This window comes from Elgaria multicarinata, chromosome 6 (assembly GCF_023053635.1).
Source record: "Elgaria multicarinata webbii isolate HBS135686 ecotype San Diego chromosome 6, rElgMul1.1.pri, whole genome shotgun sequence".
Taxonomy (NCBI): domain Eukaryota; kingdom Metazoa; phylum Chordata; class Lepidosauria; order Squamata; family Anguidae; genus Elgaria; species Elgaria multicarinata.
In genome coordinates, this window is record NC_086176.1 from 33461002 (window position 1) to 33749359 (window position 288358).

A 288358-nucleotide genomic window follows, 5' to 3' on the forward strand; every position below is an offset into this window, starting at 1 on the left:
AAATCATTAAATAAAGTCATGGTGATTGTATTGAGTTGGTTTTAAACTTTCCGCTCCAATCACACAAGGAACTCCCGTTCATGGAAAGGAACTCTTACATTCATGGAAGACTTTGTCCACCAATGGAAAACTCCCTCTGAGAACAGAACAATAACTTTGGATTGAGCCTTATGGTTTTAAATGAGGGGGGGTTTGAAAACCCACTTGAGGGCATTTGTTGGAGGGTGGCATATTGATCCCCAACGAGGCTCGCCTGGCAACAACATTGTTATCTTTTCGGCACCAGGGGGAATTCCGCACGTCGTTCTGAAATCACTTCTAAGCGACCCCAGTGCGGGTGTGAAAGCGAGCGTGTAACTTGCCTTTTGAAGAGCCGACGAAGAGACGTCCTTCCTGCCGCTGCCGCTGCCGCCACCCAACTCCCTCCTCGTTGGCTGGGACGGAAAGCTCGGGGGAAGAAGGCGGGGTGGAGAGCTTCTTCCGCTCTCAACCCCGCCTTCTTCAGCCGAGCTCTCCTCGCGGGTCGGCGAGGAGGTCTGCGGGTGGCGGCAGCGGGAAGGACGTCTCTTCGTCAGCTCTTCAAAAGGCAAGTTACACGCTTGCTTTCACACCGCACTGGGGTCGCTTAGAAGCGATTTCAGAACGACGTGCGGATTCCCCCAGGTCAAGACTTTTCTCTTCTCCCAGGCATTTAACAGCATTTAGCAGCACATGCTTAGTTTTTTAAATGACCCCAGAATTGTTTTTTTAAAATGGATATTGTCTGGTTTTTGTTTGTATTTTATGCTTTTTATGCTTTTAAATTTTGTATATTTGTTTTTAATGTTTACTGTTTTTAACTGTTGTAAACCGCCCAGAGAGCTTTGGGGTGGTATATAAATTTAATAAATAATAATAATTAATTAGTGTGAAATGTTTCATGTCGACACACATTTAGACATAGAAGGCAAGATCCAGCTAATGTTAAGCATGTCTACTTCCCCTTGATTTCATGCTTAAGTCTCTCATTGAACTTAACGGGACATACAAGTGTTTTAAAATTTGCTGGATAATGCCCACAAGTGACACAATTTGAGAGCCAGTTTATATAATTTGCAAAATCACAAGGCTAGGCCATTTTCTGGGCTATACCACTTTAAGCTGCAGGTATAGGCAGCGCATGCTCCCTGGCATGTGAAGTTCCCTGCACATGAAAATCAAGAATATCAGGGAGAAGGGTTCATCCTCACTTTCTGTATGGCATGCTAGTTTTCTCAAGTCAGAGAAGAAAGGCAGCTTGGGAAAAGCAGAAGATAGGCGTAAGAATTCACACCCAATAGCAGGAGGAAGCTATTGCTGTCAATGGCTTCCTCCTTGTGGGTTAACTATAGGCATCTCATTGGCTACTATGGAAACAGAATTCTAGACTAGATAGGCTTTTGTTCTGACCTAGCAGGCTCTTACATTCTTAAGTTGTGTTCAACACAAAAATTAGAAACAAAACAGGCATTCTCAGTGTCACATAAGGAGCTGGTGTTAGTCAATATTGCAAAAATCAAAACACACACACCCCTCATTATTTCTACTGTAACATTTCTTGTATACATGCCATAATATAGGGTGGCCTACACATCAACAAAAAAACCAAGGACATAAGTTTGCATGTCTACATTCATGGTACAGGTGTAAATTTAGAAATAATAACTATGATTAAAATAGAAATGTAATACATCCCACCATATTGGCTAAGACTGTGACCAGATGACTTATATCACTTGCTCAGTATGCTAACTGTCCAGGTGCTAACTGTTGATAGGCAACATCAAGACTCCTGCTCTGCCCCCTTATGGTTCTTTGACTTTAAATTAGTCTTGGACTGGATACCCCCTTCAAACAGAACAAGGGTAGTCAATGTAGTGCCTGTGGGCACCAGTGTGCCTTTGGACATCCTTTCTTGATGCCTAATCCTCATACTTACAAAATTATAATAACAACAAAATTTCTTACAGTCAGCTGGGTTTGGTTCAAGCAAGGTGAGGGCCTCTAGCTGCTCCCATCATCTTTCCCCATGAATGCTTCGGGTGTGCCAAACATGATCTTCAGGATGGACCCGCTACAGTTAATGTCAACAGCCCTAGTTCCATGCCTCCCCCCTCCAACAACGTCTCCCATGGAGGAGGTGGCTGGGAGGATGGAAAAGCATTCCCGATTCTAATTAGAATACCCAACTCCCCTCTTTCCACTCCAGCTTCCTGCCTACCTCAGAGCCTCTCTCCAAATAAGCGGCCCATCTGTCCACCATTCTCTATGAACACCTAGTAATGTTTTGTGCGGAAAAGAGCCAAATGAAATATCCATTTAGACACAGATAGCAAAATATTCATCCTTCTCCTTCCCTTTATCGTTCCAACTGTGAAGTTGCTCTAAGGCATTTTGTCGAAATTGTTGCTTTTAAGCTGGCTTTTGTGGAGAAGGATTTCATGACTCTTGACCCCTGGAGGGCTGTTCTTTGACCTACCACTTTTCTCCACCATCTGGCATGTTTACTTGAAGCAAACGTGCCGGGTCAGAGGTCGGCACAGACATGTGGAGGGGGCAGCTTTGTCCTAAAAGCAGCGAAGAATGAGTGGGCGCTCTTGAATAGACGGCCACGTATTTCCCTCAGCTGCCAAACACAATAAGGCAAGGTCAGTTCTATGGCTGAGGCTAAAATAAAATAAAATAATATTAACAACGAAAGCAAGCATGTGAACAGGACTGTGGGGCAGACAATGCAGAGGCTTTCAAACTCTTTGGATTTTTAAAGCCCTCTTCAGAAGCAAGCAGGAAAAGGCCTTTTTTTTATAGGTCTGCATTTATATGTCACACAAAAGACTGGCCATAGCCTAGAGGCCTTGAATCACAAAGATTAGAGGTAGGCCGGTTCAAGTAAAAAGAGATATCAAGGTTCCAGCTGTCAGGTCAACATTTGTTTACATTCTCCCCCACACACACACACACAAAAAGCCCCACACAAATTGGTGCTTTTGTCATTTTACGTCTCTTAAAAGGACTTACAGGAATAGCCAGTAAACACAGTGTGTTCCCTGAAATGAGGATACTCTTCCTAAAATATAGGAGTGAGAATTGTAGCTTGGTTAGCCAAAACCCAGATCTTTTTGATGCAGTTTGCCTGGAGATTCAATGCCACCGTTTCTGTTTAAACCTTTTCGGCTCACACATTTTTTAAAAAAATATTCTAAACAATGAACAACCAGGTTTTTTTTCTCAAAACGAATGGCATGGCGAGTAGATGGTGATACTCATGTTCTTATATAGAAATAGTATTTTGAAGAGCAGTTACAAACTGTGTTCTCCTATAACACCCAAAGGTTCATCAGAAACGGCAGACAAGATTCCATGAATGGTAGCTTGCCTGCTATTTCTGATTTTTCTCTACAATGTGCAGATGCAAGAGAGTACAGTGATGGCCCTAGATAATTTTGGAGCCGAAGTGGTCCCTTCCCCCTCCCCACCAACACATTTAAAAGCCTTATTGCAGCAATTCCTGTCTTCATCTCCAACCCCACCCAGCGCGCACTGTTGCTCCTAGCTAGATGTCAGATGTGACGGAGTTAAGGAAACCCCATTGCATCCACCATTTTTTTTTATGTTTTAAAGGGACTGGAGCAGGAGCGCTCAGGTAAGTGGTTTTTTTTTTTAAGGTTTCCCCGCTCCCCCCTGCCCCCAATCTCCCTCCCCCCATGGCCGCGATCTCCCTCCCCCCCAGCCACGATCTCCCCACCCTGGCTCCGCTCTTTCCCCCCCATCTCTCCCGCCGGCTCCGCTCCTTCCCCCCCTGACCATGATCTCTCCCCCTCCTGCCCACATGCGATCTCCAATCCCCCCATCGCCCCTGGGCCACGATTCCCCCCCGATTCCCCCCCGGCCCCCATCTCTTCCCCCCCCCCGTGATTTCCCCCGGCCCAATGGGCATGGCTTCTCCCGGTTACTCGCATGTAAGCAGCGTAGCCAGGAAATTCCGCAGAAGGGGCTAGACCTTCTATGGCCCTGGCCTCAGCCCGGGGCTGCAGAAAAACTGGGCCAAAAGTAGTGCCAGTTACCCCGGATCAGGGAGGTTTGAGCCCTGCCTGAGCCTGGGATCCCCTGTGCATCATCTGGAAGCACAGCGGGGAGCCCGGGCCTCGATCCATGCTAAACCCTCATCTAGCAAGGTCCTTGGACTCTTAGTTTCCTCAGGACGAAATATAGTAGGCCCAGTTACAGCCTCATAGAAATTGAGTGTGAACCCTGCACTATGTCCCAGAATCCTCTGCAACACACATAGAATTTCCATGGCAGACACGCAGTTGTCCTGTGGCAGACTTGTTTACAGACATGGTTTTGCTCATGCCTCCCCCAGTCTCCTCATCATCACAGGATGAAGGGGAAGCTCCAGCAGATCCCGGGAATGGGACTAGCAGCAAGGTGGGACAGAGCCCTTACTTTCAGGGGAAAGGCAAGACCTGGCTGAAGCCCCTTTGATTGTGTCTGACAATGATGAAGGGGATCACGAGGCTCCTCCCACCGCAGCTGTGTGCAGGCTCATGAGAAGGAGGGGTCAGCATTGGCAGCGCGCCAAAGCTCGGAAGCTACAGGGCTAATTGCCAGCACCTGGCCTCAAGTTAAGAGTTAAAAGGTTGAGAGCAGCGAAACAATGTGTAAACTCCAGTGTTTGGCCCATACAGCTCTCCGCGTGGTTCGACTCCCTGGTGAAGCTAGACCTCTTGGACTGCAAACCCAACTTTGCCCATATCTAAAGCCCACTCTGTGACTGCGTTATTTAACTCTGCCAACTAAGGAACTCCAACCGCAGTTTTTCTGGCTTGGCCTCAACATTTGATAAGGACAGCCATAAATCTCTGCTTTTAGCCAGCAAACACTGACAGGTTTCCTCAACATAAAAAATTTGGAAAAGACCGATTTATTGCTGTATAGTGGGGAGATCAAAATAAATTAGAGCCTTGAGTATAGGTCCTGTGTTTTTAAAAGCCTAAGAGAGCAATCCTATGCCCCCTAGACAGTAAGCTCCATCACACTGGGGGTTAACACGCTCCCTACCTTCGCTTCTCTGCCCGTGTTTTCATTCCTCAGTTACTTCTTTTCAAAATGAGCATAAGGCCCATTGAGTCCGCTGTTCTCATGGCGCTACTTCTCCTGCACACAGCAGGAGAGAGAAGCAATTCTGAGTTTAGAAAAACATCGGACTTAATGAGGGGTTTTTTTGTCACACAAGGAAGGCCAGAAGGGGTGGGAGGTGGCGGGAGGCAGACGACGTCATGTGAGGAACCTGAGCAAACTCCGTGAGTGCCCAGTAACAAACGTGCAATAAAATGCTTGTCAGATGGAGCTTAGTGTCTGGGGAACACTGGCTATTTCTGTATCCCAGCCCCCTCACAGCCAGCATGGAAAGAATCATGCTGGCTGTTGCTATGAGCTCATACACGTGAGCTTGTATGGGGTGAAACGGGGGCATTCCTGGGGCAGAGAAGGGAGGAGATTGGAGACATGGGGCTATGAAGTATCCCCGGCCATCGCCAGTCTCCTTCCTCCCCCCCTCCCCGAAACCTCCGCTAGATGGGCAAAATCACCCAAAAGGCAGAGTGGGAAGCATGAGGTGCCTCCCACTCTGCACTGGCTGCTTGTAAGCTTCTAAGTTCAGAGGCTTACAACTACCCAGGGCTCATCCCATAGGACTGTGCCCTAACTTAACTACTTAGCTTCATCTGCCAAACCCAAATGGGTGGCCAGAAGCAGGGGAAGGGTTGCCTACTGTTTCCATGGAGTGGAGAGAAGGACTTGTGGCAGATTCAGTTTCAAGTCATTTTGCTGCTAGACACAAAGGACAAGATGGCAATGCATAAGCGTGCCCGAGTGCACACACACACACACATACACACCCCATACACACCCTGCACATGAGCTGAGCGGACTGGCAGTTGAACCTGACTTAAATGCTGGTGATGGGATCGCATCCTCCACCCCAACTTAGGGCAGCAGTCTAGCTTTGGGAGGACAGGGCATTTATATCACAGTTTTATGCTATGACAGCAGAGGACAGCCAAGGGGGCTCTGGAGAAAGAGCTGGTACCTATCGCCTGAGGCAGCTGCTTCACTCTGCCTAATGGTAGATCTGGTCCTGCCTGTAAAACAGGCTGGATCTACTAAAATCTCCTCTCCAGCATCATTGGTGAGCAGAAGATAAACATGGTGATCTATTGGTGGATTGGCACATTATTGTGGACCATGGGTATTCAAGTAAACAAAAGGAAGGGAATAAACCATGTAGAACACATTAACCCATCCCTGTCCTATGTAACTATTGCAGGGTGACTGTCTCCCTTTGTACCCAGTCATCCCATAAATCAAAGTGATCACCACCACCATCCCCCATTATAGCTGGGATGGCCCCTGTGAGTCCTGCTGTCACACCAGGGCCACTCGCCTGCTGTGGAAAATGCCACAGAAGAGAAGCAAGCAGGGCTCCTTGGAGGACCAGCGACCACCACCCCATTTCTGAGCCCTCTAACAAAGCAAGAGTTCAGGCAAGTGGGTTCTCCGGATAGGCTGCTCGCCCAATCTCTCACTTTGGGAGAGGGCTCAGAGGGGGAGATTGGGTGGGTGGGTGGGCTCTCCAGAGAGGAAGCCTGCCCGCCCACCTGATCTCTTGTTCTGGAATGTTCTTTGATCTGGTGGTTGAGTGGCCTCTCTGGAAATCCACGTCAGCCACACAAAGGCCATAGCTAGACCTGAGGTTTATCCCTGGATCATCCAGGGGTCAAACCTGTTCATCTAGGTGACACACAGGGGATCCAGTGCTCAGGCAGGGGCGAACCCTGGATGATCCCAGGATAAACCTTAGGTCTAGCTGAGGCCAAAGTGACCAATGCAACTCTCCAGAGGGACCGCTCTCCCAACTCTTGCTCTGGGAGTGTCCCCTGGATGAGAGATTGGACGGGCCTCCTCCCTGGAGAGGCACCCAGGCCTGAGGGGTCCCACCTCAATGAGTGACTTTGTGAGGCAACCTCCAGCTGAACAGAAAGCTGAATAGAGAGTAAAGACAGAATTGAGGCTGAGAGTGGAGAGGCCGAGCCCTAAACAGTGACCTTCTCATTTTTCTACTAGTAATCATGAACATAGGAAGGATTTGGTTTGGTAATGTTTTGTGAGCTCGTAACTTTGGTGGATTTATTTGCAAAGCTGGGTTAATCAGACCTTTTCAATCTTTTTTTTTTTTTTTTGGTTGGCAACATAGCAAAACGGTGGCAAAATGATTTCGATTTGAAGGAAGACGAAAGGGAAAGCCGTGCAAAGGCTTATCTCCAGGGGTAAGACAGCTCGGCACTGATCTATTTTGAAAAGTGGTTCAAACCGAGTCCTTAATATTTATGAAGCTCTTTCAGTACAGGCTGCTTTGTTTCTTGAACAATCTGTTTGTGCTCCTGTTTCTTGCCATACCATCCTCGAGTTTCCTTACCACTGGAATTCAGCATGGATAAAAAGGGAAATCCATTTGATGCACAAATCAAACAGGATCAGTGATCCTGTGTGTTTTGCTGGAGCAAAAAGCTCTCTGTGATTTCAGGATCAGAGTCACCATCTGTGCTTTACTTCCAGCAGTCGCAAAAGCTCATCCCTAAACTTCTGAAATATTGGGGAAATGGAGTGAGGAGGGGATCCCTTAAACACACACACACACACACACTCATACACACACACACACACACACACACACAATTAAACCCATCTTCAGAACTTCTTTTTCACAAAGAAAATAGATGAAAGAACTTGCCTGTACAGTGTAACTGAATGTTTCTCCTCATGGAGAATAATCTTTTCTTTTTTAAAAAAAACACAACTCTTTTTATCCACGTTATCCACCACTAGAGAGAACTGATCCCCGTGGGATAACTATCTCAGCCTGGGTTTAAGCAGGACATTGGAAGAAAAGAAAATATCTACCATTGCACTTGCTCCTTGGAACATGGAGTCATTTACCTACAATTACCCTGTCTCCAATTAGCCAAAATCCATCTCTGGCTTTAATTCGGCTAATTTACAGGTTGATGACGGCACTATATGATCTCTCTTATTCCCCTTTGCAGCTATAAAAGGATTTGAGCTTCTATTATCCGGAAGGCACCTTCCCACACAAACGATCCTTTCATCCATATTTAATACAGGAGCTATATAAAACTGTATTGGATGCAGACTACAAATAAGGAGACAGTTTGGGCCTGGAATTCCATAATGCTCTTTCTGGTAAGTAGCCAAATAAATCAAAATCAAAACAACCAAACAAGCCCAGGGAACTGGATGTACCAGCCAATTACTTACATTATGATTCTTCGCGCACACACACAAAATAGGGATGACTGGTGGCAAAACTCTTCCAGCCCCCTTCTGTTAAGATCATTTCTAGTTCTTCGAATATTCTTGTTTTTCTGCCTTGGTTCAAAGTTTCAAAGATGAGGATACTGAAGTGCCAATGCAATTCTTTAGCAATCCTCAATACATAGGGTGGCCGCTTATAAAGTTCTCTTTGATACAAAAAGAACTATTAAAGATTTTATACTTTTCAGTAGCACCGGAGCCTGTCTCTCATCTATCACCTGTCCAGTGGTGCTTTTTCCCTCTACCACACGCCCACTTATACAGTGCCAAAAAAGAGACCAAAACTGGACAGTGGTTTGCACAGCATTTGCATAAGCTAATTTATATGTGTAGATATGCATTTAGAAAGAATCGTTATAATTTAAAGAGAAACACGGTACATCTCACTATAGTGTGACACACTGTCACCAGGTGAGCTGTGTGCCCACTTGTAAAGCCAGCTGTCCAGGTGCTAATAGTAAATGAGTGATAGTTCTGTACCTTTAAACTGGAATTGGATGGCACAGTCCATCAAACAGGATGCTTTCAAGTTGAGGATGATCCTGTAGTAGCCTTACAAATAGAGGACTGTCCTACCTAATAAGGACACCTGGCCACCCTATGAGAACAGTTTACTCCTCATTCACCTGTGTGTTGGGGGAAGCAGGTTCTTGTGGTTCTTGAAACAAAGGGAAAACAGACTCAGCTTGGCTATTCAGCTCTGAGCTCATTTTATGTTCAAACTGCTCAGTATGAAATGAACACTGCATTTCACCCCTGTCCCTTTGCCTCCTGTTGCTGTTCATTCAATTCCTTTTCAATTGTCCAGTGAGAGGGCAGAGATCAATGATAATCCCAGGTTCAACCCCAGGTAGCTGGGGAACATCCCTGCATGACATCTCACAGAAATGGTGTTCCCCACAGCCCACCCAACAGACTTTAGGTGGGCTTGTGAGAACATCATTTTCATGAGAGAGCAGCACGGGGAGGGGGAGTTACCTCTCCCCTCCCCACACACCTGTCCTCCCCCTGAATATGTGTGTGTGTGTGTGTGTGTGTGTGCGCACACGCATTCCACTCTGGTATTTGGAAGGCTGGGGGAGTACAGTTTTCATGGGTAGGCTGCTCCCCTCCCTGTGCACCATCCTCCCCACCACAATTGCACCCCCACAAGCCTGCCACTTTCCTGTTTGACAGGCAGGGGGATCACAATTTAGATGGGGAGGATAGTTTGCAATGACGTCATTCTCCACCCTTTGAAAAGCATGCCCTGTCCAGCCCGCCAAACAGTTGAATGGCAGGCTTGTGGGAATGTGATTTTCAGGAGAATTTATCAAAGGCCATGGCAAAATTCAGCAGAGGCGACAGCTTGGGCATTCGCACAGAATGCAGTGAAGGCTTTAAGAGCCTCATGCAAGCCACAAGCTGTGGGTTGCCTACTTGTGGCTTACAAAGATTCAGCCCCTTTCAGGGTAAGCAGAATGCTCACACATCCTGCATTCTTCATTCACAGAATGTGGCTAGAGCTTCCAGTTCAGTTTTGCTTTTTTTCAGTTTCCTTCTCTCTCCTGCCCACCCCCACCCCCCACCCCAGGGTAGTCCTGATGGTTATCATAACTTAACGTGAGCAAACCGCTCATCTGAAGCAATTTTATTGGCTGTTTGGAATATATACTCCCCCACTGCCCTGGTTAAAATAGAACCAAGAAAATGACATGTATGAAAAATGACAAGGGGAATGCAGCAGTGTGTCAACTCCGAATGGACAACTACTGAGGAGGTCGTTTGTGTAAAAATAAAGACGAGAGAAAGCTTGAGAATTCTTTCTTTACCTGCTGCTGGTCCCATTTCTGCTTCTGGAAGTGTATATCTCCACATTCAGAAATGATTGTAGGAGGGCAGAGTAAAAAAAGAACAGTTGAAAACAGATGGCAAGAGTTACAACTTCCATATTCCCAGTTGTGGCTCTAGTATTTTGAAGAGAGCATCTGTTCTTTTTCCTTGCTGAAAAGTGGCTTTTCCTTTTCCTTTTTTTACTCAGAGGTGTTAAAAATATGTAAGTTACTGTTTTATTCATTTGTACTGTTTACTGACTTTAATGGCTTATATATCCAATGCAATGCGCAATGTTTACCCAAGTGACGAGGTACTCAAAACACAGGCATTCGGTTTTCTGATGCAGAACTTTGGAATGTGGGATTCAATAGGTAACATGTTTTGTGTCTGTGGTATCCTTAAGCTGAGGGACAGAGAAAGGGAAATGGAATGTGGCAACTGTTGGCCTGTTTTTGTAAATATTTTCAGACGTTGTAAATCTCATTAGATGAGGAAATTAGTGGAGTGTACTGTACAGAGCAAAGACCTGTGCCCTCCCCAAGATGTTTCTGGACTACAGTTCCCATCTTCACTGACCATTTCCAATGCTGGCTGCAGCTAATGGGAGTTGCTGTCCAACAACATCCGGAGGGCCACATGTTCCTCGTCCCCTGATATGGGGTATTGTTCTTTGCCCTGGGAGACTCATCTCCTATCCCTCTTCAGCTGTGAAGCCCCCGGGCATCCTCCAATTTCGCTTTAACAGGCCAGCTAAAGACTTGCACAACACTATGTTAGACTATGTTAGACGAATTAGACTATAGAATAATCTATATAATTCATAGATAATCTTCTGTAATAATGCTCCCCCATTGCTCGTGAACAAAAAGCCATGCACCTGTAGTCATTTCAAAACACAAGCATACTTTTATTGAACAAACTACTCGGTCATCTACCCAGAGCTGATCCAAGACATTCTACTTCCTGAGGCAAACATAGTGCTCTCTCTCTCTCTCTCTCTCTCTCTCACACACACACACACACACACACACACACACACACACACACATCCTTACATGTACAGAAGAAAATCTTATGCCAACACTGGTGATGCAACAACATCCTCCACCACACATGAGGGCAGCATGCTACCTTAGAGGGAGAACAAGGGAGACCTCCTGGCACACACAGCTCTATTCTGCAATGCCTTGCTGACCCCTCTCTGACCCCAACACCCCAGAATTGCTTGAAGCGGCTGGCTCATTCTACCTAATGATAGGGCCGGCCCTGATTCTACCCTAGCTTGCAACTTCTTGTTCCTTTCTCCGCTAGCCCTCTGCTTTTGTCTTTTGCAGATGACTGGCTGATATACTGTCATGATGCAACTCTCTTGTAAAGAGAAATAATGTGATGCCTGATCTCAATGGATGATTCATGTAGTTCCTGGGAATACATTTTTGTTTAACAGGTACTAAAAACAACAACAACAACAACAACAACAACAACACCCTTCTCTTTAGTTTTCAGTCTTGTTCCATATCCTTCTCTGACTAATCCTGAGAGAAAAGTAAGTGTTCTCGATGCTGGGAGTTTGTTTTGGGGATGGGTGGGTGGGAGATCTTTCGAACTGGATTACTGGAACCAGAAACCCTAATACAGATTTCACTGTATAGGGCAGTGTGCAGAACCAAAACAGGGTGGGGGTCATATGACCACCCACCCTTTCCTCCTAGGGCCATATGACATCACATTGAAATGGCCATGCCCCTGATGTCAGGAGGCCATGGACACACCCACTGCCAGTAGGAGACTCACTGCCAGTAGGAGATATGGCCATGGCCACCTCTCATCATTTGCTCCCTGGCCAAAGTGTGAGGTGGATGTTCCACGAGGGACTTGGGCCAGGAACCAGGCTTTACTGTTTGGGTAAAGAGGTAGGGAAGATGAAGCTAGGTCCAAGCTGGCTGCATATGTTTCACTTCTGTAGTGAAAAGCAAAGTGGGCATAGCTGGCTCGTTCCTGGCTTCGGCCACCCCACCACCATCCTGCAATGAGGGAAGGAGGTGGGGTAGGTGAAGCCAAGCCAGCCAAGTCCCTTTCACACCTGCAATTGAGAAGAAAAAGGGACATGTCTGGCTCTGCCCTGGCTTCGCTGCGTATGGGCTTTCCAGGTCAGGGAAGTCCCATGCTCAGTGAAGCAACAGTACAGGAGAATCCTTGATGTTGTCTCCAATTGGGGATAACAGGGAGGGGGATTCCTCTTCCTTTATCCTTCACAACCCCTTGAAGGGGTGAAGCCTTTGGGTGGCCTTGCAGGGCAGGGGGAGCGGGGACTATGGAGGGGGGATCCCCTTTCATAGGGTGTGAGAATGTGTACATATGGAGGGGAGTGACAAGAGTCTCAGCAAGTTTGGAAGATCAGTTCAAAATCAATTGTAAAAGAGCAGTGAATTGTGAAAGCATTTGTTGTAGCAGCTTTTTCATTTCTCACAATAACTATAGCAATGTTATCAGCACAGTCATCCCACCCACACATGTCATCTTCCAAAATGAAGATTAAAAAAAAAAACAGCACAGGGGTTTGTGTCTTTGACATACGTATCGAATGCTGGGCTAGTTTAATTTAATATTACCATTGCCAGTTGGGGTCTTTCCAGATGGAGGGTTCATTGTGCAGCCATTCTGTTTTTCACTACTTAACAGATAAGCCTGTGGTAGGAAAAAAGATGGAAGAAGTAGTGGGAAAACACAGGCGGGTACAAATGGAAAATGTCCTCTTCAGCTCCCCCCAGGAAAGTTCCGTGAATGAGGCAGGACAATGGTGCAATTAAAGCACCTTAGGGCACAGTCCTACGCATGTTTAGACAGGGGGGGAAAGGCATACAACTCCCAGCATTCCCCTGACAACATGAGCTGGCGAAAAACAGGCTGGGGAATTGCTTCCCCTTGCCCTTCCTCTTTTTTCATTATTTTTGTTTTGTTTTTTAATCCTTCCTCCCAAAATTGTTCCGTTGTGCTACAAATTGGAATAGGGCAATTTAGCCCGTTTTGAGGGTATGACTCCCCCCCCCCAGTTCCCAAACTGAATGAATTTAGCTCTTTCACTGATGTTGCCTGTGGATATTAAACTAGCCTTGACCCAAGCCTATCTCATTATGGCGATGGGTGAGAAGGTACCCTACTGCTCTTGGCAATAGAAGAAGGGATCAGGCCTTATTATTATTGTTATTATTATTATTATTATTATTATTATTATTATTATTATTAGATTTATTTCTATCCCGCCTTTTGCCCAATGCTGGGCCTCAAGGCGGCCTTACAAAGTTTAAAATATACATGGGGGGGAGGGAAACAAAACCATAAACAATTAAAAAATACACAACAAAATTATAAGACATTAACATAGATGGAGGGCTGGATTATTCTCCAAAGGCCTGCTTGAACAAAAAAGTTTTAGCCTGCTTCCGAAAGCCCATCAAGGAGGGAGCCAGCCTAGCTTCCCCAGGAAGAGAGTTCCAGAGCACCGGAGCAACCACCGAGAAGGCCCTCTCCCATGTTCCCACCAAGCGTGCCTGTGAAGAAGGTGGGACTGAAAGAAGGGCCTCTCCAGAAGATCTCAAAGCACGGGCAGGCTCATAAGGGAGAATACGTTCTTTCAAATAACCTGGACCCGAACCATATAGAGCTTTACCTTACTCTCAACCCCCTCAGTTATTTGGGGGAGAAAGCAAAAACTGAGGTGCCCTCAAATGTGCAGGCAAATAGAGCCTGCAATGTCTGAAGAACCACCTCTTCTCATTCTGTGACAAGCAGCTGAGGTTCGGCATGTAGGTGAGCACCCAGAAGTGCCTTTATGGTGAAAGGGGGATTTACAGGACCTGCCACCTAGGGTTGTGAAACTCGAGGTGGGGAAGGAACAGCTCTGGGGCGCACACATAACCATGGGACTTGAGGGGCTGGAACTCAGGAGGGTACCCCTCAAAACCTAAAGTTGTTGATAGAGAGTTGGGACAGACATTTGGGCTGTCCCAAGGCTCAGGACCATGTCAGGCTTGCCTTATTAGCTAACATAGCCAGACCCACATACTGCAGATCAGTGTGGTTAACTCAATGAAGTTGTGGCTCTAGTTTACCCAGCCCTCCATGTCTCACTTTGGTGTTTTTGCTTAATCACAGGACATATGAATAAGCAAAAATTATTCCGTGAATGAGGCAGGACAGCATTCCTCTGAACTTTGCTCCCACAGCCTGTGAGGACTTGAACTGGTCCACAGTGGTCCACACAACAGTAGCCATGTAACCTAAGATATTCTACAAGCAGCAACTGCTTACATCACTAAACGTACTTGTTTCATGCCCCATACAGACATGTACTATGAGCTGCCAGAAAATGCTACTTGGCAATTACCCAGACTCCTTTTCACCCAGTACTTCAGCACTTTATTGTACTGGGTATTTTATTCTATGGAGCCAAGTCTATTAAAAAAAAAAAGTAACCTTATCAAGGCAATGTTGACAGGTTTTACTAGATGATTTGGCAGTGGGAAATGTATTAACCCTCCCTTCCTGTGATAGAAGCAGATGGCAAGACTACCCAAATGATAGATCATTATATTACTGCAAACATTTCATTAAGTTGCTTGAAATGCCTAATCCAAAGGCAGTGCACACATCCAAAAGGAAATAGCCATCATAGGGTTTCTCCACCTTTTTCTCTTTTCATACTCTATGCTTAGTATCGCATTTGCCATCTCAGTTGGTCTGTCACATGAGGGTAGGCAAGGGTAGGCAACATGGGTCAGATCTACACCAAGCAGGATAAAACACTTTGAAAATGGTTTGAAAACTGTATGTGGAGTGTGTCCTGGGCCCAAACAGTTGTCAAAATAGTTGTAAACCATTTTAAAGCAGTAGTGTAGATCCTGCCATGGTGCCGCACCAATATGCCCCGGCATAACTTTCTGGGTGCCTGCCAAGATACCTCCAACTGCTGCCATCTTCATTTCCCATAATGCATCTGGGCTACCTGATGGGGCCTCAGAGACATTCTTAGGAAATGAAGAAGAGAAAGGGAGAGCATCTTTGGGTTGTGATCCAGAGTGAAAAGGAGGGATGGAATCAGCTGGCTGGCAGAGGAGGGGATGGGGGGAAGTGTTTGCCTTCAGTGAAATCGATTTCTGTTGGCGCTGAAAACTGGATTCAAAGGAGCTGCTTAGTGTCTTGTGGTTCAGACTTCAGCTGTGTTTGTAACACAGTCAATTGGGCAGTTACCTGTCCTTTGTGACTAGCCAAGCCTCCCATGGCAGCCATTTGTACTCACCAGGCCTGGCCCAAGATTGCCACCTCAAGCAAGACACCACCCCCACCCTGCTTCTTCTCCCGCCCCTCCCCTCCCCTTCCCTGGACTCACATGGCAGCAGGGCAGCTCCCAGCTCCTGGCTCCCCCTCCCCACTCTTGTGCCATGGCAGGGACTCCTAGCTCATGGCTCCCTGCTCCCATGGGGCAGCAGCTCTTCCCTTCATCAGCCAGCTGGGGGAGCCACCAGCTGGGGGGAAGGAGGAAGAGCTGCAAGCTGCTGGCCAGATGGCCAAGCAAATAGGCAGCTAGGGAGGGAGGCGGTCATGGATGGGGAGAGTGACTGGCCCAACAGTGGTGGGCCCTTTGGGTGGGGAGGCTGGAACAATTTGCTGCCCTTCCCAGCCCGTGCCACCTGCTGCACCTGCTTCCTGCTGCTCAATTGCAGGGCCTGCCCTGGTGCCCACAACAGTTTCTCATACTGGCATAAGGGATACAAGTGATTAAGAAGGATTTTGTATAAACTGATAGCTTGCATCACCATCACCAAAATCTGAACGTTCATAATATGTGTTTCTACTGTTCAAACTGCTTGCCACAGTAATCCTTACAAGAGCCCTTAGGGAGAGGCGGTATGGTGTAGCCCAAAGCAAGCTGACTTAGAACAGAAAGACTAGAGCGCAGCTTCACTCAGCCATAAAACGGCCTGGGTTTTTGCAAAAATAAGTACCTAGAAAAACAATTTCTAGGTTTGCCAACTCTGATGGATGATCTTAGGGTAATTTCTGTCATCCCAACCTACCTCAAAGAGAGGTTGTGGGGATTAAAATGAGAAACAAAAGTGCTTCTGTGTGCTGCATTGGGGTCCTTGGTAGAATACAGGATAAAACTGCAATAAATAAACATGAGATATACGCTACGGTGGGACATGGGAGAGGGCTTTCTCTGTTGTGGCACCCTGGCTGTGGAATGCCCTCCCCCTGGAGGCCTGACTGGTGCCGTCTCTGGCTTCATATCGGTGCCAGGTTAAGACATGGCTTTTTAACAAAGCCTTTGATGGCTAAATCCACCAGTCTTCACACTGTCTTGTTTTAATTGGCTTTTACTATTTTAAAATTCCATTTTGGTTTTTAACATATTAATGGTTTGATTTGTTTTAGAACTGTATATTTATTGTTCTATTTTATATGTATGCTGTAAGCTGTCCTGAGATCCCTGTGATATAGGGTGGGATATAATTATTTATTTATTTATTTTATTACATTTATATACCGCCCCACAACCGAAGCTCTCTGGGTGGTTTACAACAATTAAAAATGGTAAACATTAAAAGTATACAAAATTAAAAAACCATCAAAAACATAAAAAAAAACCCAGTATAAAAACAACAGTATCCATTTAAAAACAATTCTGGGGTCCATTAAAAACAATGTTTTAATAAATAAATAAATAAATGTTTTACTAAGTAAATAAATACCATTTTCTCCATGTTGTGGATAGTGGGAGTTGAGTTGTGGCAGGGAGAACAGCTGCTGCCCTAAGACCACTATGGCGCATGGCTAAGGTGAGATCTGAATCAGGGACCTCTTGTTAAGTATATGAAAAGAAATACTTGCTTAGTCATTAAAATTGTGTGTGTATGGCTATCTCGGGGTTAAACAGAGAAAGACTATCTGTGGGTAATTACCTTGAGATAGAGGCTGTTCTGGGAACCTTGCCAAGATTCTAAGTTAGCCTCATCACAGCTGTATGTAATGTAGATAAGAATTGTGTAAGATGTGTATATAGTTTCTCACTTGTGTAAAATGGAACTGATCACTGCTTACTGATCACTGCTCTCTGTGTATGCCTCAGTGTGCTGATCTGAACTGATCTGAATTGAACTGCACAGAAGCCTGAAGGAAATAAACCAGCTCTGCTGTGTAAGACCTGCGTGATGTGTGTTTGTTTCTGAGCACAAACAGAGTTCCAGAAAGAGAAAAGTTCTGGCACAATAACCCAAAAAAGGTTATGGGCCCAGTCCAGTCCAGTCCAGTCCAGCCTACGCCAGCCTAATCCAGGCAGAAGAACCAGAACTTGATGGGAACGGTGCAGTATCAGAACCAGGAGTCTGCTAAAACAGAAAACTGTTGATGAAGGAAGACATCAAGCTAAAGCCAGTGCTGCAAAGTGAGGAAAAATCTCAGTCGGCTGACTCTGAGGAGGACTCTGAGCAGGAGGACGGTGAGATACCAATTCCTAAAGCAGAGGGAATGGCAGGAGCTAATATGTCTGGTTTGCATCAATTGTTAGAAAAGCTGAATGACTCTAACTATGCATTATGGTCTTACAAAATGCAAATGTATCTGATTCAGGCTGAACTGTGGTATGTAGTCACAGAGGATCCACCAGATAGAGCAGATCCACAGAATGCTAAATGGTTTAAGGACGATGCAAAAGCAATGGCAGTTATTGCATTAGCTGTGGAAGACTCTCAAATTTCCTTCATTCAGTTTTTGAATACATCAAAAGAGTGCTGGAATGCGCTACAAGCTGTATATCAAAGAGAAACAGCGGGCAGTAAAATAATTCTAACCCGGAAGCTGTATGGAATGAAGCTGAAACTAGGGGAGTCTATGTCAAACCATTTGAAAAGCATGAGAGAACTCTTCAATCAACTCAGGGCACGAGGGATGGAGTTTACAACTATACACCAAGTCTATGTGATTTTGTCAAGTCTTGATTCATCGTACGACGCGGTTGTCACCATGATGGAAAGTCAAGAGGAGAAAAATTTAACCCTCGAGTATGTAGCTGGAAAACTACTGGAAACCTATGAAAGAAGACAAGCTTCAAAACAACAGAGCCTTAAACTTCCTGTGGCTGAATTTCAACAAAGCCATAAATCTTCTGATGTGGTGGCTGCATTAAAGGCAAGGAAATGCTTTAACTGTGGTTCCACAGGACACTTAAGGCGGGATTGCAACAAGAAGAAGAAAAAGCAGTCAACAGCAAAGTGGAGAGAAGAGAACAACATGAATGAAGCTGAATCAACAAAGAAGTGTCTTCTAGCAAGAGTCAAAGAGACAATGAATCCTTGGTTTTTGGACTCTGGGGCTTCAATAAGTATGGCAAAAGACAAACTTTCATTTGTAACCTTGGAAACTTCTACTTCAGAGCAAAAGTGTGTTACCCTTGCAAATGGAACAAAAATCCAGATTTGTGGTGTGGGTAATGTATATTTTGATTGTCTGGGAGTTGAACTACAAAGTGTTTTATATGTACCAGAATTGGAAACAAACCTTCTAAGTGTGTTTCAGTTAACAGAAATGGGGTATGAGGTTTGTTTTACTGAAGAAAATTGTACTATAAAACAGGGAAACAAGGTGTGTGTGCAGGGAATAATGAAAGAATCTTTGTATGTGATTAATACTTATACAGAAAATGAAGTTGTAGCCAGCAAAGTCACAACAAAAACAATAGCCAATTGCAAACCACACCAAGAGTGTATCCATTTAACTCATAAAAGGTTTGGTCATGCTAACTATAAAATAATTTCTAAGATTCCAGAATTGTGTGAAGGGGTGAAAATCAAACCATGTTCTAACTATGTAGAATGTAATGTATGCAGTGAAACCAAGTGTCATAAGTCAAACATTCCAAAACATAGTGAGAGAACAACAAAAAGAATTTTTGAATTAATTCATGCAGATCTTGCAGGTCCTTTTGAGACAAGTCAAGGAGGAAACAGATTTTTCTTGTCTATTGTTGATGATTACAGTAGATTTGGATTTGTGTATGTGTTAAAACAGAAGAGTGAAACTTTTGGAAAGTTTAAAGCCTTTGTTAAGTGGAGTAAAAATAGATTTAAAGAACCTATAGCTAATCTAAGAACGGACCGGGGAGGTGAATTTCTTAGCAACCAATTTAAAAAATTCCTCAGTGATGAGGGTATACAACATGACCTTACTGCTCCATATTCACCATTTCAAAATGGAGTTGCAGAAAGGAAAAACAGAACCTTGCAGAACATGTTAAGAGCTCTATTGAAAGAGTCAGGATTGTCTAATCTGTTCTGGGCAGAAGCTTTGTCCACCTCAAATTATTTGTTAAACAGGCTTTACCACTCTGTACATGAAAAAACCCCATATGAAATGTTTTACAAAAGAAAACCTAGAGTGTCACATATAAGGGTTTTTGGAAGTAAATGTTTTGCTCATATTCAGAAAGAAAACAGACCAGGAAAGCTAGCTCAAAGAGGTTTGGAATGTAAACTGTTGGGATATGATACACAAACAAAAGGCTATCGTTTGTGGTCTCCATATCACAAAAGTGTAATTGTGAGCAGAGATGTAGTTTTTCATGAACAAATGCAGGAAACAAAACAGTATGTAAGTTTGCCTGTAGAACAGAAAGCTGTAGAAACAGAAGAAATTCCTGAACAATCTCAGCAAGAGAGGGAGGGGGAAGAAACTGTAAAGGAGGAAACTATGCCTGTAACTATGCCAAAGCGACCAGAAAGGGAACGCAAAGCTCCAATTCGTTATTCAGATGAATACCAAAGCAAACAGGTTTCTCATAGAGCTTTACTAATAGCCTATGAACCTACTTCATTTGAGGAAATTCAGGAAATGGAACCTACAGAAGCTCAGGGCTGGCATGAAGCAATGTCAGAGGAAATCAGAGCAATGGAAAAAAATGAAACGTGGGAGCTAGTACCTTTACCTGAAGGTCGTAAAGCCATTACCTGTAAATGGGTATTCAAAGTAAAACAAAATGAGAAAGGACAGGTGGAACGTTACAAGAAAACAAAATTGTGTAGCAACCTCTAGTGTAGAAGCAGAATATATCAGCTTATCTCTGGCTTGTAATGAGATTGAGTGGTATAAACAATTATTTGCTGATCTAAGGTTGGAAATTGAGACACCAGTAACCATATTTGAGGATAATCAGGCATGTATTAGTATGGCTACATCTGAAAAGTGTAAACCAAGAACTAAACATGTGGATGTTCGTTATTCTCATGTGAAAGATATAATTCAGAAGGGCTGGATTAAGCTTGAATATTGTCCATCTGAAATGATGTTGGCTGATTTATTCACAAAACCAGTATCAATGGTAAAACACAAAGAGATGTTTTTAAAGCTGGGTCTCAGATTGTAACACAATTTAAACAACATGCGCAAGAGGAGGACTGTTAAGTATATGAAAAGAAATACTTGCTTAGTCATTAAAATTGTGTGTGTATGGCTATCTCGGGGTTAAACAGAGAAAGACTATCTGTGGGTAATTACCTTGAGATAGAGGCTGTTCTGGGAACCTTGCCAAGATTCTAAGTTAGCCTCATCACAGCTGTATGTAATGTAGATAAGAATTGTGTAAGATGTGTATATAGTTTCTCACTTGTGTAAAATGGAACTGATCACTGCTTACTGATCACTGCTCTCTGTGTATGCCTCAGTGTGCTGATCTGAACTGATCTGAATTGAACTGCACAGAAGCCTGAAGGAAATAAACCAGCTCTGCTGTGTAAGACCTGCGTGATGTGTGTTTGTTTCTGAGCACAAACAGAGTTCCAGAAAGAGAAAAGTTCTGGCACAATAACCCAACACCTCTCAGCTCATGGATGGAGCTACTACGCTACAACATTATCCAACAGATGAAATTGCTTTATCTCCCCTTCCCGCTACACCAATACTTCTCAAATTCTGTGCTAGAAAAAAAAAGGAAAGGAACCTCTCGTGCAAGCACTGAGTCATTACTGACTCTTGGAGGGACGCCAGCTTTCGCTGACATTTTCTTTGTAGGCCTTATAGCGGGGTGGTTTGTCGTTGCCTTCCTCAGCTGTTATTACCTTTCCCCCAGTACCAATACTTCTCAAATTCTGTGCTAGAGGTTTGCATTATTTTGGAAAAGAACGAACAACGGAGGCAAATGGTCTCCATTCGGTTCCATTTTTCATTCATTCCAAAATGAATGGATTGAGGGTTTTCACTTGGTGCAAATGTATATTTTTATCCATTCATCACTTATTTGGGGGTGGGGTGGGGGAGTGTCTTACTTGTCTCTCATGACAATGGAGGCCCTCTCAGTGGATGCCTCCTGATGGCCACCACAGATGTTCCAGACACTGCATTGCTCTAGGGCATTCTGAATAGAAAAATGGCAGCCACCAATGGGATCACCATTTTTTTTATGCTGGCTGACATTTTTTCCAGAATGCCCCAGAATGATGCAATGTCCAAGGCATTTTAAAAAAAGTAAAATGGTGGCTGCTAGAAAGTAGCCACTAACATCAGCTCTGCTACTGGTGAGTTGTCTTTCCCTGTGATGTATGAAAGAGAGCTGCCCTCTGCTCCAATAACAGTAATGCAAAAATTGGAGTAAAATAGCAGACCCTGGCAGAGGGAGGAAAGAGTAAAGTCATCTTCAGAGCACTAAGTCAGGATGGAGTTCACATGTTGCTTTATCCAGACGCTTTTGACCACTGCATGACTCCTGAGGAACCAGATATAATTCTTAAAGGTTAAGCACCACAAACAAATTTACCTCATGATGAGAAAAATGTCAGGGAAAAGAATTAATTAAATCTGAAAAGATGTCCACGTGTAGCCATAGACTTACCTTGCAGTTAAATCAAGATCTTACAGTTTCTAAAATGTCAAATTCATTTTTAAAGCCAAAGGAAAAAAAGGCAAAAGAAGAAATGGAAGGGCAGAACATTCTTTGTGCAAGGATGATAATAACAAAAAATGTTAATGCTATATTTGAGCATCTCCCCCTGAAAAGAAACACTGAGTATCAAAAGCAAGGTACTGTGACACAGCGCATATTTGCAAACGTATAAATCCTTAATGAGAAAAATAAAAACTGCTGAATGCCAAAGACATTTAGTCTGATTCATGTGATTCAGAAACATTTTGTAGAACTTGGACACACTCGGCAATAAAGATAAACATGCAATGGGTACTGGTAAGAAGAAAGATGCACAAAAGATCTTAATGTCCCACAATAATTCAGCGAAAAGTATAAGGTTGTAGTTGGAGGTTTCTTCTGGACCGGGCTTTAACTTTAGAGGCCCAGGTATCAGCTGTAGCCAAAGTGCATCTTTGCACAGCTGCGACTGGTGAACCACCTATGCCTAAAGTGGCTACATATTAATTACCCAAAAGAGGACACCATGTTGGATAAAATTTGCATATGCTAATATGTAGGTTTAGATGCAAATTTAGAACAAATTGTTATAATTTAAATAGAAATACAGGACATTTCATCACAGTGCAGAACACGGACCAGGTAACCAGTGCACCTCCCTGTTTAGCCTGCTGTCCAGGTACTAATTGTTAATGGGCAACTGTTTTTATGGTTCTTTATCTTTAAACCAGAATAGGACACAACAGCCCTTCAAATAGAGGACTGTCCTCTGTAAAAGAGAACACACGGCCACCCTAGTTCAGGCTGTATCTAACCTTGGTGACACATGCTTAGCTTCATCGTGTATGGATTAATGCAATTGCACGCTCTACATAGAAGAGCCTGTGAAAAGTATCTGGAAACTACATTTGTGCCAGAATGGAGAAGCCAGGTTGATAGTAGCAGCCATACATTGGGAACATGTGACTCCGTTACTGAAACAACTGCTCGGGGTTCCAATACATTTCTGGGCCCAAGTCAAAGTGCAGTTAAAACCATCATGGTTTGGGACCAGGATATCTGAGAGCCAGTGTGGCTAGAGTGTCGGAGAGTCGGGAGAGCCGGTTTCTATTCCCCATTTGGCTATAGAAGCTCACTGGGTAACTTTCAGCCAGATTCAGACTCTCAAGTCCAGCCTACCTCACAGGGTTGCAAATGAATGCCTCTCAAGTGAGAGCACTGGTAGAAGCTCCAGGACCATGAGATTGTAGACTAGACAGAATTAGGGGTTAGAGGTGGACTTTCCAGGAGGCTTCGGCCATCAGCAACTGCCTGACCATGCTAACTCCTAACCCCAGGCCTCTGAGTAGGTGTTTTTCTTTTAGCTCTGTTACTCAGTTGACTTAATTTCCTAGAAGCTGTCTGGTCAAGTTGATTTTTATGGCTGTTTGTATTTTTAATATTTTTTTAATGATGCTATTTTTAATTGGGTGGGGTTTCTACTGCCTGTCTTTAGGTTTTTTTATTGGTATAGTAGTGTAATTGATTTTATAAAAAGCTACTTTAAGCTCTAGGAAGAAAGGCATGATGAAAATATTGTAAATAGATACATTTTGTGGAACTCACTTCTGAGGGCCAAACTAAATATTCGGCTAGTTTTGTTTACCTTTGTTAGCATGTATGGCCCCAACTCGATTTTGTGTCATGCTGCTCCAGAAGTGGGGGCGGGGTAAATCTTCACCCTCACCCATTTTCCCTGAAGTTTCATGGCCATCTCCATTCTGTGCTGAGTTAACCACCACCACCCCAGTGCTAGTTGAGGGCTTAGTTTGGACTTGAGTAAATGTCCATAGGCTATGGCCACTAGGCCACAATCCTCTTCACACTAATCTGGGAATACTCCCCACTGAATACAGTAGGACTTACTTCCAAGTCAACATGGATCACACTAGGCTTCATGATAAATTGTTGACTTGAATTTGCCACTAAATTTTCCCCACTAGAATTTACAACTTGGTGATACGGTTGTTGTGCTTGAGCAAAATGTCAGTAGATATTCAAAGAAGGATCAATTATTATTAATAATAATAATAATAATATTAATAATAATAATAATAATATAGCACCATCAGTGTACATGGTGCTGTACAGAGCAAAACAATAAATGTTCAGAGTTTGAAAGATGTTGCCTTCCTGGAACTCAACAAATTCAATTCTTGCACTCCTGATGAAGGTCTTCAAAATGCATTGGGCAACTTACCACTTTATTCAAGTTCTCTACATTTTTCCAGTACTATTTGAGGCTTCCTCTTATCTTGTACATCAGTAAGCTGCCACTGCATGTCACCTAAATAAAATGTGGAAGATCAGACAAAATATCTGTATGAACTTCAGGGGAAGTCAAAAGAATTGAACACTATTAGCACATTTTCTCAGGAACGTTCTAAATGTAACATCCTCCACAAGAGGGATTTTGAAAGGAATTCCATAAAGAAACATAGAAAACTGAACTGCAAACCCTCAGTTCCATGAGGAAGACCTGAAGAAGATGAAAACAGTGGCCGGAAGAAGCAAATAAGGCTTAGTGTAAGTGACAGAAAAATGTATAATGGACAATACACACCAAAGCTGCTTTCAGCATTTGCTTGTGCTTTGAATTGGCTCACTTATGTTTTGCCTAAGTTGGCTGTTTTCCATTGGTAGATGTTACTGGTAATAGTCATTAATGTGTGACAAACTTGATTTACATCCTAATAGTGGTATATTTGAATTTTGGAGGAGGCTGTGGCGTTACACCCCACAAGTCAGTTCCCAAATGTATGTCTGAAGTTTGTAAGTCTGTGGTTTTTAGAATGTTGGCCTGAGTGGGTGGAATTAGAATGTCTGGGGAGAGGGAGGAGTGTTATATAAGGGAATGACTGAGGGGATTGAAGAGACTTTTTAGGTTCTCTTAGAGTCTTTAGCGCTTGAGCTCTTGGTGTGTAGCTCTTGGTGTGTAGAGTGCTATTGTTCTGGAGAGTTTGAGGATCAGCGGATAGAGGGGGGTGTCTTTGGCGTGTGGTGTGCACATAGTCAGTTGATGTATATTAAACAATACTGCTAATAAAGAAAGATTAAGAGTGATTGTGTGAGAGAAAGGAAAGCATGTATGTGAATGGGTGAAAGGATTGGATGAGAGGTTTCAAAAAGGTTTTTAAATGATTTATTTTGAAACAAAGCTTGTGAACTTTTTAAAATAAATTTTAATTATTTTGTTTTAACTACCACAAAAATCCCACATGTCTGTTTGGCATCATCTGAAGTTTATACATTTAGCACCCACTCTGACAATAATTCACCTCAGCACATATAACTCAGAGTATTATTTTATTATTGAAATCCTTCTACATTTAAACACCTTTTTCCACATAGTTTGGAGGAAGGTGGTTTTTATCCCTTGCCTCAGGCGTATCAAGCGGTGGTGCTTGGCTTGAGCAGGGAGTAGCCGCGGCCAGGTCTGTTGTTCAGAGCCTATTTCGTGGCAGAGACTTCTTCAAAAGAGGGGTTCCTTTGCAGAAAATATTATTCTACAAGCTTCTATTGCTTTAAAGTATCAAACTCTGAATAAGCTACCTTGAACTTCAATATCCTGTTTGTTTATGGCTCAGGCAAATTCACTTACCATATATGAAAATATATAGAAGTAAACAGTTTGCAGAGAAAAGTTACAACAAAATCATGAAAGCCTACATATTCCTCCAAATACAGTATTTCCAATCCACATGTAAGGCTAAGGACGTATATTTAGGTTACAAACTCTACACCCACACGTATACCAGATTTTGCCCATGTATCTCACGCACAACGTTTATAGAGGGAGGTTATTAAAATTATCTGTAAACTACCTTGAGACCCCTTTAAGCTATAAGATGGGACAGAATGAATAAATAAACAAACAAATATTGCCTTTTAAAAAACAAAACTTGCTAAATCAGGACGTCTCTTAAGCACTTAAATCCAGTCTTTAAATATTTCATAAACTATTTCCCCATGCGTATACAAATCTGACTCATTCTTTCTCTAATTGCCAATATGTCACTGCTAAATATACATGTGCAGTTGATGGACCAGCCCACCATTTGCTGCTTACAGGAGGGAAGACGGTTGGGGCTTGTGGGCGGGGGGGGGGGGGGGGAGGTGCAGAATCAAAAGGAGGGGAAAGAAAAAGTTGAGGGAGGGGGGGAAGCAGCTGTCACAATAGTAGTAGTGCTCAGGCAGAGTAATCAGCCCAGGCGGGCACAAATTCCATTATCTCAGCCTTATCCTCTAATCCTACCATTCTATGGAGAAGTGTCGTTCCAGGGCCCAGCTGCCATGCCCGGTTAGCTACCATCAGCTGTTCACCACAGTGGACTCCCAAGGGGACACCAAGTCCGCGGCTTTCATCTACAGACTACAGATGTTACATCAATTCTGCTCTCTCCCAACCACCTCTCCCCCACCCCTCATTCACACACGAACACAAAATGTGGGCATATACTCTGCAGACCCTCAATCGCTGCATTTATTTTGGGCCACCGGAGAAGGCAAAGGTGTCCATTCAAGTCAGTGGTAGCTCTGTTTTCTTCCTTATTGCTATTTCGATGCAGCTAGCAGAATTATATACTCTCATTTCTGACTTGACCAGGAGGTTGAGAGACTGCAGCTGCCTGATTCCTCTCTCCTTTCTTGGTTTATGTATGTATGTATTTTTAAATCCCTTTAAGCTCTAAAGGCCCAACTATGTAAAGATGCTATTCTCTCCTTAATTGCCACTGTCACTGGTAAATATATACATCTAGCTCCCGAGGTGCTGAGGGTGAAGGAAATGGGTACCGTTGTTCAATCCTTGCTCCTCCAAGATCTGCATACATTACCCTACCACCACCAGCATAGGAGCTGTGATTGAATTTGCTTCCCCTATTACTGAATTAGTGTCAGCCATCCTTCGGGGTGGGGGGCGGGGAGCGGGGGCATTCATACATAGGGCAGAGTAAAGGTCACAAAGAGGCACACTACTGCAATGGTTTATAGTGCAGATCTGAGATTTCATTCAACAATTGAAGGTTGTGAAGCCAGAACTCCTGTAGTCAGAGGAAGTCAGAACTCCTGTAACTTTAGTAGCAGTATAGAAGAGGGTGTTTTCGGTAGGCTCTGATGACTGCATAACAACGCCCAAATTCCCCATCTACATACATTTAAAGATACAGAAGCTAGTGCCGTGCCAAGAATTTCTTCCACATTTTTTTTTAAATCATTCTCATTCAATTTGATAGAAAAGAAATGGCTTTTGAAAATAAATTTGAGCAAGAAGAAATTTTCATGAAAATTCTCATGGATTGGGTTTGGGGGTTATAAGGTGGCTGAGTTGTGTGCATGAATGTCCTGTCTTTCATTGTACAATCATCTCTCGGGCAGCCTGTAGCCTCCTCAGCTTCCCACACTTCAATTAAAGCCCAGGAGAAGATGGTATGAGGTCATTCTTCCCACGGGGCTTTTTCACATCAGCAAGTGCAGGTAGCCTGGGAAGCTGAAGAGCAGTGCGGAGAGAGAGAAGAGCAGTGGAGCGATAGAAAGGAAAACACGCACTAGGGTGACCATATGAAAAGGAGGACAGGGCTCCTGTATCTTTAACAGTTGCATAGAAAAGGGAATTTCAGCAGGTGTCATTTGTATGCATGTCGCACCTGGTGAAATTTCCTCTTCATCGCAACAGTTCAAGCTGCAGGAGCTATACTGCAGCTATACTGTGACCAGATTTAAAAGAGGACAGGGCTCCTACAGCTTGAACTGTTGTGATGAAGAGGGAATTTCACCAGGTTTTTCATATATACAAATGACACCTCCTGAAATTCCCTTTTCTATGCAACTGTTAAAGATACAGGAGCCCTGTCCTCCTTTTCATATGGTCACCCTAACACGCACAGCACCCTGACCGTGATTGGCTAAGCTCAAGAACCCAGCCAAAAGAAATATAAAAGGGTATGAAACATGCACACTAGGGCCTAATCTACACCAAGCAGGATATTGCACTGTGAAAGTGATGTGAAAGCAGTATATAAAAGGCAGGAGCCACACCAAGCAGGATATAGCACTATGAAAGCAGCGTATGGTAGGTGTCAATGGGTCGCAACAGTTGTCAGTGAACTTCAATAAAGCTATAAAGCAGTAGTATAGCTCCTGCCTTTTATATACCACTTTCATACCACTTTCATATTGCAGTATCCTGCTTGGTGTAGATTAGGCCTAGAAGACGTTTATTTATTTTTATTTATTTTAAATATCTCTCTGCAGGGGCAAGGAAGGATTCAAATGCCTAATAATAAGATCTATTCTCTCTTACTCCTTTTGTTGGTTTGTTTTTGCCTTGCATCCGATCATGCAGTAAAGGCTGGTGGCTCCGATTTCAGTGGGGCTATGAATCAATTCTGAGTTTCATTCAGAACCAGCAAGAATTCTAAGGAAGATCTCCAATGTGCTGAACCCTATCCCCAAAATAGGTTCAGCCTATAAGAGTCCTGGCTGGGTCCGAAAAAAACAAAGAATAGATTCTTCGCCCCACCGAAATGAGAGCCACCAGCCTCCACTGCTATTGTGCACATAGAGTTTTGGAGGAAGAAATAATGAAGTCTCATCCACTCCTCAGCCACTCTGTACAGAACATCAAAGGCATTTTTTAACTATTGATGTGACGAAGACCATTCCCCAATTTTGAGAAATTCTTCGCCTCCGATGAAGAGGCAGTCATGCTTACTATCCTCAATAAAGTTTTGAGGTGGCAGAGGGTGTTAGCATTCTTTCTTTAAACTTTTTTGTTTTAATGAAAATGAACTTCCCCTGGTGATTTGCCACTTGGCTTATCTCCCCTTGCTTCCAGGATATATCCAGGTGTGGGCGTCATGATTTAAGGTTGTCACCTGGGCCTCCCAACACCCAGGAGAGGCTGCCTATGGAGTGCCTGAAAGCCAAGCAGTATTTTTCCCCATGAGGTTAAAAAGACATTCTTTTAACCTCAGAAAAAGAAAATCCCCCGGCTTTCAGCTGCTCCTACACAGCCTTCTTGGCAAGGAAAGAAGTAGTGAGGTTTTGGAAGCATTGGGTGTTCTGATTGTCAGCATCCGCGGTCTGCACTTGCAAATATCTCAGCCGGTGTCTGTCTCTATGCTTGCAAAGGCCATTCTCTCCCTGCTTAGGAAGGAAGTGGCAGGAGCCACCTCTCTGTCCAAAACACCTGCAGGGCACAAGGTGGGAGAAGACTGGTGCAGATTATGGCATGAAGGCAGATGCAGTATGAAATGGGAAGCAGAGGCTCTGTAACATGCATCATGAATCACTTTAGTTTAAAGGGAATAGCTTTATTTAGGGTGACCATATGAAAAGGAGGACAGGGCTCCTGTATTTTTCCAGCTGGTTTTTTAAAAAATTCTAGTGCGCGACCCGCACCACACAGAGAGCTGAGAGTAGTTTCAAAATGACCCCCATCCACGACTCTCCAAGCACAAGAATTTTTAGAAAGATAGCTTCAAAAACAACACAGTTATCTGCGATTCTTTTCCGTAATGCAATCCTATGGGCGAAATGTTTCAAGATGGCGATAGAAGCGGAACGCGGTAACCGGAGTGCTCCGCAAATGGGCGCTTCTCTTCGCCTTGCTTCTAGGTGTCCGCGGTCCGCTTCTACACTGCCTCTGGGCAAGGCAGAGCAGGCCAATTCGCTCCTGCTTCTGCGCTTCTAATCAGAGCGGAGCACATGCCTAGTACTGAGGAGAAGGTAGGTAGTGATAGCACCTGGCAAGTAAGAATATGGTAGAGGATGAGGGAGAAGTCTGAACTAAACATTGCGAAGAAGAAGAAGAAGAAGAAGAAGAAGAAGAAGAAGAAGAAGAAGAAGATGTTGTTCATCCAGAGTGTTTTACACAGTGATCCTGTCCACAGTGGTTAAGCATTTTGAGCTAAATGTTTATTTATTTATTTATTTATTTTATTACATTTATATACCGCCCCCCAGCCGAAGCTCTCTGGGCGGTTTACAACAATTAAAATAGTAGACATTAAAAGTATACAATTTTTTTTAAAAAAACATAAAAACAGTATAAAAACAACAACAGTATTCATTTAAAACAACAATTCTGGGGTCCATTAAAACAAACTTAACGTTATTAAATGCTGTTAAAATGCTGTTAAAATGCCTGGGAGAAGAGAAAGGTCTTCTGTTGTGGCTTAGTGTGTCATGTGAACCATGACTTAGAATGTTGTGTGAACCATTACTCCCCATTTTGGCTACATAACCATGATTTAAACATGCTCACTGACCATTTGCTACAAAAGGGTTAGCAGCCTCACCACGGCTTAGCGTGTTGTCTGAACAGCCCGTGTTTGATGGGCAGACAGAAAGGATGGCTATGATCTATTAGCAACTGGTCTTTCTGATCAGGTAAGCTAATTTCCAAAATAAGGCAACATTTTTTAAAGCTACTGAATTTCTGTAAACTATATCCCATTCTTCACAAACCTATAGATATAATGGATATACTAAATAAGAAATCCTATGACATGAATTATTTCAGTGGTCATTCTTCTATGTCACTAAAAGCTTAGCACAGTGTGATAAGTGATTAAAACCATTGTAGGATGTATCGGCTAGGTAGCTTCACAGCAACTGTCACTTTTCTGGTTAATTTCATTGCATTTATTTGTTCTGTGATAAATTTTGGCACGGTGGCAATTTCTCTGCTTTGTGGGGATTTATATTAATTCAGGACAGGCTATTAAAAGAAAGGCTTCTGAGCAAATAAATGATATTCATTTTGACTCCTAGCTTGGTTAGATTTCTCAGAAGGAACAATAAGACTAATGATGTGCTGAATTCTTGTGAGGTTGAGGTTTTGATTGGAAAGTTAACATTTCAGGGATGGTGGTGGAACAATTTCCCCACTATTTTCTGCAAAGAAGCCCAATTTTTCCACCATGTTGTGCCTTTTTGTGCCTTTTTAGAGCCAATGTTTCCTTAGTATGCTGCTACTGCTTTGGGGCTTGTTTTCATTCCCTTGAAATGATTTCTTCAGTTTCTGATCCCAACCAATCAGGGATCACAGAGTCAACAATGTTTGGCTACATGACAATATTTGGCTACAAGACAAGATTGTCTTACTATGATTTTAATTTTTGTGAACCGCCCAGAGAGCTTCGGCTATTGGGCGGTATAGAAATGTAAAAAATAAATAAATAAATAAATAAATATTTCTGAGAGGAAATGGAGCCCTCCTATCATTCCAACTCTGAAAGGATGGGGAGGCAACTGGGCCAACACATCTCTTTTTGGCAATTTCATTCCTTGCCAATGATACATAGTAAGACTTTTGTCACAGCCTTATTGTTGCAGGCCCACTTGCTAAGACCTATACCTTAGTAGGGTCCCCATCATTATCAGTCCTTCGACTCTGCTGCTCCATTTCCTTGCTTTTGCCTTTGCTCTGTGTTTGCTCACTTACTGTCTGAGCAAGTGGGCAGCAATAACAAGAAGTCTAAAAAGCAATCATTTCTTCTCTCTGTTTCCTCTCTAGCCCTCTCCCTGGCAAATGATTAGCTAGCAGCAGTGATGGTGAAGAGGTTGAAAGCCCACAGGTGATGTCTTGTTGAAGGGCTCCACAAAACCTGCCACTGGAACTGCTTAAAAGGAGGAAGCATTTCAGAACATTTGGGCCATTGCAGAAAAGTCCCTGCTCCTGGTGAACAACATTCAAATTTCTGAATAATTCCATTTACTTGTTTCCTAAACTTAGTCAGACAACACATGATGAGTAACACCTGTTAAAACAGGGACAGGGTAGGTTACCGTATAGGGTGACCATATGAAAAGGAGGACAGGGCTCCTGTATCTTTAACAGTTGCATAGAAAAGGGAATTTCAGCAGGTGTCATTTGTATATATGGAGATCCTGGTGAAATTCCATCTTCATCACACCAGTTAAAGCTGGAGGAGCTATAGTAGAGTGACAAGATTTAAAAGAGGGCAGGGCACCTGCAGCTTTAAATGTTGTGATGATGAAGAGTCAACTCCCGGTCATGATCACATGATCCCAAAGTTGGAGGAGGGGATAGGCAAAACGGGTAACTTGGGATTCTGGGAACTTCTCTTTCTTAGTCTGAACGGACTTTTCCCAGTGTTTTTTAAAACAGTAGCCCCACCAAATGCACAAACACAACCTGAAATCATATACTAAGCCAATAATAAGAGATAGAAACACAGCATTGCTACCCACCCTAACTTTGGGGAACAACTGAAAAGATGTGGTGCAAGGGGATGAGCTCCCCTAGGGCATCCCATGTGGACGTGCCCCCACTCTCTCCTGTACTTGGAAGGCCATCAGAGCCTTCCAAAGAGAGTAACCCGGTGGAGCAATGCCTATCATGAGTCGAAGTGAGCGGTCTACTTCTCTTAGTGGTGGAGCAATGCCTATCATGAGTCGAAGTGACAGTTCTACTTCTCTTAGTGGTGGAGCAATGCCTATCATGAGTTGAAGTGACAGTTCCACTTTTCTGTTGTGGTGAAGCAATGGCTCTCATGAGTTGAACGGACAGCCTTGCTTCTTAAAAGACTGGTTGACCACCAGTCAAATTGGCAGCTGCTGCTTCCCCCTCCCCTGGGCACATCCCCCTATTGCTGGTAAAAGACAGATATAGCCTTTTTTTAAAAGTTCGTCTTGTTGTTTATTCAGCAACACTGCTGCTTTTAATTCCACCCCTCCTTTGTTTATTTATTTATTTATTCCATTTTATATGCATTACTGGCTTATCCTTGGCTCACTTCCTTATGCCCCTAGAAATGTCTGCTGCCTGCCTGCCTGCCTTCCCTCTCTCCTCCCCTGCCCGCCTTGCAGGGATGTTGTGTGTGTCTGGCTTTGACTCAGGGGAGAAGTCCTTCCTGCGCTCACTTGGAGTTTTGGAAGTTCCAAATCCATTTTTCAAGTGTGGAAGAAGATTCATATAGGTTGATCTCTACTCCCCAATTCATGACATGTTGGGATTTCCTTTGAAATGGCCCCATTGAGAGGTCTGCAGGTTTAAGCCCCTCCAAAAAACAGGGGATGATGGGACTGCCTTGAGTCTGGGCATGCATCTGTATCCCTGGATAAGCTGTCATGGTGGTGAGTTTGAGGTTTCTAATGTGCAAATTGACGGAGCTATGGAAAGGGGTGTGAATGGGGTGCCCGATTTTCATAAATTCCCCCAAAATCAGGGGATGATGGGACTGCCTTGAGTCTTGGCGTGCATGTGTATCCCTGGATAAGCTGTCATGGTGGTGAGTTTGAGGTTTCTAACGTGCAAATTGACGGAGCTATGGAAAGGGGTGTGAATGGGGTGCCCGATTTTCATAAATTCCCCAAAAATCAGGGGATGATGGGATTGCCTTGAGTCTTGGCGTGCATGTGTATACGTCCATGAGGTGTCATGGTGCCAAACTTGAGGTTTCTAACTTTCACAGAAAAAAAGTTGTATACTTTTTTAGCTTAATGCAAGCCTGTGGGGGGGGAAACGGAGCTCCGATCCGAATCCGGAGCTCCGAGCGGAGCGGAGCGGACATGGGCGGAGCGGGGGTGGAGCAAAGCGGGCCGATCCAAAAATCACGGATCTGGAAGTGAAGCGGAGCGGGGGGTCCGTGCACACCCCTACTCAGTACCTTGGTCAGAGGGATGTCCTTGAGAGCAACACATTGGCAGGAAGGTGGCCTTGGAGACTACCTGCAGTGTGGCAGCACAAGCAGTCTCCAGGGCCACCTCTCCATCAATGCCTCACTCTCTTGAAGGGCATCTCAGAACAAGACATTGGGTGGGTACCACCCTGGAGAGCTGTGCCCAGTACTCTCTTGCTCCTGCCTTTGCTGCAGCAAAGGAGCAGCTGGTGAAGCTCTTCAGAGTGGTCGCCTGCCTATGCCTCACTTTGAGAGGCATCAGTGTCATCAGGACCCATGGTCCTCCTGGGGGCAGGGCATGTGGGATCCCTCACTTGAGACAGGGATTGACCTCATCTAAGGGAGGGCTGGCCCTGAATGGGATGTTTCAACTATTTTGGAAATCTAATTCTGCTGAGAATAGAATATCCAACATTGTGAACTGCCTAGAGAGCTCCGGCTATTGGGCGGTATAGAAATGTAATAAATAAATAAACTTACTTTATATCTCAGAACAGACCATCCGATATATTGCTGATTTGTCTGCCTTCAGCTTTATTTCTCAGAAGGGGAAGGAAAGAAAGCCAGGATCTGCTATCCTGGAGAGAAGTGAAAGTGTCAGGAAACTTGTGGGGAAAGTGACCATGTCATTTCGGAATTTATGCTAGCATGGGATGTGAAAACTGAACATTGTCTGATGTGTAGCCCGGTCTTCGGGAAAGTGGATTTCAAACAGTGCAAAGAAAAGTTGGGTGGGGTCTCATGACTTAAAATTCTGAAGAAAAGAATTCAAGAGTAATGAGAAATGCAGAAGACAATCACAAACAATTCCCATGAGAAGGAAAAAGACTTGTAAAGGCACCTAGAAGAGAAACTTGCAAGCCAAGGTAGGCATGCAATTATCTAGCTACTTCAATTGAGTTCAAGGCTAGATCTACACTACTGCTTTGGAGTGATATTGAACTGCACTGATAACTGCTGGGGCACATTATACATTCCATATACCACTTTCATAGTGTTATTTCCTGCTTTTTATTCCACAATATCCAGAATACTGCAACAAATGTCATTGTGTGTCCTACAAGGTATAAATCGCAAGAGGGATTTAGCATCACCATGATGAATTACACCCTAGGGTGCTGAAGCAGCTTGTGGATGTCATTTCATAGCCCTCTTTAATCTTTGAGAATACTTGGAGAACAGTTATAGTGCAGAAAGACTGGAGATGGGAAAATGTCACTATATTGACAATGAAAGAGCATGTCTAGGAATCTCCAAACCACTCAGCCTGACTTCAATGCTGGGCAAAATTTTAGAACACATTAAGCAGTCAGTTTGTGATCAACAAGATCACAAGGGATCTAGATGATCACAAGGGATCTTTAAGGGAGCAATCCTATGCATGTTTAGACAGAAGAAAAGTCCCACATCTCCCATGGCTAACTGGGGAATGTTGGGAGTTGCAGGACATTTTCTGCCTAAACATGCATAGGATTGTGCTCTAATATGAGCTTAGAGTAAGTTATGTGCATGCCTTTAAAGGGTTAAGCACAGAGGTGGATGCCATGTGTTACTTTCATAAAATTGGATACTGGAGGCTTCTTGTGATCTATTTCAGACCTCTTTTCAATGGGTAAAGCAGCCTTGGAGCCCTGGTACTGAGAATGATGTATTGACAATAGGAATATATAGATTTTGTAAAACCTGTTACGTTTGTGTTTTCCAGATTGTAAGGTGCCTTTAGTTCTGTCATTTGTTCACCGGTGGAAATTGATTTTTTCCAATTCCCCAAATTTGTGTAGATTTTATTTTTTTGATTCCTTTCCTAATGATCCACAACACAGAATTTGTCTTTTTCACAGACTGAGACAAGCCAGGTGGCCTGTTAATCACCTTGTATGTGCCAGTTGTGTGTTGGCTGATTTACATAATTACCCTTGCTGGTTGCTGCTTCTTGAAACAAATCACTGAGAATCCATGGGCTGTCGTTGGGTTGTGGGGTGGTTTGTTAACCACCCCAACCCCAACAAACCACCCTCACTGGACAACACAAGAAACCACAGGGGTGAGGGCTTGAATCAAGCCATGGTGGACCATGATGATCACGCAAACCAGGTCAATGTTTTCACCACGCTACCTGCTGCAAACCAAAGATCTGTTTCCTGCTCAATCACCACCAGTTCAGACCTGATCAGCATATAAATGAAGAAAGAATTTCTTGCCCAAATGTCTATCACTTTACACTTGATTATACTGAACCATATCTGCCATTTAATCCCCACTTGCTAAGCTTGGAGAGATCATTTGGGAGCTTTTCACAATCCCTTTTTGGTTTTAACCACCCTAAAGAATTTGGTGTCATCAGCAATACAATAACGTTCTTTCATGGAATGTGAGTTGTAAAACATGATTAATAAGAAGCATGACAAATTTGGCATGCCCAATTGAAATGGGGATTTAGGCCTGATGGAATCACAACATTCCGGCCAAATGCCAGAGTTTTGCCAAATTGAATTAGACCTGGAGTGGGCAATATCTCTACTTTTTCTGTCTGCCTGGTTTGGATTTGATGAAGCCCTTCTTGACATCCTGCTAAATAGGCATGTGCTCCGCTCCGATTAGAAGCGCAGAAGCAGGAGCGAATTGGCCTGCTCCACCTTGCCCAGAGGCGGAGTAGAAGTGGACCGTGGACCTCTAGAAGCAAGGCAAAGAGAAGCGCCCATTTTAGGAGCGCTCCGGTTTCCGCGATCCGCTTCTATCGCCATCTTGAAACATTTCGCCCATAGGATTGCATTGCGAAAAAGAAAGGGGGATAACTGTGTTGTTTTTGAAGCTATCTTTCTGAAAATTCTTGTGCTTAGAGACTCGTGGATGGGGGTCATTTTGAGACTACTCTCACCTCCCTGCGTGCTGCGGTTCGTGTGCTAGATTTTTTAAAAAAACCGGCGGGAAAATACCTTTTCCGAAGGCCTGAGGGGCAGAGTCAACTCCCGGTCATGATCACGTGATCCCAAAGTTGGAGGAGGGGATAGGCAAAAGGAGTAACTTGGGATTCTGGGAACTTCTCTTTCTTAGTCTGAACGGACTTTTCCCAGTGTTTTTTAAAACAGTAGCCCCACCAAATGCACAAACACAACCTGAAATCATATACTAAGCCAATAATAAGAGATAGAAACTAGGGGTGTGCACGGACCCCCCGCTCCACTTCACTTGCAGATCCGCCATTTTCCGGATCGGGCCGCTCCGCCCCACCCCCGCCCCTCCCACTTCCGCTCCGCTCCGCTCGGAGCTCCGGATCCGGATCCGGAGCTCCGTTTTTTCCCCCCCATAGGCTTGCAATGAAAGCTAAAAAATTATACAACTTTTTTTCTGTTCAAGTTAGAAACCTCATGTTTGGCACCATGACACCTCATGGGGGTATACACACACACGCCAAGTTTCAAAGCAATCCCATCATCCCCTGATTTTTGGGGAATTTTTGAAAATCGGGCACCCCATTCACACCCCTTTCCATAGCTCCGTCAATTTGCACGTTAGAAACCTCAAACACGCCCCCATGAAAGCTTATCCAGGGATACATACGCACGCCGAGACTCAAGGCAGTCCCATCATCCCCTGATTTTTGGGGAATTTATGAAAATCCAACACCCCTTTTCCATAGCTCCGTCAATTTTGCACGTTAAAAAAAAACCTCAAACTCACCACCATGACAGCTTATCCAAGGCAGTCCCATCATCTCCTGTTTTTTGGCGGGGCTTAAACCTGCAAAATTTGGAACTTCCAAAACTCCAAGTGAGCGCAGGAAGGACTTCTCCCCTGAGTCAAAGCCACACACACACAACATCCCTGCGAGGTGGGCAGGGGAGGAGGGAGGGAAGGCAGGCAGGCATGCAGCTGGCATTTCTGGGGGCATAAGGAAGTGAGCCAAGGATAAGCCAGTAATGCATATAAAATGGAATAAATCAATAAATAAACAAAGGAGGGGTGGAATTAAAAGCAGCAGTGTTGCTCAATAAACAGCAAGAAGAATTTTTTTAAAAAGGCTATATCTGTCTTTTACCAGCAATAGGGGGACGTGCCCGGGGGAGGGGGAAGTAGCTGCCAGTTCAACTCAAGACAGCCATTGTTTCACCACGAGAGCTCTAAGAAGCAAACGCTCACTTCAACTCATAACAGGCATCGCTCCACCACTAAGAAATGAACGCTCACTTCGACTCATGATAGGCATTGCTCCACCGTTTTACTCTCTTTGGAAGGCTCTAATGGCCTTCCAGTGCAGGAGAGAGTGGGGGCACGTCCACGATGAGATGCCCTAGGGGAGCTCATCCCCTTGCACCACATCTTTTCAGTTGTTCCCCAAAGTTAGGGTGGGGAGCAGTGCTGTGTTTCTATCTCTTATTCTTGGCTTAGTATATGATTTCAGGTTGTGTTTGTGCATTTGGTGGGGCTACTGTTTTAAAAAACACTGGGAAAAGCCCGTTCAGATGAAGAAAGAGAAGTTTCCCAGAATCCCAAGTTACCTGTTTTGCCTATGCCCTCCTCTAACTTTGGGATCACCATGACCGGGAGCTGACTCTGCCCCTCAGCCCTTTGAAAAAGGTATTTTCCCCGCCGATTTTTTAAAAACTTCTAGCGCGCGACCCGCACGACGCAGAAAGTTGAGAGTAGTCTCAAAATGACCCCCATCCATGACTCTCTGTGCACAAGAATTTTCGGAACGATAGCTTAAAAACCAACCCAGTTATGCCCGAGTCTTTCCCTCAATGCAATCCTATGGGCGAAAAGCCGAAAACGCCGTTTGAGCCGCGCAGTTGACCTGATTTTCAAACAAATATAGCACGCAACCTGCACGACGCAGAGAGGTGAGAGTGGTCTCAAAATGACCCCCATCCACGACTCTCTGAGCACAAGAATTTCCAGAATGATAGCTTCAAAAAGAACGTAGTTATCCGCGATTATTTGCCGCAATGCAATCCTATGGCGAAATGTTTTCAAGATGGCGACCGGAGCGCTCCGCCTGAACTAGGAGTTCCGAAAAATGGTCCCTTCTCTTCACCTTGCTTCTAGGGGTCCGCGGTCCGCTCCTACTCCGCCTCTGGGTAAGGCGGAGCAGGCCAATCCGCTACTGCTTCTACGCTCCTAATCGGAGCGGATCACACCCCTAATAGAAACACAGCACTGCTACCCACCCTAACTTTGGGGAACAACTGAAAAGATGTGGTGCAAGGGGATGAGCTCTCCTAGGGCATCCCATGTGGACGTGCCCCCACTCTCTCCTGTACTTGGAGGGCAATCAGAGACCTCCAAAGAGAGTAACCCGGTGGAGCAATGCCTATCATGAGTTGAAGTGAGAGTTCTACTCCTCAGCTCTCGTGGTGAAGCAATGCCTTTCATGAGTTGAACTGGCAGCTGCTTCCCCCTCCCCTGGGCACGTCCCCCTATTGCTGGTAAAAGACAGATATAGCCTTTTTAAAAAAGTTCTTCTTGTTGTTTATTCAGCAACACTGCTGCTTTTAATTCCACCCCTCCTTTGTTTATTTATTTATTTATTCCATTTTATATGCATTACTGGCTTATCCTTGGCTCACTTCCTTATGCCCCCAGAAATGTCTGCTGCCTGCCTTCCCTCTCCCCTCCCCTTCCCGCCTTGCAGGGATGTTGTGTGTGTCTGGCTTTGACTCAGGAGAGAAGTCCTTCCTGCGCTCACTTGGAGTTTTGGAAGTTCCAAATCCATTTTTCAAGTGTGGAAGAAGATTCATATAGGTTGATCTCTACTCCCCAATTCATGGCATGTTGGGATTTCCTTTGAAATGGCCCCATTGAGATGTCTGCAGGTTTAAGCCCCACCAAAAAACAGGGGATGATGGGACTGCCTTGAGTCTAGGCATGCGTGTGTATCCCTGGATAAGCTATCATGGTAGTGAGTTTGAGGTTTTTAACGTGCAAATTGACAGAGCTATCGAAAGGGGTGTGAATGGGGTGCCCGATTTTCCTAAATTCCCCAAAAATCAGGGGATGATGGGACTGCCTTGAGTCTGGGCGTGTGTGTGTATCCCTGGATAAGCTATCATGGTGGTGAGTTTGAGGTTTTTAACGTGCAAATTGACGGAGCTATGGAAAGGGGTGTGAATGGGGTGTTGGATTTTCATAAATTCCCCAAAATTCAGGGGATGATGGGATTGCCTTGAGTCTTGGCGTGCATGTGTATACCTCCATGAGGTGTCATGGTGCCAAACTTGAGGTTTCTAACTTTCACAGAAAAAAAGTTGTATACTTTTTTAGCTTAATGCAAGCCTATGGGGGGGGGAAACGGAGCTCCGATCCAGATCCGGAGCTCCGCAGCGGAGCGGAGCGGGCATGGGCGGAGCGGGGCGGAGCGAGGCAGCCCGATCTGAAAATCGCGGATCTGGAAGTGAAGCGGAGCGGGGGGTTCGTGCACACCCCTACTGCTAAAAGAGCAAGAACTCAAAGCAACTGCCAAAAGACTGGCTGCATAGCTGTAGTCTGGCTATTCTCTTTTTAATTGGTTGCACTTAATTGTCCTTAAATACTTTGCAAACAGACAGTTAACCTTTGTTACTTAGGCGGGACTATCTACAGTTATATTGCTGGGTTGCTGCTGGCTGTGGAACAATTGGATCAAGGCTGATGTGTACAAATGCATCAGAAAAAGTAAGGAGTTGTTACTAAGCCTTTGACTTCAGTGCTCCGGAAGATGAAATATCCTCAGACAATGTTGAAATCATCCAATCATGATTTTCCATAGTATGAAAAGTTCAAATGCCTTCTTTTTATAGAGGTGGAAGAAGTTAACATCCCCTACTCAGGCCAGCATTTTGATCAGTGATGGCTGCTCTCATGAAAAGTAATTAACATTAAAATGAGCCAGACTGGAAGAAAATGGCCATATGCACGGCATGATACACTATCTTAAGCCAGGTTCTGCTCCCTCCATTGAACAACAAGTGGACAATTTAGATAATTGAATGTAAGGCAATAATTGGACTAAGAAATTAGAATTTCTTCGTAGAAAACTAACTGCACGCAGTTTCTAAATTACGCACTCAGGGAAAGCAGCCTGCCCAGGTTACCACTCCAGCAACCACATTCTGGTCACCCTACTAGAACTGGAGCCATCCAATGAAGCTGAATGGGGTGGGGGGAGGTTCAAGACAGATAAAAGGAAGGACTTCTTCACATAGCACATAGTGAAACTATGGAATTTGCTACACAAGTTGCAATGATGGCCACCAACATGGACAACTTTGAAAGGGAATTAGACAAATTTGTGAGATAAGGCTATCAATGGGTACTAGACATGATGCCTATACATTCCCTTCAGTATCAGGGCAGTATGCTTCTCCACCGCGGAGGTAGGTAAGTGGGGAAGGGGGGGCGAAATGGCATCTGAATATCAATCCAGACCTCCGGCTCTCGCTCCAGATCAGGTTCCAGAGCGGGTTTGGGGGGTGGGGGTCCGGATCAACCCAAATTGGTGCGGAAGGTCTGGATCAGGATCCAAAGTTGTTTGGGGGGCATACATAACCCTATTTATAACAGTTTTGACAACTGTTGGGGCCCAGGACACACTCCATATACAGTTGTCAAAAACTGTTATAAAGAGCTTTAAAGCAGTAGTGTAGATCCGGCCATATCTGCAATACCACACTGGCTCTCTCTCAAATATGCAGATGTGTTTTAAAGAAGCTCAAGATGGAATTTAAACACACACATAGTTCCATAGATTTTGCAGGTTTTTGTTTGTTAGTAATAATGGTGGTGATTATGATGGATTCGGGCATTGCCATTTCTTTAGTCTACAAAAGAATAAATACCAGGAAAGATAGAGCTATTTTGTTTACCTCTGTTCATAATAAATTACAGCAGCTTCTCCAATAGGAGAAGCATTTTATTATTTACAAATTATTAAAATATAATATATATTTTTGTTATTTTTTTAAAAAAAAAGTTCCTTGCCACACATCTGATAACTGAACTTAACTTTTATTATTTATTACTTCAGTCATTATTAACCACTATAAAAAGAAGAAAGCCGTTTCCTTTTTCCCTTTTGGGTAAGTTTGGCCTTTGCCACTGCGATTACTGCAGATTCCAGTATTGGAAAAATACAAAAGCAAGGAACATTTTGACATTTAAGTGTTATTGCACTAGGTAGGCTAATAGGATGGACAGACAGCTTTTCTACATACACAAGCATTTTACCTTTTGAAGTTCCCATTGATTATATTAAATATTTATAAGATACTTTTTTAAAAAGACAACAACAACAACAGTCTCATACGTGGAGCAGAGATCAGATGTAAAGATTCTGGTCTCATTTCCTAGCATCCAGCTTTATTTATTTAAAACAAACAAAGGGCTTTCATTATAATAAGAAAAAAGAAAGAACAAGAGTACTCATTTTCTCCCTCATTAAGATTTTTTTTTTTTTTAAGAGTAAAAATCTCCAGGGTTTTGCTTCTTTCTTTTCAAAGATTAGATGTCACTACCGCCTTTTTCTCCATGCCATGGTGGGTGAAATTGGAAAAAACATATATCACTACCGATAAAACCTGAATCAGTTCAATAGTTCAGATTCTGGATGCAATCCTATGCCTCTTCAGACAGGAAAAAAGTCCTGCAACCCAGCATTTCCCATATAGCCATGCTGTCTGAGGTATGCTGGGAGCTGTAGGACTTTTTTCTGTCTAAACAAGCATAGGATTGTGCCTTACATTTACATATTTTGATCATTAGCCATGACATGAAATAATAATTTATTCATTTATGTATTTTATTTTAAATATTTTTATCCTGCCCTATATCACTAAGATCTCAGGGCAGCGTACAGATAAAACATACAGTATAAAACAATATATATATACAGTTAAAAACAAATTAAACCATGATCCAAGTTAAAACAATATATAATTTAAAAGCAATAGATACAGTTAAAACAGTTAATAATAATAGTTGTTGTTGTTGTTGTTGTTTATATTCTGCCTTTTTTTCTCTTGCAAGGAACCCAAGGCATCTTACATAGTCCTCCTCCTTTCCATTTTATCCTTACAACAACTCCATGAGATAGGTTAGGTGGAGAGTCAAGGACTGGTCCAAAGTCATCCAGTGAGCTTCATGGCTGAGTGGGTACTAGAACCTAAGTCTTCTGAGTCCCAGTCCAACACTCTAACCACTACACCACACTGACTCTCATTGTTATATAATAACAAATAGAAAAACACTAAAGATATTATTTTTGGAGGGGAGGGAATTGACCCCTTCCTCCCCAAACCCCTTTGCCCCTGAAATTACTTTTCCCCCAGCCATTTTTGGCTCAGTATTACTTCCACTTGAGAGAAGAAGTAGTGCCCACCAGCAGAAAAAGAGTGGGTGTGAAACAGTTTCAGGGGAGAAAATGCATGTGTTGGGTAGAAAAGATTCAGCTCCTACTGTTACAAAGTTGGTGGACTGCACCCCACAGACTCAAACAGACTCTGCCTTTGTTTAAATAAAAAGGTTTTATTTTAAACAAAGCCTTTTCCACAGCCCTCTCAGGCAGTGGCCTCTCTCTCCTCAGGCCGGAGGCTGTGGGTGTTGCTGCCCCCAACCACTTGCTGGTTCCTCAGGCTGAATCCAGCAGTTCTTTCATTCCCATCATTATACTCCTTACCCATTCTGTGGTTTAAGTGCCCACACATTTTGTAGGGAATCCAAGACAACCCCGTTCTGAAACACAAGGTTTTAGCTGTCATGTTTAGTTTGGCCCTAAGCTTCTATTTTGCAGGCGACTTGGTTTAAATGTGTCTGGTGTCTGTTTCTATTAAGGAGAAGGGCCATAGCTCAGAGGTAGAACACGTGCTTTGCATGCAGATGTTCCAATGTACCACATGGACAATCCCTGGGCTCTCCAGGTATAGTTAGAAAAGACTCCTATCTGAAACTGTGGACAGCCACTGCTAGTCAGTGTGGATAATATTGACCTAGGCCAGATCTATACCAAGCAGGATATAACACTTTGAAAACAATTTGAAAACTGTTTATGGAGAGTGTCCTGGGCCCCAACAACAATTATTGATATTGTTATAAACCATTTTAAAGCAGTAGTGTATCCTGCCTTTTATGGTCCAATCATTTGTCTTGATATGAGGTAATGTCCTGTGTTCATTGTCAATTGCCCCTCATATCCACTGCAACCTTAAAGCTTTAATTGTTGTGATGCGGAGGGAATTTCACTAGGTGCTGCATGCATACAAATGACACCTGCTGAAATTCCCTTTTCTATACAACTGTTAAAGATATGGGAGCCCTGTCCTCCTTTTCATATGGTCACCCTAAGACTTACTTCTCGCTAACTTGGACTGACAGCCAGCTGTCAACTAGAAATGTATGAGAATTTTGTTTCTGTTCACAAAAGAAAAGAAAAGAAAGTCCAATTTGTAACCTGAATATGAATGTGTATGTATTTTTGTAGAAATGTTTCTGAAGCTGTAAGGTTGTTCAAAAAACGTACTCTTTTTTTAAAAAATAATAATCACATTTTAAAATGCATTTTCACACTTTAAAGGATGCAGGACAAGTGTGTGGTTTATCCATTTTCAAAAGTTGCTCACGCTCAGGCAAGCAAACGAGGTTAATCAAGCTTCGAAGAGAAATTTCGGGGACCTTGATGAGCTCAAATACTTCATGTTCGCCCATCCCTATTATCCACCCCCTCACTCTTGGACCCAACCACCTATAATAACCTGACCTTTGCTGAGGCCAGACAGCAAGCAAATATTCTATTTTTGTTTTGTTCGCTATCCTTCCAGAACTGAAAGAGAACCCTCTTCCACAAGCTACAAAAAAGAATGCAGGTCAGGATATTTTCCATTACCTCCTCACCACAACCCTAGTGTCTTAGATTCATTCAGTTAAAAGGAATGCTACAGTATCTCTCCTTAGTTGGAATCTTAACAGGATAAGGGCTTTAATTGGTATGAGCTTACTTAGGCCAATGAGTTAAGCTCGGGTTTTAGGCCTTGATTAAACATTATCATTGTATAGCATGGTTCTATTTTATTATTGACCAACATAAATAGATCACATTGCACAACTTGCTTTTTTTAACATTTTGATTTTAGCAATTGACATGATCCTAAGTTCTGTGTTTTTCAAAAGGCATGTTATTGAGTCAGTGGAGCCATTTTCCTGGACCAAGGGATCAATTTCATTGCTATTGCTTGTGTAGATGATGAGAAACCTAGTTTCTCATTGACATGAATTCCAGATGATGATGATGATGATGATGATGATAATAATAATAATAATAATAATAATAATAATAATAATTCTTTACCCACCTCTCCCTCTGGACTGAGGCAAGAAACAACATTTAATACAATATAAATTAAATGCATAAAACTGATTAAAAGAGCATATAAAACCAATACAATATTAAAATAACAAGCAGACCAGCTTAAAATTCTTAGGTTTAAAATTCATCTGGGTATGCGTGCTGGAAGAAATTAGTCTTGATAGCTGTCTTAAACTCAGACAGAGTGTTAAGTTGAAGAATCTCTCTCGGCAGGCTGGGGGCAGCAGAAGAAAAGGTCCTCTGGGTAATAGTTGTCAGCCTAGTTTTGGCTGACTGGAATAAATTCTCCCCAGAGGACCTGAGTGTGTGGGGCAGATTGTATGGGAGAAGGCAATCCTGCAGGCAGCCAGGACCCAAACCATGTAGGGCTTTAATGGTAATAACCAACGCTATGTACTTTGCCCAGAAACTAATTGGCAGCCAGTGGAGTGAATTTAATGTTTTAATGTAGACAAGCCTTTTTTGCATTTCCATATTTGTTTATGAAATGTGCAAGAATAAAGTAGCTTTCCCATGATTTGATAGCCCTTTAGAAATCCTGCTTGCTCTTCAGAAAACACAGATCTTCTCTATTGTAGCCCAGTGTAGAGGGGTGTGAAGTTACTGTAACAACATCTTAGCTTGGGTAGACCTGGGGAATTCTACTTTGGGCCGGCTGCATATGTGAGAACAGCAACACACTAGACTTCTTCTAATAACACAACAATTTATCTCTTACAACTCACTGGGGAAACACAAGGCAAAAGACTTATTTGATAACATAACTTATCAAAGACTGTGTCTGTATTTTCATGTTCCTCTGGGCCTAGAATTGTTCAGACCCCTGAAAAGATCATACAAGCTTAACAAATCACAACAGCTTCTTGTTGCAAAACTGAAACTATTCCACCCAATTCTCAGGTGCTTGGCTTCTTCTCAGCTTGCCTTTTTAACAGATCCACATGTTCTTTTTCAGACTGACCAAAATCATTATCCTACTGATTTTGAAACTGCACAAGCAAACCCTTGGGATTCTCAGAAGCTCATCAGGGCTTCTTCATTAAAAAGATCAGTAATAGCAGAAAAGCTTTCCGGAAAGACCTGTGGAGGATGTTGGCCTTCAATATTCAATTGTGGATGTTACCCCTCAATGCACAACTGAAGGCAATGGAAAGTTGGGTCAGCTAGGTTGGCTTCACCAAAGTGATAGAGAGGCAAGATAGCACAAGGAGAGCTGTGCTGGATCAGACCAAAGGCCTATCTAATCAAGCACTCTGTTTTCCCAGAGGCCAAACGGACGTCTGTGGGAAGCCCACAGCAGACCATCAATGCAATAACACTCTCCAGAATATGTTCTCCAGCAACTGCTATTAGAGGCATACTGCCTCTGGTATTAGGGGTAATCTATAGCCATCATAACTATGTACAGTTCTAGTCTCCACACCTCAAAAAGGTAATGGTGGATCTGGGAAAGGTGCAGAAAAGAGTAACCAAAATGATCAAGGGGCTGGAGTAACATCTCTACTTCAAAAGGTTACAATGGATCCTGACCAGTGGCCTGCTTTGGAACTGAGCATGCACCTTAAGATATGCTCCCCTAGAAATAAGAACAAAATAAGCCCCATGCTGGATCAGACCAAGGATACATCTAGTCCAGTATTCTGTTTACATAATGGACAACCAGCTGTCGATAGGAGACCCACAAGCATGACAATAGTGTAACAGCACCTTCCAGATCATGTTCCCCAGCAACTGGGGAACATAGGCATTCTGCCTCTGATACTGGAGGTAGCACTTAGTAGGGGTGTGCACGGACCCCCTGCTCCGCTTCACTTGCAGATCCGCCATTTTCGGAGCGGGCCGCTTCGCCCCACCCCCGCTCCGCCCACTTCCGCTCCGCTCCGCTCGGAGCTCCGGATCCGGATCGGAGCTCCGTTTTTTCCCCCATAGGGTTGCATTGAAAGCTAAAAAATTATACAACATTTTTTCTGTTCAAGTTAGAAACCTCAAACTCGGCACCATGAAAGCTTATCCACGTGTCCACATGCACACCAAGTTTCAAGCAAATCCCATCATCCCCTGATTTTTGGCGAATTTTTGAAAACCGGGCACCCCATTCAGACCCCTTGGGATAGCTCTGTCAATTTGCACGTTAGAAACCTCAAACTCGGCACCAGGACAGCTTATCCATGTGTCCACATGGACGCCCAGACTCAAGGCAGTCCCATCATCCCCTGATTTTTGGCGCGGCTCTAACCTCTAACGCACCACCCATAACCCTAATTCACACCCCTTTCGATAGCTCCGTCAATTTGCACGTTAGAAACCTCAAACTCGGCACCATGATTGCTTATCCATGTGTCCATGTATAAGAATATAATAATATGTTTAAGAATATTACTAAATGTAGGGAAATGGGACAAGAAGTGTGTGTATGCTTTCCCAAAAATGCTCAATCTGTGGCTGTTGCACTACACAAAAGCAGGCTTTAAGAGAGGGAAGGGGGGAAACGAACCAACCAAACAAACACACACTCCAAAATTTAAAAATAAAGTTTATATTAAATCAAAGTAAGGGATAAACACAGAGCAAACAAAGCAAAAAGTCAGAAAGAAGCAAACAAACACACGCGCCAAGCTAAAATCCTAATCTATCTCCAAAGTACACAGCAGCAGCTAGCTAAGTAGACTCTCTCCCAGCGAACGAAAAACCCACAAGATGCTGAGAGCTCAAAGATCTCAGGATGACTCTGCCTTAGTCCCCCCCCCTCGAACACTGGGATTGGAGGATGCTTCATGAGGAGATCAATTCTCATCAGGATTGGGAGTTGAATGTGCCTGTCATCGCTTCAAAAATAAATTAAAAAAACCCAAACCGTTTGTTGACCCGATTTTTTAAAAATTCTAGCACGCGACCCGCACGACGTAGAGAGGTGAGAGTAGTCTCAAAATGACCCCCATCCACGACTCTCTGTGCACAAGAATTTCCAGAATGATAGCTTAAACCCCCCCAGTTATCCCCGATTCTTTCCCGCAATGCAATTCTATGGGCGAAAAGCCGAAAACCGCCGTTTGAGCCGCGCTGTCCCTGTTTGTTGACCCAATTTTTAAAAAAATATAGCACGCGACCCGCACGACGCAGAGAGGTGAGAATAGTCTCAAAATGACCTCCATCCATGACTCTCTGTGCACAAGAATTTCCAGAACGATAGCTTCAAAAACAACCCAGTTATCCGCGATTATTTCCCGCAATGCAATCCTATGGCGAAATGTTTTCAAGATGGTGATCGGAGCGCTCCGCCTGAAAGAGGAGCTCTGAAAAATGGCCGCTTCTCTTCGCCTTGCTTCTAGGGGTCCGCGGTCTGCTTCTACTCCGCCTCTGGGTAAGGCGGAGCAGGCCAATCCGCTACTGCTTCTCCGCTCCTAATCGGAGCGGAGCACATGCCTATCACTTAGCCATCGGGACTAGTAGCCATTGATAGACTTCTCCTCCAGCAATTTGTGTAACCCCCTTTTAAAGCCATCCAAATTGGTGGTCATCACTATGCCTTGTAGTAGTAAATTTCATAGTTTAACTACGCACTGTGTGAAGTACTTCCTGAATCTCCTACCAATCAGCTTCATGGCATGACCCCATATTCTAGTATTATGAGAGAGAGAGAGAGAGAGAGAGAGAGAGAGAGAGAGAGAGATGTCTCCCTATCTACATTCTCCACACCATGCATAATTTTGTACATCTCTACTAGGGATGTGCTCCGCTTCTAATCGGACTGGCGAATTAGAAGCGGAGCTGGAGGCTTCGCCTGCCCTTAAGGCGGAGGTAAAGAGGATTGGGGGGCCGGTGGAGCGTGGCGAAGAGGATCGAGGTGAAGGCGGACCCTTCGCCTTGATCCGGAGCTCCACCAGAAAGGTAAGTGGGGTTTACCGGGCCCTGCCACTGTCACTGTCGCCCATGCGGTGACAGTGGCAGGGCCCGGTAACCCCCCCGCCCTCCTCTCCCTTACCTGCCTCCGTCCGCGGTCCGTCGGCGTCTTCAATTGAGCCCGTAGTTCAACCAGGAAGTCTGGGCTGCTTGCTTCCTGGTTGAACCGCGGGCTCAATTGAAGACGCCGACGGACCGCGGATGGAGGCAGGTAAGGCCCCCCTCCCCCTTGGTCCCTTACCGGGCTCTGCCGCCATCGCCACACGGGTGGCAATGGCGGCAGGGCCCGGTAAACCTCCCGCCCTCCTCTCCTGGCCTTACCTGGCGCCACTCCCCTCCACTGCGGAGCTCCGATTCGGAGCCGGAGCCGGAGCTCCGCGGTGAAGAGGAGCGGAGTATGGGCAGAGCGGCGCGGAGCGGAGCGGGCCGATCCGAAATTTTCGGATCGGCCCTCGGGGCGGAGCGGAGGGTCCGTGCACACCCCTAATCTCTATCATGTCTCCCCTTAGCCTCCTTTTTTCCAAGCTGAACAAATCCAGGTGTTGTAACCTTCCCTAATAGGGGAATGCTCCAGCCCCTTGATCATTTTAGTTGCCCCTTTTCCATCTCATATTGGGTGGGGAGTGACCAGAACTGTACACAGTATTCTAAGTGTGGTCGCACCATAGTTTTATTCTCAATTCCTTTTCAAATTATGCCTAACTTGGAGTTTGCTCCTTTTTGCAGCAGCCACACACTGGATTGACATTCCACCACAACCCCAAGATCTCTTTCTTGGTTGGTCACCACTAGCTCAGATCTCATCACGATACACTCGATTTTGGGAATTTTTTTATTTTTACTTTTCTTTTTTGCCACTATGTGCATCATTTTATGCTTGCTCACTCTGAACCACATTTGCCATTTGTATGATTCTCATGGTAAATGTTTAATGTCTTGTTCTGGGGTTTACCTTTTATCCATCTCTCTCTGTTCTTTACTTTAAAATATTAAATAATTAAGTGATAGATGATTAAAACAAAACTAAAACTTGTGATAAGAACATCCACTTTTTCAGTATTGTAGATATCAATTTTACAGTACATTTCAGATTGGAGCCATCTTTGAAAATGTACAAGTTCCAAAGTGGTGGCTACATAAACAATGGCTTCCATCTTGTTATTTTTCATATTTACAGGAATGTGTACATAATTTGTTTCTGGGAGAAAGGGTTTAGGTCATTGATTCTGCATATGAACATTAAAATACTTCTAAACAATGTTTAATTTATAAATTTGTATTTGCATTTCAAATACATATTCTATTATTTGTGTCTAATTTTCATGTTTTCGTTTTTGGTGTGCTAGTCAATGCCATAATGCCTTGAGATTAAAGGACATAATATCAAAATGCTTTAAACTGGTGAAAGAATCCACTCTGGGAGTGGATTGTGATAATGCATCTTATGACATAATCAAAAAGTTAATGATTTGTGCTGCCCTGCAAATAACATTAATAATGTGTCATGCAAAGCAATGTTACCTTGGCCAACCATCTGAGAATCAAAAATATCAATGTGCTACCTACAGACATTGATTTGTAGAACTCTTTACGAAGTGCAATGGGAGGGGGATCATTTATCCAAAGAAAAGCTAATTAGCACAAAAATATGCATTGCAGTCCACTAACTCTACTAAGATGGAAATAAGAAGAAAACAGACAGAAGAGGAAGTTCTTAAGCAACAATCTGCTTCAAGAAGTCATTGTGAAATTGGTGAAATATAACAAATCATTGTGAAATTGGTGCACATATAAATGCACATATAATAAAAACTGAACAAATCATGGAAAATCTGAACATTGATCAGATTTGCCATGCCGTCTATTGTTTAATCTTACAACTGAAGAACTGCTGAAGTATGCAAATGAACAACAAAATGACAAATTTATTTCCAAACTAATTTTTCTCCCTTAATATTATTATTATTTATTTATTTATATAGCACCAACAATGTACTTGGTGCTGTACAGAATATACACCTGGGATCATCTGATGAAGCTGATTGTTAGAAGATTGAGGACAGACAAAAGTACTTCATATGAAACCATCGAATTTACTACCACAGGATGTGGCGATAGCCACCAACTCTGATGATTTTAAAAGGTGAGTAGACAAGTTCATAGAGGACAAGGATATCCAAGCTACTTGTCATGCTACTCCTAGAATCACAGGCAACATATTTCTGAATAATAGTTGCTGGGAAGTGGGAGAAAGCTATTTGTCTCGTGTCTTGCTGCTTGGCTTACCATAGATCTCTGGTTGGCCATTGCAGAAAACATTATAATCAACTAGATAAGCTTTTGGTTTTCTTATGTTCTTATGGTGATCTGATGACATTTTACAGACTTTTGAATAAATGATATAAAGAAGAATGTGACATTTGAGTGTGAGTTACGAGAAAAAATAACTTTGTTCAAGTACTCCATAAAATACCTGAACAGTAAGTAAGTAAGTAAGTAAGTAACATACCTAAGCAGTAAGTTCTCTTACTGCTTAATATCCATTTGCTCATAGAAGGTAATTATTTCCTCTGTCATGACAGTAAGAAGGAGATAATCCCGTTGTTGTTTCCACTGTGGGCCATAATCTCTATGAGCAGGCGGAAACAGAGACCAAGTTGCCAGATATCCATAGTATATTCAATTCTGATCAATTTAATGTTTATAAAACAAGTTGACCCTTCTTAGTGAAAGGCTCAACTCGAACACATGAACAAAATAGTCAAAGTTGACCAGGAAGCTGCCAGAGAATTCTTCAGCACTGAGACTGTAGATGGTTGGTGGTCCAATGGAGAGCCATAGGTCAATATTAGAGCACATGCTTTGCAGGCAGAAGGTCCCTGGTTCAGTTTCCAGCATCTCTGAGTAGGGCTAGGAAAAAATCCTACCTGAAACACTGGACAACCAGTGCTAGTTAGTGTCGACACCGTACTGAGCTAAGTGGACCATTTATATAAGGCAGTTTCCTATGTCCAAAATATGTTGACTAATTGAGAAATGTGATTATCGATACTACTTCAGTAATACAGAACAACATTCAAGGAGCTCATCTACACCAAGCAGGATATTCCACTATGGAAGTGGCATGAAAGTGTTATATAAAAGGCAGGAGCCACACTACTGCTTTATAGTGGTATTGAAATGCACTGACAACTGTTGGGGCCCTTGACACATACCATATACCACTTTCATAGTGTTATATCTGCTTGCTGTAGATGTGTCATGGGCCCCAACAGTTGTCAGTGCACTTCAGTACCACTATAAAGCAGTAGTGTGGCTCCTGCCTTTTATATACCACTTTCATGCCACTTCCATAGTGGAATGTCCTGCTTGGATGAGCCCATAATCTCCATGAACAATACAAAGCATTCCAAGTTAAAAAGTAAAGTGGCTTCAGAGAGTATGGCAATCCATTCATAGAAATCGAACCAATTAAGTCCTTGTATTTATTGATAACAATGTTATTCAGACTCTAGTTCCTTTGGAGAAGACTGGCACAAAAACATTAAAATAAATAAAAGCAGTACAACTGTGTTGTTAAGGAAGAACTTGTAAACCTAATTGAAACTACAATGTGGGGAGTACATATTTGTGACTGTTCAGAATACAACCAAGAAGAAGAGCAATATAAATACTACTGAAGTACCTGTTCTCAAGACTTTTAATAGCGAGTCTCAGTCATGACATCGATGTTGAACAATCCTTCAAATACATCCCTCTTGAACTCTCCAGCAAGAGGGTCCCTGCTTGGTAACAAGTCAGAAATGGTACTACTTACCAAGTATTCTTCTATAATCAAAATAACTTTTAAGGCTGTAATCCTATACACATTTACCTGGAGTAAGCCCCATTGAACTTGATGGTTCTTACTTCCTGTATGATGTAATATTTGACCTATGTAACCAGAACTAAAGAAAAATAAAATAAAATAAAGAAAGAAAAAAGATGGTACTTACTTTCAAATGGACATTTATAGGATTGTACTGTAAATGGTTTGGTGTGGGGGGGGAGGTGTTTTTAAAAAAGAGTTTAAGTTGCACAGCCTATTTGTTAAACTGATTCTGTGTACAGAAATACAACACATAAGATTAAAATAATATTTATTTATTTATTTATTACATTTTTATACCGCCCAATAGCCGAAGCTTCTGGGCGGTTCACAAAGCTCTCTGGGTGGTTCACAAAGCTCTCTGGGCGTTTCACAATGTAAATATAAAAACCTGACTTCTGTTTACTCAAACATATTTAAATGTTCACAAACAGATTTCATATTTTCAAAAAAAAATAAAATCATCCTGCCCCCAAGATATAGATAGGGTTAAATGTAAACCAACAGCAATGACAATGCTGCGTAGTTACGTGGCTGCCATATTGCATTTTCCAAGATGGCTCTGAATCTGATACTGACTGTAAACTGAAGTCTACAATCCTGCAAAAGTGAACCTTCTTATCACAGTTTGCTGTTTTCTTGTCTGTATTTCAGTTAGCACCCCAACTAAGACAATTTGTGACTAAATTAAGATTGGTGTTTGGAATCTAGAGATAAGATGCGTATTGATAGAGAAGGAAAGATTAAATGAGATCTCAACATTTTTTGCTTGCTAAATACAAAAACGTAATTTCAGTGGCTCAACAGCATTTTGGGGTAACTCAAAATAGTATCCCCCCCCCCCAGAACAAGCACACACAAAATTAAGTGACAGTTTGTGTGGCACACAAGTGAGCGCAATTAAGAAAATTCATATTGTCGCCTACTGAATAGACTTGTCACATTACTATTCAGAGTTTTTGTCTGGTGACAGTGAAATTTCAAAAAAGATCCTGAGTAAAAGAAAGCAAAAAAATCTATTGTACCACAAGATCTAATCTTTGTCTGCATGTAATTGCCTTATTAAAAGATTTGCAAGCGAACTCCTGTGATTCTAAAGGAGACGGAGAAGAAGAGGAAGAAGAAAAAACATGACATTTAAACAAAAAGTAAAAGAAAGGAAAATATACAGCATGAATGTTCCCAAAACTGTACTTATATGACAACAATGTGTAATCCAAACTTAAAGTTAAAACTGCAGCCTTCTAACGCTTTAGCAGTGGTGAAAAATCGAGCTCCATTAACATCAATGTGCTGTTTTCCATTAAAGTCAATAGGAGGGAGATTTGCAGCCTTCAACTATGATGGGCAATATGAATATATTTTTTTCTTAAAAAAAATATTTTTCTATTTTTCTTACCCCTCCCTCCTTCCCTGTTCCTCATGAATTTAGCCAGGAGATCCAGAAGAACTGTTTTCTTTGATTCTGAGTATCCCATTTAAATTGTAACTGATGTTGTGTAGCATCACACCATCTACCATCTCTGTCTTCGTACCTGTTCATTTTAGCTCATAGAGGCAGGGCAGAATTCCCTGTGCTTTCCTTTCCCCAAGCAGCATCCTTATGCTAAGGCATCCTGCCAGGGGAAGAGCTCCACAACTCTGTGGAAATAAAAGGGGAGTGACTGCACAATCGCCTTGCCAATAAGGCCAATTACAAATTGTTAGTGCGGGGGAAACAGTACAAGTGGATGGAATGTTTCTTGAGCGACTAAAAAATGTTTCATCTACTCAGACTATTTGCTCATGCAAACAATTTGTAATGGGTAAGAAAATTTAGCCCTCCAGGTTATTCTCCCACCCCTCTTAGATTTTATTTATAACGGTTTTACTTTTTAAGGAAAACAAACCTGCAGCTAAGGCAAAGAATCATAGAATCATAGAATAGCAGAGTTGGAAGGGGCCTACAAGGCCATCAAGTCCAACCCCCTGCTCAATGCAGGAATCCACCCTAAAGCCTCCCTGACAGATGGTTGTCCAGCTGCCTCTTGAAGGATAGAGGTCCATCACATCAGCTTTAAAATCACTCCACTAGCTGCCAATTAGGGCATGGCTAGATGGGGTGATATCCTGGGGATCATCCCGGGATCATCCCTGTGCATCCACATGATGCACAGGAGATCCCGGGGCAGGGAGGAATGATCCCTCCCTTGCCCCGGGATATGGCCCTTCACTTTTTCGTCCCGGCTCCTTGTGAGTAACCGTGAGGAGCCAGGAAGCAGGCACAGGGCATGGAGCTCTTCAAGCGCTTCGTGCCCATGGGGGGTGGGGGAGCAGGTGCGCACTCCCCGCCTTGTCCCCTTCTCCTTCCCCCTCCAGTTCATTGGTTCTTGTGGTGGATGGACATTGTGATGGTCATTGGGGCAACTTCTCCTCCTCTGGTTTACTTGTCTAGGATTTTAGCGATTTAGCATTTCATCGGCTGGATGCCATTTCTGCCTTTAGAGGTGAGATGATGCTCCCTTCTGCACAGGGTCTTTTGCATGCCCTTTCCCCCTCTCTCCCCCTTCCTGGTTTAGCAGTTCTATAGAGTGGAGGAGAACTACCCCACCCTCTTCTTTTATCAACAAGACTGCCCTTCAATGCACAAGCCCCCAAGAAGGGAAGTTCTGTGACATAGCACAAGTTCAGCAATTTATGGGGATGTAAGGGTAGTTTTATCCCACATGGAGGAAAAATACCACACTTTCCCCACCCCAGAAAAACATGGAAAATGGAGGGGAAGGGGTGAGATGACTGCAGGACAGGGATGACAACATGTGTGGATCACCGGGCAAAACAGTAAACAAGGCAGGATGAAAGTGCGATAAATGCTGGTGCAATGGAGCTCATAATGTAGGCCTCCTTTTATCAGAAGTGTTGAACCTCTTTCAACCTAAGGGTGAAATTCCACTTTGGAGAAGTTCTTGGATGCCTCATTCCAGTGGTGGGCAGACCAAAGGCAAAGGGTGAAGGCAAAAATACTAAAAATGCAAGTATATTTTTGCTTAAAGCTCTCACTGCCAGTAACTAAGTCTTAGGAGACGCATTTCAACCTTTTAAAATGGGAGGGGACTGCACAAAAGCTGGGGAACCACCAATTGGTCAGTGGTTAGAGGAGAGGAGGTGAGGCCAGGAGAAATGAATACAGCCTTCTGGGAAAACCCAGAGGGATGGATTGGGACTCCTAGGGCTCATCCTCACCAAGCTGGATATTCCACTATGAAAGTGGTATGAAAGCGGTATATAAAAGGCAGGAGCCACACTACTGCTTTATAGCGGTATTCAAGTGCAATGACAACTGTTGGGGCCCATTGACACATCCACACCAAGCTGGATATTGCACAATGAAAGTTGTATGATAGCAGTATATGGTATGTGTCAATGGGCCCCAACATTTGTCAGTGCACTTCAATACTGCTACAAAGCAGTCGTGTGGCTCCTGCCTTTTATATACTGATTTCATACCGCTTTCATAGTGAAATATCCTGCTTGGTGTAGATGAGCCCCCCGAGGGCAGGATGTGGCCCTCCGTTCTGCGTTTCTGAACCCCTGCTTTATACGTATGTAAGACTGCAGAGAAATAGGTAAGCCACCAAGTGGTGGAGGCTGGTAGCGAACAACGATTGTAAGAACGTGCAACCAGGCCTGGGAGATCATCTCTCCATGTGTAGTGCTTCACTTATAGCCAATGACAATGGCATGAGAAAGTTGGGGAGGGATAGACCGCAACACCCTTTGCTTTCAATGAACATATCCAATTTGATTCCATCCATACCAGGGTCCGGCCCTAATTATATTTTTAAAGCCTCATTTTATTTGTTTCATCAGATTGGTTAAACACCTTCTCGGGTACAGCCATCCATCCGTAATAACAGAGAATGCTCTAAAAAGGGACAGCTTTAAAAAAACAAATGCCAAGAGCAACAGCCACAGCAACAGATTTATTTATTATTTATTTATTTATTTATTACATTTTTATACCGCCCAATAGCCGAAGCTCTATTGTATGTATGTCGCATCACAACGGCTTAATGAGTTTAGAGAGCAGAAATAGTTCTTTACTTCTGTTAATAGAATAGTTAGCTGTAGGGGCCAGATAGATGAACTGGTGTCTCCATGTGGGAGCCAGATAGATGAGAGGAATAGTTTTCATTAACACAGCAGTGGGATTCTGCCTGTAGTGCAGGGGTGGTTAACTTATGCCCCTCCAGATGTTTTTGGCCTACAACCCCCATCAACCCTAGCCAGGGTGATGGATGATTGGAGGAAGATGGGAGTTGTAGGCTGACACATCTGAAGGGCAGTTCAACCGTGCAATTGTGCCTGTAGCGCTTCCAATCCCGTTATGGGGATTATGGTTTGTAGAGTTGGTACCTCTCCATCATCTCAGCCAGACTGCAAGCCTACTGAGAGTCCAAAGGCAATTGCATAGAACTTGTTTGTTGTATGAACTATCCCTGATTTTCTTAAATGGGTGACTTAAGGGAACAGCTGTGGTGCCACTACTAAGGAAGCCCTGCCCTGAACTGTTAGAGACCTTCCCTCCCAAATGGGTGGTACCAAGGAGCAGAAACTCTACAACGTATTCTAGAATATGATGGCACATAATGGAAAATATGATGGCCTAAATTATAGCTGATAACCACCACCTTGACTTGGGCCGACCAGGAAATAGGCACCCAATGAAAATAAACAAGAATAGATCAAATATGTTCCCTGCAACCGACTCTCACCAAGAAAGCTCCAAAACTTAGAAATGTACAGATTGGGAAAGGGAGGAAAAATAGGGGCCAGATGATTACCTGTGTGTGTGTGCGCGCGCACGCACGCACACACACACACACACACACACACACGTGTGAAGGAAAAGTACTGTTTTTATTTCCTCTTTGTCCTTCATTTGACTGCAGTCCATTTAACAGCTGCAATTTTCATTGATGGGGGTTCATAAAATGGTTCGGGACTAATCATTGATTGTTATAAACATTTCATTCTTTAATCAGTAATTCCTATTGAGCTTCACTGGAGTTAAAACGATTAATCATGGACTCCTGGCATTTAGCCCTCACACACCATTTGAAAGGCTCTCGGATCTGGAATTGAGGCTGCCATGTTTCTTAGAATGCCTCATTTGAGTCTGTCGTCAGATTTTTCTATTTTATTTTTTTGCTTTGTGTACGTAATGATTCAGGAGTTTGGATCTGTGAGCCGCATGCAGGCCTAGGCCTTGGCTGCCACCCACCCCGATATGGCCTGCAGAGCCATTGGGGGTCCATGCTCTTTCCCTCACAGGCAAGCTAATCAGGGTGCAGGGTGGACACTGTTCTCTAACAGCTTTAAAATGCTGAAATGTGGTGCTTTTTCTAAAAATCTACCTTATAGTTTGGCTGAAATGTGGCCCTGATGTTTCTAAAAACAAATCTAAGTTATATAGGCCCCTTTCTAACACAGTGCTGGAAGTGCTTAACCCTATTGGGTGTAGAAAAGCAATGGCTACCAGCAAAGAAATGTTGTTTTCTTTGTGACAATTCGAGAAGTTTATGCAAGATTAGAGAAGTTGTAATGATTACAGAAGTTTATGCAATTATTGTAATGATTAGGGAAGTTTATGCAATATTATTCACTTTGATTTTATAATCTTTTTTAAAAAAATGTTTGTTACCTTGGGAAAGCTTATCTTAAAAGAGGAGGTGTTTCACTTCTTTCAGGCGAAAGACAGAATTCAATTTCAAAGAAGCTCTCAGAGGCCAGGGGTGTGTGGGGTCATAAGCAGAAATGGGAGGATCAAAATACCAGCGTATTTTAGCGTAAAGCTCTTACTGCCAGTAAGCTAAGCCTTAGGAGAGGTGTTTCAATCTTTTAGAATGGGGGGGGGGACTTCACAAAACCATAAAACCACCCAGCAATTAGTAGTTCGGGAAGGGGATGTGGCCATCTGGGGAAACCTGCATGGATAGATTGAGAACTCAAGAGGGGAGGATTTGGTTCTCTACTCCTAGGGTGACCATATGGAAAGGAGGTCAGGGCTCCTGTATCTTTATCAGTTGTATTGAAAAAGGAATTTCAGCAGGTGTCATTTGTATGCATGCAGCGCCTGGTGAAATTCCCTCTTCATCACAACAGTTAAAGCTGCAGGAGCCCTGCCCTTTTTTTATCTAGTCACTCTACAAAAGAGGGCAGGGCTCCTGCACCTTTAACTGTTGTGGAATTTCACTAGGCGCTGCAAGCCTACAAATGACACCTGCTGAAATTCCCTTTTGGATACAACTGTTTAACATACAGGTGCGCTGTCTTCCTTTTCATATGGTCACCCTAGGCACTCCTGACCTAAAAGGTGGCATATAATCTTTTGAACAATTAAATAAGATGGACTTGTCAATGACTACTAGCCATTATCGTTAAATAAAGCCATGTTTAGAGACTATGACTGGGCTTGAACGACACGATAACCAACAGTGGGTTAAATAGTCAGCAGTTGGTTATTTTGTCATCTGTAGGGACTTTCTCACACCACAGTTGGTTATCCAGCCAAAATAACCGATGCAAATAACCAGTGCTGCGCAGAGTTGATTATTTGAACAACCATTGGTTATCATGTTGTGTGTCGGGCACTATTGACTATTTCATCACACACGGTTGGTTATTTTTGGGACTATGAAGTCTTCTGGCCAGAGTGACCAAAGTGGTAGTGGCAGCAGCTCTTGTCCAGCCAGCAGAACTTGCAGTGGCTGATGGGATGCCAGTGGAAGGACTGAGGTGGGGAGAGAGAGCAGGGAATGTGTCAATCACACCGTTGACTAATAGGCTACTCAACATTGGCATTAATCCACACCACAGTTGATTATAATCATGTTGCGTGGGGAGTACCCCCTCTATAATCAACAGTTGTCTATTAACCCACCATTGACTATTGTGTTGTCCAAATGCAGCCTGTATTCCTCCGAGTACCAGATGCTGGGGATAAAAACAACAGGTACTAGCCACTAGCATCATCCCATGCTAGTGAGCTTCCAAGGGCCAGACCACAATTGGAAACAGAGTCCTGGGCTAGATGGAGCTTTGGTTGCACGGGGCAGAGCAGTTCTTATGCGCCTGTGTTTTGCCATGAGGCAGTCTGCACAGCGCGCCATCTCTGATCCAAGCCAGCCATGAGCAAGAGTGCATTCAGAAAGGTTCAAGAGTACAGTGAACAAGGGTACATTCTTGGGAGTGTTGAACCCAGCCCCATAATGCCAGCTGTACCGGCTGAGGAAGGCGGGTCCTCTCAGAAATTTGTCTAGGAATCTTCGTTAGACAAATGCCGGCTTATTGAACATGTGCTGGGTGGAGACAACACATGTTAAGGAATGACAAGACTTCTGCTTAAACAAAAAAGGAGACAGAAGAGAACATAAATTGGGGGGGGGAGGTACAAGTCCACCAGGTTAAAGTGAGGTGTACGGAGCTATACAAAAACTGGAGAAAATAGGAAACTGCATCAGACCATTGGGTTATCTAACTCAGTATCATCTACTACACTGAGAGCCAAACTACACATTATGCTAGTAATAATACAGCATGTTGCTGAGACTTATATAGCTTTTTACTCTCATGTAAGCCCACATGATCCTGATTTGGATTGGGACTATGGTGCTCTGGGAGAAGAGTGTTAAACCTTTCCCTCCCCCAATACAATTTCTCCCAAATTCCACCCCTCCCCATAGGGAGAAGGTGTTTAAAAAACAGCAACCCTACAATGAAAGCTAGAATAAAACCACAAAACAAACTATAGCTAAAATGCTATCACCAGAGAAAGCTGCAAAATACAGGCTACAATAGAGAATGGGCATACAGCATCCCCTCACCTTAATAGACACAATATTCAGGAATCAAGGGGCTATAGTGAAAAAGGCCCTGCTCATCACCATTATTACAATCTGGTTCAAACAGTTAGAGCAGGGCCTGATTTTTCAACTGTAGCTGGCAGATGGGTTGGTATAGCAAGAGGTTCACCCTCATGTTTGAACCCAGATCTAAACCAAACTTTATCAATTGAAACCAGACTGTCTGTCTGTCTGTCTGTCTATCTATCTATCTATCTATCTTTCCTTCTCACAGACAAAAAATACACAATATTTGCAATTCTGGCTAAACTTTTCACACATGATTTGCCAGGAAACCCAGGTGTGCCATTGAATGGGCCACAAGAGATAGGTACCCATGACAAGGAGCTGTTCCCAGTCTTGGCTCTCTGATGAATGTATCCACACAGCCACATGTGGATACATTCATGTACACTATATGCTTTTTATACATTGGATCGCGTGCAGGTCTTGTTTATTCATGCATGTCATCGATGATAACTGGAAGATCAAGTAGTTATTGCGCTTGGGAATGGGCCACCAGACATATATTAGATTACAAAGAGAACATTCATATAGCCTCAGTAAAGTCAGTTCACACATGCAATTGTCATCAAATGTACAGCAATCAAATATGCAGATATCAACTGATGCACTCATGCATGTATGAACCAGCCTATAATGACTGTCAGCTGAATGTGTGAACTGAGTCCACTGAGAAGCATCACATATATCAGTGATACTACAGTTATCAAGGGATAACCATTCATATGTAGCCAGGCCCAAATCTGCATGATTCATGTATTTCCAAATGCATGTTTATCTCATTTACACACTACAATTTTATGGGGACACTTTTTTAAAAAAACACACACACACAAAAAAAAAACACAACGTCTTGGATGTCCACCTAACAAATATGAGAATATCATTTTAAAGCACCACTGTTTGTTGAGTGGAGGACTTGATTTTACACACACACACACACAGAGAGAGAGAAAGAGAGAGAGAAAGAGAGAGAGAGAGAGAGAAGGGCAATAGTCCCTGCCTGCCTGTCTTCAGAAACGGTTTTATTGGAGGAAAATCATCCATCACTGGAAAGCAACAGCAAACCCAATGAACCGAGATGGGCTTTTGGTTACTGAAGACTATTCCACCCGCCCTTCTGCCTTTGGACACAAGTGAGTGCATTACGCTTCTTTCTTTGTGGTGGGGGGGTGCTCACTCTGTGTGTGTGTGTGTCTCTGTTTCTCTGTTTCTCTCTCTCTCTCTCTCTCTGTGTTTATTATTCTTCCAAGCCAGGCACTGGTAGGATGAAGATCAGCTCGGATCTGTCTCCCCAATGCTCTGCCTAATCTTTTTTGGTGTGTGTGTGTGTGTGTGTGTGTGTGGTGTGAGGGGGGCGAGGATAAAAGAGGGGTGGTCTGCTTCTTCCCTTCTGATTGGTCAACCATCCCTCCTTTTGTTTTGGAGATGATTAGAGAATTGACTTCCAAGTGCTGATCTATCCTCCCTACTTCCCCTTAATGGTACACACCCAGCATCAGTCGTTTTGAAAATTCATAAGACTTCTTTTATGTAAAGGTTGTGGCAAACCATTATGAGCTTACAATGGTAAGTGCCTCTTTTTTTTTTAATGACTGTTTGGGTCGGGGTTTGTTTTTTGTTTTCTCCCTTTTGAGATAGAAAGCCACGGTTGGTGTTAGGACAAGGGGGGGGGAGTAAAAGGGCCTTTTGGGGTGGGACTGCTTCGAAGTAACCACCCAACGTCTTTGAAATTATACGTAAGACGATGCTGGGGAAACTTCAGATCTGTCTTGGGATAGGAGGCACAGGGTGCAGGAGAGAGAGAAAGTCTGCGTGCGTTAGTGTTTATATTTTATTTTAATTTTTGAAATATTGGTGGGGGGGAGGAATTATCTATCTCGCATCAGAGGCGCAACCTGAGGATTGTTACTGAATTGTGTCAAAGAATTGTGTCCAATAATCTAGCACCGCCCAAGAACAATGGACCATTTCTCCCGTTCAAAAAGTCCTCCCATCTTCTTCTCGCCTGCTCCTGTGCGTGTGTGTCCGTCTGTTACTCCTCCCTTCTGTCAATTGGCATTAGCTCATCGTTCGAGTGAAATGGACACACACCCACACCCAAAAGGAAAGCATTGGCGTTCTTTTTGTGTGTTTCTCGAAGTACCAGGCGGACAGAGTTTCTCACGCAGTCGGCAAACCAATCCACACCTCCCTGGGAGCAAGTCCCATTGAACCCCATGGGCCTTACTTCTGCGTAGGCACGTTTCAAGATTCAGTTGCACGGAAACGGCGGCTGAAACAGCAGCGAGAGAAAGAAGCGCCTTTAAAACGACCCAGGGGTCTCTAACGTGCAACCCCATATCTTGTCCTCGCTATCTATAGACAGTGAACGTATGAAACGGCGAGTGGTCGAAAAGGAAGTCAGGCTACTATGTCTATAGTTGTGCGTGGGGAGCGGGGCGGGATCTTTCAGCAGATGCAATTTGGCGAAGTACTACATGACAATCTGCCCCAGCCACTTCTCCCCTTTCTCCTGTCCAAAAGTCTCCCCCACCCCCCCTCCGCCATTGGCCTTTGTGCCTTTCACAGCAGCCTGAGGTAGACAGCTTCGAAAGTGTGACAGTTTGTGTCCATGTGCTGTGGGAAAGCGATTAAAAAGCACAAAAGCAGGCCAGGCTATCTATATTTTGGGTCAGTTGGCAAACCTGTCTGCTATACCTTTGTTACAGAAGCAGGAGTCGGCTGTGCCTTTGCTGTGGTCCCCTATTATCAAAGCTTTTCCATGTATGGTTGAGGTGACCTTAGCCGGGATGAGAGAAGTTTCCCCCAAATTGGCATCCTCCAGATGTGCTGGGCTGTAATGCCCATCATCCTCACTTGCCAGCTGGGGATGATAGGGGTTGTAGCCTGACACATCTGGAGAATGCCAGGTTGGAGAAGGCAAGATTAGGGCATCTAAGCAAATGGAGCAATCTCTGCCCACTGAGCCAGCACTACAACTATTTTACAATGTTTCATTGAAATACCCCGTCCCTGTGATAAAGCCAGGGGGAGCTAAGAGGCTATTAATAAATTCATAAGAGGAGGCGATTGCTGAATACCCTTCATAGCTGAATCAGGATTTGAACCTCAGTCTTCCATGTCCAAAGGCATAAATTTTGCCACTGTGATGCCTCCTTTTTGTTGTCTCCTTGAGAGAAGCTCTGTCTGTATATTTGATAACTACATGATAGGTAGGCACTGGCAGTGATTCAACTTTTCACCCCCAGATTAAGCACTGTGTCTTCGAATTTTGGCCTGTCAAGCACGTATTGACAGGCTTTGTATCTTTAATAGCTGCATGTAATGTAGGTGTTCAATAGACACAACCTGTCATCAAGGTGAATACCACACCTGTTGAGCACCTGGAACTATTAAATGCACAGGGCCTCTCTTAGCAAAAAGGTAGCAATACCCCTTCCTTAGCTGCATTCATCAATTTGGCACCTTCTCAAAAGTTTGTCTTAGCAAACGCACCACCTTTACAGTGCACATCCACTCAGAAGTAAGCACTATCGAGTTCAATAGGAGTTATTCTCAGGTGAGTCTGCATAGGAATGCAGCCTTAATAACTTCATTGTAACTGCATCTGTATGATAAACTTTTTAGCCACATAGTTTATCAGCAACTCGTCAGCCAAAAAACAAAAAAGTTACAGAGGATAGCATCAACACTTTTTAAATTATCATTACTTCCCCAATCGAGCACTGCTATGAAATTATAGGCTTGGCTGCTGTCACTTATTCACAACAGTTAGGCAATCATAGGAACACCATAAGCAGAGAGCACTTCAGACAGTTGGGCATGCCACAAACTGCAACCCTTGGAAAGTTGCGTGGAAAAGAGTACTCAAGTGGTAGAAATAGGAGTTTCCAACTCCTATTAAAGCCCTCCATTTCTTCTGCATTCAACAGCAGCTCCAGGTGCAGACAAATGCATTGTTTTAATCATCTGATGATCCCCAAGCTGTGAACACCTTAACCTGCTGATTATTATTTTTTCACACTAGGTTTCTGTGAAAGACAGAAAATCAGACCAGAACAGTCTTTTCCCAGTCAATTAGCCACTTTAGGTATTACTAGAATCTCACCACAAGTCACCAACCTTTTCTAAGTAGCCAAGGAGTTGTTTCTAGCCTTTGCTAAGGCTGTTGATATAGCACCAATAACCATCCTTGATATGTGAGCACAGGGCAACCTTAATGAGGGCTAGTAGCTTGTGCAGACTTATTTGCAAGGCTGCACAAAACCTTACACTGGTATTCCATCCCTGATCACACTCCCTTCCTTTTCCCACCAGCACTGACCTTGGGATGGGGTAAAAACACTGCTAGTAAAGTGCAGAAGTCAACAGTCAGCAACACTTACACAAACTCAACACCTCCCTGCTCCCAATCTTGAATTTCAATCTAGTCTCAGGTAAAAAGTTCAATTGTTCTTCCTAGTGAATGTGCTAAAGTTCACTGTTGCCATTCTATGAAATATGCTTTGTTTTGTAGAAAGCTCTATACTCTATTAAACATTTCTTTTAACTTTTTGAATGAAGGAAATGTTATAGTGATCTTATTAACCTACTCATTTATATGACCATCAGAAAAACAAAAATGCCCTGAACTGTTGTTTCTACAAATGCCAGAAGTCCCTGTAATTTGCTCTTAATAAACATAATTATTTTGAATAGAATGCAAATAATTGCTCTCCACCTCTATTGTTCTAATCATTAGTTCTGTTGTGCCCAGGCAGACAGTTCTTTGGACTCTCAACCGGCCTGAGTCTCATTTGAAATGAATGGGATCTGCATCCAAAAGAAGAACATACAACAAAAATTAGTGATAATAAAAGATATTGTCAAAGTGCCTCAGTGACAAAGGGGTAAAGAATAGATAATTAAATGCAAAGCAAATTGCAAGGTTCAGTCACATAATATCCGCAGTTGCAGGAGATTGTCACACCTAAAGAAAATGCCATTTTGAGCTGCATATTACAAATTTGCCAACAAAAACATATAATGTATTTCTTTTAAACTAGGATTACCAACTGATCAGCAAAAATTGGCCAGGCCTGCTCTTGTGCTTTTAACAGCAAGGAGGGAATCATTATCACCTGCTAATTTCTGCATTTCAAGTTGCCCTTAAAAGCACAACTGAAAAAGCTGACTACCCTAGTTTAAACAAATAGCACATTAAACCCCAAATTAAACCTCTCTAGTAGATGTACTTATGACATTTGGCAAAACAACAGTTCAGGGTTTTATTGTTGTTTTATTAGTTCTACAAATGAAATCCAAAGAGTAGGTAAATAGGATTACAGTGGGGGGGGGGAACCCTCCATTAATTAAACCTTTAGGTCACGTAGTAATAAATAACGAAATGATATATCTACTTTGGAGGCAAGGTTGATACTTCTTTTTCCCATCAAGGCTCCTGTCTCTTTAAAGATGTTGGCAGGTGGAAATCCAACTGGTAGAGCTCATTATGCCTTGGTAGTGTGTGGGGCAGACTGAATAAATCAGGAAGTGATACTTTTCAAGCGTAGATTTCATAACACATCATCAGCTATTGAGAAAGGACTGACTGAAAAGTTGGCAAGCTTAAGGTAGGAAACATTTAGAAAGATGGGAAGTTCAAAACCTTTAAGAGATAATGCCTAAATGAGAAATTGGGTTTAATACTGAATAGGGCAGCCAAATGCAAAAGCTGAGAGAATTTGTGTTGAAGAGGGGATTTCAGCCAGTGTAATTTGTTGTCCTTCTATAGAACCATGATTTCCCTTTCCCCTTGTATTTCCTTGTGTTTTTATCTGTACAATGCTTCACCTACGAGGTGTTAACAGAATTTAAATTAAGGAATTTAGGTAGGGTAACCATATGAAAAGGAGAACAGGGCTCCTGTATCTTTAACAGTTGCACAGAAAGTGGAATTTCAGCAGGTGTCATTTGTATGCATGCAGCACCAGGTGAAATTCAGATGTCCAGATACAAAAGAGGGCAGGGCTCCTGCAGCTTTAACTGTTGTGAAGAGGAAGGAATTTCAACAGTTACTGCATGCATGCAAATGATACCGGTGGAAATTCCCTTTTCTGTACAACTCTTAAAGATACAGGAGCCCTGTCCTCCTTTCCATTTGGTCATCCTAATTTAGGGTGCCATCCTATCCATGTTTAGTCAGAAAAAGTCCTACAACTCCCAGTATTCCTCAGTCAGCCATGCTGGCTGGGGGAATACTGTGAATTGTTGGACATTTTTCTGTCTAAACAAGTGGAGGACTGTACTCTTAATAAATAAATTATGAAAGGTGGCGAAGCCTGTCCGATTTTACATGTGGCCACCTTAAGACGGAAGCTTTGGTTTCATATTGCATTTCACTTTGTAGAACATAAATGAACTTAAAATCAATTGTATATTTGCCCAAAGGGCTGTAATATAGCTATCTTTGCATGACAAAGTCTTGATTCAGATTTAGCTACTTGTGCCATAATTAGCTCTATATTTAAAATTAAAGCGCCTACAGGTGAAAAAGCCAAATATTGTGAGAATAGTAATGTTACTGGTGATCGTTACAGTTAGGATTCCATTTTGTTTATTTCATTGTTATACTGCCCATTAGCCAAGGTTCTCTGGGCAGTGCACAATTAAAACCATAAAATACAATAAGCATACAATAAATTTAAAATGTTAAAAGTTAAAAGGCAATATAAAACCAGCTAAGTTAAAGTCCAGAGCTACCCTGTGTGAAAAAGTTATGTTTTCAGGGGGCGTTTAGAAGATGTTATGTTTTCCGCCTCCCAAACTGCATGAGGGAGGGTTTTCCGGACGGTGGGTGCCGCCACAGAGAAGGCCCACCACTGAGGTTCTTCATGGCAACATTCCGTTCATTTCTGAATAGCCAGCAGGACCTCCTCTGAGGATTGTAGTTGTTGCCTGGGTGTATATAAGGGGAGGTGGTCTGCTAGGTATGCTAGTCCCAAAATGTTTAGGGCTTTGTAGGATAACAACATCACCTTGTATGTGTTTCTGTAGCTAACAGGCAGCCAGTGATACATGTGATTTACTTTCTGAGTTGCCTCCAAAATCTAGAGGTATCAACAAACAGGATTTTGAAAGTGTTCCACCCCACCCCACCCCCGAGCCATTTTGGCACGCAACCACACAAAACAGGCCCAGAACAGGTTGGAAAACAGCTTGTGCTTTCTCTGCTGCATCTAGAACCGATAATGTGAGAACTGTATCCTTCTTGGCATGGATCAGACCTGCTTCATCTACGGGACACCTTTTTAATTCAGTCTTCCCCAGCCTAGTGCCTTCCAGATGTATCGGACTACAACTTCCATCACCCCAGCCAGCATACTGCCTGGGGATGACAGAAGTTGGAGCCCAACGTATCTGGAGGGCACCAGGCTGATAAAGGATCTTTTAACTGAACTGAGGTACAGTCTGCCCAACTCTACTTCCTCTGCATTATTTTGAGAGTTGATCCCTGGAAGTAAAAGGTCTTAATTTTTTTTCTGAGGCAGGGAATTTAGTAATCACCTCCCCCTGCCCCCCTCCCATGGTGTAATCATAATTTTTAAACTGCAGGTGCTTATCATGACAGTTCTCTTAGCCACACCCCCAACGAAAGCCGCAAAGTGCAGACAACTGTGTTGATTCATACCAACACAACAGTTCTAGAAGTTGTATCTCCACCAGGAGCAAGTCTGACATAATGTTAATGGGTCTTCATTGTCCATTCCAGACTAAGCCGCCCCCAAATCCTTTGCTTTACAACAGGGAGCAATATATCCCTGCTGTGAACATTCATTCATTTTCCCCCAGCTACTGTAACCATTGCAGCTCAGAGGGATCAAGGAATTCTCAAAGGGGTGTCAGATGACTTCAGTGACCCTGCTAATAAAATAGTGTTGGCATGGCATCCCTAAAACCCTGTGTCTCCACTACGCCACTGCCCCTCCAACACAGCATATCCCTTGTAGATTCTTGCCAGAGAAGAAGCAAGTGTGAAGAGTACTATAATAATAATATATAGCAAACATCTTCACTCTTTGTTAATATCTACTGGCAAAGTCAGGAAAGGCTTTCTTTTGCTTTTGGGAATAATAATAATAATAATAATAATAATAATAATAATAATAATAATAATAATAATAATAATTTTATTTATTACCCGCCTCTGGATCGAGGCGAGGAACAACATTTGATATAAATACCACAAAAATACATAAAAATGAATTAAAACATATAAAACTAATACAATATTAAAATAACAGTCAAATATCTTAAAATTTGACTGGGTAGGCCTGCCGGAAGAGATCAGTCTTTACCTTCTTGAATTCAAAAAGATGACATTGACACATGAAGGCAGTCTGATTCTGGAGGAGATTTCCTTCTGCAAGAAGGAGTTCCTTTCCTTTGGGCTAAGCTCTTTTGTGCAAGTGCCAGGTTGCTCCTGGCAGTTTTGATGCGGCCCATGAGTTAGTTGTTAGTGAGTAGGAAACAATACTGCTGTCTGAGCCAAGCCAGGTTTACACGACTTGAACAAGGCATCCAGTTATTTCAAAGCTTCAGAAAGGAAGCGAAGCTTACTTTGATGGGGGAGGGGAGGCAAGGAGGGGGGGGATTTTCATGGTGATATGTTACACAGCTACCACCGTGTAGAAAGATATCCCGAGATGGCTCCTAGCTGTGAAAATGACTCCTTCTGCAACAGTGTGGTAAAGGATATTCCTCTATTTCTAATCTGCCAAGAATAAAATAAAGCAGAGAAGGTGCTGCCTTCTCAGTCGAGGGGAAATAAACTCTTCCAGAGGAAGTTGTAAGCAAAAGGTGGCTTTGGAGGGGGGCAAAGGGGTTGAGATTTGTATGATCTATCAAAATCAGGGAAATTAGGGGATATTGTACAATTGTACCTGTGCGGTTGTTGTTGCATGGAAATATGTATTGGTCCTATAAAGCCAGGGGTTGGGGAAACTGTTTGAGCTGTTCCTGTACTCCTAACATCAACATCAATTATTTGCAAGGCATAAAGATTAGCAGGTGCTAATGCTTATGTTTGCACATTACCCCCTTATTAAAGGCAGGGGCTGAGAAGCAAACATCAGTCCTTTCCAGTGGTGGCTGGTGGCTCTGATTGTGGTGGAGTTGTAAATCCATTCTGAGTTTTAGTCGGAACAAGCCAGAACTCTAAAGGAGCCATCCAAGGTGCTGGACCCTATCCCTAAAATGGGTTCACTTCCTTGGATGGCTCCTTTAAAGTTCTGACAGGTTCTGACTAAAACCCAGAATGGATTTACAGCCCTGACAAAATCGGAGCCACCAGTCACTGCTGGTCCCACCACAAACCTAGACATATGCTTGATATCTGAGCTATGAAAGGGATTTCTCCTCATAGGATAAAACCAGAGAATGTCATTTCTTTCTAGAAATCAGTTCTTATTCTGTTTACAAAAATCAGTTCTTGTTCCATTTACACTGTCAAGGGTGGGGAACTTGGTGTCCTCCGGATGTAGTTGGGCTACAGTTCTCATCATCCCTGATCATAGGTCACGCTGGCTGGGGATGATAGGAGTGGAGTACAATGACATCTAGTGGGCCGCAAGTTCTCCAGCCCTGGTTTACAGGCCTAGGATAAAAAAGAGGCCTGTAAACAGAATTTGGATTTTGTTTTCAAACTTGTACAGAGTACAGCAGATCCATTTCACAATAATACAGTAGGTAGACTCTGGATTTATTGACCCTTTGGGGAAAGGGCACCTCTTTAGATGAGAATGTGTATTACTTCACTTACTCCAAAATCTAGCTACTTCAAAATGTGGTAAGCCAGCTATTATTTATTTATTACATTTCTATACCGCCCAATAGCCGGAGCTCTCTGGGCGGTTCACAGAAATTAAAACCATTCATAATATAAAACAACAGTATAAAACCATAATATAAAATACAATAAAAAGCTCAACCAGATAAAAACAGCAGCAATGCAAAATTACAAATTTAAAACACCATGTTAAAATGTATTTATAGACTGTTAAAATGTTGGGAGAATAAAAAGGTCTTCACCTGGCGTCTAAAAGCATATAATGTAGGTGCCAAGCGAACCTCCTTAGGGAGCTCATTCCACAGCTGGGGTGCCACAGCAGAGAAAGCCCTCCTCCTGGTAGCCACCTGCCTCACTTCCTTTGGAAGTGCTGCTTTCAGAGGTGCCCCTACTGATTCTGCTAAGTAGGGTCCTGCACATTTGCCCCAAAGTCCTGACCCGCTCCCGGGGTCAAAACCTTGCGGCCAAACCACATGATGTGGAAGATCTGTAGGTGACCCTGCACACTAGGCATTTAATATAACGTGCTGTTATATTACCAACCTGATTGGGAAAAGCGGTGGTCATATTTTAATTATGTATACTATGTTTTTAATCAGTTTTTATGTGTTTTATATTCACTGTTGATCCCTGCCTCAATCCAAGTGGAGAGGCGGGTAAGAAATAGATGATGTTGTTTTTGTTGATTTTGATGATGATGATGATGATGATGATGTTTGACTGCTCTTTTCCTGTGCACTGTTTTAGGAAGTGGGGAGTTCAAAGTTGTCTTTTTCTCCTTTTATTGCCACTGTTCATTTTTGGCCCTAGTATACGAATCTTTGCACACAGCAGTAGGGGACACACATAGGGATCTTCAGTGCTTGCTGTGGAGGATTTGGGTGGAAAGGCAGACAACAGAATAAGTTTAGAAGGGGGCAAATCTCAAAAAGTTAGAAATTTGGTGTAGATATTAAAGCAAGCTTAGGAGACTATGCGCTCTGTTTCGGATTTTAGTAGGAGAGGCAAACAGCGTCCTGGGAGGGCCGAGATTCCATTCTTGGCTCCCACTTGGATCAGTACAAGATTAAAGTGCTAAATATAGCAGTGCTCAAGTGGGACCTGGCAACTAGGGTTCTCGGAGAAAACTGCAACAGATTCAAATGGGTTTGGATTTCCATGAATCTGACCTGCAGATTCCACAGCAGAATGGCTTTTTCTCAGTCGGGCAGATTCCATGGACTTGTGGAGTGTTTTATTTGACGTTTCCACTTTTAAGAAGATTTGCACAAATTTTCACTGGTGCTAATGCACATGAGTGCAAGTCAGCAAGGTTTGCATAATCAGGACTTTGCGTGAGTGGAATGAAATTCTTGTACGTCCCTAAAAACAGTCGTGTTCCACCAATGAGTGGACTCCTGGCCACCCATAAAACACAGATGGAACAGATTTAATGAGATCTGTGCAACCCTACATGCAACGAAATGTTGCAGTGTGATGTGCTTCTATTCACTGTTCCCATCAATTAACCATGCATTCCTCCATACCATTCCATTCTATTCCCCCTCCCATCGGTTTCCATTCCTCCCACCCACAGTCAGTCAGAATTCCATAGACACTGTGCATGATCAGGCCTCATAGACATGGTTTGTCTTGAGGAATCCACACACACCCCTTAGGAAGGTGTTTTTTTTAATGTAATTCTGAAAACCTCAGGGCTTCCCTGCTGATACCTCCTGCTAGTGAGTGGGTGGTGAAGTTTTGGCTACACAAACATCCTCATTCTCGCCTGAACATCAGAAACACAGCAATGTATTTTAAAAACAAGTTGTCTTGGTTACTTTTTATATTTCCTAACAACTATAGCAGGATTATCAACAAAGGGCGGACATGCTACTCCTTTTTTTTTTAAGCAAAGGAATTTCTTCCTTTGCAATGCATACGTAGTGCACAGGTCCAGGTAACAGTGGACAGCAACGGTCACAGAGAGAACAATCCTGTCATCCCTGGAAGAGCATCCCAGGGACCATAGGATGCTTGGAAATCCCTAAAAGTTCAGAGACAGTGCGGAGGCGGAGAGCCAACCCCAGACCCCTCCCCCTTGCATCTGGCATGAAGTCATAGGAGGAGGAAAGGGGGTGTTCCAGTGGACAGGGAAGGGAGGAAACTCGAGAGGCCAGGATATGAGTTATCCTGAGCCCTCTCCAGCTGTCTTTCTTCCCCCTCTGAAGTGCCCTCTCTAGACAAGCTGAAAAGCCCTTCTTGCAAAAATACAGGATATGGGAGGACAGGGAAGCGAAGATCACCTCCACCATTCCTCCTGCCATGCTAGCATCAGCCTGGCAGGGCATAGGAAACTCAGAAGCCTCTGTGTCCAGAGGTTTGCAAGAGATGAGGGTGCAATGGATAGGACTGTGCCCTTAGTGGCTAGATCCAGTTAGTAGAGAAGTTGATTCCAGTACAGAGTGGAAGGCAAAAGGAACTGGGATGATAAGGCCAGACTCAATTATATCCACCCAAAAAGAAATGGGATGGCATCCCACCAAGCACTGTGTAACTAAAGAATTATTAGATGAGTTTCATATTGCGGGGCTGCGGGGAGCTTTCTTTCCTAAATGGCAGCCCTGCTAGCAAATATTCTAAATGCTGCTGAGATGAACTCAGGGTTAAGAGCATCCACAAAGAAAATACAGTTAGGCTGCAGTCCTATACACACTTACCTTGGAGTAAGTCAGTGGGGCTTACTTCTGAGTAGATATAAGATTGTGTCCTTAGACAAGCAGTCTCTGGTAAAGAGGAGTGGCAGGTTTGGAGAAAATGAGGGGACATTGAAGAATGGTCAGGTGCTTTAAAAACAACAACAACACATTTTCACTGCAAAATAATGACACATGTGGGCCTCAACACTTACTGAGCTGTCATAGCACCTCTATGGCATAACTCTTCCCAAATTGCTTCCCCCACTGCACCATCAAAGGAAATGTGCTAAGACTCACAGTTGTTACATGTGCGCACAACCAGGGGTGACGGGAAATGGTGATGCTTGTACAGAAATTGTACAGAATCCCTTTGCAGGCATTCAAAGGCACAATTCCAGAAAGGATGTCATGGGCTAGTGAAGGTCATTCTCTGCCCTACGGTCGTTCGTTCAGTTAAAATACCCATAAAGAGCCTTTATCTTGATGCTGCCCCCACTGTTGTCTTAGAATTGACCTGCTTCTAGAACTCAGTCTTAAGCATCCAACAGAGGTAGATCTGAATGAATTTTAGGGTGGCCAAAGGCAAAAGAAAATGTTGTTCTCATAATAAGAGAGAAGAAATTTCAGCTAGCGCAGTTTGCTGATTCACTTAGGGTGTCATCCTTCGGATGTTTAGATGTGGGGGGAGTCCTACAACTCTCTGAATTGCTTGGAGTTTTAAGACGTTTTTTCTGTCTAATCATCCATAGGATTGCGCTCTTTGTCACGTAATGTATATCCTGGGAGTTGTAGGACATTTTCTGTCTAAACACCATAGGATTGTGCTCTTAATTGCTTAATGTATATCCTGCCTTTCCACCCCACCAGTAAAAAATATTGCTGAATAACAATAAAATAAAGATTCAAAACAAATTCTTAATTAAAACGTAACATAAAATATAAATTAAAACACACAGTTAAAAGAAAACGACAATAAAAGAAACAGCTTTTCTCTCATGCACAGCTTTCATTCACATGCACACACCCCTATGATATGAGTTAAAGTCTCTCTTCTGCAGAACTCTTAAGACAGAAGGGACTTGTCCTTGCTGTGTGAATTTGATCATGGTGACTACTAGGCTACAGGAAAGGCAAAGCAGAAAGGCAGGGGCTTTGCACTTCTGGAAGAGTAGCTGCTGGTGAGAATTTTAGGCTTGTTTTGGGGGGTAGGCAGAAGAGAGGAATCTATTTTAGACTGCCATTTGTTAGCAAGTCAAGCATTACCTTCTAAAAATATGCTCAGCTCTGACTTCCTAGTGGGTGCATTCTAAGAATGCAACGATGTCTTTAATGTAGTAAGCACAAGCCGGGTCATCCGTGCTAATCATGCTGCTTGGAGCACATGTGCCTTTTATATATTGGAGATGAATATCCAGAGTTTGCTTGATCTGCTTGTTCCACCACCAAATGTCCTCGCACACTTAATTCCCCCTCACCCGTCATTTTTATGTCTTTCTATGCAAGCAGGCAATTAGATTTCACATTAAAGTGAACAAACATTGATGGTGTTTTGCACGCTACAGTGCATTGTCTTCTACAGCATGTGTGAGATATGAAACAGATGGCCAAGGGAGCCCAGCAGAAAGGGAAACCCGCTGTGCCCTGTCTAATGTGACCTTAACGTTAAGGAGACACCACAGCTAAGTGCTTTTTAAATAGGTGTTTTAAAGCACAAAAACAACAGTCTGAGTTTTTTTTGTTTTTCGCTTTATAAGAATGATCAGATCCTTTTCAAAAATATTTTCACTGCAAAGTAATGCCATGTATCAGTGTCAACACATGCTCAGTTTTCTAATGCTCCTTTCAGACCTTTTGAGCCATTGGGGCTTTCCTTCTGAACTTCGAAGGTTTCTCCCCACAATCCAGCATCAAAAGCTTATGCATACTTCTCTCCCACCTGTTCAACCTGTACCTTGGTTAAAATGCAGTTTATAACCAAAGAAGCACAAATCATCTGTTCCATACGAGAGTATGTAGAGAGTCACACGTGTTGGTGTGTGAGTGGAGTCTCCCACTGTGTGTAAAGAGCAGTGGACTGGGGCACTAACTTAGCATTGGCATTATAAGTGGAGAACTCCCAAGTGTATGCACATTCGTCCATCAGCAGAACAAAGCCATTGGCTCAGACACAAGCCCCATTTAATTCAATGGGACTTACTCCCCAGTGTGCAGGTGCTGGGTTGAGGAGAGCTCCTCTACCCCTCTCCTCAGTCTGGGTTGCTTAGCCTGCCCCATGACTCCCCTCCCTGCCCCTCCATGAAGCAGGGTGTAAGGCAGGCAAAGCACTCAGCACATCATTGTGCTGCTGCTGTTTTTGCTCCACTAGCTGCTGGGTTGTTTCCCAGCACAATTCAAACTGCTGGTTATGGCACTCTATCAGCCTGCCTGGGTCTTAAGATCTTTCAAAGAGGCCCTTAATAGTCATGTTTGGTGGTGATGCGTGAGAGGGCCTTCTCGGTGGCCACTCCCAAACTATGGAACTCCCTGAAGAGAGAGGCTAGGTTGTCTCCCTCTCTGCCGTCCTCCTGATGGCAGGCAAAGACATTTTTGTTCAAGAGGACCTGTGGCATGTAAACAGGGCTGTTGGGTCGGGTGCTCTTTTTATTCTGTGATGGTTATGTTTTAATTGTGTTTTTATTTATTTATTTATTTATTTATTTATTACATTTCTATACCGCCCAATAGCCGGAGCTCTCTGGGCGGTTCACAAAAATTAAAACCATTCAAAGTATAAAACAACAGTATAAAACCATAATATAAAATGCAATATAAAAGTTCAACCAGATAAAAACAGCAGCAATGCAAAATTACAAATTTAAAACACCATGTTAAAATGTATTTATAGATTGTTAAAATGTTGGGAGAATAAAAAGGTCTTCACCTGGCGTCTAAAAGCATATAATGTAAGTGCCAATCTACTTGTTTTAATCAAGCATTATTTATCTGTGATAAATTGCCTTGAGTGCTATTTTCTTGGTAGAAGGGTGGGGCACAAATCAAATCAATCGATCAAACCATATGAAAGCAAAGTACTTTAGTCAATATAAGACTTTTAATTCAAGATATATATTTTTAATAAGTAAGATAGTGGAATAAGAAAAATCTGAAACTCTATAAAAGAAAATAGTAATTTCAAAGGAAAGCAAAGGTGTTGACCTAAAGGAAAATTTCAAAACCCATATTAGAGCATTACCTTTATTAAGTCAACCAAAATGCCACAAAGTTATGTGCAGTTTTTGGATTTCTCCAAAATTCTTCATCACATGGTAAAGCAAAAGGTGAGTAGGGAAGCTGGCTGATGTTGAAACCATGCAATCTGCATTTAGTCACAGGTTTAAGATGGGATGTGGAATGAGGTTGCAGGCATTCGTATCAGGCTTTTGTAGACAATGTGTGCTGGTTCAGGTTACATCTGTCTCTAGAAAACTCTTCATCTGAAAAGTCCATTTTATTGTTATTGGTAAATGAGTATTTGATTTCCATCACATATATTTTAGGTTATATGTGTCTAGGCTTTACAATTTCAGATGAAAGATAGGGTCTCCCATAATGAACATCCCTCTATTTAAAAAATACCTCTGTGTACCCAGCATAAAAGGGAGAAAATTAGGATTAAACCATTCTCCCTGATACATAGTTTTCTATGTGACTTTTTAAAAATGAGATATATTTAATCATGTGAACCTCCATTTGCAGTCTGGTACAGTCTTGACATAGGTTACTACCTCAGTGAAAAATAGGTGACGTTTTCACACCATTGGGCAATGACGGCTGCAAAGTATTTAAGAAGAGAGGTTGCAGCAGAGGATTTGGATGAGTATGAGGCACAAGCTACTTCCTCAGATTTAGGACAGTCAGTGGCTTATTCTGGACCCTTCCAGCTAGAGGACACAGCCCTGTGATCATCCTCTGGCTCAGAGGATGAGTGCCCTGCAGTATTTCCTTCTCCCCAGCCTCACAGAACCCTTTGGTGACAAATTCAGGTGAGCATCCTTTAACAAACCAGTCAGTTCTTCCAGGAAGGATGGAGCAGACACACTACAGATCTTGTTGTCATCCTACACAAGACTTCAGTTGGCTTTAGCTCCCTGCTGAGACAACATCTATCTGTTGTCTTAATAGGAGAGAGTTCCAACCAGCAGGACCCACTTGGAGCTATCCAGGGTCCTACTTTCTTCCTATCTTGATCTGCTTTCCTGCCTTGATCTTGCTACCAACTTCCCTGCAAGCCTCCAGGGACCACAAAACTGAACAAATAATCAAAGAACATGATTTACACACAGGGGTGGTGGTGGTTATAGACCTGCTGTTCATTTTTAAAATATTATTTCTGTATTGACTTCAAGATACAGGTATGACATGCCTGTCTGAAGCTGCTAGAAAATCTCTGTGGTGAGGCTGAAGAGATGCAAAGATATAAGAAAGTATTAGGCAATGAGGGAAATGAGGAGACATAGGCTTTTAAAGTTGGAAGATAACTTAGAGGTCATCTAATCCAACCCCATGAATCTTGCAGCTACAGGCAGCATCCATAGCAGATGTCCATCCAGCCTCTACTTAAATACTTCCGGTGAAGGAGAGCTCACCACTTCCTGAATCAATCTGTTTCACTGACAGCTCTTAGTATTGGGAGGCTTCCCTTAAAATCTGCTTCCTTGCAATTTCCATCCATCCTGCCCTCTGGAGCAATGAGGAACTATTATGTTGCCACTTCTATGTGACATCCCTTCAGATATTTTCAAGACCATGTTCACATCTTCCCTTGATAATCTCTTCTCCAGGTAAAATATACTTAGTTCTTTCAATCACTTTGAATAGGACTTGATTTTCGTAACTCTCACCATCGTAGTTGCCTTCCTTGAGATGCACTCTAGCTTATTGAGATGTGGCATCCAGAACAGGGCACCATACCCCTTTGCAGAATTAGGGGGAAGGGACCATCTGTAGGTTTCCAACAGTACATGATCATTGCTAGTCACAAAGATGACCATTGACAGTGATGTTCCACATTAAATTGCCTATCAGTGTAGCAATTGGTGAATGTTTGTGGAGAAAAGACCTGCTGTATTGCAAAAATCCTGGAGAGGTGCTGAGAGTTTCTTTATGCTTTAACATGCTGAACAGTTCACGAGAACTTTACATAACCCAACAGGACTCTTAGTTTTATTTTCCAGACTGGACTCTTAGTTTTATTTATTTATTTGGTTGCTTGGTTGGTATACTGCCTTTTCACCAAAAGGCAAAGTAAATAAAATAGTAAATAAAAACAAGATTAAAACCTTGGTTTTATTCCTTGAGTGCCTTGCTGCGGTCTTATCAGAACTCTGTTTCATTTAAAAATATTAATTTTAACATGGTGTTTTTATTATTTATTTATTTTTATCCAACCTTGGATGTGGAGCGGTTTAACAAATATTGTAAATAAATAAGTAAAGTAAAATAATCTTAGATCATAAAAAGAAATGAGTTAAAAACACAATTTATATTAAAAAAGCAACAATAACAAAAATAAAAACAGCACCTAATGCAACCCACTTCAGAAAAAAAAAACCAGCTAAAATGTCAAAGGCCTGCCTGAATACAAATGTCTTTGCCTCTGGGCAAAGAGGGAGCCAATCTAACCTTGGCAGGGAGTTCCAGAGATTGGGAGCAGCCCCCGAGAAGGTCATCTCTCATGTCCCCATGAAACATGACTCAAATCGTGACAGAACTGAGAGAAGAACCTCCCCCAGAAGATCTTAAGACCCAGGCAGGCTCATATGGAAGAAGAAGGTCTTTCAGGCAGGCTGGTTCCAAGCCGTGTAAGGCTTTAACCAGCACTTTGAATTTTGCCCATAAACAGACTAGTAGCCAGTGAAGCTGTTGTAACAAGGAACTCCCTGTAAACAGCCCTGCTCAACATTCTGACTGTAACCTGGTTCTCTCCGGGTGTTTTGACTATAACTTTCCATCTGTTCCATCCAGGACATGTAAGTGGTCAGGGATAATGAAAGTTGCAGTTGAAACTTCTAGAGGGCACCATGGTGGAGAAAGCTGATCCACACCAGTAGTCATAACCTTTACAGACCCAAGGCCACCATTAGACCCCAAGCACGCATTTGGGGATCCACGTCATAATTATTATTATTATTTTGTTATATTTGCATGGTGAAAGTGCTATCATGACCCGCCTTAGATCAGATGGTGATCCAGTAGTGCAGGGGTGTTGAACTCGTTCACGCACTGGTTATCTCTTGGTTGGACTGCTGCAACCTTCTTCTCTCTGGCCTTCCTTCGTCTCACATCAGTCCGCTTGTCTCTGTCCACCACTCTGCTGCTAAGATCATCTTCTTGGCCCGCCGCTCTGACCATGTCACTCCACTTCTGAAATCTCTTCATTGGCTTCCAATTCACTCCAGAATCCAATATAAACTTCTCCTGTTGACCTTCAAAGCTTTTCACGGTCTAGCTCCTGCCTATCTCTCCTCTCTCATCTCACACTATTACCCCGCTCGTGCCCTCCGCTCCTATGATGCCATGCTTCTCACCTGCCCAAGGACCTCCACTTCCCTTACTCGGCTTCGTCCTTTTTCTTCTGCTGCCCCTTACGCCTGGAATGCTCATCCAGAACACTTGAGAACTACAAACTCAATCACAGCTTTTAAAACTCAGCTAAAAACTTTTCTTTTTCCTATAGCTTTTAAATATTGAGTTTGTTCTGACTCTATACTGTTAGCTTCACCCCACCTGGTGCCTATTTACACTTCCCTGTGCCTGTTTGCATTCTCTTTCCCTCCTCATTGTTTACTACAACTTTATTAGATTGTAAGCCTAGGCGGCAGGGTCTTGCTTTTTACTGTGTTATCTGTACAGCACCATGTACATTGATGGTGCTATATAAATAAATAATAATAATAATAATAATAATAATAATAATAATAATAATAATAATTGAACCACTTCCAGCCTCAGGGCTGAATTCCATTCTAGAGAAGCTGTTGGGGGCTGCATCCCAGTGGTGGGCGGGGCCAAAGGCAAAAGGGGCAGGGCCAAAAATACCAGCATACTTTAGCTTAAAGTTCTTACTGCCAGTAATTAGGCCTTAGCAGAAGCATTTCAGCCTTATAGAATGGGGGGGATGGGGGACTTTGCAAAAGCTGGAAAACCACAAAATTATCAGCTTGGCACCTACATTATATTCTTTTAGATGCCAGGTGAAGACCTTTTTATTCTCCCAGTGTTTTAACAGTCTATAAATTAATTTTAACTTTGCTGTTTAAAATTTGTATTGAAAATTTGTATCTTTGCATTTCTGCTGTTTTTATCTTGGTTGTGCTTTTATACTATATTTTATATTATGGTTTTATACTGTTTTATACTTTGAATTGTCTTAATTTTGTAAACCGCCCAGAGAGCTTTGGCTATTGGGCAGTATAGAGATGCAATAAATAAATAAATAAATAAATAGTTAGGGGAAAGATGATGTGGCTCTTTGGGGAACTCTGGTAGCCTAGATTGCAGATTTGGCCACCAGGCCTGAGGTTCTACTCCTTTGAAGTAGTGTCTCTGAAGCCACCAGTCATGCCTGCCCATTAGCAGTCCTGACTGGGGCTATTAAGAGTTGAAGTCGAACAACATCTGCACGTCAACCAGTCCCCCCCCCCCCCAATCTCTGGACTACACTGGCTGGCAATAGCACTACAAAGTTGCAGACAGGTGTCTTTTTACATTTTGGAAATGTCAGGATTTGAACCTGGGACCCTTTTTGGAATCAAAACATGCACTCGGCCACTGAACTGCAGCCTGTCATTTTGTTATGCTGCTGCTGCCTTAGAATGTCTTTTCCAGCATCAGCTGGATTTCATGTTCTCTGTGTGTGTGTATATGTGTGTGTGTGTTTTGGAAAATCCTTTAAAATGTTGTGTACTTCCTTATTAAAAGGAGAAAGAAGCACCCACAATCCTCTTGAACCCATTTTGTTTGTGAAATTGAATGGCATTCAAATGAGAGTGATCTTCCCAGATATATTTTTTTATAGGCTTGCCCAATCCAGCTGTATATTTTATATGCTAATCTAAATTCTATTTTTGTTCCCCTTGGGGTTTTTAAGTGATTATAATTGTTGCTCTTCAAAAGCCAAACAGATGATGATTGCTGCTTCAGGAATATACCAAAAAGAAACGGGCTTTCATTAAACCTGCTCATCCTCTTCATAATTATCCCTATTTTATCTTGCTGAGATGTCGGGGGGGGGGGGGGAAATGGCAAGTATAGTTCACAGAAGGCAGTTTGGTTATTTAAACACTGCTTTTATTGAGCTAACAGGAGGTGTTAAAGGGGGATTTTGATGCTATTCAGGAGGTGGAACCATAGCCTAGTTACCTTTCCACTGGAGAGTCGGCAACCCTGACTCAGCGTGGAATGTAGGCCAGCCAAGAATATTGCAGGACAGATGCACTTTCAGCACCTCAAGACAGAAAAAAAAGAAAAGAAAAGCAGGTTGAAAGATGGATTGAAAGACTAGGAGGTTGAGAGAGAGAGAAACAGATAGACAGAGACAGACAGACAGACAGACAGATAGATAGATAGATAGATAGATAGATAGATAGATAGATAGATAGAAAGAAAGAAAGAAAGAGGAAACCAGGGAGAGAGGGAGAAAAAGAGAAACAGGAGGCATGTCTACACCAGCCCTATATCCTGGGATCATCCCAGGATCGTTCCTGTGCATCCAAATGGCACACCAGGGATCCCGGGAACAGACAGGGATGATCCCTCCATTTTCCTGGGATAACCCTTAGGTGTTGAAAGGGCCAGAGGGAAAAAGAAAAAAGAAAGAAAAGGAGGGAAAGGATGAGCAGATTGAAAGACAGATAGAAAGATTAAGAGGTTGAAAAGAGAGGGGGGAGAAAGAAAGAGGAAAGAAAGGACAAGCAGGTTGAAAGAAAGAAAAGAGAAGAAAGAAAGTGTTAAAACCATCTTAGTGGATATGTTTGTGATAGCAGACGGACAGCTGTTTCTCAACATGCCTCCCTGCCTGCCTGCTCTGCTGGAAGCTACATTACAGTAAGCAGCTCATTGTGGGAGGTAGAAGAGAAAAGGATTGGAGGAGGCTGGCAAAGCCGAGACTTTTGAGTCAAGGAAAGTTTAGAACAAAGAAGACTTCATCCATCTTGTCAAGTTTTGTTGCAAAATGGGGGTGCAGAATGGGAGGAGGCTGAACTGTAGCCAGTGAAACAGAGGACTTTTCTTGGAGATAACTATTTCAAATTCAGTGTGAAATGCCCAGGCAGAACAACAACAACAACAACAGCGTGTTTCCCCCTCCTTTATGGCTTTTTGGGCAGTATATAAATGTTTAATAATAACAGCAACATCATAAAGCCAGTACTTAATTTTCCAAAGTAGAGAAGCCTGTCTGAAATGGAAACATGACGCCCTGATCTGCTCGCCCTTCCTCACTAATCCCTACTGTGTGGGGCACTGGGGCAGTGTCTGTAGTTGCTCAGTCCTGAGAGAAATGCACTCTGTACCTGCTCTGGGGCACTGTGTTTTCTTCTCACTTCATCTTTTCCGTGGTTCAGCACTGGCACAGAAAACTCTTGCTGGGGCTTTTTTCCCCTCCGGTGAGCCCTGCCATAAGTTAAACTCTGTGTACACTAACCCAATGAAGTTTCTAGAGAGCACTGAGATTAACAGGGGCAGGGTTGCCAACTTCCCCCTCCCTCCCAGTTGCACAATGCTGCTGTGCTGCTTTTATTTATTTGAAATATTTCTTGGCTGCCGTCCACAGCAGAAGCCCTCCCAGGGCGGTTTACAACAATAACATCGAACTCATACAGGTTTTTTGGCTTGTACAGAAAGGAAAGTATTGTGGGATTGCCACTGTAAGTCTCTAGTCTAGCCTTCCCAAATCCATCCCCCTACGACTGGGGGTGATGGGAGTTGGAATCCAAGAGATCTGGGGATCAGATTGATGAAGGTGTTGGCCACAGTATGAACAGAGTGCTGGACTAGATGGACCATTGGTTTGATCCAGCATGGCTCTTCTTATGGTCTTATGCCCTACTACTCCCTTTATTTGTGAAATATAAGTGAAAGCATACAGGCAGCATTCACCCCAATCACTCACTAAGTTGTAACAAAAACATATTTCTTAAACATATTATACTATGTGTATTTATGTTCTGGCTGTTATGCAATCACACCCTGCCCACTTAAATCTCCTTACCCCAAAATTTCTGGCTATGGACCAGCTGATGAACAGCTCATATCTGAGGAAATTAAAAACCATATAGATATAGGATCATCTGAACTGAATCAAACTAATATTGGCAGAGACCTGGGCACCTTCTGAAATGCAATATTTCCCCCAATATATTTCTAATGGTAGGCCAGCCCTACCATTAGGCAGAGGGAAGGAAGCATCTCTGGTGGCAGATGCTGGGAGGAAGCAACAAGATGTCAGAGGAGAGGCCTATATGCCATGTGGCCTGCTCTGCACTTCCCTAGTCAGCATGCTGCCCTCAGGGGCAGTGGATAATGTTGTCTTATCATCAGTGTTAACACAGATTTATCTGCCAGTCCAGCCAGCTTTTGTACATGGAATGGCGGATGGGGGTGCATGAGTCCTTGTCCTTTGCCTCAGGCAGCAAAATGTCTTGGGCCACCCCCTGAGACTGCACTTTTTATAAAAGCACCTTCCACCTGCATTCTGTAATACGCAAACTATGTGTTGTGTTTTAAACTTCCAGCCTACTTCTAAGAACCGACTGTACTCAAAGACAAGTTGCACCACTGGGCACTGCCATTTATCTTCCACCTTTCCGTTTCAAGCTGGCTAATGCTGCATTACCTTTTCATAAGCCCAAGATTGCCTGTCAAGGAGATCTGTTAAAGCCGGGCTGTCAGTGGATTTTTTTTCCCCAGGAGACAAGCTGTATTAGTTGTGTGACAAGACTGGTCTCCCATTTTGTAAAGGAAGGATTTATTCCCAGGCTGTGCTCTCTTTCATGGATTGATCCTTACCATGACAGGCCCACTGAGTTTGGCTGAGGGAGGGAAAGTATGAATGTTAGAAGACAACACAGTTGGCAATTCAAAACAAAGGCACTCTTTAGGTAGGCCAGAAGGGGGCTGTTTCTTAGCGTTTCAAGCCACAGTATGTATGTACGTATGTATTTATTTATTATTGCATTTATATCTTGCCTTTTTTCCTCCAAGGAACCCAAGGCAGCATACATAGTCCTCCTCTCCATTTTATCCTCACAACAACAACGCTGTGAGGTAGGTTGGGCTGAGAGTCTGTGACTGGCCCAAAGTCACCCAGTGGGTTTCCATGGCTGAGTGGAGGCTGGAACCCAGATCTCCCGACTCCCAGTCCAACACTTTAGCCACTACACCACACTGGCTCTTAGGATCATCACTGTCTGTGGCCCACTCATAGTGAGAAGAGTAAATGCTTCTTGCTCCATCCAACTAGCTTATTTCTTAAACTTGAGCAGGTGTATCTGAGATTCACCAGATTGAGAGAGAAAACAAGAGCCTTAAAAGACAGACCCCACTCAGTGATAGATTTGTAAATCTTTACCAAGTATTCTGGGCTTCAAGAATTAAAGGATATGGGTAGTGGTCTCTGAAACTTCCTTCAAGCCAAATAACATACATTTATTGCTCAAACAGTCTAAGGGAATAACAAGCTTTAGCTAAGATGAGGCTGATCACAAACATTCCTAAATACACATGTTATAATCACTAAAAATACAATGAAATTAGAAGCAAGCAAGTTGATAAGAACATAGTAAAATGTAGGTTCCTCTCAACCCAACAGTCAATATCAAAGGTTCATAGTTACATAAATGAAAGGCAGAGTGGATGAAGCCAGGCTAAGCATGTAGAGCGGGTTTCTCATTCTCTCAGGGTCCCTCTTTCAAACTGATGAAACCCTGGCCTTTTGTAACCCTCATGATGTCAATGTCCTCATCTTTAGTTTCAGACCACCATTCTCATTTTTCTCAATGTATCCTGGTCTTCCACTGATACCAGTAACATGCAGATCAAGGTATCCTTGCTAAGTTAAGCTATGTGCTGCTTCTGATGCATTTTGTAGCAGCCTCCCTCCATTTCCAAGAATATATTCTATTATTTATACTTCTCTCACAACACATACATACAGAACCATTCACACCTACAAGAAACAATAAATTCTTATCAGTTCTACCCACTACAACGCATACCCTGCTGCAACAGTTCTGCACCAGGAATGTTGAACCTCAGGCCCATGGGCTAATCCAGTCTGGCCCTCTGCATTTCCCCAAGGGGCACACCTTCCCCCCGCCCCGCCCCGCCCCCCCCAGCCTCAGCCCTTCCCTGTATCAGCAAATCATTGGGCAGCTTCCTGACATTTTTAAAGTTTGCCCCCTGCATTCTCAAAAGTTGAAATGTCTCTCCAAAATCTTAATTTTGGCAGTCGGAGCTGTAAAATGAAATATGCTGGTATTTTGTCCCTTCTCTTTGCCTTTGGTCCTGCCCATCACTGCAACACAGCCCCCACCCCCACCCCCAGCTTCTCCAAAACTGAATTTGGCTCTCAGGGCTTAAAGAGAGTTTGACACACTGGATGACTGTTGCCCCTTTTTCACAAGTGTACATCCCACACTGGGGAAAACACATCTCTATGCATTTATCACAGGCTCTTCAAAGATGGTGTCATCCCCCTATTAATATGAGAAAAGCACAGGATTAATATGAGAAAACCACCTCCACTGGTGGCTGCAGCTTTAGAGCCCAGCCTGACCCTGGAGCATACTCACAAGGGGCCAATGATACATTTCCAGGTGGGGAGGCAGGCACATTTCAGCCAATCACCAGGCTTGATGTCCCAGGCAACGCTCCTCAAGAGTCAGCCACTCCCTACCGATGGAAGTGGTAGAAGGTGGAGGGCGGTGGGAGACATTGGGGCAAATTGCAAAAGGTTATATTTCTTTCTAAAAACGCTTAAAGATATTATCCAGTAAAATGATAGTTAGTTGAATAGTCTGATGTGTTTTAGTCAATTATTTAGTCATTTGCATGTGAGGAAAGAAAACAGTAGTTCTAATGAGGAAAAGAAGCATTTTTCCCTTGGTTTTTAGATGATGTTTGCAGGTCTGTGGTGCAGTTTTGTAATTTCAGACCCTTGACTTAGAGAGCAATTCTTACATCTTAGCACCAAGATGACAACCAGAATAAAATGGAGTTTGCTTGTGCTGCCCTAATGTCCCCATCACCTACTGCTCTTGGGGTGGATATTTGCCCCTCCCTCTAGGCTGTGGGCCCCTGGACCTTAGCCCCCAAATCCAGCCCTAGCTGCATCACTGCAGGCATAATCCAAGGAGAGGATTTCCCCCTTCTATTTCTACGCCTTTTCTAAGAATGCCTCTTTTAAGATGCAGCTTGCACATCCGTATAAGAAATTACAAGTGGCACCTGCATGGAAATGTTGCAACGTGGAGTGCTCTTGTTCAGTGATTGGTCCAGTGTGCTGATCATTTCCTCTTGTTTTTCAGTAGCCCTGTTTTGGCTACACAGCTGTCATAACCCGGCACTGGAGCTTACTACTAGTATTGCTATCTGGACCGCTCAAAATTGCCCTCCCCAAGGGATGGAAGAACCAGCAATTGCTGAACTCACCCAAATTATCCAAAATGAAATTTGAAGCTTATTTTGCCTTGCCCCCACTTCCAAACTATTTTTGTGCTCATTTGAACAGAAAGGTGTTCATTTTAAAGGGGGGATCTGCATTTCTGTGCATATTTTTCAAAAGTGCACGATTGACTAAAGTGTAAAAAGCAATCACAACTTTCATGTTTCTTTTTCTAAAAAAGACTGCTCATGCTCATGTTTGGGATTGTGAACATTACATTTTCAAATGATTGCCAAACACGAACAAAATATCCGTTCATCTCTACTGAAGCTCTGCTTTAAATTTTCTGTAGGGCAACATGTTGTGGGAGTCTGGTTGACATGCTTTTTTTCATGTAAAAAAAAAAAACTCCTTGCACATAGAGAACTAGCAGGTTAGGGGCAGAGGTTTCAGCTTACCCTGCACCCTACAGATATACTAGCTGTCTACATGGAGGATGCTTTCTTTGTGTAGAATATTCAAGACCTTGACTGGCTTACATGTAGGTGTGAGAAGAGAGACTGGCTCTGGTCTTCTTACATAAGAATGCTCTATAAATATAATTGATAACGGGCATGTATCTAAGAAAGGAATTGTGTCATACTGGTAATACAAAAGACTTAACAATGGAAATAACATTTAGAACAGTACCACAAAACCTCTGAGAAAAAATCATGTTTAATATTCTTCAAAGTATGGGTGTTGTTTTGTAGACTTATATGGTATTTGTATTATATTTTGATTGTAGCTCCTGACGAAGGATCTTGGCATCCAAAACGTTGAGCTATTTGAACTTTTAAAATAAAACAACCTTTTAAAGAAATCAGCTTCTTTCTTATTGTTTAAAAGCACCTGTGCGTACCTACTTAGGGTGCTCACTGGAGATACACCAGGTTCACATGTTGGACTACACAATTATTTTAAAGGCAACTCTGTTTCGGGTGCTCTTATGTCAACATCAGTCAACATTTTGGTACTCCAAAATCTTTGGCTGCTTTGAACTAGACCTTAAGTGACTTGACAAGCAGACAAGGAATCACATCTTGCTTGTGTAATCTAGCTCACAGTAGAGTTGCTACGTGATTATCTTCAGTGTTTGCTACAATTGTCATTATTTTAATTGGTTTCATTTCTAAAATAGGATCTATGTCTCATTTTAAAAAAATAAATAAATCCAGACTAGCTATAGGGCCCCTAATCCAGATCAGGACCCTAACACAAGGGCAGGGTTTAAGATCCAGATTGGGCGCCCTGCATTTACTCTAGAGTAAAAATGGAAAGAAGACAAGAATTGCTAGATGCACATTTAAACTGATGCCTGTTGTGCCTCATAGTCTGTGTTTGGTATAAGTCATATTTCTGTGCTTTTGGGCTGAGCTCTGTTGTTGGAAACTGATTCTGGGGCTAAAATTAAGACATAGGGTTTTTGAAGTGACAAATAATTCTTGATAATTAGCCAGGAAAGCCTTACGTTGTGAAGGATGGAGTGCTGAATCTTTCTGCAGAGGGCAGTGCTCCAAGGGGTTACCCATATAGCCATAGATCTCTCTCTCTCTCTCTCTCTCTCTCTCTCTCACACACACACACACACACACACACACACACACACACCAGAGGAAGACTGTGCATAAAAATATAGCATGGGACCAGAAGTTGCTTTCAGCAGCTATGCCAACTAAAGGATTTCCAATCAGCATAGCTTTTCCATTGTTGTTATTATCTGAGAGCAGAGATTTGTTTTCTAGAAAGCAAAACTTTGAAAACCTGTACTGAAGAGTTTTATTAATGCAGCTTGTTAGGAAGTTCTTTATCTATCAGGTGCACAGTTCTCCATCGATAAAGATGGACATCCGATAACAACAAGTATCTTAATCAAAGCAGGATTTCAAGCTTACTAGTGGATCTTTTTCAACTACCTTCTAGTTTATTAACTATGGAATTAATGTGAATGGGGTCCACCTGTCTGCTTTTTCAGTTCAGACCTTCAGAAACCCCACTAGCAATATGATGACTTGGGGCTGCCTTTAAAGAGTGTTCAGAAACTTCAGCTGGTTCAAAGAGCTGCAGCCAGAGTGTTGACCGGGGCTGATTACAGGGAGCATACAACTCCCTTGTTAAAATAACTCTGGCTTCCAGTTCATTTCCGGGCACAATTCAAAGTGCTGGTTATGACCTATAAAGCCCTATATGGCTCAGGTCCAGGTTATCTGAAAGGTTGTATTCTCCCTTACAAGCCTGCCCATGCTTTAAGGTCTTCAAGGGAAGCCCTTCTCTCAGTTCCACCACCATCACAGGCACACCTGGTGGAATGTAAGGAAGGGCTTTCTCGGTGGCTGCTCCGGTGCTCTTGAACCCTCTTCCCAGGGAAGCGAGAACCTGGTTCTTTCCTTGGTGTGTTTTAGGAGGCAGGCAAAGACTTTTTTGTTCCAGAAGGCCTTTGGTGAATAATCGAGACCTCTGTCTGTGCCAAGGACTTTTAAAACTTTCATTTTAAATGTTTAAATGTTTTAATATTGGAATGTATTTAATATATTTTAACTTCATATATTTTTATTTATAGAATTTAAATGTATATGTTTTAAATTTTGTAATGCCACCTTGAGTCCCAGCATTGGACAAAAGTCAGGATATAAATAAATGAGTTTAAAATAAGAAACCACCCATGGTTAAAGTATATTATAGTCTTTTATATATTTATAAAAACTGATATTTGCTTTCAAAGGTCATACATCTGTTACACAAATACCACCATTGCTATAATCTGAGCAAGCCTAGAGTTTTCAGATATGATAATAGATAATAAAATAGTATGGATGTCATATACTGTCATCATAAGTGATGTAGGCTGCAGTCCTGAAGATGTATAATTGGGATTAAGTGCCACAAGGTCCGATATCTGTGCAAGTGTGTGAAAGTCACCCCATTCCATTCTCTCAGATAAGGCAAAACAATTACAATTAAACTTTGTTCCTAACATTACCTTGGATGTGTTTTAAATATTCCCCCCATTTCATAGTACAAATCTATATCTTGTACATGTGATCTTATTATCTAAAGTGGTATTCCAGTCATTAGGAATGTAAAAGCTTTTTATATTAAGGTAGTAACAAGCATTGGACAATAGTTATTATTTCACAGCACTATTAGCAGAACAATTACTACACACTTTTCCACTCCCTTACGTAACTGCAAGAAAACCTAAAATTCGTGTTTCTGAAAGTAACATTCATTTGTAGCTTGTTTAAACTTTTTATATCATAGCTGCATGCTAATCATTACAAGAGCTACCATTTTCTGCCTTCTTGGAGGAACTGTGCCATGTTGGTACAAACAACTAAGATGTGTAGATTTAACTTGCTGTAATGCTTTAGTGTGAATTCTCATAATACTTCATAATGTTACATAATAGTAATAAGCAATAATAGTAATACAATTTACAGTCTATTTTTTTAGCATTTTTGTGTTGTTGTTTTTTAAAATAATACAATTATTTTAAGCTTTTAATACTAATGTGTGTTTACTGTAGCCTTACTGCTATGTTTTGGGATAATTATTCACTGTTTTCTGAAATTAGTACAGAGGAGAGAACATATATTGAATCAGCCCAGTGGCCCATCTAGTTCAGTATGGGCTCCACCAATATACAGATGGATTAACAGCTAAGGGCAGGTATCAAATAATATACAAACCAGCAAATGACACTTACATATGCTATTTGACATTACTATCCCTCAGTAAATAAATAATAGCATTATAAACTCTTATTTTCATAATTGTGGATAGGTTATTGTCTGACCTCCCTTTCTCTCCTCTGTGAGGAACCAACCTGTTTTAGACTATAATGCCCATCAGCCTCACCCAGGATGTAATTATGAGAGTTGTAGTCCAAAACATCTGGAGGGCACCAAGTTGGGGAAGGGAAAGGCAAATATGGTGTATTTTTCCATTGGTAGACTATTAGGAGAACAAAATGGTTACTTTTAACATCCTTCTAGATTACAACCCAAAATGACTGTGATTATTGTTTGCTATGGACACTTCCTTCCCTTACATTGAGTAGCACCATCCAAGCTGGATCTGACAATCTTTATGAACCTCAGGCTATTAGCAATGCTAAATCAGCTACTGAGAAGTCATAGGCCTGCATGCCTGTGCATGAACTCACAGATGACTAAATCAATGGCTCCCAAATATTTACCATGAATCCACCACTGAGGTTTCACCTTTGGATCACAAGCCTTCCAATCCTGGCACCAAGCCAGAAACCACATGCCTTGTACCACGTTGCCCACAGGATCTAGTGTGTCCCATCAACCCCAGAAGTATGCTTAGTTGGAACCAGCAAGAGGGCCTTCTCAATGGCTCAGGATGGAGGCTTCTCTTGCCCCTTAGTTAATGGTTTCTGTTTATGAAAGTTTTCGGGAGTCATGAATGGGTTTTACCTCTTCTGGTAACTTAAGCCTAATCTACACCAAGCAGGATATTGCACCATGAAAGTGGTATGAAAGTGGTATATAAAAAGCAGGAACCACACTACTGCTTTTTAGCGATATTGAAGTGCACTGACAACTGTTGGGGCCCGTTGACACATGCTATATACCACTTTCATGCTGCTTTCATAGTGTTATATCCTGCTTGGTGTAGATGAGGCCCTACTTAATTTGCTGTATTGAATGGTTTTAACAGCTGAAGATGCTCAGTTGTTTTAATTGCTGCTTTCTATGTGCCTGTGTACATGTTTACATTCTTCCATTCTAAGTGATCCTAGTTATTTTCATTTACCATTTTTTGCCTTAACTTAATGTCGCTTCATCTTCACAAGCTCTTTTAGAGAAAAGGCAGGATATAAATAAATCAAATAAAACATCCATAGCTGTTGGTCTAGTGAGACAGTCGCAAGGCTTGTAGACTCATAGCATTTAGAAACTGGAGAGAAGTGAAGTTATTCAAAGAAAATGATAAGAAATCCCTGGTTATCCTGACCACTTGACCATCTCTCCTGCTCCACCATATTTTCTGTTCCAGATTAATAACATATGCTCCATAACACTGCATTTCACTAATCCTTACAAACACACCTGTAAGGTGGGCAGTATTGCGATCCCCACATTGTATATGGAGATGGACTTAGATTGAGAAACTATAACTTGTCAAGGGCTGCCTCATATACTGGGAAGGGCAGGGGTGAGCTCTGGACCAGAGACTTTTCAGCTCGCAGATCATTCTCTTAACTACCATGCTTGTTTTCATGCCTTCTCCAGAGCCTTCCCATCTTAAACTAAACAAACAGAGTCTTATTTCAACATGAGCCATTTCCCTTCTAAAGCAGGGAGGAGCTGAATGCCTGACACCATTAGCCTTGTGAACAGGATTTGTTGCTTACGCAAACATATGGCTCATTTTTCTTACACCAATTCGGTAATTATTCCGAAGCTCATTAGTCAGGCTACCCCTCCCACTTTCAGAGATGACTTTGCTAATTTATGATCCCTAGGGGGACAGTGTGTGTGTGTGTGTGTGTTTGTGTGTGTGTGTGTGTGTGTGTGTGTGTTACACACATAGAGGCCATCTCCTCCCCACCCACACTTAGTGGAACTTTTAATTTATCTAGGCTGTATTAGCACACACACGCTCAGAATGCAATTCCATTTGTCTTTCAAAGGGATGGTGTATGTGGGCACTTCCAGTGCGGTTGCAAACATGAATTTGTTGTAGCTAATTCCAGTGTCATTTAAGGACACGCAACACAGGCTGCCCCCTTCTCCCCCTTTCGGTTTTAAAGCAACATGAACAGTTCCATCCTATACATGACTACTGAGAAACAAGTCCCAGTACTGAGTTCAAGGGGGCTTACTCCCAGGGAAGTGGCTATAGATTTGCAACCTGAATCAAGAAACTCGGGTAATCTCCTTGCCTTGCTTGAGAGGCATTTTAAACACGCTGTTTACTGGAACCCTCCTATAAGCAACGTGCTGCTTCCTGTCTCTTTCCCTACCCCCCCCCCGCCCTGAATTTCAATGTCTTAATTTATGGGGCAGATAAATTGATGACGATGATGATGGTGGTGGTGATTTTTAAAAGCAGAACAGAGCTGGGTCTGTGATTGCTGCTCCCTTAACATTGGGAAGGTCTTATCAAGCCTAAAAGTTTGGCGCATTGCAAGCGCCCAAACCCCGGCACCCCTCCCCGCATTCAAGTGATTATCTGTGGAGGACCTCTCCAGCCATCTCCATCTCTGCAGCGTGCTGATAAGACAGCTGTTTCTTTCGCCGCCGTGTCTCTCTGGGCCTCGGTCTGTCTTTGGGTACAAACTGTGGCTTTGTTACTGTGGCCTGATGCTGTCACTTTCTCTGTTGTGCGGGCGTTTGATCCGAGCACAAAAGGGGGGGAGGGGGGAGGAGACATGGGGGTGGGGGAGACGGCCATGGAACTGATCCTCTGGCTGATAGGCATGGTTAAAAAAAAAAACTTGAACGCGTATTGCACCCAAGTTGAAGGGAGAAATACCCACCGCGCAAAGAGCAAACCAGAAAGCCCCGCTCTTCTCCATGGCTGTGCCCCCCACCCCCCGCACACACACACACACACTTTTTTTTTTAATTCTACCAAATGGGAGAGGGATAACGAGTTCTCGCCGAGAAAGCAAGCAGATGGCTTCTTCCGATCTGAATCCAAATAACGATCATTTATCTTCCCTTTCAAGAAAGTTAGAGAGGGTTGCTGGTGTCCTTGCCTGGAAAGAATAATTTTTTACACACACACACACACACACATCATGCCGCCTCCGTCTCTTCACTCCTTATTTGTATATGCCCCCATCGTTCATTGAGTCGGGAAGGGTGGGTGAAAGCGAGACTCATTCATATTAAGACTGGTGCATCATTTAAAATTATTATTATTATTATTATTATTATTATTATTATTTAGCTAAATCGAGAAAATATTGCAATATGTAGGCTTATAACTCCTCGTTGCTTCCAATATGTACAACCGAATCCTAGGCATTTTATTCTATTTTGTTCTATTTAGTCAGAAGAAAGTCCCACGAAGTCCAATCCCTAGCTAAGGGCTTAGGAGGGGAGCTTTTTAGTTTCAGAAAGACTTGCTTGCAAGTAAGTAAACGTATTTACGATGCCACAGTTAGAGTGTGCATCTTAATACACTCCCTTGGAAATATGCTTTCATGGAAAAGAGCAGAGAAGGACATCCGAAGAAGCAAGTGTTTTAAGTTTAAGGCCCATTAGGTGGCTATTTTGCAGCGAAGAGCAACAAAGGTGGAGTAAGAGAGGGGGGAAGTTTTACCAGTTAAAAGACAATTTGCTCTTTTGCTAAGATTTATTATTATTATTATTATTATTATTATTATTATTATTATTATTATTATTATTATTATTATTATTATTACGTTCGGAAGCATGCCCAGTAAACATGACCTTAAGAGAGCCCTTTCCAAAGGAAACTGCTTTAAAGCCCTCTCTCCGCAGAGTTTCACTCATTGGCACCACTATCTCTTTGAGATAATGTGCTTCTCAAACGGAATACACCCTTAGATGCATCTCCGATATGTTACCTGGCGCCCTCCGGTTTGATCGAGGACAAGCGAATCTCTTTTTAAAGGAGTGCTCTTTACGGCTACTGTAAAACAACAGCATGCTAAAAGTGTGTGTGTGTTTTGTTTTGTTTTGTTTTTGTAAAAAAATACTTTGCTATTAACTCTTAGCTCTTTCTTTCTTTCTTTCTTTCTTTCTTTCTTTCTTTCTTCCACTCCCTGTGCGGTTTTCTCGCGTGCTTAGAAGGAAAGCGATGGTGATGCACTTGATTGGATAAGTGAGAAGCGAAGAGGAGCTGGACATCTCTGTCCATGGTGCTGAAATATCCCTAACTTTGAGGGAGATCTATACAGTGGAAGTTGGCGCTTTGGCGTTTGCAAACATCTTGGGGTGTCATTGTTGTGGTCTCTCTTGGCCATCCAAAGCCCAGAATAGTGTTCTCCTGCTAAATCAAGTATTCCTTCCTGCACAGGAGTATTACAACCAACTTGTTTGGGTTGCTGAAGTTGCCAAGATAATATAATAAAGCCTTAAGTTTTCAGCATTGTTGTTTGGGGGGGGAAGTAGATCTACTTTACTCTGAACCATGTTTCCCATATCCAGAAGGTGTTGTTGTTGTTCTTGAAAAGCAAACACAAAAGGGTGTATTACACTTTCTTTTTTTCATATACTCTTAGCTAGGTATGGAGGGAAAACAGTGAGAGGGACCATTTGGTCATCTCTGCCTATGAGTGTTTGAAAATGCAAATGTGGCTACTTTCAGAAAGTGATTTAAGGAAAAGACCAAACCCCACCCAACTAAAAGAAAGAGATTGGTACCAGTTTATAACAATTGCCTAAAGATGAATGAGTGACGGGAGGGACCCAGTGGTAAGATGGCTGGTCACTATGGCAGCTGCATTCCTGCTTAATTTCACTTGTTATACTTTTACCTGTGTTTCTATCTTTTTTTAAAAAAAAAAAAAATCAAGCTAATTGGAGAAAGGGGGGAATCATTGCATTTGCATTGCTTTCAAAGTTGGATGAAGTCTTCTTCCAGAATCCCTGTGGGGGAAAGTTGATGAAATCCCATTTCTTAAGTTCAAAGAGAGAGAGAGAGAGAGAGAGAGAGAGAGAGAGAGAGAGAGAGAGAGAGAGAGAGAGAAAGAGAGGATGATACATTTTTGAAATTCCCCTTGAACTGTTGCTTTTGAAAACTTAGCGAGAGTGGCGTTGCTGTTGGGTTGTTCTTTTTTTAAAAAAACACCCGATTTAATTGAAGATAGGGCGTCAGTTTACTAAACGTTTTAATCAGCTCTTGCATTTGACAAAGTTGCACCCCTTTGTTGCTTCGACAAGGCTGGCACTCTCGTTAGAATGTCCCCGAAGTAGTCACTTAGGCTGAAAGAAGTAGCAAGAAACTCCTTTTGGTTTTGTCTGTCAATTAGAGAGGGTGCGGTGCTCTGATCCTTCCTTTTCCTAACCCGTCCTCAGACCCCCGATTTGCCAAACAATTATGGAACTTCACCAAAGAGATGATACTGAACGAGGGGCGTGTCAATAATGTATGGCTGGCATGTAAACACGTTCAGGCTCTCCCCGCCCCTCGCCAGATTTTGGCAAGGATAGGAAATATTGAAACAAAGGGGCTGACTAAGTTTATATATCATCATTAGGTAACCTCCACATCCAACATTTCAAGTGGAATAAACAAACATTCTTGGTGTCTTATGGGGCATCAAAGTTGGAAACCTATCCCTCACGAACTTCCTTGGAGTATGTATGATTTTAAAGTAATACATTTAGCTAAAACTTGCTAAGAAAAAGGGTGCCTGTCCCTGTGATAGCACTTTAAAAACAAACAAAAAACTTTGATGCTCTGCCTGTTCAGTTTTTGAATCTCCTATTCCCCAAGAGAATTCGACATCCAGTGAGTGAGTTCTGGAGAGATGATTCTGTACCATTTCAGTCCAACGTCAAGGCTTCATTGTTTAATGAGATGATGCCTGTTATATTTCACCTGCACGTTGCTAGGTGGTGTAAGATCAAGCCCCCCAGAGGGTACCACTCCGTTAACTGTGACATCGAATGGATGCTGAGATTATATGGACCAAACGGCCGGATAATCGAAGGCTCTCACATCGTCCGCTCCGTTCATCACTTATAAACACTCAAGGGCACACTCCCGCGGCACACTAATTTGTGTTGTGCCCCTCTTCCAAGCCCTTACACACGTCTCTTGCTTGCCCTCTCTGCATGCAAATAGCAATAGCACTAGAGAGATGCAGAGGGTGGTGGTAGGGGGTAATTTTTCGAAGGGCACATGTCGCTTCGCTCTTCCAGCTAAAAACGCAGGCTTTCCTCCCCACCTCTTTCTCTCCCACCAAATATAGTCTAGAAAGCAGTTCTCATTTGGGAGAGAAAACAGGTTGACGTACAGAGGAAGGACACGGAAGGGCAAAACGAGGGGAAGCTTCTGCGGTGTGTATATCGCGAAAAAAGAAAGAAAGAAAGGGGGAATCTGGAATGATTAAGCCAGAACAATGGGGAGGAGGCGGTGGCTTTCCCACCACCACTACCATCCATCTAACCCCCCACCCCACCCCCATCAGACGAGTGAGAGGTGCATCTGGGATGCTTTTTTTAAAAAAAATAACTTTTACAGAAGGTAAATTGTAGTAAATTATGGCAGGAGATAGAAGGCAAGACCCTGAAGGTTTGTAGCCTAAGACTAACAAAGTCTTATGACTCTTCCTCATGAGACACGCCTAGCAAAATAAATAAATAAATAACAACAACAAACTGCAAATAAGACAGCTGTCGCTATTGGAGAAGGCTAACTTTTATGGACTTAAGTTCTCTGGGAAGACAAAGCCATCCTGCTCTGGAGATAGTTCACATTTCCCTGTATCCTTTCCAAGTTCTTCTTGACCATCTATCATCATCATCATCATCATCATCATCATCATCATCATCTCCATCTCCTCTTCCTCCAGCTGACTGCCCTAGGTGTCTTGACAGTGGTAGACAGTGGTGGAGAATAGAAGGGTGGGTGTGGGCGTGCGTTCTCTTTGGTGAGAGAACTCACGCGCTGCTGTTGTAACAGGACTCCTGGCGGAGCAGGCAGCATCCACACCCCACCCCACCCCACCCCATATTCAGTCTAAAATATTGAAACATCCCAAGCCAGGCAACGTAGCGTCTGAATAGAGGGGTGGACAAAAATGGGGTGGTAGTGGGCAAGGATTCCAGGGCAAGGCATTTGCCTGGTTCAGGGGAGTTCTACTACCAAAAGAAAGCGGCGCGTGTGTGAGAGACGGAGAAGGACCGACTGCTGTGCAGAAACTTCCGCTGCCACCGCCGCCTCCTCCGCAGCTTTTCCATCTCTGCCGCCGCCGCCGCCGCCGCTTGCCCTGCGCCGAGTGTGGTATCGCTCGGCGCAACGCACCCTGAAACGGGACTCCATTGAGCCTGCCAGAGTGACAGGGCGCGGCAGCCAACCAGAGCCGGGCGCTTCCTCGGGGCGGCGCCAGATGCAGCCGCTCGGGCCAATCGGGAGCGAAAGGAAGCCTGCGAGCAGGTTCAGCTGTCTCTGGATTCGGCGTATACTTCCGCGCGTGGCACCCGGGATAGGTGGGGAAGCCTGGCACGGCTGCAGAGACACATACGCGCGCACACTTGTGCGGAAGCAGAGGAGCGCCGGGTGATACGGTCCCTATAAATCTGCGCTCCAGTCCACCTCCCATTTAAGGCGTCCTCCCCCCTTATGCCTGCTCTCAGTTAAGAGATGCTGCAGCTTACTTCGACTGGGAGCTGCTAGAACGAAGGAGGCAGAGAGAGGGAGGCTGTCTTTTAAGAAACCCTCCTTTCATCCCTTCTTTCCTTTGTTCCTACCTTTTATTTCTCCTCCCCTCCCCCCTTTTTTGTTTAGTTGTGTTGTAAGAGGAGAACAGTCAGTCTTGCCACGCTCCTCTTTTTTTTTTTTTAAGTTCCCCCCTTTCTTTTTTAATCCCCCCTCCCAATTTCTTTTCACGCTGTGGGAGTGGAGAAAAGCAGCTTTGATTTTTTTTTATTTTTTCCTCCATTTTTTATTTTCTTCTATTTACAACTGTCCACAATTTAGGTTTTGGGGTGTTGTCTTGAGACCTACCCATCTGCTTCTTACTCATCTTTTTTGGGAGACCCTACATCGTTACCTCTTTTTTTTTTTTAACTGAAGCGAGAAAGGTAAGTTGTGTGTGTGATGATTTTTTTTCTTTTTAGATTACTATACGATTATTATTTAATGTTTCTGTACCTGTTAGGTTGACTACCCTACCTACTAAGAGGATAAAAGTGCACGCTGTATACAGTTAAGTTTATCTCACAAGCTCCTGTTTGGCTTTCAGCAGTTCGTGTCCACTGCATTGGGCTAATAGGGTTAGGTACCAGATTTACTCCCTCGTATAGAACTAGCTGTAGGACAGATAACGCCGGCAGGTGATGATATGCGATGATTATTGTCTTTTATTTGCACATGGGCAGTTAAATGCGCATTCGCATACGCGAGAAATGTAGCAGCTAGCTGGAGGTGTAAAGTTCATCGCCTTAAACCAACCAACCCCGAAACCTCTGACCGTGAAATGCGTCTCTCTCGCGCGTTGGACCGGCGGAAAGTACCCAACGCTGGGCAGGAGGATGAATGAATGGAATGAGTATCGCTTTGAAGAGCTTAAACCGGCGTTTGCAGATCAGACGGGATAAGCTCCCAACTCTAATTGCATTAGCCAAATAGCATTTGGTGGCTTGGGGAGCGAGGGGAGGGGAGCGGGCGAGACAGAGACGGGAGGCGAGGAAGCAATGGCTTGAGATTGGCCAAATCTGCAGATTCTGGCGTGTTAGCTGTCAAAGCCGATGGCTCGAGGTATGCGGGATTTTATACATACGTGTGTGTATGTGTGTGTGCATAAAATTGGGTGGTGGAGAAAAAGGTGGCAGCGAGGTGGGAGAACCAGTCTATTAAAGAACCTTCCAATGACAATTACAGAGCACTGTAGGGAGGGTGCAGCTTTTATATCCGGGAGACACGGTTTTCTTTGTTCTGAGGAAGCGGAGGGAAGAAGAAGAAGAAAAATGCTTCAGTGTTGATACAGCCGAAAGGCGTTCTGTAGGGAGCCCGGCTCGCGTACCTGGTTAGGCGTAGAGTGAGCCGTTGTCTCTCTCCCCCGACCCGCCCCCATGTCGCTGTCCTTGGTGCTGATGCGGGGCGGCGGCGTTCGCCGCCAGGAAGAAGAAAGCGATCCCCTGAAGCGAGCAACCGTAGAGTCAGCCCCAAAGACGAGACGATCTCTCTCTCTCTCTCCCCCCCCCCCCCATCTACCCCGTCCCCTGCTATTGTGAAACCGACACCATGCTAGAAAAGATGCGAGGCGTTCCTAGCTCACCTCCCTCGTCCGGTTTTGCCTGGTGTCAGCATTTAGGTAGGAAGCATCGGGTCCTTTTGTTTAATAGAGGACCGAGACATACACACACACCCCGCTCGTATTGTGTATATGAAATAAGTTGGTGGCAAAGGAGTGTGGTCATGCGAGGGTGCGTGGCTGGGAGACCCGGGGCATGGAGATCGCGGCGTGGCGTTTGAACAGGATGCCTTTGAGACGAGCCCTCCTTCTCTCGCCTCCTTTCCCTTTTTATCAAAGCAGCTGCGGGCTCGCCCTTGCGCGGCCGTAATTTCATCAAGCGCCGGCCCAGGCTTCACCGTTGTCGCTTAATTTATGCCCAGCACGTTACTGTGTAGATGCCCACCTATTTCGCGTCTCAGAAGCATTTAAGGAAGAGCTCAGTGTGGCCAATGGGTAGCCTGGGCTCCCTCTTTCCATTAGGGTTTCTCCAAGTAGAAAGAGTGGGGTGGGGGGAGAACTGGGATCGGGGCGCTGCGATGTACTCAATAATTGTAGGCTTTGCGCTAGGTGGCTTTAGGGTATGTGTGTCGGGGGAGGGGAGCCTAACACGCACCCCCCCCCAAAGGCCAGGTAGACTTAAGCTGCAATCCTATACCCGCTTACCTGGGAGTAAGCCCCCTTGAACTCAATGGGGCTTACTCCTGAGTAGGCAGGCGTATTCTGTTTATGAGGACGATCCCTTTCCAGGTTAAGCAAGCAGACGAACACACCTCCCCTACGTCCTGGGGTGTATATAATTGTCTAAACCCAAGGCAATATATTTGCTTTGTACGCCCGTTATAATGCGTGTAGGTCTATGGAGGAAAAAAGCAATATTCGGCTCCATACATGATATTTCTAGAGACGTTAGTGGGACTGCTCAGGAACGAGGGGCTGGAGGATTGGAGCTTTCGATCCCCCCCGGGACAAAGGGAGTCTCCGCCATTCTTATTTTAAGCGAAGCAACGTCTAAGGAACCTTATGCTGAAGGGGTGTGGAAGGTGCGTGGTGGGAAAAAAAAGAAAAAGCGCCGTTACTGCCTCGTGAATACTCGGCTTTCGTCTCTTTACGCTTGCTCGTATTTTAAATGCCGCTTTCTCAGGCCATGCTGCAAAGCAACCTTAACCAACAGCAGGGCAGTTTACAATGGGAAGTTAAGCCCTCCTCTCTGTGCAAGGCACGCTTTTAAAAACCCAAACTCAAGCCTGCGTACTTAAGTACGCTCAACGGAGCGTACTTAATATCAGGAGTACAGGGACTACTAGGACATCACACCAACAGTGATTTGTGAGAGGGGTGTAGCCCCCTATAGTTGCAGTATGAACATGGATTGGCTTCCTCCCCCTTTTTTTTTTAAAAAAACCTCTGTGCTAGGAAGAAGGCAGGGGGCAAGTCCCACCTCAAAAACTACAGGGGGGCTACACCCATCTATTTCTATGTTAGAAAGGAAAGAGAGCAGAAATATGGATACCTCAAGGTACCACACCGACCTTGTATGCCCTCACCATCCAATCAAAAGGCCTATTTTAGGAGCAGGAGATCCAAATGTGATCAAGGTGACTCTGAACGTGCGCTCCTGAAGCCACTTAACCCCAGTCCATCAGCCTTTAAGCTGGGAATAGGCCCGCGTTGAGTAGGGCATGGCACTTTAAGCGAGCCTTGATTCCCTCTACCCCAGACCCCGGTCCAGCTCAGCACAGGATAATGGCCCCCACCCCCAATGCAATTGTTAGCAGGCAGGACCCTTCAGCCCAAAGCTGCAGGTGACTGCGATAAGTCTCATAGCAAAGGACTTAGATTGGGGGCAGGTGCAAGCAGTGTCATCTAATTGTCTGGTGAAGGTCACGCTTATGGTCTTTTAGCCAGAAGTCGGTAGCAAATGCTCTTGTGTTTGGTGGGATTTAGAACTGCCTGGCGGGCAGGGCTTAGTAGTGCTAAATGCTTACGGAGAGAGGAGAATGAATACTGTTACCGATGATTGAATCCTTACACTGCTGCCATTCTAAATACACCTGCATGCTTTTCAATCCTGACAGGCTACTTCAGAGGCAAGTTAATAGGGCCCAAGTGGTGTAGATTACCATGTGATCCTGAAGCCACTTAACCAGGTCTGTCTGCCTCGCAACTGGAGGTTAGGCCCGCTGACCTCAAAGGAACCGAGGCCGGCCTTCACCTGATCAAGGCTGCAATCCATACATGGGGAACATGCCTCATTAAACTCAGTGTGGGACTCCTGAATGAACGGGGCTTAGAGTGGCTCCAGGATATAGGACTGCAAGGCTGCAGTTTTGCTCATTCTGGATTGGAGTGGCGCTACTGCTACTCCAAATTAAGAGGGCTAGAGGATTGAGGTCGCATCTCAAATGCCCTTGAAGAACAAAGTGCCTATTTCAAACCTCTTTCCCAACTCCTGTGAAGGGGAAACCAGCAGCTACATGAGCAAAATTACAGCTATCTATAAAGTCAATGGGATTTTGGCCCAGCAAACCCCCTTCATTTAGACAACAGGATCTTCTTTTCAATAAATCTTGGCTTGACGGCTTAAGTGTTCTATGGACAAGAGCCACGAATGATTTCCTTCACGTAGGCCCATAGACTTCCATTAATCTTTAACGACATGTGCTGCTGAGTTAAGAGGCTTCCTGGATTACAGCCAAAAAGCACCCATTCTAAACAGCTTACTCCAAAGTAATTCAGTTGACCTATACAATTATTTTGAAGTAGGTTTCCAGTCTGATCTGCTTACTCATTTTACTTGCTTGGTATGAAGTAAGCCTTGTTGAATTCAATGGGAGTTACTCCCAAGTAAGTGTGACTAGGATGGTGGTCCTATTGCCTCCGTTGATGTAAATACATTGAGGTTTCAGTAAACATCTATGCAGCACAGTTTTGTGGTATTTACTCAGAAGTAAATACCACTGAAGTTCATTGGGACTTACTCCCAGGTGTTTGTGCATAGGAATCTGTCCCTTATATTGGGCTTTAACTCTTCTTTGGTGTAAAGCCATTAGTTTCAGTGATATTTAACTTCCTGATAAAATGTGCTTAGCATTCTGTAGCTGCAATCCTTGGCACCTATAACTGGGAGTAATCCTCAGAGAGCTCCACATTACTTATCTCCAAGTCAACATGTTTAGGATTGCAACCTAATGGCTGGATTCTACCCATTTCCCCCCACCCACTGATTTTAACAGGGCCTGCAGCCAAGTGTGAAACCTTACTTGCAGTTTATTTTCAAGTAAGACTTACTTGCAGATAATTCCTTTTGAAAACTAGAGGAATTATTTCTAATTAAACCTAATATAATTGGGCTGAAGTAACCCCATTAATTTCAATGGGATTTACTTCCTAGAAAGGGTGCATAATATTGGTGCCTACTGTCCTTCCAACTATTTTGAACTACAATGAAGAGTAAGGATACAATTTTGATTCCAAATAAACTCATTACTTCAATGGGTTTAGGTGTGATGAGGTCTTCATGCTATCATATTGCATGAACACTATATTAAAAAACAAAAAACAAAGTTGAAAAAAACACCACCAGTTTAGAGTGCAATCCCATGCATATTCAGACAGGCAAAAGTCCTACAATTCCCAGCATACTGGCTGGGGCATGCTGGGAATTGTTGGACTTTTTTTTCTATCCAAACATGCAAAGGATTGCACCTTATTCTCCCAGAAAATTAAGGTGGATCAGAAAACTGTAATCACTAAAACACCACGATTTGAAAACAGCTATTTCTAAATAACACTAACATGCAAATATTTGGGACGCTCATAGGCCTGTTGTTACAGGGGAGCTAAGACTTCTGGGACTTCAAAATTATTACCATAGAAGGCCAAAAAACAAACCCCACCCACACAGTTTATTTCCGTAACTTGGGGTTGAGGCGGAGCATCGCTTTGGAACCTTGACTCCTCCCCCTCGGCGCAGGCGCATCCCTGGGGTGCACCCTGTTGTCATTCAAACGGCGCACGGGCCTATTCGCCCTTTTTTCCCGCCAGTGCCAGCTTACTGCTCCGTGCAGAACGCTACGCCGAGAGCCTTGCACTAAACGCTGAAAACCTCAGAGGTCAGACTTTCTCTCTCTCTGCAAAATGGGGTGGAGGATAGTGTTAGGTCTTTGGGGTGTGAGCAGGCTCTTTCTTACCTGTTAGCAGGCATTGCAAAGTTAGTATATTGCAAGAAGTGTCTGATCGTTTTTAGAGATTATTTATCCCTAAGGGCAGTGGAGGTTAATGTATCCTGTTATTATTTTCCTGATTTTGAAAAACACGCAGGGTTCTTTCCAGACCGATCGTTATGCGTATTCGCTCAGAAGGAAGCCTTGCTTCTTTCAGTAGGATTTCGAAGGCAAGTGGGTTGTGTCCAGTGTTAGGTTCTACATAGAATAGACCCATTGAAATAAATGAGACTAGATTAACTAAACTAGATTAACATTGGATGCAACCCAAAGTGCCCTTGTGAGATTGCGACTGCCTAGGAGATTCCCTAGGGAAACCTCCCCCCCCCAAAAAAAAATCAATTCATTTACGCTATTGAACATAGTTCGATTTACTTTTGTATAGGCAGGCGTAGGGTTGAGTTGTCGGCTCATATTTGGGGGCGGGGGCTGATTTAGTAGGCATTGCATTGGCCTGACTTGTTCCGGGGTAGCGCAGACTAAAAATCTAATTGAAGTCAGTAGGTTTACACTCAGAATAAATTGCGTGTAATTTACAATCCCGCCATACCCCCACCTTAATTTGATGGTTTATTACAAGGCGAGTTAGGATGGGCCTGTGTGGATGGGCAGGGCATTACTTGGGAGTAAGCCGTGCTGTATTCAGCGGGCCTTGCTTCAAGGAGTTGCACCAAGGATGGCAGTGTGGCTGGGCAAGTTAAGTCCCCTTCTGCCTCTCTAGGCCCACCGTGGCCTGCTTTGGAAGGGGAGGGCGGTAAGTGCATAGTCGCAGGGCAGCCCTGTTCACACAACTGTATCGTGCTTTTTCTCCCGTGTCCCCCAAACTTAACTTGGGGGGCACGGGAGACATGTGCAGGGGAGAGACTTTCGGGGTGTTTGCAAAAGGGAGTACGCCATACAGATAGCCTCGGTCCTTGTGGCGGGGTTCAATGTGTCCCTGCGGGCTGTTTGCGCTTGCTTGCCCGCCCACATTGCACGCGGCGTTGGGTGTGGAGGGAAGCCGCGCAGCCCCGCCCAGCCAGGTGTACGGGATGTGGCCGCGGGTGGGGCCACGTGCCTGTAGTTAATTTCCCCAGCGCAGGTGCAAGGTGGGCACAGCTGCGAAGCGATTGCCACGCGCCGGCTGGTTGGCTAAAGGGAGGCGCGCGCGCGCGCGTTAGGAGCCGTGTTGCCCAACTTCCCTTCCGGCAGGAGCCAAACGTCGGGCGGCCAGAGAGTCAAATCCTTTTGGGGGGCGTAGGACGAAGACCTTGTTCAGGTTGGAAGCTTGTCTTCAGGCAGCCCTGCTGCCTTGAGTAGCCGCGCTCTCTTGTACCTGTTTGTGGTGGGCTGTAAGATAGAGTAAACTGCAGGTCCGTTGTCTTGCCGTGGCCTTTAGCTCTCAGCGGAAGGGGAGCTGGGTTTTCCCCCTTACCAGTGCTTTGGCAAAGACGTATTTGGAAATTGTGCGTGAGCATGTGGAAGTATGCCGCCTGATGGAACTGAGGTGCAGCTGGCGTCAAAGCAGACACTGAGACCTGTGAGTGTACATGCACACCTGCATAGGGGTGTGTGTGTGTGCGGTGGTAAAGTGGAGCCAGGGCTCACAGACATGTAGCATTGGCACTTTTTGATGAGCAGGGATGTTGAAGTCATCTGCTGCTCCCTCAGAGTTCCCTGTTCTCTCTGAGCCTAACTGCAATTCTTGGGGTTGGGTGGGAATGCGTTTTCCCAACAACTGTACATTCTTTGTTGCAATGCAAAGTGTTTGGGGGTGGCATGATCTGGAATGGGGCAATGGAGACCCATTACATTTACAAAATACTTGCTTCTGGTGGAGGTGAAAACTGCTAGAACTGATTTGTTGAGCTGCCTGAATATTTGTACTCTCTTTCAGGGCAGAACCATGAGGGCAGTAATGATGAGCGCCTACACTTCAGAATTTATAGCTACACCACTGTGCATGTATGCATATATCTCGGTGTGCACATCTCTCTCTGTGTTTGTGTTATACCCCCCCTTTTTTCTTTAAAACGTTTTGTTTGCATTGAGGAATAAATAGTAAACCGGAAGTAAACAGTGAAACCAAATATGCTGTTTTCAATACAATATATTCACCAGTGTATTAAACAAGAATGAAAAAGCGTACCAGGAGATAAATTCTAATATCCTATGGCTAGTAGCAACAGAAGGTTTCTGGGCAAGTGCACGAGGACAGGGTAATTAGTTTCATTCCAGTTCTTTGGCTTGAGTTTGGGTGTGTGGGGATACAAACGCATAGATCCCTTACCACAGTCTATGATTTCTTGCTATAGTAAGTCAAAGAGCCATTCCGATAACTAGTCAATATGTTGAAAACAAAGCTATATGATATACTGAATGCAATATCTTAATGATAGTAAGACTGCAATCCTGTATTCACTGTATGGGGGCGTAAAACCCATTCAGTTCACTGAGGCTTCCTTCTGAGTAGGCATGCAGTAGGATTACACTGTGAAAATGCCAGGTGTTGTAAACCATTCCTTTACCTTTACTGTTCAGAATATTTTGGTTAGAATATTGTCCACAGGTTTCTCCTGTCAAAGGAATAGGGTTTCTCCCCCCCCCCTTTTTTTAAATCTGAAGATTCAGAGAAGGAGTTGCAGGAAGCCAAGCACTCCATATTATGATAACCCTGGGGTGTGTCTGTGGGTGTGCCCAGTTGCTTCTGGAGATGCAAGTCTGCTATCCCATTCCTTACACGCCATTTTGCTAAAATCCAACTTGTCCTCTAAACAAAACTGATGCTAGATGCAGCTGATGAGACATGCTGCATTCTTCAGAGGAAAAATATATATTGTAGTTTGGAAGAGGCAAAACTCTGGGGGCATCTGCGTTTTTATAGTTATGGGAGCAGAACACCTACTATTGGTAGGTTAGATTGGACAGATTACTCTCAATAAAACAGAATAATGGTCAGCGTAATTGGATGCTGAATGCTCATGCAACAAATGGAATAATATCACAGATATGACACTTGCTAGAGCCAGCAGCAGATATTGAAGTGGTGTGTGTGTGTGTGTGTGAGAGAGAGAGAGAGAGAGAGAGAAAGCGAGAGAGAAAAGTATGGAAAAAAGTGAATCTTCACAAGTCTGCAGCAGGAAGTGGAAGTGTGTTAAATGTGTTGATACAAAATGTGGCTTGTCTTTTCCAAAACTAAGTCAATGAAGGCACAGCCAAAGTTATATTTAAGTCTTGTTAATCTAAACTGGCACACATGTTTAAATCTCTCTCATTGAAATTAGTGATTACAGGTGCTTTACCTTAGTTAGATTGTGCTGTTGACCAGACTCTTATTGTGCAATACATGTTTGAGGCAACACCCTTTCTTCCTGCTAACTGGTGAGACATGGTGACTATTTTCCTTTTTTAACTTTTGCGTTACATCCACTCTTCTTGTAGTGTATAACTTAAATTTCTAGCATTTTCAATCAGGAGCTTTCCCCCTTATTAGACTTTTCATCTCTTCTGTAAAATCAGAGAGTTATATTGGGCAAGGAAGTATGTTCATGGAAGCTTGGGCTTTATATTTTGTAGATACCTTTCCCGTAAAGTTTTGGCACAAGTTTGGCAAAAAATAAAATAAAAAGAGCTATTATTATTATTATTATTATTATTATTTATTATTATTACATTTATATACCACCCCATAGCCAAAGCTCTCTGGGCGGTTTACAAAAGTTAAAAACCATGACAAAAGTTAAAAACAAAGAACTAACTTTGGCTAATGTATTAGGGTTCCATATCTTTCACTGTGAAATTTCATGGAATTACTTTACCATGGTCACTGATCTTTAATATGTGTTGGGGACAGTACTGTAATAAATGCTCTATTCTATGCTTAAAAGCTGCTTAAGCAGAACTACCATCACCTCTCAAGGATGCTTGTATAAAATTGCAACTCCAAGCTGAGCGTGATGAATATATGTCATCTGCAAACTAGGAGAAATAGAATCTTTATCTTTTAGCATAACTGGGGAAAGAGCTGATTGGCATCTTCTCTTGCCTGTTAACTGGTATAAACAGTAGTGGCTCAAGTTCGCTAATGCATACTGCTGAGACTTTGACTCATTACCTTCAACCACTCCTATAGCCTTGCTTTAGAGATATGAATCACAGAGGAGAGGCTATTGGCTTGCTAGTGAGCTAAAATTGAAATTGCCATGTTGCAAAACAAGCAAGCAAGCAGTTAGAGCGAATTTGAAAAGAAGGAAATGTCCAATACAGAAACAGAGCTGATGGCAATAAGCTCACCAGACCATCCCAGTGACTAATGATAGTTCAGCCTTGCTCTGAACTATTATATAGAATATAACTTTATGCTAGTCTAATTAAAAATAGAAGTATGGCAGCTCGCATTTTCAGCTTAGTGCCATATTCCAAGAATAGCTCTTGTCAGTGGAAGAAGTGGGCCTTTTAACAGCTGCTTGTCTGCACAACCTGTCACGTGTAATGATCAGGCAGCTAAATTCTGTGCTCAAGTTCCACATTTTTGTGCATTTACTGTTTTACTGTGGTCTTTGGATTTGCAGTGAGCTCATTTCTCTAGTGAAGCATAACCTCTGTATTGGGCAAAACGCATGATGATGATGATGATGATGATGATGATGATAATAATAATAATAATAATAATAGTAATAATAGTCCCCAGGTGAATTCTGAGGCTCTCACAAATATGTAGCCTCTCTGAGGCACTTCCACTGTTCTTTTGGTTATTGTTTTAGGATCTAGGCAAGCGTATGTTAGCACTGGCTGTCACGGTAGACTTTTAAACTCCAAACTATCTCAAATAACGGCATCTCCTCTCATCTCTTTCGTTCTGCTTTGTTGTGGCCTCTTCTCAAAACAGTTAGCTGAAGCCATACGGGAAAGAATTATTTTTTGGATGTTATATACCATCCATCATGATGCTAAAATACTGCATGCACATAGGATAATGCTTCGCTGTTTTGTCTGCTAATGATTTTTAAAACCTTTCTTTGCTGATCTCTCCTGGTGGGAGAAAGTGCAGTTGATGTGTTATTTTACTTGCATTTCAAAGATGTATGACTGTCTTTTAGCATTTAATATTGTCATTTGCCTAAAACAGCTAAATTACTGTTCTATAGTTAGAAGAAAAGTTGAAAGGTTTCTATTGAAACTTCATTGTGCCCTGATTCCACATATTCAGCTTGTTTTATTGTATCTTTAATTTGGTGTAAAATATTATGATAAAATTCAAAATTCAGTTTTCATTCAAGGAAATAATAACTAGATTACTTTTCCTTATTGGTTGGGGTGGATTATATCCCAAATTTGTCAAATGAAATTCTTGTATCTCTGTAATTGGACAGCTGAATAATGTAAGAGATCCTTTACATGAAATGTGAGGTTGTAGCCCAAGGGCTTGCTTAAAACAGTCATATATCTGCTCGTAAAAGAAATGTGTATGAGAGAATGCAGGAGTTGGTGTTTATCCTTTTCTGCAGAGAAAAAAAAAATCTGGAAAATGCTGCCAGTACTTGAAGATCAGCCTATGGTACTAGCCCAGCAGGCATTGTTGTCAAATTGCGGGGACTCCTGCATCTAATGGATTACAACAGGAGCTAGGCTTCTATAATATCTGCCAAATTATACAGATAGAAAGCAAGTGAAGGCATACTATTCTGTGTTGCTTGATACAGCTGGTTTTAGCAAGTAACACTGAGGTTTGGGCTGCAATTCTAAGCATGCATACTTGGAGTAAGCCCCATTGAACTCAGCAGGACTTTGTTCTTAGTAAAAAAAAATTGTTAGGTTTGCACTGTCAGCAGTGAGAGAGCTGGTGAGTTGTTTAGCATTACAAATATTTTTGGACTACAAATGTATAACATTATTTGTGAGAAATATATTTGTAAACACCTGCAGAGCCACTTTATTAAAATATGTTACAGTTTAATGTATTTCATCGTAAGAATCTATAGAGTTCCAGGAGAGAGAGAGAGAGAGTATAGCTCCTAGCAGGTGCTGAGGTTGATTTAAAGGTTTTGCATGGATGGTTATTAAAGTTACCTGATCTTTTCTTTTAGCAGATTTGTTGTAATGCTAATGGCCATTCTCAGCCCCAGAGTTCTGTGTTGATGGTGCTAGTTCCCATTGAAGTGAGTGCTTTTGCAGCTTGCAGTCAAAACCTTTATGCTAATCACTGTTTGTGTTACACAGGACTGCTGTGGAAGTAATTATGACTTACAAAATGGTTCCAGTGAAAAATGTTTTAATTTATAACTTTAATTATAACTTAGAATTCAGTTGGCTCTTCCTTAGCCCTGAAGACATACTTAAAATAGATTGATGATTATTACATAGTGCTATGACTGTGTCTACTGTCTTACAAATGAACATAAGTGAAAGACAGGTTCCTGTCCCAAAGAGCTTAAGCTAATGGGAAGGGGGAGGCAGAAGAAAAGAGGAAAGGTCCAAATTGGGTAATGCTGCTTCAGTGCTTTCCAGTTGGTACATGGCTATTGAGATTTGTGGTCCGATTCTGATCATGTTTACTTGGGAGTAAGTTCTGCTGACTTCAGTGGGATTCCCTGGTGAACATGCCAAAATTGTGCACTGTATGTGCTAATTCCCAGTAACAAATTCTTATGATGTATGCATAGCAGAGGATCTGTCATAACACTGGCAAAAATGATGGTGTTGCAACATCGCAAGTGTTGGGACTCTGGCAAGCAGCTAAAACCTTTGACTTCAAACTACCTTCAGAGATCATAGAATCATAGAATAGCAGAGTTGGAAGGGGCCTACAAGACCATCAAGTCCAACCCCCTGCTCAATGCAGGAATCCACCCTAAAGCATCCCTGACAGATGGTTGTCCAGCTGCCTCTTGAAGGCCTCTAGTGTGGGAGAGACCACAACCTCCCTAGGTAACTGATTCCATTGTCGTACTGCTCTAACATTCAGGAATTTTTTCCTGATGTCCAGCTGGAATCTGACTTCCTTTAACTTGAGCCCATTATTCTGTGTCCTGCACTCTGGGATGATCGAGAAGAGATCCTGGCCCTCCTCTGTGTGACAACCTTTTAAGTATTTGAAGAGTGCTATCATGTCTCCCCTCAATCTTCTCTTCTCCAGGCTAAACATGCCCAGTTCTTTCAGTCTCTCTTCATAGGGCTTTGTTTCCAGACCCCTGATCATCCTGGTTGCCCTCCTCTGAACACGCTCCAGCTTGTCTGCGTCCTTGAATTGTGGAGCCCAGAACTGGATGCAATACTCTAGATGAGGCCTAATCAGGGCCAAATAGAGAAGAACCAGTACCTCACGTGATTTGGAAACTATACTTCTATTAATGCAGCCCAAAATAGCATTTGCCTTTCTTGCAGCCATATCGCACTGTTGGCTCATATTCAGCTTGCGATCTACAACAATTCCAAGATCCTTCTCGTTTGTAGTGTGGCTGAGCCAAGTATCCCCTTCTTGTAACTGTGCCTTTAGTTTCTATTTCCTAAATGTAGAACTTGGCATTTATCCCTATTAAATTTCATTCTGTTGTTTTCAGCCCAGCACTCCAGCCTATCAAGATCACTTTGAAGTTTGTTTCTGTCTTCCAGGGTATTAGCTATCCCACCCAATTTTGTGTCATCTGCAAATTTGATCAGCGTTCCCTGCACCTCCTCATCCAAATCATTAATAAAAAATGTTGAAGAGCACTGGGCCCAGGACTGACCCCTGCGGTACCCCACTCATTGCTTCTCCCCAGTTTGAGAAGGTTCCATTGACAAATACTCTTTGAGTCCGATTCTGTAGCCAGCTGTGAATCCACCTAATAGTTGTTCCATCTAGCCCACTTTTAGCTAGTTTGTTAATCAGAATGTCATGTGGTACTTTGTCAAAAGCTTTGCTGAAGTCAAGATATATTACATCCACAGCATTCCCACAGTCCACAAGGGAGGTTACCCGATCAAAAAATGAGGTCAAATTAGTCTGACAGGACTTGTTCTTGACAAATCCATGTTGGCTTCTAGTGATCACCGCATCAATTTCAAGGTGTTTACAGATTGACTTCTTTATAATCTGCTCCAGAATTTTCCCAGGGATGGATGTCAGACTGACGGTCTGTAGTTCCCAGGTTCCTCCTTTTTGCCCTTTTTGAAGATAGGGACAACGTTAGCCCTCCTCCAGTCGTCCGGCACCTCACCCGTCTTCCATGATTTTGCAAAGATAATAGACAAAGGTTCTGAGAGTTCTTCCGCTAGCTCCTTCATTACTCTAGGATGCAGTTCATCAGGCCCTGGAGATTTGAACTCATTCAAGGAAATTAGGTGTTCTTTGACCATTTGTTTATCAATCTCAAACTGTAATCCTGCCCCCTCAACTTCTGCTTCATTTTCTCCAGGGGAGTCATAGACCCGCTTTTGGGAGAAGACCGAGGCAAAGTAGGAATTGATCACTTCAGCCTTTTCTTTGTCATCTGCTATCAATTTGCCATCCTCATTAAGCACCATTTCTTCTGTCTTTTACTACTCACGTACCTGAAGAAAGCCTTTTTATTGCTTTTAGCATCCCTCGCTAATCTCAGCTCATTCTGAGCTTTAGCCTTCCTGACGCCATTTCGGCACTTCTGCGCCACATGTCTGTACTCTTCTTTTGTAGCCTGGCCTTCCTTCCACTTCCTATATGTATCCCTTTTTGTTTTCAGGTCATCTCTAAGCTTTTTGTGGAGCCACATTGGTTTCCTCTGTTGTCTTCTATCTTTTCTCCTTGTTGGAATTGTTTGTAACTGTGCCTTTAAAATTTCCTTTTTTAAATACTCCCACCCATCCTGCACTCCTTTTCTCATTAGGCTCATTTGCCATGGGACCTTACGTATCATAGTTCTGAGTTTATTAAAATCAGCTTTCCTAAAATCCAGAGTACGTGTATGGCTACACTCAACTTTTGTCTCCATCATCAAGAATTCAAGTATGACGTGGTCACTTTCCCCCAGAGTTCCCGTAACTGCCACTTTATCAACTAAGTCATCCCTATTGGTCAATATCAAGTCAAGGATTGCCGATCCTCTAGTTCCTTCCTCCACTTTTTGTAGGAGAAAGTTATCACCCACACATGTCAGGAATTTCTTGGAAGGGCCGCTTTTGGCAGTATTTGTCTCCCAACAGATATCACCAACAGATGGTGGCAACCTCTTCAGATTTTATTTGCCTAAGCACATGAACATAAACAGTTGCTTGGAATATATTGTACAATCATAAATAGAGTCATGCTGGATCAGATCAAAGCCCTAACTAGTCCAGCATTTTGTGCCCATGGGAAGCCCAGAAGCAGGTCAGGAGCACAACACCCTTCTACTTATGCTCACTGGCACCTGGTATTCATAGGCATACTGCCTTTGATAATGGAGGTAATAATATATAACTATCATGACTAGTAGACACTTATGGCCTCATCCTCCATGAATTTGTCTAAGCTCCTTTTAAACCGGTCCAAGTGGGTGTCCATCATTGCATCTTGTGTTAGCGAATTCCAAAGTTAAGCTATGCACTGTTGTGTGAAGAAGTGCTTCTGAAGTGTGTCTGTTCTGAATTTCCCAGCATTCAGCATCATTGGGTGACCTCAGAGAGAGGGAGAAAAACTTCTCTCTACCCATTTTCTTCACATCACACAATTTTATGGACCTCTCTGATGTATCCCCTTACTTGCCTTTTTTTTTCCAGGCTAAAAAGCCCCCATTGTTGTAACTTTCCATCGCAATGAGTTTCTCCAGTCCTTTGGCCGACCCTTTCTGCACCTTTTCCAGCTCTACAATGTCTTTTGTGAAATGTGGTGACCAGAACTCATTGTATTTGAGGTGTGGTCATATCCTAAATTGCATAAAGGCATTGTGGTGTTGGCAGTTTTATTTTCAACTTCAATTCCTTTCCTAATGAATCTTACCGTGGGCATTATTCTAACCTATCTGTAGTTTCCTTGATGCCCCTCTGGACCCCTTTTTAAAAATGGTGTTGGATTGGCCACTTTCCTGTCCTGTGGTACAGAGGATAATCTTAGGGACTTGTTACATACTCTTGTTGAAAGATCACCAATTTCACATTTGAGTTTTTGAAGAACTCTCAGATGGCTACCATCTGGACCTCGCAATTTATTGTTTTCAAATGTGTCAGTAAGGTCTAGTATCTCATCTTTTACCACCAGTTGCTTGGACTCACTTCCTGAAAATGTCAGTTCAGGTACCGTTATCTGCCTTACTTTTATAGTGAAGACAGAGGCAAAGAATTCATTCAGCTTCTCTGCATTCTCGTTTAGCATTTATATTCAGAGAGGATGCTATCCCACTTCACCAGGTTTCTGTTATGCCCACTTTATGTTCTCCTTGAAAGTTAAGCGTTCCAACTCACTCATCAGAGGCTTTTAGCATAGAAACTGCCGTGTGTCTCTCCAAATATGTCTTTTGATAAGTGCCAGCAGTCTGATCCATTCTGGCTCAAGTGAAGTTCCCCCTTTTGTACAGTCCAGGCTTGTCCCAAAATGTTCTTCTATGCCCAACAAATCTAGAGCTCTCCTCCCTATACCTTGCCTCATGCACACATTGAGATTCCTCAGCTTCATCTGTCTAGCTGGCGCTGCATGTGAAATAGGTAGTGTGTCTGAGAAACCTTCTTTGGAGATCCTGTCTTTCAGCCTTCTTTCTACCTAGTAACCTAAATTTGGCTTCCAGGACTACATTTCCCTGTGTCAGTCGTGCCAGCATGCACCTTGACTGTTAACTCCACTCCAGCACTATCTAGCAGGCTATCTAGATGACGAGTGACATCTGTAACCTTCACACCAGGCAGGCAGGTAACCAAGCTGTCTGCATGCCAATCACATAGCTCTTGATTAAATCCCTCACTACTACAAATCCCCCTCGGAAGCATGCTTTCATCACACAAGGATATTGGTTGAACTTCCCCAAGGAATGGTCCCTTTTATGGGATCATTTCCCTCTTCCTCAGAGCAGTGCTGAGGATTTTCCAGAATTTTTTTCAAGGCAAATTAGTTTAATTTACATAGATTCATTTGGTTAGGAAAACTTTCAGTTTGCAGCAGAAAATGTTTTGATGCCCCAGAGAGAGCTAATTCTGCATATTTATTTTACTTTAGTAAACAGCTAAAAAAAAAGTACACCATGTTAATTTTTTGTCCCAATACTTTACATGTGTGTGATCTAAAATATTTGAGGAGAAAAATTGAAGCACAAATCAAACATTACCTTACATTGGAATACTTGTAAAAATGAAAGATAATTGTATATACTTCCCTATATTATTTAAATTTAAGGAGAAAAACCCATTGACTAATTCATTTTAGCAACCCAAAAAAATGTGCATGATATGCTGTTGGTCTCCTTCCCTGAAACCCTCATTCTCTGTGAAAGTAAAGGCGCTGTCATCCTGGGAATGGGATACCACTATCACATTCCTGAAGGCCTTACCTACCATCTTCTCTGCTTCTCTTAACTTCTCCAGGTCAGTTAACTTGGTCTTAAGGCAATGGATTTGTTGCCTGAGAGCCAGGAGCTCATTGAACCAGGTACATGTCCAGGAGATGTTTGTCTAGAGAAATAATACACGTTGCAATGCACTTTGCAATTCACTCAGTGGTTCCCACACCCGTACCTTAATTTAAGATACATTGAGATTTTTAAAAGAAAAACTTTTAGATTAATGTGTTTCAGATCAAAGTATAGTTTGCAGTATTGATAACACCATGCTAGTCCTTGATGACACCACACTAGATATTTCAGTGTACATATGTTTTCAGTTGCTGGGGAACATGGGTGGGAGGGTGCTCTTGCACTCATGTCATGCTTGTGGGTTCCTGGTTGACAGCTGGTTGGCCACCTTGGGAACAGAGTGCTGGCCTAGATGGACTCTTGATCTCATCCAGCATGGCACATCCTATGTTCTTATGAAAGGGGCACATTTCCAGGAAAGGGGCACATTTCCAGGACTTCTAACTCACAGGTTGATTTCTAGTATGCTAAAGTTGTGATTAATGGGAGCAATTCAACATTACATGGCAGATGGTTTGTGACAGTGCACACCTAACAGGGAGCAGCACCCAATCTTGGCTTTCTGAATGTTATTATTATTTAATCAATTTGTGGACCATTTAACCATATCTAAAAGGACATCTCAAAGCAGTTTACAACATACAAATTTAATTTTATATATTTTTTACATATAATTATTTTTAGGTCCCTCTAAAGCGAAACCCTCTTTTGAATTTAAATACAAAGCATTTACACTTAAAGCTTCTAAAAATGTTAAACATCTTAGTTAAATCAAAAGATCCTCAATTAAAATGCTTAAAATCAGATAATTAACAATCAACCAACAGGGCAACCCAATCAGTCAAAGAAGGCCTGGGTGAAAAGGAAGGTGGGCAATCTGTGGCTCTCCAGATGTTTTGGCCCACAACTCCATGATACTTCACCGTTGGTTATACTAACTAGGGCTTCGTGACCAAAGATTTCCCACACCTAAGCTGGCATCTAAAGCATGCCACAGTTGGTGCTTACTGGAAGGAAGGCAATCCGCAAAGTGGGTGCAACCATGGAGAAAGCTTGCTTTTAGGTTGCTGCCAGACGGCAGTCTGCAGGTTGCAGTTCACAAGGCCTCCTCTGATGATCTTAGAGGCGTATGGATTTGTATCAGGGATGGCAGTCAGCCAGGTAACCTGGTCCCAAGTTATTCAGAGTTTTATATGCCAGAAACAAATCCTTGAACATGGCTTGGTAGCTAATAGGCAGCAAGCGCTGTTGCTTCCACACTGGTGTAATGTGTGTACAGCCAGGGCCCCCAGTTAGCATTCTGGATGCTACATTATCCATCAGCTTCTGTACTAAGTGCAAAAGTATTTGGTATCTGTTTCCAAATATGCTCTCTCTTACCTGCATATGACATCTTTTTTGGTGAACACCTGTTCACTTAATTTGCTGCCAACAATCTGCAGAATAGTGGAATATAAGTGTAAAGAAATCCAGTTGAATTAGTACATCTATTGGGAAGAGGAAGGTTTCTATGGTATGAAAATGTGGCTCTGGAAATGGCCAAATGTGCAAAGTGTACTACAGACTTTCCCAATCTGGTACCCTCCAAATGTGTTTGACTATAACTCTCAGCCAGCATGGCCAGCATTTTTCAAGGAAGCGGCCATTGCTGCACTGAAGTTGCCTTGGCTTTTTTTTTTTAAAATGACATCTATTCTAAAATACCTAGATAACCCATCACTCCACAGATTCCTCCTCTCTCCACTTGACATACCATGTGCAGCATTGTAGAGGTGTTAAAAGCATTTTAACACACGAATCTGTAAAAGTTATAATTGGCATTAAGTTTGAACTTGCTAAAGAAGTGTGGCACAATCTTGTACAGTATTATGCTAGGTGTTGCTGTGAAGGGATATCAGAGAACCTAACAGAACATACTTGAATATGCTGATACCTAGTAAAACATCTCTCTTGGTGAAATGCTTGTCCTACAAAGAGCTGTCTTGGTCAAATTTTCATCAGGGCAGTCTGTACTAAAGCTGCCGTCCAAATCTTATGTAAAGCAAATTCCATTAAAGCCAATGGTATTTAATTCTTAGCTAGAGTTCAGCTATTGGAGTCTAAATCAACTTGCTTTTCTATTAGTGTCACACATGTGGTATGCATACTGTTATGTTTTTTTTTTTAAAAAAAGTTATAACTAGCCATTATCTTCACATATATCAGATAATGTCTGCCATTATATCTCAGTTGTTCCAGATATATAGAGTTAATGAGAATCTTTAAGCAGGAGCTTTTTATACTACCCTGATATACATTTAGGATGTCTCCACACATAATGAAACCTATACTGCTGTGATGGATTTACTGCCTTGTGAATGTAACACCATTTTAAGCCCAAACCTTTGTACAAATTTAGACTCTATTTTTTAAAAATGAGATTTGCAGAGCAGGGCAAACATGGCTAGTAGGACAAAATTATACATCCAAGGTTGTGATGTGCAAATTCTTAAGGTGCTAACGACTGTTCTAGTGTTATAAACATCTTGCTGACTTCACCTAACAAAATACGCATAAGACTTTATTTGTAGGCAGCACCTATTTTGTAATATATCTTTGTCAGCATCTAATGGCTGTGTGTGCTTTCCTAGAAGTAAACCCATTTTCTGTCTTCCAAGTTAAGGTTGCATTTGTCTGGGCTGTGTGAGGTTTTCTTAAAGCATGAACATTCCTTTTTTGCCTGTAAAATGTTCATTTTAGTGCAACATTTAATCAGTTGTGCAGGAATTTCTCCAGCAGAGGCACTGTATATCATTGATCACTTAAAAAATGATTGTATTCTCCTCTCGCGTTGGGCTCCCAATAGTCTCTGGGGAATAGGGTCAGGTTCACATCTGTTCTAGCACTACTACAACATTTGGTGCTCCCAGACTTTTTACTGCGCCCAGAAAAGTTATCTTGAATTACTAGTACCTGAATTCTTTCCTACTGAAACCATCCACAGTAGGATGAAATAATATGGCAGTTCTGACTGTTTAACAGTTGCTCCTTCTGTTGAGAGAAGCGTTTCTAGAAGCCAAACAACTTGAACTCTTACCTATGTACAGGCTCTACAGTGTTAAAATGGCTCTTTCTCGAAGTAGTCATGTGTAACATTGCAGCCTAGTCCTGAGTGTATCTTTATTTGGAAGTGAGTGTGCACAGAGTTGCTTCCATAAGGCTGTGTACCTATGCATGTTTGGCTAACACTGTGTTAGGATGTTAACATCTAATCCTATATTTTGAAATCAGTTTTGTCCTTAGCAACACTTCCATTATTCTTATGAATGTCACCAGAAGCATTCTGTGCTTGTCTGCAGTCCTGCAAAAATAATAATAATAAAAATAATCTCTAGAGCACTCACTGTGCTTATATACTGGGCATAGATACAAGAGAAAGTCCTGAAATTGTGTTAGTGCAGCAGCCTCAAGATAAAATCTTAGAATGACTTGCTGATTAGAGTCTACTAAAAGGCTTCTAGTTTTAGTGGGATAAGGCTGTGTTCAGATCTAAAGGAAGAACTGTGATTGCTGAGAAGGAAACATTGAATTTTGCCTGGATGCTTACTGTGCTGAGAACAAACCGGAAGTACATTATCGGTGGAGAGAAATAAGCTGCAAGTCTAACCGGGATTGTAAACTGAGAAGATCTTTAAAGTAATAGTTGTGTCAAAAGTGTTTTGACATGTGAGTAGCTAAACAAGCCAATCCTATCATGTTTTCTTGGAAGCAAGCAAGGAATCTCATAAATAAGGATTCCTGATTTACTTTAGAAATTGAATAGCGTGCCACATAGTGGTGAATGGCAGAACTTCAAGGAGCATATTGCAGAGTTTTGTAGTAGAAGGTTATATTACTTGGCTCCAGTACAACCCATTTTAATGCTCTCCTCTTGAAAAGCCAACCAGACTAATATTTTGATTTTTTTTTGTTCATTTATTAGCAAAACGTCTTATATGCTCCAGTTGCAAGGCTGAGCAGGATATTTGAGACTGACTTGCTTTTTCTGTATGTACCATTCACCTCCAGTCTTGAATCTGCAAACATAACCAATTAAAAGGTAGGAGTCAAGTGCTGTTATTGTTTTCTCTAACTTGAGTGGTTCTCCCCCCCCCCCCAAAGTCTTAAATTCACAGCAGGTTCAAATTAATAGCCTGCATCTGCTCTTCATCTAGAACTAACACTTTAGGCAGAAATAGTGGATTCCATTTCCATTTCCCTGAATTCTAATAGTTAGTCACATCACCTTTCATATCCTCCTAAGCAAGGGAATATAAATATTAATACCAAAACCCTTCCATTAGACAGTCTAAAAGTCCAAGTGTTTTCCTCTTTCTTTTTTAGTTATCAACTAACTTTGTTCATAGAGGGTGGGCAATGTAAACATTTTTATGCCACCCTTATCCTGCCCTCTTTAACGAATGACTGTATTTTAAAGAAGTGTGTTGACAAAGAAGCTTGAATACACATATAGTCAAAAAAATGGAAATGGATCTGAGTGTACTGTAACCAAGTCCAAAGTAAAATCGGAACATTCATGTTAAGATGGCAAATCTCCATATTTTCCTGGCACTGCACGTCACTATTTTTGGATGTTTCCCAAAGCAGAAGGGCGCTGCAATCCTTCAAAGATAGGCTGCTTAAATCTAAAGTGAAAGCAGGATTAAAGCCTTCAGCCCTTTCAAATGACTTGCAAACGAAGGGGAACCATGTATTTAAATGCATAAAAGTCCTCTGCCTGCAATTTATTTGATTTTATATCCCACCTTATATCCCATAGTTTAGAGCTGAAGGTGGAAAACAAAGAATATGCAAGTAAACAGTAAAAGTCATCAATAAAAACTACAAATAGAAGTAAGAATATAAAAGCTGCAAGAACAAGTTTTAAAGCATCAGCCTACTAAAGCCCAGCAACACAAATGAATTATTGCAACAGGCCAAAGGCCTGTTTAAACAGAATGGCTTTTACGTGCTACTGGAAGGCTAGCAGAGAGGAGGCTAAAAGGGCCTCTCTTGGAAGGAAGTTCTATAACTAGGAGACTTGGCTTCTGAGAAGGCTTCTTCTTATGTCCCCGTCAAACACAGTTCAGATGTTGGTGGGACATTAAAACCTGGGCAGGTGTGTATTAAAGTAAGCAGAACTTCAGAAAACCTGGTCCCAATTTTCAAAGGTCGTAACCAGCACTTAGAATTTTGCCCGTCCGGAAACACATTGGCTGCCAGTGAAGATGTAACAGTGGAGTCACATGTTCCCAGCTTCATCCCCATAGTATAAAGGTGGCTTGTTTCAACTTACTATAGTTAAGATTAACTTCAATTTGACCCTGTTCAGATGAAACACTTAAGCCATGGTGAGCTAAACATTATGGCTTAGTGTGTTGTCTGAACCATGACATAGTGGGTTTTGTGAACCATTGCTAACCATGTTGGTTACATAACCATGGGATAAACATAGTCATTTACCATTTACTGCAAAAGGGTTAGTGTGTTGTCTAAACAGGCCCTTTGTCTGGGTTATTAAAATGGAAGCAAACACTTCTGAACTCTTGGCTGTGTTGGTAGAGGACAAGTGGAGCCTGTGAGCCTAAGGCTTTTTGCAACTTGCTCCCATAACAATGAACCATAGTTTGGCTGTGTTCAAATAGAACAATAATGTAAAATCAAATTCTAGAAAAAAACAACCCAGTAGTTGCGGTAAAAACCAACCGTGAGTCTTGTAACATCTTTAAAAATGAACACATTTATCGGGTCACAATATATTTGTTTAAAGTGCCGCATGCTCTTTCTCTTAGTTATAACACATCAGAGTGAACATGTGCTGTTTCCATGTGCCAGTAATCAAACCTAATACTTAATATAGCAAATGAATGCAATTTCCTTTGGCAGTGAATTCCATAAGTTAAACGTGGGTAGCATTGTGTGAAATATTACTTCCTTTTCTCCTTCCCAAACATAACTGCTCTTAACTTTCTTGGGCAAATCTGAACTCTAGATGAGAGGAATTTGTCTGCTCCCTCCATACAATTCATAATTTAACAACAACAACAATTTCTGTACTAAAAAGCCCCAAACACTTCCATCTTTCCGTGTTGAGTAGGTACTCCAAGATTATTTTAGTTGCTGTTTTCTGTTCTTTTTCAGCCCTATGTTATCCTTTTGGACAACCAAAACTGTATTGTATAAATATTCCAAATGTAGCTGCGCTGTAGATTTGGATAAAGGCATTATAAATCTGTTGCTGTTTTATTGTCAATCTCTTGCCTAATAATCTCCAATGTAGAATGTGTGTCTCACTTGTTTTACCCCAAGAACTTGTTACTCAGTGGTCACATCCCATTCAGATCCACTCTTGCCTCAAAACTGAATTTGGATTGGGAATAAGCCAAATTATCCTCTTCCGCCATTGAGAAATAGCTTGGTTTATTTCCCAACTAATCCATAAAGTACCAAATACTATTTCTTCCCACCTCACTTACCCTACTGGCATAGTGGCAGTATTCAGGTGGTAAAAAAGTAGATGGAAGCGGGTGGGCGAAGAGGTAAATTACACCTCCCACAGTTTACCTGCAGCCTGGTGCACTGCATATCAATGTGACAGGTGCTTCAGGGGGTGAGTGGGAGAGAACTTCTTCCCGCTTGCTGTCACTGGCCATCCCTGTAAGTGGGGTCAGGGGGTAAGCTGGCTAGCTGACTGGATGAATAGATGCAGCATAAGAGGAATTTCTTCTTGGATTAAAATAGAGCTATAGGAAAGTCCAGGGTCAATCTTGCTTCTTATTCAGGAGTAGCACTATAAGTCTATGTGACATTATTACTCATCCGTATATATGTTAATTTAGTCCACTTATGCTGAATCTCAATTGTCGTTCCTTTGCCCATTCACAGTTTGTAGGGGAACATTTTGGAGCTCTTCAGTTTGCTTGGTTTTTACCATCCTAATTAATTTGGTGTCATCTGCAAGTATAGTTACTTCACTGTTTACCCTTGACTCTAGATCACTCATGAAACAAATATATAGCATCGGTCCCTAAACAAATACTTGCAGGGCCCCATTTCTTGCTTTCACCCACTTGCAGGGCCCCATTTCTTGCTTTCACCCGCCTTGTAAAAATCTCTTTGACTTGCTGTCTTATCCTTTGCAAATAAATGAATGAAAAATTAGGCTGCATCTTTATACATATGTGGCTAATAAAACTTCTTTTAAAACCATTTTTCTTTATAGACCTTTAAAAGCCTACTTTTTGCATTGTTTTTCAGCATCAGTTTTTATCCTCCTCCTATATTGTTTTTTCAGTCTTAATTAACTCTTCGGTTTTGTTTGGCCAAATTCCGCCACTACTTAAATACAGAACAGCAACAAAAATCCTGCCTAGCTTGTGTCTTGGCACATATGACTTTAGTCATAGAAACAGAGACGGAAAGACCCAGAACTTTTAAGAAGCAAAAGCTGTTAGTTAGGTGGACAGAGACATTTCCACAAGATGGAAAAAATGAAATTAATGCCTGTGGTAGGTAACTTGATTTTTATGTGACTGTAGGTGACTGCTTAGCATGTTTATGATGAGATTTCAATTGTAACTAGGCTATTTAAAATTGTGTGGAATTTAGTATTTTATTTATAGTTGTTTTTAAAAAAAATCAATTTAAATTTTAAACAATCCATATCCTCCCCTGCAGTGACATGTTTACTAGAATTATTCACATTTTTCTCTGTATTAGTCTGGGGCACTGAAGAAGCTAAAACTTTTTGTGATACCTGATATTTGGTCTTGTGCTTTAGTTTGCAGTTGATAAAGCAAGCTGGCAATTCAGTTTGGTTGAATTGCATTCTGTTATATGCAGGTTCTTAAAATTTATGAGCCTACCTGGGTTGTTTTTTCTAATTTCCATTACTGTCCTTCCTTCCTTCAGGAAGCGTGACATGCTCCACCATATGGTTATGTTTTGAAATTTTAAAATCCCACATAAGCTAGCAGATGTAAATATGCACATAAACCAGCATCATACCTTGCTTTCTAGGCCACAGGAAATTAGGTTGCTTTCGTCCAGTTGTTGCTTACTGGGAACCTGCTTTGTATAGTTCGTTGTGTCGTTGCATAAGTCAGTCTTTCCCAATCAGATTCCCTCAGGTTTAGTAACTACAACTCCCAGCATGGGCAGTGACAAGGGTTGCTAGAAGTTATATTTCAGCATCATCTGCAGGGCACCACTTTGGAGAAAGCTGTTATACGTGATGTCAGGAAATGCTGGGAGAATGTAAAAGAAGCAGTGCGATCAATCCATATGTTAAGTTTTTGGTGTGATTACGATCACAAATCTACTAGCCCCAAGATGGTTTTCCATGCTGCACTGGGAATTTAGGAATATTAATATTGCATTGGGAGACGGGATCATGTGATTTCCTCCCATGTTTTCATCATTCCCTTATTTATGCGGTTAAAATGAGTGTGAGAACTACCCACGATCCACCCAGTCATTTGATAACAAGGTTCCTTACTTTATTAGTACGATATGGGAACTAGGCATTGGGTGAGTGGATTGTGGTGAAGCAACTTTGTGGCTTCGTTCTACAGGTCTTCAGCTATAATTTTACAGCCATTATCTCCTCTTACTGGCAAAATAAATACTGGGCTTGTATGAGGTTCTGCACTGTAGCACAGGGTTTCTTAAAGCGTGTAAAATTGAATCAACTGCAATAGCTGTGGTGTTCCACCTGGAGGCACCTGATTTTTCAACGAGATTCAGCAAATCACTTTGTGTACTTCCAGGTGGGAAATACCTTTGCCCTGAGTTCTCCATGAATTGCAAAGAGTTTGGGTTGCGTCATGGCCTGTGCATGAGCTTTGGGGTTGCATGCTTTCTTCCTCCAGGTGGGACGTGAGGCAGAGTTTGGAAGCTTTTCCTTCTGTTTTCACCTAACAATGATTTCTCATTATGCCTGTACCTGGACAATGTAGTTAGTGTTAACTATGGCTTATTGTACCAACACATAATCATTATCCACAGTTTGAACTTGTTTCAATAAGTCATCAGTAAGACAAACCACAGTTTGTCCGTGTTCAGCCATAACAGAAAATTTGTTTGGAAACGTTTCCTTCAGTTTTCAACCATCTGAAGCCAACAGAGAGCAGGTGGGGGTGCACCAGCCCAAGGCTGAACTATGATTTAGTGTTCCATTTAGCCATTCAGTCTAATGGCACAGGCAGCAGTTGACACACTTTCACTCCTGTCGTGTGGCAGCTGCAGACCTGCTTTTGGATTACCCAGAATGTGTGGCATCACGTGAGCGGAGAAGGATAGACCTCCCCAAGTCAAGCTTCTGTCTCTGCTGTTAGGTCCTGTGATATGCTATTGCATATCTTTGTATGAGTGAAGATATAGTAGAAAAATGGAAGCATGCATGCTGATTCTGATTGTGTGCATGTGCACTTTCTGTGTTTGTACTCTGGCCATGTGGAAGTAACGCTTTCCTACACAAAGATAGCATCTGTCTAAGAAAAAAATGTGTACAGTAACTGTCATTTATTTATTTATTTAGAAACAAATGCGCTGGTGCCATATTCTAAGGCCACATTCTTCCTGTTTTCTGTTGGTAAAAGCTAGAATTTGTACTAAGGAAGCTCACTTTGATTACTTACATTATAGATTTGTGAGTGTGTTTGCTTCTAAGTGACACTGTACTGATTTTCTTTTCTTAGATAGATGTGATCTTTGTGTAGGGAAAAGTTACATGTTTGAAACAACCTTGGATCAAATCCTAGCTGCTTAGGCGAATAGTCTGAAATGAACTCTTACTCAAGATGAAGCTAGGTGGCAGCATCAGCAAGCCATGGCTACTTCAGTAGCACCTATTGACCTTGCTGAACTGATTCTCTCCTGATAGAGAAACGTTCACTTCCTTCTAGGGATGACATTTTTGGCATCCGGTCAAAAGATGGTCCTTACTGCTCTTTGGTCCATTAACTGCTATGAGGAGGCAAACTGCCAACATGAGGTCAAACTACACATTATGCTAATTATATAGCATGCAGCTGATGCCTCTCTGGCTTTCTTAAGATTAAATATGTGCGTCCCCAATTTGGATTGGGACCAGTGTGCACACGTTTGGGAAAAATTAAACCTCAGTACCACATCTGCCATTTGCTTCCCAGTCTCTCTATCTCTCTCTCTCTCTCTCTCACACGCACGCACGCACACACGCACGCACACACACACACACACACGCACAAACACACCGGGCATGGGGACTTTTTATTTTTTTTAAAGTATCCAGTGGTATCAATGGAATCTTTCTTTATCCCCTGTGCCTGGGATGGAAGATTTTAGCAAGCAAACAGCTTGGGGAGTGGGGAGTTTATTCTCTCCTTCCAGGTGCATGCTAGTCCCAATCCAAATTGAGGCTAGGCACACTTAGTCTCGAGTAGGAAAGCAAGAGAGAGGCCAGCTATATGCCATTCAATTAACACTTGTATGTTCTGGCCCTGTAGGGTTGTTGAGCATAAGCGGCAATGATGTGGGGCAGAACATTTTATTTATTTATTTATTTATTTATTTATTTATTTATTACATTTTTATACCGCCCAATAGCCGAAGCTCTCTGGGCGGTTCACAAAAACATTTTCCAGTGCTTTATTTTTCTGCAGGATATTTTTCCATTTCATAAGCTCATTAGTGAAAATTAATGTATTCCATTTGCAAATACAACATTGGGCAAGCTTGGAAATTCCAAAGTTGTAAGTAATGTCTTTTTCAGGTGATTATACTCATCAAGTATGTGGGAGTACATATATGTCGTTGAAATACACATGTGTCCCAGTATGAAATAGAACTAATCAATAGTGATTGCAAAACTGAAGGTGCTTCTACAACCATAGTGGAATAGAGTTGAAGTCTTTTGAAATAGATGATTGGTTGTCAGCATAATCAGGCACTGTTCTTTGGGTGCTATAATTACTATAGGAATATTTTCAGAATATTTGTTTTTCCCCCCTTAAATATAAACAATATAAGCAAAGTATATGCTATTGTCTTGAAAAAAAATCCACATAACATAACAGTTAAATCACATTAAGGGTGTAATCTTAAGCATGTTTAGACAGAAAAAACTCCTCCAGTTTACTGCACTTCCATGCTGGGTGGGGAATACTGGGAGTTGTAGGACTTTTTTTCTGCAAGCATGCATGGGATTATGACCTAAGACTGTTAATTGTTTTTCCTCGAATATTTCAGGTTAAATACATGTGCATTGGGTCAATTTTTTTTTACATAATGTACTTCCCCCCCCCCCCCCCCCGCTGTGCTGTTTACTAAATAGATGTAAAATAGACATGCTAAATTAGATCTTTCCAGATGTTTTGGCCTTCCAGATGTTTTCAGCTCTAGCCAACATAGTAAGTGAGGGATGACAGGAGTTTTAGGCCCAAAAAAGCTGGAGGGCCAGAAGTTGCCCACTCCTACCCTAGGACATTAGTCCATTTTCTGATGTACACTGATTTTTTCTCTCTTCAGATTAACCTAATTTACATTGAATTCTTTTTCCTGAATTTTTTTCCCAATTCCACATTTTCCAGAAAACTGACAAATGGCTTGTGCAGCCAGAAGCACAAAGCAATTTACTGCATATTATTATTATTATTATTATTATTATTATTATTATTATTATTATTATTTATTTATTTATTTATTTATATAGCACCATCAGTGTACATGGTGCTGTACAGAGTAAAACAGTAAATAATGTACTAGTGTAAATAATGTACCACCCTAGTGGTAGGGTGGTGGGATGTAATTTTTGGGGGAAACTAATATAGGATAAATAAATCCAGGAGATTCTGGTAAGTGAATTTAAAAGCATGACTATAGGTTGAGTAATCAATTCATAAGTCTTAAGATGGAGTATGGGAGATTTAATGCAGACATAAATAAACTGGGAGGGCAACCTCCAGCCCCTAGGCCTAATCCAGCCAGTGGTGTTGCCCAATCTGGCTTGTGGAGGGTTGTACAACATCCGTGGGCCCCTCACCAAGCCCCCTTCCCTGTAAGGTTGGTGTAAAGTTCTGGTACTTAACATACACACACACACCCCTTTTTTTGGGGCGGGGTACAATTGCAATGGCATTCTTTCCCTGTCCGTAAATAAATTGGGTACAGTTTGTATTTCAGATGGGCTGGTTAAGGATCTTTGCAATGAGAATAAGTGGCTGGGCTTAGCTTCTGCTAAAAAATAATACAGATAAATTAACAGTTTCTATGTGAGTGAGAACATAAGTGCAATGGTACAAATTGACAATAGAAGAGCAGGTCAGTAATAAAAGAAAGGGGCTGGATAATGGCCAGGGAGAAGTGCAGAGTAGGTATTCTTTCCAGGCCATTCACTGAGATTTCCTATACTTTGTGCACATTCAGTGTCTGCTAATGGCTATTAGGAAATAAAATGTTGCAGCGGTGCGGCTTGTGCCACAACCTTGGGAGAAAGTGGTAGCAAATTTTGGTAGGGTGGGCTCAAATTGCTCCATATTTGCACAAAAAGGACCTTTTGTGCCTTGAACAGACAGTTGGATTGGAAAAAAGTGAATTAAGATGAATAGAGGAGGATTCACAACAGATAAAGGAAGCACTACTTCACTTAGTGCATATTTAAATTGTGGAATTCGCTTCCACACAATGTAGTGATTGCCACTAATGTGGATGGGTTAGACAAGTTCACAGAGGATAAAGGTACTGATGACTAGTACTCATAATAGTTATATATTGCCACCAGTACGTTAGGCAGTATACCTCTAAATACCTGTTGATGGTGATCATGAGTGGTAGGCTTCTCTTGTGCTTGTGTCTTGCTTCTGGTAGGTCACTGTAGGAACAAAATGCTGGACTAGATGGGCCTTTGGTCTGATCCAGCACTGCTCCTTTTACATTCTTAAAATAATATTTCTCACTGATTTTCAGCTGCTCTCATTTTCCCATGTTGCTTTCACCTTTATGGAAAACCCATCAGTGTCCTTAGAGCTGTACTAGTCCTACCTAACTTCTCAGCTATGGAGGAGTTGAAAGTAGAACTGGGCTGTAAGCCTTAGGTTTATAAATCGATGCAGTCACTAGCTACTTTTGCATCATCTAAAGAGAGCCTGAATAAAGTCAAGAAGGTAAAGATTATTCTTCAGAAACATGTGTTGCCTTCACAAGTCCTAAATTACTGAGCCACATTTTATTATCTTCATTTATGTGTGGGATTATGTTAGTGAATATGGATCTGAGAAGTGTTGAAGTGATCAGAGCAGACAAGCTACCCTTCCAGCCTTGTGAATTGTTGCACCTGTGGCCAAAGTGGATGTAACATTGGAATATACATGAATTCGTTCACCCACATCTAAAAAGCATTAATAGTGGTTTTAGGTGTCTGAGGGGGAGAGAAAGAGAGATCCAGTGAATGAAAGATTGAGGAGTGCAACACTGGGGTTACGGGGGCGAGGGGGGGGATTGGCAGTTAATCCTTTCCCACACGAATTTTCCCATTAAAAATCCTATGCCCAGAGCTTGCCCTATTGTCCATATTTAGTGTAGTTTGCCCTTAAATATCTAGTCACATGAAATGGGATATTCAGTTTATATACACCAGATGGCACACTAGAGTCTCAACAGTATTGGCTACTAGCTAAATACCTAGAAAACTATTCTGTAGGGTCAGGGTTGCTTGGTTTCAATTAGAGCTTGTAAATTACCCTCTCAAACACTAAGACAGCCTCAACCGATTAACTTAAATCCATTTGTAACTCATGCTTTCTGAGTGAAATTTATTCCCATTGGTTAAATTAAAGACAAGCGTTTGAGAAGTGGTGTAGTGTAGCATCTATGAGTGTGGAGTAAGAACCCTCTGATTCAAATTCTCTCCATCTCATAGGTGGCCATGGACAATCCACAGCTTGCAATATGTGGATAATACTGACTTGTCGTCTTGTAATGATTATTGCAAGTATGTGCATGCATGTGGTGTTTTGCTTTTTTGTGAAATTTATTATGTAAGTGTAAATATTAACTGGATGGCTACTCCTGGATTCCTGCAAGTAGCATACAGAGTAAGCTGTAACCAGGGCCTCAAAAAACAAACACAAAAAAACTTGCCAAGTTGCCAATGGTGACTTATCCTATCCCTTTTGCCCCTCGCCCCGTTCTCTACAAATTGCAGAGAGCACATGGTTTGGGGCTTGTCACCTTTTGCACTAGCTTCGTGGAAGGCAGAGGCAGTAGGGCACTCTCACTGCGTCAGCTATCTGAAAAGACTGCTTAAAATGAAAACAAGAGCCATCCCCTTTGGCATCTACAGAAGATATGGACTGGAGTGTTGGTTGTGACCACAACAATGGCTACCTTAAGCCAAGGCAAGATAATGCCATGTATTTGTGCATTTATGTAGCTTGACACTTGTTTTTGTGTTGAAGTGATTCTGCAAGTGTTAAAACAACTGGAAGGAATGTTTTCAGGCAGGTTTTAATATGTTTGGGAATACTGTTCAGAATTTTGGTGCTCAAGCAAATGTAAGATTATGGCCATCTTGCATCCTTGTCTTGAGAATAAAGTATGACATACTTTACGAAGTTGGGAAAGGAAGAAAATACAGATATTACTTGGGGCATGGGTCTTACTCTGCCCATGATGTAATGTCCACATTAGTGAGGCAGCATAACCTGCTTTGTGAACCACAGCCATCGCATAGTGAGTTTGCTAGCCCAGATCACATTAATTGCTGCCACACTGGGAGAGGTGAGAAATATGCCATGGGATCAGCATCCCTGTAATAACATTAACATCTGGGTTGACTTCTGGGTTGTTGAAGCTTGAGAAGGAGTATCAAGGCTTGAGATAGTCAGCTCTAGCAAATTTAGGGGGGTTAATTTTTCAAATGTGTTAACATGGATTTGATCCAGAATGAACACCAGGCTTCCTTCTGTTTGTGGAAGGGACTGAAATGCAGGCTCCTGCCAATTCCCCTGTATCCCTCAGTGCCAGCCCGTACCCTGTTCTAACTGGTCTCTTAAGCTTCCAGAGCAGGTTTTCAGGGGGCTACACAATGGAAGTGACAGCAGCAAAAATTGATTCCCTACTTTCCCCAAGTGGAAGCATCTTGTGAGCACAAAATCCCACTCAAGGGAATTCTGGATCCAAACTACTGACTTGTACTCACAGTTTGGATTCCATTCACATTGCTAGTATCCAGGTAGTGCTGCTCAGATGAACATTTTGGGAACCAATGTGTGGTGAGTGATTAGAAATTGCTGAGATAATGATTATTTATTTATTTTATTTATTTATTAAATAAATATAATCATAGTTAGAACCCAAATAGTCTGATTTTTCAAGCATGCAGGTTTGAGTTCTGCTTGTCTGCTTTCCTTTTCAGTTGCTCGGCATTCCAGTCTATAGGTGCAATGGCTTTTGAAGACAAAGCAATGGCTGGAACTATAATGTGTTCCTTCTTCACACCAACTCTAGTTATGTTCCCTTAAGCACTTTAGTTGACCTTCCTAGTGACTTATCCATGCAAACAGATTGGTTTCTAAAGTGGGCTTATTAAACTGTTAAGGGCTGTTTCACACAGAAGGCACATGTAGGAATTTTGTGATACCTGAAGCAACTTTAAGATTGTTTCTAGTTTCTTTTTTGCTTTTTTTTTTTTTTTTTTTTTGCAAAAAAAATTTGCAAGAGCCTCGTGTGGTGCAGAGTGGTAAGCAGTAGTTACTGCAGCCGAAACTCTCCTCACGGCCTGAGTTCGATCCCAGAGGAAGCTGGTTCTCAGGCAGCCGACTCAGCCTTCCATCCTTCCGAAGTTGGTAAAATGAGTACCCAGCTAGCTGGGGGAAAGGTAACTGCGACTGGGGGAGGCAATGGCTACAAAGTGTGCCAAGAAAACGTCAGAGAAAGCAGGTGTCCCTCTAGGAGTCAGCAATGACTCAAGTGCTTGCACAAGAGGTTCCTTTCCTTTCCTTTCCTGCAAGATTTGCAGTGGCAGCCCAAAAGTTGAAAAGAAGATTTGTTGATGTTAATATGGTGAACTGTAATGAAGTAATTTAGCTGGATGGTTTTAATATATTAGTAGTTTTTAACTTTTGTATCTTTATGGGCATTTTTCAAAGTATAGCTTTGTTAACATCTTTTTTAACGTTTTAATCCTTTGTTACAGAGTTTGAGAATGTATATTTGTATCTATGTGTTTTTCGTTTATGTATTGGTGGTTGATATGACCACAGTTGAAACAACAAATAAACTTGTATTGTGTCAACTGTATTCTCTGATTCATTAAAACAAAACCATGAAATTATGCCATATTGTCTGGCTCCAGGAAAGAATTAAAATTTAAAAATTCAGTAATGATGCTTGGAAACACAGTGATTAGTACCTGTTAAATTCTTGCAGTAGATCTGCAGGGGTTAGGGGGCCATCTTCTGAATTACAGACTTCACTATGCCGCCTACTTTTAACTAACAATAAATGTAAAGTAACATGGCTAAAATAGTAAACAGAGTATCTATGGTAGCCTGGTTTGTCTACGTTAATTTTAGAGAAGTGATAGAATAATGGTTATCACTCAGATACTTCTGTATTTAATCCTACCAAGAAAAAGAGCTATTGTAAATAGTGCTGTTCGGTTGAGCATTTCACAACCATGCAAGGTAAGTGGATACTTTTTAGGAAGAAAATGCTTACATTGCATTGCAAGGAACTACACTGCATGTTAAAAATAAATAAAACACCTTCTCTCTCTGAAGAGATGACAAATACATAATTGTGTGCTGGAAGGAATGGTGCCTGACAACATTCTGGCAGTGAAAAGTCCTTGGGTTGCTTTGGCTTATTTGCTCTGACTTGATGTGTCCCCTTATCGTGGCTCAGAGCGGAATAATGATGTTACAAGAATTAATTGGTCTCGTAGTGCACTGTGGATGTACATAGACCAGCCATGCATTTGTACAGAGTTCTCGTTAGAGAGACCCGGTGTTTCAAGTCTTGGGCTGTTAAAGATGAAGTTTGAAAGAAGAAGAATGAGCAGATAAGTCGGTTGTGGCATTTTCTCCTGGGGAAATAACAGTGGTTCAGTGAAAAGTGACCCATCTGGTATATAGTAGGATATAGGATAATTTCTTTTAAGTAGTAGACTATTTAGGCTGTGAAAGATCTTTGGGGAAATAATGGCTTTGAATACATGTAACTGCTTGCACAGTGGTGTTCTCTTGCTCTTCTGCTGGCCTTCGACACCTGAGTACTAAAATAAAACAACTAGGATAAATATAGTGTTCTAGTCTTCAAGTTACAACATCCCTCTTCCAATGTAATTAAATATTTCAGTTCAAGGTCAGGCTTCCAGCTGTAGAGATAGAACCTCAAATAGCATGGGGTCTTTTGCCACAGGGTGATTTTATTTGTAATTTGGTGGCTTCCATGCTAGTATCCTGCAGTGGCTATCTATCTATCCATCCTAACCTCATTACTGCATATGAATGATGGAAGTTGTAGTCCAAACACATCTGTAGGGAATCAGGTTGGGTAAGTCTGCTTCAGAGTTTTGTTGCCCATTGATTATGGTATGCTTTCTGTGGGATTGCATTGCAGCTTTGCCCTACTAATCAACAATTATGAAAATAACACATCTAGACCTTATTACTTGCCCTGGAAACCTGCTGGGTTAATGCCAAATACTATTGTTACGTGAGTTCAAATGTACCTTTTGCTATTGCAGCTCTCCTACATATATTCATATTTGAAGCCATCCTTTTTAACTCTGCTTGTTGGTATATGAGTGGAACTTGGATGACTGCAAGGGAAATAGAGAGGAAGATGCAATTGGCAGGTTTAATGTGCTAAAATCATGTGATTGGGGCATGCATCTGTTTTTAAAAAACGTAATGGCACACATGATGTATCTTTGGTGCTATGAAGTTTGTGATGGTGTTGTCAGTGAGACTGTTGTTGAAGAATAGCTTATACTACCTGGAGACAGAAATTCAAGTTCTCGCCATCCTTTTATGGCTTTTCATGCTCTAGCAATATTATGGAACTCTAGTTCAGGAAGGGGTGCTCCATCTCTCTTACAAGGGTCTAGTTGCCTGGACTCCTAAAAACATGAGGCTATCAATTAGCATTGCACACAATTGAAAAGATGACTAGGTCCTAAAATGCTTTGTTACGTTATTTGACACGTAGGAAATTTCTCCAGGTCTGTTTTGCTATTAGGGCACCTGTAAATTCAAGACTATAGAAAACATCTTTATTCTATATAAATTCTGTACTCATTTGTGCTCAAACAAAGCCCCCCCCCCTTTTAAAGACTTTTGGCTGTGTTGGCTTGACTGCTCAGTCCTTTGGAGACTAGCTGTAGTTAGCTGATAGTAGTTGCTTCTTATCTCATCTGTTATTGCCCCTCTGAAAGGTATAGTACATTCTGCAAGTTTATCAAAAGATGTGCAGAACAGCAACATATTTATAGTAGTGTTTCATGTTAGCCACCTTGAAGCTTTCAAAGATGGGATGTGTCCCACTTACTTCCCTGTTGGAACGTGATAGCTATCTCTTATAATGGGTGGGGAACGTTTTTCAGCCACAGGGCCAAATTCAAATTTGGAGAAGTTCTTGGGGGGGGGGCATTCTAGGGGTGGGATTGAAGCAAAGGAGTGGGACCACAATCCAAACAAGAAAAACCCAAAGCCCAGCATATTGTAGCTTAAAGCTCTTTACCGCCCATAGCAAAACCTTAGGGGAGGCATTTCTACCTGTTGGAATGGAGAAATGCACAAAATCTGGGAAAACCACCAAACAGGTGGTAGCTGCTGGAGAAGGGGTGTGGGGAACCTCAGAGAATTGGGTTTGGACCCCAGGAGTGTCTGATTTCCCCACCCCTGTCTTACAGGTACTATATGTAGAACGTACTGTGAAAATGTGAGATTGCCCGCTTCGTAGTCTGTATTCTTCATCTATAAGCAATAGCAATAGCCCAGTGTCTGGTTGCTGACTCACCAGCTTTAGCTGTCTATGCTTGTTTTGTGACAGGCTCTGCTGGTGGAATCCAGATTGGCTGACATGTACTTCCTGCCTTCTGTTAATGCTTACCAGCAAAGGTGCCCGTTGTTATCCAACTGGTTATGTTTGCGCTTGAAAAGATCACGTCTCCCAACACTTTTTGTATTACTATCACGTGTGCTGTAGTGTGAGTGGACGAGGGCATACAGACTTGAGGGTGTTGTCATCTTGGGAAGGAAGCAGACCATTACGCTAAAAAAGAGCAAGTTTGGGGAAAGATTCTATGATCTTTGTGAACAAACATTTTTGACATTTTGTTATATGAAGAACAAGCATAGTAATCAGCTCAATGTTGATCCAGATTTGAGATTCAAAGTAGGAAATATTAAACCGGATGTGGAAGGGATTGTTTGGGACAAAAAGAGGCGTGATTTTCCCCATCACATTTAGATTTAGTAGCTGCTAGACAAGTCATAATTTGTTCAATTGTAAACTAGACGTTAGTAAAATTAAATTCATCTTTACATTCCTAACTAAATCATTGTCAGTTTTGCGTGTTAATATCACAAATATCACAAATTTTATGGTCTGTTTTTTAGTATACCTAAAACCCTTTGCTTATTAGGGGCTACCCCTTATTTTCTCCAAAAAATTGCTTTGCACAGGTAACTACCATAGAGATAACAATTTTTTCAAAAGTAGGGGGTCCATGGCTTGGCATTTGAAAAACAAGGAGTCTGCAGTACTTACCTAATTGGAAACCAACGTTCCACAGGGTAAAGAGTCCCTTCTTTACCTTTTTGATGGACTTCTTTGCTGCTTCCAGACCAGACTGGGGTGGGGTGGAAGCAGATGTCATTGCCTTCTAGTTATAACTCTTGTTGTGTTCCCTCACTGCTACTTCCATCTTTGCCCTAACTGCAGAAAATCTGTGAAAGAAGAAAAGATGCTGCACAATGACCTGCTCGGTAGCTCTAGGAGTCTTCCATCAGGAAGCACCCTTTGTATCATGTGAAGATCTCACAGGCACCTTAAATTATACTAATGATTTTCCTGTCCCTGCCTATCTGCTTCCCCCACCACTCCTTTTGGGTACTCTCCGACTTGTTAAGATTTCTTGATTTGTTTTGAGTAGACCCCAAATGCATTCTCCTCTGTCTCTTCCCCCAATGTGCACAGTGTAGCGAAGGTAGATTTTGTTACTGCCGTGTTCTTTCACATCTGTTTCCCTAATCCTTTAGCTATTTCCTGTAATGATGAATCTGCTTCAGATTCTTCAGCAGAGGCATGATGTGTCATGTCTGTCTCCTTCTGATAAGGAAACTGTCACAGAAGAACAGCCTCAAGGAAGAATACTGCACATAAGGAAAAAAGTGTTTGATCAGAATGGTGCACAGGGGCTCTTTAGCTTCATTGGAGTGAATCTTCCCAGTAAGCCAAGGAAAAGGATCTGCTTTAAGCCTGGCTGAATGTAAAATATTCCCTTACAGGGGGGAAAGATGGGCCAAGAAAAGTAAACAGGAGACTGCACAAAATAGTTGCCCCAGCAATCACTCAGGAATGTATGTGAAGCATTATGTTGTGCTGCCTGGTGTGTGTGTGTGTGTGTGTGTGTGTGTGTGTGTGTGTGTGTGTGTTTCTTTAATGTTATTATCACCCTGTACTAGAACCTAGAAATATCTCTTTGCTTAAGACATGTATGGGAAGATGTCGTAAAGGTAGTACACACTACAGTTGGGAGGTCATCTCCACGAATGCCCTAGTGAGCCAGTCATAATGTTAGATCTGGCATTGCATACTGCTTGTTTGTTGCCATGACTAGGGATGTATGAGTAATTAATTTCTGGTCATTTTACCTTATCCAGTTCGCACCCTCAGAACTAAACCCATACTGAATGCAGCCTGTGGTCAAAATCTATATGTGATTTAGGAAAGAAGAAAAAAGTATACTTTTGAAAAATGTCTATGAGAAGTGTGTACTTTTGGGAAATGCACACACACATGCTTTAATGGAGAAAAATGCCTATATCTAAAGATGAGCACAATTTATGTGTGCATTTATTAAAATACATACGAAAATATGCACAAATTTTGTACAAAAAGCAAACAAAGTTCTTGGTGGAGTTCGGAAAAATCTTGATGTGTTTGAGTTGTGCTGATTCATACGTAACATTTGCAGTAAATGATCATGACCTTAGCTACGTCATAGCTGCCTACCCTGTTTGGCCGATTGGCATTAGGAAAGAAAGCGTCCTGAATCTCATGCTTACTGCAACCTTGGCTAAAACAAATTGAGTATCTCTAACTTGACCCTCCCATTCTTCAAGAAGCTACTGATCAGTTTCCTGTCTGTAAATAATTTAACATAGTAATCTTCTCTAGAATGATTTGGGGCTCCTTCTTCTCCCTTGATTTTTAAATTTTCATCTGAATCCTATTGTGCACTTCACTAAGTCTTCATCTTAATCGAAGATCCCCCCCACCCCTCCTTAAAATCCCTTTGTTATTTCTGAAGTCATGTAGCCACCTCCTTTTTTTTTACTGTATATACTACGTCAGTTATTTACTTAATGTCTATTCCACCTGTCTCCTAAAAAAAAAAGAGTTCAAGTCAGTTAGCAATAAAATCCAGATCAATAAAATCTTTATTAAAACATAGCATATAAACAAATACATAAAAACCCAATTGAAAATATAATAAAGGATTTACAGCTTTGATCCTATGAATGCTTGCTAAGTAAACTTACACTGGCCAGGTTTGCACAATTTGTTAACAAGCCGTGGTGGCTTGTTAACCCTGACCTCCATGTTGGCCAGATTTCACTAATTAGCTTAGTTTGAATGGCTTGCCATGTCACCCAAACCTGGGCGGCATGGCTTGTTGGAGGTGGCATCAACCCTGAAATAACCCATGGGCTGTTGTTGTGTTTATTTGATTGTTGCTGTGCCCCCCTCCCCCCTAAAAAACAAGTCATGCCGCCCAGGTTCGGGCAACATGGCAAGCCACACCAATGAAGGTAATTAGGGAAATCTGACTGGAACATGTGGCATGGGAAATAAGCCACCATGGTTTATTTCCGTCACTGCAAATGTTCGAACTGGCTCATTGTGTTTGATGAGACTTGCTCATCAATCAGAGTGCACAGACTTACAGCATTAATTAATGTCTTTTCTTCACATTCACAGCTTGCTTTGTTTTAGAATATTTTTTTCAGTCATTCTGGGCTCAGCTCCTTTATCTGCTTCTTTACAATCTACTAGCTGAGAAACAGTGCATTCTATGAAGAAAAGGTTCGATGTAAATACAATCTGATGGTGAAATGGTGTAGGATTGTTTTGGATTAGGAAGCATGATTTTTAGCTGGAGCATCATCCTTGTTTAGATGTAATTTCATTGGGTCTCTGCAAGTGCAACTTAAAGCCATGCATATTAATACATTATTGTGGTACCGGGCTGCAGTTATATAGGCTATCCTATAACAGGGGCAAAGAACCTCTAGCCTGTGGCAATTACCAACAGGAGGGTGCACAGATCAGAGATAATACAGGGATTCCCTCTCTGGGACTCTGCAACTGCTTGCAGTTTGCAGTTCCTTGCTTGCAATTGCAACACGGGGGTGTTCGAAGCAGGAACTGCTTACACCCTAATTGGAATGCAAGCAACATGCAGTAGAGGTTGGGGACTCGGCAACTGCTTGCAGGACCAGTTCCTGCAAGCAGCTGCTGAGTTCTTCCCTCACTACTACTACTACTACTAATAAATTTGTTTCTTACCTGCCTCTCTATTTTGATCGAGGTGGGGAACAGCAATAAGTATAAAATACATAAAACTGAATTAAAACATAATATACATTGGGAAAACATCCTAAAAACATCCTAAAATTCCACTGGATAGGCCTGCTGGAAGTGATCAGTCTTTATAGCTTTCTTGAATGCTAATAGATTGTCCAGTTGACGAGTCTCACCCGGCAGGCCATTCCACAGTCTGGGAGCAGCAGAAGAGAAGGTCCTCTGGGTAATACCCGTCAGCCTAACTTTGATACAGAGCTCCATGTCTCTCTGCATGGAAAAGGGACAGGGCTGGATGACATCACAGTAGGGGGAGGGGCATTGGGGTGAGGTCCTGAGATGAAGCCTCTTCCCCTTGGTGTCATCTGGTCTACCGGCTTGGTCCCGGGGAGCAATGTGACCCCAAACCAAAAGAGTCTGCCCCCCTTCTAACCTGCCCACTTCTGTGTGCTCCATGAATTAATAATTGAAGTTAATAATGCATTTGAGAAATATAACTAAGAAAGGGCTTTAAGTGGTTGTCTCTTGGGAGATGACTGGTATGTGTGTTTCTATTTAAAATTGGGAATTTGAATTTAGTGCATGAAGCTTGTCACTCCAAATCAAGACTATTTTGAATACTACTTAAACTGAATTATTTGGTATAGCTGAGCAATTTTCTTCCAGGCCTTAAAAAAGAAAAAGAGAGAAAGGCAGAACATTACTATTACTATTATTATTATTATTATTATTATTATTATTATTCATTACTTCAGGTTCTTCTGGAATTACTTTGAGTTCTTCCTGGTGATGAATTTATGGGCTAAACTACACATTAAGTTAAATGAGTCTTATTTGTTTTTCTCTCTTTTTTTTTTAAAAAAATAAAGCTATGTGTGTAAAAAAACAAACCCCCCCCCAAGATTTCAATCCTTTTCCCTACACCATGAATCTGATAAAACCTCCCACTTCAAAGCTCCTATTTGCTCAGGGAGGAAAATTGCTGTTGGTGCAAATAGCATGTTAGGGTGGGATCTTATCCCCCCTTTCTCTATATGGATCCATTCCTGACCAGGGATCCTCAGCAATAACAATACACATTTAACCTAACTTGTGATTCGTCCCTCCAGTAACGTTTTCTTGGAAGGTAATGTTTTTCACCCAAATCCAGAACCTGTTGTGGGAGAAACTGTTGGGTCAGTTCAAGAATATTAAATAAGAGTTCTCTGAGCTTTCTTATTCATTGAATAACCATAACCAGTTTTCTGTATATCATGCTTTGTAATATACTGCATGTACATACTGTTCCAGCCAGCTGAGTTGCATTTTCAAGTAATCAGCTGGTAATCAGCGTTACAATTTGCATCCATTCCTAATATGTCTACCTCAAGGCAAGCTGGAGAGGGTGAAATCAGATGAGTGACTTGGAAAGACCACAGTACTAGACTAGCAGAGACAAATCTTAAATGACATGGGCTGCTGTGAATTCCCAGGTCTTGATTAGCCTACAGTAAGGCTACCCATGGCCAGACTTCAACAATTCTGTATGCCGTGGTATTCTTCTGAATTGTGAAGCTATAGAGGTGGGCAGAGATGGTTTCTGTAGTTGTGCAGTTATCCTTTGCCACCTTCCCAGTTACAAAGCTTAGGGAGCTTAGCCTACAAAGGGCCAATTTTGCATCCCCAAACCTTTCCAGCTCTGGAGCAGTGATGCCTCCAGTCCCTCCTGCCACTTCTCTTGGGGAAGCAGATGGAGTTTGTATGATGTCTGCTGCTTGAAGGTGCCCAATCTAGCATGCTCCCAGTGGCTTTCCTCTTAGGAAGTGCCATATGGTTGGGGAGGTTCTTGCTTGGAGAGGTATGAGGCAAGGCTGGTGACTACAGTTTTTGACTAGGCTAGTAAGGCCAGCCCAAAATTGTAGAAACCTAGAAATGGCAATGTGTTTGTAAAACAAATGACAAGTAGCCGATGCAAGTGGTGTGAAAGCTCTCACAGCTCTATGGACTGGATTTCTTTTTAAGCAGAGGTGGGCAACTTGTGGCTATAACTCCCATCAGCCATAGCCAGCATAGCCAATGGCGAAGGAAGATGGGAGTTGTAGGCCAAAACATCTTCAGTCATAAGTTGCCCACCACTGATTTAAAGAATTAGAACAATTCACAAAGCTTTTACTGACAGACACTCATGTGCCACAAGAAATAGACTTCTGTGTGCTTAAATGTACTCACCTACAGAGGGAGCTGCATTCTGCAACTTTGCATGATTCATGCTCTGGTCTTCCCACTACTAATTAATCTCTAGTGGGTGTAGGTAACTATGCCACCAGGACAACTAAGGGAAATAATTCCAGAACAAAGAGATCTAAAAATAAAATTAAAAATGACCCTGTTCAGACGATACACTAAGCCAATGTGGGTAAGCATTTTGAGCTAAACCTTATGGCTTAGAGTGTTGTGCGAACCATTCCTAATAGTGGTGGCTACGTAACCATGGTTTAAACATGTTCACTAACAATTTGCTGCAAAAGGGTTAGCAACGTAAACATGGTTTAGCTGGTTGTCTGAACAGGCCCATTATGAACAAATGTCAGGAAAATCAATGCAATACAAAATGTTTCACTTACATTGCTGTAAGTATTTCTTAATTTTGGTCACTATTACATTCTTGTATTTAAAACAATTCTGTATTGTTAAATAAATCTCTGGTTAAATAATAGATATTTAGCTAATTTTGGTTTTATGTTAATTTATGGGATTTTATGTTTTTATATTGTATGTTAAATTTTTCCCAGGTGAGCCATCCTGTGAGGACTATGACCTAATGATCATATAAATAAAAAGTACTATTTACATATAAACATATAATGAAGTATTTAAAAACAGAGTTAAGGTATTTAAAATGTTTTAATTCATTTACAGAATGGATATCCTTATTTCAAGAGAAAATGATAAATCTAGAATATGGTGTATAATAATTCTTATTGCCAGATGAGTTTCAATGTTCTAGTCTTCAGTGGTCTACAAGTAGATCAGCTACTCCAAAGTAGGCTAAAAACAATTTCAGTTTGAATAGATCTAGTCATGTTTGCATTTCATCCCAGATTTTAAGAGTCTGGAGAGTGGAGGGTTTTCCATAATCTTGTAAATCTAAAGAAAAATCAGAACATGACTAGATCTATGAAAACATCTCTGCAAAATTTGTAAGTATTTTAGCTTTTAAAAAATAATTCCATGAGTATAAGTGCAAACAACATATTTTCAATAATTTTATAACTTATTTTTTCCTGACATATCATTTTTTTCCTTTTCTTTCTGCATTGCTTGTGATTGTATCATTTAGTCTTTCCTGATGTGGATACTCTGCAGAACTATATTTCAGAGGAGGCTGCCCATTGGTCTCTACATGAATCACTGTTCTGGTCCTAATAATCAAGAGGAGTACCCACAATAGCGATTCATGAAGCAGAACAGGAGGCATACTCCTTTAAGAATGGTGTGCAGTGTAGGGCAAGTCTCATAGCAAACTGTCATGTACCTACAAGCAATGATGGCACTATTGGGAAAGCTGTAAGAAGTCCATGCCTAGTATTTTATGCAGAAGGTAGCTTAGATATGCGTTTCTCAAATAATTCCATTCTCCATGGTAAACCTCTTTTGAAACTGAGGTGCCTTTAACATACAGCTTGGAGAATGTGCAGATCTAAACAGATGGAAACTGCTCCAAAATGACCCAACTCCGTGTGTAGATGATCATGTAGGTCTTTCCTATGGAATTGGCTTCATCCTACTAGGGTGCAGGTCCTGTTGCAAAGACCTACATGATCAATTCTGCCCATATGATTGAGTCATTGAGAGGCCGTTCCTAGTTAAGCATACCTAAAGAAATGTTGATCCTGTTCAAAGAACTTCTTTACTTGCAAGTTTGGTGCTGTTTATCCTGTTTTTCGTTAAAAACAATACAGTGTAAATAACAAGCAAATACTTGAATTAAACCCCCAAATTGATTTACTGTTACAATTACATAAATTTATCTGTGTGCACCACACTTAAGCATTTTCATTTGCCTGGAATATCTTCTGTTTCATCACTCGAGCTGTGGGAAGTGGAGAAGCCTGTTTGATGCAGTGGAGAATCTTGAACTTGATGTAGGAAGATGTGGGTTCAAATCCTTACCTCTTTATGGAGTTTACTGAGTGATCTTAAGTTAGCCATTGAGTTACTGGCCAGCCTTATAGGTTTGTTCGGGGAGGTAATATCAGATAGATTGTCTAGAAACCATTTTGGTAGCAGGCCAAGAACTGGTTTCATAGTATCTGACAGTGTATGAGACTTACCTCTTATCACTTAAGTTATATATTGCATGCAGTTGATTGTTTTGTTGACAAAATTATGTTATTATTTTCCATGAATATGTAACTGATAATTCAGTTTTGACCAACTCAAAGATAATTGTTGAGTTCTTGAATATTGGTCAGGCCAGAATCATCTCAGCAGGCATACTTGATGAATAAATGCATAGCATGCAGCTACATATATCCCCTCCCATTAAATATTATAAGCGTGCAGGGGAAGGCTGATTCTTACTGGGCAAGCAGTGCATAGAAAGAAGAAACTTAACTTTTCACGTCCACGCTGTTATTGGAGCAACGTTCTTTCTCCTGATATGGCTAGGGACGTTGGCACCAAATGGGAACTTTTTTCTATGGCTCCTTGTGGCACCTGCACACCTGTAATTAACCAACCTCCCCCATCTTTTGCATTATCATTCGGAAATGCAAGGTACTTCTACTTTTAGAGAGCTGAGAAAATGCTCGGTTAAACCTGTGTAGCCATTATATGCATTATATTCAGTTAAATTTGTCCATTTTAAGTATCTGTATCAATTTGCTGCTGATTTTTTTGCTGCTGAATTTCAGTAGGGTGGCAGCCAAGTATGTGATGGAGACAAATGTTGCCCATTGGTCACATGTTCACAATCTTGATATACAAAGGCTATAGTCCTATAAATGTTTAATTGAGAGTGTGCTTTTTGAGACTTGCTTCTTAGTAAAAAAAATGTTTTTTTAAAAAATAATAATTACAGTATCATACAGTGACCCTGTTCAGACATGCTAAGCTTCAGTGGTTCAGCATTTTGAGCTAAACATGGCTTAATGTGTTGTGTGAACCATGACTGTGTGTGTTATTTGAAACTTTCCTAACCATGGTAGCTACATAACCACAGTTTAAATATACTCACTAACACTTGCTCCAAAATGCTTAGTGACCTAACCATGGCTTACTTAGCGTGTTGCCTAAACAGGGTCTGTAAGTGTTATAGTAACTGTATGGAAAATGAGCTATCCTGAACCCATATTTTCTTAGTAAATAATATTCAAAATACTGTATCTTGCTTCTCCTTTTCAGAATTGGCAGGGAAAGCTCAATCATTTGGCACTGCACGAATGAACCATGGTTTGACAGTTTGTTCAAATGGGCAAATCATTATTTGTGTTGGTCTGCAAACCATGGTTGTATCCTGGCAATCATGCATGTGCCTTTCTGAATGATCCACCGCTTCTGATTCTAAACTTTTTAAAGTTAATAGACTTTGGAACATGGGGAATGTGCATGAGCAGAAAGAAGCATCTCTACTTCACATTTGTTCTGGTATTTTTTGTATGTGTTCACATTTGATCTGGTATTTTTTGTATGTGTTATCAGACATTAATTGATTTCTTACACTTGATGTAAATTTGGAGCAAGTGAGAAATTATAGGCACCCTTTGTTGGGAATAAAGCAACTGAAGATGCTCTTTGTCCTGCAACTTTTGAAAACACTTTAAGCAACATCAAGACCTAAGAGTTGCTTGATTGTATGTGTTACTGAACACAGTAGCAATGTTAATCATTATAGACATTGATTGCTACCTTTGAAACTTGGATCAAGGATTGGTTGCGGCAGTAGTGAAATTGACTAGACCAATATTTTTTTAAAACACTTTTTAACAGTTTCGCTAATCAGAAATTACTTCACAATGTTAACAATTTTCCACTGGGAATTTGAGGAAAACAAAACAGATCCCCCCCATTTTTCCTGTTTTCTAGGCTTCCACATCTCTTTGACAGAATTTAAATCTATCAAGTAAGACATGTAACAAACTTCGTGGTATGTTTCAATCCCTGATGTCTGTGGATTGTGAGGCATTACTAGTATCTGGTGGTATAAAATGTAGTTTTACATATGATGGGGTGATCATTTTGAGCCCTGTTAATTAATTTATTTTTTAAAAAAAACTTTTCTGTTAATGTTGAGTTCTCTTTAGTACTTCTGTGTCCAAATAATCTAACCTTTCTTTTGGCCTCAAAATTGATTTATTTCTGTGCTCAACTTTTCAAATATATGTTTAGCAAAGATATATGCAATCATCTGATGCTGTAACCTGCATCACTTCACACAAGATGGATTTCTTTTTATTCAAACAATAATAATGTGTACATAAATATATGAAATAGTGTTATGGAGTGTGTTTGTGATGTTAAGATAAACATAATATATCTGGCATTCTTAACGTAGTAGGTGATTTGATAAGTATTTAGCAACTTCAATTTTCCCCAAACATTTTTTCATTTGATACCTCTGAAGCTTGTGGTGAACAATGCTGAGGTATACTACTCCTGAGAATTGTGGCACTGACGTTAAAGTTCTAGTTTCCCAATTGATGGGTGGCAAGCAAAATGGAGTATGAATGAAAACTAAGTTGCAAGACCATATTATTTCAAATTATATTACGCAGGCTTAGTAAAAAAAAAAAGTATTTTAGGAATAATGTTTGTTGCACCTTTATATAGTGTGTGCCTGGTTGTATTGTCAAATAGATTTTTGAAAATGTATTTGTCTCAAGTATATTGGTTAGTTGCACGCATGTTATGGGTGTCAGGAAAGAAAATTCTGAGTTCTGTAGGCATATAGGAACAGAGGAAACTACTTTATATGGAGTCAGAACATTGGTCCATCTAGCTTAGTATTGTCAACACTGACTGGCAGTGGCTCTCCAGGATTTCTAGCAGGATTCTTTCCTAGTTCTACCTGAGAAAGCAAGGGATTGAACCAGGGACCTTCTGCATGCAAACATGTGCTTTACTACTATAGCTGTACCATGAAGTTCATGCCTTGTCTTCATGAATCCTAGTAATAGGATCCTTGCCCATACTGGTTAGACAGGATCAGCCAGGATTGAATAGCTTTATCTGCTATTGCCTGAAGTGGTCAGTACCTCTTTGAAGATGTGGTGTTTAAAGGAAGCACTTACTAACCCCATGTTCCAGATGCATCCTTGTAGCATGACAAACTGGTCAGTCTTACCGGAGGAAGGTGACTTAGCATGCCTATGTAAGCCATCTATCCCATTTCAAACCTGAGGATGTGGATTTATTTATTTATTTATTTATTACATTTTTATACAGCCCAATAGCCGCAGCTCTCTGGGCGGTTCACAAAAATTAAAACCACAATAAAACAACCAACAGGTTAAAAACACAATTACAAAATACAGTATAAAAAGCACAACCAGGATAAAACCACACAGCAAAATTGATATAAGATTAAGACACAGAGTTAAAATAGTAAGATTTAAATTTAAGTTAAAATTAAGTGTTAAAATGTTGAGAGAATAAAAAGGTCTTCAGCTGGTGACGAAAGCAGTACAGTGTAGGCGCCAGGCGGACCTCTCTTATTGCTTAAGCTAATTGCAGCACATAGTCTTTTTTATGTTTCATTTTCTTAAAAAGCAGTTTTCATGAAGAAAAAGACATAAGGATTTTCCTTTGATAAAGATAAACTGGAAATGGTTTGGACATTCCCAGACCCTCCACCTACCTGTCTTTTTGTACGCTTCTCTCTCTCTCTCTCTCTCTCTCTCTCTCTCTCTCTCTCTCTCTCAGTTTTTACACCTGCCTTTGATGTCTGTCTTGTACCACAGACACTATTGAGTAGAGGACAGTAAGGGTGAACATCACCTTTGCTTAACCTTTCTAAAATCACTGGGAGAGAAAATCCGCCTAAGTTGTTGAGTGTGGTGTTATTAGTATGTGATGATACTCAACTCTGTTCCCATATGCATCAAGGAGCTCTGTCCTGAATCTCTGTCTTTGTAGTTGAAGGTGCAAATACTAAAACTAAGTCTAGGCAAGATAACATTTATTCTGGAAGCTGCCAAACTTGAAATTAGATGGTTCATTGGTAGGATCTATTATGTTTGTAATGCCCATACATGTACCCAGTTTGGATGACTATCTAACAGATTTTAGAATTTACATTATTCAGACTGATTATGAGTATCTACACGGTTTTCATGACTAAAGCATCTAAACTCCACCATTTCTGCACTGGTCATGATGTTGGTTAGTTTACCCCCCTCTACTGTCTGAGGAAAATGTAAATGTCTCATTTGTAATCCTCATGAATAATGTCACATAACCTTTTAGTTACTGTTTTCCAAACCAATCAATGTGAAAGTTTGAATTTGAACATTGAAGAAATGGACACATAGGTTAGTACCCACCCCAAGTTCAACATTTCTTTTTCATTTTTGGCTTTATTTCATTTTTGTATCCAAATATTCAGCTGAGACCATTTTTTTTTAGTATTGAAATAATTTTTCCGTTGTTCAGTAAGTTAGAGTTACCTTTAGATCTGGGTGCTGGTGGGTAGCACAATGAGAGTTACAGAGAAGGGATGTTTTAAAGATGTTTTAATCATGTATGGTATGGTTTTAATCAGTTTTTAATGTGTATTTTATATCATGTTTTTATACTGATTTGTTTTATACTTTGAATGGTTTTAGTTTTTGTGAACCGCCCAGGGAGCTTCGGCTATTGGGCGGTATAAAAATGCAAATAATAATCTGAAGAGGTTTGCTGGGGAGCTTGGTGGCTGCTGGCTGAGGCAGAAATCTGGGCTTTGGCAAGTGGAAGTACCTCTTCCCCAGCTCCTGCTAGCACTGTTTGTGCCACAGCATCTCACACCAGCTCCATGTTGACTGAAGGACAAACTGTACAGCATGTGAAATTAGCCAAACAGAGAGGGAAGCAGAATGTAGTGATGCATAATGTCATGAAATATAGCATGATGCTATACCACAATTCCCAGGATACACTTCGTTGATAAGGATGCTTACAATGTGGTTATACAAAATGAGATATCAGAATAATGGAGAATTTTCATCTGTGATTAGATGGAGGAATTCATAACTTGAGAGAAACATTGATGCTGATGCTCAATAGTTGATCTTGAAGAATCCAGATGCTTTGAGAAGCAAGTTTACATGTTGATGAAGATGATTAATTCCTCTTATGCTCTGGACCTAGCTCTGCTGCATGAAAAGCAGTATTAGTTATGACTTGAAGTACCTGCTTGGTAAATGCTTGCTTTGCCAGATACTCCGTTCTGTAAACCAGAGGTCATGTCCCAGTCTTACCATAGTAACGGTTGTATATTGTTAGCTGGGTGGTCTATGCTAAATGTTTGAAAAAACCGAAATAGATGTTTTGTCTTTTTTAAAAATGAAAAGTCTCCATTAGAGCCTATAGAGGCTCCCCCCTTTTTTTCTTTTTCTTTTTTTTCTTTTTTGAACTCACATCCTCCCTGCAGGAGTGAGGGAATTTCATGAAAGAAAGAAAGAAAAAAACAATGCGCTGGGACTTCAATCCCCTGCTCCTGGAGTGCCACAATCCTAATTCAAATCGGGGCTGATGTGTACTTACTGGAGAGTAAAGAAAACTAGCACAGATAGGCTTCATTACGATTGCTTTAATGAATGTTTAGTTTGGCCATAGAAAGGTGCTGATTACTGCCTTGCAGAGGTGCAGTGGCAGCATCATTCCACCTGTGGTTGTGGCAGTTACAGGAGGTCCTTGTTAGATTCCAGGCCCGATTCATTGTGCTAGTATTGAAACATAAAGCCCTTTGCAGCTTGTGGCCTATATGTTGCAGGCACTTGTAGCCTCAGAAATTCACGTCTAAACACCTGAGAACGAAAATATAAAATATTGAAGCTGCCCATAACCCTGTCTACAAGGGAAATAGATACTGGGGTAAAACAGGGCCTTGTCTGCAAAGCTGTAGAAAATAGAGCTGGCCTTGAGTGTTCCACTGTGAATGTCTTTTGTATTTTTGAAGGGGAAGGGGGTTAAAAGGCAATGTAACTTTGGGCGATGGGAGAAAAATGGCAGCATTGACCGACTCTGTCCTCTTTTTTTCTCTTAAAAAAACCAAAAACCTTTTTAGTAGCAGTGGTAGCGTTTCTCTAAATTGAATGCTGCTGTGGATGAAATCCAATGACCTGGTTTGAACATCACAGCGGCATATCGTGGGTCAGTGAACCCACTGTTGTGACGATACCTACTACTCTGGGCTGTTTATGGATTAAGCAATCTACAATTAGTTGTTAGGTTAACTCTGGGTTGTTTAACCCTTAAACAACCCAGAGTGTCTGGGTTTGGGCTTCACGCTAACAACCTACGAACAGATACCATCTTATGTATTTTTATTTCCAACAATGCACGTGGAACAACATGATGTAGCATGATTCAGGAGAGGCATCAGTGGGAACACATGGACATCAGACTGTTAGGGTAACACTCCTATTAAAAATAGACAATTAAAAAAGAAAGGAAAACCATGTTGCATTTTCCAGGTAAAGTGCTCTGTCTACAAAAATTGCAGAACCTTCCTGCTTTCACAGTCTGCAAATGGCTCTACAAAGGTGAGAGGGTATTTTTAGCTTAGCACTAATAGAAAATACTCCTCTCCAATTCTCAGAAATGATTTCTGTTGATTTTGACGCATGCAATGACTATTGCTGCTGGTGTGTCTGGTATATTATAAGCTGATTTAATTTTTTTTAGAGGAAGTAGAACAACTTTTAAAACAACAACAAAGAACAAGGCAAGCATTTTAAAACTGTTGTATGATAGCTAAATGGATAAAAGACCAACTTAAAGTTTAACAACAGTAGCCTTGGTCTTGGATTCTTCAGCCTCTCAAATGTTTGTGTCCCGTCCCCCCAAATATGTTGAGTGTCATTCATATATATGATGACACCCAACATTTTTTACTGGAATCAGGGTTAAAACATTGAAGTCCTCTATATGGGATGCATGTGTAATACTTAAAACAGGTGAGGAACCTGTGGTCCCACAGATATTGTTGGACATCAACTTCTGTCATTCTTTACAATTGACAGTGATGGGGCTGATCAGAGTCCAACAGCATTTGGCAAGTAAGAGGTTCCTCACCCTTACCTAAAACTTGCTTACCATGTGTTGCTTGTCAAGTCCATGCAGCATCTGAAGTAGAGATGTAAAATTTCTGGAAATTTTGAAGCCATGGGAAAAAAAGGTTTTTTCGGGGGGAAATGAAATTTTTTGGAAAACTTGAAATAATGCAATATTAGCACTTTTTACAGATTGAAAGTCACTTTGTTACTTTAGGAACATAAAATGTAATTATGTCCAAGTTGGTTTGGCATAAAATTATTACATTTGGTATATTAAAAGTAATCTGTTCAAACAATTATTACAAATTTAATTTACTTTTTTTACTTTTTTTTTGGTAACAAATGGAGCTACAAGCTCCTGAACTGTTAGGAGCACCTGAACTGTAAGCAACCTCTTTGGTTCTGCCAGTTTATTAGGAGCAGGCAAAAAACAATTTTAAAAAACAACTAAGAAACCACCAACATTAGTAATGAAGAAAATTATTTATGTCTCCGCTAGTCCTCCAGTGTCAAGACATAAAGCCCCCATTCCCATAAAAAGAACTGAGAAAAATGTGGGGGGACCAAGGTTCAATGAATATGCATGAAATTTAATCAGACTCATTTTCTGACCTATAGCTATCAGTATTAGTTTTAGTCTCTGCTTCCATGGAAGTGCCCCCTAGAGGCAGAAATGCATCTTCCTCTTGCATTTGAGAGTTGTAGTCTCAGTTTGCAACCTAGGACTTGTTTGTCCTTGCTGCACAGACATTGTAATAATCTGATACTGTACAGTTTTTAGAAATCATTTATAGAAGTAAATATCTGAACACCTTGTCTTAAAACATTTTATTCATCATGCTAAAATAAAACTTTCCGTAATCCATTTTTCTTCATTTTTTTCAATTTTTCCAATTTTTTGGAAAAAAACAAAAAAGGCTTTGGAAAACAATGTTTTTTTCCCCTGACTATTTCCAGTTTTTTTCCGGGCCTTCACATCTCTAATCTGAAGGCCTCAGAATGAAGGTTACTCAGCTTTTCATTACTCGTATGGCTGTTTCTTTACAGCTGAATGTTTATTTACAGGAGCTATAGGGGCTTAGCCAATTGTCTGTGTTTCAGGCAATCTCGTGAAGGGTAAAAACTTAATGAAGGTTTTGCTGGCTTCATTGCAGTACTGTTGATCAGTTTATTTAGATATGGCTCGTGGTCGCAACATGGATTGCTATAGATATGCATGTGCAAATGTGTACCTAACAAGTTACAACCAGACTGATTTAAGTGCTAATCTCAGTCCCATTGCCTTTTGGAAATCTTAAACACGATAAACATGATTAATTTTTTTAGAATGTGTGTGTTCATTTAAAATACATGATTGTAGTACTTGCAAATTTATGATACTATGTCCTCCTATCTAAATCTTCAAAAGGCTCACCACCCTTAATCTCATTGGGTGTACAAGTGCTGTATTATTCCTTCCCAATTCCCTTAATTTCTATAGCACAGCCATTTCCTACAGTCTCACCCTCCCTTCCAACTAGATTGTAAGGTTACTGTGTCTTTAGCATTTGGGGGGTTGAAACCCCACGTTTGTTTTTCAGTTATCTGCATAAACACAGCCCAAATGTTGTGATGCCATTATTCTTGTTCACTGCAGTCTTTTTAACTGTAATGTATGCCAAACAGTGTGTGCCTTCTGGTATGGTCTTCAGTTGGAAAATTGAATTAGTCTCTGTCCCAACCTTACAAATAAGGTTGCATGCTATTAGCCCCTTTGCCCATGTATTTAAGTTCAATATCTAGAGAAATGCTTTGGTCACAGACTTTTTAACCTAGTGATGAGGGTGGAGAAATGTCCATTTTTAGCAATGCATCATTCCCCAAAAATGTATAACATAATGGTTATCAGAAAAAAATACACTTTTAGAGTTGGAATATATATTTTGGGTAACTATCTCTAATATACACATGCATAATTTAAATGCAGAGATCTTTGGGTAATTTAACATTAGAATTTAAACTATTTTAAGCACTTTTCTTTTCTCTTAATGTAAACAATGGATCGGACCAATGGGACTTGTTAGTGTGCGAGAGAGAGATGGTGATAAATTAAATTCATCATTAGTCCACACTTTCCCCAGTCTAGAGATGAGTGGGATGGTGGTGATCTCAAAAGTGTGGTTGCTGTGGGTTTCAGTAGGTAAACCTGTTTTTTATCCCTGTTTTTGGAGGATCTCTGAGCATGTCTTTCTTTCTGAGTAGCCACACATATGGGGATACGGTAGATTCAAAAATGCTCTTCAACTATCAGGCACATAAAGCAAACAAAAACAAACCACTGAATACACCTTTATGTTTCAAGTGGTCAGGCAAACCTCTCACCCCTGTTTATTTATTTGGATGAACAGATAAATTATAACAAGTTATAGGTAGGTAGGTGTGTGTGTGTGTGACCCAACCTGACCCAACACCTATTTTCAATTACAAGACCAAAATATTACTGTAAACATATATCTAGCACCTATACCTGCTCCCCCTCCCCAGTTTTTACTCTGGAGTTGGGATAGGGGAGCAGGAGTGGGGGCGCTGATGTGGATTGGGACCCTAGCATGGATGATAGGGCTAGCTTTAAAGATATTGGTTGGGCCCCCTGCACCTACTGTAGAGTTAAAATGAAAAAGGATGTAGCTGTTAGATACAGATTTAAAGTATTGTTTGTTTTGGCCATCAGTTCAAAAATCTGTGAAATAATTAAACAAATGAGCATGTGTGAAGAGCCGCTTAATACTTGCAAAATATTTAGAGTAAACATTCAAGAATTGCTGTCCAGTTTCCATTCTCTGCTGCCACCCTGTTAGTTGTGAGCACACATTTTCATGCTTTAAATTAACATCTAAGTAACCTTTGTCACTGACCAGACTGCAGGGCAAGCAAGAATCTAAACATGTCAACCAAGGCTGAGTTGTTTCCAATAGCAAACATTCTAGAAGGCCTCTAAAATTGCATTCAAGCAGGTAAGAAAATTACGCAGATACTGTTAGCACAGAAAAGTGGAAGGCTGCTTGTTGGGCAATAGTGGGTAGATAATCTGTGTGTGAGCATTGAAAGCTTACTTGGCCATGTAACGAATTTTTAAAGTAAACTTGTAGTGGAAGCTTGTTGGAAATTGGAGGTTCTGCGTCAGCACCTGCTAGTTTGGTACCAATTTATTCTTGCGTCAGGTGAGTAGACAAGTGGCTATTTCAAGCCTGATCTACCCTAGAATATGAATCGTCCCTTTTTGTTCACATCTTTGTTTTTATTCTTGAGCTTAGGTAAGGGTTCGTGTAAATTAATTTTGTAATTCTATGAAGTGTGTCCATTGTGACTGTTCAGTGCCTTCTGCCTTTCTTTAATTGGTCTTTTGATTTGGGGTTGAGCACTTGTTGGTGGGGGTTTGGTTCAAATTCCAAACACTGGCTTAGTTTTGCTACTAAGCTCCCTGAGGCTATATGGAAATATATTCCATTGAAATCAACAGGAACTTATATCTAAGTAAATGGGTTTACGGGGTTCAGGTGCTCGCGTAAGTTGTCTATAGTGCTTTTTAATTCAAACTCATTATATATTGACTCTTCAAATGCTGGTGCAAGCAAAAAAATAACTGAAATGTGGAGGAGCTTCTCCTGGCAAGTTGAAGAGCTAACTCAAGGAGTGTTTGGATCTTCTGTAAAGAGCTCTTATCACCCTGTCCTGCATTTTGAAAATACGGCATAGATACCAGAATCCTCAAGGAAATAGGTTTTGGAACTTGGTCAAAGTGTTTCAAGTAGTTTCACGAACAGAGGACTTAGGCATAACTTGATGCCTCTTGTTGTTCATTTATATATTGACTCAATTCTGCTGGTCATTGTAGTTATGCCATATCTGCTTTTTGCATGGGGATTTGATTAAGTATAGCACTGGGGATGTGACTTTTGTTCTCTGTTTTACATACATCTAGTAGACCATATTAAGCATTTAGCAGGTGTTTCCTTGATATAATCCATATAATAGCACCTATTATCGTTCTTGATATTCCTTATTCATGATTGACATTTTATAGTACATTATCTCCTAATTGTTCATAGCTTGTGTGTAAGAGTAAAGTTGAAGCTCCTAAGATTATTTTCAATAATTGAACAGATTTCCACAATAGCCAGTAGTGGCTTGCTTGCTTAAGTAGCTACAAGTAAATTTGCCAGCCACCTTTACCTACTTCCTTTTGCTTTTTCATACTTTACACCAGGAGTGGACAACACACCCCAATGGGCCCCCGTTACCCCCTATTTCCTCCAGGGGAAAAGCAGGGAGAGGTGCAGTTTGCTGCCGAAATTTTGCAGCAGATTGCTGTGGAGGCTTAGAATGGCCAAGTTTAGCTGGTTTTCAAGCAGCCATGGAGGTATAGGACACTGCTTCCCCCCACTTTTTTTCCCATGACAGTGGTGGCAGTGCAACATGTTCCAGTTTCAATGTGTGTGTGTTGGGGCGGGGGGAATTTAATTTCTTGGACCATCAAAGATGCCCACCCCTGTATTACAAGAAGGCAAATTGGGTTTGCCACTGAGTGCCCACTTGATAAGGAGCAGCCGCCATTTGTGGTTTTATAACAAGTGTATCTGATTCTTCTGGATCATTTCAATAGTCTTGGTCACCTGTACCAGGAAAAGGATGGGGCTTATTCTTCTGGAACTCTCAGCAGCTTTCAGTAACATTGACTATGATATCCTTCTGGGCAAGCTGTCTGGATTGGCAATTGAGGACATCATTTAATTGTGGTTCCTGCTTGGATTGCAGATCCTAGAAAGGTCGAACTAGAGGACTATTGCTCACCAACACAAAAGTTATGCTATAGAGTTTGGTAGAGTTCCATCCCCCAGGTCTTTATAAAAATAAATAAATAGTGAAGTCATGTGGGGCTGAGTGTAGTTGACCTTTATAACATTTCATATCTTGAGGCCAAGCGACCTGAAGGAACTGCTTGTACATTGAGATTGTTAGAAGTAGAGTTAAGCCAAACATTCACTTCTGCCCTTGTAGAATTTCTTAGTCTTTGGGTGGATTACAGGGAGCAAAAGACAACCTGAAGATCAAGAGAATGAACGTTCAAAATGTTGGTGAGAAGACATTCAGGTTAGAGGAGGTACTTAAAATTTCATGAGGTGGCCACATGGTCTCCTTCCTCCCCTTTCTTTCTAAACATTAAACAAAGGCAAGGTGCTATGCTAAGTAGCCGGGTGTCCATCATGCTAAAATCTCTTTAAAAAAAATGGCACTGGGGCAGTCATCTCCCACTACCACAACCGCCCCAGTATTGCTGGGAACCGTGCTCTGTCATCATTTAGCATTGTTCCCAGTGCTCCCTATCCCCAAAATGTTATTTCTCATTGTACCAGAGTTGGCTTGATTTAAATAATGATATAAACCATGAATTAAATCGCTTCTGTGAAGGACTAAATTTTAATGATTCAATCGCAGTTTAAATCACTAGTGAGGAAGATTGTATTTAATCATTTTTTAGTAGAAGTACATTATTGTTTAATACAACCTTAATACATATTCAAAGATGTAGGTTTCATTAGAAGGTAGGTACACACACTAAGCAATTATTCTGAATTGTGTTCAGATTAATTTTCATCAAAAAGGGGATACTAATTTGGTCATTTTAGTACCAAAGCAGAAAAAACGTGTGAAGTCATTCAGGAGATGAACCTGTTCCAGCTGTTGAATTAATTCTGATACTTTTGTCATGATGTGCCAGAATCACTACCACCAAACAAGCTTTTAAATTGTACTGATACAATAGTTTATTCTTCCGGTTAGTTTCCTTCTTCAGCAAACAGCAACTTTTTTAAAAAAGTCTCACATGTATTTTTCAGTTTTTAGATAAACATAAAAGTTCTTTAAAAAAATAAATTTTAGGCAGTTTCAACCACAGAAGGTACACAAACACAATATTCCCAAATGGTGGTCTCTTTTACAGCCTGCTGCTGCCATACTAGGTATTTCCTATCTACAGTGAAGGTTACATGCAGCAGATGTTTCCTCAGGAGTCAGGACTGTCTGTACTGTTAACTATTGGTTTCACTTTCTGTTCCCCTTCCCTATTCCTTGCATTTATATCCAGACTCTTCTTTATTCAGATCTGTTTTATCTTCCCAAGTTCCCTGGTTATTGACATTCTCTAACTTTGCACTTAAGAGAGAGGCAAAGCCTTGAGTGAGTGAGAGTGCATACACTTCTGTACACCACCTGCAGTGCAGAATAGAACTGATCAAGTTAAACTGATCAAGTCCCGACTCTATAAACTGCTGTTAACATCTTTATAGAATATAATTAGAAGTTGTATGATTAGTATTCATGATGATATCTTTGACCTAGATTCATTATTTATTGTTTAAAATTTTTTAAAAATCTTATTTTTAAAATTTTAAAACCCATCGATTTTTTTATCAACCCTGCTGGACGACGAATGAGCAGCAGAAGCTGGGTCTTGAGCATCCCTAATTGAAAGCTATTCCCTTTAGTGTTCCCACTGAATGAGGTGCAGTTGGTGGCAATTGAAAAAGAGTATTCTTGCTGATGGAGTCCATCTGTGGAACGGTCTCAAAGAGGCTCACCTGCTAAAGCAACATAAAACCATTCAGTGGACTTAAAAACAACAACCCACAATTGTAACTTGGGGTTTGAAAAAAATATTTTTCTTGTCATAATATTATATTTGTCGCATTTTAATTCTGTAGCCCTGGTAAGTTTCATTGTCTAACCCTATCCAGCGTATTACAAAAGTAAAGTGAAACCAGTTAAACATAATTAGAAAAAATGATTAATAAACCTAAAACTAACAAACTTAACCTAAAGATAAAGTTCCATAATAATGTTTTCTAATTTTTATATTAATAATGTCAGCTAACCAAACCAAGGATCAAACGAGAATAAAATCAGTGTTTTAAACTGTCAAACTTCTCCTTTGTAGCTTTTTGCATGTGCCTTATGAACTTTGTCCTTATCTAGGCACTAAGGAAGTAGCTTACTAAAAAGTATGTATTTTGACGAACTTACTCAATTTTTTAGCTGCGCCTCACATGAGTGTGGGTGATTATCCTGCCTCATAGTGGATTGGGAGGGATAGTGAATTGTGTGTGCCTTACTCACAGCCTTGGTCGCCCTGTATAATGACCTATGTCAGAAGAAAGACAGGAGAGGGAATGTGACTCTGTTGATTCTCCTTGACCTCTCAGCGGCTTTCGATACCATTGACCATGGTATCCTTCTGGGACGACTCGCTGAGCTGGGAATGGGAGGTACTGCTCTGCAGTGGTTCTGCTCTTATTTGGCGGGTCGGATACAGAAGATGGTGCTTGGGGAACATTACTCGGCCCTGTGGACTCTTAAGTATGGGGTCCCGCAGGGGTCGGTTTTGTCCCCCATGTTGTTTAACATTTACATGAAGCCGCTGGGTGCGGTCATCCGGAGCTTTGGAGTGTGCTGTCATCAGTATGCTGACATTTTCATCTTCAGCAGGAGAGGCTGTGGATGTGTTGAACCGGTGCCTGGCTGCGACAATGGACTGGATGAGGGCTAATAAACTGAGACTCAATCCAGACAAGACTGAGATGCTGTTAATAGGTGACTCCGCTGACAGGATGGGGGGTGTTCTACCGGTTCTGGATGGGATTGCACTCACCCTGAAGGAGCAGGTTCGTAGCTTGGGGGTTCTTTTAGATCCATCATTGTCACTTGAGGCTCAGGTGACCTCAGTGTCACGGAGTGCCTTCTACAAACTCTGGTTGGTGGCCCAGCTACGCCCCTATCTAGATAGGGATAACCTGGCTTCAGTTGTCCATGCTCTGGTAACCTCCAAGTTAGATTACTGCAATGCACTCTACGTAGGGCTGCCTTTGAAGATGGTTCAGAAGCTGCAGCTTGTGCAAAATGCAGCGGCCAGATTGATTTCGGGAACCAGAAGGTTCAACCATATAACACCTGCTCTGGTCCGCTTGCACTGGCTGCCTGTATGTTTCCGAGCCCAATTCAAGGTGCTGGTTTTGACCTATAAAGCCTTACACGGCTTGGGACTACAATACCTGATGGAACACCTCTCCCGACGTGAATATAACTACGTTCAACATCTAAGGTCCTCCTCCGGGTGCCTACTCTGAGAGAGGCTTGGAGTGTGGCAACGAGGGACAGGGCCTTTTCGGTGGTGGCCCCCAGACTATGAAATGATCTCCCTGACAAGGCTCGCCTGGCACCAACGCTGCTATCTTTCCGGCGCCAGGTTAAGACTTTCCTCTTTGCCCAGGCATATGGCGGCACATCTTAATCACCCACATGTTTAGTTTTTTTAAAACTGTTTTTAATGCTTTATGTGTGTATGTTCTGTGTTTTAGAACTTTAAATTTTATATACTCATTTTTATCTTAATTTTAGAATTTCTGTAAACCGCCTAGAGAGCCCCGGCTATGGGAGCGGAATATAATTGAAATAAATAAATAAATAAATTCTCTCCCACTACAGCAGATGTGGAAGAGTGGCCAGCAGGATTCATCAAAGCAGCTGCCCACCTGAACTCTTGGTTTGAAGGCTCTCCAAGAGAGAGATTGGACAGGTGGTGTCTCTGGAGAGAGGCAAGGCTCACATGCCTTGCTGTAAGGAGGGAACCTGGGTCCGAAGATCTCCTGGGCAGGTTCAGTTTGTACGGCCGTTGTGGCTCTTTAGAGAACCTGCTTGCTTGATCTCTTGCTTTGAGGGAGTTCTCAGAGTGAGAGATCTGGGATGTGTGTGAGCAGCGTGTTGAAGAATTAAATAATGAGGTCGGTCCTCGATCTCATCTCATCTACAGTGACAAATGTGTAAATGGCTAAGTTATCTTAGCTTAGTCTACCGTTGAGTCCTGTAGAGATTAAATGAAATCTGGCAAGGGTTCCTACCTCAGACTGAACTTTTTAAGTAAATAGTTCTCTGGATCTGGGGTCTATTTAAGTAGATTATACCAGAGGGATATTTTTTACAGTCTTAAGAGATGCAAAATCATCCTGTAGAAAAACACATAATTAGTGCATAATTTAAGCTCTCTCTTTTTAAAGCTAGAACATGATCACTCTGAAGGAAACAAATCTTTGAATAGCCAAATTTCTGTAGTAAGGACAACATTTTGATACCAAGATTTTTCCGTTGATGGACTAACGCCAAGTTGATCCAAGTAACATAATTTTGCTAAATAATGTTCTGGCATTCTTTTGCGTTTTAGCAAATAATAGAATGTTGACTGCCCAAACCTGAGCGTTAGTGTGTTGGGGTATATCTCAGGGCCCCCCAGATAACTCTGGAATTATATAAATTAATCTTGATTTTACTGAATGGTATGATATAAAACTATAAATAAATGAAATCTGTATGAAAAGTGTTTGCAAACACAGTTTGGTTGACTTCACACTCCACATTTTTCAGTGCAAATTAAGAACACCTTTGGTGAATACCCAAGAGCTGTAATGCATGTGCCATCCCACACTGTTTTCCTTTTTCCTACTTCCTGACAAGCAGACCTTGTTGTTCTGTCTCCCCCTTGACTCTGAGCCAGTTGATGGATAATTACCATAGTTAGTGCTCTTATTATTTAACTGCTTACACAAGTAGTCTGTTTGCCTGAACTGGAGACGAAGGAAATGGGGGAAGACTGCAGTTACCTTACCTCAAAATAGTGATTGGCTGGCTCCTGCTTGTTTTTGATATTGCATGCTGCTGCTTTTCAGTATTTGCTCTTAACCCCTAACCGATTTAGGGATGCGGGAGCACCTTGCAGTGGAAGAGGTTGAGCTTCTGGGAGGACTCAGTTTGGATGCTTGAAAATAAGCTTGTTTAAAGCACCTGCTGCTTCTCCCAAACTGCTGCTGTCCCTTGCAAAAGGCCACTGTAGACACACTCGGGGTTCTGGCAGTGCCTTTCCATGCCAGTGATGTGATTGGGCATACCAGGTCCAAAAACCCAAGTGGGGAAATGCAGATAATCTTTTCTTCTCATATAGCAGCCAAATGCTTTAAACCTATTTTGCAGAAAAACGGTTTTACACAGCAATCAGAAAACTTTTTGAAGTTCTAAATGAGAGTCCAGTATTGCTAATGATGCTCATAAGTTATACTGAAAAAGAATGCTATGCATTTTAGTCTATATCATCTTAAAGGCATAGTTGGCTGTATTGACATACTCTGGTTTAAGGGTTAAGGATAAATAGAAATGATTACTCATAATTCCAGTCTGCAAAAGTAAAGTAAGGCAGATATGAGAAACTAATGCATGAAACTGCATTGAGTTGTAGATTGTTGGTGGTTCTTAGGCTGAGGAGACAATATATGGGATATCTAGAAGTTGTACTTCAAAGAACATTCCTCCTCTATAATTGGGCTGAGAGCCTTCATCCCATGAATCATTTGTGAAATGCTTGCTGTCTAGTTCCTGTAAAGATATATTTTTAAATCCTATTTTATCAAAAGAAGAGTCTGAGACTTAAAAAGAACACTGTAGTAGTATGCTGTGTGTGTTGGATAATATGAAGGATGTCTTTCTACATCAGAACAGTGGAGGACAAAACCTTTTCAAGTCACCTTTTAGAAGTAGGATTTGCACACATCTATCCTGTTTTTAAGACTCTGCCCACTCTCTGCTTTATCCTTGTTGTCATTTTAACTTGAGTTGTACTTGTGTCGTTTTCTGGTGTGATATTGAATCATGCTTGTTAGTCTCTATTTATCACTTATTTCCCCCCTACCCTTTCTGTTTTGTTGTGATTGTGTGATGTTCTCAGGAAACTGTATCTGGATATATGGCTCACATTGCATATTCTTCCATGCCCCTGCATAGATCTTAATAGTTAAATACACACACACCAGTTTGCCTAATCCTTACCCAGAGGGGTGCAGGCAAAGAGCTATTACAATAAAATACAGATGAGCTTCCTTGCACTTCTCTTTCTTAACTCTGAAACATGATAGTCGCAATATCCAGGATAGCTTTGACTTACTGCCAGCGGACCACAAACTTTGTCTGGCCTTGGTAGACAGCCATTATTTGTGGACAGTACAGACCTCACCCCATCTCATATAATTCTCGCTTGTATGTGATAGATCTCAGGATTGAGGGGAGGCATCAGTCTCTTATTTTATGCCAAGCTTTGGAGAACTTGGATGAAATGGGAATCTCTCCTGATGCTGTTTAGTGTCTTCAAAATACATCATGAACTGTGAAAGTAACCACACTCTTCCATTGCTGAGGGTAATTGTGGTGGCAGTGATAATACCTGGCATTTTTCACATGTTCAAAGTGCTTTTCATGCATCCTTGATAATCCCTTTACAACGGCCTTAAAATGTTGGCCACTATTGTTACCCCTGTATTGCAGATGGAAGGAGGGTGGGTGAGATGAGGCTGGAGATGGGAATAGTGGTTTGCTTAAGGCCACCAAGCAATTTTTTGGGGTGGTACTTTCACAATTACAGTTTTATGTTACTAGCTCTTAGAGGAAGTTCTGTTCTGAGATTTTTGGGGGAATGGAAATGTAACCTGTGTTTCTCTTGTAATAGGGAAATGGTAGTCAGCTGCCTGGAGCATGTATTGCACAGTATTGCAGTACTTGCTGCTTCAGGTTGCAGTGATAGTCAAGAGTGCTTTTGCCTCCTTTTGGGGGGTGGGTAGAGAAAGACAGGGAGCCACCTAGTCTTTAAACAGCCTCCCCCCAACCTGGGCATGCTTTGGACTTCAACTCACATCAGCTCCAGCCAATATTGCCACTGGACAAGAATGATGGGAGTTGTAGTCCAAACATCTGGAATGCACCAGTTTAGGTAAGGCTGTCTTAGATCTGTTTAAGACCTTGGCCTACAACCTTGAAGCCCGACTACTATAATACGTTGTTTTGTGGAGCTGCGCTGATTACTGTGGCTTCTTCCGAAATAGCCTTGTATTTTGCTAAGATGAAGAGAGTCATTGTCTGCACTCATTCCCTGTGGTTGGAAGACTACAACTCAGGGCAAACTGTGTGAGCCCACGTAACCAAATGGCTGTTTCTCCCATGTTCTTTCTCTAGGAGTATGAAAACAGAGGTGAAGCCGGATGGTTGTTTGTGGAGAAGCTAAGCTAAACTGCTGTTTAAACTTGCTACTATCCTTTGAGTTTCAAATAATATAGAAAATAGCATTGTCACTAAAGAATTGTAATAATTGTTGGTATATATTCAAATTAGCATCCTTATGTTTGCTAATGTTCAGTCGACTTCATGGGAATATAGGAAGATGACTTAATCTGAGTCAGACTGTTGGCCCATCTGGATCAGTATTGTTTACGCTGACTGGGAACTACTCTTGCAGTTTTCAGACAGAATATTTCCCTTTTTGGAGATCCTGGGGAATTGAATCTAGAAAGTTTTCCTTGCAAAGCATGTGCTCTGAGTTACAGCCCTACATATTGATGTAGTTGACTGTATTCTATGAAGGCTCATGCTCCTAAAATAAGTTCCCTCATGGTTCTTTCTTTCTTCCTTTTTTTTTAAAGGGTTGTCTTGCAGCATCTTAAAGACTAACACTGTTCCAAACTTGATATTCATTTTCATTTAGGCTCCACAAAGGATATGGAGGTATTTAAAATATGTACATCTGGTGGTTTAAAAGTTACATACCGTACAAGAGGGTTTTTTTTCCTAAAAAAAAATAAAATAAAAAAGTGGCTGTCATGGGTGTGAGAACTTTGCATTCAGTTGTTCATTTCTTTATAGTTGGAGTGGTGGACAATTGGATATTGTACTACTGCTCTACTCCAGCTCTTTAAATTTGAATTAGAATAATGAAAGTCTACTTTGGACTTGATTATGTAGAATTTGCAAAGGCAACCACACTGAACTCTTGTCACATCTTTGCTTCAGCCGATGAATGGGATTTTGGGTAAATAACTAAATAGTATTGGGATGGAAGAAACTTTACATGGGATTACCAACCCTGTTTTGAGTATGATATGTATTCCCACCATAGGTCCAATGTTGCATCTGCTGCAAATCAACTACTTATTTGTTTCTTAGATGTTTATCAAGCATTTACAGGGAAGGTAATTTTTAGAGACATACTTTCTTTGGGTATAGAGAAATAACGGATGATTTTCAGAAGCAATAATTATGTTTGAATTCTGCCCCCTACATCTAAATGGTTTTCTTCTTGTTCACTTCAAGACCTAGGCTAGTTGTTTTTCCTTTGAGCTTGAATGCAACATAAAAGTTCCTAAGGTTCCTAATACAAATACTTCAAATAACTAATGCCTTCCTTCATCTATTACATGTCATTTTCACGTCTCCCGTACTTCCAACAAAATTTCAAATGTCTTTCATATACACATTGTTTGGTTTGCTAGTCAGTTGGGGTAGATGGAGAATATTTTTTGAAAAGCAACTTAAACCTGGAGCTCATTTTCTTTAGTTCCAAATCATTATGGCTAGTGTTGCTTCAGTGCATGTTGACACAACTTCTGATTAGATCTCATGCAGTTTTTCATTCCCCTTTCTCTTAGTATTAGGAAGCTTTCTTGGCTTTATTTTTTTAAAGAGGATTACTGTATTTTCTGGTGTATAAGACTACTTTTTAACCCAGAAAAATCTTCTCAAAAGTTGGGGGTTGTCTTATACGCCCAGTATAAGATGACTTTTTAACCCAGGAAAATCTTCTCAAAAGTTGGGGGTCATCTTATACGCCCAGTCGTCTTACACGCCGGAAAATACAGTAGTTTCCTTTGAAGGACAGCATGCCAGAGTGTTGTCTTACTCATAATGTTTTTAGGATGGGAAGCACTATGGAGGACAGAAGCAAGCACCCAGGCAGGAAAAGGTAGTCTGAAATTGGCCTCACTACTTGATTCCCCCCCCCCCAAATTATTTTTCTTTAGCAAATTCTAACCGCTTCTCCCTGGTTCTCCTTCCATGGTGAAATAAGTGAACCAGCTTCAGCCCCTTACTAAATGGCATGTGGATTTTATTTTATGGTTGTTTATCCAAACAGGCTGAGGGGATCTGTACTGGATTGCCTGTTTAGTGTGTCTGATGTGAGCAACTGCGCCCTGTGCAAAAGTCTAGAAAGAGCGCAATCTTTCCGCTTTGCTTACCATAGCAGCAAAGTGCACAGCGACACTGAAGCTGCTGGTATCTTTTATTCCTTTGGAATAATATGGGGATTTGATGATATAGTGAAGTGTGATGGGCTGACTAGTGAATGTGTACCATGACATGACACTAAACGTATTCTGTACCAGTGCTTTTATCAGGTTTGTCAAGGTATTACATGAACAGCTAATAAATGTCAGTCCTGTTCAGTGTGTGTTCCATCTCATGTTGAATTTCCCCTAGCTTATCTCATTCATATTCAACTTGTAACTTGATAATTCTGTCCTTGGAGATTCACTATTTTACAGTAGAGTGTGTGTTTTTGCAGTGGGAGGAGAGAATTCTACAGCTAGATGTATAACCACTTAATTGTGCCTATATGTAGTGCCACTGATTTGCTTGCATTTTCAGCCACTGGTATAGTTGACCATTAGTATACATAACTTTTCAAACGCAGAATTTTAATATATTTGTTTTGAGCTTTGACCAAAGAAACCTGTCTTATAAATGGCATGTGTTTAATGACTTGTAGGGAAACTCTTTTATAAATTGAAAGATAAGCCTCGTGTGGCGCAGAGCAGTAAAGCAGCAGTTTCTGCAGCCGAAACTCTCCCCACGGCCGGAGTTCGATCCCAGCAGAAGCTGGTTTCAGGCAACCGGCTTGGGTCGACTCAGCCTTCCATCCTCCCGAGGTCGGTAAAATGAGTACCCAGTTAGCTGGGGAAAAGGTAATAGCGGCCAGGGAAGGCAACAGCAAACCACCCCGCTATAAGGCCTGCCAAGAAAACGTTAACGAAAGCTGGCGTCCCTCCAAGAGTCAGTAATGACTCAGTGCTTGCACGAGAGGTTCCTTTCCTTTCCAAGCTGTTGATAATGCCTCAAATCTTGCATTAGTCCACTAGGTGAATAAGCACTTTCCCTGCTCTGTTGGCTCATAATTTTTTGGGTTCATTAGAAGAGTCCTGCTGGATCAGGTCTTATCCAACATCGTATTTCCCACAGTCGCCAAACGTTTCAAAGCTTTCAACTGGGACCTGAAGGATTGTATCCAGTATTAGTCCTACTTAGAATAGACCCATTGAAATGGTGAGACTTAGACGAAAGTTAGATACAACCCTAATGCTATAGCCCACTCCTGCTGCTGTTTCGCAATGACTGGTATTCAGAGATATCAGTGCCTCTGGTCCTGAAGGTAGAAATAAAGCCATAATGACTAGTAGCCATTCCTATTTGCAAGGCTGTGTTAAACTATTTGAATGGAGATGCATGTGTGATTGAACACCAAAAACAATTGCCCTGAAAAATAAATTTACTCTGAAAGGAGACATTTCTTCTGAAGCTGGTGTGTGTGTACATGTACGCAAGCATGTTTCTGTATGTAGTTTAATATGACTGATTAGAGTAAATCTATATTTCCACAAACAATTTAGTTGGAAGAACTGTCTAGGCTAGCTTAGTATACTCATGCTTGTGGCACAATACCTATTCCTGGCCTGCTTTGACTTGTCATGCCAACATTATGACTATTTATAAAATCTGGGCAAGCTATAATAAGTTGTAAATGGCACATTAGCTAAATTTGTCACTGCCTAGCTTTGCTAAATTCAAATGCAGATAGGCTTACAGTTTATATGGGGCTTTAAATTTTCTATGTGCCTAGGGACAATGCATTATTGAAAACATTTTCTATGTATTGGCTCTGTTATTCCATCTCAATAGTGCTACTTGACTGACTAATGTTTCCTTATAAACATACACTGAATGAGATTGCTATTGCAACATTAATTTGAACAAAGCAACTGCGATCCTACCAAGGATATTATTTATGTTATTATGAATAGGTTAGTCTAGCAGAGCTAGACAGCACCTGATATGTAATTTAGATGGCTTTGTGAAGGATATCTAATGACACATCTTCTAAAACGCAAATGATTCAACTATATTTCTTTTCTACCCATCACCGCTAAAGATGTGAGGGCTCAGAAAAAATGGGGTAGAATGTCCCCCCACCCTTTTTCTAAGGACCTTTTAAAAAAGTGTGTGTGTGTGGGGAATTATTTAGGATTTTTTTTAGAATTGTGAATGAAATGTTAAGACCTGGCATTGATTCATCCAGAATGATACCTAAAAATTACATGAAGGATGATTTTTATGTAAAACTAGAAATGTAAAATTTCTGGAAATTTTGAAGCCATGGGGGAAAAATGTTTAATCTTCTCTGTAAGATACTATTTCTTCTATTCCTTATTAAAATGATTGAACTAGTCTATCCCTTACTGTTAGACATTTAGGGATACACCAGATCATGCTCATTTTCCCAATGTGTGATTAGAAGCACATATGATAATTTGTGAACATAATTTGCATTCTTGAAAGTTTGGATTCTGTTCTATATACCCACCCCCACCCCAGCCTCTGCCACTGAAAAAATTGCAACGGCACTGCCTCAGGTTTCCCTTCCTAGTAACTAGCAAGCTAACTCCTTTCTTATATCTGGTAGGAGATAGGATTTGTGTTTAGGTGAGCATGTGTATATGCATAAACATGCACGTTTATATGTGTATATGCATAAACATGCACGTGCAGCTTCCTGAGGAGTTAGATATGGCCCTTGGGGCCAAAAATATTTTGTACCTCTGTTCTATAGAGACCTGTATTTCTGAGCTTGTTCTGGTTAGATTCTGTAGCCGTCAATGTATGTAGTAGTAAAACACATGTGAGAGGAACACTGTAGATTATCACATGCCAACAGTGTGGGCTAACCTACCCTTTAAAAAATAAAAGCCCTTACTGCTGCAGTTTGTAATAAACTTCCCAATTAGACGTCACTCTTAGGGAATGCTGTCATGCCTACAAAACCTTTAGCCACAGCTGCCAAAACAAATTTTCTATATCTAAAATAAACTCAGTAGCCTGGTTCCTTTCCCTTTGGTATGGGATTGACACCACCACTGGAGACAACTTTTCAAAATAAACAAAAATTATGATGATTATTAAGGGAATTTATTTATGAAAGAGACTAAAATTATCACTCTTCTAATAATAGGTTGAGATTTCTTAAAGGTTCTTACATTAAATATGCTTGGATACCATGCCCAATAGGTATGAGACTCTTCCACAACTAAATTCTCAATAGCTTTTCTTCAGACCAGATTTCCGTAAACTCTACCCCAACCAATTCCTTAAGAACAGGAACATATACTGTACTCCAATCTTCGTCTGACTCCAATTCGTCCTGCTTCTTCTGGCTTTTAGGATGATTCAGATTTCTGGGAATACTTCCTGAAGTTCCTTCTGGTCAGACATAAAATTAGAAACCGAAAATGTAATGTGTGGTTTGCTCATAAAATTATTGTTTGTATTAATTTTTTAAAATATAGTTTATTCAGACAATAATTACACATTTACTAAAAGAGCTTATTTTAAAATGTCTCTATTGTAATGGTAATCCATGTTACACATAAAATATATTACAATCCATGAGCTACTATTGATTTTTTGATCTAGAAAGTGCAATACAAAAATAAATCTTGCATATTTTTCAATGTTCTCTCAAATGTCTGTTTTTTTCTCTATGTCCCCCCACCCACCCCAAAAAAGAAGTCATTCCCACCCCCACCCCCCATGGCTTCAAAATTTCTGGAAGTTTAACATTTCTAGTCTCCCCCCCACCCCAATGATCTCAACATCTAATTTTGTTTTCTTGTGATACAGTTCTTGAAGTCAAGTGTTGATATATATTCGTTTAAGATAGGTTTAAGGCTAGATGCGAAGGAACTAGCTTGTACCACCTTTTAAATCAGGCTTCTCAAAAGTGTTTTAATTCATGCAAGAAGAACATGTTAAATGAATTTGAAAAGATTAGATTGGAATTGCCTGAAATTCTATTAAGCCATACTGCATGGACGTGCTGGGAATATAAATGCAATTACTGTAAATTTGTACAAACTGATTTGTTGCATTATCTTGCTAATCTAACATACGGTACTTTTTGTGTCCATATTGCAGACGGCAACTCCAAACTAACATGGCAGTCAGACTGTGTGATGTGGCTTCTCTGCTTAGAAGTGGTTCGTGGGCAGCAGAGCCTTGGACCGGGGTCTGTGGGATTTTTCTTAAATTCTGTAGGCTATTTTTAACATGTTAACAGTAGTGCTGAGGCCATACCAAACACTTTAAATTGTATTCAGATTAATTATGTACACCTCCTTCTATGTTTTGGTGTAGGAAATTAGACTGTATCCCTAGTTTGGGGCAGGATTCAGGGCATCCTCTTAACTTGTAAATATACATGTGTCTTCATCTAATACCACCTAACTTTCTTCACAGTAACTTGGGTTATCTGTTTGCTCTAATACAATATATATATTGCTCTAATACAATACAATATATATATTATTTTTTAAAATAGCAGAGCTTATATTAAAGCTGTTTTGGTATGGTCTGAATGCTGAATAACAATACCTTTGGAAGATTTATATCGTGTATTTTTTTGGTTACTGATGAAATTAGAGAATTCCATTCAAATCATAAATTACTTGGCCAGAAAAAAAGTAAAAATCAGGAGTGATTGAACAACATGATGTGCATCAGGTGAACAGCCCTTATCAATGGGCTAGGAACTATTTGTTAAAATATAGGATATTATTGCTTTATTTGGAACAGCAGATGGTCCTGCAGCTGAGACACTGCAATTTCCGAATGTATAAACTACCACAGCTGTTCATTGAGACTGTTGGTTTAGGATTTCATTCTTGCCATCTAAGCATAAAAATAAATATGCAGATATGTGAAGATGGTTAGTTACCCTTAAAAATAAAATAAAAATAAAATACTTAAAACATATCTTTAGAAAGTTTCAGTCTGAATACAGTGCTGTGACCCACCAGTTCTGCCAGATATAGTAGGAACATTTGAATATGGATCTGCTTAAATCGTTCATGGCCAGCTTGTGCATGAACAATTTAGTTTTGTTTTGAAGTTGTAAGAGAAGTTTAATGTGTAAGCATATATTGGATTAATTGAAAGGATCGCTCTTTAAAAGACTTGTATCTCTTAAAATAAATATTGAAGGGGCTTTCTCTTTTTTCTGGAACCCAGTCATCTCCTGGGTAATCATCCGGAGTAATATTTATAATATACCAGTACCGACTTACTCGTATTTTCATCAAGATACTTTGTCAAACTTCCAAAGATTGTACACATGACTTGCCAAAAGGCCAGTTGCTGATTTTGAGGCTGACTTCTTTGAGTTAGAATAGAGAGCATTTTTATTGGCACAGTATGGTGCATTAAACTAATTCTTGATCTGGATTGTGTTGTACTGACAGATTTGATTAAAGTTTAGATTCTCAGGTTCTTACATGGAAGCTATCACAGATAGTGTATAGGCATTGCATTCTTCAGTAACCAACCACTGTCATGTAGTAGCAGAGTGGAAATTGGAATTTCTGCATTTCGAAATGGGCCTTTGTTTAAAATAGCGAAGTCTTTTGCTCAGATGTTTCAAATGAGCATATCCAATTCTCCTGACAGATAATCCTTTAGATTAGTTCAATTTAACTAGATGTGCAGATTTGGATGCACTACTTTGGGGACATTGGGAGGAATAATAAATCTCAAAGTAGGTGCATAGTAATTGGTGATAAAGCTTTTTCTACCTTAGAATCAGTAGCAAAGAAGGGCTCACATGGTCATAGCAGCATTTCTGTACTTAATCCTTATCAATTGCAAAGTTTTGAAACAGAAAATTGTACGTTTCCAGCAATATGAACAATGTGGCCAAACCTCTTCAGTACTGGAAAAGTAACCAAAATAGTACATTGTTTTAATAATGCATTTTCATGTAGTCCATTGTTGATTGTCGCTTTCAATTGCCACCTCTAAATATGACATCAGTTGATCCATTCTGAGGCTTTATCTGAATCCAGCAATTACACCGTTAAATCCTAAGATTTACTGAAATATCTTCGCCTTAGCAAAGAAAAATATTTCTAACTGTTTCTATCAGCAAAATCTCCTGGGATCCCCCACCCACCCAGTCCCTCAACCTTGCCTTGGAAAATCTTTCAGTTGAACCATTTGTAGCTTTAAATGTTCTAAATAGTTTTTTATTGCTAGAGAATTAAAACTGTTTTGTTTTTATTGTAGAACCATAATTGCAGCCCTGACAATTGGGCACTCTTGCATAGTGACAAAGCTTTACATTCTTGGTTAGAATCACTAATAGATTCTGAAATATGAATTCTGACAGTTCCCATTTTCTCTGTTTTTAGCAGGTAATTGCTGCCATGGAAACACAACTGTCTAATGGGCCAACTTGCAATAACACAGCCAATGGTCCTACTACCATAAACAACAACTGCTCATCACCAGTTGATTCTGGGAACACAGAAGACAGCAAAACCAATTTAATAGTCAACTATCTTCCTCAGAATATGACACAAGAAGAGCTCAAAAGTCTGTTTGGGAGCATTGGTGAGATTGAATCCTGCAAACTTGTAAGAGACAAAATAACAGGTACGTGAGCACCAGGGATTTCCATATGCACGTAGGACATGGATGTTACTATTTAAACAGTTTGAATAGCATTATTTGTGAATGACGGAATAAAAGTATGGTGTTCATTTGGAAGATGGATTAGCGTTTATCCAATCTGTAATGTGAGAAATAAAAGGTTTAACAAGGTCTTCAAATAATAGCTTGAGGAGCTGTTTTTGTAAAAGAATATTTAATTGCAAAGACAGCACACCCATTCATCTGTCTTCTCCTAAGAATTGTTGATTTTTACAGAGGAAAATAAAATCTCAGCAGATTCTAAAGCTCTGCCTACTTAGAATCACAGAATAGTAGAGTTGGAAGGGGCCTAAAAGACCATCGAGTCCAACCCCCTGCTCAATGCAGGAATCCACCCTAAAGTTACCTGACAGATGGTTGTCCAGCTGCCTCTTGAATGCCTCTGGTGTTGGAGAGCCTAGGTAACTGGTTCTATTGTCGCACTGCTCTAACAGTCAGGAAGTTTTACCTGATGTCCAGCCAGAATCTGACTTCCTGTAACTTGAGCCCTTTATTCCATGTCCTTCACTCTGGGATGATTGAGAAGAGACCTTGGACCTCCTCTGTGTGACAACCTTTTAAGTATTTAAAGAGTACTATCATATCTCCCCTCAAATCTTCTCTTCTCCAGGCTAAACATGCCCAGTTGTTTCAGTCTCTCTTCAAAGGGCTTTGTTTTCAGACCCCTGGTTGTTGTTGTTGTTGTTGCTGCTGTTGCTGCTGTTGCTGTTATTTATTTATTTATTTATATCCTGTCTCTCCCAAAACTGGGACTCAAGGCGGCTTTACAAAATTAAAACATGTACAATTAAAACAAATAGAGATCTACAACAAATAAAACAGTAATTAAACAAGCTACAATATTAAAACATTTTAAAGCATTTTAAATCTGAATATTTTTTAAAAACCCAGTATATAAACAGTGCATAATCAGAGGTCCAGACTACTCCCCAAAGGCCATCTGGAACAAAAATGTTTTAGGCTGCCTCTGGAAACACACCAGGTAGGAAGCCAGTCTAGCTTCCCTGGGAGGGAAACTGGGGGTGAATGAAAAATATATAATTGTGAGGTTGTCCTCTATCTCTGCTGGTATCATCTTGAGATACACATTACATTTGGTGACCAAAAAGATCAAACAGTATCCTTACACTGCAATCCTATACATGTCTACTTAGAAGTACGTTACACTGAATTCAGTGGCTTTTATTCCCAGAAAAGTTGCCATAGGGTTGCAGCCATAGAAACTTTTAAAATTTGCTGTAGCATCTCTTCCTCATTTGTTGCAAAGTGAAGATCACAAAGCTGACGCTGCAGAGGTGAAGAGAATTTTACTTAAAAAAATAGAAAGGACAATCGAGTATAATAAAATACATTTCTTAAACACTTGCATAATGAAATGGAATTTAGGTATATAGAGTATTGAAACTGTTTTCATATGCACATGGCAGATGGGTGTAAAGGAATATTAAGGACAAGGATTAATTGCTGTTTGATAAGCCACCTGTAAGCTTTTAAGTGTTTTCTGCACATAGGGCTAGAGAATTCATGTGAACTGCACAATGGGAAGGCAGAAATTCACAGATCCCAATCTTAAATATAGTATATTCCATATTTCAAAGCATTGAATCCAGGCTCTGGGTTTCCATTTGTTTGTGGGTCACCCATTGTTCTAAAGCCTCTGAGGATCTTCATTTTTTTTTACTGTTTTTAGAAACCCTGCATTAGGCTAGCAAGAGAGACTATATCCCTCTTGACTCAGTTTCAAAGTTCTGCATTTGCATTAACTTCTTGGTAGCTTTTAAGTATTATATTTCACCTTGTCCTCATTCATCACCCTGTTGCCATATTGACCCTTGGATCTTGGCAACACTCTTGAGCTTTTATTGAATTTATTTATTTATACCCCACTTTTCTACCAAAAAATGGCACACAAGGTGGCTTATAAAACAATGTAAAATAACAAAACAATTTAAATACAATAAAAATATTACCATTACAAAATAAAAACAATCACCTGATCCACAGACCCATTTACAGGCCAAAGGTCTTTTCCTGCTATTGGAATATTGGAAACCAGGTAGAAATCATCCAACACTGTGTGGTTCAGTGAGAGTCTGGTCTTACCGCCACCTCCTTTAGGCAAAACCTTGCTGTAAAGTGGTGTTTACAACTGCCCTTACCCACTCCGCCATCCCGCACAGCTGCTTGCATAAACCAGGAAGGGCAAGGCTCCATCGCACAAGTTATAGGCCTCACTTCTCCAAGGATTCTGTCCTCATCCTCGAGGTGTACAGTTTGAAAAGTGTCCATTGTAATTGACAAGCAGTAGTTAAAGTTACATCCTCCGGACCGGTATCAACTCTGATACCCAAGTTGGCACATATCTGATCGATTTTATCTGCAAAGTGTCACACAAATTGATCACAGCAGACTATCGAGTGGTCCACGTCTTCTTTTTTCAGACCAAAGCATAACAGCCCTCTGAACACCCGAAAAAGCTCAAATGGGCAGCTCTGAGCAAACGCAATGATCGTGTCGAAGTATGATTACTTTGCTACCCTCATTACCATGGAATGGGCTTTCAAATGACCTGTACCCTGTGTTTGATTAGATTCATTCCAGTTTCCACTAATGTCAATGTCCCACTCATTTCATCACCTGCAGTACCCTAAAAAAACAGTGGGCTTGTTAGGATCCACTCCATGAGAGAGAATGCTTGAGCGATTGTGTCCACCACCCATGCCATTTCTCCATTCCAGAGATCAACCAGGGTTTCAACATCATCACCTGCCAAGGTGACAGGAAAATCCCTAAGAGCTATCAGAAAGCCAACCAGATCCGTCAGTCTCTTGCAGAGGCTCTGAGGTCCAGCAAGTCTAAAGTCCACCATGACAATGGAACTATAGAAAGTTCCTCCACCCTATCATACAATCCCACATAGAAAATCAGATCCAAAGTGTGTCATGCTGAATGAGTGGGACCATATACTTGGAGGCCGTGAAGTCCTGAGCCACTCCTGACAAGGCGGCCATAGCATGTTTGTTGTAGTGGAGACTACAGCACCAAACCCATGACCACCTCAGTTAGCTCAGGAAGGGAGACTGTTCTAGCAGGGCTGGGTGGTACACCAACAGAATCTTTATTTTGTCCTGAACACACACCTTCTGGTACACACACTCAAAACTAGAAGACTGTGGCATGGGGCACCCAGGGAGACTGTCGCCAGAGCTACTGAGGCTCTCTGATATGGACAACAGATTGGGAGCAACCAACACCCTCTTGCATTTCCCCCTCCCACTATGACTCAGCTGGCCCCCACCACCACATCTCCTTCTGCCTTCCACCATACCTCTCCACCTCTGTCCCTTATTAAAACACAGCTCTCCTGCCAACAGGCAGTACTTGTAGGTCTAATAATGCTATTTATACATGAGAAGGCAGATATACACACAATCCCTTGCATCTTCCCCTTGGTCCATCAGACTAGATGACCCTTGCCCTCTTTCACCTCCAAAGTGGCTCCCCCAAAAGGGTGACGCCCTTTAATGCTGGCCCCACTGGCCACCTCCAAGCTACCCGCTTTTTATGCACCTGCCACAGAAAGCTGAGGCAAGCTTTTCCAGGGTGGCATAAGGTCTGTTGGAGAGTGTGCAAGTCTAGGGGTGTAGTCCTGCAAAGAAGCAGTTGTTCTCTGGCCCCAGAAATCTCTGTGGAGTAGCTGCAGATAGAAGTTGGGGAAGCAGGATGGTAAAACTCACTTACAGTATGCTTAGGCCAACCAACAACTGAAAGTGTACAGAAATGGTGGAGTTTGCTTAGTCATCATACAAACTGCGCTGGCACGGAACATAGCTATATACTCATAATCTCAATTTGAATAAAGAGAATCTTAAAAGTTCATTAGATAGCCATCCAGGTTGAGTACGCCTGCGGACATTACAAATATTTATTTATTTATTTATTACACTTATATACCGCTCCCATAGCCAGGGCTCTCTGGGCGGTTTACAGAATATAATATATTCTAACAATGAACTGATTTCAAGTTTGGTGGCATCCCTAATTATGTACGGTTTTTATAAACCTGTGTTAATATTCTTTTTATTTAAACTTATTTAAACTTTTTTTTTTGGTTTAAAATCTTCTTGTCTAACACTAATCCACAAGTCTTCTCCGCCTCATTTATTTCCTGGGTTATTTTATACCTGAATGTATTCATACAAAGGAGCCCTTTCAGTATCTTATAATAACAGGCTTTTTTATTACATCTATCTAGACACTGAACAATTCTGTATACTACCTGTTTCAAAATGGTTTAGTTTATAATAGTAGTAAATGAATACCTTGTGTCAGGCCTTACAACTGCAATTAATGTTTAGTGTACTTTTTCAACTTTGCACAGTGCTGCTTGTTTGTTCCCAAAACAATGCTTTGAAGTAGGTCTCAATTTCTCCTGTGTTTTGTTTTGTTAAACTGATAAGGATCTAAGGTTGTAATCCTATCAGTATATCTTTGGGAAGTAGTCCTCTTAAACTCATTAGGACTAACTTTTGTGACTTGCCTCAGACAAATAGTGAGTCTGTGGTAAAGCTACGGCTTAAATTTAAATTGTTCACTTCCAAGACCTGACACTCATTGCACTGGACTGTTTATTTATTTGGTACATTTATATCCCACCTTATTTCCTCATGCAAAAAACCCAAGGTGGCTTTACATGGTGGTTCTCCTCTTCATTTTGTCCTCAGAACATACTTGTGAGGTAGGTTAGGCTGAGAGTCACCCAGTGAGATTCATGGCCAAATGACCTAGACTAGAACCTTGGACTAGAACTTGAATCTCCCAAGTCCCAGTCCAACATGCTAATCACTATACCACAGTGGCTCCCAGATAGTTTTATCAAAATAGGGTAAATTATTTGACAACCATATATTATTTCTTTTCATTTATCTGTTTAACTATTTGCATATCGTTACAGTTAGGAGAAATAGCCATATTTTGATGAACAAGACAAGTCATAATTCTCATATTGTAACTGCAGTCTTCAGTATATACTTGTTGAAATGACCTGTGCTTAGAAGTGCTGGAAAGACGGGCAGTCTGAATCCACTCTTAGTGTTCCCTAAGGGGAACCACTAGTATTTATTTATTTATTTTATTACATTGTTATACCACCCAATAGCCAAAGCTCTCTGAGTCCATTTTTAGTCATCCATTGCGATTATGCCTTCTTTGTGTTCAAATATACACCAGGTTTGGGCAAAATATGGCCTGGCTCTTGCAGTGCTATAGTGCTGACCCCCATGCCTTCTCTGTAATATTGATACTCTATGCCCTGTGTAATGAGTGATGAAACTTGATTCTGATGGTAGTTCTTTTATCGAATCTTTATGGACTGAATAGACACGTTCATTAACATACATTATAAAACTTTACTTGTATGTCATTTGTTAGTTGATGTAATTTGGATGAGCTCCTGTGGCATTGAGATTTCTTGTATTTTGCTGTAATTCAAGCACATAAAGTATGAAATAAACTGCTCACATTATGCTACTTAACCTCTCATACTTTTATGAAGTGAGCTTGGGTAAACTAGGAAAACAGACATTGTGATAAAGAATAGAACCTGGCCCTTAATTCACTTTATCTTGAACCTACTTCTAAGTTGGTAAACGTGTGTCTAGTATCCCTTTTAGAACTTTGGCGTTACATTGACTACTTTCCAGTTGTCAAATACAGAGGCTTATTTTAGAGATAAGTTACATACTTTTGTTAGAAGAACAGGAATTTCAAATTTGAGTACTTCAAGAACTCTTGGATGGGTGCCGTCTTCACCTGTTGATTTGTTACTTTTTAATTTGCTGATAAGGCCTAAAACTCATCCCTTGCCATTACTGTTTGCCTCAGTTCTTCAGACATCCTTCCTGAAAATATCAATTCAGCCATGGATATCTTCCCTACATCTACAGCAGTGAAGACCAGGTGCAAAGAATTAACGTTTCCTGCAGTCATTTTGGCCTCCTATAGCAGGGGTGGCCAGAAGAAATATCTCCAGATGCTTTGGACTTTAAATCCAAGGGGTAGTCCTATGGTTTGGAACCTAGCATTCCACTGTCGCATTCCACCAGCTCTTTGTCAATTCCTAAATGGTACATTGTGCTGTGGAGTAGGAACTATGGCATATGAAGCCCCTTAGGTAAAGCAGAAAGGTAAGTAGAAAGTAGAGCTCCAGGTATTTTAAACTTAAAACTCCCAGCATTCCTGACCATTGCCCACGGTTGCTAGGGCATCTGAGAGTAGAAGACCTAAACAATTGGGGATCTGCCTTCTGTCCACCCCTGTCCTATAGCACACATTTTAACTCTTTTATCTGTCCAGCTGTCTCTCTAGCCAATATTTTTCTGGGTTTTTTATTGTTGGCCTTAATGGGTTTAATATGTTCTTCTTGTTGTTGGCCATGTCGTGGGTGTGCCCACAACAGGCCTTAATGTGTTTATTGTTGTATTTCTGTCGCTTACTGTCTGGTTGCATTTCTTTGTCAGCCTTTGTATTCCACCTACTTCCCCTTGGGAAGTCCTCCATTTTCTGAAGGAAGCTTTGTTGTCTCTTAACTGCTTCCTTTATACTGTGTGTTAACCGTTAACCACACTGGTGTTTTCTGATCTGTGTTACACGTTGTAGCTGAGCTTATATTATTGTGGTTTTGAATAACCCTCAAGTGTTCTGGAGAGATTTGACCTTCTTGTCTCCCCCTCTCAACTTTCTTTATGCCCATCCCCTCATTTTGACAAGTTTCCTCTTTTGAAGTCAGATGTCGCTATGTTGGAATTCCTTGGGAGTTGTTTCTGTATATGTTGAATGTGTTAGCAGTTTTATCAGTGTTCCAGACACTTCTTTTTAGCTCCTTGCACATCTTTTCAACTTGGTCTTGCCTGTTCGTCTCTGGCTGTAGTGAGTTGTGTGTTTTGGGGAATATTTTCTAATGAAATGGGACACCTCTGCTGAGTCCAAGATTTTTAGTTCATTCCAAACTTCATTTAAAACACTCAAACCTCATCTGCAAGAGAATTCATGGCTCAACTCTAAACTTAAAAACTTTCTAAACACAGTACATGATTGATGGCAAATCACATTAATATTAATCAGGGATCAAAATATCCGCCTTCAATCAAGAAAATGTTGACAGCTCTTCAAGGAATAATTGGTTTAATTTTTTTGGTAAAAAACCCCCACAACTTTATTAGTTAGAAGAAAAGTGGAAAAGTTTTTTTAATTGGCTTGGTACTTCTTTTGTTTTTCATAACTAAAATCAGTATATTTAGTGAATGTCTTCCTGTTCTCCAAAATATTTTTAAATGCTGCCAGGAATTAAATTCTGCCAGACATTTTTGTGATTAATTTGTGTTACATTATAATGAGAATATGTAGGCAATATATATGGTGTTTTCCTTACTTTTTGCTTTCCCATAGAATATGAAGCTCCAATTCAACTAGATTTTTGGCAGAAACTCAATTTGTTTATAGCTTCAAATTTATGTTAATACTATAACAGTTTTTTTAAAAAAAAAAATTCTGCTGAACTTCGGGGCATGAGTTGTGCAAGTACATTTTTTTGTTACTCATTCTTTTTCTAATTTATCAATTTTGGTTGGCCCTTGACCTTTAGTTTCGTCACCAGACTACACATGGTGGCATAGATCCATGATTTGAAATGCTGGATTTACAATGCAAAAGAGGCACATGGGTGGGAAATGTTCCCCGTGTCCAGCACTTCTTCCCTATAGACCTATTCCATAGCTGGTGTCATACCTCCTGAGTCTGAGTCTAGCAGTTGCCAGTGCAAGAGGGTTCCGGTCAACACAAACACATATCAGGCAAAAGTCAAGGTCTTATCAGTCCAGGTTGTAGGCAACAAGGCTTCAAGGCAACACAGCAGACAAGGAACAGGCATAAAGAGTCAGAGTTCAGTCTTGAAGTACTTGCATCAGGACTCCAACAAGGAAACAGTCCAGACTCAAGGCAAGGGAAGTTGGATTCAGGAAGTTCTGGTCGATGTGGTTACCAGCCACTTCCTCAGACTTACACTGCTGTTTCTATGCGGAGGCTGTGAGAGCTACATCCAAGCCTCAGCAGTGAGATATTAATAACTGCAGGTCTTCCTTGTGATCAAACCTCCTGTGCGCAAGTAGACCATTGTTCACCATCCACCTCCAGCAATAGTTCCTGGTTCTTCCAACAGGTTCATGATAGCTTGGCTGATTTCTGTTGAAAAATTACTGGGGAAAATGTCCTTGGGCATGGACAGCAGGGGGGGAATGCAGTGGGCAAAAGGAAGTGTGTGCAATCCTTGGATATAAAAATAAATTTACACATGTGCTCTGCATTTATTCCTGCATAGAGTTTATTCCATGTAAAACTGGTCAGTTGTGACACTTTCCAGTAGTATTGTTTGAAAAGATTGAAAAGTTTTTTAAATGAAAGGAAACAAAACACCCAAAACATAATGGTCCTTTGTAGTTGTCGAAAATATTCCTTGATTTATGAAAAAACTACCCAAGTTTTGGAGTAGTGGTCTTATGCTGAGTTACACCGCTGGCCTGTCTGGCTTAAGACTATCTACTAACTGGGAGCAGTTCTCCTTACAAGTTTTAAGCACTTTCTTTAACTGGGGAGGCAGTGTTAAGCAAGGGCTCCTTGTCTAACAAAATACCAGTCCTGGCTTCAGGTTTTGGAGTGCCCTTGGGAAGACAACCTCAGTGGGCTTCTCTCCCTCAGCCTATCTTCACCAGCATTGTCGCTGGTTGCTCCTCCCCTGCTTCATCATTTCTACCACTTCACTTGCCAGGGTAGGAGTCAGTAAGCCTGCAGACAGTGGGTTCTACTGCTCCACCTTTATAGCAAAACTGTGGCCCTCCGAAATACTTCTAGTTCACCACATAGCAGTCGGTGGGGAGCATTAAAGGAAGCTAAGAGTATATTGGTTTATATGCCCCTCTATCAGATAAACCAGGCAATTGCCCCCGTAGTAAGATTACAATCCACCCACTTTCCCCCTTTCTTTGGTAGCTATATGGATAACTTTAAAGGGCAATCCCACAAAATGTAATGATGCCATATATATGCAAGCTGTTCTCTGTTCATTTTATTGTTATGATCAGCCACTGACTGCTTCTGCTTTCCAAAATCATTGATTGGTGTAAACTGCAATACTACCAAGGATTAATTAATTCAGACTGCAGATGTTCATTTTGAAACTTGATCTATCTAAACTATATACATCATGGCCATTATACCTAGCAAATTTTGGGACTCTCCCCCCCCCCATCCCTTGCTTTTTGCATCAACAAGCTTGGTGAAGAATTTTGGAAAACGGAAACGCTTGCATCATTTTGTGGAATTTTGGTTGTTCCTAATAAATCCAGCTGATTTTTATGCATTCTAGCAGAATGTCTGTCATGATAATAGATGAGGGAGGAGTTGTATCTTGTGGTGATATATGTGATCGTGCTCAGGGCTTCCCTGTCAGTCAGATCTGGAGTACTTGGTATCTTAAGCAGAGGTGTCTCTAAAGCATGAATAACACAGATGTAGTCACTACCGGTCATGCTTTGGTGGCTTCTAGACTAGACTACTTTAATGAGCTCTATGTGGGGCTGCCTTTTGAAAATAGTGGAAACTGCAGTTGTGCAGAAGACAGTGTCTCACTCGTTGTCTGATACTTGTTTCAGGCCCAGTTTAAAGTACTGGTTATGAACTCTTAAAGTGCTATATAGCATTTTTCTTGTACCATGTGACCCCATATCCTGGCAATGTCTTAAACGTTCCTGCTCTAGCATCTATATTATGGAGAGGCTAAATTTTTTTCTACAACGTGGAGGGCAAACTTCAGGAGGGGGGGACTCTCAGAGGAGCTGTAATACAAGAAGGGTCAAAATGAGCTTGTTCTAAGCTGCTACAGTAGGATCGAAAAGAGGTCAAAATGGCTGCCCCAGACAGCTTCTTTAAAAAAATCAACAATTGCGAGGGGGAGATAGTGAAGACTGCATGTTGCCGAGCCCTGAACTCAAAGTGTTCTCCCCCCCCCACCCATAACACTCCCTTTTGCTTAAGCATATCTTTTTAAGGATTTGATTTTGGATCATCAATGTTGTTTGCTTTCATTTTTTGTTTGCTGCAGAATAATTGGTGGTTTGTTTGTTTTTAGGATTGATTTATTACTAAATCTGTGTTTCGTTTTTCTTACTGGTTTTTAAATCTTTATGGCATTATAAAATGTTTATGAACAGTGGTATATAAACCTTTTTTAAAATAACAAAGCTACCTCCAGGGTTAGAGAAGTATTCACTTGTATGGGAAAAAATAAAGAGGTGCACTCAGGAACACCATTAGCACCCGGCCGCCTGCCCTTTGTAACTTCAATCATCAAGAATTGAACTTGCTTCTCTTCTCCTATTTGCATAGCTACATCCTATATTCCCTTTCCTGATCCTGGTAGATGTTGAGAACTTGTTTCTAGGTAAGAGTATTGGCAGCACAGCTAACTACACAGAGATAATAATAATATTATGCTGTGCTGCCACCATGTTGAATACTTAAAAGGGAAAGATGGATTATTATTCCTTAGCCTTAGCAAGAGATCAGGTGTCTTTGGCTCACTTAACTGTCTTCTAGCAGTAAGCCATCAGGCTTCCCTGAACTGTCTTGGTCCCAGCAGTTTGCTATAAGAACTGTAACATTAAGAACTGGTGCTTTTTTCCTCCTCCCTTCCCATCCTTTTTTCCTTGTGTGTCATACCTTTTAGATTGTCTGGGGCTTTTTACTGGTCTTTTGTAAGCCGTTCTGGAAGCTTTATTTTTTATTTTTTGGGCTAAAGAGTGGGATAAAATGATTTAAATAAACAACTGTTCCACTAAGTCATAAAACTTGTACTCTGAAAGATGTTTGCACTAATTTCACTCTCTACTCCAGAGGGCAGAGGAAATAAAGCTTTGTTGATGCCACGCTTTTCCGTTTCCATTTGTTTATTGCCAGTTGCAGAGTGTCTGCGGTGGGCTCTGTTTGTGCATTTGGTAGCAATTTCTTCCGGTCAGCAGATGGCTCAGAGGTAGCACTGCTCTTGGCAGATACACTTTAATGGCCTCCTTTAAAAAGAAGCAGCAACACTTCAGGACCTTAAAACAAGAGATTCGCAAACTAGATAGTTGTAATCCCAAATCATTTGACTCTCTGTAAAGACTGTGCTAATACATTTGGTCACTATTTTCTCCTTTCATTTGTACAAGTGATGCAATAGGCACAATATACTGTTTATAGTATGTAAATAATTACTGATTTCAAAGAAACGGCAGTAAGCCTTGATTGGAGTAACCGAGATAAATCCCAGTCTTTCCATTGGGGCTTCCTGTCTAATGCTATAAGCATTAAAATGCTGAACAGTTTGAGTTTTTATTTTTATTTCGCTGCCTTGGAGGCTGTACTAATATTGGATTAACATATTCGCCACTGTCATGTATCAGCCTGTAATGTAACATTACATTTTAGACAGTTTTCTAATTAGAGGATTACTGTAAATTCAAATTTTGAATTGCGATTAATTTTTGTTTATAAAAAAATAAATAAGTGTGTTGAGTTATATTAGAATAGATCTATGTCCACTTGGATAGTGTGCATTATTAGAGCCACATACTTGGTATGTGCACCTACCTCTGTAACTTGGGTTTAAAAAACAAAAACAAACCAACCCATTTTTTTGACTTCAGAAATTGTTAGTACGTAAAATAAAAGTAGCAGGGAATGTCATATGCATTTATATGATATAAATTGTTTCAAAATATTGAGCTCTTTGTCCATGGGCTTTTTCTCTTCTATTCCATAAAAATAATTACTGTCTCTGATATAGAGACTGTGGAGCAGTCTCTATATCTGGATGTGTTGGACAGCAACTCCCATAGAGACTGTGGAGCAGTCTCTGTCCTCTGGATGTGTTGGACTGCAACTCCCATCATTCCCAGACAGCATGGCTACTGGAGGGATCGAATTTACTATCCCACATAGCTGTGTGCTGGTACACGCGGCCATAAGCCCCAAGTGTTCATTACAAAGTTGAGGGGGGCGTGTAATTGGCCCAGCCACCTGGGCAAAGAGCAGGGAATTTGTAGAAATTGCAAAAAGCAGATGGACATACTTCCAAGTCCATGTATGTGACAGTTTTGCCTCTCTCCTAATGTGGAGAGCTAGCTGAAGGCACTACCATGCTTATTTCTGGCCCATCCGGTTGTATTTTCTGAGGTGAGCTATGCACCATGTTCAGTCCCCAGTACCTCCAGGTAGGGCTAGGAAGGAATCCTGCCTGAATCTCTGGAGTGCCACTGCCAGTTGGTATTGACAAGGTTGCATTAGTTGGATCAATGTTCTCACTCACAGATGTTCATAGCATGATTGCCAAGACTCTTCCTTTGAAAAGCAGCCCCTCCCAATGCTTGTGCTATGTGAGTGCTGAACATAAATGTGAGCATTGAACAAGACTCAGATTTGAAAGCTAAGTGTCCAGAATGTTGTAGCATTTTCAGTTGTAATAGCTACTGGGTTTATAAGTGGCTTTGCATTGGAGGGTTATTGGGGTGGCATGGCAGGTCATGGGAGAGAAAGGCCTAATCTACACCAAGCAGGATATTGCACTATGAAAGCGGTATATAAAAGGCAGAAGCCACACCAAGCAGGATATAGCACTAAGAAAGTGGTACATGAGATGTGTCAATGGGCCGCAACAGTTGTTGGTGCACTTTCAAAAACTCTAAAGCAGTAGTGTGGCTCCTGCCTTTTATATAGCACTTTCATAGTGCAATATCCTGCTTGGTGTAGATTAGGCCACTGTTAATGTTCATGCTGTTTAGTATGTAGTCATATGTGTTCATAATCTGAGAACTAAACAAATGGTTAGAGCAGATGTGTAAATAACTAGTTGCTGGTAGTAAGGATTGTCTCCTGGTAACTAGGAATCAATGTTCTTAACAATTGTGCAGTCTTCTCCCTGTTTTAGCCACAAATAACTCTGTATAAATATGTGTGGAGAGGCTGGCATGTATGTGTGTGTTTTGCTTTATATCTGGGGTTGGGGGGTGACTCTGGTAACTTTATTTATTTGCAAGACCGACTTGGAAATAGAGACGTGGCAGAGCTTTGTAAATTCCTTAGCTCAGAATGTGAATCTTGACAACTTGTTATGTTTTTCTCAAATGTGCCACAAGCATGATTTTTTTCTTTGTTTTCTGGCTCAGAGGAGAAACTCCTCCAGCCTATCCAGCCATCTACTTGCCTGTAATCATCTACCTGCCTATCTTGCTTTTGAAGCAGTAGAAGGGAGAGTTCTTTCCTTCCTCCCCATCCCCTGCCCCCTTTTAGAACACTCACCAAGCCAGGCATACTGGAAGATGTGGCTTTCGCAATGCTTCTCTCTGGTGTGGGTCTAGGTGTGGGTCTTTTCATGCAATACTTGTTTTTCTCAAATAGCAACTCTCCAATGGAGTTCCTGTGTGACATAAAAATTAGTGCAAATGCATGCCAGTTAGGCACCATTGTTCCTAGAAAGAAAATGGTATTTCAGAGGACAACCGTTGGCATATACTTCTCAGTGCTTATTGGCTTCATAACATACTTGCACTGCAGTCCCACTAGAGAAATTCTCCTGAGGTAGATACATATGTGGCATGGGCACTTGTCAATGATAGCCCCTAAGGATCTTTGAGATTTGCATAATATCGCTACAACAATGTGCATTGCAGTGGTTTAGAATAGTAATGTTCACCACTGTCTGAGGACATGCAAAGTTTGATTAAAGAACATGAGAACTGCTCAGGATCTGTGGCGTGCAAATAAAGAGCCACTTAAGAAAACGAATGCTGGTGGAATACAACAGTGCCCAGCTAACACACATTGTGATCATGTGAAAGACAAGGCACGGGGACTACCTTGAACTAAGGTTGCCAACCCTGGTACCTGAGATAGGCCCTTAGGGCCAAGCCTGCTCGCTTTCCAGTGTTGGATAGGATGGATCTGAGGACTGAGCCTGCATGGTTTTATGTTCAGTTCAGGGGCAGGGCCCTAGTGCAAAAGGTTTCTATTCACTTAGGATGTGCCATAGTTTAGTCCAAGTCAAGTTTATTGTACTTAGCAACCAGCCACCATACAGCTTCACATATATGTGTTACATTCATTCATAGTTTAAAAAAGGAGAATGATTGTATCCAGTTGGCCCCTTCTGATGGAATGGCTTCCAACAACAGAACAGGAAAGGGGCAATTTTCCCCTACCTCCTGCAGTTCGCCATGCACCCAAAGCAGATACTTGGAGGTTTTTTTGGGTGGGGGGATTAGGGGGAGATCTGTTATACAAGGGGACGTCTGTTTGTGTTCTGTCGAAGTCTACCCAGAAGAAGAGAGAAAACCAGCAGAGGGGGAGGAAAACAATAGTCTTGGCCATTGCTTTTCTGATAAATGGTCCCAAAACACACACCAAGCTTTTTCATAATTGGTTGCTGTTTGTATCCAGCACATCTACTGCCCCTGCAGTATGAGAGGGAGAAGAAAATTGCTCTCCTGCCAGCTCAAAAAGAGTGCATGGAACTAGACTAGATGGAATGGGGCCATAAGGAAAGCAGCTCATCCTTTCTGTAAATTTGCTTCTACTTCCTTCGGGAGAAACAGTTTTTGAAAAACCAGGATTCATTTGCACGAGAAGAATGCTATTTTTGCTTCTCAAAACAATCTGCATAATGAGCTGAAATAGCTGTTTTTATTTGCTCTAGGGATTAACCACGGTTGGGTGAAGTGAGATGGCTAGTAACTATTTCAAAGCATTCCAGGCATCCAGCAAAGTACTTTGAAAGTACTTTGCCAAGATCTTGCAACCTGATTCAAGAATGAAATGAGCAGTGCTCCAGAAGTGTCTGGTGCTGGTATAGACTTTCCACATGATGGCACTGATCTATAATAGGCAGCATACCTGTGTTATAGCAGCCACAAGGAGTCCTACCATGTGAAAGTGGCTTTTCAGTGGCATCTGCACAGCTTACTTAACACATGAAGTAATGTAACGTGGCAATCAGTCTTCTGCTTTTAAATTATCCCTTCATTTTTTCCTCCAAGGCTTTTCCATATTTTTTTTCCTTTAAAGCATTCTATGTTGAATGTAATAGGGATATTTTTTTACTAGACGGAGCCTTTCATTCTCAAATGTTACTGATTTCATGAGATGAGTTGTGTTGAGTACCATAGTTGACATTAATTTGGTCTACTCTGTTTATTCAGGGCATACATGAGGTTCTGCAGGACCTCCCCCACCCTTGCAATGGTGCCTCCCCCCTGGAGCAGATAGGCAGAGTCAATGACTTAAAGCTTCTGACAGGGAAGGGGCCACTCTTCCTTGCAAACAGAGCGGTTGGGTCAATTTGGAGAGCCAAAGAACCCAAGCTTTGTGACATCTGGCTAGGTTGGGCTGCCTGCAAGACAACATGACAGCAATGCAGCTATTTAGGAGGGTGGAAGTAGCTCTTTGCAGGAGATTTGAACCATCCAGAGCTACATTCCAGCTATTTGCCACCAATTAGATCTTTGTCAGTGGAAGCTATCTTTTGATGGAAGAACTTGCTGACATGGTCTCCATGTCCAAACCAATGAAGGATGGTTTTAAGAAGATCACACACTCAGGAGCCCTATTATCAGATTCTTTCTTGGATGCAATTCAATTTGAATCTAGAACAATGGCAGCAAATGCAGTAGCCAGAAGAAACATCTGACTGAGGGATTGAAGTATAAGCCAAGGATTCCAGGCTAGCACATCTGTTTGCCCTTTTGCATGAGCCAAAAATTTTGGTGAACCACTGGAGGCATTCCTTATTAAAACTAGAGATAAGAAACCACTGCCAAGAGCCTAACAGATGAATGCAAGTCAAAACTGAAGCTGTTCCTTCACTTCAAGCAAACACTCAACCTCATATCTCTGAAGAATATAAGAGATCTCCACAATTGTCATCCTACTCTTCATCTTCTCAGTTTTCCAGTGGAGCAAAGAAGAACTTCTTTGTATGACACCAGGATGCCTGCAACTCAGGAGCCAATTGGGAATAATTTATTTATTTATTTATTTATTACATTTCTATACCGCCCAATAGCCGAAGCTCTCTGGGCGGTTCACAAAAATTAAAATCATAGTAAGACAATGGAAAAGGAATGATCTTTTCCTCTTTGCCCATGTCTGTACACAAATAATAGTAGACCAGTGGAACTACAAATTGATGTCTTGAAGATACATCTTGGAATTTGTCTGCCTCCCCTTAGGGACAGTTTTGCAGTTCCACACCCAGTGAAAGAGGCTTTCATCAGGGAGATTCAACACCTTCTTACAATCCAAGCCACGAAACCTGCAAACTTTCATCACATTTTTTTCTGGGATCTGTTCCATTTTTTTCTTCCCAAAAAAACTGTCTCAAGTGGCTCAACAAGGAAAGAAACTCTTCAGGATGAAAACATTAAAGTCTATCATGGTTTCAATCCACAAGAGAACTTCTTGATGTCCATTTTCAAATCATATTTCCACATTCCAATCACTGACAGGACATACCTTTGATTTTGCTACAATTGCCATTTTCAGTACAAGGCCCTGCCATTTGGATTACCATGACACCCAGGGTGTTTAGTTTACAAAGGTCCTGGTAGTGCTGGTGCCACATCAGAAGTCACAAGGAATATTACTGTATCCCCACTTGAGTGACTGACTCTCTTTAAGATTGAGGAGGAGGAGAAAACGTCTAAATTTCTTCCAGACTACATAATCATGCTTCAAGGTCCATGGGTTTGCCTTAAATTAGGAAAAGCTCCTTAATTCCCAGGAAACAACTAAAACACTTGGAGGTGATCCCGGACATGACACATTACTCATGCAAGAATGGCAACTCCCATTATCCATCAGTTGATAACCTTAGTCTTTTCAATGGAGAAAACAGACCTCATACCCCTGGCTTGACTGTTGAGCATGAGTGTGTCCTTCCAAGATCTGGTCTACTCAACATGTTTCAGCTCCAGGCTCCTATTCTTGCCATTCCAGGATCAGAGAGCCTCTCAGTCACACTTGCAGGTGACTATCCCTGATCGTCCCCTGCTAGCACTGGACTTGTGGTTAGAACCCTCTAGACCATCCAAAAGCCAACATAATTATAACAGATTCCAGTTTATTTAGATGGGAGGTACATTAGGGGGAGAGGCTGGTTCAGGGAACTTAGTTTTTCTCAGGCAGGAACTTCTTAGAACATAAACTGCCTAGAGCTTAAGATAATAAAACTAGCATTACACTTATTCTACCAACACATAATCAGCACATACACATTTTCATCATGATGGATGACCTGCCAGCAAAGGCTTTTGGGAAGAAGGTGACAAGATCCTGCAAGGAATGTCCTGGTTGGAGGTCTCACTTTTCATTTGGGGCAGAACATTTGGCAGGGGCCTCTAACCAGGTTGCAGACTGGCACAGAAGGACATTGATCCAGAAGTCAGGCTGTCAACACCAGGTATTCACACAGCTAACTTATTGGTTTGGGTGTCATGTCGTGTGCTGGATCTGTTTGCCACTTCACATAATGGATAAGTCCCACAATTCCAATCTCTAAGAATAATCAGCTGGAGATGAAATAGCCCAGCAGCATCTTGTATGCATTCCTCTCTTTTCTTATTTTCTGAAAGGTTTGGCTGTGGGGTGTGCACATGCACACCTCACTGGCTGTTGAGAAGGTTTCCAGATCTGATGAATATATTAGTTCAAGACTGCTGGAGACTTCCGCATTGGGGGGATCTGTTTTGCATCTCCAACCAGAGTTTTCCTGTTAAACAACCTAGAGGCTTAGTGGCTGCGGCTAAGACAGGTACCCGGAGGACATATTGAACATGTTACTCTTCAAGGAAATCCTTTACCTCTAGAGTGTACACCACAAGCTGGAATGAACCCCAGACAATGGATGTATCAAGCATGTTCTGGGATTCCTGAATACTAATACTAATAAATATTTGAGTAGCTCCCTGGGGTATAAAGGTAAGTAATCTTTGTGCATTTCGCTTGTCTGAAGCAATTCCTGAAAGGGGCAGCTCTGCTTAGCACTGTGGTTGTTTATCAATTTCCTACCAGAAATCTAAGGGCCAAAGTTTTAATGTTTTTCTAGTTATGTATAGCAGAGCTATGTGTGATTAATTTCTTTGCTTCAGAGTAAGCATGTGCTGCCTTGATTTGGATTGGGGTGATGGGGCTCTGGAAGTGGGGAATAAGCATTTAGCCCATCTTGAAATTCTACCACTCATCCCTGCTCGGGGTGGGGTTTTTTTTTAAAAAAAGGGGAGAACACCTTCATTGTCATCAGTGAAGGTGTTCTGTTCTTTTCTAGTCTCCCTGTACTACTGGTGGTGCGTGGAATTTTGGGATAAAAGCAGAGGTGGGGGGAGTAAAGCTTAATTTTTAAAAAGGGTGTTGTGTTCCCTATCCAAATTAGGGCCATGCATGCTTTTTCTTTTTTTTTTTTTTTTTTTTAATTTTTATTCATTTTCAACACTATATAAACATAGATAAACATTTCCAAAATATAACTGAAACTAACACAATAAGAAAAAAAATACATCAAATATCTGCTGCATACATATTGAATAATTGTTGAGTACAAATATCAAAAACTATTACATATGCCTTATCACTCTACAACATCTTCATTCTTAACATAAATGTGCACCCCCCACCTCGGGATCATTCTTGAGTCCAAAATCTAATCATTTCTTCTGCTGGTGGTTTCCCACTTCCCTTAGTAAACACGAACACTAGGAACTGTTTCCAGATTCCTTCGAACTCATTTATTTTAGTTACGCCTTTTCTCCACTTAATATTACATGTCAGTTTATCATTAATGGCTATGTCCCATACTACTTTATACCATTCCTCAATAGAATATTCCCCTTGGATCTTCCAGTTCCTAGCTATCATCAATCGTGCTGCAACCAACAAACTCGATATCAGCTCTATAGTTCCTTTTCCACACTTTATATCTTCAAATAGTGACAGCAATGCTATTTTTGGTGTTTGTTCTATTTTCATTCCCACTATTTCTTCAATTTCTGAAAACACCATCTTCCATAATCTTTGTACATATTTGCATTGCCACCACATATGTAAATACGTTCCTTTTTCCCCACATCCTCTCCAACAATTTGCTGAATGTTGATCACTTATCTTATTCAATCTAACCGGGGTTAGGTACCACCTCCATAAAATTTTAAAATAATTCTCCTTTATTCTTACTGATAAACTTCTCAACACTCTTTGTTTCCATAGTCCCTCCCAGCTCTGTCGCCCTATTTGTATCTTCAAATCTGATTCCCAAATCATTTTCTCTGTATTCTCTCTAAACTCCTTCTCTAACAATATTTTATATATTTCACTCATTAATCCTTTTGAAACTATACTACTTATGCATGCTTTTTCTAAAGTAAAGAAATGTTTAGATTAACGTTTACTTTTTGCCCTAAATTAGATCCATACAGCTCTAATTGGATTTTCTCTTGAATCAATGGCTAATTGGTGGGGGAATAAACCATAAAGACACAGGTATCAAAGGCTGGAAGTGAAAACTGTTGATAATTTGGCTCCCCCCATCTGCTTACGCTGGTGCTGTATTTCGTATTGTCTGATGTGCAGCTGTAGGAAGGGTGTCTACCAAAACCGTAGCCATGCTTGGGACTTAGTTCTGTGTTTTTCACTGGCCGCTGTCCTAATTTCATTTTTTTCTTTTAAATTACATGAAATAGCACACCAAACAATTACCAAGAATTCCTGTTATAAGAAGATAACAAAGAACACTTAAACACTGATATTCCTCAGTACACTGATCCAAAACAACCAGAAGAGTTACGAAATTTAAAGAAATAAGATTTAAAAAAAACCTTCCTAAATACCACATAATCCTACCTTTTTTACCAGCTGCTAAGTTGAATATAGTATATTTCATGTTCTTAAAGTAGTAAATATAGTTTAGGACATCAGTATTGTACCTACTTCCATGTTTTTGGAGGGAAAAGACCCACTTTTTCTGTTTCAACTTTTTGTAAAATGTTTAATCTGTCAAGAAATTCTTATCTGTCTTCCCTGCTTCTGATATTCCTGGAAATGTGTCAGTGTTCAAGCCCAGACATCTTTTTTTGTTGTTGAAAAACTGGTATTTTTCTTGCTTTTACATTTTTAAATGGCTATCTATCAGTGGCCAGTGGATTGATGTACAAAAAAACCTATGAGTGTTCTTATTACATAGGGTGCTTCCATATAGATGGATCCCAATGCTACCAATCAAAAGTCACTGGGCAGCTATTCCTCCTTAACAGATTTTTGTGAAAAGAAAAATTGCAGACGGTGTCATAGGAAAACATGGGAGGGTTAAAAGAGGAAGATGACCTTGTCTGGACCTATCTACTAACTCATAAAATATGAGGCAGGCCAATTGCATAATAAAAAGCTTGTTTGAAAGCATCCATAGACACACTGACCTGGGTTTGCATATTAATGAGCCATAGTAGCTTATTAAACACCCCTCATATGCCAGGTACGTGCTGCCCAATTTCCCTAATTTCTCTTGCTGGGCATGGCTCATCATGACATGTGAATGTGGCAAGGCAGAGTGGGTAGCAAACCACTCAGAACCCATACTGGGAGGGCTCACAGAGGGGAAATAAGAATGGTGAATAATTTCTCCACCTGTGCATGTGCCAGTTGCGCGCCACTTGATTAACCTAATTACCCTCACGGGCCCCAGATTGTCATGATGTCTGAATCCAGTGTGGCTGGCTGGCTGGAATGGTTTGCAAACCACCTTGAAACCCTAGAACAAACCAATCCGCCCACCCTTGCTAGGTTTGGATATCAGGACAATCTGTGCCTGGCAAGGGTACTTACACTAATTAGGTATCTTGTGACCCACACATGCTGGGAGGGAAAATAAGCCACCATGGCTTATTTTCTCTCCATGATTGTGCAAACCTGGTCATTCTGTTGTAGGGATGCTAGGTGCCTCGTTGGCTGGTTAACATCGCCTAGTTTGCATATCACAATAACCTACACCCAGCAAGGGTAATTAGGGAAATGAGACAGCATGTGCGGGGGTCGTTAACAAGCCACCACGGCTTATTAACCATCCACATGTTGTGTGAACAAGGACACAGAAGAGACAATTTAGCTGTTTCAAGCTTCCCAGGAAGGGTGGGCTAAATAAACTGTTGCAGTGAAATAAACTATTGTGCATTCAGAGTTCGATATTTACTGGTGAAATGCCATTTAAGTGAATTACTGCAACACAGTTTTTTTTAAGTTTATCAATTTTTTTGTGACTTGGTTTGAGTTTAATTTTGAATCTTGTAGTAACTTCTACTGCTGCTGAGTATTTTTATAGTAGCTCCATTAAATTTTATGATTTCATTATATTGTTTTGTATTTTTTCCAAGTGAAACAAAATTATATAATTCAGTATGCATGTATTTTTATTCCTGTATCTGTTAATGGGAACAGTGTGTATTTGTTAGGTGTTTGGAACATGCAAAGCTTTTCTAAAATCATAGAATGCTTAATTGTCAGTATTTAAAATGCCTACCTTCAGTCTCAAATACTTAAGTATCAAACTCAAGGGGAGGGGAAGTATTTTAAACACCCATGCCTTAAAGGTATTAATGGCCTGAAAACCTGCTTTTAGCATTTTCATTATTGATTAGTCCATTTAAATTATTTTCTGCCTTGTGACTACTGTCTTCATTTCATTTATTATATTTCTTTATTGTCCAATACGCGAAGCTCTTTTGGCGGTTTACAAAGATTAAAACCCTAAAAATATAAACAAACTTAGTTTCAAAACAATCAACAGTAAATCCCAGGACCCATTATCTTCCTTTGTTGAGTGTACTAAATAATGCCAGAAGCCTGAATGCTTGAGCGATCTGTTCTGTTTTTGTATTTAAAATGGAGGAGCATGGTTGCTTTGGTTATTATGCATCAAAATATGTTTTTTCCTTTTCAAAGTCAAGAGTCAGATTAAAATAAAGCTTTTGAGAAAACATTACGACTGCGGGAAGGGCAATGATGGATATGTCAGTTTTATCTTTGATGACGCTGCATTTATTGCTGCATTTATTGCTGCATCTCCTTCTCAAGTGTCATTTCAGTTGATAATAAATTTCTGCATACTTGTGAATCTGCATACTTGTGAATCTGCAATATTTTAACAGATTAATTTTGTGGTATTATGTTACCTGTCTCTGGTTATGCCTCAGTAGCTCTGCTTACCTTTGGAGGGAAAATGTATTGCCTAAGACGTTGGCACATAAACAAAATATTCAGAGAAGTTTTGGAAGATGTATGTTCAGTTTGAGTTGGTTAATTTATTACTCTCCTTCATGAAGGTGGCACTTCGAACATATATTCTAATTTTAGTATATAGTAATAGTCTTCAACTCATGACAGCTGACATTCTGAACGTTGTCCCTATTTTTTCAGTTGTTAAAGGCTAGTATTTTCATAATTACCAAGTCTGTGAAATTCTGGTATGGAACTGTGTATTAGAGACATACTGAGATGGGTATGTTTCATGTAACTTGTGCATATACAATGTATGCACTCTTTTCAAGGAGAAAAACCATATTGGAAATGAGTCAAGGATGATTTATAATCTTTCCGTCTCCAAAGAAGGAATGTGAAGCTGCTAAAGCTTTCCATTTGCCTTGGGCAATTCAGGTATAATTTGATGCATCTGATTTTCTTCAACTTCACTAGCTTCTTCTCCCCCCCCCCTTTCCATAGTGATTTAACAAATCTCTGCTCTGTCTTTCCAACTGAGAATTAATTGACTGTTCTGGGAAGTGTACATTGTATCAATTCTCTTTTCACCTGTTGTTTGGTTTCCTTAAGTGGAGCTTCCTCACTGAAATCTCCAGTTCTTTGAGAGAGAAGACTTTATAATATTCGCTGAAAACTTAGTTTTAATGCTTTGGAGTTTGTCAGTTTCATATCTGGCCTCTTTCTTTACTTAACAGAGTAGACTTAAGGTGTGTATTTCATGTGTTCTTGCCTCTTTCACCATTTACTGACTTCAACAGAGTAGATTGGTTCTGAAAATGGCATTTGCTTGGCACTGGTAGGGTATTTGTGAAGGTGGCAGCGAGTCCTGTACATAACATCATGAGAAACATTTTAACAGTATGGAAATTTCTACATCAGTGTAACCTTGTGCCTTACACAACCTTTTGGTCAAACACTGCTTTTAGGATCTGTGGTTACTGTGCTGCACTGGATGCTGTTAATGCACAGAATCCTAAGCCCATTCTATTTATAGGAAGAACTTCTCACTGGTAGGTAGGCAGCCATGAACAGCTGCTCATGATTTTTCCAAACACAGGATACTGCTTGAGCTGTTTCAGAACAAAGCTTTGATTAGTGGCAGCTTGAAACTGCCTTACAACATTGCTCTATTGGACAACATTTTGAATGTTCACTTTAAAATCAAGACTCTAAATACATTGTGATTTTCTAAGAATGATATCCCAGGATTTCTAGCTGGCAAGTATCTAACTTGTCTCCTAATGTTTATTCAGGACCTCCACTTCCCTTACTCGGCTTCGTCCTTTTTCTTCTGCTGCCCCTTACGCCTGGAACGCTCTTCCAGAACACTTGAGAACTACAAACTCAATCACTGCTTTTAAAACTCAGCTAAAAACTTTTCTTTTCCCTATAGCCTTCAAATATTGAGTTTGTTCTGACTCTATACTATTAGCTTTACCCTACCCGGTGCCTGTTTACACTTCCCTGTGCCTGTTTGCATTCTCCTTCCCTCTTTATTGTTAACTACAACTTATTAGATTGTAAGCCTATGCGGCAGGGTCTTGCTATGTACTGTGTTATCTGTACAGCACCATGTACATTGATGGTGCTATATAAATAAATAATAATAATAATAATAATAAGATAGATCCATCATAGTCTTACAGCACAATCCTGTACATACCAAGAGGGTAAACCTCATTTAGTTTAATGGCTTACCAGGATTAGGATCGAAGCCTTAGTTTCCATCATGTACCATGTCCTATTTTAATCCTGTTATTATTGCCTATAAAGTTTTGTTTAATTGCACTGTTAAAATCAAACACTGAATAATTGTATGTGTAAAACACCCAAAACATAAATGATCAAATGAGTTATAAGAAAGGAAAGCAGTCTAAAATTAATTATAGATATTTTGCAGGAAAAGGAGAGAGTAATGAGAACTTCCTACAGTGATTTAATACAAATAAAATGGCAATTATTGTAGAGGTGTTTGGCAAACTGTTTCAAAAGGAAGTGGAAGCTTTTAAAATTCCGAACCAGATGTTTTTGTAAACTAAAGAGCTCTTTAAATGATAAACTTTGTAATAAAGTTTTCTTTGTAATAAAGAAGAAATAGTACATCAGTGCCACATTCAACCTATAACATAATTGAGCTTCTGTGTAATTACTGAAGCTGAGATAGGCGAGGCTTTATTCTGAAAAGTCTCAGGACCTGATTCATCCCACCAAAAATATTTGGTGATGTACAGTCTGAAAAAAAGGCAACTGAAATGAACTGCAATTAATGTTAAAATAAATGTTCTACTAGACAAAAAATGTTTAGGATTGTCCCAGTATTTGGTTGAGGTAGAATAGAATAGATCAAAATGGTGTCCTGTAGGCCCAGAAAAACAAAAAAAGAACAATATATTAAATGAAGAACAAACTAAGGATAGCTGGTTGTGCATTATTCTAAACTGCTTAACATCAGCTAATGTGGGTGGTGGTCGAGTATTATAACTTCTGTGGATTTAAAGGGGCAGTATTTTTTTCTGACCAAACACAGTTACTGACAAAATAGTTGCAAAAATAGCTGAAACATTTGGCATTTTCCCACATTAATATTTGCTTGTTTGTTTTTGCTTAAATATGCACAATTGAATCAGGTGTACTAAAATGTTGTCATTTGGCACATGCTTCTGTAGGTTTTAAGATGCAATCCTATCGAGCATGCTGGGAGTTGTAGGCCTTTTCTCTGTCTAAATATGCATAGGATTGCACCCTTAAAATCTTAATTGGAGGATGAGTAATTTCCTTCTCAAACCATTGATTTTCAGCCTATTTTGTATGCCAGTGAAGCATTATTAATTTCTTAATCTTTGAAATATTCTTGGAAGATTACTTTGTGACAAACCTTTGAATTGGATGTCCACTGTTAGAGGACCCTCACTTACCTACATTGGACTGGTAATGATATATCCCCCTTAGAGCTTCCCATTGAAATTTCTCTGATTTAAGAGTGGTAGCTATGCAGCTTTCTGGTAGTATTGCTTTTCTAAAGTGTTGGTACTAATGTTGCACTACATTCAACTTGGAAGGAAGCTATTATTACAATTACAATTCTCTTGAGCTTGAATCCTGATTATTCTTTCCATTTGTGGGAAAGACTGAGATGGAGAAACTGGATGGGCTTATTTCAAAGGTTTCCCTGCAGACTCGAACACCACCTTCTGCGCATTTCTGGTGGATCCCCAGTCCTCTGGAGATAATAATAATAATTTATTTCTTATCTGCCTCTCCGATTAGATCGAGGCGGGGAACAGCAACAAGCATAAAACAATAAAATACTGATTAAAAACATGGTATACACTGTTTAAAAACATCCTAAAAGCATCGTAAAAACACTGGGGGCTGCAAGGGTGAGGGGGGGATTGCTAAATTTATTTCCTTATTTATTACATTTTTATACTGCCCAATAGCCTCCTCCCTTTCCTCTAGTGGTTAAAATCCTTTGTATGAAATCTGTGTGGAAATGAACACAGTGCAGAAGATGTTGGCTGTTTACAGATATGACTGCTTGTGCTCCAATGCTTTGTGTAGAGAGAGGGAAGGAAGGTTGATGACTTTAAAATACTGAATGATCAAAATAATGAATGAGGTTGCACTCCCTATGAACTCCTAAATGGTTTGTGGACAGGATAGTTGAAGAACTGTCTTCTCTCACATGAGTCGGTCTGCCCTTTACAATTGTCATCTGAGTCCTTGCTATGTGGTCCTTTCCCTTTAGAGACATGGTTGGTCAAGACACAGGGCAAGGCCTTCTCAACTAGCGGCATTTTGGAATGATGTTCCCCAGGAAGCCTGGTTGGCTCTGTCTCTTTTAAGCTGTAGGCAAATAGTGCATTTTTATTTCACCACCAATTAAATTTATTTTTTAAAAAATTCTGCTGTGCATGCTTTTAGTGTTTCTTGGGTTTTACCTTTCATTTCTTCTATATTGTTGTTTTGCCAGTTTGTACTTTTAAATGTATCTTGGGCCGCTCTTGTGTGTAGTAGAATTTTTTGATGTATAAACAGCTGTATGAACAGGGTTGATAAATGTTTGAATGAACTTTCTGAACTGGTGGGATTTGTGTTTGATATGAAGATATTTGGCATAGGGCAAACTTCTTCTTTGAAAATATAATCCCAGTATGAGCAAACTGCCAGTATGGTCCTATTCTTGACCTGATTTGGTGATATGGTAAACAAATGTCTTCAGTTCACACAAATATTGATTCGCTGCTAACGTATCAGTCCCTTATGGTTCTTTTGTGGGCTGATAATACCGTATTTCTTCGATTCTAAGACACACTTTTTCCCCCATATAAACATCTCTAAAAACAGGGTGCGTCTTAGAATCGCAGGTGTGTCTTAGGGTTTTTTTTTCCTGTTGGTGGTACTGAAATCAGTGTGCGTCTTACAATCGATCGCGTCTTACAATCGAAGAAATATGGTAAGCCTCCTTGGATTTACAGTGAAGCATGCCATACAGACTATATTGTCCTGTGGATGCTGCTAGTATCTTCTTCAGTCAGGTGTGAATTCTGTTTACAAATAGCTACTGTTATCTCTGCATTACGGCCCTTTCTTACGCCTCAGCAACTGCTAGCTATGCATTTTTACTGGATTGTGGTCCTTGCCACTGTTTTCTGTGTCTCATGGCATCTCATATCATTCCCATTTGTAGGACCATCTTTTTTTACTTCAAAACACATTTTAATTCTATACCACCTTCACTATCTCATTTATTCCTCTACCACCTTCTTGTGAACAATTTCCAGAGTGATAACTGTGTTAGACGGTTGTAGCAAAAACGGAAGTTCATCTGGCACATTTAAAGACTGTTTTAATTGTTTTTACTGTTTTATGTATTGTTTTAACTTGGTTCATGGTTTAATTTGTTTTTAGCTGTGTATATTTGTTGTTTTATACTGTATGCTTTTATCTGTATGCCGCCCTGAGATCTTAATGATATAGGGAGGGATACAAATGTTTTAAATAAAAAAAAATATAGACTGACCAATTTATTATGGTATTAGCTTTCATAGACTACAGCCATTTCATCAGATGTATGAAGTATTATTCTTGGTTGGTATAGAAAAAAATAATAACCCAGAGAGTGATGAAATTGCAAATCTGTGATGATTCTGAGTAAAGCTCAAATATATACAAGATGACCACAGTGATATTCATAGGAGTAGTAATTGATAATATAATTGCTTTGCTACGTGGTGTATTCAGAGAATAACGTTATCTCAATTTATGCCGAAAGGAATAGAAACAAGCTTTTTAAAGAGTTCTAATTTGAAACCCTTGTGCTGAAAAACGTAAAAAAGCAAAGATGGCCATGGTTGTCCATGACAAAAAGAAATCCAAAATTGATAGTTGGGTAATACTGTCATGGCTGGCTGGGGAATGCTGGGAGTTGTAGGACTTCTTTCTGTCTACACATGCATAGGCTTGCACTCTAATTGAATCAGTCACTGCTTGATGCTACAGGTTTGAGTTTAGGGCTACAGATCTGGGACAAAGAAGCAATGGTTGATCCCCATTTCTTGAAAACATAAAATCCAGCTGTAACAGGCCTGGGAGTTATCCCACTGGTTTCTGATTGTTGGTGTTTCTGAAGTCTGATGTTTGTCGTTTTATTTATTTGTTTATTTTGCATATAGAATAAATGACCTGTTCATCGTCTTCTCCAGGAACTGACTCTTTTTAACAATTTATGATTCTCTCATGTAGTTCCATCTGTTGCTTTATATTACCTTATACATATCATGTCTATGTATTAGTTTCACTGCTGTATCTAAACCTTCAACTTTCTCTGTGAAATGCTATCTACATCAGTGCCTCTATTTGCAAAAGACATAGTGTGGGCAAAGAAATTGAATCTCAATCCAGACAAAACAGGTGCTCCTGGTCAGTTGGAAGGTTGATCTGAGAATACTGTTCAACCTGTCTTGGGTGCAATTGCACTCCCCTTGAAGACTAGGGTACACAATTTGGATGTAGAGCCAGTATGGTGTAGTGGCTAGAGTGTCGGACTGGGAGTCAGGAGATCTGGGTTCTAGTCTCCATTCAGCCATGGAAACCCAGTGGGTGACTTTGGGCCAGTCACAGACTCTCAGCCCAACCCACCTCACAGGGTTTTTGTTGTGAGGATAAAGTGGAGAGGAGTAGGATTATGTACGGCGCCTTGGGTTCCTTGGAGGAAAAAAGGTGGGATATAAATGCAATAATAATAAATAATAATAATGTACACCTGGGTTTAGCCCTCTACCCGGAAGCCCAGATTAACTGTGCCTGTTCCTGGGAATGTCATATCTGGCCATGGTGACACATACTTTGGTTACATCTTGTTTGGACTACTGTAACACGCTCTAGGCAGACCAGCTTTTTAGAGTGTTCAGAAACTTTTGGTGATTCAGAATGCTACAGCCAGAATATTGACTAAGGCTGGCAATAGGGAACATGTGACTCCCATGATCCCATCTGAAAGACCACATTCTCCCAGTACGGCCCACTCAAGTCTGGATATATTTTTAGATCCTCAAAGATATTTTAGGTCCTTTTTTCTGTTCCTCCAGCATCTGAGGCACATTTAGCAAGAATGTGGTGTTGGGACTTGGTGGCTTCTCCCAAATTCTAAAATTCCTTGCTCAGCCTTGCTTTGATGACCTTGTGCTGACAGGCAAAGTCATCTTGTTTAGACCAGCCTTTGGCCCCTGAGTTGATTTGTACTATAATTGTTCTTACTGGTTGTTTTTGTTATTTTTGTAGATGTTTTATCTGCTTTGTTTTTGTTTTTACTCTATATAATATTATATTATATTTTTAATGTACTTGTAGTACTGTTAGTTAGATGTCACCATTTGGTAGAAAGGCAAGATAGAAATTTTGCTAATACCTAATATGATGTCATGACATGTAATTGGTACTAAGCATATTTCCGAATGCTGTACATTTTTGCAGTGTCTTCTACAGTCGTATTGCTGCTTCTTTACTTCTGCAGTTGCATGCAAAGTTGCTTGTATACTGATTTTTTCCATCATCTGTGTGGGCATCTGTCAGGGATGCTTTAGGGTGGATTCCTGCATTGAGCAGGGGGTTGGACTCTATGGCCTTGTAGGCCCCTTCCAACTCCGCTATTCTATGATTCTATGAAATAAACAAAGAATTGCTGCCTTAACTTGGGGAATGGGGATGATGGTGGTAGAAGGGGAACATATAATGGTTTGGGAGCTGCACTTCGATGTGAAAGAAAACAAGGGCAAGAAATATTACCAAGGTTCTTTGAGCCATCCATGCCATCTGTACACTTGCCAGCTCTTGAGGTGAATTATTATTAACAATGACCCTGTAAAGATGAAACACTCAGCCATGGCAGTTAACCGTTTTCAGCTAAACATTCCTACCCATGGTGGCTACATAACCTGATATGTTTTCGATATGTTTTCTTTATCAAAAGAATACCTGATGAATGTTGTTAATTTGTGCTTCAGAAATTGTATGCAATGTCTTTAATATATTAAAGTCCTATGAAAAATTAGAATGCTGTTAGTATTTTCAAAGTGCATCTAATAGTCAGTTTGTATGTTTCAGTGAGTGAGCTACCTTTAAGGTCAGTGTGGTCCTCAGTGTAAAATAGTTTAACTGCCTTTTACTAATAATTAATAATTTCTATTTTCTCTTTTTTTAATCATCAGGACAGAGTTTGGGATATGGATTTGTGAACTACATTGACCCTAAGGATGCTGAAAAGGCGATCAATACTCTCAATGGATTGAGACTCCAAACCAAAACTATAAAAGTATGTCAAAAATTCAGATAAAACTTTACTGTTACGTAGAAGATACGCATGAACTAAATTGTCTTACATGTTTTCAGAGGCTCTCTGGCTTTAGATCTAGTGTTTTTTCACAAGGAATGCTCTTTTATTACCCGGGGGGTGGGGAGAACTCAATCCTTTCCCTGCTGGCACTTTCTTCCACATTTCCTTCCCCTTCCCCTCACTGCCTCTCTATGTCCAATTTATTTGATTAATTATTAAAATAATTTTTAATTGCCCTTCATCCTGACAAATTCCAGGGCGATGAACGAATGTGATCAAAAACATCATACAATAAAACAACATCATAATAAAAACCCCAAAGATCAGCAATTGCTCTACCAGATACAGCTTTTCTAATCTAAATGGTCTGTCAGGTTAGCTCCATTCAGGCAATAACTAAACATACTAAATGCAAGAGGTGAGCAGTGACAGGGCTGCGCTGAGTAGTACCCCCACTCCTGACATCAGGCATCGAGCACATTTGGCTATGTGCTCAGAGGATTCCACATGATTTGGAATCCTCATAGTGCAAGGTTTTGAATCGCATGGAGGCCGCTGCACAAAGGCCTCCCCATGGCAGGTGTTAGTTCTGTACACACAGAAGCCTGAGGGCAGAACTACATGGCATCCTTGATGTATAACACCAGAATAGGGTTGCTGTGTCTTCGTTATGTTAACATTAGATGTGTTCTGATCACCTTCCAAGGCCCAGGCACAACTGTGGGGAAGAGGCTCTGCCCCTTTCCTGCAGTTCCATACTGGGAAGGAGGATTGCTATTCCCTTATTTATTTATTGCATTTGTATACCGCCTCATAGCCGAAGCTCTCTGGGTGGTTCATATAAGATAAAAACACTTTAAAAAATATACAAAAATTAAAAACCACAAAAACATGCAAAATGCACATACATTTAAAAACCACTATAACATTCTAGCTATGGACTCAATTGCCAATTATGTCTTGGTGCTTTCTGAGTGGCTCTGAGGCCCAGCATGATGTCAAGAAGAACTTCCCGTGCTCTAGAGAAGGGTTTATGTGCTCTTTAGATTAAAGTGATGGTTTGTGGGGCCTTGCCCGTAATCAATTTTACACCAATTTGATAATCCACCTGCAACTATATAATTATATTACTATATTACCAAAAATGATAGTATGCAAAATTTATACTGTGGTTCTACTCTAGGTTTTGCACATTAAGGGGAAGACAAAATAAATAAAAAATTTAAACTAGTCAGGATATTTCATAAATATATGGTCATTTATGTAATGACCATAGAGCAAAAGTGGGGAACCTTTGCCTTCCAGATGCTGTTGGACTCCAAGTCCTATCATTCTTGCCCATTGGTCATGCTGCCTGGGCCTGATAGGAGCTGGAATTCAACAATATCTGGAGGGCTAGGGTTCCCCAGCCCAGCCATAGAGAAAACTTAGAACAGGAATATTTGAAAAAAATCTTCATAGATCTTCCCACTGTTCTATTATTAAATCGTAGATGCATTACCATTATGAAGGAGGTACCAGAAGGACATTGAAAAAAATTCTCCATTCCTTCTAATGCAAAAGTCTAATAATTGCCTATGCTGTAAACTGCCCAGTTATGGGAAACTGTTTATTGCCACACCTTGTTATACATGGTCACAAATGAATCACGCAAAAGGGTATCGAATCTTAGGCCGTTTCTACACCTGCCTTTTTTCCCAGGATCATCCTTGAGCATGCAAATGACACACGGGGATCCTGGGATAATCCTTAGGTGTAGAAAGGGCCGAAAAGGCTTTTCTTTTTCTTGCTTTATTTTCACTTTTTCCATGGGTATACTTTTCTTATCATGACATCTTATTTTGAAGTAAAGTTAAAAATGCAAGTAACAAGAAAGGGAAGAACACACATGCTAAAAAGGCTTCTTATGATTTAAAACATATTGTATTATATTAAAGTCCATTATCTAGCATCTCTAGCTTTTCAGTATCAGTTTCTTCAAAACAAATATACTAGTGTAATATCTTCTTCAAAAAGCTTTCCATATTTAATGCAAACGTTTGGATATAAATGTGGTTTCAGAATGGGATAAATGTTTGAATGACAACTGTCTGATACATACTGCTTTGGAAGAAAATAGCACTATCTCCTTTTAGTGAATATATTTGCAAAAACATATCGGTAGGAAGTAATCTTCGGTAGATGACAGTTTTTAATGGTGATCTTTTCCATTAACCGACGTGTCAAGAGAACAGTGAAATATGTATGCATTGTATAAAATCCCTTTAGAACATCTGAAGGAAATGAACTGTGAAGGTGAGGAAGAAGCCACCCTCACAACCTCTGTGTTTTGTTCTTTCCATATTAAAGAACATTGATCCTAGTGAGTGGCAAAAGGAGATCCTATTTGGAGGTTTAATTAAAATGAGTGAATTTTATTGATGCTATCAATCAGCAGAGATTGAGGGAAAGGGCTTGGTGCCAAACCATTTAGTGCTCTTGACAGGGTAATTAAATACCTCAGGACTGTAGTCTCAAGATAAAGTGAAGTGCTTCTGCAGATGTGAGGCAGAATAACAATTTGTATTGGAACAAAAGAAAGGTGTTTTTCCTTTCTGTGTATGAGGGGTGGGGGTTAAAATTGTAATCAGAATTGTTTTGTTCGTTATATTATCGGTTGTGTGTGTTGATGCTGTTTAAATCTGTAAACCACTATGATACCTTGTGTGAGGAGCAGTGTGGAATCATTTTAAATGAGTGAAACTCCTTTACCAGACTTCTTAATTGCAGAATAACTTCTCTTCCCCATATTTAACATTGTTCATGTTAAATTCGCTCAGGGTGGAGACTTTTTGTTCTCTGCCGCCCCCGCCCCTCCCCACCGCTCCCATGGGGAGCATAATTTTGGAGGGAAATGGGTTTAACACACACCCCTCCCAGAGCGTTGTGGTCCTGATCCAAATTGGCAGCGTGTGCATTTCCAGGCAGCTAAATAAAACTGTTACAAGTAGCTACATAATGTTTAGTTTGGCCCATTGTTTATGTTAAATTCACTCATGCGTGCCGTTTTTGGCAAAGCCGATACATAGCTAGTCATCCTGAGCAAAGTAAAGCAACATGACAGTCTGATCATCAGAAATATGTACTTTCTCTTGGAAACCTTTGTTAGGGTCCCACATAAAATTTTCTGTACACATATCTCTCAAACAAGGACAGGTAACGTTACAGTATTCTCACACTGAGGCCAAATAAGAAGACCAACAGCTCCTGTGATAACGACATTAGAACAAGTAGAAGTAGGATTGTGAAATATTCCTAGGCACTAACTTGTCCTATAATTAATTTTTGACCTAACTGTAAGGAAATATTCCTAGGCACTAACTATAATTACGTTTTTATCCTGGGATCTGGACATTTGAAAACTGTACAGGCCTGCTTTCTAAAAGTTTGATGTGATGTTAGTTTTCCCTTGCATCTTTTATGGTTTGATCCAAAGGAACCTTTCCACTCGTGGAACATGGAAATGTTGTTTTACACTCCACTCACGTTACAGGGGGGAAATGAACCTACTTCCAGAGATGATGATGCCCTTTCAAAAGCATGAGAACTGATATAAAATTTACAGCACTCCACAAACTCTTCCACTGGCACTTGCACAAGCTGAGGAGTAGTGCTTGAGCACATATTGGCTTGGCTACAAAATGAACAGTGACCCCAATTACTTTATAGACAAAGCAAGCAGCTTCTTCTTTTTTTACTCTAGAGTAAATGCAGGAGTCTTGATCATTGAGGGTAGGAGGGTCTTTGGCCATTCCCCTTCACACACTGCGGTCCCAATCAATCTAAATCGGGGTGGAGAGGATGGCTGTGAAATAGTTAAGTATGAAAGCAAGTGGATCACTATTTGGCAGCATATATTGCAGATTCAGGGGAGGAAGATTGGGGACCACAGTGTATGTGTATGCGGGGGAAGGGTTTAAGCCCTCTTACCCCAGTGCTAGTGTCCTGATATGGATTGGGACCCTTGTGCTTACTCTAGAGTAAAAATGAAGTAGCTACTTTCTACGTCTTTAAGGTAAGATGTGTTTTGGGCCAATATTTTCTGATTCCTGCAAACAAAACCTCAGGTAGAGAGGTTATACAGTGAAATACCGGAAACTCTGATGTTCTATGCTAAACACATGTGTGATGTTGGTTTAACAGAAACTGCTTAGTTTTCAAGGATGTAAATGAAATCCTTGTTAAAATGCTGTCTCTCACTTCAGTTTTGAATTTTCTTCGTGTATCTGAGCAGGTTGGCAATTTTCTAGAATAACACAGCCCTGGTGGATTGTTGGATATCTATAACTAGGTATTTTTAGATAGTATAAGTGCAATAAAAAGACCTTCAGTTTTTGTCTCAAAAGTATGGGCTGACCATAGTGAGAAGTTCCTTTCAAAGGGGGTTATTTGTCTTTGAGTTCACTACCTGCACATTCATTGTCTCCACAAAGCCCATGCAGGGTAATTGTGTTGGGTGTCAATGAAACTGAGACTGTTAGGATGAAATAGCAAGCCTTTTGTGTGCCTAAATCTGCCATCTAGTTGCCTGATGTGTGGCATGTGCAACAGGAGGGTGCGTCCATGTGGGGGCAGGGCACCATAATCCATAAAGATACGATTCTTCTTTTCTGTTCATTTGGCCACAAAGGTGTAAGAGAGGAGCCCTTGATTACTCACTGGCTGAGTTCACACACCACAACAACCCATGCTCAAGGTTGAATGTGGGTTATCACTGAACCATGGGTTGTTGCGTTGTGTGAACCCAACCGCACTAACAAACCATTGCTTGTTAATCAGGAACAACTCACAGTTCACAACCCAACAATAAACCATGGATTCTCTTTGTGAGTTGTTTGTGGTTAACAAACCATGTTAACCTGGCTGGGTTCACAGAACAACCCACAGTTCAACAACAACTCACGGTTCAATGTCAATCCACAGTCAACCTTGAGTGCGGGTTGTCATGTTGTGTGAACCCAGTGTCACTGACCAGTTTACAAGATACTTTGTAGAAAAATCACTCGAATCCATTCTGGTTGTGCCATGCACAAGGGTGGATAGAATTTCATCAGATAAGAAAAAGTGTTACTTGAAAGCTGATTATAATACAGTCTTACTCAGTCTGTAGCCATAGTTTTGTTAAACCTGAATCTGTCAAACACTTGGGCGGCGTTCAGATATCAGAGGATTATTGAGAGTGAGCCCTGTGCTCTTGTACTCCTTTCCCCTTCCCCTTCCTTCTCCAGTGGTTTTCAGTTCTGGTTTTGAAGGGCTTCCCTCAAACCATTGTTTGGTTAGAATGCAACAGCAAACTGTGGGTTGTTGTCATTAAGCTGTGTGTCCAAGTGGAGGAATGAAGACATCCGTCCCTCCCAGTCTCCGACGCATGATGTGAAGGATTGGAAATTTGTTTGGATGCATCTATTAAAGCCTTCTAGAATGAAACAGGCAAAAGTGATTGTGGTAAAATGACACCAGGATGGTTCAGATGTAACACTAAACCATAGTCCAGTATTACAAGAATAAGCTTCAATGAGCCTCAGGTTCTTGTGCTCCCTCCATCCCTCTTCTGCAGCCTGGCTGCATCAAGGAGTTTTTTGAAGCTTTACTTCTGCTTTTAGATTAACCATTAACCATAGCTGCCCTGTTGTCCAAATCCCAACCAACTGTGGTTTATATTAACTGGCTAGTTTAAACAAGCCAGCTTCAAACAATATTTTATGCAGATGAATTAACTACAGATAAGATTAACAACAGTTCATCCAAAATGGAAGTTAATCCAAAATGGAAGTGGAAATTCCTCCTCCTTGCGATTGCATCCTGAGTGCCTCAGAGTTGCAGCACAACTGCAAGAAATCAACACAGCCCCGTGAAGAGTTGCCACACTTCAACAGGCATTGGAAACGATGGGGTACTCTGTCGTTGTACTGAGCCTCAAAGTTGTTTGGCAAGCAGTGGGGTCTCCCTCTTGTGTTGGGACTTTGGATGCCATCAGACAACAGTGACCTTGCTGGTTTCCCATGTCTATGTGGCTTAGTGTGACCATAGGAAGAGTTCTCTTAAAATACATATTCTCAACACAAATTCTCAACATTTGTGAACCCATAATTTCATAACTGGTTTTTTTAAACAAATGCAAATTCTGTAGTGCAAGATGCACAAGACTCTTAGAGGTTTTAGACTTTGCTCCAGGGTAGTATAAAAGCTCTAATTAGTTGCAAACATATGTTTTGTGTTTTGTTTTTGTTACAACCACCAGTTACTATGCATGTCTGTTCAGGAACTATATGAATTGTAAAGTTGTAAAGTTGATCCAGTGACTTAAATTATCCCTGTTTCTTGGTGTGTTAAATCAGAAGGGATTTAAATTGACTTCATTAGTATTGATCTACTCTGGGTTGCACCTCATTTGTCGCATGCTCTCCTGAGTCCCTTGGCTCTTTAGAAAGGAAGTGAAAACCTCCCACTTCTTTTCACCAGGCCTTTATGGAATAATATTTTAGCATGCACTGTTTTGTGTGACAAATTTTCACCGACTGTATTATTTTATTGTGATGCTTGTTTTACAATTTTATCATTTTATTTGAAATTTTATGGTTATGAGTCACTTTAGTCCAAATTGAGTTGAAAGGAATGATAGAAATACCTTAAATATGTACAATAAAATAACCCAAAAATAAATAAATCAGATCCTTTTTGCCTTTCCTTTCCTTTCACAAAGTCAGGTTGCCATGGAGTTAGTACAAGTAGCTGGAACCACAATCTCAGCCTTTTAGCCATCGAAGAGGTATATTGGCAGTACAACTAACACGACCTACCTGTTTAGTCTTGAGGAACAAGGTCCTTCTCATCTATGGCCCTTGTTGGACCATTTTTGTGTATTTTAAACATGTATTTTTCTTTTACTTCACAGTAGGTTATACTTTTCAATGCCCTGAGATTCCTCCTAGTATGCAGAAACAACTCCCTTGTTTTTGGGTGGCTTCATTTTGCTTTCAAATTGATAGGGACTTTGTTTATTATTTGAGAAAATGATTCAGTCAACAGGTTAAGTTCATAATAACTGGAACATACAAAGCAGGAACTAAAACACCCAAATATTCCATATAATTACCACAAATTCAAAATGTCAGTGATGGATCTCACCCGCCATTTGAGCCCTTCACAGGCTGCCCTAAAAGGTATTGTTCTGGACGGTCATGCATTGTAACAGTTGTTCTTCTGACCCTATTACATGTGGAGAAGATTATTCATTGCAATGCTAAGTTAGTTTAGAATTGAAAATAGGCTTCATGGTGTGGGCTTATTAATGTAAGCTTGCACATGAAAGATGAAGAATGTTCAATAGTGTGGTGTGTGTGTGTGTGTGTGTTTGTTTCCTTTCAGATGTTTAGGGCACAATTCTATGTATATTTAGAAAGGAAAAAAAGTCCTACAACTCCCACCATCCCTCCCGCAGCCACACTTGCTGGGGACTGCTGGGAATTGCAGGAATTTTTTTCTGTCTGAACATACATAGGATTGTACCTTTTGTTGCTTATACAAGGAAAACTAACTTCTTGATTCTCAAATATTATTCTATGCTGACTGAGAGGGAAATTTTGCTCTACCAGTACATTTATTTAACAAGGCAAGCTTAATATGTGAACCGCCCAGAGAGCTCCAGCTATTGGGCGGTATAGAAATGTAATAACTAATAATAAATAATAAAATAATAATAAATATTTAGCAGAGAGATGAGTCTACCTAAAATAAAATACTATTTATTGCACACACAGAAAAACTTTCTTAGCTAAATATCAATCCAAATATTAAACTGATAACTTCAAATTCTGATGTTCTTCTATTAGCCATAGAATACAAAAATATCTTCTGTACATATTATTCCTTAGTGAGTATAATTTAGTATTTTAAAAGCCCCATTGCATCCACAATGAAGGCTATCAAATTTATGTAAGTTTCACATGGCCATAGCACTTGTAGTTTGTTTTCATTAAATATGTTGCTATTGCTAATTTGAATTCTAGTTTGGATTGCTTATGAAAACCTACGTTTGCCATTAATTGTGGGGTGAAGTTCTGGGACTGTACGGCACAGATACTTTGGGTGGCAAAACATTGCAGGTTAACATCCAAACCAACTCGAGAACAGAATACATCCGAAAGCAAAAAAATAGAGAGTAGTTCATTCTCATTCTGATCTTTTATATTGTGTGGTTAAAAATTAGGCTTAGGGTTCCATACTTGTACAAACTTATTCCTAAATAATTTAGTCTTTGGCTTTTTGAAAGGGCATAAAATTAACTTTATCCTGGCTGCCATTTTGTTTTCATACCTGGGTTTTCCCCTTTTGTGCTAGGGTCTGAATAGTGAATGAAGGCAGAAGGATGGGAATTCTGGAACAGTTGTGACAGCTGTATGGGGAAAAACTGGGCATCAAAATATTGGGGTGAATGCTAGAGACTTTAGACCCACAGTTCTCCATCTTCACTGTAATATCTACAGAACTTCTATCAACTAGGTATTGTTTCTTTTAGTCCACTCAGTGAAACATTAGAACTAGCTGTCATAAGTAACAATATTCCATGCTGCAGAGTACCATGGAATATGATACCTAAAACATAAAAGCCCTATTTAAGCATTCTTTACCTGAACACGGGAAACACACAACAAGGGGGAGCATTCCAGCCTCACCTATCTCCGTCGCATTCATCACCCTCTACTTGTGGAGGACAAGTGTTTGAAGAGGAGAGCCTCTTACATTGGTAGAGGTTCTCCATGTGTGCCAGAATGCTGATTTTTTTTCACCCCTTTATACAACAGATGTGATGGAGAGGGCTGGAGCTGGAGAGTTCCCTGTCATCGCATGTTTGCCCGATTCAGATACAGAATGCCTGAATAGGATATAGGCATTTGTCTTTCACAAAATGTGCACTATTCTTTTATAGCTTAATGTGTGGGGACCGCAATATGGCAAGGCCTCAACAGAGGTGTTGTGTGTCAGTTTTCAGACAAGACGTTGTATCTCTCGTCTCTCATCTCACACTATTGCCCCGCTCGTGCTCTTCGTTCCTCTGATGCCATGTTTCTCACCTGCCCAAGGGTCTCTACTTCCCTTGCTCGGCTTCGTCCATTTTTTTCTGCTGCCCCTTACGCCTGAAACGCTCTTCCAGAACATCTGAGATCCACAAGTTCAATCGCAGCTTTTTAAAGCTCAGCTAAAAACTTTTCTTTTTCCTAAAGCTTTTAAAACCTGATGTTGTTTGGACTCTATACTGTTTGTTTTACCCTACCCTGTGCCTGTTTACCCTACCCAGTGCCTGTTTGCATTCTCTTCCCCTCCTTATTGCTTTACTATGATTTTATTAGAATGTAAGCCTATGCGGCAGGGTCTTGCTATTTACTGTTTTACTCTGTACAGCACCATGTACATTGATGGTGCTATATAAATAATAATAATAATAATAATAATAATAATAATAATAATAATAATAAATCTTAAATTATGGTTTCAAAATATGTGTCATTCTGTCAAATAAAAAACCTATAAACACTGTGTTAAATTGTGAATTCTGAACTAGTGATAGTAGTGGTGTTCATCATATTTCATTTTAAATATATTTAATTTATAAACTTTCAGCCTAGCTTTTGACATTGTATTTGTATTCCTTTGACTGATGCTGCATAACTTTGATATGATAGGAAACTTTTGTTTTGCTAGTAAGTATTCACAGTTGCAAAACAGCACTGAAAATGTGTAGATACAGAGTAAATCCAGTCTATTGTGATATAACATATGCATGCTGGTAGGGAAGACACTTTCTGCAGTTCATGTAAAACCATTATGGAATTATTATCCTGCAAATAGGATTGAAGAACATTATAACTTTGAAAGTATCGGACTAGCCTTTGAGTTTTATTAAATGTAAATCTAAGTTTCCATCGCTATTCACAAGTATATGTTTTGTACTAGCTTAGAACTGCAGGACTCTATTTGAATGTTTGGTATTTTCATTGGTAATGTATTTTCAACATATAGAATAATTTTGAAAAGAACATAATATTATAAATCTCCAGTCAATTTAGCTCAGCATTCTTTATTTCCAGCCCATTCCAGTGTTGTGGGATGAAAAAAATTCAAACTGTCCATTTCATAAGTTCATCAGTAACAATGAATGGATGCAAATTGTAATATGTTGCAAGCTTGGCAGTTTCAAAGTTGTAGAGGAATAGTTTTCCGCATATCATGTGCAGTTCCCTGGGTTGCTAAAATGTATCTGTGGCCTTAGCTTCCCCTCCTTATTGTTTTACTATGATTTTATTAGATTGTAAGCCTATGCGGCAGGGTCTTGCTATTTACTGTTTTACTCTGTACAGCACCATGTACACTGATGGTGCTATATAAATAAATAATAATAATAATAATAATAGCAGTCTAGGGGGATGGAGGGGTGAAGATCCCGTGATATTTTCATCACGAGATCTCCCCCTCAATTCACACGCAGCGTGCCGTGCCCACAATTTTTTAAAAAATTACTTTATTTATTTATTACATTTATATACCACCCCATAGCCAAAGCTCTCTGGGCAGTTTACAAAAGTTAAAGGGCCAGCAGTGCACAAACGCTCGTGCGCAAAGGTGAGTTATTTTTTTAAAAAAAAATTACTTTCCCCACTCCACCCCCGATGGGTGCAGCACAGCTCCCGGCTCCTCGCGAGGGGCAGGGACAAACCATGGCGCCCAGCCACACGTTCTCTCGGGCTCAGCCTGAGACTGCAGAAAAACCAGGCCTAAAGGGGAGGGCAAGATCCCGGGGCAAAGGAGGGATCATCCCTCCCTGATCCCGGGATCCCCTGTGCGTCATGTGGACGCACAGGGATGATCCCGGGGATCACCCCGGGATTTCGCCCCATCTAGCTATGGCATGTATGTCAGGGAAGCATATGCTGTGGTTCTTAAATTTTTAGAAATCTTCCAATAAAAGCAAAATTCTAAACAATATAATATTTACCTCTAGGACATTAGCAAATATACCAAAGCAAACTGAAAATTGTCCCATGCAAATTACTATAATTCGGGGGGAAATCCAATTCAAAATGTTTCCGAAAACGGACATCACTGCCCATTCTCTGTCTAATGGGGATCTGTAAAATTCTACATTCTGGCTTTGTGTGGCATTCTGTTTTTCAGACACCTTGAAGTCGGTTTACATAGCTGACATTAACCAAGAGCTTTGATTGATTTATCCCTGAAGGTTTAAAACAGTGATGTAATTCCTAAAAGTAAGGTTTTGATTAATAAGATTGGAAATCATTTGTACACTTTAAGGATTGTTTTGAAGCTTTCAGAACTATTAATACTGAATTTTATTGAACAGGGTTTACAGGTGTGTGTGTTTTTAAAACAAAAGCATGCATCTTCATCTTCTCCCCCTCCCCACACCTTTAAAGTGAAAAACATTGGTTGGAAAAGAAAAAGTGAAAGCTCGGGTCATCTAAGTTATTAATGTATCACACCATAGTTCAATTACAGTGTGTAATTGTCCAGGTTAGTTTAGCAAGTATGGAACAAATGTTTTCAGAATAATTACTGTTACCACCTCCAAAGTAAATTTTGTTCTGATCGTTCAGAATTCAAGGGTTGTTTCCAATTTTAGTCTAACTGAAATCCAATTAATTTCAGTGGGTCTACTCTAGGTTTAACATTGTTTACAACCTAATCTTCTACAAAGTCATTTAATTCCTTGGAATAGATTTCTTGGAGGCACCTGATGCAGCAACATTGCTAGAGCTAAGCAGGTCTGGTGCTGGTCAGTGCCCGGATATGAAATAAGTTGAGGATCCCTATATACTTGGGATATAAATGTGATAAATAGAACATGGATACAAAGTGAACTCAGTACGTAAGAACCACTGTAGTGGAACCTATATTCTGAGTCAATTATCTTGAGTGTCATTGCTTATGTAGTCAATATGGCAGCAGCCACATGCAAAAGAGGAGGTATTAGCTATCAGCATACTCAGGGGTAACTGTGAGGTTTGTAGAGTGACAAATCTTCAGGGAAAGAACCCTAAGCTGGGAGAGAACCTCCAGAATGGCCAAATGAGAATTGAGCATGCCTAGTACCCATGGAATGCTGGCTGGCTGTTCAGAGGAAAAACCTGAAAGCTAGGTGGGAGAAGGATTGAAAAGGAATGGCTGAAAAAGGTAGGCAGAAGAAGAAACAAAGATATGAAAGTGCTTGCATGCCTGCTTACTCATTCACTGTATTGCCACCTGGTACCTTAGTCACTATAAGCAGTTTACTACAAACCAAAAGCAGCCTGAGAAAAGATTCCCTATTTGAATCTCTTGCTTAGATCCAAAGATCCATGTGAGTGGGAGGCTTTTTGGGGAGGGTCATGAAAGGGCTCTGGAGGGTCTTGTTAGAGCTACTTTTCTGGAGCTGCTGATGGCTCCAGTAGCAGAGAGAAATTGGCAACTGATGCAGCACAAGCAGAAATATATACATCCAAGAGTCGATATCCTTAAAGGTGCTGGAAACTTAAAGAAGCAGTTGTTTTTTGAAAGAGGGAATTTCCTTGGTGTAGGTATAAGCGTGTTGCATAACAGTGCAAGTGAAATTTTAATGAGGTAAGGACTTCTTTTAGACAGACCTCAACAATTCCAAACTCTGTTCCTGTATTAACTTACGCAGTTCAGTGGAGATATATGAAATACTACAAGAGATAATTTACCTTGCTTTAGTTAAAATGTTTAAAAGGGAGTTTGATGTAATGTTGGCAGACAGAAACCTGAATGGGGTTTTTTAAAGTTAAAAGGCAGCTGCCTAGCTGAAGGAGCAATACTTCTACGTTAATTTTAAGCTAACTTATACACAGAAAAATATATTTTGTCATTAAGCAATTTTATATTTTCATAATTAATCATACCTGTTCTCCTGTTGTAACATAGCTATCTGGTTACACTTACTTGACTTTTAAAAAGTGCATAGATTTGTGTAAAAATAAATAAAATGAAGTTAAGTTTCCTTTCTCTGTAACAATGAACAACCTGGAAAGCTTCTTCACACAGCTCTTTGGTAGCAATTGGAAATCCTATTCTCAGATTGTGTCCAGCTGGCTGTTCTTATCCTGTGTGTAGTGGCAGGATGCACATGGCTGTCTGACGACCCATGAACTAGGACGCTACTTGCTGAATTTTCACATCAGTGCCGTATGCAGAAGCCTGGTGTGCAGAAGCCTTTATAGGTATTGGCAAGGGGAAAACTGGAGTTATCCCTAAATGTGTTTTCCTTTCACAACTTTCAACCTAAAATAGGCCCCAGTAATTCCAGGCTTTATGACCCTCAATAAGAGTGTGACAAATTGTTCTAGCAAATGAGCTTTTTCACCGTGCAAACAAGAAGTCCTACTTTGCTACCTAACATTATGGCATACACATGGAAAGAAAAATCTTTGTTTAGATTGACAGTTTCTATGCTTTTAAGTGAAGGTGGCTTTGATATTGTTGAATATCCTCCATTCCTCTTAATGTAGTAATTTTCATGAAGAACTGAAATACTTTATTCTCTCAATCCATAGGTTTCCTATGCGCGACCAAGTTCAGCTTCCATTAGAGATGCAAATCTGTATGTCAGTGGTCTCCCAAAAACTATGACTCAGAAAGAACTGGAGCAGCTATTCTCCCAGTATGGACGTATTATTACTTCTCGTATTCTAGTTGACCAAGTCACTGGTAAGTAGAAAGCTGCTCTACACTGTCTCTCATTTTTTCAGCCTTGGCAGATTGTGAAATATTCCTTCCAATACAGCAGCCTTTCCTCTAGAACATATCAAAGGTATATGTGGGCCAGAAAATACAATTTTCTGCTGGAATTGTTCATAAATATGCATGGACAAAAATAGATTGTTGAGTGTAGTCAGCCAGCCTGAGTCATTTCCGCCTTGAAGGTGCAAGCATGAAGCCTGTTTCATGTCTTGTAATAAATTTACAGATGCTATGATCTTCATTTCCAAACCACTGAGTGAAAATAGCCCCTGTGTTCCTTATAAAATGCTAAAAAGCAGTCTTTAAAAATAATTAATAATAATAAAAGAAAGCAAAGTCTGACATAGCAGTGAACAGCAGTTCTTTTAAGCCAAGACTATGGGAAACCTGGTAATTGCTACGAAGATTTTTTTTTTTTAAAAAAAGTTGCATTATCCTTCTACTGAAGAAAATAACAGTTAGATCCAGGGGGTGGGGTGGGGGACGTCTAAAAGGCATATTGATTTGATGCATACATATTGAACAGTTCATTTTTATTAAACTTGTTCTTAGCTTTCCAGGCACTACCAACATAGTGAACACATTGCTCTTACCTTCTTTCTGTCTGTGGTATAATGCAATCTAAATGGAATAGACTAATCCGTTAGGGAGGTTGATGTACATCTTTCCTCATTACCAAGAGTTTAAGGATCTTTTTATTCCTCTTCATATTATAAGATCCTAGGAAAATATCCAGCAGGCTTTTTTTTTTTTTTAGTCTTATATAATTTCTAGGCATCACAAACTTTTCTTCAATGACTCAGATAGAATTTCAGAAATGACTTGGCAAGCATCTTCTTCCTTTGCATTAAATGAAGGTGATTGGATATGAAGCATGGGTCCCATCTCAGAGCAAGCATTTCAAATATAAAGGTTAACTGTTCTAAGTGCATAAGTAACAAACCTGCTGAATTAGACCAAAGCCCTGCCTAATCCTGCATCCTGTTTCCCAGATTGGCCAGCGAGATGCCTTGGGAAAGCCCAAATGCAGGACAAAGCTAATTCTAGAAAGACAAGCCTTTCTAGTCTTGGGTGATTTGATATTTACTTATTTTTGTAGTTCATCTGACACATTTTTGACTTCGTAACAACCATGGCCATTATACACAAAGCAGCATGCATTACCTGTACGCCTACCAGATTTTTTGGCAGAGGTTTTCTTGAAACTCCTCTAACATCAGGCCTCCAAATAATTTCTTAAGCTTCCCTGGGTTTGTGAAGAACTTCCCTTAAGGGCGAGACCAGCAAAGCTGATAGTTGTGCCTCTGAAAACAGCCCCTTTACGCCCCCGTTATTATTATTTAAAAAAAAGTAATTTAAAGGTTTAGTAGGAGAGCTAATTCAAAGGAGTTTCTATGAATAGGTCAGGTGCATGTAGAGTGTGTGTGCATGGATCACCCGCCATGGCCACAATCCAGCACAGAATATATGGAACTAAATTTAAATCAACAGATGTGCATACGGGTTGGAAAACAACCATACAGGTTACTTTAAGGAAAAGAAATTTAGTGGCAGAACCAGAATCTGAAACGAGGTAACTTGGGTCTGAGGCCTTAGCTAGACCTAAAGTTTATCCCAGGATCATCCCAGGGTCATCCCTGTTCATGTAAATGGCACACAGGGGATCCCAGGAGCAGGCAGGGACGACCCCGGGATAAACCTTAGGTCTAGCTAAGGCCTTAGATTCTGAAACAATCCTTGCTAGAAACCTCAGCTACATAAATTCCATTGTAGGGACACCCTTACCGTCTAAAGATATTTGTGTGTGTGTGAGTGAGAGAGAGAGAGAGCAGACAGACAGTATATAGATTCTTAAGTTAGGTATACTGTGAATAATATTCCCCTCCTCACTCATGTATTAGTCTTCACTGCTGAGGTAGTCACGTTATTGGAATACTTTTGAATAATAATGTGACGCAAGCTGTCAAAGCAAGGTGGGGGGTGCAAGACTGTCAAATCACATTTCTACATAAATTTTCAGGAATTTTGAAGCCATTGAAGAAAAGCGTTTTTAGAGAGAAAAACATTGAAATATATAAAATACTTGCTTTCTTGATTGGCCTAAATTCAAAACAATACATTTATTGTGTTTATTTATAACTTAGAATATAACTTTGTGCTACTTATTTATATAAAAGCTACGTATTTGTGCTTTTAACCTGTTGGTTGTTTTATTATGGTTTTAATTTTTGTGACCCGCCCAGAGAGCTTAAGCTATTGAGCGGTATAAAAATGTAATAAATAAATAAATAAATAAATAAATAAACTTAAGCATATTTATGAAATTTAGAGAGCATGCTTACTCAGAAGTAATATCCACTTTGTTTAGTGAAGCTCATTCCGCTAGGATTGCAAACTCAAAAAGTATGAATTCCTTAGGTTGCAATCCTATTTATTCATTTATTTATTTATTACATTTCTATACCACCCAATAGCCGGAGCTCTCGGGGCGGTTCACAAAAATTAAAAACATTCAAAATATAAAACAACAGTATAAAACCATAATATAAAATACAATATAAAAGCTCAACCAGATAAAAACAGCAGCAATGCAAAATTACAAATTTAAAACACCAAGTTAAAATTTATTTATAGACTGTTAAAAAGCTGGGAGAATAAAAAGGTCTTCACCTGGTGTCTAAAAGCATATAATGTAGGTGCCAAGTGAACCTCCTTAGGGAGCTCATTCCACAGCCGGGGTGCCACAGCAGAGAAGGCCCTCCTTCTGGTAGCCACTGCCTCACTTCTTTTGGCAGGGGCTCGCAGAGAAGGACCCCTGAGGATGACCTTAGGGTCTGGGTAGGTACATACGGGAGGAGGCGTTCCTTCAGATAGCCTGGCCCCAAGCCGTTTAGGGCTTTAAATGTTAATACCAGCACTTTGAATCGGGCCCGGACCTGGACTGGCAGCCAATGAAGCTGGAAAAGGACTGGTGTGATGTGGTCTCGTCTGCCAGTCCCTGTTAGTAACCGTGCTGCCCTGTTTTGTACCAGTTGAAGTTTCCGGACCATTTTCAAAGTCAGCCCCACGCATAACGCATTGCAGTAATCCAAACGAGAGGTTATCACAGCATGGATAACTGTAGCTAGGCTATCTCTGTCCAGATAAGGGCACAGTTGTATATCAGCCTAAGCTGATAAAATCCTATGCCCACTTACCTCATTGAACCCAATAAGACTTGCATAGTATTGTAGCAAGCAGTTTGAGCAGGGAGGTGAAAAGCTTAATTACAAGGGAAGGGTCAGATCAAAAGGACCTTCTAGTATCTCCAGACTAGATAAAAATATCACCAGCCATTTAGAAGCAGCCCATGGCACCACCCTCTAGGTGCAGAAATGCACCTTGGATTTGAATGTTTATGTCTACAGTATACCTAGGATATATTTACAGCATTAGATTATGTAAAAAAAAGTATAATGGTGTGGATTGTTTGAGTGAGTAAAAACTTGTCTTAAAAAAATTCTCACTCCAAAAGAGAATATTTTCACAGGACTTTCCCCACCCCCTCAGCGTTGCCCACAAAGCCCCTCAGGAGGATATAATTGGGAGGGGGGAGAAACAGTTCATCCCCTCCCACATTTTCTAGTTGTATTTCTCCTGAACTTTTGTACTGGTACCCCTTTTCCTTTTGATTCTGTAAATAAAACAAAACAGTTTAAAGAAAATAAGCCATAACACTTCTGTGATTGTGAGGTGGGTGTTCTTACAGTTATAAGAAAATCATAAAACATGTATTTTTCGTATCTTTTATTGCTCTTTAGTAGACTCTTTATCTAGTGAAGTTACTTTCAGTTTATACTATAGACACAAATGCACAACCTTTTTTTTCTTTGAGGGGAAGGCTCAAAATGTTGAATTCACTCTCCAAATCTGCTTTTCACATACATGTATTGAGGACTTTACTTTGTGCAGCTGATGTGTTGCTTCTCAAGCTTTTGCTGTGTATGTATGTGTCCGTCTCTCCTACTTTGTTTCTTTTGATGAGGAAAAGTGCTGTTGTAGCATAGTGTGTTCCCTAATTATGATCAGGATATAATTTTCATATGATATGTCACCTTCTACACCCACACACCCCTCCTACACCATAGTTTGATGTTACCTCTGACTGTTAACCAAGGTGAACACAAACCTAAGTATTCTCTGATTCTAGGAAAGCTAGGTGAAGAGCACTCCGCTCCTCCTGCCACCCAATTGGATTAACATTGGACAGACTTAACTGTGTACTGTAAAAGGAGGCAGGAAGAAATTGTGTGAGAAATGGCAGTGTGTCCCATGCAAGGTTTTTCTGCCTCCCTTTAGAGTGCACAGTTAGGGATTAGCCAATTTACCCATGCCCACCTCACGTCTCGTTGGCTAATCCCTGCTGGCTGCTTGCTCCTGTTCAGCGCAAGCCGCAATACAGTCTGTGGGTGCCCAAAATGTGATGTCTGGCTACGTATCTCCTCAGCAAGTTGACATTTCTCTGCCAAATGGTGGCTCATTTTATACATGAATTTAATGTTGCATAAATGGCAGTTGTAAAGGGGCCATCTAGGTCAGCAATGTTGCATAGATAACTCCTTTATGCCTGCCATTTACGCAATATTAAATTTACAGAAAAACACGAGCCACGATTTCTACACAAAATGGCAGCTCAGCGAGGGAACGGGCAGCTGCTGGATGCTCGCGGACCACACTACGCTAGGCCAGCGGGGATCTGGTAAGCTAGGTGACTCGGTGAGCAACATCCAAGAGGCCGAGTAGTGGGGAGTCCACCAAACTCCACTCCCTTCTCAGACTCTTGCAACATCCCTATACGTAGTGCAGTGTCAATGCACATTTAGGTCTGTGTGTGTTGAAGGTGACATACCATACCAAAATTAAATCCTGATTGTGAAAATGTGATTGTGCAGTCTAACGTAGGAAGCTGCCTTATACCAAGCCAGACCATTGGTCCGTCTAGTTTAGTAATTTCTCTGCTGACCAGCAGCAGCCCTCTAGTACAAGGGTGGGTAATGTGTGGTCCTCCAGATGTCTTGGCCTACAACTCCCATTACCCCTAGGCATCATGACCAGTGGTGAGGGATGATGGGAGTTGCAGGCAAAAACATCTGGAGGGCCACTAATTGCCCGCTGTTCCTCTGGTTTCAGACAGGAGTCTTTTCCAGCCCTTCCTGGGGATGCCAGAGATTAAACCTGGGACTTTCAACATGAAAAGCATGTGCTTGTACACTGAACTATTGCTCTTCCTGATACTTTAATCTTAAGGATTAACTTTATTCTGAATGTGACCCAGCTCCCACTGTATCACTTTAATCTTTTCATACCTGCTGTTATTTCATTGATTGCGTCCACACAACACCATAACCCACACTCAATGTTGAGTGTGGGTTGTCATTGAAACGTGAGTTTTCATGTTGTCTGAATCCAGCTGAAGTAACAAACTGTGGTTTGTTAACCACAAACAACCCTGGAAAAGAACCAATGTTTTGCTGTTGGGTTGTGAACTGTGGGTTGTTTGTGGTTAACAAACCATGGCTTGTTATCGCTGCTGAGCTCAGACAGCACAATAACCCATGGCTGAATAACAATCCACACTCTAACCTTTCAGTGTCGGTTATCATGTATGAATCCAGTTTCTAGCCCCCAAACATGGGATCACCTGCTAGATCCACAGGCATTGTGGCATCCACTTGTTGGATCCTGCCTATAGTTTCCTTAATTGTTACAAATTTTCTATATTATTTAATAAAATTTGCCTGTTTAGCAGCTGGAGCTGGTCCTGTCCTTCATTGCTTCATATGGCTTGTTGGCTTACACATGGCTGTGAAAATGCGATAATTTGGGGGAGTCTGGTAGAAGTCGTGGAAGTGAGCAATGAATGAGCCCTATGCCTTGTACTTTTATGCAGGAGTTTCAAGGGGTGTGGGCTTCATCCGATTTGACAAGCGGATTGAGGCAGAAGAAGCCATCAAAGGCTTGAATGGGCAGAAACCTCCAGGTGCCACAGAGCCAATCACTGTAAAGTTTGCCAACAATCCAAGCCAAAAAACAAATCAGGCCATCCTTTCCCAGCTGTACCAGTCTCCAAACAGAAGGTATCCCGGACCTCTAGCTCAGCAGGCTCAACGTTTTAGGTAAGTGGAAATGTATGATGTCCCAAGGGTCAACCATTCAACTTGGAAGTTCCTTTGGATCAGCTTATCCTGTCCCTAATGGAAATTCATATTTCCTCGTATGAGTTACTGGATTTCTAACTTTCTTTGTGTTTGAAAGGCATAGCAGTAAATACTTATTTAAAAGCACTGCCATCTGTTGGCAGCTAAAAACAGATGAGTTTAAAAGCTAATTAGTAACACTTAAACAATGGGGGAATGTTCTTTTTCCAGTTTGCACAATAATTTCAGGATTATTTTTAATCTTCTAAAGTAAGCAATTTCTTCTAGATCAATCACTGTTCTTGACATATGATATTCCATATATAAAACTTTGTCGGAAGAAGCTCATTTTCTTCTACCTTGGAGTTATTGCTCTGGATCACCCTGTACTGCTTTTCTATGGCAAAAGAAAAAAAAAGCCAGGGTTTTTAAAAGTAGTTTTCTGTTTTCGCATGTGGGTCTCTGTTCCTGTGACACAAAGCTTGCAGCCATATGTTTTTCTCTGTGATATTTTAGTGTACTGAAAAGGACAGATGGTGTGAATCGAAACAAATACTGTGTTAATCTACATCCATTAACTGCTTGGAAGTTTGTATCAGTTTAGCACTGTTTTATAAGAGATCCCTCGGTGCGCGCGCATGTACATGCATGCCCTAAACTTGATTTGGTTTGCATTAGAATCCAGTTTGTCAAGCTTCAGAAAGGTGTGTTTTTAAAAAGAAAACTGGATTCAATTAAGTATCAAAGTGCAAAGCAGAGTAGAAACTGGATCAAAGTATGGCTATACTCATTAGACATTAGAATACTCAGATAAAAAAAAAACTAGACTTAAAAAAGCAGAGCTTTTAAAATTTTAATTACTGCGTCCAGTTGAGCAACAGGCTAATGGCAGGCTTGACTAAGGAACTTAATTCAAACAAATTCTTTGCATTTTGTGCTATGAACTTGTTCACCCATAAAAACATTCATTCTAGTGAGCCTTTCTACCGGAGCAGAAAAAGGCAGTTGTTTTTATTCAGTATTCAGTGGATTTCCTAGTCTTTCTAGAGAATTTTGGTTTCTTTGGTTTTTTGTTTTCTTCAAAGGATACGCTTGTCAAGCCGCTGAATATTGAATAAAAGTAGACTTGCCCTTTCTCCATAGGCAGACTGCCTGCTCCAGTACTGAGTGCCGGGGCAGAGGTAGCACTGCTCAGAAGAGGAATCCCAGAATGCACTGTGCCTGAAGTAAGGTCATTGGGGAATTGCTGCACTGACATGAAAAAGAGGTAAATAAAACTTCTGCAGAAATGGCTACTGCCAGGTTGGGGCACGCAATATCCTGTGGCCTTTTGAAATCCCCGAGTAGTCGTTATTCAAGATATACTGGTCCAGCTCTCCCCTATATCACCCACAAGCGTGCAAATTGTGAGTGATATTCATTGGGTTTGGAATGGTAGCAACTGATTCTGAACAGGAAGGCGGATACAGCATACAAGCTGGAATTTGCATACATGCTAGAAACTATGGGCGTGCCATGCAATCTTGATCCCTTCTTCCTTTACTAGTATAAACCAAAATAGATATACTGTGTTTCTATCGCTTTAAAAACAATAGAATTCTGGCGTTCATTGCCCCAAGGTAGTTTTGTGTTCAGTGAAATGGAGAAATATTATTATTATTATTATTATTATTATTATTATTATTATTATTATTTATTGCATTTTTATACCGCCCAACAGCTGAAGCTCCCTGGGCGGTTCACAAAAACGAAAACCATTCAAAGTATAAAACAAACAGTATAAAAATGATATAAAATATGTGAAATAGGTTCCGCCTGGACAGCTTTCCCCTGCTTGACTCAGCTTGACTCAGAAGATTTTCAAGTTTGACCCAGGTCAAAGCTCAAAAAAGTGACATGTGCCTACCCACCAGCCCCACCCCTTCCCTTATGTGGCAACGGACAGGAGCAGCAGTGGCACATGAGAAGAGGAAAGAGGGTCTTTTTTTCTTTCCAAGGGCTTGCAATTGCAGTAGGTACATCTCTTGTGGGCTGGTGGGCCTCATCGGTGAAAAAGAGGCCGGAAGAAAGGGACAAACCTCCTCTTCTCTCTTCTCTTTTGCTGTGCATTATTGTTACAGCTAAGGTGAGATGGGCAGGGGTTTTCATGGGGGAGGCTGACAAGGGGTTTATGTGATGGGGAGGGTGAGCAGAGCAAAAAGAATGGAAGTCAGGAATTCTCCTATGGTTCAGATTTTGATCTGACCTGAAAAAGAATTTGGGGGTTCTAAAAGTTCACTTCTTATCTGAGGCAGGCTTTTACGAGTCCTATTCTGAGTTTGTTAGAGGGGAACATCAGCAATTCTAGCTCTAGACCATGACTTGAAAGTTAGGTTAACTATCTTTAATGGGATTTTCGTCTTGGGAGCGTTACAGCCTGAATCTTAAAAAATGTTCAGCGCAGTAACCCACCCACCCCCCTCAACCATACCTCACAATTCACTGCAGAGGTTTTTCAAAGGCCCCATTCAGAAGACACCTTAAACCATGGCTTTAACCATAGTGAATAAAGCAAACAGCCTTATTCAATGTGGTTAAAGCCAGGGTTTAAGGTGTCTTCTGAATGGGCCCAAATTAGCTTAATCAGACAGATCTCAGGTGATTTAGGACACTGGAAATTGTTCCAGAAAACTGACTTCTATGATCAATTGCACTATCATAGGTAACCAGTCTCAGAGGTTAACGAGTACCCTTTTGCTCAGTTCTCTCAATTAGAGCTTACACAGCTAACCAGTTGCATTTATCTCTGTGTTTTTGGTGGCATATTTGCAAAAAAGTGGGACAGTCTGAAATCTGCTTTTGTTCCACTGATTCATTAATAGAACTACCACTGTGCACACTCCAAAAAACTGGTTGTCCTGCTTCACCAGTGTTAAGTTGCTGTTAAATCAATACTTGGCTGCTAGGATATTATGAAATAGTTCTGAGTATCAAACAGCATATAGAAATTTTAGGATTTGGAATAATAGCTACTATTCTCCATTATAAAAATAGATGGATAGTGTCTGTTTAGAAAGAAAAACAGCATCTTTCATATTCCTCTTATTGGTTGGTATTGGATGTAGTATTTTTGGTTTTTTTATTAACTGCATGCTTTGGATGAAAGCATAGTAAAACAGGAGCAGTTGAAATGCAGCAGAACCATGATCACTTTCAAAGCAAAATAACTATACTGGCTTTACGAAAATGGTGCAGCTCATAGTAGTTGGGAGAGGCTAAGCAAACATTTGCATCAGCAGACGCTAAGCAATTCTTGTGAATATCCTCTCTTTCCATGTTCCCCCAGTGTGAGTTACAGTGAATATCCAAACCTAGTGCACGTTGGTGTCTGCATGCTTACAAACCATGATGAATTTTGTGAAGATTTGAAATTTGGTCAACGCTAATAAGGGTTGATAAACATCTGATAGAATTCATAAGTTTGTCCCCCAAGTTGTTTCTGGACATTCACAAAATTCTTCACTATTCACAAATTTAGGACAGCTATAACATGTAGTTTGAAAGAGGGATTGCTGCTTGTGATGTACATGGTCATCTCATGGTCAGTTCTAGTCAAACATGTTTTGCAGAGTTTTTTTAAACAAGACAAAAGGTTCAAAGCATTTTAACCAGGGGTGACAATGGAATAAGAAAAATCTAAAACTGTTGAGAGACTTGCAAAACAAAAGCAATAGTGGGATCATGGGAAGCAACATTTCTGTTGCACAACTTTCATTTCTGTTAAAAAGTATTCTGTCTTATCCACAGAAATTGGGGTTGTTCAGACAACAGGCTTAAGGCCAAATAAAACACACAGACAACATGCTAAGCCATGGTTAAGCCGCTAACCCTTTTGTAGCAAATGGTTGTTAGTGAGCGTGTTTAAACCATGGTTATGTAGCTACTATGGTTAGGAATGGTTCACACAACACACTAGACCATAATGTTTAGCTCAAAATGCTTAACCACCGTGGCTTAGCATGTCATCTGAACAGGGTCATTTTCTTTCTGTGATACCCAAGTCAGTGACACTGTTACCATGCATACATCTTACGTTTAGGTGATGGAATTCTTTTCACAGTGACAACTTCTCTTCACTAGAGCAATTTTTGTAATTATGTAATTTATTCCATACATCAAGTGCTTAACATAGTCTTCTATTTGCTTTTATAATTGTGCAGGTTGGATCATGCAAATAGATATCTGAAGATTATGGGAGCTATGTTAAATACTGAGTGTGCGTTTTATTAGGGGCCTGTGGTTGGAGAAGTTGTGAGGGTGGGGGGGAACATGGACTGCCTATTAACATATTTGGACTGTGTTGAATAGGGAATGAGAGGCAGTAACACATCTATATGGAGACTGCCTTCTGGCTGGCCTGTTAATAGGATAGACTGGTAATCAACAAGCCTAGTATATCTTGTAGCCGGCAGATGTTCCTCTTGTAAATTATGTCTCCCATGTCTTGGCTCATGAGCCATTTCCTTTTAAGGGAGCTGCCATGTGACAAAAATTAAATTCCCTTCAAATCTTCTAGAATGCCTGGGTTGAAGAAACTGACTTACTTTTTGACAATAAAAGGCATACAACTTTCAAAAAGCTTAAGGCCAAATAAAACACACATCTTATGATAAGGAAGTCAGAACTTTTATTTAAATAATCAAAGGCAATGCTTTTGTCTGTGTTCCGTCCTTCTTGTATTTGATACAAGTTTCACTATATTACAGGATAGTATTAATTGCCTTTATGCCCGAAAGGGGCCTCCTAAGTAATATACCACTTTAAAACCATCTCATACAAATGTATATTTCACCCTACAAACAAATTACGATACAAAAGCGCTCTCTCTCTCGCTCGCTCTTGCTCTCTCTCTCTCTCACACACACACACACACACACTTGCAAAATCCTAAGGAATATACATTAAAACAAGAGAAATCAAAATTTGAAACTATTTTACTTCTCAAAATCCTAGTCCTCTACCTGGGGTAGGGGAGATAGTGTTGTTATATAATAGCTTTTCCCCAACTTAGTGTCCTCCAAATGGCCCCTGACAGTATGGCCCATGGTTACAAATGCTGGGAGTTGAAATCCCAAACATCTTGGGGAAACCAGGTTGGGGAAAGCTATTTTAGAACATGTAAACTATTGGGGAGATTTTCCTGACCATTCTGTGGAGTTTCTGTTCCAACTCCTTACCCTTATTCTGTTGGGAACCTTGTGGAGTCTCTATAGTTTTAGAAGATGCAGTGGAAAGTGGAAATTTAAAAGATGGTACATGGCCAGAAATATCAGTACAGGCACACAGGTCTCTTGGGAGAGGAGGGGGGGTCAAATATGAGGCATGAACTGAATGACTACGTCTGGAGAGTCAAACTGTTATATTTGATGTTTGGGTTTCAGTTCAGATTCAGTTCTGGTTTGTTTTATTGAGTGTTTGATTGATTGATTGCATTTCTATACTGCCCAATAGCCAAAGCTCTCTGGCTTTGGTTCTGGCCAATAAATGTTTTACAGAGTGGTTGGTACATGTGAAACAATTGATTCAGCTTTATTTATGTGGTTAAAATTTAGATATTAAGACAAATTATTTGCATAGCAGTAGAGCAAGATACTAGCGTGCACTCTCACTTCTTTGATTCTCAGGGTCTGGACACTAAGCTTGCTCTTTACACTGTGCTATAATAGCATGTGCCCTAAAGACCAAGCAAGTCTCTAAGCCCAGCCTGGACAAACCTAAAATACATAAATCCTCTCAAGACATAGGTGTTATTTTATGTGCTCATTCTGCTTTATTGTGGTTCTGGTGGCACCAGTGTGTGTTACCATATCAGGCACTTTTGGTCAAATTCTTATTCTAAACCATCAATCTGTTCTTGCTTTGTATTTTCGAGTATCAGTTCAGTGGTAAGTGGCAGTTACTGCAGCCGAAACTCTCCCCACGGCCTGAGTTTTATCCCAGCGGAAGCTGGTCTCAGGCAGCCAGCTCAGGTCGACTCAGCCTTTCATCCTTCTGAGGTTGGTAAAATGAGTACCCAGCTAGCTGGGGGAAAGGTAACTGCGACTGGGGAAGGCAATGGCAAACCACCCCACTACAAAGTCTGCCAAGAAAACGTCAGCGAAAGCAGGCGTCCCTCTAGGAGTCAGCAATGACTCAAGTGCTTGCACGAGAGGTTCCTTTCCTTTCCTTTTCCAGTAATAGTTCAGGTTCTGTTCCAGTTTAGGAAAAAATAAAGGTTTATTCCAGGTTTTGATTCAGGACCTTTTTGACTCCCAGTTTTATTGATATTGTTGCTTTCATTATAATGCTGGCTTCTCCTCAATCTATGTTTAAAAACGAGGGTAGCCAACTTTAGGAATATGTGCTTTTTCCTCTTACTTTTTCCCATATTGAGAGCAGCTGAAAATGGTTATTGAATTCTAGGTGAATTAGCACTCGCCATAGGTAATGGTGCCAGCACTTCACTTAAATGTGCAAGGGGACTGCTCTGAGGAAGAGAGAGTTCTTGAGCCTGGCTTCTGATTTCTCAACAGTAATGAACAGGGACCCAAAATTAATCTAAGCTCTATTTCTATCACACTGTTGGAGCATAAAACTACTTGCTCTGCATAAGAAGTCCATATTTTCAGTAAGTTCAGAGTAAATCTATCAAAACTATTTAAGTTATGCCAATTAGAAATGTGAAGGCCAGGAATAAAACGGGTCGGGTCCATTTTTCCCAGGGACCATTTTTGGGAGGGTTTCTGAAAAATTGAGCAGGTTTAGCTTATGAAATATTTTCTTTTAGAATTTAAGACAAAGTATTTATATATTGCTACCCAGGGTGCAAGGCGAGTAAGCATCCAAGATGAAGAAGAAAAAGGGGGAAACATCTCAGGATGCTGTAGGACAACTTTATTGTGAACAAGCTGAACACATTTCAGCTTCTTGCTTTCTGTTAGAGACAGAAAGCAAGAGGCCAAAATGAATTGAGGTTCTTCACAATAAAGTTGTCTAGAACATTCTGAGACATTCCTCCACTTTTCTTGTATATATTGCTACCCAGACTTTAATTTCTCCCAAAATGATTTCTAAAAACTATGTAATTTACAGAAAGACTAGAGATGTAAAATGTCTGGAAATAATAAAGCCATGGGTAATAATGTTTTTTTAAAAAATCCTCACTGTAAGATTTCCAGCATAGTTAGTTGTTTCATTCCTTATTAAAACTATTGATCTGAAGTATGTTTTACTGATAAGGCTGTTATGCTCAGTTTCCCAACATGTGAGTGCAGTTATCATTGTGCATTCCTGACAGTAATCTTGACAGTTTGGGTTTTGTTCTCTAGAGTCCTGTGTTTCTGATGCTGTAGCAGTCATTTCATGTAGTTCTAATCTATACAGATAATAATTGCAAATTTACTCAGCCATGGAAACCCACTGGGTGACTTTGGGCCAGTCACAGACTCTAAGTCCAACCCACCTCACAGGGTTGTTGTTGTGAGGATAAAATGGAGAGGAGGAGGATTATGTACACCTCCTTGAGTTCCTTGGAGGAAAAAAGGCGGGATATAAATGCAATAATACATGCATACATACATACTAAGTTTACTTTTAAACGTTCTAAATATAATGCTAATCTTATGAGCAAACTTGAGTTCTATGTAAAATAACTTTAGGGACAGAAAGGCTGCATTATGTTCCTAAAGCAGCCCACCCCACCTGGTGCCATGTGGTCGGCTGCCAAGTCCCCCTTCCTGGCTTTGATTGCTATCAGAGTTGAATCCCTGTTGTTGTTGTTGTTGTTGTTGTTGTTATTTCTCTAGCCCGTTTTTTGCACACAACAGGAGGGGGAGGGGGGAACCCAAAAATGGGGGCAGGATGAAATCCACCCCACCCACCCCAAGGACTGTGGGGGCAACACAGTCCTTGGCAAGGGGTTGTATTTCATCCCCCACCCCTGATTTTCCTTATGGGGCACCTTTAAAACCCCAGTTCAGGTCAGTGGAGGTGATCTCCACTGATTTGTGTTGGGGAATTGAAGGGCTGCTCTTTCTTTTTATTTCATTGTCCCAGTGCAGCACTGGAGCAGGAAAACAAAGAATACTGATTCACCCCCTTGCACCCTGATGTGTTTCTGAAACATGTAGGAGTGCAGCTAAGGAGAGCCAGGATACAATCTCTGTTGTGATCTCTGTTTCTGCACTGCTCTTGGGAGCTGTTGGAAATGACAGCTCTCGAAAGCAAGGCAGAATGACAGACCCTACAGGGAGCTGGGAACACACATTGTTTCTTCTTGGAAGCGAGGTTACCAGGTACAGGGAGGGGGGCAGAGTGTGCCCACATTCTCTCCACCCCTCCGCATACTTGGTACCGTCACTTCCACAAAAGAAAAAGAGCACAACTATTTTTTTAATGTCTTTGTTCCAATCCTGTACAGTAATGGAACGAAGACATTTAAAAAATGGGAAGGAGAGGTGCATTGGGGGAGCACCCTATGAGACTGCCCAATTGAGGATCCACTCCAACCCCCCCCCACACACACACGCATACACTGCCAAAAAAATTAATAATCCCATGGCAAAATGCAGTGGTGCAAGGGTGGGGGGAGCTCAGAAAATAGAAGAATACCATTTCCCCACATGCGCAAATGGAAAGCCCCATTTGCACACATGGAAAATGTTTCAGGGAAGTGTAGTCAAGGTTGTTTGCACAAAAACGGGACCAGGAATTTTCTTTCTTTCATGCTTTTTTTAAAAAAGGGACTTGACCACAATAGCAATCAGAACTGGGAAGTGGGGCACGGACAATTGCTTGGGCACACTCGCAAATGGTGATCATGCTCCGCTGGGCAAGAGCATCAAGGCTTTCTGTTGCTCTTGCCAAGAGGCTCACTGGCTAATGCCTTTTAGCCGTGGTGGAGCACCAGCAGACACGATAACCCAGAGTAGTTTAAATAACCCTTAACTGCAGACCATGGGTTATCAGAGTTGGCTGTTTAGGACAAATAATCCATCTTGGATTTTAAAATTCCTGACAGATGACACAATAATACCGCCTTGAGGCCCAGCATTGGGCAAAAGGCAAGATACAAATAAATATAATAATAATAATGATTATGATAATAATAATAATAATCCACAATGGATTAAATAAACCATTGTGATTTATTTAACCCACAGTCAGTTATTGTGTCATCCGTACCCAGTCAGTATGTGTTCTGCATGCCGGGACAGGGGTTGGCTCTGGATCAGTGAGTGGCTTGGCCAGGAATAAGCTAAGATTTGTAAACCAACTTCAAACCATGACTTTAAAGTGGAGTTAGTTGTCCTAAAACAAACCATAGTGTGTTGCTGGTGTAGGTTCCAATGTTCAAAACTATACATAGGCTAAACAAATTTTGCTTAGTGTTATATGCGAACCATGCTGTCTAATCTTCAGAAGTTTTGAACAATACGATTCCCACCATTTTAGAAAATAGCGTTGCCTATTGGGCTGTATGTAATAAATAAAGTTAATAAATAACGTGTAGAATAACTAAAGATACTTTTCAGCCCAGGTTGTTGTTGTTTTTCTGATAATGGAATGGGAATGTAGACAACTTGTTTAGCCCTCCCTGAAAAGATTTCTGAAAGGATCTCTGTATGAAACTCATTCTCTGCACTATTTTAATATGTTCTGTCACTTTAAAATGCCTACTTGTCTTGATAGTGCAGAATTGAAAGTCTTGTTCTATATCCTCCTGAGGCCGAGCTGTTATTTTACATAAATACCTGATAGAACTTTAATCAAAGCTGGCTTTGTGGGAATACTTGCAGGTTCTTTTTCTAGCCAAAGGGGGCTGGGTGGGGCAAATGCAGGTAATATATATTGGTTGTATATCTGCAGTTCAAGACTAAACTAGCAACTTACACTTGAAGGTAAAATATCTGAAGACTGAATACTTTGCTAAATGTGTTTTGCAGGTTGGACAATCTGCTCAATATGGCTTATGGAGTAAAGAGGTAATGAGGAATTGTGTTAGGTCCATAATAGCTATTTTTTTAAAACAATAAATATATGTATTGAAAGTCTTGGTACCTTTTAAAATTATCTGAGTATTGGTACCTTTTAACATTATATTTATGGTTTACATTGAGTTTCCTTTGCATGTTCGGACATTAAATGAAAGTCATTTTTATTTTAGTGCATCACTTACCACTACCTATTTTCACATTACCTTTTTCATTTCATCGGTTTCTACTTTTTATATATCACTCGTCAGTATAGCTGTGCAGTTGTGCAGTTAGTACCTATCATTTAATGACCTATAATGTTGCCTTTTATAGTGTTGTCTCACATTTTGGAACTCTTGGGACCTTTCTGCACTAGTGTACTTTGAGAACCATCAGACATTACTTTTAAGATGTAACTAATAGATCTCTATTTCTGCAATAGAAATAGTAGGTGCAGGGTGCTGATCCAGATTGGTAAAGGGAGTAAAGGGGTAAAGCCTCCCCCGCCCAGCTAGGGTCCTGATCTGGATTGACCCCTTGCACCTACTCTAAAGTAAAAATGAAAAAAATGCACCTGCATCTTTAAAGTAATGTCTGTTTTTGTCCTCAGGTAGTACAACAAGTCTCTTTACAGTGCCAGTAGTATTGCAAGTTGATGATGAGGGGATACTGACTTTGTAGCCATTATATTTATGTCGGATGTGTTGCTGTTAATGCCTTTTAACAGTCTGGTTAGATTCTTACTGCACAGTACAAGAGGGAGAGGGGGAGAATTAATATTTTACAGAGCTTTAATAAAAGAACTATCCAAAATAATCGTGAAAAGGAGTAGGAGTTTAATTTTTTTTAAAAAAGCAGTAGAATTAGATGGCCACTCCCATGCTAGAGTTGTATGCTAGAGTGCATTTAATTTTCTTTTGTCACAAACAGCAACTACTAAAGTACTCGTGATGGTTGGCCAACCATATCACAAACACAGCAGTCGCAATATTTCTCACACGTCCGCTAGTAGAGGCACACATATTTTTTTCTGAATTAACTTGGAGGCACACTTCATTGGAAGGAGGCCCTGTCCAGAACAGTGACTCATGTTGAAATGAAACTGGGAACCTCTTGGGGTCATAATTCAGCCATGTGTCAGCACTGAGTGGATCATTCAGTTTTACCCAATGCAGAAAATCAGAATGACCTGCCCTCAGAAGTGTCTGGAAGGAGGCATTCACAGAGCTTTCTGGGAGCCTTGTTTTATTTATTGCAACATTCTAGTATTTTTTCATGAGTAACACTAGTGTTTCCTGGCACATAGTTCGGGAAGCACTGCGCTACAGCAATGAATGTGTGTTTTGCTTGCTCAGAAAATATGACAACTCCAGCAAACAAATCCACAACAAAATCAGAAGCTTGAGGGGAGAAATAATTGCACACTTCAGGCACAACAACTAGGCAGAAAGGTTCTTACTTTAAATTGTTCAGCATGTTGCTATGTGGAAATAGACTGCATTCTTAAATTTGCGTTTTGTACTAGCTTTCTAAAAATCTTCTGTCTTTTTTGTCCCCCCCCCCTTTCCCTCTCTGCATTGGTTAGTAGGTTTTCTCCAATGACCATTGATGGAATGACCAGTTTGGCTGGGATCAATATCCCAGGACATGCGGGAACGGGATGGTGCATTTTTGTGTACAATTTAGCTCCTGATGCAGATGAGAGCATCCTGTGGCAAATGTTCGGACCCTTCGGAGCAGTTACCAACGTGAAGGTTATCCGTGACTTCAACACAAACAAGTGCAAAGGTTTTGGATTTGTGACTATGACAAACTATGATGAGGCAGCCATGGCAATAGCCAGCCTGAATGGATACCGCCTTGGAGACAGAGTTTTGCAGGTCTCATTTAAAACAAACAAAACGCACAAAGCCTAATGAGTTGCCCTCAGTCCAATTTATATTTGAAAACTATTCAACAAAGGCAAGTTAAAAGAAACTTTATACATTAGTAAATGTCTTTGTAAGTCAGTGATGAGATGGGGGAATAAAAGACTAGCATCCTAAGAATATGCGAGATTTTTTATTGCTAGTATTTGAATTAAAACTTCTTAAATATCTTATGTTTGAATATGGACAAGAGGTACAGGGTTTTTACCTGTCACAATGCATTCTATTGCCTTCTTTGAAGAAGGCGGACCTTTTAAAATGTTTGAGCTAAGGGAAGAAATTTCTTTTACACGACTGCCTTGAACCTGTGAGTAGATTATTGAGGCTTTGTGTTCTAATCCTTGAGTTAGTTAGTCTTATGTTGTGTTTGATTTACACTTTAATGCCTTGCTGTTTAATCTGTTCAAGAAAAGTGTTTTCAAGTTTACATTTTTATTTATGAAGTTTAAAAATATTTATTTTGTAATTATGATTTGGGTTGGGGAAGGGGGGTGGTGCATTATAAAAGCTTATTGTAAGATTAATGGAGAACTTTTCGTAAAGCAGTACCTTGCCAAAGAGATAAGAGCCTCTTTGATGTGGGTTTAAAAAAAAAACAAAGCATCTATTTTTATAAAAAAGAGAAAATTTGGAGAAACTTTTTACAGGTCCTGGAACAAATATTTTGACTTGAATACTTTGAGAAATCTCTTCATATGACACCTAGTGAGCTTTTAAAACTTACCAGGAAATTTGCAGTGGTTGGGGGAAAAACACTTTAGAGAGATTTATGATGTAGAAATTCTTTAGAGATCTTTGTTACTCAAGAAGTGGAATCACTGGGAAAGCACTGCTGGTTTTGATTTTTTAATCGTTGGTGCAGTCTCTGAACATCCTGGTTACTATGTGATAGGTGGCTCACGTTAACTTGTGATTTTGAAACAAAAGAAAAAATTAAAAGTATATAAGAGCAGGCAAGAAATTTAAATTAACTGAGATGGGGGAAAAAATCTGTTCTTCCTATAGAATTCCCTTCAGATAGAGCTCATGGTGTTTAGTGATGTACTTGCAGTATTGTTTGAAGAATTGTTTTGTCTTAAAGAAAAAAAAAGATGTTTGCACATGGTTTGCACAGCGGCAGACCAGGAAGAAGCAGTCTTGCGTTGGATATATTTGAAGGTATTTTGAAAGTTATGTTCAAGGCTAACACCTGAGCTTTGTGTAATGTAAATAAGATCTTTCGTTTATGAACCTCTTTTCAGCTAATATTTTGAGTTTTCTTCTGTTTTTTGTTTCCTTTACTTAACATGCCAAGTGATGTTCAAATTTTGAATGTTTTTGTATGTTTTTTTTTCCTTTGTAAATGGCATTAAGATTGTTACTTGAGGTCTGCTTATTCATTTTTGTTGTCCTGGGGACTTGAATTTACAGTGTATCAGATACGTTGCAAATTTTGTCTGTAGATAGTCTAGCTTCAGCTGTTTATGGTGATGCTACATTTTTGTTTATAAATATGTTTGTGGTAAAAAAAATGAGTATAACCATAGGTTTTGAACAAATTCCTTACATTTTTCATACCAGAATCATAAATACCTGTATGCTATTGAAATTTAACTTTGTATGATGCTTAAATCACTTATTTGGGGAAATAATAAAGTCTTTACCATGTATGGAAGAAATTTAAGGTCAAAAAATACAATATTTTCTGATTAGCATCTAGCTTATAATAAATTTTTAAAAAGCTGAAGGCTGCAGTGCCTTCACCAGGATGCACTGACAACTATATAGTTCCGTCCTGCTTTTTGTATAAACTGAGATGCTCATACGCTTCCCCTTAGAACAAGCAATGTGCTATGCATAACATACTTGTACATGATCTTTGCAGTTGCTTTTTGATTCTTAATTTTTTTTTTAAATTGTAGTTATAAATTTTCAGTATAGTACAGTACATAATACTGTGGGAGAATAAAGTGTGCTAAAGTGACAAGCGACTTTTCATGCTAGACCCATTCAATGCTACTTAACTCAATTGGCCTCCTAAGAGTCACTCATTTTAGGTGTGTTGGGCAACGATTCTGCATTAACACAAACTTTCTATGCTTCAGAAAATAAAAGAGTTCCATTGTGGTGGGGGGAAAACAGTATTACATTCTTTGCTACTCTTTACTACTGTAGCAACTGCAACAAAAAAAAGAGGCATTGGTGAGAAGGCATGTCTATCGAGCTTCACTTTACACTGTTTATCAGAGCACTTAATAAAATGTAAGGCTGGTATTTATTTGAAGTTGTACAGTATGACTTAATTCACATCTGTTGGATAGAAAAATATATTCTGTTGAGTATTTAAAAGAGGCTGTACATGTTTTCTTTTGTGTTTGGATCCTTTGTACTTTTTCATGTTCAGTACATCAATAAACAAAAGTTGAAGGGAAAGAACAGTGTGATGCACGGATTTTTAACATTTGTTTTATTTTGGTTTTTGAATGTGATTCCCTGGGTGTAAGGTTTCTTTCCTACAGATTTTTAACCTAACTTCAAACTCTCTACCTAGTATAAGAGCAGGATCTACCACTATAAATCTACTTGGCACTGATCGGTCATACGCAGGTTTAACCACCACGAGGTCAGGGTTTTGCAAGCACATTTTACAATGTAAAATAGTCACACTAGTGTCCCTGCATGTTGTAATTATTTAGCACTCCTGTAGCAGTAAGAAATTCTAAAGGCTACATTTTATAAGGTTGGGGGGAGGGGTTGGATTTTGTTTTTTATTTGTGAGAGCATAACACTGGAGATGTATAACAGGCAATATCAGATAAGCACCTCAGTTTCATAGCATCTGCTTCTGCCAACCAGAGACTTCTTAGCAATCTTTTCAGGTAAGCTCTAAACTCAACTTTGTTTGCCTGTTTTCTCCCAGATACACCACGGGCCTCAGCCCACCCCACCCCCCTTGGCAAATAGTTATGATCTGCATCCCTTGCTTGCTTATTAGGTAACATACATTGTCAGTGGACAAGACATACAAAAGTGAAGATTTAAATAAGAAGACGGTGAGTTTTTCCTTAGACGCTAAAGTTTTCAGGGAGGTAATGGTTGACATCTTGCTCCCAAAGGATATAAGATACAAAGGAGGTTTTTCAATATTGGGACCAAGATCAGTTGTTGTAAGAGTATGCAAGCTTCAAAAGTCCACTGATCTTGAAAGATACTGTGCAAAGAATTCTGTAAAACGCCACAAAGTTTGCATACTCCTGCAACCAACCTGTGTTGGACCAATAACATACATGTGTATCCACCTTGTCTTTATTTACTATGAATACATTGGAAGTGAGATTACTATGTTGGGGGACAGCTTGTATTAATCATTGGTCATATGAATCAAAAGATCTTACAATTCACACTAAAAGGAGAATTTGGCCCGGCTGTGTGCAAATAGTGTTTCCTTATTTAGATAATTAGATCAGTGCAGCGGCAAATACTTAATGATACTGACATATATATATATATATATATATATATATATATAAAGGTCCCCTAAACTGGATCTGGTATAAGTTCTCATTGAGTGTCCCTTTGAAGCCCTGCTGTCAATGATGGGCCAAATACAGGGTGGATTGTTAACCAGGCAGAGTGACTTACTTGTCTCGAACAAGCCACCTTGAGAACCCATGGTTTGTTTGTTGGGTTATTCAGGATGGTTAACAAGCAACCATGCGAAAAATGTCCTGGGTTCAGACAACACGCTAACCCACGGTTCAGCAACAACCTACACTCAACCACTGAATGTGGGTGAGGGTGTTGTATGAACAGCCCCTGTGTGTCTCTAATTACCTTTCAGGCTAAGTGCTGATGTAAATGCTGGCTCCCTGCAAATCAGGAACGAGACTCAAAAGAGCACTTCCTCACCTTTCCAGCGTGAACTAATTATACTGTTTGTAAAGTGCCTTAGCGATTAAGCTCTATACAGTAATGATACTTAAAAAAAGAAGCTTGCCATAAATTTACAGCCTAAATTCCCCACATCCCTTTCTTGGTCAACATGAATTAGTGTTAATCTGTACAAAAGTTGACCATGTTTAACACTAACCAGGTTTCTTCTTGACCAGAGTTTGCAACTACTTCAAGTTCTGGTTAAGTTGGGAATACTGGTTATCATTATAGCTAGCATCAGTGCAATGATGTTTGTACAATTTCACTACACCATACAGGTTTTAGGAACTGTTGGATGATACTGTTCTTACTCTATAAGTGAGAAAAGGAAGAAGTGATGTCAATCTTCTTGTGATTGTCCCTCATTGGCTGGGATCGTCCTAAAAAGGGGGGGGGAAAGCACATATAGCACTTAGGGCCTTGCTAGACCATGCTGGATAAGCCGGCAGGGAAGCGGGGCGACGGCGCACTAACTTTAGTGCGCGCCGCCCCGCCTCCTACATGCACAATGCGCAGGGACTCCGGAAGCCCTGCAGCATCAGCCTTTGTTGTTGTTGTTGTTGTTGTTGTTAAAGGGGCCACGTGCGCCCTGAAGACTCTGGACAAGGTAAGTGGTTTTTTTTAAAAAAAAAAAATCCTTCCCTCGCCCCCATCCCGTCCCCGGCTGTCCTTCCCTCGCCCCCATCCCGTCCCTGGCTGTCCTTCCCTCGCCCCCATCCTTCCCCGACTGTCCTTCTCGCCCCCCCCCCGTGCCATTCCCGATGTCCGTCCCTTGCCCCCCCATGCCATCCCTGGCTCTCCGGCTTCCCCCCCCATGACATCCCCGGCTCTCTGGCTTTCCCCCCACCCTGTGCCATCCCCAATGTCCGGCTTTCCCCCCCTCTCTCCTGGCGGGTCCGGCCTTCTCCCTGCCCCTCTCTTTCCCCCCCCCCCCCGGGATCCCCCCCAGGCCGATGAGCAGTCTGTGGCTTTTCCCGGCTACTCGTAAGCGAGTAGCCCCAAAAAGCCACGGACCCTGCTAGATGTTCCGCAGCCCCGGCCTGAGGCCGGGGCTGCGGAAAAGGCGCGCCATAAGCAAATTCGCTTATGGCGCGTTAAGGGAGGTCTCAGCGCGGCCTGACCCTGGATTCCCCTGTGCGTCATCTGGACGCACAGCAGGGAAACTGGGCCTCACAGCGCGCTAAGGCCTCGTCTAGCAAGGCCCTTAGCATAGCACTTAACCAACTTATTGCTTTCTTCCTTAAAGAATCTCTCCAACTTCTGATCTTAAGTGAATAATTCACTTAATGAGATTGATCCACACTTGCCATTTTAACAACTATTCCTCCTGTTTAGAAAGATCCTTTTGTTTCTCTTTGCTGTCCCTTTTGTTTTAACCACCTTTGTAATTTAAAAATCTGAGATGAATTGAACTATTGAGTTACACCATTGATCCATCTAACCCAGTATTGTCAACACTGACTGGCAGCAGCTCTCCAGGGTTTCTGACAGATTTTTTTCGCCCCTATTGGGAGATGTTTACAATTTAATTTGGGATCTCCTACATGCACACCATGTGCTCTGCTGTTAAGCTATGGCTCTTACCCACTGATAGTGATGTTTAATACTAGAAATAATTTTAGTCATGATAGAAACTTGATTTTTTTTATCAGAACTGAAGAGTAAATGGCTTGTTTTATAGAAAGGTGCTAAATTACGGTGCCTCTTGTGTCCCTCTTTGACATGGCGTATGAACTGCTGCTTAGATCTTAATACTACTTACTGTTCTTTTCCTATTACTTATTTGCAGTGAGCACAAACCCATGAGCAATATACTGAAACTAGGACTGCAACCTTTAATCAGTAGGTTAATATCTAAAGCTTTAGTTAATTAATGTGTAGGGACCACTTTTAATTAGGCTGAAAGTTAAACACATTCTTGTTGCTGGTATGTCACAGTTATAGAGAATGTAAAACAAATTATTAAAGATGTTAATTCCCAACAATTAGTGGCAGCTTTTATTTACAAAATTATAGGTTGTCTTGCACTTCCTTCCTTATCCTAAAAAAGCACATGTAGTTGCCAAACCTTCTTGAAATACGCAAAGCAAGGATGGGGAACCTTCAACCCCTGAGCTGGATTTGGCCCTGGGAGAATTCCACTCCAGCCTTGTCCTCTCTGGCCTGGCCCGTCCTCCTTGGCTTCTGTGCAGGTTGCAGAGGAAAGGGGCCTCTCCTCCTTCCTAGCCAGTATGGAAACAACAGGAAATGGCAAGTTTTTGGGGCTCAATCTGAATTGGAACCCTGCTGTGGGGAGTAGGGGGTGGGCTTTAGCCTTTTGCCCTACTGTTGTTCCAGTTCAGATCAGTTCCCTTACACCTGCTTATTTGCATGGGATGGAACCCTCCAATTTGCTCCAGTGGGAGGTCTTTCCAATGCTAATTGTAGGCATGCCCCCTTCCCCCCCCACACACACTTGTTTGGGACTCAAGTGGGGGGACAAAGGGTTAAAGGCTCTCTATTCCCTACTCCAGGGTCCTAATTCAGGTTGGCACCCCAGTGCCTGCTATTATCATTGTGGGGGTGAGAAGCCCCTGTTGAAGTTGATTTATTTAGCAATGTATACCTCTTCCTATTTGTTCAAAGCATCTCAGAATCCATCTCGGTAGTATATATAAAGCCAAATAGGCCCATCTAATAAAACAAAAACAACAAATCCCGCTAGCAAGTTAAAGGTTCTTTCTGCAACATCTGGGTATCATCTGCCCTCTGATTCAGTGCCATGCTTATAATTTCAACAAGAGATAATTTCTTTCTTCCAGGAAGTTTCTTCCATAGCCACTAAACCAACACATCCAACCCTAATTGGCTTGGATCCAGAAGTGAGTAAAGCTATGGTCACCAATTTATCTTCCTCTCCTCTCCCCGCCCCACCACAGCTCAACAAGACTGCTCTGGAGCATCCCCCAAAAGAGAGCAGAAAATTCCACTTGTGAACAAAAGCAATCTCTAATTTGGACCCTAAACATTGTGTCTAATTTTTGTCTTAATTTTTCACAAAGTTCATAATTTATGGAAATCATTGCCATAGGGTGCTGTAGCTATTAGATTAAGTGAACAGACAAACAAGAGGTGATACTTCAAGGTGCTAGAACATATAAAAAGCTTTATTGTGGGATATCAAAAGATCTCTCTTTCTGCTCACCTGGGTTTGGTGAAACCCTCTCCCCCCCCTTATTGTAACAATTAACCTACACCGACTTTTTTAAAAAATAAGCAAAATCTAATTAATGGGCTGCCTGAAACATTTTCTGCAAGCTTCTTTTTCCTCCTATGTGGAAATGCAGTTGTAGGAGACATTTGTCAGTGGAAAAATGCTGGAAGGGAAAAGGTACGAAGTTACCATGACCATGACTTACTTCCACACCCAGTGCAGCCTGGCTGTGGGGAGGCTATTCCAGGTGGGGTGGGAGATGAAACGTGGAAGCACGCCATAGGCAGCCTCCCCGTGGCACCATCGGAAGGGGAGGGGAATCAGCCCATTTATTGGCTCTCACCCCTCTCCTCCTCCATTCTCTTTCAAACGTGGCTCCCTCCCTGTAGGCAGTGTAGGCTCCCTGGTTGTCCTTTGTGGGGCTGAGTAGGAATTTTTTGCTCATCTTTCATTGGTTATGAGTGGGGTTTTTTTGCCTACTTCACACTGTAAAACAGACGGGGAGAAATAATTAGGTTGATTTGGTGTTAACAGTTTGGTCACATTTTCTGATAGGCAGGTTTGTGCAGGCATCTTGAGCGGATTAGGGTTGGTGAGCATTCACAGGCACCGTTGTGGTGATGGGTAATGCCTGAGGCTCCCCAGCTGCGAGTTTTATGGCCCAGCTGGCGGAGATAAGCATTACCTTTGAGGCCAACCTTCCTCACCCACTCGGAGCTTTACGGCACAAGGCGGAGTGGCACGGAAGGCCTCGTTACCCCAAAAGAGGGAAGCTTGTGAGATGGCGAACGTTGAGACGCCACTCTCAGGCTGTGAATGTCTCGCCCACTACAACAACAGCATGAGGCTAGATTAGAGAAGATGCTTGCTTAGATTTTCTCTTTCTGCTGATCTATTAATAAATGTGGCCCTGTTTAAATCCCAATTTTGTGTCTGCCTTGTTATTTCCCGCACTACATTCCCACAAACAGTTTTACACTGTAGATGGATATGTTTTACCAGAAAAGAAAAGAAAAAGAAAATAAACCCAGTGTGGTTTAATTTAAAGAATCAGTCCAAGAAAAGGCTGAGTTACATCAATTGACCCATTTTGAAATGAATATATTTCCCAAACAAGCATGCATGTTATTTAGTTAATAACATGTTATTTAGTTAATAACAATTAAACAAATTGGTTTGTAACTATTTAGAAGTAATCTTCCCCAACCTCGGGCTCTCCAGATGTACAGAACGTCAACACCCATCAGCCCCAGCAAGCATGGCCAATGGTCAGGAATGCTAGACAATGTAGGCTAAAAACATCTGGAGGACACTTGATGGAGGAAAAACTTCATGCAACCTAGGTCCATAATTTTATCTATTTATTAAAATTCTTGTAAATACAACTTTTAGGATGCACTGCCCTTACAAGATAGCTTACAGTATTACAAAAAGCATTACAACACACACACACACAGAGAGAGTGCCTTTTGTACCACGGAATGCAAAAGGCTTTTGTGTACTACTTGTTGGCCACTTGGAATGGCTAGAAACCGCAGCAGCCACAAAGTCCCATGTGAGGAGAGGACTTGATGGCATGCTGAGCTTCCCTTGAACTTAATGTGGAAAAATGCTGGCTGCTCTCATATACCCATGGTGGCAGCCATTTTATTTTTGTACATTGTTTCAGTATGGGGGGAAGCTGGTGGTAGCCATGGGTACATGAGGGCAGCCATTTTATTTTCCATATAAAGTTCAAGGGGACGGGACATTATTGAGTCCTGACCTCCAGCACTTTTGCAGAAGCATTCATCATGCACGTGGCAGTTGCTGTGCTTTCTAGTTGTTTCTATCAGTAGAAGCAATATATAAAAAAAGAGATGGGTGGGGAGGTTGAAGTGAGCCTTGTAAACATAAGTAATTACTTTTACTCCCGTTTTTCAGGAGAATTTTGTGTGGATTTTGCGGGGGAATAGGATGGGGACAATCACATGTGAAATGGACACAGAATTTACGCAGTCCTTCTAAACTCCCAAATAAACTTGGGAGTTTGTTTTTGTGGAGTTACTTTTCCCATTCTGAAAGGTTGAAGTGCCAGTAACTAAGATTTCTTCTTAGTTGTATTGGTTTTATATGCTCTTTTAACTAGTTTTATGTATTACCGCATTTCTTCGATTCTAAGACACCATCGATTGTAAGACACACACTAATTTCAGTACCACCAACAGGAAAAAAGCTTTGATTCTAAGAAATAATAAACACACCCACGATTCTAAGACGCACCCAATTTTTAGAGATGTTTATATGGGGGGGAAAGTGTGTCTTAGAATAGAAGAAATACGGTATATTGTACTTAATATTGTTTCCTGCCTCAATCCAGAGGGAGAGGCAGGTAAGAAATAAATATATCATTATTAAGCCCCTCCCATGGGTGGTGGAATTTCAGGGGGCAAATGAGTGGGGGGAAGGTTTGGAAGCATGGTAGTCCCAATCCAAATTGGGGCTGCATGTGCTTACACAAGAGTAACTGAAACTCTCCCCCTGAAACTATTGTATGCTATGTGGTTAGCGTAGTTTGGCCCTTAAAGGAGTTTAAAGGCATTTCTGGCCATTTCAAACTGAACGTCTGTGAATAGTTCCAGGAACATACCCCAAAGCTAAAAAAATCAGTGGACTAATGTGACATAATCTGGCAACCATCATTACCTCAGTCTTGCCTGCCTTGAGCATGTTGGCTCACCATCATCCACTCCTACAACATAGCCTGACATTATGTGGAAGAGATGTGGGGAGACTTGGAAACCTATGGTGGCTGCCCTGGGATGTCCAAAGGAGATTATGAACAGTTACTATCTCTGATATCTGTAGTAGAAAAAAAATGGGAACCATCCAAGACCAAACACCCTCCAGGTCCCATGATTGTCTGAAGTGCTGAAGGCTATTTGAAGCTTTAACAACCAATAAGGTGCAACCCCCGGAGAGTCTATCCATAACCACAAAAAGAAGCCTGTCGTTTGGTGAAAGTCACAGAACAGATTGGCAGTTGTCAAAATGGTAGCATTAAAGCAATTATGAAGGTGAGGAGTAGCAGCTTGTTCATTCTTCCTGAAAAACGTAAGGTTGGAAACAAGCCGGAAGGGAAATCTGTCTCCAATTTGCAAGTAATCTCAGCTTTAAGACTCTGGCATTTTGTTTACCAGGAATGAGGCTTTCATAACGTAGCCAGCAGCCAACATCTTCTGACTGGTTTCCACCAGCCAAGCTGGGCGTGCATCTAGCTTCCAAGTGGTTGCCGTGATGTTCCCACATACGCCCTTTGCTTTAGTGAGGGAGACTGAGAATAATCATGATGAACCTTACAAGTCTCCAGTAATTCTCATTCTACATTTGACATGGCAGCCATCGAGTCAAACAGAACATTAAGGGACTTTTCATCAGCAGATGAGTGGCAAAACCCATTTCAATTGAAATCAAAATATCTCACCCTTGCGACAGAGAAAACTTGGATTAAACTTGAGGATTTATTGCTCAGAACACCTCCACCGGACATCCCTTTTTTTTATGCAGTAGCAGACAAGCAAAAGATTTCATGAACCCTGCTATCATAGACATGGTCATCTTAAAGTTTCTGTGTTGCTGTTCTGTTCGGCAAACTGCAATAGGCTGTAATAATCAACTAGTCATGGGATTCCATTGAGGCTGGGCATTGTCTAGGAAGGATTGATTATTATAGTTCATCCTTCCCCAGCCTGGGGTTCTCCAGATATCTTGGACTAGAGCTCCCAGCATTTCTGACCATTGACCATGTTGGTTAGGGCTGATAGGTGTTGGGAATCCCAAACATCTGGAGAACAGTTGGGTCTATTGTCATTCAAAGCCTTTGTGGAGGGGGAGCAGGGCTCTGGCAATGGCAGTGGAACAGCCTACTCCACTCCCAACTTTCAAAGTCTGAAAGGGAATTCTAAGTGTGTTGAGATGAAGGCGTTTGGAATCCTCACAATTGGGAGCCCTGTACAATCAGGGTTCCCAATCATACAGCATATTCTAAGTGCATTCAGCTGAATGTGCTCATAATTCCACTTCAAACTGCCATGCCTAAATGTGAAGGTCAGGAGTGGAAGGGGAGGGGGATATTGCTTGCACACTTTTGTCTCAAACTACCCAAAGGCAGCCAGAATAGTGGTTGGGAGAAAATACCCTATTCAGGTTCAACCATCTTCTAATCCAGAGAAAAGGTATTATGAAGCCATTTCTTAAGACCGCCTGGCATTGGAATGAGCGATAAGAAAATTCCTAAATGGTAAAATGTAAAAATTATCTGGTCACAGTTTCAGGGCTATGTTAATACTGCTTTTGCTGTTCTCATCAGCTTCTGTGGATTGGAGAGAAGAGAAGAATGCTTACCGGAACTCTTAAATACAGATTCACTTGAAGTGTTCGATGTGCAGAAATACCTGCTTGAAAGGAAAACAGTTATTTGTACTGTCCTTGACTTGTGTAGATAGATCCTGCACAATTCAGTGGCATCCTTCCCCTTGTTTGGGCTGTCTGTCTCTTAGAGTGTTTATGTTTTCTATGTGAAGAGTTTATGATTTCCATCTGTTACTTTCCTTTATTGACAGTTCAATGCTGCCTATCTTCCTTCAGCCTAGAGCTTGAGGAAGAAGTTTCTTTCTGTGGTCATCATTGGGACGCGTTTCTCAATCTAATCAGTTGTTTGAATGGCAATGGCGGAGTGCCCCAGTTGGGCAAGCAGAGGGCCCAGTTCACAGACTAGGCACTTCCACGTGAGTGTGGCCTGGTTGTAAGCCCAGCAGCTGCCCTGTGCACTCCCAAGATGCTGGCATAAGTGCAAAAGTTCACACCTCCTAAACCCGAGCTGACATGAACACGATCAACAGTCGAAGTCCACACTTCCCAAGCTTGCAATGGGACTCGTGGAACAGCATTCCAAAAATGCATATGTTTGAAAAGTACACATGGAAAAAGGGCCTACTTCTGAAAAATGCACACAAACATGCTTTAATAGATGGGAGAAAAGTGCATACTTCTAAAAGAAAATGTGCACAAAAGAGTATTTTTGGAAACATGCGCACCAAAATATGCACACTTTTGGGGGCAAACAGAAAAACAGAGATATGGAACTAATAAGTAGTGACCATGAAACTGAAGGTGGCCCAGCAACCCTTAGTGGAAGAGAATCAAACTCTTTTGAAATAGATCAGTGATTGTTAGCATTTCATGCACATGTCTTTTACTTGCTAAAAATAATTAGTGTGTCAACAGTTTTGTGTACCTTCGTTTTTTCCCCTTAAATTTAAACGATGTGAGAGAAGTCCATGCTATTATTATCTTTAACTTTTTACCATTATTCCAGTACAAAATTCTACATAATATGACACCATGTGAGCAATCCTATGTATGTTTAGACCAAAGAAACTCCTTCTGTCTAAACAAGGCTGGCTGGATATGCTGGTAATTGTAGGACTTTTTACTTTCTGGACATGCATGGGATTGCACCCTACATCACATTAAGTGTGTTTAATTTCTCCCCCTTACAAATACTTGTGGTATATTGGGACTCAAATAACATGGGGGTACCTGCCTAGGTATGAGGAACCCTGGGATTAGTAGTTCCCACGCTCAAACTAGTAAAACCATGCTTAAAGCAGTTTACAGCAATTTCCAACATTTCCAAATAATTACCTAACTGTTACAAGCTGTAACAAGATTTAAATAGTCACATATATAAAAATTAGTGCTCTGCCGAAAATGTCAATTGTTCCATTTTCCGCATTTTGTGGGGGTGGTATGGGGTGGGGAAAACTGGTGAATGAGACTGGGAGAGGTACTAAATTTCTCCTGGGGAAGGGGACAGGGTTTCCACATACCTTTTAAAGTGTAGGCAGTTGTTCGGGGGCTTCTTTCTATTTTTATTTTTTTTTATTTTTAAAAACTGGCACTTGCTGGAGCCCAGGAATTCTTCCGCAATTCCTATTGGAGAGGGAGAGGTCACATGGTCTCCAATAGGCATACAGGAAGAACTGCCATGCTCCTCCAAATGCCAGGGGTGTTTTTTAATAAAAAAGAAACCTGCTACACTTAAAAAGGTGTGTAGAACCCCCTTCCCCAGGAGAAAATGCTCCGAAATTCTCCACCCCCACCCCCTTGTGAAAGAGGCAGAAAAATCAGTGCCTCTTTCGCAGGGAGAGAAAACGTTCCTGTAAATAGGGGACAGGATTCAGCACAGGACTGATTAAAACATCTCACATTAATAAATACACAGTAGGATTAAACAAATAAGAATCCATACTGAGGTCAAACAGAGGAGAGAGAGAGCAGCAAATAGAATAGCAGGGGCAGCAATCTTTATAGCTGGTGTCTGTCAGGGCCAACCCTAACAGGCCAAAAGGAATGAGCCAGGAAGCAGGGGCCATGGCTTATAGGACGTAGACATACAGCTATTCCTAGCATGGAGAGGGCCATATTTTTCTTCCTGTCACATAAGAGGTGGCACCCCCAATTCAACACCACAAACATGGCTGAAAATGCAGGGATTTAAAAGCAGACTTTTAAGAGCTAGGCACTCAAAGGCCTCTGCCTGCATGGATGAACCCGTCAATTTTGCTTTCTGCACATTCAAGGTTTTGTTTTTTAATTCCAAGTTCTTCACATTCCATTTATGAAGGGATTTGTGGGTTTTCGAACCTTCTTATCAAAAGAACAAACCCGAATGAAATTCTCAGCCGTCCCTACCCTTGGGTAACCTGAGGTTCAAATCCACCTGTGCCAAGAACTCCAGTGGCCTGAGGGAAACCACACTTTTTTTCTCAGGTCCCGTATTTACAACATGGAGCTGTGTATAATGTAAAGTTTACTGAAAATTTTTTTTGGAAGGGTTTCAAGCACTTTGGAAATGATATATAAAAGCTATGTTCATTGCGAGTTTTGCTGTTATATTATTATTGAGACTTCTCGCAGTTGAAAGAGGAACAGATTTATTGTGCCGTAAGTGTGGATGAACTTTTGAGCTCCCCTCAGCTTTGCACCTGGCGAAGGTGACTGTAGCCTATGAAATCTTATGCTACAACAAACCTGTTTGTCTTTAAGGCAGCCTTCTCCAACCTGGTCCCGCCCCAGATGTTTTGGACTACAACTCCCAGCACTCCTGACCATTGCCCATGCTGGCTGAGGCTGCTGGGAGTTGGAGTCCAAAACATCTGGAGGGCACCTGGTTGAGGAAGTCCACCTTAAAGTACCGCAAGTCTGCTCTTAAGAACATAAGAGCCATGCGCGGTCAGACCAAGGGTCCATTCAGTCCAGCACTCTGTTCCCACAGTGGCCAACCAGCTGTCAACCAGGGACCCACAAGTGGGGCACGGTGAAACAGCACCCTGCCACCCATGTTCTCCAGCAACTGGTGTATGTAGGCCTACTGCCTCGGTTACTGGAGGTGTTGTGTCTGTAATAGATCAACATGGCTACCCTTCTGGAGTTTTAAGTACTGCGTCTAAAGGCCGCCAAAATGGGAAACAAGGGTGTCAACCCCTCTCCATGCTCTTGATAACTGATGGAATGCACTCAGTAGTTATTTACTGGTGACTATCAGGGGAAGTACAGCCACCTTCTTCTTGAATCTTTCCATTCTGTTGGCAGACAACTTTAAATAGTAAGCCTTTAATGGATGGAAGATGCATTAATATTTCACTGGTAAAGCGTCTTCCCGTTGCGATTGTTTGTTCTTTTCGTAGCTGGGAGCAATTAGCCGGAACAGTTGCTGTCGCAGCTGTTACACGGCGTCCCCTCCAGCGGCGATTAGAAAGGGGGATAGGGCTGCTCTCCTGCAACATGTGTGCACATGTGTGTGCAGAAGAAGAAGAAGATGATTTTCTTCAATAAGCAGTCTTCAAGGTAGTCCGAGGAAGGCACTCAGCCACTGGCAGGTTGCACTTGAAATAAGCACACCGCTGGCTCCATCGGCTCAATAACACCGCCGTAGTCATTTGAAGCCTGCCTTTGAATTTGCTGAAGTGGAATGTGTGTTGCCCAGCTTCGTGCAGAAATAACCTCCGCGTGGCTTCTTTCAGTGAATGAATTCTTTCCCCCTTTGTCCCTAAATGACTCCTGGCTACATCCTCAGCTTTTCAGTAATTGTTTTCCTCCCATCATCCCCTCTCCCCCACCTCCGACTCCCGGCTCCATCACATTGCGCCTATCGAGCCAACAACTGGTGGGTGTGCAAAATAGCTTTGCTGATTATCCTGGTGTGTGCAAAAGTGATGGTGGCAGAGCAAAACTGTTACACGAGTGAGCTCTGTGTTCAGGAATTCCTGGTTCAACCTGAGGACTCCATGACTCGAGTCCCCTGCCTACCACCCCCATCGCTCTCTCCCTTTGGCTACGGTGTTCTCTCACTGATGGGCTCTAGCACTTCAAACTTCAAATGCGGACTCTTCATTAAATGCAGCCTTCACCCTGACATCAAATTTTCTATGTTTGTTTTTGTTTTTTAGGGAAGCCTTTGATCACAGTATGGAGTAGGCCTACATCTTTCACTCTTATGGCATCTCATGTGGGTCTAATCCTAAATTGGCAGATGTGATTTGTTGCAAATATAAATGTTGGAGGAAGGATGCAGTTCACTTCTGGTGAAGTCTACCCTAGAAACTTGATTGTCCTTAATTGCCTATACCAGATTTCTCCCACATGGTGACCTCCTGATATGTCGGACTTCAACCTCATCCCCACTTGACTAGTATGGCTGTTGGCTGGGGATGATGGGAGCTGTAGTACAACACACAGAAGGTGCCAGTTAAGGGATTACTGACCAATACACCATCTTTCTCACTCACAGCCCTCCCACCCCCCATCTTCTCCTGGCAACCATGACTGCTAAGCTCCTGCAACTCCAGAACTTTCATTTTCATTTCATTTCTTACATTTCTATGCCACCCAATAGCCAAAGCTCTTCGGGTGTTTTTCAAAGAATAAAAACCATTAGAAATACATTGGACGAAGTGTAAAACAATTGATAGACAAACATATAAACAGACAGTGCGCACATAGACAACTAAAACAATTTCAAACAATCAGCAATAAGAAAAATCCAGGACCTCATCAGATTCTGCCAATGCCTGGGACCAGGCAGACCTCATGGGGGACATCATTCCATAATGGGGTGGGGGTGGCACACTGAGAAGGTCCTCTTCCTTATGGCCGTCTTCTGAGCTTCCCTTGGAGGAGGCACCTGGATCTTAAAGGCTGAGTGTAGATCTTTGACCATAATGCTTGTCTTTATACTGAAAGAGAGCATTGCAAGCATCACTCTCAGCAATAGCAGCGTCGCTCATAATAATGTCTGCCTTACACTGCTCTTGGGTTCACAAAAGAACCCATGCAGAGGGGGAATTCTAAGTTTTCTCGATTGCTTTCTGTGATCTGAGGTCAGGGGGAGCAGGGAAACTCCTCGATAATAGGGTCTTGAGTGATCGTTCTTTGGGAGCTCCCGCCTCAGGAAGTGAAGTAGGTGGCTGGCTACTTTAAGAAGAGAGTCTTTTTTGTTGTGGCAACCCGGTTGTGGAATGAGCTTCCCAGAGAGACTTTCCTGGCACTTACGTTGTGCTCTTTCTGGCACCATGTGAAAACCTTCTTTTTCCAGGCATTTTAGTCTTTCAGCTTCTATTTTAAGTCTGTTACTACTGTATTTTAGAACTTTGCATGGCTGCTAGGTTTTATTTTGGTTTTTATTTTAAACTGAAGTTTAAACATGTATATTTTATCATGTTGTATTTAATGGTTCTAATTGTTGTGAACTGCCCAGAGAGGTTTGGCTATTGGGTGGTATGAAATGTAACTAACAAACAGTTGAAACTGATCAAAACCTCTTCTCAGCACTTTCTGCTCTTTTAGAGCCATTTCCAGGCCTCAGAGCCCCAATATTTCCTGAACCTTTCTGCCTTCTAGCACTGATATGTATCTGATAATCAGGAAAGTGAGGAGAATTTTCCTCAAGGCACAGAAAACAGTTTCTGAGATTTTTAACCACTGGTAATTTGTGGGGAATATAACTAGCAAGTGACACCAAGTGGAATGGCCCTGCCTCTCCGATTGGATCGAGACAGGAAATAAAATTATTATTATTATTATTATTATTATTATTATTATTATTATTATTATTATTATCATCTTTATTGACCTGCGTGTGTGGTCTATAAAGATTGAAAAAAATCCTGGGATAAGCAATGGGTCAAGTCTTTTCCTGGAAATACAGTTTGCTAACCCTCACCATAAAGATTAAAATGGGAATGGTTTAAGCCTGCCTCCCATGGTACCAATTTACAGAGGGCTATTCATATATAGTCTCTTGCGGCACAAACAATTAAGAGCCATATGGATGTATTGTGGCATCGCATTATTGTTGCTTTAGTCTATAAGGTACCCCTTGACATTATTACACGAGCTTTATCACTTTTAATAACTGAGAACCCTAATTTGGATGTTGTGTTTGCAACCAAATCCAACTCTATAAACAACGTTTTATCTTTCGATTTTTCTTTGTTTCTTAAAGCTGTCAAGAAGAATAAACTCTACTTGTTACAGAATTACTCTTCAGATCAACTTCTTCCTTGTAGCAGCAGATTCTTTGTCTTTAAAGAAATACTGTTTATCTAGATCCAAAGACCAGCTGAGGCCTCTTTGTTTGCTGTGCCTGACTCACAGAAACTTAACTGTAATTTGCTGTGACTGATCCCAAATCCATGTGTTAGCTATGGCTACTTGCCATGAGTCGGAAAGTGAAACTAAGTGTTGTTTATCAAGACCAGAAGTGATACCGAAATGAGACAGCGAGGTGTGATTCTAATTTGCACCTCGGTTTCGGTTTTGCCCTGAGGATCTGTGTTTCTCTGTCAGTGCTGCTTCAGAGCAGTGACAAGGAGAGACGAACCAAATGTGCTGCTAACAGATGTAGCAGCCATGCTAAAATTCAGATCGCTTTGCGCCTGAATGACGGACTTAATTCTTCGTGCATGTGTTTGCCAGGGAGAGAGCAAGATGTCACATTTTGTGCACAGTCTGAGGAAAGAGCTGTGAAATGCTGTGATTGAAATGCTAGGTGTAGTAAGGAGATTCCAAACCTGTAAAAACATATCTTATGGTCGGTGGGTCATATTTTATTTTGGCAATAAGCGGCATGGACGGAGTAGAAATAATTTTGGTTCGCATCTAAATGCAAACTTACCTAATTTTGTACTTTCCAGTCAACACATCAGCTGAGATTGAAATTTACCTTTCTTCACATTTTGCAATGGAGTTAGCCAATCAAAAATGCGTACAAAAATGAGTACATTAGGAGAAACTACACATAAAAATGTATGTATTAGTGAAAATAACGTTCAAAAATGGAAAAATGCTTGCAAATATGTAGGTAAATATTAGGTTAATGAATGGTATATAAAAAAAGGAGAAATGAATTCAAAAATGCGTGAGAGTTTTTAGGTGAACTGAAAAAAAGTAGTCAACGTTCAGGACAAACTGAACTTAAGAGGCTTTTCCCTATATCTTCCTGCCTACGCCTTGAGATCGCCATTTGTGTTTCTGCTCTGAGTGCCCCACGAAATGAAATTTGGTGGATGTCTATGAGCGGGCCTCTTCTGTGGTGGCTCCCAAAGTGTGGAATGCCCTCCCTAGAGAGTCCGCCTGGCACCTACTTTGTTGATTTTTTAGTGCTAAGCAAGGTGGGTTTTTTTAATTCTCCCAGGCCTTTTAAAAGAATTTTAACTGCTCCTTGTGTAATTATTAGTATTATGTTCAAGACTGCATTTCAAAATCATTTCCTATTTTAGCTGCTTATTTTAAATTCTTGTTGCTGCTTTTAAAGCTGTGTGTGTGTGATTGTTTTTATTACTGTTTTGTTGTATTTGCTTTTATTGTGCATGTTGCCCTGAGAGCTTCAACCGTAGAATGACTCATAAATTGAAATCATCATCATCATCTGAAATTGACAGATCTGTCTATGTGTGGCTCTTAATATATTTAGTTTTCATGTAGTCTGTGATGCTAGCCTACAAATACACACTGCTGTCATCACTATTTCCAGTAGTGTATTGGGTGCTTTTAGGTAACCTAGAAGTTGCTTGGGCCCTTTGTTACTTCAGGGTCATGCAGGCCTGGGCATACTTTATTGTCATGATTGTGGGGTTTATGAAGGGTGACACCTTGATACAGGGACTACTCTGAAGCTGCAGCAGTGCCCATGAGCAGCTTAAGCCTCACCTGAAGCTCTCTGCAGTAATGAATCCTTGTGGATCTGGACCCACTGCATGGAAACGATTTGGAAAGTCCTAACAAGACCAGTAGAGCATTCCCAGTTCTGATTCTGGATATTGGCATGGCATTTCCATAGATTTCCTGGGGAATGTTTCTGTCTATTCTTATGCCATAACCATTGCTATGAGTATCCTGGTCACATTTCAATGGGCAGCTCTTTTTAAACCAACAGTTCTGTGACTGGCTCTTTCTTCTCTGTTTGCTTTTAATGCAGATGTGCTGATCTACTCAGCAAGGGCACCATTTTGGATTTTTCAAGGTTAAATCCTTTAAAAAAGCAGAATAGGTTAGCAGTGTCTGTTTTTTTCTTCTTTGTGCCTTACAAAGGTTATGGCAGTGTGACCAACATAGAACAGTCTTCCTATTTATTATGCGAAGGGATTTCTTATTTTGGTATCCATACCTAGGACATAGGCCCTATTAGATTATGTCTTGACAATATTCTGTTAATGCCTTTTAGAACCAGTGAGCGTGCCAACAATGACACCCAAAACAAAAAAGTGTATGTGTACACACAGAGACACAGGGCCTTGCTAGACCAGGTGTTAGCGCAGTGTGAGGCCAGGTTTCCCTCCTGTGAATCCAGATGACGCACAGGGGGATCTGGGGTCAGGCCACAATGAAACCTGCCTTAAGCTGGCATAAGCGAATTTGCTTATGGCCCGGCTTTTCCGGGGCTGCGGAACGTCTAGCAGGGTCCGTGGCTTTTTGCGGCTGCTCACTTACTCGCGAGTAGCTGGAAAAAGACACGGACTGGGCACAGCGCTCATACGAGCACTGTGCCCATCAGGCCAGGGAGCATCCCGGGGGGGGAAAGAGGGGCTGGGGGGAAGGCCGGACCCGGCAGGAGAGGGGGGGAAGGCCGGACATCGGGGATGGCACGGCAAGGGAATGAGAGCCGGGGACAAGGCATTGGGGATGGCGCGGTGAGGGAATGAGAGCCGGGGACAAGGCATCGGGGATGGTGCAGCGAGGGAAGGAGAGCCGGGGACAAGGCATCGGGGATCGCGGGGGGGGGGGAGAGCCGGGGACAAGGCATCGGGGATCGCGGGGGGGGACAGCCGGGGACAAGGCATCGGGGATGGGGGGAGGATGGGCGAGCGAGGGGGGAGGGGGTCATTGGGGGGGAATCAGGGGCGGGGGGGCTTTATTGTTTTTTAAAAAACCACTTACCTTCTCCGGCAGCTCCCCGGCGCACATGGTGCCTTTAAAAAAAAATGGCCGATGCTACGGGGCTTCCTCTTGCCCCGTCGCGTCGTGCGTCTGGAAGCCAGCGACAGCGCGCGCTAACTCTAGCGCGCCGTCGCCCCTCCTCCCTGCCGGCTTATCCGGCAGGTCTAGCAAGGCCCGCAGATGCAGAAAGAGAGAGAGTGTGAGAGAGAATTGTGGATGTGTGTGTGGCGTGATCTGGATGGTGACCTGGGTGTCAAATCATTATGATCCCACTGTGGTAACACTATATCCCTTTGCGCATTTATGCCTCATAGGAAACACAATGACATATGTTGCGGTATTTTGGATAATGTGGAATAAAAAAACAGAAATAACTCTATGAAAGTGGTATATGGAAGGTGTAATGTGTGCCAATAGTTACCAGTGTACTTCAATGCACTTAAATCAGTAGTGTAGATCGGGCCCTGCTGTAGGAGGGCTCTTTACTCTTTGCCCACTATGGTCCCAGTCTGGATCAGTGTCCCCACCCGCAATCCCTGCTATTTGCATTAGGCGGGGAATGAATTCATTGCATTGGCACAAATAGGCACTTTCTTTCCCAGTGTAAACAACCAGTGTGAGGGGAGGTGATCCAGATCAGGACTGCAGCAGGGGACAAAGGATTAAAAACTATCTTAGCCCTCTCCCATTGCTAGGGTCTCAATTTGGATCAGGGCTTGTTCCTGCAATTTACTTTTTTAAAGGCAGCACTATTGATAATGGTGTGAATGGTTCCTTGGCTCGTTTGGCCCTTACTTAGGGTTCTGTGACAGTTGTTTTCAGCTCAGTCTCATATTTATCTTCAGTAAGTCTCCTTCTGAAAGTATTGCCACAGAGCACTTCTTTGCCAGATGATAGATGCTTTTGAACATATAGCACCTGCTTGCTAACATTAATCAAAAGTATTGATTTGGAAACAGTTAAAAAGTACCATTGTAGGTCCGATATAGAATAAATGGCTACTAAACTGCATTATTCCAAACTGAAGAGGCTGGGATTTGACAAGGACTTTGAATTCTCAAAACAGGTGCTGCTATTCTTAATATTATTATTACATAGATTTATATACTGCTGACCATATCCAAAATATATCTAAGTGGTTCACAAGACATATAACTGCACTGAAATACATTATGTTATACATTAAAATACAATTAAAAGATATAATAATTGCTTAATCATTTATATAAGCATTAATAATACAACACCATACTTAACAAGCTGGGCAGCACACTCTTTCAGGGAAGGCCTGGATGAAGAGATGGGTGTTTAATTGGTGCCTAAAGCATGCTGCTGTTAGTGCTTCCTGAATACCAGTAGGGAGGTCATTCCGGAAGATGAGTGCCACCATGGAGAAGGAGACCCTCTTCTGTATTGCTGCAAGATGGCAATCTGCAGACCGTGGAACAACCGGCAAGACTTCTTTCGGTGATTTTAATAATCTCACAGGTTTGTATTTGGGAAGGTGATTTGTCTGGTAACTTGGTCCCAAGCTGTTTGGGACATTATATGCCAACAGCGAAGCCTTGAACTTGGCTCGGTAGCTAATAAGTAGCTGGTGCAGTTGCTTCAACACCAGTTGCTGTACATGGCCAGGTGCCCCACTCAGCATTTTGACTGCCACATTCTGCACCACCACCAGCTTCCATTCCAAGCATGAGGGTAGCCCAACATAAAGTGTATCACAGTAATCTAAATGTGAGACTACCAATGTGTGGACTACAGTGGCCAGGTTAGCCCTGTCCAGGAAACACAGTTCTCGTTTATTCTTCTGGTGCTGAGCAAGAAAACATCCAGGAAATTATGCTCCATGTTTTAAAATGAAATATATATATATATATATATACATACATAATCATGGAGAAATTGGATTATAATTAAATACGGTTAAATTGGAGGGCTGGGCCAGCGTAGTGAGTAGTGTGTTTCCAATTGGTCCAGGAAGACACGCCTTCTGTTCCTCACTTTGCCATGAAGCTTACAATGTGAACTTAGGAAGACTGTTGCCTCTTCGCTTAATCTTCCTCACAGGTTGTCTCGAGGTGACAATCAGGATAACCTCATTTAATCTGCACATAGCTGCTCAGTGGGGTTGGGATGCTAGTGATTAAGAAAAAGAAAAGAGGAACAAGATGTATTTATGCCTCAGCAGATCGTGTGGTTTTTATTTTTAGAAATTAGCTGTATTCGTACTCGAAATACCCCCAAAAGTACTGAAAATGAGGCAGAAATCTGCATTTTATTATATATTCATTTCCGTAGGTGTCCAGTTGTGTTGGTTTTGTACACTCTTGCTTTCAATGAGCATTGGAAGGTACAGATGCTCAGCTGCTTGAGGCCAAGAAAGAGCCATTGCCTGCTGTACCACGATATATGGTCGAGGAGAGGTGAATACCTGAGCAATAATCTGTTTTTTTCTTTCCCTTCCCCCTATCCTGCCATGCAGCTTTTCCTTCTGTTTCCTCCTTGTATGTTCCTGTCATTATTATTTAAACTGTAATAATTTTCCTGCTTTCGTCTTTTTTGTTTTGTTTTGCCTAAGCACTAGGCCAATGTAATGAGAATGAAATATATGGGCCCCTGTCCAAGATCCGGTCTGCAAAATGTGCACGGCTCCAGTTCCCCAAACACCAACTGGGATGCTTCTGCTATTAAGGTATGGCTCCATCCGCTGTTTTTAACGTGATTTTTACCTGAATATGCCACAAAGGCCTCTTGTAATGCCACCATGCGATGCAGGTTTTGGAGGGCCCTTGGGCAAGACACCCTTCCTGGCCCCCCTCCCTCAGTGAATCCTTTGTCAACAGCTGCTCTTGCTCCTCCTCCTCTTCCTCATCATGGCTGTCACTCTCTTGGACAGGCAGAGACACAGTAAGCAAGTAGGCCGTGGCATCGACCACTCTAACTGGTTCACCACCATTGTCTGGGCCAGGGTGAGAGGCAGGATGCGCTGGTGAAGAGGAGGAGCAAGTCCAGGGGACTTTTGTCAGTGGCCCCCTGCTGAGGCATGAGCCCTTGTCAGATGCCCTACTCACCCTTGGCACCAGCACTGAAGACGCAGTGCAGCAGGACTGGCAGCACAAGGCAAGCTTTTGGGCAAGGGTGGGACTCCATTGGGTACATGAAATGAATTAGTGCAGGAGTTGGCAATTTGAGGCCTTCTAGATGTTTTGGCCTACAACTCACATCAGCACTAGCCAGCATAGCAAAGGGTGAGGCATGATGGGAGTTATAGGCCAAATTAGTTTCTGGGAGAAGTATAAAGTGTTGGTTATCATCTTTAAAGCCCTACATGGTTTGGGTCCAGGCTACCTTTGGGATCACCTTCTCCCGTACAATCCGCCCCACACACTCAGGTCCTCTGGGAAGAATCTACTTCAGTCTGTCCAAGTTAGGCTGATGGGTATTACCCAGAGGACTTTCTCTTCTGCTGCTCCCAGACTGGGAAATGGGCTGCCGGAGGAGACTCGTCAACCTGATAGTCTATTAGCATTCAAGAAAGCTATCAAGACTGATCTCTTCTGGCAGGCCTATCCAGGGGGATTTTAGGATGTTTTTAGAATGTTTTAACAATGTATATTATGTTCTTAATTCAGTCTTATGTATTTTATATTTACTGTGGTTCCCTGCCTTGATCAAAATGGAGAGGCGGGTAAGAAATAAATGATGATGATGATGATGATGATGATTAAACATTGCCCACCCCTGATCTCGTGTATTAAAAAACCCAAAAACACCTCCAAGGAGATTCTGCTGTGTCTGCCACGGAAGTTCTTTGCCGATTGTCCATGCTGAGGGTTGCTTCTGTAGTGGGAAAGCATTTTGTTCTCGCCAACCCGAGTGCCTTCCCCCCTCCCTCTTTCGTTAAAAGTATGCCAAAATCTCAGCTGCACTTGTATTTGGAGAGAGGTCTCTTTTTCTGGCATTCAGAACTGCAAAAGTGTGAGTTCAGACCATGTTTTATGAATAATTGAACCAGCCTGTTAAACGTTTTAAGCTTAAACTCTTAAAAGTACCAGCATTTCCAAGTCCTTTGGGGGATGGGTCAGGGAGAGAACAACTCTGAGAACATAATTAATTTGATTTGCAAATATAGCTCTCTTCCCCACCCCCCACACACATGCTGTTTCCCACAGTGCCTGGTTGTTGTTTGGTCTCTGCTGTTGTTAATAAATAAATTTAACTAAAACGGAACAGCATAATTAAGATTTATATGGTGTTTTTATAGAGTTGTAAGCGTTTCACCTTATCTCAGGAATTTGTCCTCAACTTGGTTCCCTTTCAAATGTTTTGGACTACAAGTCGCATAATCCCTGACTGTTGGCCATACTGCCTAAAATGATGGGAGTTGTACTCCAAACCATCTGGAGGGCACCATGATGGGAGCAGCTGGTATAGGCTCAGGTTTGAACCAGATCCTCAATTTATTTTTTGTTAGATTTTAATCAAAAACAGAAGTACAATTTCCACAGCTACTGGTATGTTCAAGAGCTTTGAGGGGTTTATTTATTTATTTATTTATTACATTTCTATACCGCCCAATAGCCGAAGCTCTCTGGGCGGTTCACAAAAATTAAAATCATAGTAAGAAAACCAACAGGTTAAAAGCACAAATACACAATACAATATAAAAAGCACAACCAGAATAAAAACCACGCAGCAAAATTGATATAAAATTAAAATACAGAGTTAAAACAGTAAAATTTAAATTTAATTTAAAATTAAGTGTTAAAATACTGGGAGAATAAAAAGGTCTTCAGCTGGCGACGAAAGGAGTAGGCGCCAGGTTTTTACTTTTCCTTGATTTCATGCATATTTTTCAAATACACAAAGCTTTTATTTATTTGTTTGTTTGTTGCATTTTTATACCACCCAATAGTCAAAGCTCTTTGGGCGGTTCACAAAAATTAAAACCATTCCAAGTATAAAACAAACAATATAAAAACAAGATATAAAATACAATATAAAAGTGCAACCAGGATAAAGTCAGCATCAGTGCAGAAATACAAATATAAAATACAAATTTTAAACAGCCAAGTTAAAATGAAATTTACAGACTGTTAAGTTACTGAGAGAATAAAAAGGTCTTCACCTAGCGTCTGAAAGAATATAGTGTAGGTGCCAGGCGAACCTCCTTAGGGATCTCATTCCACAGCTGGGGTGCCACAGCAGAGAAGGCTCTCCTCCTTGTAGCCACCTGCTTCACTTCCCAGGTAGCATTAAAGAAATGCTACCTAGACAGGAACTATACTACTGCTTTAAAACGGTTTAGAACAGTAGTGACAACTGTTGGGGCCAGGGACACACTCCATATACAGTTTTCAAACTGTTTTCAAAGTGTCATATCCTGCTTGGTGTAGATCTGAGCCTGTTTTATATGGACTTGAACATGTGAGCAATCAGTAATCAGAATCTAGTATTGCACTTCTCTGGTAATTGAATTTGGACTTCTTATGTTGATCTTCTTGGGAAGCCTTGTTCTACTTCAGGGGTGGTGAACCTCAGGCCCGGGGGCCAAATCTAGCTGGCCTCAGTCAGATTCTCCAGGGTTCCCCAGATGGCCACCCCTATTCCCCACATCACCTGGTTGTTCCTGCTTCCTGCCCACCACCCACACACTATTGTTTGTGGTAGGGATGGGAGAGAAATCCAGTGGGGACTCAAATAAGGACAGATTCTCAAGAATCCAGTGGACTGGCTCCACTCATCTCCGGATCTGCTGGATTTCCCACAGGGCGGCTCGCCGCCTTTCTAAATGGCATGATAAGCTAATCGCAGGAAAATTACGGCCATAAATTGTGTAGTTTACAGCATTTGCAGCTGTAAAGCACTTCCTTCTATGTAAATTGCAGCTGTTTACATGGAAGTGCTTTACAGCTGCAAATGCTATAAACTACACAATTTCCCACAATTAGCTAATGGCAGCTGCCATTAGTTTATTGTGTCATTTAGAATGGAGGAGGGCTGCCCTGCGACGGAGTCAGTAAGGTTCTGGGGACATCCATGAGGCCCCAAGCGACCCATTTTTTCCTGCTGCCGACACACCCACCCCAGATTGAATGTCATGGGGCGGGGGTTGTACATCCCCAGTTTGTGGTTTCCTGGCATATGTGAGTTTCCTTCCCATTCTGAAAAGTTGAAATGCCTCTCCTTAGCCTTAATTACTGGCAGTAAGAGCTTTAAGCTAAAATATGCTCAGATTTTTGCTGTTTACGACCTCGCCCTTTTGCTGCTCCCAAGGGCTTCTCCGAAATTGAATTCAGCCATCAGGCTGAAAGAGGTTCAACATCGTTGATGTATATGTTGCTATCCTCAGAGTTTAGGTTAGCAGCTTTATAGGGCAGGACTCCTTCTGTTGGTTCCACAGCTGTGGAATTCCCTCCTTCAGGAGGCCTGTTAAGTAGGCTGGATCCTTGGTTACCTTCCTAAAGAGGGAAAGGGCTTCCCCTTTCAGAAAGGTGGTGCTTCTCCTATGTTATTATTGCATTGGTATTGGTTTTGTTTTATAGGTTGATAGTCCACCATAGGTCTGTGTTAGAGAGAGAGAGGAAGAGAACATTAAGAAATAAAACAAAACTGAACCATCGCAAAGATTAACACAATCCATCAAAGTGTGCCTGCTTTTTGCCTGTTCTCTTTAGTTTGGGAAGCTTGAATAACGCTGCTTTGTTTAAAATATTGACATCTCAATCCATGATCTATCTCAGGGCATAGACTAAAAGCATATGAGGCAGCGACCTTGCTGAAGCTAAGCAGGTCTGGGGCTGGTCAGTGCTTGGAGACAAACCACATATAACCACCTTCATTTCATCCATTTCATGTATTATATTTCTATACCGCCCCAGAGCCGAAGCTAACTGGACGATTCACAAAAATAAAAAAACCCATTAAAATACATTATATAAAGTATAAAACTATTCACATAAGGAAGGACATAAAGCAGACAACACACACGACAAACATATATCTAAAACAATTTAAAAAACAACAGCCAGAGACAATCCAGAACCTGATCAAAAAGACTCATGTTGCCATATGCTTGAGAAAAGGGGGCCGTTTTAACCTGGTGGCCAAAAGATGACTATTTTGGCACCAGGTAAGTTCCACAATGGAAGAAAGGTGGGATATAAATGTAATAATAAAACAAAACAAATGTTATTTGAAATCTATCCATTGACAGGGTGGAGCCTCTTGAAAAATGGCCATGATTCTCTTGGTCTCTGACTTTGGAACAGCCCATTGAAGACATTTAAAGCTGATTTATTTAATGCAAACTAAATTCTTAACCTAGGCCCCAACTGCATTCTGTTGCCTGGCAGGGATGGGCAAATCTACTTCCGGTCCAAATCACTTTTGCATAATTGCACATATAATTTCATTCAGATTCTATGTTAAAAAAATGCCAACATTTTCCTCTTCCCAAAAACCAATCCCCTCTCAAGATAGACATTTAAAAGTGTATGTTGATATTCATCCCCCTCTCCCCACCCCCTCAGTCCTCCTGCTGCCGAAATCTATCCTGCCGGCTGGACAAGAGTGGCAGCCACCACTTTTTTTAAAAAAAAATTTTTATTAGACTACTAAATAAAAACAAACAAATATGACAATTTAACATACCATATATAGAAAAAAAATCAAATACATAACAGATTACTTGAATATATAAATGTTAACATATAATACTTTATCCATAACATAATCCAACATAATCCAACAAGTGCTCCCCCTTCCATTCGGGATCATTCCTGTTTCCAAAATCTTAACGCCTCTTCTGATGGTGGTTTCCCACTTCCCTTAGAGAGCACAAATATTAGGAACTGTTTCCAAATTTCATCAAATTCGTTCGTTTTTGCTATACCTCTTCTTACTTTAATGTTTCATGTCAATTTATCATTGATAGCAATCTCCCATACTTCTTTATACCATTCTTCAATACAATAATCACCTTGAATCTTCCAGTTCCTAGCTAGAATTAACCTTGCTGCAGTCAGCAAATTTGTTATCAATTCCTTAATTTCTTTTTTACACTTTAAATCTTCAAATAGTGAAAGTAATGCTACTCTTGGTGTCTCTTCTATCTTCATTCCCACAATTTCTTCAATCTCCAAAAACACCATCTTCCACAATTTTTGCACAAATTTGCATTCCCACCACATATGTAAATACGTTCCTTTTTCCCCACAACCTCTCCAACAATTTGCTGAGTGCAGCCACCACTTTGACCGCACTTGCCTTGCGACGAAATAACCAACGGTGCCCTCCACACAACACAATAACCAATAGTGGTTCGAACAGCCAACTCTGTACAGCGTTGGTTATTTGCATTGATTATTTTGGCCAAATAACAGACCATTGGTTAAAACACTCCCACCACACAACACAATAACCCACAGTTAATTTAAACCACCATTGGTTATCGTGTTGTCTGAACCCATTCAAAGAAAGAAAGAAAGAATAAAGAGAAAGAAAGAAAATAAATTGATGTCAAAGAAAATAAAGAAATATTTTTCACACTCTAAAGCACTCTAAAAGTAGGCCATTTGATGTACAAGAGGAAAGAGAAACTAGTTTTTATTTAATTTTGGGGTGAGGTTGAATGGGGAATCGATTTACCTCAGCTATTGGACTTTTTGGAAATTGGCTTAGGAAGCTGCCATACAAGCTCAGCATTGTCTTTACTGACTGGCAAAGGCTCTCCTGGGTTTCAGGCAGGACTTTTCCACAGTCCTCCCTAGAGACACCAGGGATTGAACTGGGATTTTCTGCATACAAAGCACGTGCTTCTCCCACTGAATGACAGGCCTTCCCCAAAACTGGCTGAACTACCATTCACTATTGTGGATTCCTTCACCAACACTTGTGCTGAAAAAGGCTGATTCACTATAATGAATCAGTGAGGTTCACATATGCTAAGGAAAGCCTGCATCACCATCAGATTCCCAGTGCCTGTGCTTGGATGGGTGTGTCAACCGTGGCCTCACTGAGATTGCCACTTTTTTGAGGTCCAGCTTGTTCTGTCCCAATTCCACACCCATGCTTGTGATTTTAAAAAATATATCTGGAAATTCGTACGTTGTGTATGTGTGTATTTTTCCTAATGTATGGATACAGTAAACTGCCCAGAGAGCTCGGGCTATGGGGCGGTATATAAATGCAATAAATACATAAATACATACATACATAAATATATTTTCAATATGTGCATTTCCCCCAAATACTTTGCACTGGTGAAATGCAGGTTGGTGCAATCTTCCCCCGCCAAATACACTGTGTCGGAAAGCTCACAAAAAATGCAGATTTCAGGATTCAACCTTGTCTCGGCTCACTGAACGCCTCAGGAAATGTGAATGGCATAAATTTCTTTTTTAAAAAGCCTTCAATGGAATGAATTCCTACTCTGTCTCTAGATCAATACATGCTCTTTCAGTCATTCCCGCTATCGTGGCGTGTAGACTGCCTTATAATGTACACGGGGCCTTATTGGAAAGCGGTAGCTCAGGCTTAGGTCTTGCATTTTGCTTCCCAAGATCTTATATTTAACTTTTCAGGTCAAGTGAGCTTTTGCAGAAGGCTGCTGGGAACGTGAAACTAGAGAACATACATTTCTGCTACACTTGTCAGATATGATTATTTTTAAAGGCCAAAAATATTGCTGCTGGAAGTATTGCTATATAAACAGAGTTTACTGAAGCTCTGTGTAACATACGCAAAGGAATCTTAGCACATTAAACCTAAATAAATGCCCATATATTTTGTTACAAAGCTCTTTGGGGGGTGGGGGACACACAAAACAACCCACTGGAGTCCTGTCTCCATTTTAGATTGGTTGCTGCAGGGATTTGTTGCGCCAGAGGTGGATAAAAGTTTATGGTGGTGAGTGTGGCGCTTGAGGGCTCCACTAACTGGGTGATACCACACCACCCTCAGGGCCAGCATGAAATAAGGAAGAGTGGGACAACAGGAACACAGTTATCTCCCAGGCAGCACTTCTCCAAATGTCCCTCTCTCCCATTGTTCCAGGATTGTACCAGTTTGTGTCAATGTTTCAGACAGCTGCAGACTCTGGTTTGCTTCTGGTTGAGGGAATTGAATCCCCCCTTTTAAATCTAATTGGTTGACATGGTTCTGGGTGTCTGGGTGCCTTAGTTGTGTCCCTGAGCAGTGGTACCATTAGGACAGATCTGGGGCAGAGGAGAGACTGAAACAACTGGGCATGTTTAGCCTGGAGAAGAGAAGATTGAGGGGAGACATGAGAGCACTCTTCAAATATTTGAAAGGTTGTCACACAGAGGAGGGCCTGGATCTCTTCTCGGTCATCCCAGAGTGCAGGACACGGAATAACGGGCTCAAGTTACAGGAAGTCAGATTCTGGCTGTACATCAGGAAAAACTTCCTGACTGTTAGAGTAGTACGGCAATGGAACCAATTGCCTAGGGAGGTTGCGAGCTCTCCCACCCTAGAGGCATTCAAGAGGCAGCTGGACAGCCATCTGTCAGGTATGCTTTAGGGTGGGTTCCTGCATTGAGCAGGGGGTTGGACTCCATGGCCTTCCAACTCTACTATTTTATGAGGTCAAGGATCCCATTGTGCAGAATAAGCAGGAGAGCCCTTAAATACAAAGGGCAACTTACCACATTTTGAAGTACATGAAGTAATTATCATCTAAAGGGAGGTAGGGTGCAGAGTCTAAACTCCAGAGTCTAGAATTACTTAACTTCACCAGTGTTCACAGCTCTTCCCTTCTCACCTGCAACACATATCTGCCGATAATAACTGACACCTTCAGCCAACAGTTTGATTGTCATTCCAGACCTACATCTGAATTGGTGGCTTACTGTTTCTTCCCGACTTTTGGAATTCTCATTCACTTCACCTGTATCTCCGCCCTTGTTGACACCTGTATCTGTAAGCTTTGTGTTACGTTCTGGTTCAATCCGTTCGCCACTTCAGGTACAAATGTATCCTCTTCAACTGCATGCTGTTTAGTGAGATGATGCGAAGAATCTCAACATGGCCATGTAACATTTGTCATCCTGAAAGATTCACAAATTTTAGCCTTGTTTCCAAGCCTGACTATGCATGAAAATTAACTAGCACCATTTAATCATGAATATTTATGGCCAACAGTAATCCTGAATTTAACGATAAAATTTAACGATATGCTAGCTGCTTGACCAATAATTCATGCTACTGCCAGCTCAATGATGCATTTTAATTGGTCTGAAATAATTGGAATGTATGTATTATTGGAGAAGGGCTGGGTTTGGGAGGGGGTGCAGGGGAATAACTGAACACTTACTGTGCTCACTCTGTGTGTAAGGAAAATATGAAAGATGGCGGGGGGTGGGGGAAAGCTGGATTTAACTACTCGTGTTCTCAGCCCTTATTGGAGTACTGTTGCCAAAGAGGAACTGCATATAGAGAGAAATTGTGTAGAGTTCTTGTCCAATGTTTTCATTAGCAAACATGCATTTGGGTATAATATTTAGGGCTGAGCCAAAGGCTTACAGATGAACATTTTCAGTGAAAAAGGATGCCGAGAGACCCAAATGTTCCTCTTGTGGCCCATCTCTTTCCCACTGGTGTGCTAGGCCTCTCAGTGCCTGTTTTATTGCTCGCTTTTTTTTAATCTTACAGTGCAATTCTATGCATGTTTAGACAGAAAAAAAGTCCTGCAATTCCCAGCATGCCCCAGTCAGCATGGCTGTTTGGAGGAATGCTGGGAGTTGTAGGACGTTTTTTCTGTCTAAACATGCATAGGATTATGCCCTTATTTAATGTTTTCAGCCAATTGGGGATCACATAACTAGTGTGGTGGTGGTGTCATAATACCACATAGCCAATCAAATTTGTCTATAGGAGGTTATAAATCCCTTCCACTTATTAAACGAATGCATAGAGGAGGCTGTGTGGGCCAATCCCCACTGAGCGCCACCACACTTCCCCGACAAACATTTGATAGTCAGAGTTCATCATGTGTACAAATATACATGCAGAAAGCTCATGCATCCTGGCCAATACATGTGGAGAATTTCGAACAAACATCACCGGAACGGAGTGGCAGTAGCATGCAACAATGATTAGTAGGGCTAACTCCAATGCCCCCCCCCCCTTACACATTTTCATCCAATGCTTCCTGTTAGCTCTGAAATTTTTTGTCCCTGTTCATAGCATCCTTCTCCCCAAGACTGCTGAAAGTAGGAGCAGTTGTTCAGTGGTAGAGCACCTGCTTTGCGCACACAAGGTCTCAGGTTCAATCCCTGGTATCTCCAGCTAGGGGTGGAAAACCTCCTGTCCCGAAACCCTGGAGAGCCATTGTTGCCAGTCAATGTTGACACTACTTGGCTGGATGGACCAATGTTCTAAAGCGGCTTCCTGTGTTGCCCCTTTCGGAGAGGGGGAAAGTGTTTGTGAGTAAATCACACACCCGTGTTCCAGTTCATCTATATAAATAAAAATGTAAATGTTCGTTCGAAACAGACGTTATATCTCTGAAAGTTCTTCACCGAGCGCTTTGAAATTTTGACACAACGTTGCATTCGAATACGCGAGCGTTGTTATGTAACTATGTTCTATATGGGGTCAAAAGTTTGTCTTAAAATCGAAGAAATAGGCCTCCTCAAAACCAGTCCTGCTGATCATTGTGACATCGCCAACCAGTAGGCCAATCCACTGCCTCCTCTCCTATTTGCATGTTCTCTCCTATTTGCTCTTATAGGTCATTGTGACATCGCCAACCAGTAGGCCAATCCACTGCCTCTGCCTCCTCTCCTATTTGCATGTTCTCTCACAATTGGCTGAGTGAATATAGATGTCACACCTGTGACAGTTACATGTTCTGAAGAAAGGTAACTGCCAGGAGTTTCCACTAACCTCCTCACCGTAAAAACATCCTTTTTTAAAAACCAAACAGTAGGCCAATCCACGGCCTCTGCCTCCTCTCCTATTTGCATGTTCTCTCACAATTGGCTGAGTGAATATAGATGTCACACCTGTGACAGTTACACATTCTGAAGAAAGGTAACTGCCAGGAGTTTCCACTAACCTCCTCACCATAAAAACATCCTTTTTAAAAAACCAAACAATCTGCTTTACTTCATCCAAATAATGCCTCGCAGAAGATCACACTTAGGTCGTCATACTCGCAGAGCGGAAGCACTGCGACGAGAAATTGCAAATCAGACTGAGGAAGAATGGGCATCAGCAAACGAGAAAAAAAGAAAAAGAATGCCTCAAATACGTGCCAAGGAACCAGCCAAGCAACGTTCAGCCAGACTTGAGGATGCACGGTTGCGAGCACGGCAATCGTGTTCTACAGCTTCAGATCTGCTTTGTTCTCAACAGAATGAACGCGACAGGCTGAGTGTGGCTGAAAGACGTCAACGAGAAACAGTACATCAGCGTCAAACACGACTCCGTGGTAAACAATCACACGATTACAATCGCCTTGCATTCCGGTACAACCCAGCTGATGATTATAGTTTGAGGTGGCATGTTCTCATCAGCACTATGACTGAAGTGTGTCCTTATTGCAAGGCTCTTAAATTTAATGGAGAAACAAAAGGAATGTGTTGCGCTGCTGGAAAAATTAAACTGCCTCAACTTGGAGAACCACCAGAGCCATTACAAACTTTGCTTGCCGGATATACCGCAGAATCAAAGCATTTCCTATCTAACATCAGGAAATACAACTCATGCTTCCAAATGACGTCGTTCAGCGCAGAAATCATCACAGCTCCATTTATGCCAACTTTCAAAGTCAAAGGACAAATTTATCATAAAGCCGGCTCCTTCCTTCCGTTTCAAGATAGTCAACATAAATTCCTACAAATGTATTTCATTGGTGATGGAAATGATGAATTGAATGCACGCTGCGGAATTTATACCGGCATAAAAAGGTCCATCGTTTCAAAACTTCAACAGCTACTTCACGAAAAAAACAATTTAGTACATTTGTTCAAAACAGCAATTGACATGATGCCATCTGATACACACAAGATTGTTATTCATGCTGACAAAACGCCTGCTGGAGAACATGTGCGACCATTCAATGCTCCAACTATAGACGAAGTGGCAATTGTTATAGTCGGAGATCAATCTTGACAGGACCTTTCAAAGGTGAAGATGTCCTCATTCCTCGCATTCCTATGATTCCAACAGATATGCCATTTCAATTTAAGAGATTGTAATTCCCAATTCGATTGCGTTTGCAGTCACCATCAACAAAGCTCAGGGCCAATCTTTAGAGTGTGGTTTAGATCTAGACACAGATTGCTTCTCACATGGACAATTATATGTTGCATGTTCTAGAGTCGGCAAACCAGTCAATCTCTATACACAGACAATGGAACAACAAAAATATTGTATATCCACAAGCATTGTGAAATTAAACATATTAGAAACATCCGCTTTGTCTTTTCTTTCTTTTCAATTTAACCAGACTGAGCCACAGCAACGCGTGGCAGGGTACAGCTAGTCCCTAATAAATCTCAAGGCACCACTTTCTTTGGTAGGTACACTTCAGATAATATATTGCCATACCTTGCTGCTTGTTCTCTTTTTAACTGATTTATGAATGCATATACCGTGTTTTTATTTATACAGAGCAAAGGATTTGATCTTCTCACCTGAAAAGTGGGTCTCATCCTAGTATCAGTCGCACTAAGCCTATGTGTTTTCCTCTTGTTTTATACCCGCTTGGCTCCCTGTTTCTCCAAGAAGTAGGAAGTTTTAGGACAGCCACTGCTGTTCTTGATTCTTCAAAGGGGGAAGTGTTGCAGACTTATGGTGTTCTTGAAATTTCTGATTATTCTGTACAAGGGCTCAGGCTGGATCAGATCAAAGGTCTACCTGCTCCGGTGTCATGTTTCCAATGTGTGAAGGTCACAGGCAGGATATGAGGGCAATAGCTCTCTCCAGCTGTTGTCACCCAGCACCTGGTCTTGAGAGTCATTCTGCCTCTGATCCTGGAGGTAATATGTAACCAGCATTGCTAGTAGTCATTGATAGTTTTATTCTTCGTGAATTTGTCTAATGTGTCTAATCCCCCTTTAAAGCTCCATAAGGCCAGATCTTCACCAAGCAGGATATGACACGGTTTGAAAACTGTATATGGAGTGTGTCCCGGGCCCCAACACTTGTCACTACTGTTATAAACCATTTTAAAGCACTAGTGTAGATCTTGTCTAGGCTGATGGCCATTACGTCATCTTATGGTAACAAGTTGTATAATTATGTTGTAAAATAACAGAATACTCATAAAATGGTGGAGAGAGGAAAGCTGGATTTGTTGTTCAAGGGCTTTTTCTAGGGTATGAGGTAGGATAGCACTTCACTTCTAAAGTGTGTCCATGTGTGTATATGTGTTCACATACACTAAAGTTGCAAAATGGTACAATCATGGAAACTGATCCTTACAAGTGAAGTTTCTGGCACTAGCCAATAGGTCGCCATGATCACTTGTACATCCAAAGTCCAACTGAACGTTATTGGTATTCCGGATTACTATGAGCAAGCTAGCATGCTAGTGCCTTCTCCTGCCAGCAGAGGTGGCTGCGCAAACCATAGACTCTCAGTCCCTGACTTGCTTAGCATTACATCCAAACTAGGAACTCTGACTTGTCTGTCCCCCTGTAAATCATAGGTTAGCATTATAAAAATCACCTTAACCTTCCACAAGTCTAGCGTGCGCCTTTCTTTTCCAGTGTAGCCAAAAGGATACATTAGAAAGCTTTCGCTTCTATTTTTGATTAGCCACAGTTTGCTATGTTGCCCAAACCTGAACAAATTGCGGTCGTTCTTAACCATGTCATGTAAAACAAAGCCAACTTCGAACTGTTCTGGAGCTGGCTTGTTTTTGTTAACCATAGTTAAGATTAGCTACAGTTTAGAATTTGGATGACACACTAAACTGTTAATGGAAACAGAAGCTTCTCATCTCTTTGTGGCCGTGCCAGAAGGGGGAGGGGAGGAGTGTGTTAGTCTAGGAGGGAAGCTAGGTTCACTCTCATAGTGCTAAGTAGTAAAGACGAAATACAAACCACCCCTAAGTATGTTTACTCACAACTAAGTGCCACTGGGGTAACTGCCCAAGTCAGTATGCATAACCTGAGATGCAAAGTTGACTTCTATTAAGACAGAATGTTTAAAGAAATGTTCACTTGACAATCATTTTTGGAAACTAAAAAGCAATGTTTCTGTGTAGATAAATTTCTTCTGATCACTTATACGCACGGCTGTAGCTTTCTATTTTACGCATGTGCCAGGGGAAGCTAGTCGACTGCTTCCTCTCCAGAAACATATTTAAGGTATTCATTAAAAGCTATTTCTGTTAATGGGCTCTCGAAGAATGAATTAAATTGCATATACTGTAAATGAAGTTTAAACATGTTAATTCCAACAGTTTAACAAGCTCTGACATGCCTCCATCCCTTTGCAATATGCAATTTTCTGGAAGCTGGAGAGCTGGCATAATGGATATTTTAGCTGTGCATGCCATTTTGCTATTAAATTAGAATACGATTACCTCCCACAGCCAAAAGACTACCCTTGAGTCCCAAGTAATATGACTTTATTTTGCAAACAGATCGAACCAACTTTATTAGATGGCAATGACTGGGAGAGCAACAACACTTCATTAACTTTTTAGAATCTTATATCTTCAGTTTTATTATGGTTAATCGAAATATGAGTTTGCCGGCGGTTGGCGGACATGTCACAAACCTGCCCACTTTTACACTACTTCAGCCTCTAGAAGCCTTTTAAACCCAGTAGCTAACATTGTTTTTCTTATTTGTTAGATTGATGAAGTAGGAACATCTCTGGGAAAAGGGCAAAGAGACAGAAAATTGCCCGGACTTGCCCTTCACGTGAGATTTGATGATCTCATCAGACCCTTTGAATCTACATGGAGCAGGACATAGTCCCAACTTGACTACATGTTTAGGAAAATCTGAAGGAACTGGGAGCCAGAGAACATGTAGCCAATGCTACAAACTGCTGGTATGTTCAAAGAGCAGTAATTTTAGAGAATTCCAGAATCCATGGTCAGGCCCAGTACCTTTATGAGGACCAACCAAATATGTACGTAACACCAGGCAAGATGTTACAAAAAAGCAAGTTGAGGGTCTAGTTTTCATGGGTATAGCTCATGGGATGAGTTTATCATGGTGGCTCCCTGGTCTTTCCAAGGAGCAACTGATCTTCTGGCAGGTAGCAGTGCCAGTATCTCTGGCCAATGTCAGTGTTAGCCCTTCTCCCTTAGATGTTTAACTAGGAATGCTAGGGATTGAGCTTGCTATCTTCCATGTCCAAGAGTTGCACTATAACACTAAGCTAGGAAAAGGGAACATTTTCTGGTCTAGGAGCTAGATTGCACCCCTCTCAACCAATCTGGTGGGCAGATAACATCAAGGGGCAGGCCACCACCTCCTCTGCTGATGTTGTCCTCTCCACACCACCCATTTTCCATTTCTCCATAGAGAAACGGAGTCAGCCAGTAGTTGAAGGAGTGGCTCCTCTAGGTACTGGCCAAGGCAGGCATCTCCTTTGTGGACAACTCTCCAGGTCAATTGGGATGGCACATGAAGGGGAATCCCTGATATTAACTCTGAGCAGTAATTGGAGATAACAGTGGAAATTCCTCTCCCTTTTAGAGGGATTCGGCCAGGGAAGGGTAATGTAGAGGAAACCTCTACAAGCCTCATTCAGCGTACAGGCCCAAGGTTGCTCACCCCTGCATTAAGCGATGCCCTCTCCTCTTTGTGCTTGGAAACTTTCTGACTGTTAGAGCAGTACGACAATGGAACCAGTTACCTAGGGAGGTTGTGGGCTCTCCCACACTACAGGCATCCAAGAGGCAGCTGGACAACTATCTGTCAGGTATGCTTTAGGGTGGATTCCTACATTGAGCACGGGGTTGGACTCGATGGCCTTATAGGGCCCTTCCAACTCTACTATTCTATGATTCTATGACATCCCACATCTTGGTGAAGTTCCAGTTCTGGAAATCTCACTGATATTCAAAACTCTTCTTACACTTTCTGACTTATGGATGTTTATTCCTCTCAAAGGTGAAGGTGGGCAGTTCTTGGATGTCAAACTACAGAAAGAAAAGAATCCTATATATATATATATATATATATATATATATATATATATATATATTCATGAGAACGAAAACTCCCATTGTGAATAACAGATGCATGGGGGTGTTATTTCAATTGGGATCATGGTGCGGGCAAAGGTTTAAAGCTATGGTTCCAGTCCACTAGCTCTTTCAACACCCTAGAATGCAACTCATCTGGACCTGGGGATTTGAACTCATTTAAGGTGCTCAAGTCACCAGCTCCAGAATATGACTATGTGTTGTGTGAAGAAGTCCTTCCGTTTATCTGTCCTGAATCTCCCACTGTTCAGCTCCATGGGATGACCTGGGCTTCTGGTTTGACCATCAACGGCATAGATTAAAAACTCTCCCATAACAGTTCCGTGTGTGTAAACTGTAAAACGAAGGAGTCAATGTGGCCATTTCATGTACTTTTGAGCAAGATCACCACTGGGATTTTGATTATGCTTTGCACATTTTAAGGGCTTTGAAAAATAGATCTGCCTGAACAGATACTGGAGCGACTTCCTCTGCCCAGCTCTAACACATGTTGAGCCTCTTTCAATTCTGAATACAATTCTAGAGAAGCTCTTAAGGAACACATTCCAGTGGTGGGCGGGGCCAAAGGCAAAAAGGGGCAGGGCCAAAATACCAGCATATTTTAGCTTAAAGTTCTTACTGCCAGTAACTAGGCCTTAGAAGAAGCATTTCAACTTTATAGAATGGGGGGGGAATCACAAAAGCCATGAAACCACCAAACAATTAGTGGTTGGGTGAAAGGGGGAAGGGCCAAGGGAAAGGGGCATGGTCATCTGGAGACCTCAGGAGGACTGTATTTGGCCCTAGGACTAAGGTTCCCCACCCCTGGCTTATTAGAAAACAGCTTATTGTAAATAATGGAACTGATCGAGTTCTTGCTTTCAGATTTTGTCTTTTAAATGTTCCATGCTGTTTATCACCATGCTCAAAACTATGTCTGGGATGTGCTGGTACCATTAAGGCTAATGATCCTGAAAGAATCATGGCACAAAAGCCGTAGGCTATCCCTGTTAGAAATCTTCAATTTTCTTCATGGATTTATCAGTCCCTAGCGATGAAACGGTTCTGGACTTAATGGACAAACGAGGCCAAAATGTTTTAATAGTGGCAATAAAATATGTCTGTTTTTATAGCTCAGTGGGACAGCCATGCATTGTTCATGGAAAAAGCGTTCACCTGATCGCATAAGTGGTTTCATCATTATTCAAACACGTTTACCCCCTTTTAACTAAAGCTTTATCTTTATTTTATTTATTTTAAGGAATATTTCCTATACCTGTAAAGATGGCTGGTCGTCAGTGCATCAACAATCGATCTAGACTAGCGTGAGTGGATAGTTTAGGATGGGTGGATAATTTCTGATGGGCTCTTTAGGTAGAATCATAGAATAGTAGAGTTGGAAGGGCCTAAAGGACATTGAGTCCAATCCCCTGCTCACTGCAGGAATCCACCTCAAAGCATATCTGTAAGATGGCTGTCCAGCTGCCTCTTGAATGCCTCTAGTGTGGGAGAAGCCACAATCTCCCTAGGTAATTGGTTCCATTGTTGTACTGCTCTAACAGTCAGGAAGTTTTTCCTGATGTCCAGCTGGAATCTGGCTTCCTGTAACTCAAGCCAGTTATTCCATGTCCTGCACTCCGGGAGGATCGAGAAGAGATCCTGGCCCTCCTCTGTGTGACAACTTTTCCAGTATTTGAAGAGTGCTATCATGTCTCCCCTCAACCTTCTCTTCTCCAGACTAAACACACCCAATTCTAATGTTTTTAAAAGGCTACAGGGGTCTACATTTTGGCTAAAATTACATTTATAATCTTGTCTTTCCTCCAAAGAGCTCAAGGCAGCATGATCCCCCTTCACAACAGCCCTGTGTGGAAGATTACACTGAAAGATTGTGACTGGCCCAAAATTGCCCAGTGAGATTTATGGGATTTGAACCAAGGTCTTCCCATTCCTAGTCTGACACAGTAACCCAGACTTCCTCAACCTGGTGCCTGCCAGATGTTTTGGACTATAACTCCCATCAGCCTGGGTAACCAGGGCCAATGATCAGGGATGGTGAGAATTATAGTCCACAACATCTGGAGGGCACTAGGTTGGGGAAGGCTGCACTATCCATGCTGCAGAGAGTAGGGCTAATGGATTGTATTAAGGATCCCCTACTCTATCCACCATAATTTGTGAAGCTGAGCACACAAGGAGCTGAATCCCGGCAAGTCCACCAGGGGGGTCAGTTTGGAGGCTGAGTCTCATTGCAAGTGAGTATCCATTGAATAATGGCACAAGCAGAAGGGGATCAAGCAGGAGCGTAGGAAAGCTAGTACATGGGAAGGGACCTAGATTAGGACTGGACGGGCTGACTGCACACACATCTGGAACACGACCGCCACTGGCTGAAGTGCTCTGATGGCATGGCAAGGCAGGAGGGGCAGCAGAGGGCCTACTGAACCTGACAAAAAACTACTTTTGCCTGGGGCCACTTCCATGCAATTGAACCACATAGGTATTGCCATGTTGCACGACACCTAGTAGATACAGATTGTTTAAAGTCGGCTGGGGCTTTTTACAATATGCGCAGAACACACTGAGAGTGTGCCGGCTACAAAATCTAAATCAGTTCTCCATGACCATTGATGTACGTGCTTAAAATTCAGTATGTGGAAGTTTCAGTAAATACAGCTGCTAGAACATTCGGTGCAAGAGAAAACACGGCGAGTTGTCAGCAACGTTCATTTAATACGACAGACTTTTACCAGTAATGTTTTGCATTATGCCCTGGGGGTTCAATGTGTGTGGGGGGGGGCAGGGAGATATTCCTAAATGTGCTCTGTCTCCAGTCTGTGTTCCCAGAACTTATGTATTCCCTCTAGGAAAGTTCTCAAAGGAAGACCTTGTTAATCTAGTGTAAGGCCTTTCATTTTATGAACTCCCCTGTGTCAAAATCAAACTTGCAATTGCCATTTCTGATGTAGGGAGCCCTGCAGTCCTAAGAGCGTTTTGTTTGCTGCTAGCCGTGTGCCCACTGAGTAGTCCAGCAAGGTTGCTTAAAGCAGCTTGAATAAAAGGGCTACAGACCAGAAGGGTCCAGTACACCCAACACAGACCTTCACCCCAGTTGCCTTCCTCCCATCTTCCTGCCCTTAGCCAAGAAGCTGTTGCTCTAATGCAAACCATCACTGCAGGCCCTATTATGCTCAGCCTGCCTTTCGGTATCACAACAGCTAGGAAATGGTGGCAGTTCTCCCCAGCCTTCCCTATTATTCTGCATAAACTATCTTGTCTTTCAACCTACTGTGACGCATGATAAAGAGAGACTTTTGTTTGCCTGCCTGCTTGTGTCTTTCCTTCCTTCTTCTCTGCCTCCTCCTCCTTTTTCTGTGAGAAACTATTAATTTGAAGAACAACGGACAATTCTACCTCATGTTTGCACTGCATGCATTGGAAATGCTGGTTTTGACTTATAAAGCTCTATGTGGCTTGGGACCAAGGGACCTGATGGCATGCCGCTTCCCATATGTACCTGCCTGTACTTTAAGGTCATCCACAGAAGTCCTTCAAGTCCCCCCCCCTCTGCCATTGAGGGTAGGAACAAGAGAAGGGCATTTTCAGTGGTGCCCCCCTCCCCAGCTCTGGAATGCTCTCCCAAGGGAAGCTTGCCTGGCACCACGTTCCTATCTTTTCGGCTCCAGGTTAAGACTTTGCTGTTCTGTCCAGCTTTAGGGGTACAATCCCAGGGAATGGCCACCTGCTGTCCAAGAATTCTGAGTTTCCTATGCCGTGCTGGGCTACTGCTGGCAGGGTAGGAGAAGCGATGGAGGTGATTTTTGCCTCTTTGTCCTGTTTTGCAATATTTTCCTCTAGACAAGCTTCTAAGCGCATCTAGAAAAATTGCACTGCCGGGGGCAGGACTTGGGCTTGAGAGGCCATGGGATCCAGTAGATCCCAGCCTTTCCTCTCTTCCCCGCCCAGTAAATAAATGGACCATAATACACCAGAAAGTTCTGAGTGGGTTGTGTCTTATGGATCAAGTCTCTCTGTTTCTCATTTTGCTGCCATTAGCATCACCTCATATCTACCACCTGAGATGGCTGCCTCACCTTGCCTTACAATAGGGGCCTCGTAAAATCCAGGATCCTGGCTTCCTGCCCTTCCTTGGTCAACAGAGCAATGCTTTCTGTTTGCTCCCCTTCTGGGGCTCCACCAATTCATTTTGATGCATCTGGGTTGAAGAACGCACACATTCAAGGTCCAGATTCAGACTGGGATGGGTGAAGCTGTCGGTTTTGCTTTCCTCCCACATTCACATTTTTAAAATTTCAAGTTCTTCCTCCCCCAAATATGAAGAATGTTGCGAAATTTGGTAAATTCTTATCAAAATTGAACTGAAACAACATTGTCACCCCTCTGAACCAGAAAGCTATTCCCACCATGGAGGACCATGATGTACCAGCCTATGGTATAGCTGTTAAAGATGAGGAGCCTGTCAGACAAAATAGGTGGCAACCCTACTTCAGCACTACCAGGGATTCCAAGGCAGACTTTTAAAAACAAGGCACCAAAAACCCTGCGACTGGATGGATGAATCAGTCAGTTTTGATTTCTCCTATATTAACATTGTCGTAATAACATGCTGAATGAGAAGAATTTTGAGAATCTTGGTAAATACTTATTGAAACTGAACTGGAACAAAATTCTCACTCATCCTTGGGCACCAATTACCCCAGTCTGGTACTGCTATGTACAGCTATGTATTCTGCATGGGGAATTGCAGCTGGGATTGTTTAGCTTGGAGAAAAGGTGTGTGAAAGGAGACATGATACAGGTGTACAAACTTCTGCAATGTGGATAGGGAGACATTTTTCTCCCTCTCCCATAATACTAGAACCCAGGATCATCCCATGAAGCTGATTGGTGGGAGGTTCAGGACAGATCAAAAGAAGGACTTCTTCACGCAGCGCATAGTTAAACTATGGAATTCACTACCACAAGATGTAGTGATGGCACTCAATTTGGATAGCTTTAAAAGGGAGGTTGGATAAATTCTTGGGGGAGAAGGGTTTCGATGGCTACCAGTCCTGATGGTTAAATGCTATTTCCAATATCAGAGGCAGTATTTTATTTATTTATTGCATTTTATACTGCCCAATAGCCAAAGCTCTCTGGGCGGTTCACACAAATTAAAACCATTCAAAATATATGTCTGTGTACCCCCATTTGCTGGGGGACATGGCTGGGAGGATGCTGTTGCACATAAGTCCTGCTTTTGGATTTCCTGTAGGCAGCTGGCTGGCCACTGTGTGAACAGAATGCTGGGCTTGATGGACCCTTGGTCTGATCCAGCATAGCTGTCCTTATGTTATTCCATGGCATGCTGAAGTGCAGGTGTGGTTGAGGTCAGTTTTGAACCAGAAATGTCCCAGCTCACTTTCTGAACCACTACACAAAATGAGTTTATGATCTATTCTATAACTCCTAGTAAGTTCTTGACTGAGGTGTGAGAGTCATACTGGGGCCTGCTTGGCTCACAGTCAGGGTCTGTCTCATGGCTAACCATGGCCAACTCCAGGACTTGTCTGTCTGCTTTTTGAGATGGAGCGCTTGGGTAAGATGTCCTCAGTGGAACCCTCTTCTTGGAATGGCTGCACTTCCTTGCCTGTCACTGCTGACCATTTACTTGCCCTCTTCCACTGAGCCCAAACTGTTCTGCACTGAAAAGGTGAGGACGAGCGGCAGTGGCTGCTCCTTCTTGTCACTCCTGTCACTGCTCATTCACTCAGACAAGGCAGGTGAACACATAACAGTGAAGAGGAGCAACAGGGCTAGGGAGCCCCCCTGCTGAGAGAGGGGCCTTGCAAAGAGCCCAACGGTGTCTACCCTTGGCGCTGACCGGGTGGTGAACCATATCTGCACCTGCTCTCCAGCTCATATCTGGGATAAGTCAGGGAGAGAAGCCGCTGCCTCCTTTGACAGTCGCTCCTTTAGCTATTCCCCCCCATAAGGGTTTGTTTTATCCAGCCTTCTATAACTGCAGGCGGGAACGACAGATCAGAGAAACATCATGTTCCATCATCACATTTAGGAAATTATCCATATAGCTTATTTATAACATGGCAGCTGCATGCTAGGCTTTCTTTTTTTCCTTCTTAAAGCAAGTCACCGAGCAAGGAAAGTTATTTGGAGATTATATTCTTCCAAAGGATTGTTTTCTGCCAGTGTGTGTGTGTGTGTGTGTGTGTGTGTGTGTGAGAGAGAGAGAGAGTTTAATGTAGTGCATTTGATCAAAATAAAAGGCAGTAAGCAGCTTGCTTTGGGGAATTGTTGCTTCCCTCCTCCCTGTACTCTGCTTTGGGAACTGTAATAGGCACTGATACTTTTCTTGCAATAAAAACACAAAATGAAAGGTCTCACTTGAAATATAATCAGCACAAATATCTCTTAATGTGGCAGGGGCAAGCTTCCCTGTGTTGAAGCTGCAAGGTTTGTTGTTGTTGTTGTTTGGGGGTGGGGAGAAATAATTAAAAGACCCATCACTCATGCGTACTCACTGCAGGTATGGATGGGATTATTTTAATTACTGGCTGTTTCCTCAGCTAAATAAATTGCACTCTGATGATCGCACATGAAATGCATAATCTCATTACCAGGTGGTACCTGTGCCCCCTTCATACCTTTGGCTCAAGCTTTACCTGCCTTTCTTAATGATCTTGAAACATGAAAAGAAAACACATTGTGTGCATTCAACTGGCATGCTCGTCCATGTTTAAACCGGAACAGTGTGTGCTATTTGCCAATGATATTAGCTGATTGGCAGCAGTCATGGCCCCAGACATACCAGACAGTGAGTCCAAGGGAGAGGGGGCTCCTATAGAAGTATGAGTTAGTGAGTGTTTGACTTGGGATCCCCACAGATTAAGGTGACCATATGCAAAGGAGGACAGGGCTCCTGTATCTTTAACAGTTGTATTGAAAAGGAAATTTCAGCAGGTGTCATTTGTATATATGGGGAACCTGGTGAAATTTCCTCTTCATTACACCAGTTAAAGCTGCAGGTGCCCTGCCTTCTTTTAAATCTGGGCCAGATCTACACCAAGCAAGATAAAACACTTTGAAAATGTTTTGAAACTGTATATGGAGTGTGTCATGGACCCTAACAGTTGTCAAAACTGTTATAACTGTTTTAGCTGTAGTCAGGGCCGGTGCCAGACTATTTTGTGCCCTAGGCAGGTGAGCTGCTTTCACCCCTCCACCCCAGCGTACCTGGGTGCGGGGCGCCATCTTGCCCGCCCAGCTGAAGCGAAGCCAGGACGCTGGGTGGGGTGGGCGGCTTCGGAACGGCGCGCCCAGCTGGAAGCCGCTCTGGGAGAGCGACTTTGAGGCGGCCATTCCGAAGCCACCCGCCTGCGCCCCCCCCCAGTGTTCTGGCTTCACTTCAGCTGTGCGCCCACCCAGCCGAAGTGAATTCAGGATGGCGCGCCTGGCCGGAAGCAGCTCTGGGAGAGCGACTTCCCGGCGTGCCGTTCCAAAGCTGCCCACCCGCCCCAGCATCCTGGCTTCGCTTCAGCTGGAAGCCCAGCCGAAGCGAAGCCAGGACGCTGGAGTGGGGGGAGACCGGGCATGGCTTCGCTTCGGCTGGGTGGGCGCCCAGCTGAAGCAAAGCCAGGACGCTGGAGCGGGTGGGCGGCTTTGGAACGGTGCGCCCGGAAGCCACCCTCTCAGAACCGCTCAGCGCCCCCTTACCTTGGCGCTCTAGGCGGCCGCCTGAGTGGCCTCTATGGTAGCACCGGCCCTGGCTGTAGTGTAGATCCTTCACTGATCACTCTAGTATAGCTCCTGCAGCTTTAACTGTTATGATGAAGAGGGAATTTCATCAGGTTTTCCATATATACAAATAGCACCTGCTGAAATTCCTTTTTTCTATGCAACTGTTAAAGATACAGGATCCCTGCACTCTTTTTCATATGGTCACCCTACCACAGATGCCAATCTGGCCTTAAGTCCTGTCCTTGAAAGAGCACTCAACTGTAGAGCTGTGCACTCAGTTCATAATGAATGGAGAAAATCCCTGAAATGAATGGGATCTGTGTGTCCTTTTTTATTGCTGTTAAAAGGAGAACCCCCTTTTTCTCACCTCTTTAAAATTTGGTTCCTTCAAGGGTAAGGATGTAGTAGTATGTCAGGAAAGGGGCCAGCCCAGTTACATGGAAAACACAGAAGTTACAAGCAGCAGAAGAGCAACTGAATCTTCTGTTGAAATCAGCGTGAAACATGGAAATAAGAAATCAAATGAAATGCTGACATAAAAGGAATGTGATTTTAATGGATATTTATTTATTTAGTTTATCTCCCACCCTTCCTCACAAAGAGCCCAGGGTGGTTAACAACCTATAAACCACTATGGCCCTGTTCAGACAACACACTAAGCCAGTGTTAGGCCACTAATTCTTGCAGCAAATGGTTAGTGAGCGTGTTTAAACCATGGTTCTGTAGCCACCATAGTTAGGAATGTTTCACAAGACACACTAAGCCATGATTCACACAACACACTAAGCCATAATGTTTAGCTAAAAATGCTTAACCGCTGTGGCTTAGCATTTCATCTGAACAGAGTCCCAATAACACATAAAAATCATTAAACGAACCGATAAAATTATAAACAAAAACATGAATAAAATATGAAAGAAATGAAACCTTCTGTAACAACCATAAATGTGTGCGTGCGCGCACACACACACACACTCTGGTTAAAAAAAAACCATATATATATATATTTTGCCCTACCCTTGATCCATGGGCATCTGCAGTTGTGGCAGGGGCAGTAAAGTATATACATAACTAGCACCATAGAACAGAACCGATCATTTCTGTTAGATCTGGTAACTGAGCATTTCTGATAGACCTGACCTCTGAAACATTTGTATTCCAGGCTTACCCCTTATTGTATCTCAGTGGCTAAACCTGCTGTAAATCACTGGGCACTCCCATACTAGAAGCCTTCAAGAGGCAGCTGGACAGCCATCTGTCAGGGATGATTTATTTATTTATTTATTTATTTATTTCATTTCTATACCGCCCAATAGCCGAAGCTCTCTGGGCGGTTCACAAAAATTAAAACCATGAAGAGCATAATAAAACAACCAACAATTTAAAAACACAAATACAAAATACAATATAAAAAGCACGACCAGGATAAAACCACACAGCAAAAATTGATATAGGTTAAAATATGAAATTAAAACAGCAGAGTTTAAATTTAAGTTAAATTAGGTGTTAAAATACTGAGAAAATAAAAAGGTCTTCAGCTGGCGACGAAAGGAAAACAATGTAGGCGCCAAGCGAACCTCTCTGGGGAGCTCGTTCCACAGCCGGGGTGCCAAAGCAGAGAAAGCCCTCCTCCTAGTAGCCACCTGCCTCACTTCCTTCAGCAGGGGCTCACGGAGAAGAACCCCTGTGGATGATCTTAAGGTCCGGGTAGGCATATATGGGAGGAGGCGTTCCTTCAGATAGCCTTGCCCCAAGCCGTTTAGGGCTTTGAATGTTAATACCAGCACTTTGAATCGGGCCCGGACCTGGACTGGCAGCCAATGAAGTTGTAGGAGGACTGGCGTAATATGATCTCATCGGCCAGTCCCTGTTAGTAAGCAGGCTGCCCTGTTTTGCACCAGCTGACATTTCCGGACCATTGTCAAAGGCAGCCGCACATATAATGCATTGCAGTAATCCAAACGAGAGGTTATCAGAGCATGGATAACTGTAGCTAGGCTATCTCTGTCCAGGGGCTCTTCCACACGTCGACCCCAGAGCGCATTTATGCGACCCCAGGGCACCCCGAAAACAATAGTCTGTACTTGCCTGTAAAAAGAAACAAGGAAGAGCCGGAAGAGCCGCCGCCGCCCAGCTTCCTGCTCCCCGGCCGGCTCAGAGAGCTTTTTTTGAAGAAGGCGGGGTAGAGAGTTTCTTCCGCATTCCACCCAGCTCTCCGTCCCGGCCGGGGAGCAGGAAGCTGGGCGGCGGCGGCGGCTCTTCCTCGTTTCTTTTTACAGGCAAGTACAGACTATTGTTTTCGGGGTGCCCTAGGGTTGCATAAATGCGCTCTGGGGTCGACGTGTGGAAGAGCCCCAGATAAGGGCGTAGTTGGTAAATCAGCCTGAGCTGATAAAAGGTGCTCTTTGCCACTGAGTTCACCTGTGCCTCAAGTGACAGTTCTGGATCCAAGAGCACCCCCAAACTACGGACCCGATCCTTTAGGGAGAGTGCAACCCCGTCCAGGACAGGGCAAACATCACCTCACCTTTGCTTTAATGCTTTAAGGTGGATTCTTGCATTGAGCAGGGGGTTGGACTCGATGGCTTTATAGGCCGCTTCCAACTCTACTATTCTATGATCCTATGCAACGCACCAAGAAATTCCTTCACTTGGCAATGGATATGCCAGTCATTGCTACAGCTTTATTCATTGGCTTAAAAACTGAAAGTCAGGGTCAGACTATTATATTGGGTGGAATAGTGCCTGCACATTTTACCTTGAATTTGGGGTTCTACAAGGTTAGAGGGTATTTGGTGTTTTTTTAATGAAAACTTGGAATGTGGGATTATGGATCATCGGGGGGGGGGGAGAGAACAACAACAATGCCCATGAGGCATCCTAAAGGAGGAGGACTGAATGCTTGACTCTGCTGCCATGACGTATGAGCTCAGACTCCTCCAAACAAGGAACCAGAATCCACAGCGCCATTGTTTCTGTTTGAGGCTCCTCGTTCTGTAAATTTCCAACAAAAAAAAAGAGAGCACACCTGTCCAGCAAGTCCAGAGTGCAATTCTCCAAGCCCAGTGCTCCATGCCTTTAAATTCCCAGATTGAAGCATCATACATTGTCTCTGGGAGGCTAGTGCACAGTTTGGAGCCAGCCTTGCTTTTTGGGAGCTTGACATCAGCTACTTTGCAACTTTGCTGCTCAGTTTCCCTTTGTTTAGGCACTTGGCCTGCTCACGGTGTGGCTAGAGCAGGGCGTCCTGCAACTAGGGGTAGGTGAGAATTTTGTTTTGGTTCATTTTTTATTTTTAAAAATGACCCAAATGCACACATTTCTCCATATTTGAGATGAAGAAGAACTTGAGATGACACAAATTTGAATGTTGGAGAAGCTGAAACTGACAAATTTGTCCAACTCAGCCCAGCTTTTGGATGCTTAGCTCTTGAAAGCCTGGGCCAGAATGCCTCCGTATTCAATGGTGTTAGTGATAAATTAGAGTTGCCACCTTTTCTCCCTGACGGGCTATTCATCTTCAACAGCTAAATGGCAGGCAGATACATCATGGCCCTCTCCATGCTGGGAGTAGCACCTGTGAAATCTGGCTGGTGCAGAAGGTTGAGAACCTTGTTTCCATTTTTGATCAGAATTTGCCAAGATGTACACGTCTCCTCACGTTCGGGACTGAAAGAACTTGAGATTTTAACAATTCAAATGCAGGTGAAAGTGAAGCTGACATATTCATCCATCCCTACCAATGATACTTGCTTCCCAGCCTGCTTGTGGGCCTTCTGGTATATTTGAAGTCCAGAAAGGATAGCTCTCAGCAGAGCACTCATTAGGGAGAGCCTCTATTTATCACAATATTTCGTGGTCTCTCTTCCTCATTATTCTCCAGGGATTTTGGCAACCATGTGTGCCCCTCATTAGAAAGAGAATAGCTAACGAAGCTATGGTTTGACCTTCATGAATGTCTTTTGAGTTTTTCTGCTGCTGTGAAGGACCCTGCTGTGTTTGGTGACATACCTCGTTGTGGGATAGATGGTGCTGTCTTATACCAAGCTGGTCCCTTGCTCCATCTGGTCCAGGACAGCGTACTCCAGTTAGCAACAGCTCTTCAAGGTCCAAGCCTGGAGGTCTTTTCCAGACTAATCGTCGAGATCCATTAACTGGAGATGCCCAGGGATTGAACCAGCAACCTGCAAAGCATTTTACATTCTCACTCAACGATGGCCCCTACAACGTTAGCAGGAGCTTTGCAGAGGGGAATAATAATAATAATAATATAATAATAATAATAATAATAATAATAATAATAATAATAATAATAAGCTGGATTATCTTTCCCTGCTGTGAAATGGAAGAAAAATGTCTTTGCTTGTGATATTTTAGAGCCAACGCCATCTTATCCAGTCTCTTATGAAGTGTAGTCCCAGTTTGGCAGTTGGTTGGAATTTTTGCAAACGTAAGATAAGGAGAATTGATGCTTGTTTTTCAATTCCAGCCAGATAGCTTGCTGCTGTTTGGAAAGACAAGCAGTTTCCCCTCCTCCCCCTCTACACACACTTTTCTGTTAACACCTCAAGGCTCATTTTATCTTTGCAAAACAATATGAGCTTGATATTGGCAACGTCAAAGCAAATTAATTCCCCAAATATTTCCTTTTTATTTATTTATTTATTTATTTATTATTTTGAGCGGACGCAAAACGCACTCGGAGAAGGCAACGCATTCAAGGACTAATGCTTCTGTCTGCCAAGCGGGGATGTGCAGTTGCTATAGCAGCAATCAATCTACTAAATAACTAGCAACATAAACTGATTCAAAGGCAAAGACTGATTTAGGTCAGGAAATAACACTCCATGAAAAGAGCGACTTTCCTCCGTGACTTGTGGTGGTTGTGTTTGCTTTCATGAATGCACTTGAAATGCATATGGGAAGATGCCTGCCTGCTGGAGCCTGAGTGTGGGACTGAAGAGCCCTTGAGGAGTGAGTGAAGAACCGACCCACTTAAGATGGATGTGTGGCAGTTCCAGTGGAGCCTCAGACAAAGGCACCATGGCTGGGAGAAGGTGCTGTGAATGGATTGCTGCTATTCACGGGCCCATTCTCTGTAACAGATGAAAACTGCTTGCCGATGGTGGTACATGAGCACCAACTATTGCAACAAAGCGGGTTGACGGACGGGCCTCTGAGAACGTGTGGGACCTCTGGGTGGGCTTACCACCTGACCGGAAGGGTCTGGAAGCTTGAAAAAGAACCAGCCTACTTGCACGAATCACGGCAGCTGTTTGATTGCTAGCGACAGATGAATCTGTCCATTTCATTTCCATTCAGTTTCTCAGTTTCCCCAACTGTAAGTTCGTTTTGGCCCATTTCTGCATCACTTTGCAACTTGAGCCAATAAAAGTACACACAAACGATTGTATGCATTTCCCTGTATATTTCTGCCAATGTACACGTTTGCATGCACTTTTCCTAGTGTGCACACTTTTGCAAAAATAATAATTAATATGCACATTTTTATGTACAAAAATTGCAAACTACATCACAAAATTCTGAAAAACGCAGATTTTGCCCCACAAAGTGCATTCCAGTTCATGTATAAGTTCGGGCGGTGGGAATTGGGTACATTTGTATATACATAAAAAAATTGGAGTGAATGAATTTCTCCTATATTCCTATTGTTCACGCACACCTCTTCCATATGGAGGTACCAGCTCATATTGGTTCCTCCATGCAACGGTTTGGATGTAATAATGTTTGTTTGCTTCTGTGCATTTCTTCCCTTTAAATAATGTTTGTTTTAGACACCAAGCCTTAGCAGTGTATAGACCAAGTGTAGTTCCAAAGAGCCAATAGCCCTATTTCGAACATCTTATTGATGGCAATTGTCCTTTGGACATGTTGGTGAAGATTGGGGTTGCTTCACTTACTCTTCCAATTGGTGAATGAAGACACTTTTGTTTTTAAAAAGACATCTGCTTTCTAAAAGTTTTCCAAAGACTCCAGTTTCTTTCATCAAACTGTAAAACAGCTGTCACATACCACTGTGTCTTAGTCCCTGGTGACACACTCTTGAATTTAAGGCAGTCACCTTGGAGCAAATGTCTCTAGTAAGGTTAAAGAGTCCGTGAACTTGCATGTCCCTTAAATGATTTTCTAAAAACTGTCTTGTTGCTGCTTTTACCAATATCTACTAAAAGGTGTATATATATATATATATATATATATATATATATATATACACACATATACATACACACACACACACTTTCAGAATCTAAATAATACACCCCTTCCTGTTTACTCTTGTTATTCCATGAATGAGAGTACAGCATTGATTCTTTGCAATGGCATTAATTTTATCCTACAGACCGCAAGTGAGAAAAAGTACAATGTTTGGGGAACTGATCAAACAGCCCAGCTTTATCAACCCAACTGGATCAGCTCAAAGGTCTAGCATTCTGTTTGTGACAGAGGCCTGCCTCTGGGCAAGTTAGTTGCACCCTCCCTCTCCTTTTATCTCCAGCATAAAATCTAAATAAATACATTGGTGCTGTTCTAGAAGGTTCTACTTGGCTGTTGGATTAAAACTGAATCATTATGGTCCTGACCCAAATCAGACCTGTACCTTCTTACTCCCAAGCAGACATTTAATTTGGCCCTGGGCATCATGGACGGCATGTTTCTGGGAACTCCTTACTAAATCTGTAAATAAAAGATTGGCCTAGGTTACTATTCATTCATCTTGCATTATCTCTCACCCAAATGTTTTAAAAGCAGCATTTTGCCCATTGTTAGCATTGAAGAACATAAATATCCTTAGGGCACAATCCTATGCATGTCTAGACAGAAAAATGACTCTTCTCTCCCTAAACATGCATAGGATTACGACCTTAAAGCAGCAGTTTTAATTATCATTCTATAAAGAAGCTATAAATGTACGCTTATATTGTGTGTCTGCTCCTTGTAATCATCCATAGCGATTAGCCTGCCTCCTAACAACACTCTTCTATTTGTCTTGTTTCCTTCTTCTTTTCTCTTCCTGTGACTTTTGTCTCCTTTTAAACTGATAGCCCATGAGACAAAGGATCGTCTCTTGAGGTCTTGATTAAAATTTCAGCTTCCTTGAAAAGCCCAAGATAAAGTGGCTTCAAGTAGGAGTGGGGCGAAAATCTGCCGGGACGTGCCAGCTCAATAGATTCCCACGGCTCAGCCCTCTTGAGCCTCGGTGAGCCTGCCCAATGGATTTTCACCCCACGGTCCCTTAGGGGACATGGGGCCACTTCTCCTTTCAGGTGTGGGGAGAAATGTGCAGTTCCCCAGCCTTGGGGAAATTGTGGTAGTCTTCCCCACCCTGGCGAGAGGGGTTTTAGGCCCTAGTGTGCTTCCCCCCCACACCCGCACCCGTTTCGGCCTGAAAGGGCAAGGGAGGGGGGAGAGGCATGGGAAACCATGCTTTCCCAGCCTCCGGAAAGTGCACTGATCCCCCACACATTAGTGTGGTTGGGGGAATCTGCGTACTTACTTGCACATCTCCCTCCTCCCTCACCCATTGGGAATGAACAGGCCTCTTAAAGCTTGTGTTAAGAGGCCCTTTCAGGCACTGATGATGCAGGGGGGGGAGCGCATGTCCGAGGCCTCCGGAAATTGTGCAGTTCCTCTGGCATGCTAATGATGTGCCGGGGAAATTGTACAATTGGATGTGCTCAACTCCGAGTGCTTGCTGGGCCAGCTTGGCTGAAAGAGGGCTGAGCAGGCATAGCTCAGTGAGGGCAGGAAGTGAGCTCCCAGGGAGCTCGCCATTCCCTACTTACAAGTCTGCACATATAATCCAGGCTTGTTCTATTCAGAGTGCCCTAAATAGTGCCCTAGCAGCATGCAAAACCTCCACAAATTCAGCTCTCTACTGCTGGAAACAGCCGTTGGGGGACTTGGCAGCAGACGTTGGTGGCAGAGACCTGGGTAAGGTCTGCAGAGAATTGAGGCATGTCCAGACTTTGCATGTACGCTATGAATTATTATGAAATGAACTTCTGATATATATATATATATATATATATATAGAGAGAGAGAGAGAGAGAGAGAGAGAGAGAGACTGGTTCACACGAGAGTGCACATTAAGAACACGGCGAGCCATGCTGGATCAGGCCAAGGGCCCATTTAGTCCAGCACTCTGTTCACGCAATAGCCAACCGGCTGTTGACCAGGGAAACACAAGCAGGGCATGTTTCAACAGCATCGTCCCACCCATGTTACCTAGCAACTGGTGCATATAGGTTTACTGCCTCTGATAGGCTGGTAGGACATAGCCATCAGGACTAGTAGCCATTGATAGCCTTCTCCTCTAGGAACTTACCAACACCCATTTAAAGCCACCCAAATTGGGAGCTATCACTACATCTTGTGGTAGTGAATTCCATAGTTTAACTATACACCGTGTGAAGACGTACTTCCTTTGATCTGTCCTGAATCTTCCACCAATCAGCTTCATGGGATGACCCTGGGTTGTAGTATTATGGGAGAGGGAGAAAAATGTCTCCCTGTTCACATTCTCCACACCATGCATAATTTTGTACACCTCCTTTTTCCCAAGCTAAACCATCCCAGCTGTTGAAAGCTTCCCCGCAGGGGAGATGCTCCAGCCCCTTGATCATTTTAGTTGCCCTTTTCTGTACTTTTTCCAGCTTGATGCATCGGCAATAGATTACTGAAACACCCCATGGCTCTCAGCTGAATGTGTGAACTGTCCCTCTTAAAAAAGAGTGTGTATTAACTTGATATTGGGTGGTATGCCTCTGCGGTGTTTAATTAGCAATGGTTCATTCACACATGCAAGTCACCACTGGAGCTGACCATTCATTGAGTGCTGGACCCACATGTATGAACCCACCCTCTCAATCCCTCCAACCTGATTTGAAACCAAAGGGAAGGGTAACTAGAAGGGTAACCTCTCTAGGTTCACTCACACTCCTTACTACAGGGGCAGGCAACATGTGGCCCTCCGGGTGTTCTAGCCTACAACTCCCATTAGCCTTAGCTAGCCTAGCCAATGCTGAAGGACGATGGAAGTTTAGGCTAAAACATCTAAGGGCCACAAGTTGCCCACCTCTGCCTGACTGGATATGTCTTCAGAAATAAATTAGGAAGAAGTCAAGATCTCCTATCCTTGCTTGGGCACATAGTGAGTCACACAGCGTGTGCACGCGAAGTGTCCAAGGACCACATGTAAAGTGTGCATGTGACACAAACCGAGTTCCAAGCACGTGTGTCTATTTAGGTTCTTCTTGTCAGGGAGCCACAGTTGGTG

General features: G+C 41.6%; 1 protein-coding gene across 5 annotated transcripts; it reads left to right on the forward strand.

The window, feature by feature from the left end:
* Positions 1-98622: 98622 nt before the first annotated feature.
* ELAVL2 (ELAV like RNA binding protein 2) lies at positions 98623-234940 on the forward strand. Of its 5 annotated transcripts, none has more exons than XM_063129210.1 (8): positions 98623-98773; positions 167869-167959; positions 170136-170379; positions 200523-200626; positions 214252-214405; positions 220368-220593; positions 230577-230615; positions 232192-234940. In XM_063129210.1, exons 2-8 carry the CDS (start codon positions 167888-167890, stop codon positions 232520-232522), a joined length of 1170 nt encoding a protein of 389 aa, XP_062985280.1. In that variant the 5' UTR covers positions 98623-98773; positions 167869-167887; the 3' UTR covers positions 232523-234940. The 5 variants fall into 5 exon arrangements, with proteins under 5 accessions (XP_062985280.1, XP_062985283.1, XP_062985279.1 ...); XM_063129209.1 differs by lacking the exon at positions 98623-98773 and adding an exon at positions 119647-119759; XM_063129211.1 differs by lacking the exon at positions 98623-98773 and adding an exon at positions 119647-119759 and having other exon boundaries at positions 232195-234940.
* The last annotated feature ends 53418 nt before the right edge of the window (positions 234941-288358 follow it).

What these genes read in the sequence shown, in the direction of transcription:
- ELAVL2 (XM_063129210.1), top strand. Translation starts at nt 167,888, where the DNA reads ATGGCAGTCAGACTGTGTGATGTGGCTTCTCTGCTTAGAAGTGGTTCG. An exon ending in CAGCAGAGCCTTGGACCGGG is followed by an intron (nt 167,960 to 170,135) that starts GTCTGTGGGATT and finishes CTCTGTTTTTAG; the next exon opens with CAGGTAATTGCTGCCATGGA. An exon ending in TGTAAGAGACAAAATAACAG is followed by an intron (nt 170,380 to 200,522) that starts GTACGTGAGCAC and finishes TTTAATCATCAG; the next exon opens with GACAGAGTTTGGGATATGGA.